At 42.7% G+C, this 283932-nt stretch overlaps 22 protein-coding genes and 1 non-coding gene across 33 annotated transcripts in view; 7 read left to right on the forward strand and 16 right to left on the reverse strand.

Annotated features, from left to right (window-relative positions):
• Nucleotides 1–5124: 5124 nt before the first annotated feature.
• oprd1b (opioid receptor, delta 1b) lies at nucleotides 5125–8929 on the reverse strand. The gene is made up of 3 exons (XM_071525437.1): nucleotides 8685–8929; nucleotides 5868–6223; nucleotides 5125–5654 (listed from the first exon to the last, which is right to left on the reverse strand). The coding sequence occupies exons 1-3, from the start codon at nucleotides 8927–8929 to the stop codon at nucleotides 5125–5127; spliced, it is 1131 nt and encodes a 376-aa protein (XP_071381538.1).
• A 19699-nt stretch (nucleotides 8930–28628) lies between these two features.
• Nucleotides 28629–41435, reverse strand: tcea3 (transcription elongation factor A (SII), 3). 5 transcript variants are annotated; one of them, XM_071525443.1, is made up of 16 exons: nucleotides 41180–41435; nucleotides 40331–40393; nucleotides 39981–40086; nucleotides 39734–39839; nucleotides 34600–34665; nucleotides 33930–33989; nucleotides 33685–33756; nucleotides 33411–33479; nucleotides 33251–33313; nucleotides 33029–33103; nucleotides 31940–32100; nucleotides 31728–31784; nucleotides 31378–31532; nucleotides 31018–31164; nucleotides 29195–29266; nucleotides 28629–29055 (listed from the first exon to the last, which is right to left on the reverse strand). In XM_071525443.1, the coding sequence occupies exons 1-16, from the start codon at nucleotides 41246–41248 to the stop codon at nucleotides 29047–29049; spliced, it is 1350 nt and encodes a 449-aa protein (XP_071381544.1). In that variant the 5' UTR covers nucleotides 41249–41435; the 3' UTR covers nucleotides 28629–29046. The 5 variants fall into 5 exon arrangements, with proteins under 5 accessions (XP_071381544.1, XP_071381543.1, XP_071381545.1 ...); XM_071525442.1 differs by having other exon boundaries at nucleotides 31378–31527; nucleotides 31723–31784; nucleotides 41180–41388; XM_071525444.1 differs by lacking the exon at nucleotides 34600–34665 and having other exon boundaries at nucleotides 31378–31527; nucleotides 31723–31784; nucleotides 41180–41387.
• A 14454-nt stretch (nucleotides 41436–55889) lies between these two features.
• On the reverse strand, nucleotides 55890–61465 carry tent5ba (terminal nucleotidyltransferase 5ba). Its single transcript, XM_071525462.1, has 2 exons — nucleotides 61010–61465; nucleotides 55890–57546 (listed from the first exon to the last, which is right to left on the reverse strand). Exons 1-2 carry the CDS (start codon nucleotides 61163–61165, stop codon nucleotides 56518–56520), a joined length of 1185 nt encoding a protein of 394 aa, XP_071381563.1. The 5' UTR covers nucleotides 61166–61465; the 3' UTR covers nucleotides 55890–56517.
• An 11612-nt stretch (nucleotides 61466–73077) lies between these two features.
• On the reverse strand, nucleotides 73078–81270 carry zdhhc18a (zinc finger DHHC-type palmitoyltransferase 18a). Its single transcript, XM_071525473.1, has 9 exons — nucleotides 80650–81270; nucleotides 80248–80408; nucleotides 79817–79966; nucleotides 78839–78976; nucleotides 78646–78697; nucleotides 77989–78091; nucleotides 77739–77851; nucleotides 77409–77514; nucleotides 73078–75211 (listed from the first exon to the last, which is right to left on the reverse strand). The coding sequence occupies exons 1-9, from the start codon at nucleotides 80880–80882 to the stop codon at nucleotides 74876–74878; spliced, it is 1392 nt and encodes a 463-aa protein (XP_071381574.1). The 5' UTR covers nucleotides 80883–81270; the 3' UTR covers nucleotides 73078–74875.
• Nucleotides 81271–84343: 3073 nt separating this feature from the next.
• Nucleotides 84344–87250, reverse strand: pigv (phosphatidylinositol glycan anchor biosynthesis, class V). 2 transcript variants are annotated; one of them, XM_071525478.1, is made up of 3 exons: nucleotides 86911–87250; nucleotides 85484–86650; nucleotides 84344–85364 (listed from the first exon to the last, which is right to left on the reverse strand). In XM_071525478.1, the coding sequence occupies exons 1-3, from the start codon at nucleotides 86977–86979 to the stop codon at nucleotides 85071–85073; spliced, it is 1530 nt and encodes a 509-aa protein (XP_071381579.1). In that variant the 5' UTR covers nucleotides 86980–87250; the 3' UTR covers nucleotides 84344–85070. The 2 variants fall into 2 exon arrangements, with proteins under 2 accessions (XP_071381579.1, XP_071381580.1); XM_071525479.1 differs by lacking the exon at nucleotides 85484–86650.
• A 1199-nt stretch (nucleotides 87251–88449) lies between these two features.
• arid1aa (AT-rich interaction domain 1Aa) lies at nucleotides 88450–106826 on the reverse strand. Its single transcript, XM_071525472.1, has 20 exons — nucleotides 105695–106826; nucleotides 102863–103081; nucleotides 102106–102750; nucleotides 101890–101985; nucleotides 100793–101033; nucleotides 99917–100006; nucleotides 99628–99798; nucleotides 98659–98980; nucleotides 98005–98150; nucleotides 97814–97899; nucleotides 97478–97687; nucleotides 97166–97370; nucleotides 96825–96978; nucleotides 96465–96634; nucleotides 96120–96327; nucleotides 94209–94334; nucleotides 93094–93190; nucleotides 92026–92872; nucleotides 91712–91842; nucleotides 88450–91605 (listed from the first exon to the last, which is right to left on the reverse strand). The coding sequence occupies exons 1-20, from the start codon at nucleotides 106607–106609 to the stop codon at nucleotides 89716–89718; spliced, it is 6969 nt and encodes a 2322-aa protein (XP_071381573.1). The 5' UTR covers nucleotides 106610–106826; the 3' UTR covers nucleotides 88450–89715.
• A 2888-nt stretch (nucleotides 106827–109714) lies between these two features.
• On the reverse strand, nucleotides 109715–114695 carry gpn2 (GPN-loop GTPase 2). 2 transcript variants are annotated; one of them, XM_071525470.1, is made up of 6 exons: nucleotides 114575–114695; nucleotides 113727–114277; nucleotides 113284–113440; nucleotides 112957–113117; nucleotides 110759–110889; nucleotides 109715–110561 (listed from the first exon to the last, which is right to left on the reverse strand). In XM_071525470.1, the coding sequence occupies exons 2-6, from the start codon at nucleotides 114144–114146 to the stop codon at nucleotides 110489–110491; spliced, it is 942 nt and encodes a 313-aa protein (XP_071381571.1). In that variant the 5' UTR covers nucleotides 114147–114277; nucleotides 114575–114695; the 3' UTR covers nucleotides 109715–110488. The 2 variants fall into 2 exon arrangements, with proteins under 2 accessions (XP_071381571.1, XP_071381572.1); XM_071525471.1 differs by having other exon boundaries at nucleotides 113727–114262; nucleotides 114575–114684.
• A 319-nt stretch (nucleotides 114696–115014) lies between these two features.
• gpatch3 (G patch domain containing 3) lies at nucleotides 115015–118430 on the reverse strand. Of its 2 annotated transcripts, XM_071525477.1 has the most exons (8): nucleotides 118273–118430; nucleotides 117984–118242; nucleotides 117062–117513; nucleotides 116781–116955; nucleotides 116260–116319; nucleotides 116009–116130; nucleotides 115384–115511; nucleotides 115015–115264 (listed from the first exon to the last, which is right to left on the reverse strand). In XM_071525477.1, exons 1-8 carry the CDS (start codon nucleotides 118411–118413, stop codon nucleotides 115081–115083), a joined length of 1521 nt encoding a protein of 506 aa, XP_071381578.1. In that variant the 5' UTR covers nucleotides 118414–118430; the 3' UTR covers nucleotides 115015–115080. The 2 variants fall into 2 exon arrangements, with proteins under 2 accessions (XP_071381578.1, XP_071381577.1); XM_071525476.1 differs by having other exon boundaries at nucleotides 117984–118430.
• Nucleotides 118431–123674: 5244 nt separating this feature from the next.
• Nucleotides 123675–124623, forward strand: nr0b2a (nuclear receptor subfamily 0, group B, member 2a). Its single transcript, XM_071525483.1, has 2 exons — nucleotides 123675–124209; nucleotides 124382–124623. Exons 1-2 carry the CDS (start codon nucleotides 123675–123677, stop codon nucleotides 124621–124623), a joined length of 777 nt encoding a protein of 258 aa, XP_071381584.1.
• Nucleotides 124624–127393: 2770 nt separating this feature from the next.
• Nucleotides 127394–131743, reverse strand: kdf1a (keratinocyte differentiation factor 1a). The gene is made up of 4 exons (XM_071525463.1): nucleotides 131439–131743; nucleotides 130028–131088; nucleotides 129473–129547; nucleotides 127394–128221 (listed from the first exon to the last, which is right to left on the reverse strand). The coding sequence occupies exons 2-4, from the start codon at nucleotides 131067–131069 to the stop codon at nucleotides 128136–128138; spliced, it is 1203 nt and encodes a 400-aa protein (XP_071381564.1). The 5' UTR covers nucleotides 131070–131088; nucleotides 131439–131743; the 3' UTR covers nucleotides 127394–128135.
• A 1165-nt stretch (nucleotides 131744–132908) lies between these two features.
• On the reverse strand, nucleotides 132909–134902 carry LOC139649130 (trophoblast glycoprotein-like). The gene is made up of 2 exons (XM_071525453.1): nucleotides 134341–134902; nucleotides 132909–134061 (listed from the first exon to the last, which is right to left on the reverse strand). Exons 1-2 carry the CDS (start codon nucleotides 134598–134600, stop codon nucleotides 133047–133049), a joined length of 1275 nt encoding a protein of 424 aa, XP_071381554.1. The 5' UTR covers nucleotides 134601–134902; the 3' UTR covers nucleotides 132909–133046.
• Nucleotides 134903–135051: 149 nt separating this feature from the next.
• LOC139649131 (transmembrane protein 222-like) lies at nucleotides 135052–138500 on the reverse strand. The gene is made up of 6 exons (XM_071525454.1): nucleotides 138374–138500; nucleotides 138003–138087; nucleotides 137603–137634; nucleotides 137357–137453; nucleotides 137047–137177; nucleotides 135052–136329 (listed from the first exon to the last, which is right to left on the reverse strand). Exons 1-6 carry the CDS (start codon nucleotides 138490–138492, stop codon nucleotides 136242–136244), a joined length of 552 nt encoding a protein of 183 aa, XP_071381555.1. The 5' UTR covers nucleotides 138493–138500; the 3' UTR covers nucleotides 135052–136241.
• Nucleotides 138501–140372: 1872 nt separating this feature from the next.
• wdtc1 (WD and tetratricopeptide repeats 1) lies at nucleotides 140373–149999 on the reverse strand. 2 transcript variants are annotated; one of them, XM_071525457.1, is made up of 16 exons: nucleotides 149870–149999; nucleotides 149159–149294; nucleotides 148579–148662; nucleotides 148380–148426; nucleotides 147914–148025; nucleotides 147614–147801; nucleotides 147304–147486; nucleotides 147004–147098; nucleotides 146747–146862; nucleotides 146574–146649; nucleotides 146363–146456; nucleotides 146058–146228; nucleotides 145710–145945; nucleotides 144864–145029; nucleotides 143820–144012; nucleotides 140373–142084 (listed from the first exon to the last, which is right to left on the reverse strand). In XM_071525457.1, the coding sequence occupies exons 2-16, from the start codon at nucleotides 149222–149224 to the stop codon at nucleotides 141887–141889; spliced, it is 2025 nt and encodes a 674-aa protein (XP_071381558.1). In that variant the 5' UTR covers nucleotides 149225–149294; nucleotides 149870–149999; the 3' UTR covers nucleotides 140373–141886. The 2 variants fall into 2 exon arrangements, with proteins under 2 accessions (XP_071381558.1, XP_071381557.1); XM_071525456.1 differs by having other exon boundaries at nucleotides 144864–145032.
• A 1046-nt stretch (nucleotides 150000–151045) lies between these two features.
• On the forward strand, nucleotides 151046–160400 carry cep85 (centrosomal protein 85). The gene is made up of 14 exons (XM_071525438.1): nucleotides 151046–151129; nucleotides 152217–152276; nucleotides 152388–152519; nucleotides 155949–156745; nucleotides 157499–157629; nucleotides 158087–158204; nucleotides 158327–158512; nucleotides 158598–158750; nucleotides 158870–159024; nucleotides 159161–159278; nucleotides 159448–159498; nucleotides 159596–159703; nucleotides 159864–160107; nucleotides 160226–160400. Exons 2-14 carry the CDS (start codon nucleotides 152237–152239, stop codon nucleotides 160387–160389), a joined length of 2397 nt encoding a protein of 798 aa, XP_071381539.1. The 5' UTR covers nucleotides 151046–151129; nucleotides 152217–152236; the 3' UTR covers nucleotides 160390–160400.
• A 1638-nt stretch (nucleotides 160401–162038) lies between these two features.
• On the reverse strand, nucleotides 162039–166132 carry ubxn11 (UBX domain protein 11). Its single transcript, XM_071525432.1, has 14 exons — nucleotides 166071–166132; nucleotides 165923–165963; nucleotides 165658–165765; nucleotides 165281–165381; nucleotides 165112–165163; nucleotides 164895–164974; nucleotides 164239–164359; nucleotides 163876–164093; nucleotides 163713–163790; nucleotides 163434–163563; nucleotides 163219–163322; nucleotides 162954–163027; nucleotides 162336–162485; nucleotides 162039–162195 (listed from the first exon to the last, which is right to left on the reverse strand). The coding sequence occupies exons 1-14, from the start codon at nucleotides 166130–166132 to the stop codon at nucleotides 162039–162041; spliced, it is 1476 nt and encodes a 491-aa protein (XP_071381533.1).
• A 1305-nt stretch (nucleotides 166133–167437) lies between these two features.
• fez2a (fasciculation and elongation protein zeta 2a) lies at nucleotides 167438–173663 on the forward strand. Its single transcript, XM_071525467.1, has 9 exons — nucleotides 167438–167763; nucleotides 169026–169134; nucleotides 169319–169435; nucleotides 170180–170312; nucleotides 170410–170675; nucleotides 171102–171182; nucleotides 171464–171539; nucleotides 171638–171703; nucleotides 172702–173663. The coding sequence occupies exons 1-9, from the start codon at nucleotides 167444–167446 to the stop codon at nucleotides 172716–172718; spliced, it is 1185 nt and encodes a 394-aa protein (XP_071381568.1). The 5' UTR covers nucleotides 167438–167443; the 3' UTR covers nucleotides 172719–173663.
• Nucleotides 173664–174717: 1054 nt separating this feature from the next.
• On the forward strand, nucleotides 174718–175961 carry clec3ba (C-type lectin domain family 3, member Ba). The gene is made up of 3 exons (XM_071525452.1): nucleotides 174718–174939; nucleotides 175112–175210; nucleotides 175555–175961. The coding sequence occupies exons 1-3, from the start codon at nucleotides 174843–174845 to the stop codon at nucleotides 175953–175955; spliced, it is 597 nt and encodes a 198-aa protein (XP_071381553.1). The 5' UTR covers nucleotides 174718–174842; the 3' UTR covers nucleotides 175956–175961.
• Nucleotides 175962–179359: 3398 nt separating this feature from the next.
• LOC139649128 (CUB domain-containing protein 1-like) lies at nucleotides 179360–187842 on the reverse strand. Of its 2 annotated transcripts, none has more exons than XM_071525451.1 (9): nucleotides 187617–187842; nucleotides 186014–186229; nucleotides 184550–184912; nucleotides 184001–184369; nucleotides 182917–183114; nucleotides 181473–181835; nucleotides 180376–180732; nucleotides 180026–180113; nucleotides 179360–179828 (listed from the first exon to the last, which is right to left on the reverse strand). In XM_071525451.1, exons 1-9 carry the CDS (start codon nucleotides 187684–187686, stop codon nucleotides 179360–179362), a joined length of 2493 nt encoding a protein of 830 aa, XP_071381552.1. In that variant the 5' UTR covers nucleotides 187687–187842. The 2 variants fall into 2 exon arrangements, with proteins under 2 accessions (XP_071381552.1, XP_071381551.1); XM_071525450.1 differs by having other exon boundaries at nucleotides 179360–179831.
• A 2835-nt stretch (nucleotides 187843–190677) lies between these two features.
• LOC139649155 (transmembrane protein 158) lies at nucleotides 190678–191662 on the reverse strand. Its single transcript, XM_071525485.1, has one exon. The coding sequence runs from the start codon at nucleotides 191374–191376 to the stop codon at nucleotides 190678–190680; it is 699 nt and encodes a 232-aa protein (XP_071381586.1). The 5' UTR covers nucleotides 191377–191662.
• A 9774-nt stretch (nucleotides 191663–201436) lies between these two features.
• On the forward strand, nucleotides 201437–235148 carry lars2 (leucyl-tRNA synthetase 2, mitochondrial). The gene is made up of 21 exons (XM_071525466.1): nucleotides 201437–201570; nucleotides 204512–204756; nucleotides 206159–206290; nucleotides 212752–212843; nucleotides 212996–213056; nucleotides 213189–213278; nucleotides 213642–213785; nucleotides 216513–216620; nucleotides 217868–218027; nucleotides 219045–219149; nucleotides 219592–219707; nucleotides 219834–220117; nucleotides 224973–225071; nucleotides 227144–227281; nucleotides 227414–227517; nucleotides 228862–229041; nucleotides 229447–229616; nucleotides 230691–230768; nucleotides 230902–231013; nucleotides 232708–232835; nucleotides 234849–235148. Exons 2-21 carry the CDS (start codon nucleotides 204523–204525, stop codon nucleotides 235026–235028), a joined length of 2715 nt encoding a protein of 904 aa, XP_071381567.1. The 5' UTR covers nucleotides 201437–201570; nucleotides 204512–204522; the 3' UTR covers nucleotides 235029–235148.
• A 5346-nt stretch (nucleotides 235149–240494) lies between these two features.
• Nucleotides 240495–260502, forward strand: limd1a (LIM domains containing 1a). Of its 2 annotated transcripts, XM_071525465.1 has the most exons (9): nucleotides 240495–241160; nucleotides 241194–242108; nucleotides 247847–247948; nucleotides 252410–252477; nucleotides 253122–253184; nucleotides 255063–255193; nucleotides 256277–256328; nucleotides 258037–258105; nucleotides 258923–260502. In XM_071525465.1, exons 1-9 carry the CDS (start codon nucleotides 240809–240811, stop codon nucleotides 259061–259063), a joined length of 1893 nt encoding a protein of 630 aa, XP_071381566.1. In that variant the 5' UTR covers nucleotides 240495–240808; the 3' UTR covers nucleotides 259064–260502. The 2 variants fall into 2 exon arrangements, with proteins under 2 accessions (XP_071381566.1, XP_071381565.1); XM_071525464.1 differs by having other exon boundaries at nucleotides 240495–242108.
• Nucleotides 260503–262882: 2380 nt separating this feature from the next.
• trnar-acg (transfer RNA arginine (anticodon ACG)) lies at nucleotides 262883–262955 on the reverse strand. Its single transcript has one exon. It is a non-coding gene; the product is annotated as a tRNA-Arg (tRNA).
• Nucleotides 262956–268530: 5575 nt separating this feature from the next.
• deptor (DEP domain containing MTOR-interacting protein) overlaps nucleotides 268531–283932 on the forward strand; it is a 35370-nt gene continuing 19968 nt past the window's right edge. The window contains exons 1-5 of the mRNA XM_071525468.1: nucleotides 268531–268872; nucleotides 269195–269287; nucleotides 272625–272803; nucleotides 273907–274030; nucleotides 283713–283891. Of these exons, the coding sequence (XP_071381569.1) occupies nucleotides 268859–268872; nucleotides 269195–269287; nucleotides 272625–272803; nucleotides 273907–274030; nucleotides 283713–283891 (589 nt within the window). The 5' untranslated portion in view covers nucleotides 268531–268858. The remainder of the gene's footprint in view (nucleotides 268873–269194; nucleotides 269288–272624; nucleotides 272804–273906; nucleotides 274031–283712; nucleotides 283892–283932) is intronic.

A 283932-nucleotide genomic window follows, 5' to 3' on the forward strand; every position in this document is an offset into this window, starting at 1 on the left:
GGGGAGGTTTTACTGTGGCTTTGTTTTCAGTAAGTGGCCCGTCGAGGTGGGAACCTGTGGAATATGGCTCAGCAAGCTGCTGCCGTCCACCTCTCTCTCTCTCTCTCTCTCTCTCTCTCTCTCTCTCTCTCTCTCTCTCTCTCTCTCTCTCTCCCTCTGTTTGTCTCTCTCTCTCTTTCTATCTCTGTCTCTCTAACCCTAACCTCGTCTAACATATAACTCTAAAAACACTTATAAAACACTTAACGTCCCATTGTCATCTTCTATTTTGAAATGGCTGTGTGTGTGTGTGTGCGTGCGTGCGTGCGTGTGTGTGTGTGTGTGTGTGACAGAAAGAGGGCGAGAGAGAGAGAGAGAGAGAGAGAGCATATATTCAACCCACTCATCCAACATATAAAACATATAACTCATAAAACACTTAGAAGACATCCCTTTGTTTAATGGATTGCATTTTTCAGTTGCAAATTATCATAGATGGAGACTCAAAACGCAAAACTATTTCATCACCCATTACATCCAGGAGGCACAGTGCTGTACCTTAAGGATATACTCCAAACCCCTCAGGACAAGTGTATCTATGAGAGACGACATACCTTGAAACTAGGACAATGTTCAAAATTGTTACACTCTGTGACACTTCCTGTATTCCTGCTGTGTTTTGACTGCTAGCAGTGAGCTGAGAGTTTTGAGATAAAGCAAAAAGCATCTTACTGGTAGCAAGCACTGTTGTAACTGCTTAAAAAAAATAAAGCTCCTGGCTGTTACTAATGGCAGATGAGCTAGAGAAACAACAACAGTGTGAAGTACTCACCTGTTGCCATGGTATAGTAGATGTTGTTTGGTTTCGGCCTTTTGAAAGCCCTGCGGACTAATAAGAGAAGAGTTTACACTGAGCAAACATGCATTTGTGTGAGAGTGTGCACAGGAAACCAAATAGGGCATTATTTGGAAATGAATAACCTTCCACATCAGTGCATCTCTCTTGCTCTTAAGCTGCTGGTGCTCCATTGCCTGCGGACCGTGGCTGTAATTACTGAAGATTGCCTTGATATATTGGACTCCCTCGTCCAGAGGGCTGAAGGCTTCTTGTGCGGCTGCAAGACCCACAGAGGAGGACCAACAGCTGTGCAGGGGCTCGTAAGAGAGGCCAAGCTCTTGAATGCATGTTCACAGATCTGTTATGTTCACCAGATGTCAACAGGCGTCAAGCCCCAATCGTGAAGCACCATGGTGTGTGCGTGACTCATCCCATTAACAGACTTTTCTTGTTATGTACCTGATATCCACGTCAGAGCACCAATGATCCTGTGCTAATTATTGGCAGAGCCATACCTAAAATGCAATGATAATCTCTCATGGAGGGCAGCTGAATTGAAAAACAGAGTATCACTCTTCTGAGAGATTTGGTAGTTATAAAGGGATGGACACGCTGGATCCTGTGAAGGAAGTGGGTTTGCCAGCCCTGCCTCTTATGACTTACTGGGAGCCTCTCAGCTGGCAGATGGCACCCGGTTTGAATCCCTCTCTCAGCTCCACTGACAGCTCCCAAACATCCAGTCAAGCTGCCACAAAGCTTTTTGCACTTCTGGCATTATGTAAACACCTCAGTCGAGTGCGAGGTCTGATGATCCGTCTTGTGGCAGGATTCCATCGCTGAAAGCTGTACGCCAAAGTGCATTACCAGAATGTCTGAATATCTAATCATTATTGCAATAATTGATTCCATTTGGTTCGAATTGGGTTTTTCCATCTTTGGTTTCTCATTATATGGTTTTTGACTCAGCACTGCCAGGTTTTTCCACTGTCAGCCAAGATCCTGCGCCTTTGTGTGTGAAAAACAGATGAAAAGCCTTGCTGCTGTAGGTGGCTATTGTGGAGGAGCCAAAATGTTTGTTACACTGACACCCACAGAGGTTTTTTATGTAGTGGCTCAAGGATAAATAGTCCAAGATTTACTCAGTTTTGATATTGTTGCACTGGACGTCAAGTCATACATCTATCCAAGCTGCCAAGCAAGATTATTGTGTTGTACCAGGTCTAGCAACAAATCTGTCTCCACAGTGAACGGCACATTTAATGGCATAGTTCACTCCACAGGTCCCTTCACAAAGTCTCCCTTACAGCTTTCTCCAAAAATACAGTATGCTTGGAGCTTTTGAGGCCGGCAAGGGAATACTAACATTGCAATATTCAAAGCTGTTATGAATACTTCAGCAAGATTCATTCCCTGTCTCTCTCTCTTGTTCCCTTTCTTTCTCTTTATATCTCTCTCTCTCCTCCCTCTTCCTCTCTCTCTCTCTGTCTCTGTTAATTTGCCTGAATACATGGGCAGGCATTAGTTGGGTCAAAAGATCTTAGACTATCTGCTTAGAATCACACAGAAAAGAGTGCTATTTCTACAGAAGCAAAAGTCATAATGCATAATACATCTGTCACCAATCTGTTGAATGAAGCATATTGGATTTCACAGTTTGAAAGGGCCATGGTCAATGGTCAGGAGTCAACTCATGGCATCTGGGCAGAATTGTCTTAAATTATTAATTTTGTTGCTCTTCCGCTTGCCGTTCACACAGTGAGCATCAAGACAGAGCCATCTATATTTCATAGGAAACATATAGGAGATGCTCTGCTTTGTAGCGCAGAGGAAATCTTCAGCCCACAGCCCGTCTCCCCCAGCATGAATGCCGCTGATTGTCTGGTCTGCCGTTTTGCTTGATGAGCACTGTAGGCACTATGGTGAATGCTGGGCTGTCTTGTCAAGGAGCCACTGGGAGATTGTGGTGCATTATCATACGTTTGGATTGAGTAACATCCCCTATTTCGATCTAAAATGCCCTTCAAAACTCGGCTGTTTGAGTGGTATTTTTCCACATCCACAACAGCCTGGGGGAGAGGAGACATGTGGGGGATTGATGAACTGTAACCCATGTCTCAGGCCAACTCTCTGAGACACCATAGGTCTATTAGTCTAATTAGATGACACTTCAGCAGCAGAGCATGATGTCATCTTTTTTATGTGTGCAAGAAATTAAATGACAGTTCTTGGTGATTTTCGGCAGGCAGCCGGCTGATTTGAGGCTCATTTGTTCTTCTTGGAGATTGTGGATTTAACATATACTGTGATGAAAAATACAAACAAGTGATCTCATTTTCTCTGAGAACATAATGTGTTAATTAACAATATGCTGTCTACTATCATATCAACCACTTACACATGTAACTCCCACGTTCCATGAGGCCTCTCTGGTATTTATAGTAGATATGTCTGTTACAAGTGTTTACTTTACATCTGTAATCATGACCACAGAAAACAAAAATATTGGACTAAAACTGAAAGATATGTACAGCTATATTTTGACCTAAAAGCACTTACGAGATACAAGTTATGCTATTTATTATGACAGTTGTATTAATGTTCTCAAAAGACAAAAGCATTTATTACAGCTATACAGTAAAGTATATATCTACTGAATCACAAAATGTGAGAAATATTAAAGATCAAGCACTTATTTTCTACAAAACAATTCACTTTCTGCCAAAAGGACTGAACATAATACTGAATAAGGCATTACGGTACGTAATTTCATTCAGTTGCAAATATTGTAGACCACACTTCTCAGAAAAATATCTGTAAATGCTACTTTTACAGTAATGGTTAAAAAGTTTGGGATAGTCCAGACAGGAGACAGCAATAATAAAGTTATGTAGATAGGATATTTTACACAACATTTATAGCACTTTGTGTAAATACATAGTAATATAGCATTTTAATTTAATAATTGTTTACAAGTGAAGCTTAATGGTACAGAAATTTAACAGCACATAGGAACAAAAATAAGTCACTTAATCACTTAATATATCTGCCAAAGATTCAGTTGTTACAGAACAATAACAAATTTTTACAGTTGAAATAAATGCCTTGCCAAATGAAAGAGAGAGATGGATTGCCTCAGCTGCAAGATGAGGGGCATCTGTTCTTGACTGTTCTCACAAAATGTGCAAAAAGATGTTCTGTTTCTGTCCAAGTCTCTGGATCAGGAGTGGAAACTCGTCCATTAGCTGTAATATGTATGGGAACGCTTCTTGTTGCTTGTTAATGTTTGTTCAAATTCAGACTTGTCTCCTTGCTAGTGGGTGCCAGTTTGAGGTCATTCAATCACCTAACTATGATTTAAAATAGCAGTGCCACTTTACCCTTCAGCTCTTCAGTCTGGGTTTACTGTCAACTGAATGTTTTGGTTGTGAAAACAGGGGCCAGCCTAATTGCTAGAGGAGTGGAAACACTGAGTCAGCTGAACACTGATGTACAGGGTGAATATAAACTGGCAGTGCCAGTCATCTCTGCTTATTCATGAAGGGCATATTTTCTGTCATTTAATGTGTCTTCACAAGCATCCTCCATGATGTGTTCGATGGAAAAAAGTGAAATAAATGACAGAAATATAATGCTGTGGTCTTATAGAATTTCACCTCCTTGGAGGTTTACTATATTCTTGACTATTTATAGCCTTTTTTCTGTCATCATTTCTCTCTCACCCGACTACCTTTCTCAGTAAAAGTCTCTTACAATGACATTGGATACTTCCTCAAATTAAAACAGCAGGTGCATTGAGACTGTGAAAGTATAGTCTCAGCGGAACATTCACATTATCGGATTCACATTACGTTATCAGTGAGGTTGACCGACATTACTATTACCAGTCTACATATATCTGTAATACGATCAGTTCACATGGGTGCATATGCACATGGTCTAACAGGCATGCACGCTCTCTAAGAATGTATGTACGTTTGTATCCATTGCTATAGGTGCAGGCACACACATACAAGGTCTTAGAGGTATTTTTTATATGTAGCTAAACTGTATACCACACTCTTGTGTCTTGTGATAAATATTTATGTTTTTGATTGTTATCTTTGAAGAATGGCATCTTGCAAATCCATTGCATGACACCAAAAACAAGATAAAATCAATTAATAAATCAATAATTTATATAGATAGTAGGCCAGAAGCCTAGATCTGTAGACTCAGAACTCTGTGGTAGAAAGCTGTGTGACTTCAGTCTGCAGGTCATCCTGGACTGTTCTGCAGCCAGGCTCTCCAGCAAACTGATCCATGCCTAGTCATACAGGCTTCCTCGCTGTCTCTGCAGGGGCGCAAACAGACACAGGCTCCCGCGTCGTATTGCGGGCTCTGGTGAAGCTGTTCTGCTCCATGCGGGAGCGATAAGGCAGGCAGAAATCCCTGAAGCACCTCTTGAAGTTCTCATCCAAGAAGGCGTACAGAACGGGGTTGAGGCTGCTGTTGGTGTAGCCCAGGGCAATGCAGAGATGCCAGCTGGCCACGACCAGAGGGTTCTTCTGGTCGATCTCCACCATGGTCTTGACGATGATGAAGATGTGGATGGGGGTCCAGCAGACGATGAAGGCCGCCACAACCACCAGGACCATGCGGGTGATCCGCCGGAGGTTCCTGTCCTTCTCCTTGGAGCCGGACAGCAGGCGGACGCTCTTCAGCCGCAGGATCATCAGGCCGTAGCAGATGGTGATGACCAGCACGGGCACCACAAAGGCAAAGATGAACACACAGATCTTTGTCACCGTGTCCCAGTACCACTCCGGTTTGGGAAAACTCAGCTTGCAGACAGTGTTGCCTGAGGAGTTAAAACAATTAGAAGTTTAATAGAGGGCCATGTGGAGCAACTAATCCAAGTTAATAACCCAGCTCAAATGTACCCTCGCTTTAAGGGCGGAATTACTCCCCGAGATCAACAGAAGCACTTGCCACTAAAGGTGCTAAAAAGCCTAGGTGGAGTACTTAAGTTTTTATACAATGAGGGCAATTTCCAGAAAGAAAAATGCCTCACCTTTCTCTGTCACCCCTGTAACCGCCATGATCATTATAGGGACTCCGATGGCAGAGGAGAGGATCCAGATGCAGACGTTGATGAGCTTGGCTTTGGCAGGCGTGCGGAAGTCCAGGGCCCTCACCGGGTGGCAAACAGCGATGTAGCGGTCCACGCTCATCATGGTGAGAGTGAAGATGCTGGTGAACATGTTGTAGTAGTCGATGGCGATGACCACTTTACACAACAGCTCCCCAAAGGGCCACGTGTTCATCAGATACTTGGCGCTCTGGAAGGGAAGCGTGCTGGTGGCCAGGGCGTCCGCAAGAGCCAGATTGAAGATGTAGATGTTGGTGGCGGTCTTCATCTTGGTGTACCTGATTGGGAAAAAAGGCACTGAGCTCTTTTAAAGCTGCAATAAGCAACATTTTCTGACCACTAGAGGGTGACAGAAACCGCAACACATTTGTAAATAAAGCTCAGCAAAGCCACTGCACGACAGATGCCAACTATGGACAAACCTAGCAAAGCACCTGCATAAAGGCTAACAGCTAAGCTAAATGTACCTATGGAGAAGTCTCACCGGTTACCAGTCTCACTTTGCCAGATCTTTCTCCTGCTGAAGGTTACATGTCCCACAATGACAAGAGGTATGTAGCAAGTTTACTAGTTTAACAAGTTTACTCGCTCGCTTCACCGCCATTACGAGAAATTGTTTCCGGAATGGAAAGGGGTGAAGGCCGCTTTTAAACAGCGAGGGAGGAGACAAGCCAGTTTAAGAAAAATGAAAAGCTACTGAATGGCCTGGGAGGAGCTTCATTCAGGAGCAAAATTTGACAACAAGCTTTAGAAAAGAGGCGAAAACAGCAATACAGCTGGACTGTGTGTGTGGATATTGGTTTATATCATTATGTCTCAGTGAAATCTCCATATAGCACACAGTTTCAGGATTGGTTATAAGGTCTGATATAAGGCCTTATTGCAGGTTTAATCAGTTTTGACTCACAATTGCCATAAAGCATTGTTAGTTTGTGGAGGTGGAATTTTTGAAGGTCCACCAGCTATTGCATCAAGCTGAAGCATCATGTGGTTGAATCAAGACTGCCATTATAATGCTGCAAGGTTAGAAAGCAATTTATTATTTCATCTAATCCATTTCCTCTCTCAACCCACTGATCTCCTGTTTGCCCTAGAAATATATTGAACTAGTAAAAGAGTTTATTGGATTCATAATGTTTTTATGGCACTAAATGCATTTGAGAGCTTTCTGTGCGCTGCCTTGTAGTCGGCCTGGCTCTACTCTGAATCACCCCTAATTACATATCATTATACGCAGGGTGACAGTGAGAGGAACGCCTAGAGTAAACAGACCTTGTTCTAAGCAGTTTTGTTTCCCTATCTTATTTTGTTTCCTTATGACGTTATTAAACAAAACTGGTTCAAAGTGACTCTAAGCCTCCATTAAACTGCTCGTCCAAGTTTTGAGTAGATTACAGCTCGAAAATCCTCTGAAAATCCTCTTTATATTCTTATTGATAACATAGTCATTGTTTTGCTCAATGATGGTCTTTACCTGTCCGAGTGCCAGCTGAACAGTTGGCTGGCTGTTTAAAGATGGATTCCACATGCGTCGACAATATGACAATGGTTGTTCAAATTTAATTAAATTGCGTTTCTGAAAGCTTTCGCTGCCAGAATTCACAAAGCAATAGGCTCTACTTGGATGAGGGAAGACAAAAGGACGTTACCTTTTATCTTAATCCCCCTATATGAATAGATATATTCAGTAAGAGCCAATGCACTGATCTCACTAAGAATGTAATTGTTTTGTAATTACCAGGGAGAGCGTACGTAGAATGTCTTTTATATTCAATATTGACTATTCTGAAATGGAAAACCCAATAAAAATGGCTTCAAAAGAAACTCTTCTTATTCCTTTTAGCTCCAACATACCCAGACATTCAGTAAGTCTATAGAGGCCACATCTTTCACATATTCCCCCAAAAATTTCAAAAGCAGTCCTAATGTTTTGTGAGATGATTGACGTTGGGAATCCAATAATCACATCATTGCTTTTGGATTTTTAGCTACCTCTGCAAAAGTTTAGCAATTAATCTGGTGCTAAGACATGAATTAAGACACTGCAGTCATTACCATTGACCTGGAGGTGAAGGATCAATATGGTTCTTATTTTCCATGCAAATGAATCCTCTGAGCTTGGAATATCATTCTTGTAGTAAATATATGCTGCAATGAAGTAATTTAATTTCAACACCAAGCTGGAAATTCATTCAGCCCCCCCCCCCCCAACCTCTCTCACCCCTCCCTTCTTGTGTGTAGGAGTTGAGTAGGTGTGCTTGAGAGTGGCTCTCAATAGTCTGACAGAGACTGTGAGCAATTACAAAACATATAAAAATGATTTTCGTATGGCAGTGGATTAATCACTACAGAAGTCCTATAACATTCCGATAGGAATTTAAAGTGTGGCTGGTGAGTTTGTAATCGTCAACATTGTCCTTTATGGTCATTTATAAAATGCTCTCCCACAGTATCACTATCATATTGTTATAATTTTCCCATAGGAACTTCTTCTAAATTTGTACATCCTTTTAAAATTATTATAGGATTACTATAGTTATTTTTCGGATGGGTTTTTACTGATCAGCATAGCCAACGACCAATTATATACTTGGGAATATCAACTTTGTCACTGTCAAAATCGAAATAACCTCTTCAATTTGTTTTATATTTCTTTTGTTTTATTTTATTTTTGTTTTTGTTTTTACTAATAACCCAAATTTGTTTTTGTTTTTTATTCTATTGGTGGTAGTTTCTTACCTGACCACCCCGTACATTACAAGGACGTTTCCCAGCAGTCCCACCACGCAGATGAGCGAGTAGAGTGCCGTGATGCCAATGATGATGATGAGACTTGTAGTGTCCCTTGCTGTAACCCTGTTGGTCTCGTTGCTTTTGGAAGGCACAAGCATGAGATCGTCGGAGAATGTCACATTGAAAGGGATTACTGAAACCGAGTAGAGGTCGGAAAAATCGGCAGCGGCAGAAAGAGTGGGGAACTCCATTTCTTATTTCAGGTGAGATTTCAGCGTGCGGAGCTTTGCGAAAACCAAGCTTCTCCTCCTCAAATTTCCAGCAGGTGCACAGGAGCGCACGAAAACTGGATGGTAAATTACTGAAGCTCCCAGATGAGGCTGGAGAGCATCTCTCTCTCTCTCTCTCTCTCTCTCTCTCTCTCCCTCCCTCTCTCCCTCCCTTTGGCAAAGCGCACTGGTGCACAAAGCAAGCTCAATTTCTACCCTGCCTAAAGCAATACCATTTGTCAAAATGCTTTAATAAGATCCAGGACATAATAATGTGCTTCACCACATAATTTTGGTATGCATCATCACCTGTTATGCAATTTAACAGATTACAACCGACAAGTACAGTATATCCACATCATTCTACAAAGCATGTGCTTCACATAATAGTTTGTAACAGTAATCAATTTTGGACAAACTTTTCCCTTAGTGAGTCAAGCTCATGGCTTGTGTAAAGGATATAAAAGCAGAGACACATTATTCCATTAGGGTATTAAGCCTCCAGACCAATTTATTGCCTGGGATTTTCTCCCTCTTCAGCTTTAAGAACCAATCATGCAATAATATAATCTACCTCACCATCCGCCCCCGAAGCTGCTTCCCACCTGGTATACGCAGCTCATCACACCCGGACTCAAGTCTGTTACAACCACATGTTTGTCACAATCTTGGCCAGGTTACAAAGTCAACAGCTGAACATCGCTCCTTATTGTAGCTTTACAGTTCAATTAGAGATTTTTTATTGAGACATTCTTGTTATTGCTACCTTCAACCATGGGGTACCTCTCCCACTCTCCATGGCCTGCTGCCCGTGGCGGTGGCGCTCCATTAGTGGACTGTTCTCACCAGGCAGGCACCTCAATGAAATTACCTTACTAAACCACAGCACAACAGTGATGCAATTACCTGCCAGTAGCAGAGGTCTGATGAAATATTTAAGACGGTTTTCATAGCCTATAGCAGTCACATGCATGGATTTGAAGTGATTCCTGCAAATTGTTCCGTTGCCCTGTATTTTCCCTGCCTGAGCAATTGTGTTGGTATTAGTTAGATGCATGTGCAAGCACACACACACACACACACACCGCACACACATGCAGACATATTCATTCAAGGACACTGTATTTATGTTGGTCAATATTTAATCCTGTTGCTGCACACGTTAGTGTCAGATTAACCTTATTTTCATCCCTCTGGAAAATCCATCATCCTGTTTCCAACAGACCAAACTTCATAAAGTCGGTTTAGAAGATACTACCAAGTATCTGAATGGTCTTTTTTTGAGCATAAAATTTTGTTGAGGGAATTGTTGATGCATGTTTCCAACCTGGATGCGCTGCTTGACCTGTTCAGATGAAGCCATGTCATGTAAATTCCAATTATACAAATGTTTGGCTTTCTAATGCCAAGCACCTAGTGTGTCTTCTTACAATTTTCATCAAAGCCCTCATCCATCTAGCTGTCTTTTGTCAGCGGACCATTACTGAGCATTTCAAAAAACATGAAGAAAATGCAACTGTGTGTGATTGTGTGTGTCGGCTGAAATGTGTGTGTGCATACGTCTATCTTTTTGAGAAGTTTTCTCAGGGGTAATTGTCTGTTTGAATACATACAGATTAAAATCCTCCTCTGGCGTTGCCGGTAGTGTTCATAACTGAAACAGTCTTTAAGCACTTTGCAAAGTGACCTTTACAAAATCACCCTTTTAGCAACTATCATCAGCACAGCAAAAAAAAAAACAGGGACGATCAGAAGAATAGACCAGCTTGTCGAACAAAAGCTCTAATGCCTCCCTCTTTATTGTTCCATCTAAAGATAGATTACGCATGTCTTCCTAAAATGAAGAGTAGTAATTAAAATCATCTGGCTCATTTTGGAAGTTCAGAGAGCTCATTTCTCTTTCATTAATGGAGGATGTTTATGTTCTAGCTTTCTATTTAACCACAGGTGAGCATAATACCTGAGATGTGCTTTATCTATGATGCAGGTTCAGCAAGAGAGATGTTTTATTTCGTTTTTTGTTAAAAGATTCAATCCTGAAACATACTGTTGCCATTTTCCATGTGGGATTTAAGGACAAGTATATTGGAGCAAGCTTGAATAAAAGTAAATTAAATAAAATGAATATAATGCCAAGCTTTGGGCTGTATCAGTTTGAAATGAGTGTACTTTTAGCACCATCAAAGTTTTTCTCGATGTACTAGAGAGAGAAAGAGAGAGAAACAAGCAGGAGGAGAGTGACTAGCAGCAAACTAAAATTAAGAAAAGATAAAGTGTAAAGCGTGGTTAGGAATTTATTATAAGCTGCATGCTTTTCTGTTGGACAAAGTTAGAGAGCGTGAGAAATGTTTTCCAAAGTCTAGGATCTGATGTAACAGGCCCTCATGCTATTTAAGGGTAAGTGTCTTTGCAGAATCAGAGCTTTGGTGGATGTTAAACGGCATCTGATAAACAAACTTCACCATCTCTCTGTCCCCCCTCTCCTCATCCGCTGGATTCACAGTTTCCTCAGTGACAGACCCCAAATCGTCAGGGTGGGCACCACCACATCATCAACCATCATCATCAACACCGGAGCCCCCCAAGGCTGTGTTCTGAGCCCCTTTCTGTATACCCTTTACACCAATGACTGTCTCAGCCCCTCCCCCATCACAAAATACTTCAAATATTCAGACGACACAGCCATACTTGCACTCCTTAAGGACAGTAACTCAGTCACTGCCTATCGACACTCCATCTCCCACTTCACTCAGTGGTGTACAGATAACCACCTACACCTCAATGTCTCCAAGACAAAGGAACTCCTTATCAACGTCCGCAATAAACCCAGCACCCCCCACTGCCTTATTTCCATCAACAATGAAACAGTCGAGATGGTGGAGAGCTTCAAATACCTTGGAATCACCCTGGACAATAAACTCAGCTTCGTTCCCCCGTTCCACATGCTATTTCACCATGCTCACTGTCACCAACAGAAACAAACTCCTCAAAATCACACACATTGCCTCTAAGACCATCAGTCTCCCTACTCCCAACCTCCCATCTCTCATTGACACTGCCATCACCCATAAAGCACTTATCATAGCACACGACCCTAGCCGCCCCCTAAACTCATGCTTCACCCTACTCCCATCTGGCCGCAGATACAGATCCCTGATTTGTAAAAAGGCACACTTCAGCAAGAGCTTTGTGCCCTCTGCCATCACTGCCCTCAATAAGCTATAATGGACTTGTGCCCTTGTGACTTATTTATGCTCTTTTTCTCCTGTGTCCCCCCCTTTTTTAGGGTTTTGCTCTGTTTTTGTGACTGGCTCTGTGCCCCTCCATGTCTTTGTATTTGTTGGATGTTGTTTACAATTTTTTGTATGTGTACAGGCTGTAGAAACGAATTTCCTCTCAGAGGACAATAAAGAATCTATCTATCTATTTATCTATCTATCTATCTATCTGTCTATCTATCTATCTAAAGGAAGGAGGGGAGTTCATAGGTCATCAGGGCTATCAAGTGGGCAACTCCCATCACTAATTTAGGCCAGCGACACCTCCAGAAGGCTCAGCTGTAAATTCTGCTCTCAACACTGATCCGACACCTGGGATAAACCCCTTGTCCACAACATCAATCTAAACAACAACAGTTCAATGGGACAGCTGACCTCGCCGAGTTCAGAAACTGAATTGTAACTGTAACACTAAGGTGAATTTCTGCTACACCAGGAGCGGAGAGCAGCATATGACACCCAGCTGTGTCATCATATGATATATAGGGTTACATAATGGGTACTTTCTAGAGGACTAAAAATAATATAATGTATTAGAGCAGGGACAGCAAAAGGATGATGGGCCATTTCTTTTCTTGTACACAATTCTGAAATGATCTAGAATTCTTTCCATAAAATGTTCAAGAAATTGAGAGAGACAGAGACAGAGAGAGAGAGAGAGAGAGAAATAATATTGCTGGGCATAGCTGAAATGAACAAAATGCTGTTGTTGTGCTTATGTTTTCTCCACTCCCCTCTGGGAGAATCACTCATGATTAGTCTGTACAGGCAGTGTGATTACTCTCATCACTCATCGGCCCAATGGAAACCTTGGGAAGCATTACACTGCCTCCCCAAACCTATCACATTCATAGCAGGGAACACAGAGTGCAGACAATTTCCAGTGGGCTTGCTGTTTGTTTTTGCATAAGGATGGGGTGGTGATGTCACTTCATATAGTCTTAAATGGAGATCACACAAGACACATCGATTGTGGTGTTAACTAAAGCTGATGGTCACTGATTAAATCTTAATGAATCCTGTGCCTTAATACGTTGAAATATCAGCTCCTATCGATTAACTTGTGATAGGTGGAAATCCTTATTGATTTGAGGCTCTATCGCCAGTCAAAGTAATATAGGGAATTGTTTGCATACCAATCAGTCTCTTAGGATTTAATATAAGCTGAGGCCATTAAACCTTTGTTGAACAGTCGGTCAGCATGCTTTTATGCAAGTTAATGTGATTGTTATGACCAGACATTCTTTTTGTTAGAATAGAAATGTGGCACTCATTCTTTTCTATTCTATTCTATTCTATTCTATTCTGTATTACACATTATATATTTTGATCAGGTTGGACTTTGTTGTGCATGAGGCCAGTTTTGTTATGAGCTGCTGCATTTCATAACTCATTTGAAAGGTCAGAGAAACATACATACATAGGCTACATACATACATACAGTACATGCTATATTGACATTTCATTTCTCCGGGACTTGGCTTCACCGCACCCTGCCAGTGCCTCTCCATGCAGACAGAACAGGAAGGGAGAGGAACCTGAACAGAATACATTTGCGGAGGCTTTGGTAATATTTTGGGTTACCTGTGCGCTCTACAGCTGTCAGGGCTGAGGCATGAAGAAGAGCGGAGCCCCTGCTGGCTGTCACAGTGCATCCATGTCTGACAATGGCTGACCACGCCACACATACCAGTCTACCCTGCTCAAGCCTCTGGCTATTCAACTCATGTTAGCCTCTGAATGGCGGATGGGAGAGCACTGTTGCTATTTTCTATAAAAACGCAAAAATTGGAATGAACTCTCTGTGATGTGGTCATATGTAAAGATGCCGTCACACGTCACCAACTTGATATAGATCGAAAGCTGTGTGCGGGTGATCTCTCATTCATATTGATGCTCTTCTGCAGGAGACTGAATTTACACACACTAAGTTCAAGGAAGGCTTTACTGTGACACAAAACCATGGAATCAAATCTGACACTGCATGAATAGTGTCACTGAAGTGGTTCATTGTATGTTCAGTCTCCAGGGGACAGAATAACTGCACTATACAATTCATATTCTGCATGAATATAAAAGACACGTCTCTATGTATACATATTACCTCTAAATATTCTTTTGACTTATTCTGAACGAGCAGCAAAAATAAATCCGAAAAAGTCAAGTCATTGCAGGGAAAGACTGGAGCAGGAGAGAACACAGGCTGCATTTTCTACTCAGCATTTATGCATTGTGCAGCGAGTAACCTGATTAATTTTGGACTATGTGATAAATTCAAAATTTAGTTAAGCATAATAAGGCGTCTCTAGGTGGCAAATAAAATGAGAGGGGGAGGCATTCACAATAGAGCACAACCATTACCTGCAGGCTGTGAGGGTGAGGAGGAGGGTGAGGGGGGGGGGGGGGGGGCGTTCATGAGAGACAAACAACAACCCAGTCGAGCTTTTAAACATTATTATGTCTCGCAATTGGAAAATGCTATTTCCCATACATGAACAATTATCATTTTCATATGTGTTACTAATCCACACATCGGACTCCCTGCTGTCGTATGATGCAGGAATATGCTGTGGCCTGCAAATCTACTGTATCTCACACCCATGATATTTACCCCCACTTGCACTACCACTTGCTCTGCATCTTTAAAACACACACACACACACACACACACACACACACCAAAACACAACTTCTGAAGCATCTTTATATCCCTGTTTATCTTGTGACTTGAGCCATATATGTCACTACAAAGAGTATTTTTGAAATGATGTTTATATCATGTCAGAGTGGTGTTTTCAACATGCGTATTAATAATGGATACACTGCTGGTGATGGCGGTGATGAATCACAGTCACAGAGAGAGATTACGTCTCCAGATTTGCATAATTCCTCAGATTCCAACTGAGGATAAAGAAGTTGCTGATATTTCTGTATACATCCCAGTTTTTTAATGTGCTTGTGTTTTTAGTTTGTTTTGCCTTTGCATAATGTTTTTTTTTTAATTGGATAGGGAAAGGGTTGGGTAGAGTGTAAAATTTTATATGGGTGACCACCAAAATTAGGTACTTATGCTTTTATGCATCTGTAAACTACTGAGTTGTCATCACAACAGGGCAATCACTTAGAGAAAATTGGAATATTGTTATTTGTGTACCGTTACACAGTGTCCTCAGAGAGGTTAAGGCCACGCTCAGTGTTTTGTGTTTGTGGTCTGTTCTTTATAACACAGGTCTAGAACTTGACTGATACCAGACTGACTTTCAAATGTAAGCACCTACTGAAGTAAATCGTATAGAATTCATTCATAAATGTTTGACTGGTTTATAAGATTTTAATTAGTCACACTAATATATTATCATTTCAAACAATGTTTATATTGGTGCGGCTTCTGATTGCAAAGTTACTCATGCTTGCCAAATCCATTTAGTGTTGTTGGTTTTTTTTAATTATTATTATAACATCATTAGAAAGGTAATAAATCAGGCTTAATGTAAACTGTTAACACTTCTCCCTGATTATAATTTTAAATGAAAGACCTCCCTAGGCACAGTAGCTGTGATTGACAGATATTTACATTCATTAGTTATTCTGCTAAATGAACATCCCACTGTCTCCCTCTCACAGTGTTATTTCCATCTGTTTTTTCACAGTGGTATTCACCAATACACTCAGTTTCAACTGACAATTAGTTATGCAACAGCGATTTGTCTGGGTCTAGGACATGATTAGTTTTCTGATTTCCGTATGGTGGAGACAGTCAGTGCAGTTTAGACATGACAGAGGCACAGACAGCAGACTCTAATTGAAAATGTGTGTAACTGTAACTGAAAATTCAACGACAGACAAACCATTAAATACGGAGTATTGTATCTCAGAGTGCCATTAGCAGTGAGGTTGAGGTCGGGCTAATGCGGAGGAACTGTACGGTGTTCAATGTTGTTCGGTTTATGATACGTCAAGGGGCAATGATGCAATGTAATGATGACTGGATCTGGGCAACAAAACAACCCAGAGAGGAAATCAAAGCCCGGTTTCCCTGCTCTCCTGTAACAAATGTTGTTATCTGCAACTCCAGGAGAGGAGGAGAGACAGCACACAGCCTTGAGAATGGGACGACTGATGACTGCAAGGTTTTTTTTTTTGAGGATTCATAGTTCCTCTCCGCTGCAAACTCTCAGGCAGCTGGTTTGAAAGAGGACTGTTAGTCACTGCTGTCATCCGCTGGTGGTTATGTGCGATGAGAGAGCCTCTGTCCTTGACCTATGTAAAGCCAATTCATGTGTCACCATGTGGTCTCTTTGTTACTGTCAAGGATTGCAGCTGTGAATCATAACAGTGGTGTGAAAAAAAAGAATTGTGTGAATTGCTGTTTGTTTGTTTGGGGGGGGGGTTTCCATAGAGAGGTAGAAAAAGCAGAGTGGAAATAATATTCATTTTCATTTTACTTTTTATGTAGATATAAATTATGCTTGAAAAGAAAAAGTGAACCGAAAATGTGAATATGCTGTGTGAAATGAAAACATATTTTTAGTTGAATCTGTCAAATTTATCAGACTCAAATTGGTTAGGTGAGGTAAATTAAGTGTTTTACATTATGAAGGCTATCAACAGAAAACAAAATTACTCAGTTATTATCATGAATTTAGAAAACATAGGGTCACTGTGTTTTGCGTATTGCTCCTTTAATTTCTTCTCTGTTTTTTCTTCAGTCCTCTTTATACTTTTTTACCCGCATCACAGATTTTTATTGCACATCTGCTCTTGAAGACGCAAACTTCCACACACAGTTTATTCAGTCCCATCCCACTCCCTTCCAGGCTGATGTTGGATTGACGCAGCAACACTCTTTGTTATTGTTATTGCCATTGCACAGTCTTCTCCAGGGTCACTGGGTGTCTATACTAATTCGCGGTGACGGTGCAGATTGAGGTAGGTGTCAGAAAGGTATGAAATGAGACGGAAAAGAGTACAATGTACCGAAGAGGAGCAGCCTTGGCCACTGATTCACGAACACACTTGTGCACACAGAAACACACTCACAAAAAATGCACACACGCACGTTCATACCTAAACAGACCAAATAAATAAGCTTACGTAACTCTGCAGAGAGGCACAGACCGGCAGCTAATTATACACATGATCGTTGGAGTGCCAGATGATCATCAACACTCCCTTGGGCTTGCAAAAGAGAAACCTGCTAAAAGAGCGTAAATGGACTTGGCTTTGTTCTCCTCAGAATCCCCAGATGCCAGTGCTTTTAACATGAAGTCAAACCTGGAGGGGTTTGTATTTTGTCAGGTTGCCCTTATACACTGTAAGGCTGCCTGAGCTGAGAGACACCTGGAATATAATAAGCCACAGTGCAGCAGCTGCCTTGAAAACCAATCCATTCCAAATCGTATAGGAGTCTGGTAGGATATAAGTTGAGGTCAAGGTCTTTGGTTGTGTATTGGTATGTATTCATGGCTATAGGCTATGGAGTGTCCACAGCCCACAGATTGCCTTGACCCACAACCGCTGGAGGAGCAACTGAATTGAGAGAAGAATGAAATATGGAGATGAATGGAGGCAGAGAGGGAAAAAAAACTGACCGACCGACCGACCGACTGACTGACTAATTGAATGACAGACTGTCTGTCTGACAGACTGAATGACTTGCTAGAAGAGAAAAGGCAAACAGGAGGTAGGAGAATAGAGGAGGGTAGAGAGGGATGAGGAGATAAAAACAGCAATGACAGCTTGAGTTTGAGAGCAGAGTCTTAGCAGAAGATTGAGTGGAAAGTGCATTAGATACACAGGCTGGAAAAAGATAGTGGAAGGTGTTGGGGAGTTGTGATAGAGGAAATCAGTGATCAGAGTGACAAAAAAAATCCAACAAGAATCTAAGTTGGTAAAAGGTGGTTGTCAAGGAAACCGCTGCCTCATCTCCATTTGAATTCTCTCTGAAAGAGCAGAGGAGGATTTTTTATAATTCTGCCTTCTGCCATCCTCTGGGGAGATTTGTCCTCGCTGTCACACCTGAAGTATAATGGACCATATTGAGATGTTTACATCAGCATTCAACTGGCAATGTAAAGACACTGATGAATATGAAGCAATAGACAAGTGCAGTTTAGCTGAAACACACCAGGAAGGTTTCTCAGCAAACCGTGTTGCTTGGGATACACAATAACAATGTATCACCCTATCGCCAATTAGGGCACTTTGCTCTTGAAAGCATGCCTACAAAGTAACAACAGGGAGCGAGGCTATTTTTGGGCGGTGGCGCTAGCCTGTTGGTTAGAGGAGATAACCTGTGACCAGAGAGATACTGTTTTGCATTCCAGCTCGGATAAGTGAATGGGACATGCTCTTCCTTCCCTCAGCATCTACCATTGCGCTGTTGTTGAGCCAGGCACTGGCTCATTGCTCATTGCTTCAGTGGAGCAATGAGCAAGTAGATTTGTCCCTAAAAATGATTAGCAAATCCTTCACAGTTAAATAAGATAACATAATAAGATAACATCAACTACCCTAAATTAATCTCTCTGTTTGATTTGACTGTCAAAAATTCTGATTCAGCCGGAGTAACCGGTGCAATCCTCTTTAAGCTTATTAATGGTAAGTGGTGTACTGCCTAATATAGCAGTAAATTAGCAACATTGACTGGTGGCTGTATAATTTCCCTGTGTGGTTAAATTAGCCCTTATCTGGCTTTCACACCTATGTGCCAAATGAGGTTACAAATCAAAACATTATAGCTTTAAATAAAACATAATGCACAAGATAGTGAATCTGATAAAGCGCATCATTCATTAGTCCTGTACAGGTGTGGTAGAGCTTAGATTTCTTTGATGTTTTGAAAATTTTTTAATAAAATCAACCTTAAGGAAATTGACTTAAACAAGATTAAATGAAATCAGGAGATGACATTTTTTCTTTAAGAATGCGGTGTGCCACTACCATAAAAAGGTAGTACTGTATGATAGTGTGGTACAAGCAGCTCCTATACTGTATGTGTGAAGACTTTTCTCAGGTGTGAAGAGGGTCAGAGGAGGACAAAGCTCAGGGATTGGAGAAGGAGCTCAGTGTCTCATTGAGTCTCCTCTCTCTCTCTCTTAAGACAGACTGAAACCAAGCTAATGAGCATGGATGCTAAAAGGAGGCAGCAACCAAACCCAGTCAGGAGGGAGCTTGAAGGTGAGGGACGCCAAGAAGGCAGTGGAGTAGAAAAGCGAAGAAATAGAGAGTGGGGGAAAACGAGATAGGGAGAGAGGGACGTTTGAAAGCTTTGGATAGTACAAACAAAATCTATTTATTGATTTCTCATTGAGAGTAAATGCCATTCGGGCCTGAATCTGTTCATGTAGAGAGCTTCACTCGCTCCCTTTTCATATTTGTCGCTTGATGACAGCATTTGAGTTCATGGATTGTGAAGGCTGCTATACTGACATTTGGATCTGTCTAAAGGCCATGGCGCCATTCAAGCCTAACAATGTCTCTGTATTAAGGCAGACCAGGCAATAACCTGAAAAACTCAGGCACTATTAAAGAGTCTATTGCCCGGGTCAATGCACATCCACTGATACTAGTAACCAGCACACTATTCAGTTCTCCATTGAGTTGATTTTCCACCCAGAGCCCTGCTGGATTTTATTCTTGCCCCCTAATCACTTTACACCTGGGACACCAGGTGAATGCAAGCAATAGCTGATAGGATGGAAAATCAGCATTTCTCTGGATTGGAAACCACCGCATTAAGATAAGTAATATCTACCATTCCCATACTGTAGCACAGGTCTGGCAGCATTCCCATCCTGTCTCCCTCTTAAGTGCTCAGCGCCGATAAAGCATTAGCCCACTTCAATAATTCAACCACTGATTAAGATCACTTGGAACTGAGAAGAATGGATCTGGTTCAAGCAATCATCAGTCTCTCAGCTGGAGTGGCTGTAGGATTGTCCCCAATGACAGAAATGGGCTTCAGGCCTGGGGCGGGTTAAATCTAATGAATACCTAATAGGGGAAGCAACTTCCGGTACTGTGGCGACATATTACTGCTTAACTCTGGAGAGAAAAATTGATTATTTGATGACACTAAATCCAAGATTGACAGTATTTCCCAGGGCCCTAAACATGACATGATAAGAGAAGATGAACCTTTGATGATGTGGAGGGGGGATTGGGTTTTCGCAGCAGCAAATAGTAATAGGCTACATCAAAGAAAAATAGCACATAAATGGCAAATGGGGGTTATGTAAACATACGCAGCCAACAATTTCAACACTAGAACATGTTAAGTAGAATGTATGAAAAGTATGGCAAAAAGTTGCAGCATTATGAGAAAATAACAGCAGTAGAACTTTCTGAGACAAAAATGAATGCATGAATATGTATGACATGAACATATACCAAGAATATGAAATACATGTAGTATGAACAAAGTGAACCAATTATAAAAACATCAATAATGTATGTGCAGTGTATAACAAATGAAAAGCATATGAGAATATGAGGAATAGCAGCATATATACAGTACATGATGTTCAAACATGTACAGGTCCTCCATGGCAGCAATGCAGTTTAAGAAATTGTTGCAATTAAGGACTACAAGAGCAAACATTAAAACCGGGCAGATGAGCAGCTAATTGCAATCTGGGCTTCCTGTTTTCCGTTAAACACAAATGTTGGAGGCAAAGCGCTCAATGTGAGAAGGCGGTCTGCGAACCAAAGCCCTCATTAGATCCTTGTGGAGAGACAGGGTGCCATTAGTGAATAATCTCAATGATGTCACTGCAGCGAGATTAGTCACCCAGGGAACCACAAGTAAGGATGTAGACTGTGTAGCTGCTTCCACTTGCCCTGGCTTTACTCTCCCTGCTAGTCCTATCCCGCAATTATAGCAGAGGAACAGTGTTTCGCTGCTGCCACAAGGCTGTAATCTACCCCCAAACAGATCACAGCTCTGTCAGGTCAGAGACAGCCCAGAGGCACTGCCTGACCACAGGGACGGGGCTGTAAACAAGGCTGCACCTCCGCTGCTGTTGTGCCAAAAGGAGCGCTCCTTCACTTTGAGATAGTGGCGGCATCAACCTTAGTGCTTATATCATTAGAAAGCACATTACAGAGAGGGTTTGACTTCCCCTTGTGTTCAATGGGCTGTGAAAAGGCTCTGCAGGGTGTGGGGGGGGGGGGTAGTGGGACCTCCCAAGATCTCTGATAAATCTTTTATGCATCTGACTAGTAAGGTTGAGATGAATTAGCAGGAGAAAAGAAAAATTGGATTGAAGTTCCCAGGTTCTGACATCTGACATTATTATGCCAACATCCCCTAAACTAAACTGTCTATTTACAGGCATGTTTTGTGATGTTATTGTGAACATTTTATTTCCACGGCTGACAGCGTATCCCACGGCTGTAGAGTCAACCATGGCAGCGTTACATCTTCAGAGACTGTTGCACATCAGTTCTCCAAGAGCAAGATGAAAGGAAGGAGATAGGAAAAGGAGAGGATAATTGTAAGTCCCTGTGTTTCATTAAACACATGGGTTTCATGGCAGCAGTAGAGATAGTAGAAAGCAGTGGCAAGATGACAGAGAATGTTAATAAAAAAGATTCCTGAGACATAAATGCATTACTAAATAGCATGATGCTTTTATATACTTTTAAACAACAGCTGCATCAGGTGAGGTTTTGTTGACTTTGCATCCTTCCTCATGCTCCAGTTAAGACGGGAAGCTGCTGTTTCAGTTTGTCACCCTAAGCTCAGCCGCTGGAATCATGACAAGGCTCATTGAATAATTTCCAACAAAAGAGGAGAGGAGGGGAGCAACATTTCCATGATAACGGCTTCGGCCTCATTGCACATGATAATGCAGATAATAAGGACTCTGTGAAATGGACATGACATTTTGGACATCATTCAAGTATCTGCATAATACCATATAGTAGCTGTTTTTATTTGCTGATCTGATTTATGTGTCTAATCAAACAGCTGCACCTGGAAAAGATGACTTCACTTTGACAGGCTGACAAAGGCTGACTTATACTCGCATATCAATACTCTGTTAAATTGGCTCTTTTGTTCATATTCTGCTGTCTAATAATGATAAAGGTATACAAAAGCCCTTTATATAAGCTGGCAGACTATTTTTGTCCAAGTTATCACATTTCTAGGGAGTAAAATATTGATTTATCGGTAAATCCCTTGGGCTTTGTCTGTCTCCCTGCATGAATCCTCTACCACTGTACATCGTCCTTTAAGACTCTGACTGACTCTCTCCTTCTCTTTTTCTGTCATTCCAAAATCTTCCATTGTCAGATCTGTCTGTGCCACAAATTCAAGCCCTGCTGTCTGTAACTTAACCTACATTTCCATTAGCTCCTATCACAGACACAATTTGCCTGGAGGCTTTAGTTCTGTTTGATGCAGTTTTATAGTTTTTCCTCCATGTTACCTGCACAGGTGTAGAAAAAGCTGATGACAAATAGCTGTTGTCAGAAGATACAAAGACATCACACTTAAATAAGCTTTGACTGTTTATGGGAAAGTCTCACAACAAACAATCTAAATGGCTCCTTATAGCAAACTCTCTGCAACTTCACGATGACATTTATTGCTCTTAATTCTGATGTACATTGAGGATGAGAATATTCCTCCATAGTTCGACAGCTCTTGACAGAAAATACATTTCATCCCACCACATATGAGCATAAGCAGTGACACAACATTCATTCATTTGACAGCAGAAAACAGAACAGCAAGAATCAGGCTCCATCAGCTCCATAGGAGTCCAAAGTTAGAGCATCCATCCCCTCTCTTGCCCAGCACACTTCCTATGTGATTTAAAAAGTTGCTTCTTAACAGTGAAGCTTTTCTTAGCCACAGAAGTTTGCACTGGATGTGAGCATTTACCATTTTACCCTCACTCAATGGCTTAGTATAGAGGACTGAAAACTATTAATGTCAAAATTATTAAGTGCTGCTCCTGCTGCTGCAATCATGAAAGATTAATTGAAAGATTGATACATTAAATTTCTCTCCAGTAAACTGCACAGGATGTAATATTTGAACAAAGACGAGGGCAGCAAAATTTCTTAGTTTAACAATTTATAAAATAACTTTTGATAATTTAATAATTTTTGAGGTGAGGATGCAGTGAGTGCAACGCTATTTAAGCCTTTACAACATGTAGGCCTGCTATTTGAATGGGTAGTTAAACCCAAAAGAAACAATGACCAGAGGATTATTAGATTTGGGTTTGGAGATTGGATGAAACAGTTGTGGATGATGGACTGTGCAAAGGATAAATAAAAGGAGTGTGAAGAGCTTTTCAGAGGGTGAGGAGGTTGCAGAGGTTGAAAGTTTACTCCAGCAACAGGTTGCAAAGGTAACCAAGTGGTTCCCACACAGCGGTCCCAGAATAAACTGCAGTCAAAAGTTGCCATACCAACAAAACAGATTTTATTTGACACTGATAAAAAGGTGTGCGGGGCATAATGGCAGTTGTGACAATATAGGGACCAAAAGAAATAAATAAAAATACAAAAAAAATGAATCAAACCACACCATGCAATAAAGAGTCCCTTTAGCCTCCCTATCATTTAGCCCCCAAAGTAGCACAACATAAACCCCATAGGGAAAAATAAAACAGAAAAACTGTCCCATACAGTCAGATTAGTTAAAACAAAGGCACATCTGTAGCCTACTGCAGCTCTGATATGGGAAAAAATGTGGTTGGCTTTCTTGTGATTTGGCGCTTGACAGATTCTTGAACCATGTCAAACATCCAGAACTCAAGAGTCTGCGGCCCAATCTCGCCCTCAGGATACACTTACTGAGACATAAAACAATCCCTCTCTCTCAGAGGCAGGCAGCTGACTGGAACCGAGGCTCTTGGCCGATGTGCTCCAGCAGCATCGCTCCACGGCCTGTACTCCCTCACCAAACCACCAAGAATCACGAGGGAAGTCAAATCCTCCCCCTTTTTACGCTCTCTCCTATTCACCTGGGTCATAATACTAGATAACTTCCCTCCACTGAGGTTCCTCGGTCCTAATACTTCCCCCTCTACACAAAGAAGGCAGAAGTTTCAGCAGGCTTAAAAGGGTGCAGGGGGTGGCAAGATTTTAGAAGGTGATGAAAGTCTGGATATTTTTGAGCTTGCAGCAGATAAAGAGGCTGCACATGTTTTATATTGAAAAGTTTCACAGGGGGATAATCTTGTTTTCTTCAGTCAGGCCCAGTTACTGTAGGTGGACATGACACCGCTGCTTTTAAGATGCTCGTCTTGCGGAGGCTGAAAAGTAGTCACATAATGAAGATCACAGGGATCGAACACCAGACCAACCACTAGAAAAACAAATTAAGGATCGCTTACTTTACAAAGCTATGCACCAGACTCTGTGGGCTCTGCTTGTCTCTTTCAAAACATTTGACTGGTCTTCAAAGCCCTTAAAACATGTCTTTGAAGAGGACATATGCCAAGATTTTGTGAATAAAAGAGAAATTACACACTATACACTATACAAGTACATTACTGTTTTTCAAAAATGTGTAGATTACAGAAAATCTATCCAGCCACAGCGAGTGAGGCTATATGGATGTGTAGCAGATTTGGTGGTTGTAGGGTAAAGTTTTTGCGACATACAGTATCTTCTTTCAAACCTGTAGATATACAATAGTATCACCACATGGATGATGCTTCTGTATTGCAGGAGACATGACACTGCATGGGATGAGACACTGCCTACCAGTTGAAGGGGAACAGACCTTCACCAGATTGCAGAGGAAGACGATGTTTTATCGAATGAAAAGATTACAGAGGAAGAAATGTTTCCAAAAGGTATAAAGGGGTAAGTTGCAGAAGTTCACAAAGGTATCTTTGTCAAATCTTTGTTTTTTGTTTTTTTTTTGGAGTATGAGCTATTTACCAAAGGGGCCATATGCTTACAATTGGTATGAATATATTCACAAAAATTGGCACATTCACAGTGCCTCCTGTGTAAGAGGCACCGCTTTCAAATTTGTGCCATTCATGACAGGATAGACTGTGTATATTTAGCCTGCCATTCACACATCATTGAAAAAACAGCAGAGCATTACTTTGAAGAGCTTCAGCAACGTCTGTGTTCATCTGACATCTTTCACGGAGATGTAATTATGTTCAAATGAAAGGCAAACCCTCTGCTGTGTAGTGGCGCCACATCCATGCTGATGGATGGTCAACAAGTCTTGAGGTCTGGTTAATTTGGTGTAGGCACAAATACATGGCTCTAGATTAATGGAGTATGTGATTGGTCATCGGTTCACATTCGGTCACGTTCGCTGACATTGATGGATTGGCACATTATGCTCTAGAGAGAGATGAGACATCTATACTGAGTTTTATAGCTACATCTCACTGCATCTTTGATTTACTTGGCATGCCATGTCATGCCACATTTATATACATTTATATGATAGGTCATGTCAAAAATAAATCACAACCAAACTACTGATGTCCCAAATGTCAAATCTCCTGATATTTGTCGCAGTCTATATATCTGGCATTTATAACAACCTCCATCAGTCAATTTGAAAGTGACTCAACACAGCCTTGTTTACATACTTTACATTGCTGTTTGCATTGTTTGCAGTATGTGTATAAAGTTTCACAATCACTGGTTAAGCTCATGGAGATATAGAGTAACATTAACACAACAGCAGTAGCTTTTGATCTATGGTTTGCTCAATGTTTGAGATGTCAGAAGTCAATCATTATTTAGAAAGCTCTGACGATGGCAGAGTCCTTTTCCAAACATGGTGGAAATGCAAGAAATGTACAGAAAAGATGTTCTTCATAAGAGGCAAAATTAACAGAAAATCTGCATATATGGATTTTTATTGTTGTGGAGGCAATTTCTTAGAACAGGTTTCATAGATACGCAAACCAGGTTTTGGTGCAAGTGATTGTAGATTAAAGGTTGAGGGAATTATTACTTTTTAAATTTTAACAAATGTCATCTCTAGTTGTAGTGGCCCCACCTGGCTGATTGCCTCCAAACTACAAGGTGTGACAGTGGCATGAGACTATAGCTACATGAGACTATAGATACATGTGTTCTGTTCTGTTCGGTTCATTCATGGAAAGGCAGCTTTAAGGATGAACTGTTGTTGTTGTTGTTGTTGTTGTTGTCGTTATTAAAAGACAGTTTGCCAAGAGATATCCACCAGAAGCCTCTTAGCATGAAAGTATTTTCCACTTACCAGAGAGCATCATTCCAAGTGTTATTTACTCTAAGTTAGACTCTATAGAGTGGTTCTGTTTCAATAGCTCGTATTCCCTCAAATCAATATTCACCTGCTGTGGGTGACACTCAGGCCACAGAGCAGAGAACCTGCTACCGGGTGAAAACATGGAAATCTGTTTTGCTGAATTCAAAAACAAACTATTATTTTTTTTATAGGAAAGTTTTGGGCTCTACATATTATTTCACTTGCACAAGTCTGTGTGAGAATTTCCACCCTGAGGTCATGTCTGTGGCAAATAGCAAGGTTATTTCTGCAATATGGTTTTAACTTTTGTTTATATTTATATAAAAATGTCAATTTACAGCATAGTCATTTCATTGTTGTTGTTTGCTTTAGATAAAGTTTTAAGATGTAAAAGGGCATGTGTTGGTGTATCTGTTCTGTCTGCATGCTGACAGAAAATGTATTTATTTGATTAGCCTATGTATCATCAGTAGTAGCATCAGTGTATTGGCAGTTGATCGGGGCCAATTCATTACTGTAGGATTCTCTCCATTTCATTCAAAACTGTAAACAATTGAGGTTTTCATTTTGTTTTAGTTTGTTTTAGAGGCATTTTCATATGGCTTTAGTCCACCAAATGTTTTTTTTCCTGCCTTCAGTTTCCACTTCAGTCTTGTTTCAGCTCTATTATCCTTGACAAGGATGAATTCCATCTCTTTCTTTGCAGTGTAACAAAGGTCCCAGAAATGCTGGAGAGATGAGACATGATAGGATGAATGAGGCGTAATGATGAGACCAATGTACCACTGTAGATAGTAATCCTCCATCTTCCAACAGCTTGGAAGAATAACACCGTTAGTGTGTCTGCTTTCTGCTACTCTGTGCTGTCTGAGCTCTGCCTGCAGACCAAAGCAGGAGTTGTAATGGTGGGAGTGATGCAGAAGAAGTAAATGAATGTGGTTCCAACTCACAGGAAACCAGATGGTGGATATTCAGCCGGAGGCCAGCTATGAGGGGGTTTTTTTCTTTCTTTTTAAACACATACAGACCATTTTTCTCACAATCACACCCAAGTATATATATTATGCAATGTATGTAATACAATTTCTTCACAAAATGAGGATTGGGGGAGTATAATTTTGCTATATTTGTGCTCAAGGCACAAATATATTTCTCATAACTGTATCGCATTCGGTGCCCTGCGATAACAGAATTTAAGTAAATTGAAAGTGAGCAAGAAAAAGGTTTATATTGTTGAAAGCTGTGGAATGGCTTTAATATTGGCGTGTTTGTCTTCGACATCTCTTTCCTCTGGCTTTACCACCCTATCAGACCGTCAGGCTGACTGGATGGTAAGCAGGGTAACCCGAGGAGAGGAGGATTAAACTGTCTGGACTGATGCTGCCTGTTTCTGCAGAAATGATGCATTGTTGCCATCTACTGTATGCTCATAGTGGTACAACAGACAAACTCCATATCACCCAAATCCCATTACACACTTTTAATAAATAAAGCCTTAGTTTGAAATGTTTATCTATTCATAATGGAAAGAAGCACAGAAGCATATTCAAAATCGAGCCAAGCCTCAGTTGTCCTTAAACTCACACATTTAGTCATAATCATTAACATATCAATTGCATATTGAATGTTAGGCCTTCTTGAAACATAAGTGGATTGCAAATGTAATGCAAATTTTGAACATGTATTCAATTTTAAAATTTCTAATCCAATTCAGTCTTGGCCATGTTTACTGGAATCATTCTGCAAAACAAGAGTGACACCTGGCAGCTGACTGTGTTTACCCCATTTCTTTAACTGACTCAGTTTGAGAATTGTCTAATGTGATGTGCCCACACTCAGTGAATAAAATCTTCACAATCTCATACAAAATATGCATCTACAGTACTGTGCAAAAGTCTAAGCATATGCAAAAAAAAACTGTAAAGTGAAGATGCATTCAAAAATAATAAAAAGAAAAGTTTCTAAATATAAAAAAATGACTAAAGAGCAGTCTACTGACACACTAATGCAGAAAACAAATAAATAAACATCTAAAACAAAATTTATATAAAACATTGCACAGTACTGTAAGGGAAACATAATACATATAAACAAAACTGTATTGTAACTGTGTAACATGTATGTGACTTTATACGAATTGACAGACAAAAAAAGGCTGATTGTCAAAATAGTTTATTAAATGTGACAGTTTAGAAAGCCTTTATATTGTTAATCTATTCTATGCAGTTTTGGTGGAATTAAATATATACAAAGTGAACAGCTGCAATATGACATAACATATTAACTGGATTGTGATAGCCTCTCCATCATGACAGCACCATAATCATTACGTGTGTGTAGCAACTGAGTTGATTCAGTGACTGTCATCAAACTGACATCCATGCACAGTCTTCAACTCCTGGTAATACAAAACCTGAATCAATTCCGATCAAAAGCACATGCTTACAAATCTTATATTTTCAAGTATTCATTGTAAGAACACTACTATTTAGTGAAATCACTAGCTGCAATATTTTATAACCACCCTCCATCATAAAAAACATGTTCAGTGTGCTCAGCAAAACTGTCGTTGGAGCTGGAAGGCATCAGCAGAACTGCAATTTAGGGGGGGAAAAAGTTAATTTAGAAGGTATTTCTAAAAGTATTCGGCTCAAAAAGTACAAAGGGTATTACAAAAAAAATACACTGTACAACAACATAATACACCATATAAAGACCAGGGAAAGGACTCACCTTCCAGCGGTTTCCACACTCGTTACACAGGACAAACGTGGTCATCGGCTCATCAGCGCTGCGGGTCTGCACCTAAAACACACACACACACACACACACACACACACACACACACACACACACACACACACAGGAGGCTTCATGAGCTGTGATGCACAGGACTCAGAGGAGGCGGTGGTATACAATCTAGGGAGCTGCTGCAAAACGCTGAAACAAAACCAATTACTCCTAATTACTTAAGGAGTAATTACTCCTCTCTAAGTGGAACCAGTGTTTTTCTTACACTTAACCTCAACCTTGAAGATCTGAAAAACTGCAGACCAATTTCCAATCCTCCATTCCTCTCCAAAGTGCTAGAGACGCTGCATGCCATTGGACTTCAGACCAAGCAGTATGAAGCTCTAGTCGATGTATTGCATCAGCTCCTGTTATCCTTCTGTACTACTGATCATGGCTTTTCTCCTGGACCACTCAAAAGCAGAAAACATGAGTGAATTACTCCGGCCTCAAAGTCTCTATTCACTGGCCTTCTGTAAATGCATAGTGATTTTAATGTCATGCTACTGACTTTCAAATCCTTCTCTTATAGGGCCCCCTCCCTCTGGAATAAGCTAGAATTGTATATTCTATCATTATTTTGTACAGCTTACAACGCACACACACACACACACACACACACACACACACAAGCTCTGGTCTCATTTCTCTGTAATGTGTATAATCTCTTGTTTTTACTCAGGCAAAAATACATTCAAATGTATCCTGTTATAAATGACAAAGAGTTGCTCATTAAATCATCCAAATAATTTTTTAAATACTGGTGTCAAGAAATGTATTTAATTAAAATATGTATAATTTGTATTTTCAAATGACAAACAATACAATGAAGAAATATGAATTTATTATTATTATGATTTAATTACTAGCATTGACTAAAACTAAAACATCTGTAGAGCATTTGTGTTCTTTTTTAATTGCAATTTTTTCTAAATTTTGCCGTGGGGATCATTAAAGTTTCTTCTCATCTCATGTAATTAAAATACTGCCAAGGCACCATGACCCTCAGATTCAGTGCAGTCAGTCTGGATTGAGGCATTTCACTCACTTTATACCTGTGAGCTATCAGACTTCAGTATCTGACTAATGAAATGAAGTTGAATGATTAGTTGAATGAATTAGAAGTTGTGAACAATGTGAAAATGTAACTTTAACTAGGAATCTTCACACTTTTATGAATTGTCACACCCACAATCCTCTTCTCGCATTCAGAATGAACTAAACATCATTGCCACAAATGTATTTTGGGACTGTACAAAATCTGTTCTTGTGATCTGGATTGTCATTTATTTTCTGTAAAGCACTTTGTGACAAACCAGGGACAAAATGGAGTGATCATTTTGTTACTATATATTTGTTTTTGACTATCATAATTTGTCAAACCCCATTGCAATGCCCAAATTCATACAATGGCCTAAATAAGATGCAACAATTTCTCTCTCTAATGAATAATTTTGCATTGCCAAAACTCAGCTGCAAGATGCAGAGAAGCCTGTAGAGAGTTAAATTTGAAAGTGAAAACTGACATGGACATTCAGAAGTACAAACATACGCCTACGCACACACACACACTGTCTGGATCTGTCTCTCAGGGTCTCCTATCAGAGCTACCATGGCTGAAGTAAAGCAAGACATGGAACATTCCAGCAGCCTTTTGGTGCACGTTTGTGTGTGTGTGTGTGTGTGTGTGTGTGTGTGTGTGTGTGTGTGTGTGTGTGTGTGTGTGTGTACCTGTACAGTATGATTGTATGTGCCTGTCTGTTTACCTGATTGTAGGTGCAGTTCTTCTTCCTGCACTTGCCGCACTGCAGCAGGTCGGTGGTGGTGCCACCGGTTTTGGCCATCTGATGCTCCCTAATGGCCTCCTGGGTCAGAACGTTCCTCAGCTGTTTCAGCTCATCACTGGCCATTTCCTACGCAGGAGGAGATGTGGACGGAGGAGAGGAGGGAGGGGCAGGGACGATGTGAAGCGAGAGGGGAGCAGAGGGAATGGGAACGGAGGAGGTGTGTGTGAGAGGCAGAGTGAGAAAACAGCAGATGTGAAAGGCAGACAGAGCACCAAGTAGAAGAGGAACCCTTCACACAAACAGTAATATGTAAGGAGTTAGTTCTGCAGCCTGCTGTACCTCGGCAGTCATGGTGGCAATGCGATGCAAGTCAATGGCTCCTGCGAGGACATTTCTGCGAAGCCCGGGGTTCTTGGGGTCCTTCAAGTTGCTGATGCGGCTTCGCACCCTGTTCTTATATTTCATATCAGTGGCCTTTGTCTCCTGGTAGATATGTGCGACCGCAGAGTTAAGGGAGCATCAATTCCACTGTGACTGAGAACACAGATCTAACCGCAGTAATCATATCAAATGGGATGTTTTCCATTAGGCCCATCAGTGAAGGAATGGTGAATGATTAGTGCCATTAGGCCTATGCAACAAAGTCAAGCCAGCCATAACAGCAAATTATTGACTAAATTGAAGGATATGATCCTCGATCTCTGCTGCCATGCCGTCACAGTTGGCTCCGAAGTCTTTGTAGTCATCTATGAAGAGAAAGAAACAATTCATGTTCATCTGCAGTGATATTTGTATTTGTGTGTTCCTGTGTGTGCTGTAGTTGTGTGTCTATGAGACATTGGCTGCTATAGTGTATATTACTGTCAGTGCCACTCTGCTGATATAGTAATCTCTGCCTCACTGTCAGTGCGCAGGGCAGCAGTCAGCATCTCGATGCACTTGTCTCTGACGGAGTCTCCTGTGGCGAGGCGAGGGGACAGCGGCCCGCAGGCAGAGCTGAAGCTGGGCGACATGGGGCTGGTCGGGGTGGTGGGCGTCTTAGGGGCATCGGTTTTGCCCCTTCTGCAGAGAAGGAAACAACATGATTCTTTGCAAAACTCCCATAATTAGGGATGGGTAGCAGAAATCAAATACTTACAAAAAATGGAGGTGAAACATTTGACATTACTAAACGCTGAAATTCTTTATTAACTTCAGTCAAATAAAATGTCCTTCCTAGTTCCTGGTTAATGGTCCCTTTTTAAAATAATTATGACTGATGATTTTGAAAAGTGGTGTGGGTAGTACGGTCAGTTGGGTAGAAACTAATTTTAGATGACAGGGTCATTGACTTGGAGAAGCTGCTAAGGAGACCCTGGAAGCTGGCATGAATGATGGCAAACCTTGAAAGCACCATAATGATTAACGCTCTTTTTGAGGAGGAAGACTGTGCTATAGATGCAGAGCAAACTGAGACAGAACTTTACATAAATGAGACGCGCATCCCACCCGACCACAATCCTCTCCAACAGTAACATTTCAATAAACTTGGTGTTTTTGCCAAATAGTATCTGGTCATTCCTGCCACCACCGTGCCCACTGAGAGTGTTTTCCATAGCGGGGTAAGTGTTACCACACTTTGTACACGCCTTGGCCCACAACATGTACATATGCTTGTTTTCCTTCACAAGAACTGGGCTCAAATATGGTCAGCTAAGCTGTGATTATTTTCCTTTTTAAAATACTGATCAGGCCTATTGGTGCAATTTGGTGAAATTTTCTTCAGCTATTAGCTCTTGCACAATCCAGATCAAACTGTTTTGGGGAGCGTGTTAACTTGCATCAATGTGACTAAAAAGCCTTAATTTTGACTATTCAATTTGAATTCAATTTTTTCATTTATTAGCCTACATTTTGGCTCATGGCCCTCCTCACCAAAACGTAAGGGCACCCCACAATTTATGATGAATCTATACTGACTGGAAAATTGGATCATTTTACATTAAAATACCTTTCAATGCCATCAGTTGAGGGCTTCCTCTGCAGGGGGGCCAGGTGAGAAGACTTGGAGCCGTGAGACTCTCTCCTGGAATACAAAGTCAGTATCACCATCTTCATGCTTCCCACAGAAACAGAATCATACTCAACAAGTGAGGGCTAGATTGTGAATCTGTTACTAAAACCGTTTTTCACACAATCAGTAGTTGGATGAGAAAAGTGACTCGGCACTTACCTTTCACCTGTAAGCTTCTTTGCTGGTGGTGAGCTGCCTTTCTTGGAATCTGTGGACTCCCTCCTGAATAATTTGACTCTGTTTTAGTCTATTGTTTTATTCACGTTTGTTTATTTTTTTAACTATGAATGAGAATGAAAGTGGTGCATATCAGCCCTACCTGTCAGATTTGGAATCAGTTGACTGCCGTTTCACAGGATGGCCCGGCTTGGAGTCACAGGAGTCCTTCCTACATCAAAAGAGAAACCACCCTTGAAACACTGTGACACATTTTTTTTTCCTGATCGAATGTGTAAAGATACAAAATTACACAGGTGTAGTTTAGATGTAAGAGTGTAAATCATAGTGATATATTCAGTGCAGCTTATTTTTACTGCCACTGAGTTACAACTGGTAAAACACTTTTAGTGCTTCATCTCCCTGCTCCTGCACACCTGTTTTTGTCTTTCTTGACATCCAAACTGGGCTTTTTGTGAGGTGGCGGTTTAGAGTCAGATGAATCTTTCCTGGAAGAGGAAACATTTGCATGAGTCTGGAAAAATCCAGCCATGGCCCACATAAAGTAGAAGTGAAAGTGAAAGTAAAATGTCTCTGTGAAGAAGCTTTAGAAGCAACCACACAGCCACCATGCATCACACCTACAGCTCAGCAGGCATTGTCACACTCTTGACTAGCCAACCTTTCTTTCTTGGCCTCCACTGAGGGTTTTTTAGGCACTTTGTTATCCGATGAGTCTTTCCTGCAAAAAGAAAACAGTCTTGGTACCACCAACAAAACTATTCCAGTATCAACTAGGGGTGTGAATCACAAGAGGGTCCCGATAATTTCACATGATACTTGAACTGTGATTCTCAATATCTAGCGAATACTTGTAATTTGATTCTACAATGAGATTTACTATTAACTTAACTGTAATAAAAAGCTGAAAGCTTATCCTTTAGTGCAATAAAGTCAACATTAAAAAAGTAAAAGCGTTAAATAAACTAGATGAAAGTCAGGACTTTTCTGACTATTAAACATTCCTTTGTTTGACCTTGTCTTTGCCGTTCCAAATCTTATTGTGTGGTCTTTCCTTTGTAGCCAAGTTTGACATATGAAAAGTAAAAAAAATAGATACAGTACTTGTCAGCACATGCAGCACTGGGCGAAAGTACTGTAGTGTTATACGGTATAAATTTTTTCCACTATCCTTAGTATAAACCAATCCAAAAACACTGATTTTACACTCTGTGTAACTTGCATTGACACAGCTTTTAGTTCACAGTTCCTCCAGAGAGCAAATCAGCAGGCAATGGAAATGTTATTTTCCAAGGATGAATGAGAGTCAGGATAATTCCTAGATCCCAGACCTGTCTTTCTTCACATGCTCTGACGTCTTCTTCAGTGAAGGGGGTTTAGAGTCCGATGACTCCTTTCTGAGGTGGCAAACAACACAAGAATTCAGGACAGAAAACAGCACAGGATTTGGGAACAGTGAGAACACTCCCAAGAGAAATTACAGCTTATCTCTCAAAATGGTCTTCCCAGACTCTTCCAGTGACCACATAACTATCATGCAGCCTGTGTAATGACAACACATCTGATCCAGACCTCTCCTTCTTCCCATCCACTGAGGGACGCTTCAGAGCAGGAGGGGGGTGAAGGTGAAGAGGAAGCGGAGGAAGAGGAGCGTTGGGGTCTGCAGGCTCTTTTCTAAATGAAAAAAACACCTTGTATTGTATATCAGTGGAATCACCTCCTGGTGGTGATGAGTCACAGCAGCAAATAGATGTGCAATAATACAAGAGGACATGCAGACCCTGACCTTGGTGGAGGAGGGTGGAGATGAAGAGGAAGCGGAGCAATTGGAGCGTTTGGGTCAGGTGGAACTTTCCTGAATAGAAAATCAACATCCTTTGAAATGCTCTCAAAACTCACACTTTCAGCACCATTCTCTGCACAGTGAAAGGTCTAACTCACTCAGACGTTACACACAAACGTCAATGCATGTGAAGAAAGCATGCCTGACCTCTCTTTCTTTACTTCCAGTGAGGGGCGCCTCGCCGGAGGAGAGGCGGGCCGAGGAGCGTGTGGACGAGGAGGAGGAGGAGGACGAGAGGAAGAGGAGTCTTTACTGTCCTTCCTGAACAAATGTCACAACACCACAGATCAGCGCTGCGCCTGTCACACACACACACACACTCCACTCCCCAGCATGCCGCTCCAGCTAATACCACTCAGACAGACCGAATATTTTTTCAATAGAGACACACCTGACTGACCCTTCACATCATGCACCATGCACAGCAGCGCTTCCCGTTAGGCCGTGTGTCCGGTTACAAAACTGTAGGAACACGTGAATATGAGTCATTCAGAAACTGTTCTATGTATTCATGCAGTGTGTTATCAACAAGAACAATTCAATCTACTAGGGACGGGACGATCTGCTTATCTCATGCTACGATTCAATACGCGATATGGGGTTCACGATTCAATACAACCACGATACGATGTAATAAATAAGAGTTCAGTGACAACAAAGTCTGACTGTGCAGAATTATGTTTATTTCTGAGCCACAAATCTTTCTAGTGATGGCATTGTCTTGCTAGAATGTAAACTTCAATTAAAAATGTCATTACAAAGTCCAAATAATATAATTTCGATGGAGAGTTTGTGAAATTGTGATGGGCAAGCCGTCTCATTTGTGATTACTACAGCAGAATAAAATGTAGCTAATATCGCGATTCATTTTTCTGCCCCACAATATGTATTGTCACATTTTTGTATTGCGATGTATTGAATTTCGATATATCGTCCCGTCCCGACAATCTACGCATTGACTCTTCACCGCAGGCGCGCAGGCGTCCTGACCTGTCTTTTTTCTGGTCCACAGAGGGACGTTTGGCAGGCAGAGGGGGGCGAGCGGGTCGAGGAGGGGAGGGGAAGCGGGTGGGATACAGAACGCTGCTGTCCAGGACTCCTCTCCTAAAAGGAAGAATTCAACAGCTCTGAACCTGCTGGGTCTTATTCATTGGGAATAATGGATCATCTTTTTGAGCCAACTCCCTCTCACCTTTCAAACAGCGGTTTGTGACTGTCACCAGGTTTCTCTCTCTGGGGTTCGTACGGCGGTCTCTCTCGTTGGGGCGTGTGTGTCGGCCTTTCATTCCTGCTCTCTTCAGTGTGTTTTTCCCTTTTGATGTCGTCTGCATGTCTGTCCCTTTTGATGTCGTCTGCGTAGGTGTGCTTTTTGGGGTCTTCAGGATGCTTCTCCTTCTTGAGCTCTTCCATGTGTCTCATCTTTTTTGGTTCCTCTGATGGTCTCTCTTTTCTCGGCTCTGGCTTGTGTTTTTCACTTTGCGGGTCTTGTGTGTGCCTTTCCTTTTTGTGATCTATTTCCTGCTTGGGCTCCTCCACAACTCTTTGTTTTTTGTGTTCTTCTGAGTGCCTCTCTTTTCTGATTTGGGGTTCCTCAGGGTGCGTTTCATCTATGGGGTCTTCTGCGTGTCTATTTTTGTTTTTGTGCTCCTCGTTATGTTTTTCTTTTCTGTTTTTATCAGAGTGTTTCTTTTCAGGATCTGAGTCATGTTTCAGTTTGACATCCAGTCTCCTGTGACTAACAGAAGAAAGCAAGTCTCATTTTTGCTTCCATGCAAGCCCCGTAAAACATTCACCAGCTTCACTTACAACAGGTACGTTTTGCAGCTTAGAGGAGACTTGGAGTTTTGGCAGTGCAACATTAATCATTAATCATTCCAGAGAGAGTGAGAGAGACAGAGGGAGAAAGAGAGAGATTGTGTATGAGTGCATGTGTGTGTGGGTGTGTTCTACGTTTGTATGAAGTACAATTGTGGCCATTATCCCAGACAAACAGCACCTACGACGCCTACCTGGAGCATCTACACTACAGTTGTCTCTACTTTGATAGTCATCTCCTTAGAAACGTCTTTCATCTGCAATAGTCAAATCCCAGCCTCAATAACAGAACTGTCAAATACAGAGGAACGGTTCACCAAGTTTGCCAAGAAAGTCAGTTTCAGATGTCTGATTTAGGTCGCAATATTATCTAAGCAAGTGCAAGCGCAATGTAGAACAATTCATAGAAGCTTCATACATTTATCAGGCTCTTATTTGCTATTTTGACATAAAATAAACTATTTTATTGTAGGAGCATCTAGGAAATTATAGGCTAATAGGCTAGACAGTAGGTCTATTTTCATTCTCTGCGTATTCTCATCGTAAAGGTCTGTCCATGGTGCTGAGTTTCTCGTCTCTGTCTCTGGACACACTTAAAGGAGAAGGCTGGTGTTTTTTAATGCATTGCTTACCGTCAACAAACCCTATGAAAATAACAAAATCAGCAATGATTTTGTTTTGCCAACAAGTCTCGTCCATGTAGCCAGTGCCAAATGAAGCCATGTCCCAGCAGCCATAGAAATGGAGCTTTAGCGAAGGTTCAGTCAGGAAGACTATCTTTTGCATGCTTAAGCTGTAGTTTTACTTCTCATACCATCCTGCCATTCACATCTCTCATGCATGCTCACTAATTATTTCCTTGCTGTCTTTTCCCGGGCTGTCAATTGAGATATCAGCTGTTCACATCAGCTGGTCACATCTATCGAATAGCACAGCGACACACCTCCATTGTTAGCCTATCATTTTGCTGCTGTCTTTTTAAATATGTTTCTCTCTCCGCTTTAGTCCATCCATGCTGCTGTTATGCGCACCCCTCCACCTCCCCGTCAGATTCATCAGCTTCATCAGCTTCATCAGCTTCTTCACTCATCAGCCTCACCAGCCTCAGTCTCAGCAGAGTCATCAACCACCACCACCACCAGTGTCTGGACTCCACAGGAGGATTTATCTTGCTGCTGTTCAGGGCTGGTGCCCCTCGATTACAAAATCTCCCTGTAGAGTCTAAGCGCCAAAGACTTTCTTGTTAAGTCTTAATTTTCACTATATCATCTGTTATAATAAACAATTATCTTTACTTCATTCACTTGTCTCTCCTGATTGAACTCCATTGTATTAAAAAAAATGTTAAAAACACGTCAGAGAGAGAGCCATGCCGTTGCTCTGAGCAGCATATTTCATCATCGCAATGCACCGGGCCAGCCGACTTTTTCCTCAAACAACTTAATAAGCCGGCTGTAAACACGTTTGCGATCTCAGGAAAGTAGTTCCGTAGCACCGAAAATAGTCCCCGGCGTAATGAAGAATTTGTTCCCATTTGAATTTGATTTGGTAATAACTACAACAGTCTGACTCTTCGTGGTAACAGTTAGCAATTTTTAAAATTGAAACTATGTCTTTGTGAGTTGTATTTCAAGGTTTTTAACGTACAATTGGAGCCAATGACTTCCGGGTTGACGGCTAAAAACGGTACGTGGGAAGTCAGGAAGTAACGGGAGTAGAGCAAACACATTGTTGACTTTGTTATTTTCATAGGATTTGTTGACGGTAAGCAATGCATTAAAAAAAACAGCCTTATCCTTTAAGAGAGGTAGGCCTATTCCTGGCATTTAGAGCTTCATGTTTTTGAGAAGGCAAAGCACTTTGGAAATGATTTATTTCGTATTTGCCGTGAGGCGATGGTGATTTTTTGCCCGACTGCCTTTCCCCCAGGTGGAGCAGCAGGCTGTGAGGGGATATCCCCAACACTGTCTGTCAGAATTACATGGGTCAGTGGATTGAAAAATTGTCCCTAGGGTCTTGGAAGATGATCAGAATGTTTTTGAACTGATACTGAAATGCTAGTTAGATGAAAAAACCAGCATTTCAAGTTGTAATAAATCACTCTACAGCTTAGGCTTCCCTCAAGTGGACAAAAGTGGGGATTAAAAAAAACAAAGCCTTATAAATACATTAATCTGTCTGCATAATTACCTTGGGGATGAAACAAAACAAACAGCTCTACATTGGGTTTAAACAAACATTTGAGCACACTGCTGGATAAGCTGATATAACTTCCATGCAGTATTATTGTTCCATGCCATATTATTGTGATCAAATTAGGACATCTGACACTTTACTTAGGGTCTCAGTAAGCTTTGTGATCCATTCTTGAGTCTATTTGACAATTCTGTGCTTGAGCCTGGGGTCAGGCGATTTTTTAAAGCAGGTATTTACACGTGCAGAAGTTTCTAAGGAGATAACTATCAAAGTGGCGATATGCTCTGATTCATAAACGGTATGAACATGTGTGGCGTAGGTGTGGCACAAGCGTCATCTACACTCAAAGATAACACTATGTGACCATGACATATGCACCACACCTAAATGAAAGACATTACACCGACATTACACTTAACGCCTGTTGTCTCCATTGTAAGTCGATGTAAATTTCTGGTGTAATCTCAATGGTCTGACGTTGGGTAGGCGTTGTAGGTGCTGGTTCTCTAGGATAAGGGCCACAATTGTATTGTAATGTGTGCACTTGTGTGTGAACCAGCATGTTATCTCTGCCTGTATAGTTTCTGTTCAGCAACTGGAAAAGCACTAACCTGCTTTGTGTCTCAGAGGGCGAGTGGTTTGGAGACGCTGCTGTTTTGCCGGAGTCAAAACCGTTCTTCATTTCAGTCAGTTTCTCACTCTGAGTATGGCCAGAGTCTGTGGGGGGGGGGGGGGGGGGGGGGTGTCAATATCAGCAATATCAGTACTCATTCAATTTGATGAGGAGTTTTATTGCTCGAGTACAAACAGCTGTTGACTTGCACAGTAAATCGTGTATCTGTCTACAAAGTCATGTACCCAGAAGTCTTTTCCAGTCTTTAATGAGGACTTTTGCCAAGGCGATGACTTCCTCATCTGTGCAATGCTTCCTGATACCATTCACAGACATGCCGATCCTCGTTTCCTGAAAACAAAAAATGAATTGTGCGTGAGTTTAGATCATCAATAACCATCTCATTCATTTGTTTATTGATGCCCTGATGTGGCAATACATTGAAGGGTCTTTTTTTGTTTTTACTGGCACTGCATTTGTCATTATGATTATGTAATTTGAATGGGTATTGTAAAGTTGTATTGTAACCTAAATATAAAGCAGTCATGTCAAGTATATTTGCCTGTGTGCGTACATCCAGCAGACTAGAGCCTACCTGAAGAAGCTTGAGTGTCATGTTGAAATTCTTCAGTTCCTTCAGCAGGTCCATGGCGCCCTCCTGCACACACAAAACACATAGCCGGTTTCAATTAGACCTTCTATCTTCTATGTTGAATCTACCAATAACATACATTTACCACCCTGCATGGGATGTAGTGGAGGGTAAAGCAACAGTTGACCTACTTTTCTATTTGCAGTATATGGTTTACCACCTTTTTACCAAGACATAAATATTTATGGCATAAATTCATAATATACATAATAATAAGTGACATCAAACTGAAGTTACTTAGGCTACACTTTTCTGAAAATATAACAGATTTTTTTTTTTATAAACACTGCTGACAGTTTCGCAGGCTGTGGTCATAGTTTACTCAGCTCTTACTACTACATCACTGTTTACAACTCTGCAGAACTGTGCAAGACCGCCTAAAACCACGGCCTACTTTCTGCGCACGGCTTTGCACACACTGGCGCGCGACCTTGCCCAGGCCGCGTTGTTTACTTTCGGTTGAAAACCATGAACGGATTAGCAAAAAGTTGGCAAAAAAGTTAGCAAAACTTTCCCACATTAAATCCTTTGCTGCTCATGGGGACCGATATGTCCTGCAGGCAAAACCTGTGCCAAACACCTGTTCAACATTTGTTACAGTACGGCCAACTGTTCATGTTACAATGGAGGCTTTCTATATATACTTGTAAGTCAACGAACTCCAACTCTCTACAGCATAAACCTGGGAAAAACAAAACTGGACTGTCGATTTTTGAAGAAGCATTCACAGGCCTTCTAACAACACGAGGTGGCAGAAAAACATGCCACCTGTGGGTGTCAAAATAGTCTCACCGTGTTATTTCTAGACACCATCTTGTCCAGTTTTTTTGCGATCCGGATAAGATCTTCCTCCCGCGTCATCGCTGCATTTACTCGACTGCACGCGAATTTATAATGCGAAATATATATAATTCAAAAACGGGCAAATGGAAGAAGTTTTGATCCCTTGCAGATAGGGCTTTACGCACGGCGCAATCCATTCAGCCAAGAGGCGTGTCCTGAGACGGAGGCCAGCTGACCACCACGACACATGACAACAACTAAATATAGGCTGCATGCTGTAGTAGACCTGGACACACACGGGTAACACAGATATCGGGTTTGGAAGGTAATTCATGTAAGAGTCCTGCGGTTTGTCATCAGGTTTTAAGTAATTTTCATTTGATGATTTCCGCCATTCGAGCGATCGAGTTGATTCAACTTTTCCGTCTTACATTTTGCACCTCGTCTGTATAAAATATAGACAGTCGTGTATGTTTTAGAAGATGTCGATTAGCCGCTCAAAACTGGGTCAATGTGTAATGATTAATCTGTCTAAATTGAAGGCAGGACGCAGTGTGCACTCAGGTTATTTGCACACCAGCACCACGCGCACAGCTGCTGCTGCTGTGCCAAAGAGCAGCCCGACACTGGGTCACAGTTTATATGGCTCACGAGCTTATAGGGTTTTACTTCACTTCAACACGTATTTTATCCCAGAGCGAACTTATGACAAAGATCCTAGCGGTCTAACCGTTTCCATTCAAAATGCAGGGAGTAAAATTAGTTTCAATTTTCGTTTTGCTTATAAGATCATGTTAACGGGACGATCTGTTCCTGGATCTGTGTTTACACCTCACTACCACCAGAGGATGCTGTTACGTAAAGCTAGAGCCGTAAGTAAATATATAATCTAATCTTTGTATATAAATCACTATTGCGGATTTCCCACCTATTTTTCCACTAACCTTTCCCTAACCATATGTTGTTTCAGGGCTGCCTCTGGCGCACAATACTGTATTTCTGGGGTAAACCACATACAAATTTCCCAGTTATTGAAAAATTGCATTATTTGCTGTAATGTCATGGTAGACAGGCTCTTTGGAGCCTTTAAAGTCAAGTGGAGAATTAACCAAGTTTAAGTTCAAGGAATCAGTTCAGGATATGCTCATTAAACCTTTTAGAAAATACATAACATTTCAGATGTTTTTATATAGGCTATCAGAGGAATATCTTTCTAGGTGTCCCAAATGCTTCAGGCATGCTGAAGAGTTAAAGTGTGAATATTGCTTTGGCTGCAGAGACATGAGTGTTTGAAGTGGTATTGAATTATCCCAATATTGACTGGAATGAATAAAGCTGTTTGTTTTTAGCCAATAACTGCACGGGCCTGTGTTGTGCACAGTTTTCTTTTGAATCTCATAGTGTATACAGTGAGCTTGTGGTGTGAGCTGAGGTCAGTCATACAAATATTCAGAGAATGAAATTATTCCAGATTACTCTAGCAAGTGCTTTCTGCAAGGTCCTTTGTATCCTTGTAAAGTTTGTTTATATCGGCCTCTTGACAGCTTCTTGGAAGCAATCATTTACAGACTGTTTTTATAGGAAATTTCTTCCAGGGAAAGCATGCTCCCAGAACCTGAAGGTCTACTCCCCCAGTCCAGCGGGAACTGAGCCCCACACTGCAGTTCAAATCCTAGAAACGTCCCACTGCCGAGTGTCTCTGCAGCTGTGGGGAGGGAAGCCATGTAAGATGTTAGATTGGGGCAGTGGTTTACTGAAGTTAGATAAAATATCCATAGGATGGGGCTTTGAGACTTTAATTGGCTTGGAAATTTTAGTCTGGAAATGTACACAGTTCATCTAGATGGTAATTCTCTCAACTCAATTAACTTAATTGTATATCAATATAAAACAGTACTGGCTGTAAAAGTAAATGAAGACATGTTTGCATCCCAGATAAAAGATAATTGTTATGTTTTTTTTTCATATAATTAAAATTACAACCCATATGATGTGAAGTATGTTGCGTTAATCTAAGAGCAAACTGAAGCAGCGTTGTTTTTGATTGAGGGATTTAAAAGATAACTGTGTTAGTGATGGTAGGTGAAAGTACAGGCGAACGGCTTGACTGCACCAAAGAGTATTATCTCTTCACATGGGGCTTACACAACAGGCTGAGTGTAACCTCTTCCTGCCTCTGCCTGCAGACAGCAGTTTGTCTGGTAGGCAGAGATATGGCTAGCCGGCCTGACAAGTGGGCCAGTTCACCAAGAGGTAAAAGAGGAAGCAGGCCAAGAGGAAGAACCAGCAATCAAGATCAACCTGCAACATCCTTTAACTCCAAGTACTAAACCCCTTTGGCCTGAGGATCTGATGCTGCTGAAGAAAAGGAAAAGCTGAGGATGAAAAAGAAGACCTGCTGCACCTCCTGCAACCTTTGCCCCCCTTCCTAACAGTCTGATCTCTTCACTCTAAACTTGATCTTCACCACTTACTGTTTTCATGAAGCACACTAATGAGGTGAATGCAGGTAAAAGCCATCGTCCCATATTGATTTCCCTTATTAAATCTATACCAATCACAATGGAGATAAAGAGAAGCAGACGGGTTACAGAAGGATTTCTAACCTTTGAGACAATTGAGGTGTGGATTGTGCAAAAGGGGCAATATGAGGAAGATGCCCCTAACATTTTGTACAGTCAGTGTATCTCCCTCCACTCTGAATCCCCCCCTCCCCTGCTCTCAGGTTCCCATGGTTACATAACTGCATCTGTGTGCATTCCCATACATTGCACTGAATTACACCGAGTCTCTGGTGCTGCTGGGTCTGCAAGTCTATCATTAGCCTCTTGGGTCTAACCACATCAAGTCCTGTCTTGTCTTTGCTTGTGACAGCAGTAGAGAGTTAAGCTTGCTGCATTTGGTCTAGCTTCCAACGCTGCAGCGGTCAGAGGAAAGGCGTCCTGCACCCATAGTGCTCTGCAAGCTGCAATTGACGAAGAGTTGCTGAAGGCATCCAGCACAGGACATCCACCAGTCAGCTCTCCTCCGCATGCACCTCTCCCAGCCGCTGTTGTCTCTGCCAGTCACAGACCAGAGACGCCAGGCCTGGGCAATTATGGCAATTTTTGGATGACATCAGACCAGAAAATGAATGATTTCATTTAGCTGTCTTTTTTTTCTTTCTGGAGCTGGTGTAGGATGGGGAACCTGTAATAGAGCACGTCAAAACAGTTGGGGAGAATTGTTTAGACGTTCACATCTGCTGTTGGCTCGGAGGTAATCCCAGCCTGGTGGAGCGGGTTTGTCTGCTAATAATGACTACTGTTCAGTGTTGGGACTCTCAAAAACTAGGCTGGATCTCCTTGAGAGGCTGGACCACCCAGAGACTTTAAGAACATCCTTGTACCTTCAGCTGTCTCGAAGTCTCTATTTATCACCACACACACACACCAAATTCACCACATCCAAAGTTGTGCTGGTGGTGCCACCGGTAGACTAAGTCTGACCAAAATAGCTGGTGGTGCCACTGTTAGATCAAGTCCAACCAAAATAACTAAATAACTAACCAAACTGAACCTGAATTATGCACTGAGCAAGCGATGTCTCACCCATGTTGGCCTGACTGAGCCTGTGCTGTGTAAAAAGACTGTCAAGTTCCATTACTGTGTGTCATTTAAACCACAGGACATGAAGAAAGGCGACAGAAGAGAAAATCATAGTCGATTCACCCAGACTATAGCTGCACAGTGAATTCCCCATAGATACCTTAAAAGGCAGGGGATCTGATATGTAAAATATGTACTACAACCTATCCACAGCCGTTAATCACACACTGGCACACTGGGCAGACGTTGAGTCACTTCTATAGCATGTCTGCAAAAAGAAGCTGCGGTTTTTCACAAGGCTGCGATTTGATCTCAGAGCTCCCTTCATCTGAGCCTGTGCCTCGGCTTTATGCTGACAAACAAGTACATAACCCCTCAGGCTGGAGACAGAGAGGGGAAAATCCTTCCAATTAAACCTCAAATCAGTCTGATATCAACTGAGAGGCAGCTCTAGGAATGCTGCAAATTTCATGTTTCAGTACCGCAAGGAGAAATCTTTGAAAGTCTGACTCACTGCTCAGTTGTAAATCTCAGTTTATAATGCCATTCAAAAATTCTATATAGCATTCAGTAATTGTATTAAATGCTATCTAATCTGTCTGTTTATAAACATCACATTTCACAAGCCTGTCGGATCAGGCTCTTTGATGCTCATTGATAAACCAGAGATCCTACAATAACCAGCCAAATTGTGTTAGTGTGTAAATCCCTTCTTACTCTCATTTCCTCTTCAACTGCCCACTAATCCAGTGAAAGCAGTGTAGTTCAAAACCTTTAAGTGGCAACTGCCTTTCCTCCCTGTGATCCCCAGCTTTTGCGCTGCTTTTTCTTGGGCCCAGTTTCAGCGTAGTTGCTGTTTATGTGCTTGTGACAGAGCTGCAGATTTAAGAGAAGAAGGAAATGGACGCAATACTAAATTATGCATTTAATTGTAAAGATTGTACAGAAGCATCTAAATCCTCAGGTGTCACACATTTGGAGGGTTTGGCTCTAAATGAAGACCCTATTTGGTCTCTGCTGGAAATGGGTGTACCTGAACGCCACAGAGTTCTTCTATGAATTAAAGTGCTGTATATCTTTATTCTGAGAAAAGATCAATCATCAAAATGGTTCTCGCAATTCAAAAACAGAAACACAGAGTGAGTGAATGACATAAAACCGAATGGGAACCAGACTTCAGAATAACGAGGGTGAAAATATTTACCTCTTCCTGCCACGCACAGAAGCACATTCACACACACGCAGACACATTTATACGTCTCCAACAACCATAAATTGCACATTCAAGCAAGTAATTCATAAGTCTTAAAAAGACAGAGGTTTAACAAACGATCTATATGATTAGATACAAACTAAAAATCCCCAGCAGTGACCTGGGTTAACTCACTGCTCCCTGGGCCAGAACAAGTCTGATGTGCTGACAGTCTTCAGTCAAACAGGCCTGTTAGACGTAATTATATTGGCTTTGTCTCACAGTTTACGATCTCACCACTTCCTGTATCGTAACACTATATTCCTTCATTTCTTATCAGCTACCATGAACGAATGCATATGTGCCTTTATGTGCCAGTAGCCAACATTTTAACCACTATCAACTCAATGGTGTGCTCCTGACAATCTTAAGATCTTAAGAAGTTACCCTAAGGAGAAATTTTAGGAAGTTCTCAAGGAGGCACTTAAGTGCAATTCCCCAATATTTTCATCATCTCTTGCAAACTTCTCTTGGTTTCTGACATACAAGCTACTCAAATAGCACCTAACTAGCAAACAACATGTATGTTCAGGAATTTAAATAAGCATGATAAGCCTGCTAGCTATAGAAATATGACCTTTGTTGGTTTGAAAATTGAAACCTGCTCGCTGTATGAACGGTATCAGCTGATGCAAACCTATAACAACAAACCGCTGCAGTCTAACAGCTAGTTACAGCTAAAATGGAGCACAGATAGAGATAATCCACAATACTTCCATTTAGAAAACAATTTGGAGCAAAAGTTTAGGGTGACTATATTAATGGTTTAATTAAATAATTAGAAAAAGGCTCAGACATTGGTGACTGCCTAGTGTAACTGTCTAATTAGCTTCTTTTCATGAGACATTCACCAAATGAAAACAGTGACAAGCTAAGCTTAACAATAAAATGTAGAACTTAAAATTTAAGATGCAGTAATTAAAATTAATAATACTTTGAAATGCTATACCTACTTAATTGCCTAAAATGTGTTTAAATGTAGGAATTTAGAGGCTTACCATTTCACTGCAACAATTTTAAAACAAGTGGAAGGTTATCGTCTTTGTAAAGTGAAGAAAAATCTGAGAAACTGGCTTTGAAGAATCACATTTATTTGTAAGTTTTTTCTTAGGAAGCAAAATACAAAGTTAAGAAAATGTTTAAGAAATATTTTGATTAATATTAACTTTTCTTAACTTTTTAAGACTAAAGTTGAGAAAAAATAGCACTTAAGAAGATTTTTTTTTCCCAAGAGGGTTTTGTGAACCCGGCCCCAGGTTCAGCTTCGGGCTATAGCTGTGCTTAGAGATCCTCTTGTCTTGCCTTTGGACTCGGCCAAAAACAGAGAATACAATATAATGCCTCCGTGTCGGTCGGTTTATTCTCACTCCAGTGGAAGCGTGTGGGAGGAACTAAAAACAGTGAAATGAGGAACAAAACAAAAATAAACATCCAAAAGAAAGAAAATCAAGTTGCGGGAGAGCGAGAGAGCATTAGGGGCAATCCAAACATCTTTCAGCTGTGTTCGTTTCAAGTCTGTGGTGGATTTATTGCTGCCACATGAGACTCCAGCAGCCCAGAGGAAACGGGGAATCCTGTCCAAGAGCTCCGATGGAAAAACCCTTCCGATGGCCTTGGGGGTCGCCCTGGGGTCAGCGCAAGCAGACTTGTTAATGCGTGGGTGATGTCATGACCAAAGGCTCTCTAGTGATGATGTCATTACACGCCATATACTTGTGTGCATTTGTGTATTTCTGGGCGTGTGTGTGAGCGAGGGGTTTGCGCGCCATGGGTGTGTGTGTGTGTGTGTGCGCGTCTTGGGAGGGGGTTGAAGTGCTGATTGGACTTCGGTGTGTATGTTTGTTTCTGTTTGGGTTCACTGACAGCACACAGACGCTCTCTGTCTATGTGGGGAGCAGGAAGTAACAAGGTCCCGGAGCAGAGGAGGCGTCTCCACCGAGGAGAGAAGGCCTCGATTCATCTGCTCGGCCTTCCTGTCTGAAGATCAAATGACACCGCTTTGCTTTGCACTTTACATTTAGCACTTACACTGCGATGGCATCAAGGTGCCGTTGTTCCACTTTTGGGACGGCTAAGTTGTAGCTTGCTTTGTGCAATTTGGGATAGAGGATGTATACAAGATGAATTATGGAGAAACTTAGGGATATCTGGGACATCTGTCTTTCCTCACAGGAGAGGAAAGACTGAGGGAGGAAAACAAAAAGATTACGGAGACGAATGAAAGCAACGTTATCCAATCAAATCCTTAATGTATCTGTGCCCAGAGGACTCTGGAAATCAGGTTAGTGTGTTACATCACGTGGATGAATGCCAGTGTTACAATTAGCTGCCACAGTAGTATTACTCCGACAGGGCAATTGCTCCGCTGTACCTCATTCTGAAGTTAGCAGGTGTCGCAGTCTTCGGTGTATTACCAAGATGTGAAGGAGAAGAGAATAAAGCTGCCATCTCTTGATCTAATCTTCACACAGAGAAGATGGGATCTATGGAAACTGCATCTCAGCAAGGGAGATACTGTAAGAGAGTTTCAAAAAAAAATGTGTCTATACAATGTATTCCTGCGAGAGCAACTGAAAGAAAAATAAATGTATAGTTATCCTGTCAATTCCATATTAGCTTTAGCCACTGGAAAATCAACATCAACCAGCAGAGAAAATATACCAAGCGACAGAAAGTTCAGTCCAAATAAACTCACTAAGACCATCAGGCAGGAGCAGCGTCAAGCCTTGATCTATCATCTTTCCTCTTACGATGCCTAGAGTTTTTTGTTTTTATGTGTTTCATATGTTTTTATCTTAATGACGTCTGGATGAAGTCTAACTGATGCAGGTTGACACAACTGGATGAAGCAAGTTGCTCCACATCCAAACTTTCTGGGTAAACCAGTGGCTGGAAATTTTTCTGTCCAAAGCACACAACAGAATAACCAACTTAACACAGATTTCTCTGGAAATATGTAAGAAAAAATACAGCATCACCTGGTCATCTGATAAAACGTTTGATGATAAGTTTCTCAGGCTATCACATTAAGGGAAAATAATGCTGCTTTTCATTTCTTGGGTTATCCATTCAACCTAAGCAAGCTTTAAACAATAATCCACTCATACTGGTTGTCTGACATAATAGGTTCATGGGAAAAGGAACTGCTCAGTTTTATACTGTACTATAAAATTGACAGTATGAGAATTAAAATAATCAAAACAACAGCTGGAATGAACTATGGTAATTACATGCTCATAATTCACTCAGTCTAGCTTTTTAACAAGCTTTGAAATGCTTTGAAATGCATGGGAGTGAGTAAGCGGACACTTCATTGTGTTCATATAAAAACAAGAAAAGAATGGCACCCAAAACTTTTGACCTCGGGAATCACTGTGTACCATTATATACCGTATATATACAGCATGCTTCTATTTTTGGGGTGCTATTCTTTTCTTGTTTTATTATTTCTCGTTTCATTTACGAAGTGATTTATGTGGCTCCTGCGGCTCATATCGAATCAAATGCTCATCTTGGCATTCACTATGAAAGTTATGGCCTGAAACAAACAAGGATGCTCTATTTTAGCATAAACAAGATGCTGCTAAATTCACATGGGTGGATTACAGCAGCATGGTGGACAGAGTGTCAAACTGAATAGGATTTTGTTAGCACTGGAAGGCCGTGTGACATTGAATTAGATTCCTAACGTGTGTGACATGCTGCTTACAGTGTAGGTCAGAAGTAGTAGAAGAATGACACAGAAAAATGACATGAACAAAAAAGTTTGATAAGACTGACATGGTTTTTCTCTGATTATTGATGATGATAAATAGTGTAGCAGGGACATGGTTTGGAGTGAGGAGCTTATGTTTCAGAAGTGAAATGCATGCTGGCAGAACAAGTCACTGATTTATGTGTTCACAGAAGTTTTGAAGAGGCCCAATTTTCCGTCTGATCTCAGTTTCAGGCAGAGAAACGCATTTTTGCATAAAATGTTGGTTTTGAGAGGGAAACAGCTTTGCTCAAAAGTTCTCCAATGACTTTGGAGCAACATCAAGACGTTGAATGTTTAAAGATCCCACTCAGATTAATGTCAAGACAAAGCCATGGAGCCATTATAACCAGACCTTGCTGATGCGCTCAGTGAACTGGTAGCCAATAACCCAGTCATTCGCAGTGGGAGGTGGATTGTGGGGGAGCAGGCAGACAGCGCGGGGGTGAAGAACAGCTTTGGGACATGTGGAAAACTGGAAATGTGCAACAATGACTTTCATTGGGCCCTAAGCAAACAAACCCACATCTGATTGGACCCAATTCCTCGCACATATGACTCACCGCCGTCGCCCCTGTCCCGAAACCCACACACGGTACCTTCAACCACGATCCCTCCGCCCACGACGAAGAGCGCGACCGGGACCTTCTCTCAACACTAAACTTCCTGTTTGAGTCCAGGAATGCAGGAAGCGGGACATCAGTGAGAGGCCTTGGTTACGGGCTCCACATGACGTCTAGCTGGTGAGAAGGGGCCCAGTGGGGGACGGGGGGTGCCGACCATCACTGGATCCCATCCAGCTTGTCGAAGGAACTTTCCAGATCACTTTCCAGGTTATAGCCTCGAATAGCTTAGATCGGCGATTCTCAACGTGGGGTCCGGGGGTCACCAGGGGTCCTTGAGGGGGTCCCTAGGGGCAAATTGTTAAACTTCAGCTTTATTTCATTCACAAGAAGTTAACACAAATAGAGAATGTAGAAAAATGACTCTTTTGATGATAGTTTCACTGTTATCTCTCTATACAGATAGTCGTGGAATTCTGGACAAAATCATATCTAACAATATAAAATATTCTCAGATTTGGGTCCGAGAGACAAAATCTCATCAAATGGAGGTCCGTGGCTCTAATGTGGACTAAATTAGGGGTCCTTGATATGAAAAAGGTTGAGAATCACTGCCTTAGATCATTCTATATAGTATATATCACAAGGAAAGGAGCTTATGTAATACTATATTTTTAGCCTTATTACGTAGATATGAGACAATAATGTGAATCATGTTACATAGTCATAGTGTATGTAAGTGTTACTGTTCAAACACACGTGTGTCTGTGTGGTTGCATGTGGGTTAATGTCGGTAAATGACAGGCAACAGTTTAAGCTCAGCCACAGAATGGAGGCTGTTGCGTTCTCATTAACTCACTTTTATACTTGTGCGAGGCAGATGTTGTTCCGTTATTTGTGCTTTGAAATCTTCTTTTTCATTCGGCTTGACAGAATTCTGTATTTATAGAACCAGACGTGTGTGTGTTTATGTACAGTATCTGGCAGTATTTATTTTGTAACAACAGTAACAGATGATCTCTTTACTCCAAGCAGAATCCATCTGGTGCTCTGCCAGCAACACTGAGCATAACAAACAAATGAAAAAAAGCTGAAATTACTACAGAGGTACAAAGACCGAGAGCTTATCAGGTACATCAGTCCAACAGTTTTACTCCCTCGCTTTAATAAATAACTTAATAAACAGAGGCTTGCTTTAATATGGATAGAACAATGATGTGGGCAGTTTGAGTGTCTGACATTACCAGGAGAGGCGATGCACTGAGGTGACAGTCCCACCTCAGACAGTTTAGTGTTTGGGTGGGGATGGAGTGCAGGATCGGGTGGGGGTGGGGTAGGGTGGGCTGGGTGAGTGCTGTGGTGGAGGGCACTGCCCCCCTCGGTGGGTAAACTCCACACACTGCACCCATTCAGTTGGCCCGGCGCACTGGATAAAGTTAGGATTGTTTGTCAGCGGGCTGCAATGCCAGGAATGCTCAGTGCCGGCTCCCCCTGTGTGTGTGTGTGTGTGTGTGTGTGTGTGTGTGTGTGTATCCCCTCACTCTCTCTCTCTCTCTCTCTCTCTCCCTCTCCCTCTCTCTCTCTCTCTCCCACTTTATTTTGCCTCTCCAGCAGCAGGCAGAATCTGCAGTCACTCCCTACGCACCCTTCTCTCTGAAGTGGAATAACAGATTCTCTCTCTCTCCTGTGAGCTATTTTGGTAACCCCCCCCTCCCCACACATACATACACACACACACACACACACACACACACACACCACCACCACCACCACTCTCACTAACCCCTCCACCCACCCGCTGCCTCCTCTTCTTCCCCACTGCCCCAATAGAGAGAGTACTGTCTATACTCTGCGCTGGTATTCTCTGGCATATTCCATCAGGCATCATGACATCACCTTCCACATGCACGCACGCACGCACGCACACACACACACACACACACACACACATTTCTCTCTCTCTCTCTCTCTCTCTCTCTCTCTCTCTCTCTCTCTCTCTCTCTCTCCCTCTCTCTCTCTCTCTCTCTCTCTCTCACACACACACACACACACACATAGTGGCTTGGTGCCTCACAGCTTGGTGCTAACCAAGGTCCATCCAGCTGCATCTTAGTCTTGCTCAGCTCTTTCAGATCTTCTGCTTACTCAGTTTCTCCACAGGGATCAATAAAGTTTTGTCTTGTCTTAAAAGAGGAAAGTGGAGATACTTGTAATTTGATCTATTTATTTCCCATTTGAATTTAATTTACTTTTGTATTATGGTACAGGTGCAGAGCTCTGACTATAGTATATAGTCTATACTATACTATATGATAAGTAGTAGTAGAGATAAGAGTATTGATATTCTCTGTTAATTAATCATCATTAGTCATTAATTGAGAGCAGCTATCTATGTTATAGTATTGTTATTTGGATTTACACACTCCCTACCCCCAGCCGCCCAACCCCCAAAAATCCCTCGAACAAATATTTGGTGAAGAACTTGTGGACATTTCTCAACGCCGCACTCCAGCCGCACAGCAACACGCTGACATGACCCAGACGGCTCCTCCAGCTGAGGCCGCACCGTCAGCTTGGTCCAATCACGCAGTTCAGCGAAGACATGTGTTTCCCCTTTGCACCCCCAGGATGATGTCACATCCACAGAGTCATGTGCTCACCCAGGACATCTTAATTTGAAACATCTCCTTATCCCAACTTAGGTCATTAAGGTCTGGATTGAGTCAAAAAAGTTTGGCGTGCATGGGGAGATGATACGGAGAGAAAGTATGCACCGAAGGAAGACACTGATGCAGAAACTTCCCATGGATAATGGGTAAGTGGGACATTATAATCGCTCCCTCGGGTGAATAAATCCCTTTTCAGGAGCGGTAATAGCACAGATAACGGACCGGGATGATTTTGATATGTGTTGTGGCAAGAAACCATTGAATCTCTGTCATTACTGTGTCTGTATCCTGTCATCACTCTCGCACGCACACACACGCACACACACGCACACACACGCACACACACACACACATACACACACACAGATACTCAACCCACACACTAATTCACAGACTGGCCCAAATTAAATGTCTCAGAAATTTCAGACTATTATCCCAAGCTATTACCTTCATCATCTTGCCGTGGAAACTAATAATACTGTGATTTTAATCAACTGTATCAATGCTACTATTGCTTGGTCTTCTGTTAGATATGTCAAAGGTACAAAGTAATGTTCCACTATCTCTTATTCCAGTTTAAATTATGTTCTTGTTCTATAAATAAAACTGGGGGTTGCAAGCTGGTGGATGGAAGCCAGTGACAGTCCAGCCAGCTCTGTACTGTAGTAGCTCCTCAAATGTCTTATATGTAGCTGTCACAGCAGCTGACACGTTATATCGACCTCATGAAGATATTGCTCTTCATGTCTTTCAGTGCAACTTATGTGCATACAGCATTTCAAAGAAATGAGCACACACCCTCGGATGTTCAATTTCTCAGATCCTTTTGCAAAACCCTCAGAACTGCTTGGAAAACACACAGCACAAAAGGCACAACTTATCAACAGTGCATGACAGAGAAAAGCCTGGACACCATGCCAAGACAAGCACAGCCAATGGCAATGACAGATTACCAGGATGTTAGTTTGGAAACTCTTATATCAGAATATGCTTTGAACCAGCATGAAACAGTTTTAAGTATGTTTGCTTCTAAATTATACAACCCAAAATAATCATTCACCTCATAACACTTCAATGTTCTCCAAACAGTTCAATGTTCTGTTGAATGGTCAGAATCTCTTACTTTATATAGAGAAACAAATATCATGTTCAGAGTTAACAGCCTAACAATACAATGGATTACAGATGAGTTGGAGCCAAGTAAATCAGAATAATCCCATTAGTAAATATGTTGCCATTTAGGCCAAACAATCCCTGAAATAATGTCACAGGGTTCACTTGGACATTAAATTCAAGGACTTTTTAATGCTTCAATGTTGTTTGGTGAAGTTCAAGGACTCAAAAGTGCCATGTTTTGGGGTAAGACATGACGTTGGTCAAAAGTAGACATCATGGAGGCAAAATTTTTTACTCATCAGGTCAAGAAATCATGGTCAAATCATTCACTTGTAAGGCCATTCATTCATTATCAAAAACTTTCAAGGCCTTATTTTATTTTTCTCAAATCCATAAACTTTCAAGGGTTTTCAAGGCCTGTGGGAACCCTGATGATAAACCAACAGGACTGCAGAGGTCATGAGCCTAAACAGGCAAGTGGCAAACTGCACAGTTTGTCACCCGCCTCTCCTGGTACAACCTATCAAAAAATAACCTTGACACTAATGACCTGTCAAAACCACTCTAGCAATTATACTACTAACTATCAAACAGTTGAGTGAGTAATTGCTCCATTGTTAAGCCTCTCCTTGGCCCATAAGGGCATTGAACTATAATTGCCTACAATTTTTACTTTATTTACAATTACATTAGCCAAAAAAAGGCCTAAATATTGTAGGTTTTCTGTTAAGCTTGCGTGAGAGAGAGGAAATCAGAGAAGCAGAGAGAGGGAGGGAGAATTTCACACTGGAAAGAGACCTACTGGCTTTCTCCAGTAACCTGCCTGTCCATTTAACTGATTAGTTGACACCATGACCAACACTAACACCCTTGTACTAAATAGATCATTTGATAGCTCTGGAAACATAATATGCTACTGGAAATACATCCCCTTATTACATCTTTTTTTATACTATATTTCTAAGATTGTTTTTCATTGCTTTTCAACATAGCTTTGTTATTCAGTGAGAGCTCAATATGGAGAAGGAATGACTGGGTGTGTCTCGCGTATGACAAAATAAACTGTATTTATTGTTCTCAGTGTGCACAGCTGATGTACATAATGCTAGTCAAATGGGACTAGCAGGGCCTCTGAGGAGCCCAGGCCAAACCCATATGAATTAGGTCATATCCCCCATCTTTGCCTTTTAATAAACATTCTGGCCATGCTGATGCCTCTGAAGATTTTGATATCAACACGGACAAAATGACATGGATATAGTGTCATTCAAGCAAACAGGGCTGGGTTTCCAGTGGCAACATGGGTGGGAGAACAGGCCGGTCTTTGTTAGAAGCTTTAGTATCACAGCAGAGAGAGAAGCCATTGTGCTCCAGAAAAGCCTCCTTATGGTTCATGTCCTCAGATTGTAATGGATCCTCAGCCCCAGTTTAACAAATGCAACTCACTCCAACCGACACTATATGCATTTCAATGGGGCTAGTTACTGGAAATGAGCTGTCTTTGTTGTCATCAGCAAATCAAGTATACCAAGGATATACCTCCCATCCATCCATCCATCCATCCATCCATCCCAAAAGAGAGGACTGAAGTCACAGGTTCAAAGACAACATACATGACAACATGTTCATGATAGTAATGTGAGAATATTCAACTTGATGGTATGTATGGTGAGCTAGTTCAGATATTGACCAAGTGAATACTGTGATGTCATCATTTAAACAGACCAAGGGTAAATTAAAATAACCAGAACACAAAAACTGGATTTTCTCTGTTTTTTTAATCTCACAAAAATGAATGCTTCTGTTCCTGAAAAGAGATATGGAGTAGTCTAGAAAAGAAAACTTCTTTGAAAGCACAGTTCTCACTTTACAGAGGTGTTTAGAGGAACATTTCATGGTTTGTTTCAGGCACTTGGAATAATAACAACATTCCCTTCTGAATGACAAATACATCTTTGGTCCTGCATGTAATTAAAAAAATAAGTCAAGTGAAGCCAGTGTATGAAAATAACACAAGCTCCGATGTTTGTTTCCTCAAAAATGTATTTCTCTGTCATTTGACATATAGAAAGCTTCATATAGACTTTATTTTTTTTTTTTTACTTAAATAAGAAAAGATATTATCGCTACATCTGAGAAATGACCAGCAATCTTATAGATGTTTTGCAAGAGAAAATAAGTGAGAAAAAAAATACATGTGTCGGCTCAAATCAGATGTACAGCAGTACAAGATTGTTTTTCGTCAAGTCACATTTGGCAAACATGGATTTCAATTTTTTGTGTGTTTTCAGTTCTTTCCAGTCCTTTTCCTTTGAAAGGTAAAGAGCGATGCCACCAAGCCTCCTCTCATCCCAGAAGACAGGGAAAGAGAGAGAGAGAGACATCCACCTCTGTCCTGGCTGTAGTTCAGTTACAAGGCAGCCATGTCTGGTATGAATTACTGCAGGGCGAGACCAGAGGCGGCTGCACATGAGCTATATAATAATTACTGAAGTTGATGTCCTGTACATAAGGAGCTGGCTGGTAGTAACAGGTGACGTTAGTGACAGTGGGGATGGCGTTCTGCTCAGCCAGCACTTTCAGCGCCAGCATGGAGATGAGGCTGAGCGTCTGGCGGCGCTCGTGGCCCATCAGACACACGGTGCTCTCGTTCACCACGTGGTGCAGAGTCATCAGGCACTCGTACCGTTTGTGCTCCATCCCGGCAAAGTGGTTCTGGAGGTAGGCCTCCAGCTTCCGCTGCTGCTCGCCTATGTCGGGGAAGTCAATGAAGAAGCGCGAGCACATGTAGCGCTGCATCTGCTTCATGTCCGCCTCCGACGAGGCTCTGAACCCCCGCACCAGCAGGTGGCAGTACTTCAACAAGCCGCCCCCTCTGATTTCCTCGGGGCTGCGTGTGGCGATGGTCCTCCGACACAGGTGGTCCATGGCCTCTTCAAAGTCCCCGTACACGCTCTCCCCGAGCACCGTGGGGTGAAAGCTCTCGGACATCGGCGTCTCCGAGCAGCGGTCGAACAAGAGCAGAGAGTCTAGGCAAATCTGGAAGGAGTCCACGCTGAATTCAAACTGCCGTCGCAAAGAGTCCACAAATTTTAGCTCCACGTTCTTGCCCGTGTTGTTGGACAGCGAGATGAGGCTCCAGCGGTCTGTGTCATTGCAGACTTTCACCAGTTTCTGTACGTAGGCCTCTTTGAGGGTCAATGCCGTGATGCGCTCCTTAGAGACCCCGGCCGGCAAGAAGTCCAACAGGCAGTCCAGCACCACGTCCTTCACCAGACGGAAGGCCTGGTCGTCTTTCAGCGACACGCCAAAGATAAGGTCCAGGTCCTTGTAGCCCAGTCCGGTGTCCTGGTGGAGCACATGGCTGGCAGCAGATCCGTTCAGCCTCACATCGTTAACACACACACCCCTCTCCTCCAGCCTCGCCCGCACCACCTGGACAGGGATGAGACACAGACATAACACGTTATTCATACAATCATATACAGTATACAGTATATACAGGCATGTCTACATGTTTTCTCTACAGAAGATGATAGTGAGTGAAAGGAAACTGAATGAATGAATCCAAAGAATTCTGACATCCACCATGGACTTTGTAATTATACAAACACTGAAAAACCCCCCACTGAAATCTGCAAACACTCAAGTCAAACTCTTGAGATTTCCTAATAAGCTCCACATGGGCCTAATGAAAATCAATAGTTTGTGAAAGCGAGATCAATACTGCTGCTCACAAAAGTCCATTTCATCACCATCAGCCTCAGTCTGAGTGAAACCTAAGGGGCTCAGACAAAGAGCAGCGGAGCTGGTGTGACTCTGCTTCAGGTCCAGCTCCCTGTGGGTGTGTGGATGGCACCAGAAACCACAGCAAGATTTACACCTATGAACTGTGAGTGACAGAGAGCAAACAGTCATCTGCTAGACTGATAGTGTCCTATGAGAAAACTCCTGCTCGGGTCACCAAGGGTCAGCAGCATTCCCCTTCCCCCATCCCAATGACCTGTAAGATGGTTAAATCAGGGTGTCTTGCCAAAATGCAGCCACATGTGAAGTGGATGTCTAAAGCCTGACACTTGTAGCTCTGTGATCTACAGCTGGGCAGGGCTGAGCGCTGGTATGTCAACTTCACTACGAGCAAGCACAAAGGGAAAAGACATCAAAGATGGGATACATCCAGTGCAGTCACTCGCCTAAGGGGGAATGACAGTTGTTAAGTCTCAATCCACTTGGATAATTGTGCCATAAAAAATGCACTGTTCGAAGAACATTTGGAAGTGATCAGAGTTCTCAGTGGAAAACCTCAGATCCAAGCGCTACGACACAACAACCGCTGGCTGCAGCTTCAGTGTTATATTATGCAAAGCTATTTTTGAAGACTGACATTTTTTATTTATCGTATACACAGCAGGCTGACTTGATGCAAAGTTGATACACGGAGCAGGTATTTACAAAATGATGAATATATGTGACTGACCCTAACTCTAGGCTACACCTGGACTCAACAAGCCAATATTCCACTGAACAACTGAAAACCGCATATAAAACACGCAGCAAAACCTGCTGCACATCTGAGTCATTTCACGCAGACACACACGTACGCACACAATCCTAAATCTCCCTTCCGGCACTGACCTGTCAGATTAGTGTCTGGGGGTTGTTAACTCTCTCTCCCATGGTGATCAGATAACAAGCTGGCTCTATTTATACATACTGGGTCAGGCTATGGACAAACAAACACATCTGAAGGCAAGTCAACACCTCAGACAGGGGAGGTGTGGGGGAACAAAGTCATAATACTAGCTTGGCGATAGTAGCATTGCAATCATTTATCCATAAACCAGCCCTGATTGGGTCCAAATTCCAATTAGGACCAATTATTATGTCACTTATTTGTCGTGTGCTCCTGTGGTCCTCCTGATATGGAGGTACTTCTCCCTTGTAGTCCAAGCCAAAGCTTAGGTTTAGGCCTGCACTTATCACCTTTCCTCCCTCTGCCCTCCAACTACAAGGAGTCGTACGCGCCCACATACAGTTAAGTGGTTAAGCCCAAGGCCTCTGCGACCACAGGTATGCCTCCGCTGGCGAAACATCAAATCCTGCCGGTGCCTCCTCTCCTGTGTCTCCCCTAATCTGTCTCCCTCACTTCTTTCCCACTGTCTAGGTCTGCCCATGCTGCGTTTTTTTTTTTTTAGGGGAAAAAAAAGATCAAGGAGTCGTATCGTTTAGCCCGACTTACTGATAACTCCTCCATACTGTAATTAGGCCATGGCTCAGAGTTGTGAAGCAACTAAGGACAGAGGGTATTGTTATCTTAGATCTACAGTTACAGGCAACTCCTTGGACTCTAGGGCTTTGTGATGCTGCAGTGGAGGTTAGTGGCCTGTTTATCAGAAACTTCCTCTGATATGACCTCTGACCCTGTGGCGGGACAGAGGTCCACACTCTCAGCCATGCCTCCTGTGATGGGCAGTATAAGAGGTAAAATCACAACATCAAAACCATTTAAAAATACATAAAAGCTCATTCTAGTTTGTTATTACAGGTGAGGAGTTTCTCTCTCAGGAGGTTTACAGTTGACTGACTGTAGAACTTGTGTGTGTGTGTGTGTGTGTGTGTGTGTGTGTGTGTGTGTGTGAGTGTACAGCAAATTGTAAGGTTAATCTATGCCGCAGATGGCAAATTTTTGGTTTTGGTGAAATAAAATTATATGGGGTTCTCTGGAAATCCAGGGGAACAGGGATTCCGCACATGAGGGGCTCCGGCCTACATTTAAGTCTCCTGCATACTCAATGGAGCATTCATCTTTCCAGAACCACAAGCATGAGCTCTGGGCTTCACAAGCAGCTGATCTCATCTCGAATAAGTAATTTTTATAAATGAAAGGAAAAAAGGATCATATTGCAGATTAACCGATCATGACATTAAAACCCTAATATGTTAATATTACTATTCTGATGCCGCATTTGCTTTGCAGCTCCGCACATACAGAACTATCTCTCTGGACACCGCAGGGGAGGTGAAATATGATCTAGCAACAATGCAAAAGAGGCTGGAAATGTGGAGGGACTGTGGCATGCGCGTGGTTCATACATTTGAACTGAAGGCAAAGGGTTGTAACAGCTGTATGTTCCTCACTGCTTTATCCCATTCTGTTTCTTGAATGTGAAACACTGCTGGGCGCAAAGGCAAATCAGCATGAATGTCTATCATTTCGATTATGTAAACCAGTGTGTGTAAGCGCAATAAAATGGATATGAGATATAGCTCAGGAAAGTGTGAGCAGTAAGTGAGGTAGGTTAACTTCATACGCTACAGTCATAGCACCATCTGAACCATATCTGAAGCACAAAATAGCAGTGTTTGGAAATATTTACGAGCAAAGAGGCAAAATTCAAGCAACAGAAGAGCCAAAACTGTGAAGTAATCTATCATGAGAATACAACTAAGCAAGGAAAGACCCAGAATCTATAAAGTGATAGTCTTCATTGATGTCGGCTATATCCTGGGTGGGTTTAACAGGTGTGGGCTACACAGACTGTGTTGCTCTACATCACTGGTTTTCAAAGTAGGGGGGATGTTGAGGGGTTTCTAGGGAGTCCACAGCCAAATGAAGAATAATTTCATTTCACTATTTCACTCATTAGAAGTTAACACAATGAGGGAATATGTAAGGATGATTATTTCTGTCATAGGTTGTCTCTGTATTCACTATTTCCTCCCCACCTAGAGAATAAACAGCTGTGGAATTCAAATGGGTCTGTGGTGTAAGTGCATCTATAAATGGGATATCTTTCTCTAACTTACACGATATTTGCATCTGATAAATTATCCTGAACTAGGCGCGCGTGTGTGTGTGTGTGTGTGTGTGTGTGTGTGTGTGCGTATAAGTTTGTACCTGAACAATCTGCCGGGGCTGCACGGCCAGTGTGGGGAAGTTTCCTCGGCCGTGGATGGGGACAGCCTCTCCCAGGATGGAGTCCAAGCGCTGCACCTGATCCCAAGACAACACGCAGAACCGCCGGCTCTGAACCGAACCATCACCGCAAGACATCGCGATGTAATTTTCAGCCAAGGAAAAAAAAAATTAAAAACAGCAAAATCTGAATCAGCGCTTCCTTCACAGCTCGGGTTCTTCTCTCTTTGGTTTGGTGTGATCTTTCAAATGCAAGTAAAATATTCCTGCGAGTTTCAGCTGCTGTCAGCGGGGCCCAGATAAAACGAGCAAAGTCCCACTGTGTAGAATAACCTTAACGTCAAAAAGTAGCGCAAGTGGTGTTTTAATGATCGCCAAAAAAAAAGTTACTTGAGTCAGGAGTGTGTGGGTTACAGCCTGTTCCCTGGTGTGTGTCGCCTTATCCGGTCAGCCTGCAAAGAACCAATTCATAAGGTTGGTCCAAAGGGTTTAAAGCCTCCTCATTAGCATAAGCACTCTGATTGGCTGCTGTATTTGTTCATTGATTATGAAGGAACTGCCTTTTCGGAACACCCTTCGCGTGACGTGCGTTGCCAGCCTCCTCCCCTCTCCATGCTCACTGGGCTTTCCTCAGCAAGCCAGTCTTATGTACCATACAGTCGGCTTGCACCAACATTAGATACAAGAGTTCATAAAACTGGAATCTAGCCATCAATGTCAGACTAAAATCAGATAAGTAGAAAAAGATTTATTACATGGGTCAGATTACAGGGGTGCAAACAAAAGCGCTGTTTTCCCCCCCTCATGGTGTATTTCTTTACCTTTATTTACCCAGGGAATGTTAGCTGAGCACGCAGGTTGTTTTTCAGCAACGCCCTGCTTCACGGTCACACTGTTACGCACACAGTGTGCACACCTGCGAGCTGCCCAAGAGAAGACCACAGGCTTTGACTGATGGCCACCGAACAACTCCAGTGCTGGAGTGAGAGGTTAAATGTTTTGCTTGAGGGCACTTCAACTTGAAAAGGGGAAATATGTCTCTTTCAGTGGAAAAATGTCTCTCTCAGTCACTTTGTCCACTCTAGATTTTCACTGACATCCAGAAAACTCCAAACTGGCAACCTTCCTGTCACAAGCTCAATTTGCTTAACCTCTAGGCCTCTCTTCTCTCAACATTCCCCATTAAAATATATAGTCTCCCTCCCTCACGGGCTTCTGCAATCGATCTACACCACCATCATAGAGCGTATGAGAAGCAATATGTGGCTTTATTAAATTTGCACTCAATGTCATGTGTAGCCTACTATGCCTAGCAGAAATACTGTGCAATCACATGGTAATCCATCGATTTGTAGCCTCACTGTTTGTTCATTTATATTTCAGAAAGGTTATGTGCAGCAGCTTATAGAATTGTATTTATAGAGTTGAAGAGTTTAATCCCTTTTCTATTTCACTGAAATATACCGGAAACAGACTTGCTCAAAATGGTTCAGAAGCTGGTTACACGTTGTCTACAATTGAGTAGCCTATATTTGAACTAGATATGCACTATTAAAAGTAGAAAATATTGCTTGCTAATCACATATTTTTATAGTTTCTTATCATTTTAGTGAATGGCCGTGTGTGAAATGGAGCGTTGTTATCTTTGAGTTGTTGTTTCAGTAAACTAATGGAAAATTAAAATCCACAACCACATCAACAAGCAGCCATTTAATGTGCTCCTGATTGTGCAGGAGTGTATGAATAGGCATTGATAACCCATGCTGCCCTTTCAGCTTTCCACTTACCTTTTCGTGCAGTGATTTCAGATACCTTGTTGCACTTCTTTCCACTCTGCCTCCTTATCTGCAGCACATAGCATTTCTTTACTTGATTTAACGCAGATATAAAGAAATTCCTCTGGTAAGAAGAGAGCATTTGGCAGCCTTTTATGCCATTTACTGGTGCATCTGAAGCATAAATTTGAAGTATTGTGACAGGAGGCCTGATTTAAAACAAATACTGCGCACGCACATTTGACCACTTTACTTTATGTTGACCCCAAGTCTGGGAGTCTCACCTGCATCATTTCTGCTAGGGGCTCATCAACATTTCATCTTATCTTGTCTTACATGCGGTCTTATGATATATTTTACATAAATATCCCTCATTGAAGGACCTCACACAATGGCAGAAATCACTCTGTTATAATCAGACTCGACTGCAGTTTTTTCACCACAGTGGCATATAAAGGCTTCAATAAGTATTTGTACTACAGGATATAGTATATTACACACATTTGTGACTTCCCAATGAACAATATAGGTGAAAAACTGCAGCAATTTCCTGTTTTCTCAGACATAACGCGATTACATGACCCAGATAGTCTACGGTTTATAATATCAAACCACTCAGATCTGTCCACACAGCATCTTAATGCACCTGTAAAATGTTTATGATAGTGTAAAGTTCATTTCACGATTTGCTAGTGTGTCTCTTTAGTGATGCAGCAATAAAACACAGACAGACAAATACGCACATATCATAATGTGCCTTTCCCAAAGATTGACTACTGTTGACTACACAGTGTGTGTGTGTGTGTGTGTGTGTGTGTGTGTGCACACGCATGCAAGAGTGTATTTGTTCTTCAATGTTTGGTTCACAGACTCCTCGACTTTTGCCTACAACACAGCCGCCTCATCTCATGGCCGACAGCAGCTCACGAAGCCATGAGAGGTTCGTAACCGTCATGGGGGCGGAACATGGATTTTGTCTCCATGGAAGATCATTTCAAATCCTGTGATGTCAACATAATCCTGTTCCCGTGGCAACAGCATCCACGGTTGTTGGGCAGCTGGGCAGAGGCGTCTCCAGCTGAGGGTCCTGCCAGGTGCTGATGTGAGACACCTGCGTCATCGCACTATAAATAACCTGCCATGTGGCAGCTGTGCATCCTGGGAGCAAAGCCGCCGTTTACCTGAATGTGAAACATTTGGGAATGAGAGAACAATAAAGGGAGATAAATGTCAGGCCTCTTGACATTCTCAGGTTCCCTCAAAGCCCTGATGCTTGTGGGTCAGAGGGACGCAATCGGATGAGTCTATTCTTCTGCTGAGGTCCAGACAATTAAGGGAAAAAAAAAAAAGAAATAAACAAAACAAGACAGAAAAAAAGCCTGCTGAAATGGACGTATTGTATTAATACACTAGCTTGGTATATAATTCTGTATTCCTCTTCTTGTGAATTTAAGTCAACATTGTCAGATCCTCTGTTCATCCCAAAGTCCACATCCTGCTGGAACCATGACAAATGAGACTGTGAGTCTAGTAGGCGGGGTGAGATAGCCAGTATTTGATCACACCTTAAATAAATGATGTGTAAGACAGGCCCCTAATCCTGCTCTATCCGTGATCAAACACTACGAAACTATGTGTTAGTCCTGAGCACTCAAACATTCAACACTTCAAATGAAAGGCTGTGTAAAAGGAATAATTAATTTGAGGCCGCACTATGCAGTCTGTTGTGGTTTTAATGATCTGTGTTTGTGGTCCAGTGATACGGCAGAGGCTGATAAAAGGCATCAGACAGTAATTCTTTTTGATCTAATATCTGTCTATCTGCCTTTGCCTCATCAACAGCGAGAAGAAAAGGGAGCAATCCAGTGGAATGGCCTTTTTTCAAGTAGAGGGACATCATTGGACGTCACAGCATGTTATAAAAGCGTGGCTGAAAATCAATGTTACTAAACAGTGAGCTGTCACGATGAGTAATCATGTGAAGACAGATAACACATGCTCACTGTCACACTGGATGAGCTGTGAAGCCCGTTTTAGTAGCTTCTGCTGCCATGTTAAAGATCTATAGGGCTCATATCGTATAGCTGAATTATTTCCTCAAAGGACTTCCCTTGCTTGTCATGGTCTATAATTACATTGTGCATGAGGTGTAACTTTGTACAAGTTAAAACAGTATTGTTATATCCAGGAGTTAAACTAGAGTAGAGATGCAGCTGCTGGTATCACACTGAATGTCTGACTGTCTATGTGATTTTGAATTGAAATCTACTACCGCTGTGTTTCTTCTTTGTGATTATGTCAGCCAAAATGACCTGGATCAGTCTGATCTTATCAGAGGCTTGTTTGTCGGAGTAAGAGGTTTGGACTACCATGGCAACTATTGTCTGGCAGTTGGCATTACCTGGCTGAGCTGACCAGTCGGCCTAGACAGCAGGGCCTACCTGCGACAGAGAGAATGTGTGATAAGAGGTAAGTTTACTTTCCTGGATTGCTGCAGACGACAAATCTATGGGACAGAGGAACAGGGTTACGCAGGCAGCAGCGCTGCTGACGTCAGATTCCTCTCACTGCCTGCTTGATTGATTACAGTAGTGCTTGACAGAACAAATATGTGTGTGCTACTGGTAAAAGTAAACACACCAAAACACAGTATACATTCGAGTGGCATCATACATCCGCTCTCTGATCCACTGCAGAAAACCCTGTCATCTGTATAGTGAGCTGGAGCTCATATACAAGAGCCTACGCATATTATTGTTTGTACTTAATCTGAGCATAATTGGTCATACTATTGTTACACTGAAATTAAACCGTAATGATCCTTTCTATTCTTGTTGTTAACCAACCCTGAATTTAGGTGTCTACTTTGTAATCATACCTTATAAGGAGGTTATGTTTTCGGTGCCGTTTGTTTGTCTGTTTGTTTGTTTGTCTGTTAGCAGGATTACAGAAAAACTACTGGCCCGATTTTCACTTTGTGGAAGGGTGTAGCATGGGCCAAAGAAGAACCCATTAAATTTTGGAGCGGATCCGGAGCCGACTCACGAACAAGCAATAATAGCACAAACCTTGGTCTGCGCTCTCCGAGTGCCCTTCTAGTTTCCCATAGGTTACAAGTAGATATTAACATTGGTTTTAATAGTGAACTCATTCCCATCCATCCTGTTAATAGTGTTTACATTTCACAGAATCAGTTTTGTTTTCTTGTCTTTCTTGTATTTCTTATTGATCTATATTCAATAATGATAATGAAATCAGTCATCAAAGTCAAAGTTAAGAACTGAACACAGAGCTGTGGCCTTACACTGTGCCATGCAGTAAAAAGATTATTCCAGATACAGGCCCTGTAGTTCTATAGTTATGCCATCGCCCGGGTAGCAACTTGGGATAAGAGAGGTGATTGCATAGTTGCAGAGCTCCGAAGCTCAAAGGTCAAATATAGTGTTAGACTGTACATTACATAAGGTTCAGCTCGCTTTACACCAGGGTGTGAAGGATTGAAGGAAAAGAAAGAATAAACAAAAAAAAACACTCTGACTCACAATGAAGGTGTGTGGAAAGTTGATGGCATTATAGAATGAATAAAAAAGTGGCATTCTAAATTCATGGACCAAAACAAAAACAATATTCAAACCATCCCAGGCATACCACAAATGCAAGATCTGAAATGACTTTAAAGGGTGTGATAAGATCTGTACGTCTCCAATAAATCAATTTCCTAGCTTATCTGAGCTGAGAGCTGAGAGCCGAGGGAGCGACGCTGAGGAGAAGTCATGCACAAGCATATGTGGACCTGGACATTAGCCAATCAGTCAAACCTCTGGTGCATTAGGTCCCTTATAGCCAAACTCCCAGCTAAGCACATGCATGCCTCAGCGTGACTTGCTGCTTAAAGGGGAGCTCATGTAGAAGAGAGGAATGCATGACCCTGGTAATAAAACACCCCTGCATCCTATGTCTGGGATGTCCCAACATGGGCAGCTCCCTTAATTGGAGCCTAAATCACATTATGCAATTTCTCCACACCCAATAGGACAGGAGAAGAAGACTATAGCTATAGGGATCCTTGACCAAATGGCCTTTCTTGTCAAAGACTACAAAAAAGAAAAAAAAAAGTCAGTAATAATAGGTTTTTTGTTGTTTTTTCGAAAACTGTTGGCTTGCTGCGATTCCCAATACTGGTGTAAGTAGATGTCCATGCGTGACTTTTCACTGTGGTTTCCCATCCTGGTATTATTCTCCACGGACCAAAGGAAAACAACTGAAGCAAGTTGTTGAGGTCTGCCTGCGCTGTGCAGATCCAGGTCCACATTAAAGTCTTGAATACCGCTCAGTCAGCAAATACAGCCATTGAAAGTCTTTAAAATAAATATGCTCTGTAATTTTCTCATGTCACCTCATAACATGTGAATAACACATGTGCCTAGTGTGGCCGTGGCATTTTAAAAGCTACCAGGGGAGGAAACGGCCCCTTCCATTCTCTGGAACATTTACCAGAAGTGAGGGGGAACCCCTATTTAGCAGTGAGCTCTAATTTCATTCCCAGAAATCACCTCACCCCCGATCCAGTAGCCAAGAGAGAAAGTCGTCTTCTTCCTTGGGTAATAAAGAGCGCAGCACATTGAAAAACAATTGTGACAATCCACCAGAAGCCTGTGAGGCTCCGCACAGCAGAGATATGGAACAGTTCCATCCACAGCATCCATATCCACAGCAGTTTGTAGCGGTTTGACAGTTATTCTTTAGGGGTGCCAGTCAGAGTCAAGTCTGACAAAATATTATGAATATTATACAGGGTCAACATAGGTCAGTGGCTCTGTTAAGGTTGTGATCACACCAACACAGTTCAGCACATGCAACTGATATCGCATGTTTGATAGCAGAAGGGCCGGTTTTACCCCTCGACTGTCAATCAAATTTAACCATTGTCTGAATGATATACCGAATAGATACTTAACAAAAATGTGTCAGCTGCACGTTTCTCAGATCATCGTCCAGCTTTCTTAAATCCTCCTGCTGCAAACCCTGAAGACGCACGTGCCTTCCCATCATGCCGAGGGCCAGCTGGATGCTCCAAGAGCAACACAGTCTTTTACAACATCAAAAGCACAAGGTACGCTTAGGAAACAAATATATTTACAATCGATGATTCGCAATCATTTCCAAATTCATCACAGGTGCGACTTTGCTTTTTGTTAATAATGATCACAAAGCAAGCCTTTCGAACAAAAACAAACTTGGCTTATTTTTGCCGTAGTTAAAAAGATTCATGTGAGCGTTCTGGTGAAGGGATGAGATTTATGCAGCACTGTAACTGGAAGCAGGGGGGAGGCAGACGTTGCTGCACACATGGCCAAAGGCTGTTCGGAGTTACATACCGTAGAGCCGCTAGCAGCAGCTGCGGCTCATACAGTGTGATCCTTAGGCGTATGATTACATCAACAAACCACTCGCCACTCACTTCATACTCTCCAGCCTGTGCACCAAGCATTTGACTGTACAATTAAACACTGCGGTCTCCCTACACAAACTGACTATGGTGTTTTACCATAGAATAGATTCTCTCTCTTGTCCTCCATTTGCCCCCCTTTATCCCCCTTACATAGTTTCATATTAAGCTACATCAACATGATAAGTGATATGGAGTGTTTAACCCACTCTTGCCTTAGCTAAATTAAGCACTGGGTATATGTCTGGTCTTGTCCCTTCAATGACTCAGCAGTCAGTATCTATCTGTCGGTCACCATGTCCCGCCTCCTCTCCCCTCCATAGTGGAGGGACACGACCAGAGGCTTATCGCTCCCTTTATTGTTATTGCTTCATAAACCTGGGCCATGACCGAGTGCCCGAAGTTCAGTGGCCTAACTATTGCGTAAACATTATGGTACATAACCAAATCCTCTCTCGATGTATGTATTTGTACAGTATAGGTACCTCAGGACCCATATTACCAATATTACCTAATAATAGAAGAAGATAGAAGAAGAAGAAGCATTGTAATCACCTGGTGTGACAGGTGATATGACATGTACTGTATATGATGCTATGTAAAGCCCTTTGAGACATGCTTGTGATAAAGGGGTATATAGATAAACTAGACTAGACTATCTTACAGTATAGATCATAAAAACACATTTAAAAGATTTGGAGAAAATCTTTAAAATTGAATTTCTCATTCATAAAACGAATGAAGATACAAAAGGTCTCACTTTCTTTTCTGACTGGGCTACAGAGACCTTCTCAAACCTATCAAATAAAAAACAGATGTAGGATGTTTAGACTCTCATGGAGTATATTTGTGTAAAATGCATGCAAACTGTTATCCTGAATAAGACTATTACAGTCAAAACATAATGTTTTTTAAAATGTTGTGTATTGCTCTGTAGAGTAATTGAATGATTGCATGTTTTACTTTAGTTTAGTTGCAACAGATCTTTTTTCCTTTTCCCCTGATTGATGCTCACTGGATAATGATAGAATAGGGCTTTATGGTGATTGTAGTACAGTACATTGTGTGCACTGATATCCACTTTCTGTTGCAGCGGCCAACAAATTACCATTTTGTTTCATCTTGCACCGTGGAAGTAATCTCTGGATATGGAAATCCATTGAGAGAAGATTTCTGTTTTCCAGCTGTTAAAAAAAACCATCTGGCTTCAAAAACACAGTGGCTGGAAGAAACAAGCAGTGATGGGTTATCTGTTGGCAGGTCAGCCTTGTTATGTTTAATACGATCTGTCAGCAACTAGGGCATTTTTAGTAGCTTGATTGAGTCCATATCAGGCTGTCTGTATGATAATCACTGTTCTGATAAGGCCTGACCCTGTGGTACACTGGTACACTAATCCAGCTGCATGGCACATGCTCAGGTTTCCATGGGGAGCTCTTTCCACACCGACACACCGAGCCTACGTTTTTCCACTGCGAGAACTGGGGATATCACGTCTTTTTACTTATCTAATCTGCGCACTGAAGAAAAAAAAATCACTCAAACACCCAACTCCTGCATTCACTGTAATTTGGTTGATATGGTATCTTGGAAAAGTGGAAATGTTTTTGCGATTAACAGGCAGATAGGAAGATAGGGGGGAAAGGGGGTTCTGAGTCTGTGAGTTAGTGGGATAATCACGACCGACCATAAGAGCAACACCATCCATTTATAACGTGCCAACTTTAATAACTGCTGCTACCTGTGTGTGATACAGAAACAGCCAAATCCAAAGTCCAATGATCAATTAACAATCAATAATACGTCTAAGATCATCTCATCGACCATCACCCAAGATGACCTATGTACAGTCAACAAACTGTCCAGACCCACAACCCACCTACTGGCTGCTAGATACTCATCCAGATTAATCTCTGGACAAATTGCATCTGTCAACAAACCTAATGCACAAGTCTAACAATAAATAATACTCAACTGATCCAGTAAGGCCTGGAAGCAACAAGAGGCTTTCGAGGCTTTTTTAAGGTGTTCACACACGCTGCCACCATGCACAAACACTCAACGCACAGATAACCAAATCCACCCATGTTACACCCAGGAGATATACCTGGAAAAACAACACACAAGCACGAGGCATTGCAGTTAGTCCACACACACACACTCATCGAATTTTCTCCACTTCATGGTCTTCTATGAGGAAGAAAATGCCACCTAGTTTTTGTTAGTTGGTAACTTAATTTGTTCAAGAAAGTTTGCCATGTGCATCCACTTTTAAGCAATCTGTCTGGACTCAGTTGCTTTATGTCTCTCTGGCAATTTCAACAAACTGTGCATGTTGGCAGGTGCAGCCCGCTGGCAGCTGGTTCATTCTGCTCAGTACAGGGCTAATTTGGTCCAGCTTCACTGCCCAGTGCAGAGACCCACTTTAGCTCTTGAAATCATGACGATGATCCTGACAACAGCGCTGACTGTGAGTCACCTGTGTATTTTTTCACGGGGGGTACTTCAGTGCTCCGCTGGTCAGACCAGCTAGTGATGAGGAAAAGACTTGTGTGAGTGTGACACACTCCTACACACATGACAGCAGGCCAAAAGAGTCTCGCTGAAGAGGAACGAGCATAATGAATCAGAATCAGAATGGATGACATTCTGGTGAAAGAATGGTGAAAGAAGCACCTTTCCCCACAGTTCGGTTGCTGCGTCTTCCTCATGGGTTTCAAGAAAAGAGCGAGCCTCAGCTAAGTAAAAGTGTCACATTAGACACCCAGCTAACCAAGTCCTGTCGAGCCTGGTTCTATTTAATTACCACATCCACTGAAAATAGGGAAACGGAACCAGCTCAGCTCAACCGCTCTGTGTCCAGTCCACTGGTGTGTCAGCTCATCTGAAACACATTACTGCCGTGCTTGTAAATGCCACCTCCTCTTTCTGATCTAACATTTTCTCTGGAATAACATGGTGTCTGCTAAGCTTGCATAAAATACATCGCCTCGTTCTCCAAACCAGCAGTAAAGCCGGACACACACTGGGTGGCCTGGCCTGGCCTGGTCCGGTCTGGTCTGGTCTCTGTGCCATACCGGTTGGGGTTAACAAGCGTGATGCACTCCACTAAGCGAATAATCACCTTCAACCAGCCAGGAATCAAACAAGCCACATGTGAACTCTGCTGAAAAATAAACCCAACAGATAGTGAGGACTTGGTAACCTTCATCAACACCGTTACCAAAATCATATTCAGATTCATATTCTATAGCAAACAAATATCCCCTGCTAGTTGATGGGAGGCTGTGGTCGAAATGCAACACAGATGCTGAGGCAGCGATGCTTTGGCTTTTTCATTTTGCGAGACATATATCTATGTGGGTTGGTACACTCACATGCCTCAGCAAGGATTCTTTTGATGTCAAATGAGCTAATAGATACATAAATATTTGTTTAAAACAATCCATTAAGGGTATTATATTTCACTAAAACTAAAATTAAGACTACAAATAGGAATGCAGATATATGAGTAAAGAACTCGAGTTTGAAACTACGATGAAACTGTATCACTGCATCCAAAATTAACTCTATTTAAAAAAAAAACAACTTCTAGGTACTTCCCAAACATCTAGCCTGTTTCCCAACAGAGATTTCTATAGAATCTTTTTCACATGTATGGAGTCACCTTGGCATTACATCTAACATATTACACAAGGGCTACATTATCATAACATTGCTCCAATAACAATTCAAAAGCTTCCTGTACAGGACACCTGCATGCAGGAGGCAACAGCTGCCACATGCAGGCAGGGCCTCACAACAAAGTTTTTAGGAGGGCCTTGAAGCAACATTTCACTTGGATATACCATGCTCACTTTTTAGCTCACAGTAATATCTAAGAAGGGTCAACCTCCAACTTTAGCCGCCATGGCGATCCGTTGTGATCACTGGCCTTCAGGCTATTTTTCCCTGGCTCTCAATTTCAATAATTACAGGCAAAACTACTTCTTTAAAAGTATAACCCTGGGCACAGGATAAACATCATGTCATCAGCAAAGCCAAGGAAACAATTTACCACAGTCTGAAAGATTATATTCCATTTTAAATGGCTATTTGCAACAAAAAAAATGTCTAAGCCACAGTCCACATGATTTAATCTTTTTTGGTCTGCATGCATCCCAAAGCAGATCAAGGGAGGATATGGATAATAGTATTATCAAATTAATATCTCCTCTTACAAACAGTCCTTTACCTTTGACCTTTCTAAGGAAGTAAGTGACTGTGCAGACTGGTGTAGAAATGTCTGGTGAACCAAGACATTGTGGTCTGTTAGGTAACACGACTTCTCTGCAACTATCTTCTCCTAACTGAACTGATAAGAGTATTGTTGCCCAGTCGCCTCTTTTCAACTCTCCATCATGAAGAACTCAATACACAGTGAACAGGGAACAGTTTTGGGTCGTCTGTGGTCCACACTGTGTATCCTATGAACACACCTCACACAGATCCTTTTCATTACTGGATGTTTGCCCTTGTGAGCACATGTGGTCAACATGCGTCTCTTCATTGTTTCCATAAGGGAGCTGAGAGTACGACTCGCACAACGTTAATTCAGAAAGGGTGAATGTGAACCTGTTGTTCAAACCGCTGTTGATTCATACTTTACAGTTTCTTTAACATGGAGCAGTTTGAGATCACTGTGGTTTGTCCCAGTTGGACACCGAGTAAAATGCACCATGTCAGTGTTTATTTTTTGATTGTGGAAAACGATCCTCCAGTGAAAGGAAAAGTGACAAAAATAAACTACCAGCACAAGTCAACAAAACTGATCATTTTTACTGAGCAAGTGTTACAGTTCCACTGTTTTATATATATTACATTCTACAAAATCCAAAAAGAAATTTGCTCATACAAGCACTGCTTGTAAGTGTCTACACATTTTAACACCCGAGTAACCTAAGGGTCTTGATGCAGATTGACAAACTGACAACCCATTGACTATCACAAAAAGGTTCTTCACAAACTCACAACCTATGTACAGCTTATTTCAACATTCAATTAAAAAAAAAGCATCAAAAGGCCTTTCTTCTCAAAGTTTTCACATTACTAAAATGTAGTATGACTAGACCTCCTCATTTTAATGAGATAGCAGATCCTGCCCCCTAGTGGCTCCAAGAATTACCTGCAGTTTACTCTCAAGAAAATGTACTCCGCCATCAGCGACTAGAGGATTGAGTTTCATGCCACAAGAACAGAAAAAGGTCACAGCCAGGCAAGTGACACCTTGCCCTGCCTGTTAGAGGTGTCATCTAACATTTCTGGAACTTTACTCTGCTTGAAGCATGGCCTAGCAGTCCACATGTCACATCGAGCCTGTGCTGTAACTGTCAATACACTCATGACAGGCAATGCACAGTTGATGTGCATTGAGGAAAGAAATGTAGATGCCAGCTCATATTTCAAACATCCTAGTAGATCACATTAATAGAAAATACAGAGTCAGCTGTAAATATCGCAGTCCAAAACTCAATAGGCAGTGGTGAATTTGGTTTTGATTTAAATAAAATCCTTGGTTCCAACATCCAAGACATAAGAGAAAGCAAAAAAGTGGACATTCAAAAATACACCGATGAACTATGTAACTTTGTCTAATGTGCTACACATCTCAGTCAGATAGTATGCACAATCAAACATGAATACCTGAACAAATTCACTTAAAGTCTTACCTTTTACAAGTACATTCTCTCTGCATCACACGCTCATAAGCAGTCTCCTACGGTGATACACCTTACATACCATCCAGTCAAGAGAAATTCATTCAAGAGAAAGTACATTTCCCCATTTAGTCTTAAAACAGTCTCTAATGCACAAGACATGTACAACTGATTACAAAATAGTTACAGCAGCAATCTTGACATACTCACACTTTAAAATCAAACTGGACCTCCTCAAATCAATTACCCATTCAAAGAGCAACCACTGACAGTACATGTTAAACAGGATCCACATGACGATACTGGGATGATCTAGATCCAGATGACAGCAAAATGAGAGGACATCACATGAAGCTAGCTCTGCACTGAAAATCCTGAAATGGCTCGCTATCCAGAGGATACCGGGGCAAACCTTCTCTGGACCCTTTGCATCCACACACATAAATATTCCCAGATTTGAAGACCTGTGAATTGTTTGCATAAGAGATTACATTGAAAATAAATACTGTGTAAAGGCTGTGAGTTAGGATGCTGAAACTCTGGCAAAAAAGATGCATTGTTTGAGGCTCTGTGGAAGGGGTGGAGGCATGTTTTGGATGCGGTTAAAGAAAAAGTATGCCGTTAAAAAATATCTTTTTCTTGTGCTTCTCAGTGTTACTAAGTTTAACCTCCAACCTGAAGGGCAAGTAGGACATTGTTGATATAATTCATAGAACATAATACCCTCCAATCAATGCTCTGTCAACTCATTATCACAATGACATCCTGAGATACAAAATGACAAACCACAGCATGACCACCACAATGAAAACGTTTCTTTGCCCATCCAGTGAACCTAAACAGTGTGGGAGATTCAACAGCGTTTCATGGCTGTGGCGGGTCAGGACTGCTATGATTCATTTTGTCCTCTTGTGGTTACCGGGTGTGCTCAGGGCAGCGGGATAAAGCCAACGTCGGGTGCATCCCCTAGAATCAGGGTGGCGCGGCTGAGGGAAGGGGAGGGAGAAGCCAGACGGAAGGCCGGGTTGATGGAGTGCAGCGAAGCCCTCTTGCTGCTTCTGCCGAACGGGGGGCAAGGATCGGCCACAGGCCGGCGGGCCTGCTGTCCGGAGCAGCCTGTGGACGGAGGCTCTGCGGAGGGAGCTGTAGCGCCGGATGCCTCCTGGCCCAGGGGAGAGGTCTTAGGAGTGCCAGGGGGGCACAGGCCGTGAAAGTCAGAGGAGTGGATCACCCGCTCCAGCATGTCCTTGGTGCTCTGAGCGCACTGTGTGAAGAGCAAGAAACAGACAGGTCAAGGAAAAGGGAGAGACAGGCCACCTGATCACATTTATGTTATGAAATGCAGCAGCAATGACAGAACAAAACAGTGTTAATAAAACAAATGTGTCTAGAAAATTCTGCAATGTGATTAAAAGGATTCGTTTGGAACAGCGTCAAGCACAGTGAAAACAATGAAAGCACTGTCATTGGATTAAAATGGAGTGGCATGGAGGAAATGAGTTAGATATAAGCAATGCAGTTGGAACAAGACAGGATGGAACAAAGATAAAGAAAGATTTAGATTAATGTAGGGAAGCTGCTTCTCCCTTTGTTTCTTCTGGCTCTGATGAATGTAGGAAGGAATGCAAGACATAAGACGAGGACTTGGGTTTTGCTTGGGTCACTATGCATGCACAATTAGGAAACTATCTCATCTAACTGCAGAAAGGAAAGAATAAGAGCATCAGCCTTCATATACGAGCTCCATCCAGCACTGAGTGAGGAAATGTTAATGAATGGAAGAATGTGAAACAGTAATGAATGGTAGTGAAGCATGCACACTCAGACATAAGGCACACATTGCACCCATCTATACCATGGCTCTGTGCAAAACCAATCACTACATCTTCTCCAACTGCCCTTGAGTCTTGAGTGTGAAAATGAAAAAATGAGATCCTCCAATGAATTACTAAGGAAACAAAATAATTACAGGATGACTGAGTCAATCCAAACAGATATTCCTAATCTATAAATGAACTGAATGAAGAAAGAATGAACGGCAAGTGGAGAGATGCTGTGTTTGGTTTGATGTTCAACCCTACTCTTACCATCAACCGTCTACATGCAGCAGTGCCCTTCAGGCTGTGCAGGACAAAGCAAAATCCTGACAGTTCTCCTCCTAGCAGGGTGGAATGGATACAGCACAACACTGGGTGTTAAATCTTAAATCTAGTGATCAGGCTATAGGGATAACGTACACGTTCATAGTGAATGATCCCGTACATTCACTAATCTAGATCTCAGAAGACAAAACTTTGCCAAACATCTTAAAATCCACAGTAAGTAGTAAGACACATGAAGACTTGAAGACATGAAGAGGGGAAGTAAACTTAAAACAGAGGCCAAAATTCCAAAATACAAAAATAATGTTTATTTAACACATAAAAGAACACTTGTTACGTCTTTAAATGAAATAAAATAGGTAAAAGTAGAATAATGTCCCAGGGTTTCAGAAAATAAAAAAGAATATACCCAAGACATTTGAAATGCTGACAAATTTGGTATGAGTGACAAATACATTGAAGGCATGTGACACATGATCAGTGATAAAGTGCTAATAAATTTAACACAAAATGTAATCCAATACCCACTGCTTGAAAGTATGTATGTGCTAAAATGTACGTGCCAAAAAGAAAAAGCAGTAATCAAGTCCTTTGTGTGCATACAACTTCACCGCAAATACAAGCAAACTCAGTAGTACATAATTAAGAGGTAGATAAAGAAAAAAGTATGATTCCTAAAGGTAAACAAACATGAATACAAGAAAAATATTAAAAAGGTGCAAACGGTATGATTTTTACTGTCCCATAACACAAAAAGACCATAATATATCTGCGCAAGTTTGAGAGTGTTGTTGATCAATACTGATAACCTTGCCAGGTGTTCAGATTTCTGGCTTTCAAAACTCTCTTTCTGGCCCATACTTTGTTTTGGGACAAAAACTCCCCACCAACTTGCATTTTCAACTGCTCAACGATGGAGGACGGAGCTACAAGCAACATTTTGTTCTCCAGCCAAAAAAGCAAATGACAAAGCACTATTATTATTATTACTACAGTTTTTTGCATCGTGATAAATGACCTCTTCACTAGACATTTCAGTTGGACCTCTGCTCTAATTAGCTAGCTTACTCATCTTTATTGTGAAAATAAAGATTATTATTTGTGTCAATTACAAGCCATCGTAAAGCTGTGTCAGAGACCTAAAGATGTTGTTGCAATTCCTTGGTTGCCAACAGAGGTCAATAAAAGTCACAGATCACTTAATGACCCATTAATTGGTAAAATATCCATGGTATAAAATGTGCAACTTTCACCATAACATTGAACTGAATGGAGAAGGCACACAGGGTGCAGGGTAGCAACACAGGAGCTATGGGACACTCAGGACTTGGGAGGGACCACAAAGCTGGCTCATCCTACCATGTGCGTGTCACTCTTGGCCGTGAAGTGAGGCAGCTCTATCTCCGAGGCAGAAGCAGCAGAGGTTGCCTCATCGGGAGACAGGAAGCCTCTTCTGTCAATCAGACTGCAACACATAACAGAGGATGACGTTAGGATGACATCTAATTGATGTGATAAAGGAAATGTCCCTGAAGCAATTTCACTGATATTGAACAGAAGAAAATGTCTCTAGACTTTGCTGTGACAAGTAAGGCGCAGGGCGAGCCTCACACAAAATTTGAGAAAGCTGTGTGTGTACGCAACAGAGTCTTAGCTCATGGGATAGAGATTCCTGACGTCTCTACTGACCTTGGCGGCATGGGGCCACATAACGTCACACAGCAGTTGGTCATAATGCTGTTGTAACTGTAAGGATTCCCAGTGTCCTCTGCACCCCTTTTACTTGACCAGGAGCCCTTTATCTGCACATATAACATAGAATGTAAGCTGTTAGGTCAATGGTCTTTAGTGGTCATTAATGGTCCATTTAACAGTTGATTTGAGCCGTCATTACATATTAAAATTATGTTTCGAATCATATAGGGGTAGAAGTACTTACATCTTCATTTGTTGTGAGATTGGAGGCTACTAAGTAAGTATGGAAGCCTGAGAGGCCGAGGACAGACCAGATGGAGAAGAAACAAATCACCACCTCCACCACAGTACACAAGAGATAGTCAAGGCATGACAACATGTCATCATTATTTATGATTATTGATGCCACATGGCAATAATAAAGGCTACATGATTAAAACTGATCACAAGGCTGAATATGTGTGTAAGGTTTTTTTCCCCTCCACCATTACACAGACATTGCAAATTGACCAATATGTCTAACCATCTCATCCACTGATCTGCTGTACTTTTTACTATCTGCACCACAGCACATTTTTGACAATAAGGTAATTAACCCACATCTTGTATAGTCACGTTGACTGTATTTATCCAGCCACTGACATCATCCCATAAGGACATGAGGCAGCAAACCCGCCACTACTGAAAAGCCATCTGCCTAAAAGCACTGATTTAAAGCATGCTAGATGCTAACTCTCTGATCCTATTAAGTGTGGGCTTAGGCTGAGGGGCAGCAGGAAATGCCTTGTCAACAGTGTAGCTTCTGTTGTTTCTGGGCACAGCGCAATAACACTGCTGAAGAGACCTCATCTATCTTAGCTATGGACCGATAATGTGGGAAAGTGACGTATAGAAAGGATATCTGGCGGGGCTATCCTGAATGGCTTGGACAAGGCCTTTACCTGCTTGAGAACCTGGAGGAAAAAAGAGACAAATCAGAAACCAAGCGATCTTAAATATGGTCTTTGATCAAAACATGACAGGTACACAACACAACACAAACTAAGTATTGAGCGCACTGGTGAAGTGTGTGTTTGCAGAGTAAGAATACTTACGCAGAGTGAGGTGTGTGATAACACAGCCAAATATGAACGATGTCAGAAAAGAGAGAGAGATGATGAAGCTGTAGAAAAAGCGGTAATTGCGCTTGCCCACGCAGTTCCCCACCCATGGGCAGTGGTGATCAAATCGTTCTAAGGGCAAAAACAAAGTATACGTAGCAGAGATTAGAAACAAGTTTATAGCAGTACATATGTTATTGGGATAATACCAAACAACATGCATATTAAAAGATTCATATGGATGAAACTAAGACAAAGAATGACACAGAAAGGGGTCCCTTAAAATAATTTTGTGTATATCTTGAAGGATATTATCCTGTGCAATGAATGGACACTTACCCAAGATTGAATATAAGCAGTGCTCATTTGTATTTGGAGTTTCATACTCAAAATTAAAACTTTTTTACTAGCAATACCTGAAATGACTAATACCTGAAACACAATCGCTTACATCCTAGAATGAAGATTCTCATCCAATGAAGACTTTCCTTCTCCAGTAATAAGTTGGCAATGGAGATACTTTGTGGTGACAAACAGTAATGAATTGCTTGCCTCAGCCTGCCAAATGATGAGCTAATGCTTTGGAGTCCATGCACTTTATGACAAACTAAGTAAATACTGCACATTCCAACATAAAACTGATTTGCCATCTTGTAGTAACAAAGATGTTCACTCAGGAAAAAAAATCAATACATTTGGATGGATTTAACTATTCAGTGAAACAATTCATGTGAATTTTAAGTTTGTTGTGGTAAAGTTACACTGCCAAAATCATATATTGAAGCTATTGATCAGTGGACTACTTTAGAACCATGATCAAATGTTTGCATCATATGTGTCCAGGTATACTGTATGATTATGCTAAATGATTTGACACCCCCCCCAGCTGATAAGAATTGAGTTTCCCCCAAGGCAATGGTAGTAAATTGGTGAGTTTATTTAGTGCAGCTGGAATTATTTCTTCCTCCTTACCCACACAGTTGTCACACAGGCTGCAGTGGGAGGTCCGAGGAGGGCGGAACATTTTACAGGTGAAGCAGTATTTGAGCTTTACCACCTGCTGGTTGATGAGGATCTCCTTGGTCCGCGGAGGGGGGCGGTACGTGGAGGATCCTGAGGTATCTTAAAATAGAGAAGAACCGAGGGAGAGACTCGGTCACACACATTCACTTCAAAGTAATGAACAGCTGAATCAGTCACAATGATATAATTTGAAATAAAACCATATAAAGAGAGCACTGTCTGGCCTGTGTGCATTTCGACAGTGTCAGAGAGTAATCTGCTTAGGTCAGCCAATTGGTCTGCAGTTCTATGAGAAGCAGTTCCCTCAGTGATCCCCCATATGGCAAAGCTCTCTGACCCCATCTGTCCCACCAGTGTGCAATTCCCAGCGTCTGCCTTACCTATCTGCTTCTCTATATCTGCAGCTTCGTCTGGCGTGGCCCTCGGCAGGATGCCTGGATCTGTAAAGCTGGTTTGCAGGAGGGAGATGACCACGAACAGAAAAAGCACCCCACCAATTACAGGTATGAAGACGGTCAGATGCTCCACCAGGAAGGGGCAACTGCAGGAGGAGACATGACAGAACATGAGTTTGTTTCAGTCTGCCCTTTGTGAATCCAGAAATCCTTAAAGTTGCAACATACAGTAATACAATACCAATACAGCATAATACAATATGAACCATCATATGCCCACGTTAGCTAACACACAAGAAAGTACGTAACTTTTTGATCAACAATTATAAATACGGCATTCATGGACTTGCTGGAAGGAAACATACGCCTTGACAATACAATACTCACTCGAAAGCAAAGAAAAGGCCACAAGTGACAACAATAAGGCCCAGTGTCAGAGGAAGGACACCGCTCTGTCTGGCGAGAATGATCCGTCCATCGCAATAAAATCTGTTCTTCCCTGGAAACACTTCCCATTTCCTCCGCGGCCGCCGCACACTCTTCTCGGCGCAGGGTCGACTTGACGAGGGGGACACCGACAGTGCCCGCGGGTCGATCTGCTGGTACTCGCAATTCTTCATCGTGTAAACACTATCCACACAGTTCAGAGGTAGCTAAAGGCACACAAAACTGTCTTTTCTCTCCACGTTTTCGACACACACTACTTCAAGATTCATTCATGGTATAGGAGACAATAGTTTTAGCGGCTGGTTAGCGTATCTTTCAGTTTCCCATCCTGACAGCTAACGTTAGCTAGCGGACCAGCAACGGCATTCTTCTTCGTCGTCCAGGTTCACGAGACGAATCAGTTCCCAAGTTGAATTAACGTTAACTACCATCTTTGGTAGTTAAACCGAAACTACTCATGAACATTAACTTTAAGTCGACTAATTCGCTCTTTTATCAAAAAATAAAACACGAACGGACTGGCTGCTCGTTCACTCACGCAATTCACATTTCCTTTTTCTTTTACCGTCAGCCAACGAACGTCATGGTGTGGATGTTGACGTATCTACCCAGAAGTCACCGCTGATTTCTAACCACACTGACACTCCCGCTGAGCACTGAGATGATTTGTAGATCAGTTGCAAGCAGCTCCTGCTCATGATAATCTGTTTTGATTGGCATTGGCAGCCCAAAGTGCTGTGTTTTTCCATATAGATTAATTACATTTTAACTGGTTAATTACAAGCAAAACAAGATATAAAACTATTGACACTATTGTTTTCTTTTTCACAATGGAAAAGACAAATAGATATGTGGATTAATATAAGTTTATTACAATACTAAAATGGAGTGAATGTGACAATGTCCACTTATGTGAGAGACAGCTCTATGATCTGAACTATCAAATCCTTAAAGAGGAGTTATACCTATCATACCTCATGCTGCTGTGCATTGTTGTTCATAAGTATGAAATAATCATTCAGCCATGTGTTGTTTAATCAACTATATTCTATATTTTCCTTTTAGTATAACTCAAAGAGCTTCCACCATGGGTATCTTGTAGATTTTTATCTCAGAACATTTTAGAACATTAGTCAATTTTGCGATGATCCATCGAAATGGTACCTTTAGGTGTTCCTCCTCTAAACGAGATAAAGACATATTTGCAGAGCAATTAGGCAGCACCATGCAATTTATTTCAATTTCTTTATATCCCCTTTCTCAGACATTAAATATGTGTTACTTGGTATACAAACAAACCTGAGTACACCTCCACTTTGTCCTCAGCCAACTGCTGTTTATGTATGTTTTTGTATGTTGCTCCCTCAAATGGCTCATTCTTTCAGCCCCTCTGCACTACTAGTGTAATAGACACAGGTCATCAATGTTAAATTATGCTGATATTAGCTCGTATAGAGAAGCTGCATATAGTCAGTGCATGGATATGTCAAGTGTTTTGTGTGTCTGTCTATGTGTGTTGGGAGACGGTAAGGGAGCATGTATAATTAATTCTTGATTAAAACAAAACAGGTAAGTGCTCAATTCTTGCATGAGTCTGTGGCTAGCTTCCCACGTTGTCATGCATTCACTGGTGGGTAGATAGGAAATAAGCTCAGAGCAGATCTGTCCCATACTGGGCACTACATAAGGGGTATCCATCATGTCGTTCACTGATTTGATAAAGAGTTGTGGACTCCTTGGGTTCCTTTGACAGGAGCTTCTACACTTGATTTGCAACAGCCTCTGTTGTCGCTGTGACAAGTTCCTTCCTTCGTAGCCCTGCAGCCCCTTCTCAGATGCCTGAGACCAGCCAGTCTGCTTCACCATGACAAATTAGTTTGGCTACATTCTCCTGTTCCAAAAGGGAGGTTTGGTGCCAGTTTTGCTGAGCCTGTCTCTCTGTGCTCAGCTTGACAGGGTTGGAGAAAAGCTCTGCCATGACAGCATCCATGACTTTGGTAATTTTGGTCAATTCTGGTAATTTCATCTGAGCCTGGGAACTGTTTCCCATCCCTATTTCCTGAGGTCTGATGGGAAGGTATGAAGTTCAGGATCCATTAACTATGTCCTCTGAAAATTCTGATGCTGCTTAGCATATCAAGCTTGCTCATTGCTTGTCACACTTAAACAATTACTTGGAATATTCCTTAATTCATCAAGGACATTGTCAATGATGCTCACAGCTGTAACACTCAGCTCCAGATGGCTAGGTCTGTCTCCCCTCCAGGTCTGCCTTACTGTACATTTTGGCAAGTAAATTGGTAACAACAACAAGAGTGCCCACTGGAACTGAATGTAAGTATCTGACATAGGAAGATCTACAGTCTGACCTGGATCTGTCTCTGCATAGACTGGTTCTCCAGAGCACTGAGTCACCCTGAGGCTAGCGGCTGGGGGAGTTCGGCTGCAAGGCCAGTCCTCTGTGTGTGTGTCAGCTGGGACTCAGTGCAGTGTATTCTCAGCCTTGTTCAGCTGGGGAGGCTCAGAGTTCATGCCAGTTCTGCATCTCATGAAAGGGAAAGGGGTAGGAGTGTGCAAAAGTTTTATTTTAGTTGCATAATGTCATGCCATTAAATTAGTTAATTCATTAGATTCATCTTTTATTCAGTCGTTTCATCATTCCGGCTAAGGAAGGAGGAGGATACAGAATAAATTATGAAAACACTGATATACAGCAATCTTGAAATATACTGTATATCACAACTGTTTTAATCTTAGTTGTTTGTTTGACCTGACATTGTTTATAGTGACTTAGTGATTTGGGTCCTGGGCAAAGGCAACATCCACCTTTTCCAGTCCATCCTTTCTATGCTGCAAGTTGGGACTGAGCTTGGAGGCAATATTGCTAGCAGCAACACTAACAGTTGATTCTTTCATGAAAAAGGTTGTCAACAAAACTTATATGTTCCTGTCTCATTTGTTTTTGTGTGCCACTTAGATAGCTTTGCTTTATTTTTTTATGTCTCTTGCAGCCATTGGTGCAGTGGCAAGAAGTCAAGAAGAGGCAATATTGTGCTAAAAGTGCAACAGCCCACTACCACTGTAGACTGAGTAAGGGGGGTGGCCATGACTCAAGATTGAAATATTTTTCATTGTATCAAGGAGTGTTACAAAGTCTTTTTTTTATTGATTAAATATGTTTATTAGCTCTATTCTGGTCTATTCGGGCCCTCTAGCTGTCAGGGCCTATGGCAGTCACCTTCCTTTGCCTAATGGTGACTCTGCCTGCAATACAGCCTATGACCAATTTAGCTTATCTGGCACATTAGCAAACAAAACTAGCTAGCTACCTTTTAACTCTTGACAGTTAGCTTTTACGTCTTTTCTTGTTATGTAAACTAAATGCTTCAATCCATCTTTTGTTGAATTATTAAATGTGGTTTAATTTTAACTCCAAGGCTAACTTACCAGTGAAGCTTTGGGAAGGAAGTTTCTTTACTACAAAATGCAAACTAGCAGGCTAACATTAATCACTTGAGAAATTACTATTTCCTTCCTTTACCATTGAAAAATATATATATATTTTTTTAAGTGAAATTGAGGCACCTGAGACAGCATCAAAATTCCCATATCCCATTTTTTATTCATTCACATCCAAAAATCCCAAACTGCAACTTAGATTCATTCTTCCAATCATGCAGTGCAGTCTTGAATAGAAAGTCAACATTTGAATGTTCTTAATGAAAAACAAAGTATTTTCTAGTACAACTAAAGCTCTTCCCAAGATTTACAACCACACAGTAGTAATCACTCAAATTTCAGGTATGGTTTACATTTGAGCTTGTTCTCAAACAATTGCAAACATGTTTGACTAAGATGTGCAAATCAAATGCGTTGGCTATTGCATCAATAAATTAGCATTTAAATCGAAGATACAATAAATCTTAATTATGTCAGAAAAATGTACATAACTGGCTTCCATTGGTATTTTGTGCAGGTAGGACTGGGCGATATAGCCAGAATATCATGATACAGTATTTTTCTTACTTTAGATGGTATAACAATATTTGTATTTTCCAATACAAATTACAGTAATGTGGTAGCTTTTGTATTTTTTTTTGATAAAATTGTAAAATTCTCATTGTGCAGCTTTCATTCAAAATAATATATTTATGTATCCAATTTCCATGACAAAGTCTTTGTAATAATATTGCAATGTCCAATTTTTGTACTTGTTGGATTTAAAAAAAAAAACAATAAATACATTGGCATATTGTAAAAACACACCTTGTGTGGATTCATTCTGGTATAATTTAAATGATGGTATATAGCCCAGCCCTGTATGAAAATATTGCATTTGGAGCTCAGAGAGATGTTTCAAGTCAAGTCCATGGCAGGAAGTTGCAATGCAGTGCCAGGCCCAGCACCCAGTAGGAGATGAAGTATCCCAAGATGCACTGTGTGGTAGGGGAGCAGGTTCTCCAGTGCGGCAGCAGTGCTGTAATGGGGTTAAGGGGTGTGTGCTGGCATCCATTTCTGGAGGAGAGCTGTGTCCGTAGCTGTACATTAGGTGTTGATGTTTTCCTGCGATGGAGGAGTGGCTCGTTGAGTAAGAGCAGGTGAGCACTGATCCAGAAGGGAACAGGAGTAGAGGAGGCCATGAACCTGGTCAGAACCTGCAGATGGAGATTAAAAAAGGCAATGAGAGGAAATCAGTAGTTGTTCCCTGTATGCATTCATTTGCGGATTATAACCTAACACTTTCCTCTAGACAGTGATCACAGGACTTCCTTACCTGCACATGCATGCACAATGTTCCAAATACCAGGAGTGTTGTCGAATGTACAATATACACAAACACTCTGGGGTTGTAAAGTCCAGGTGGGGGTTTGTCTAGCCGTTTATTTGCACCCGTGTCCCAAAGCCCGAGTCTCAGACACAGGTCCGGGTTAGCTTGATAGTACGCGTAAGCCGCCATTATGCCAAGGGTGGCCATAGGTAGAGCCAGAAGGAAGTTGGGTATCTGCTTCAGCTGAAAGTAGCGGAGGAAGCCCACATCCCAGTACACATCCTGGATATGAGAGTAGAGCAGGGGGAGGGGTCTCATGCACCAGAGGGGTGGGGGGCCGTTTTCATCTGGAACCCTGTAGCCCTTCTTTTCAGCCAGTGACAGAAGAGCAGGGGGGATCCGCTCCAAGGAGACAGACGGCGTGCAAAACGTCCTATACCCATAGTACTGGAAAGCACAGAAGGGAAGGGCAATAATTGCAGTCCCTAGTAGAGAGGTGAACAGGAGACGAATAACGACCCAAGCATAGTGGAAGACTTTACTGTGACCTTTCGTAGTCGTACGATATACACGGATCTGGGAAAGAGCATGTAGTGACGGAAGATACAGCAGGAATCCTATATTTACGAGTCCGTTAGATCGTGCTGCAGTGGCTATGCCGAGGGCCAAGCACGCCCTGAAGGTGAACCCCTTCTCCAGGAGGAACAGGCCGCCAAAAGTGAGCGCGGCAAACAGGCTCTCTGAGTATCCAGCGGTCATGAAAACATTGGCGGGCGTGAGGCAGTAGAGCAGGCTGGACAGCAGAGCCAGGCGTCTGTCCTGCAGAACTAGTCTGCTCAGCGCGTACAAGGCTACCGCGCTCAACAGGAAGAGGGCACTGTTCCCCAGAGCGACGGCCAGCAGCAGACGCCCCCGCACCGTGAGCCGGCCGCTGAGGGGCCACAGCAGCGTCTCCGCCAGGCCTCGCAGAATGACAGGGAGGAGGGGGAAGAAAGCAAAGTTGTGCTCGTACAGGTAGCCTCTCTCGGCGATGAAGAGGTAATGCTCAGCGTCCCAGTGGGAGAGGCCGCCCAACAGCCACTCCACTGCAGAGTCCAAATAGAGAGGCTCCTCTGTCCGTGGGGGACTGAATGCATCGGCTTCATGGTCAGGGATGGCAGCGTTCAGGACAGCCTGAAAGGAGATGACAGTTACATGGAATAAGTCCTGCCATCACATACTGGCTGTTGTTGTACAGTAAAACACAGGTTTAACAGCCACGATGTCATCAACACATTTACGCTATATGCATTTCCTTCTGCACTTTGACCATGCACTAACATGTCATTACCAAGGTGATTCAAATGTCTAGGAAAATCTAGGTTAACTAGCCACGCGCTGGTTAAGGTAGGTTTCCAGATTTTCACATTTCACCATACTTGCCAAAAACTGACCTGCAACAGTAACGACAGACCCCTGGTAATGGTGGCGAACTGCAGAACTGCTCTGACATCCATGGTCATTGATTTGACGGACAAAATCTTCTTGGTAAAACGCTGGTTGTAATAGGCCTGTACATTGTCGCTGGCTCACAGGCACGCGCTACGAGAGGATCGTTGCTGCTGGTCCCATCATCTTTTCATTAAACACAGCTGGAAACAACTGTTCGGCCAATGAGGGCTGTGTCCGCACGCGTCTACTTTCATTTAACACAATAGAGGAGATGGTGAGCATTAATGATGTTATTTGCTAGCTGTCCATCTTCAAGCATCGTTTGTTTTCGCTCAGGTGCAATCTTTGTCCTCACATCCTGATCCTGCAGCAGGCTTCGTTCGAACGGCACTTTCCACTTCCGGTGCAACGCAAAATTCGAATTTCAAAATAAAAGCTCTACCGTGAGCTCATTATCACGTTTACCAAGCCCGTTTTCTCTTCCATGGCATGCGCACCTCCTTTCTAAAACATAATATGCGTTACAGTAAAATATTACCTTGCATTTAAATTTCAGTTTGTCTCAACATTCATTTATCCACTTACGTTTTTCTAACCTCTCATAATGCTCTGAAGACATTTGGTATAAAACCTCCAACTCTCCTGTTCACATTATGGTTGGAATCAGATTTTTTCCAGCAGGCTCATGCTCTCACACGGATTGAGTTTTTCCAGTGGTGGAAGTATGGATATTTTTTACTCAAGCAAAAGTGAAAGCACATTTTTAGCCTAGCTCTATTGTATTTGGTACTGTAGCTAAATATTGGAGTATGTGCTGCTAAAGAATTTAAAAAGCAGTCTTCCTAGTCCAGTATGAGGGAACATCCCACCTTTGATTCATTTCTAAAGGTAGGCAAAGTGGGTTGGTCACTCAGTTGTTCTGGCCATTACACCTTACACTGAAAGTTGACTAGCTCAGATTTAATGTGAATTTGTGACCCAATTATGTGTCATATGTGCATTTTTTTTAACTATATGCTTCATACATGTGGGTTTGAATTGAAAACTCACCATAGTGATGGAGGAATGGATCACATCTCACCAGTGATGGCAGTGGTGGGCAGCTTCAGTTATAAATAGCTTTTATGCAGTTTGCAAACACTATAACCCTTCACTTTACAGTATTTGTCAGTTTTATGAAAACAGAAGTGCAAAATGTCATCCCCTCAATACCATCACTATATAGTGTGCTGAGTGTTATCTTATGGGCTCATAAAAACTGATATAAGGCTTTGAATGCAACAAGAATTGGTTATGCATTAACAATTCTTAGGTCCAATGAGTATGAACACATTTCCTACAAGTTTCCTGAGCACTGAGGTGATAATATATGTATACAAGAGTATTCTTTTGTGCCGACCTTTAGGTAAACTGACTTATTTTCTAGAACATTTGTTGTATCTGGTTTATCAAATAATAATTATGTCTGCATTCCGTAAGACATGAGAAGTCCAGAGGAACAAAACCATCAAACAGCTTACGAAGATTTAATGTACATTTATTCTTACCACGTGGAACATATAGTATAAAGATTTCATACTGAATAAATGATATTCATTGAGCCAAAAAAGGGAAAGGGAGGAATTTACATGTTGTCTTAGCTACATAGTCTGAAATACAAATATGCAGAATCCATATTACTGGAGAAAAATTGTCAAATGTGTACTTCATCTAGAGTTTATTTTGTTGTACCAGGAGATAACAGGTTTGAGCCGTGTCTGCCGTACTACGGAGCTGTGGAGAGACCAGAGGAGAGGGTCTAATCAGTGGGGACTGGAGTCAGGGACCAAACTCACGTCAGCCTCCATCCCTCACCAATAACAAGTGTGAGAATAGTGACACAGACAGAGACAGACACAGAGAAAGGAAGTGTAATGTACAACATTATATATACACCACAGCAAAGCTGTATTTGAAGTTGAAAACCAGTCCTAAGAGGTGATTTCTTTTCATAAGGGTATTCATACAATCAAGGGATAAAGAGAGGAGGTAAGGGTGTTGTAGGTTCTCGATACTTTGGGGAAGAAAGCCATTTTCTCTTTAACATCAAACTAAAATGACCTCAAAACTCTAGAAGAGCTGCATTGTCAGCTTCTCTGTGTGTGAAACGTGTGTTACAGAATGCTTACACTCAAGAGCAGTACGGTACAGAAAATGTCCTACAATCTACTGCACACTGCACAGGCCTCCCCGGTGAAGGTGTCTATTGACAGCATTTTGTCTACTGTCGGGCTGACTGGTGAGAATCCAATTACAGCAACTATAACCAGTAGGCCACTTGTCAGTCTGCTTCACCTCAGAACAACAACCAGTTACAGACTCATTGTGCCCTCAAGGGGAGAGCTAGGGCACACTTTGTCTCCCAAACTCACTGTAAACGAGACAGCAACTTTGGTTACAGTTTTTGTTTTTCAGCTATTTATTTATTCATTTATTTATCTTTATTAAAAAGTACTTTTCCCCCAAGTGCAGAACAGTCTCCCAACCTCGGTGCTCTGCTCCGTGTCATCTAGTTGGCATTCACGTTGCAAGTAGTGTCACTTTGTGGGCATCTCTCTGGTTTGTAATCCACCGCAGCTCTGTGATAACCCTCCTTGAGCAAGGACGGCCTGGGGAGGGCTCAGAGAATGGAATCTGAAGGGTTTGCATAAATTAAAACAGTCACTTGAGCTTTCCTTGCCCCTTTACACACACACAAGCCAGGTTACCAGGGAAGAGGGGACAGGGATAAAACCCCGAAAAGGTGGAGCCACGGCTCCCTACAGCTGTCATGACTGGCCAATCAGAAAGAGTACATCACAGATGACATGAGACACCAGCGAGTTCATGAGGGGAGACACAGAGAGGTCGAGGAGCCGAGACTCGTATAGTGTGAACTCTGAGTGGTTCTCCTCCACCTTGGCTAAGGCGTGCAGAGCCCGGGCCGCTCGCCGCATCATGTCCGGGCTTGTGGGCTCGAAGTGCATCCCCTGTAGGTGTAGCAGAGAGCTCTGGCTCTGCTGGAGCTGTGTGGCTGCCAGGCTGTCCTCCAGGAAGCCCAGCAGGTTGCCCACGCTGCCCTTCTGTACAGCGATAGCACGCGCTGCCAGGCTATCACCCTGGGCCAGGTTGGCCAGTAGGACCACCGCCATCTCCCTGCAGACTGCCACCTTCCTGTCTCCGATTAGCCGCACCAGGGTCCCGTACAGCTTCTCCAACCGGCTGAACGGCGGAGTGGCCAAGATGAGGTCCACGTTGTTGTCTTGGATGCTTAGCTTGCTTAGCGTCTCCAGGACCAGTCTCTGAGGTGACAAAGCACTGTGGGGACCCAGGGTGGGGAAGGGGTCCTGGGCCTCGGCCGAGGGGCAGACGGCCCAGTGGAGAAGGCCGTCCAGCAGAGGCAGGCAGATGCTCTCGGGGTAGACGGAGAGGTCCAGTTGGCCTGAGATGTTCGCCAAAGTGACCAGTGTGTTCTCCCTCAGGAGCTCCAAGCAGTCCCACCACCACTCATCCCTCTGGCCCACTCCCTCGTCGGTCTCCTCATCTTTCTCGTAGGTGAGGGGGGCCTGTTTGCGCTCAGGGTGCCTGTGATGGAGCAGGATGAGGCGTCCCAGTAGCAGGAGCAGCCCTGGATGTTTGGACATCTCGTGGTCATTGCCCGGAACGAAGGAGAGGCTGCGGACAATATTGGAGATACAGATGCAGCGGCGGGCTAAAGAATCCTGCCAGTTAACCAGTGTAACGAGCGGCCCCTCATCTTTACTGTGAGGCTCATCTTCCAGGATGGTACCAACACGCTGGACCAGCTGGGATAAATCACTGCTGGTGGAAGGGATGGGTCTGTTATTCTCCTGGTGAATTTTAGCTCCCTCTTTCTCAAATGTCTTTATCTCATCATCAGCTGTCTTCTCCTCGCTGTTGACCGAGGAGCTGGCCATTTCTGACACTGATGCTTTCTCTGAGGAAGTTGTTTGTTTTGGCCTGTCCTCTTCGTCCTGATTCTTCCTTTTCTCCTCTTCCATTGCGAAAAAAAAGTCCTGCAGGTCTTCTTCTGGGACTTTTCTCTTCATGGTAACCGCAGGGACTGGGACTCGTGGTCGCGGTTCCAGGAACTCTTTGCGTGGTTCAAAGTGGGTCTGGATGTGTTCTGTCGAGTCTCCCCCTCCAGCGCTCCAGTGAAGTAGGCCGCTGTCAAACTCCTGCACTTTGCCATGACTGCTGGAGCGGCTGGCCACAAACGGGTCTTTCTTTCGTACCACCTTGAGGGGAAGCTTGTCAAACTTGCTGGCCTGTTTGGGTCTCTCATGGGCAGGTAAGGACTGTGATGAGCTCGGCTGCTCAGATGAAGACGCCTTCCCCTTCTTCTCGTCATCCTCTGCCTTCTCATCTCGACCCCGAGACTCCGAGCACTGCTGCTGCTCTTCCTCCTCCTTCACATGAGCTGGCCCCTCTGTTGCCCCTTCCTCCTCTTCTTCATCATCATCATCCTCTTCATCCTGCTCCATGTCCTCAACCCGTGGCTCCTCTTCCTCCGCGCTGTCCCAGTCTCGGTTCAAGGCATCAGGATCAAGTAGTGTCCTCTGGCCAGGGTCTCCCACCTCATACTCCCGCAGAATGCCAAAGATTTCAATGAGGCAGCGTCTGAAATACTCAACCACCAACTCTAGCAGGCCAGGCAACTGAAGAGGGAAACAGTGAAAATATTAAATATGGTCAGTATACATAGTTTAGTGTTATAAACAAACCATCTTGGCCACATTGATAGGACTTTACTCATTGACTCACCGTGTTGAGATTGAAGGTGGAAATACTGCTGTCATCATACAGGAGGATGTTGATGGTATCCAAGGCCCACGTACTCTCAGCCAATAGCCCAGACTTTAATGACATCATGACTCTCCAGGCCTCTGGGGTTCCTGGGTGGTGCAAGACAAAAAACACAAATACTGAATATGTATTGAGTACTTCCCAAGCAAAAACTTAGAACTGTGGACAAGCTAAATTGACTGAGCAAACTTAAGGGGTGCTGATAAATTAAACTAACAAAGAAGGGCAACATCTCAACAAAAATGCTTTTTATTGCTAGCCTATAGTCATACCAATATCTTTCATTGTGAGTCGCCGGCGTGGTTTCAGGAGAGGATGGGTAGCCTCTATGGAGCCCGGGGGGAAAGGCATGTCTCGCCTTATCAGAGGCGACTGCACCGAAGGGGGCACTATGTGAGACGCAGGCACTGGAGGGCCGGCCTTCTGCATCTTCATTCCTCCGTGCATGTAGGGAGATTTACTAGGTGACGTCCTGCTCTCCAAGGGGCGGGGCATGGAGGCTGGACTGGACACCTGTGGAATGTGGTTCTGCACGCCCTGGGGGGACTGGTAGTTGGACTGTACGGAACGGGACATGGGCTGGCCCGGCCCTCCAGGACCAAAGGGAGGCTGCCGCGGGCCCATCTGACCCCCCCACTGGCCATCGTGGTTCATGCGCTGTTCTGATGACATCAACTCCTCGGAGCGGTTCATGCCGGGGTAACCGGGTCCCTGCACTGGGCCCCCGGGGCCACCCTGCCGGTTGGGGTAGTTCTGATAGTTCATGTCACCTCGTCCCTGCCACATGCCTGCCTGAGGACCCTCAGGGCCCGACTGCATCATTTGAGGGGGCATGCTGGGCTGAGCGTTGGGCCCCGTCGCACCCTGCATCCGCTCCCTGCCGAAGGGGAAGGGGAACTGATTGCCTGGGCCAGGTGGACGGCGATCAGAGCCGGGGTAGGGCCCACTGCCGCTGTACTGATTGTATGACTCCGGCTGTCCTGAAGGGGGTGCAGAGGCGCCTCCTTGCTGTTGCTGCTGCTGCTGCGGTGGTTGTTGTCCACCAGGGAAGGGCCCGCTGTACTCCGCTTCATGACGCTTTGCTGGAGGGTAGCCCCCTTCCACAGGACGCTTGTAACTCTGCACATAAAAAGGTTCAGAGTGAGGCAATCGTTTCACCCAGAAATTACATAGGTACATAATAATCAGTTTACTTATAATAAAAACATGATTCTTAAATATGAGAGTACTTCCCTAACAAAAATCTATACTTTAACACTGAAAAGCAAAACTTTGACATTATCTGATCCCAGTGTACTGTGGGTAGTGTGAGAGAGAGTGTAGTGTGGAGGATCATTTACCTGTTGTTGCTGTGGGTACATTCCAGGTTGCTGATTCGGGTAGGAGCCACTAGGGGGCGTTCCCTGGCCAGGATACTGATTACCATAGGAATCATGCCTGCAAACATTATCTCCTGTCAGCTTCACCATCAAAATATTATGCATCACTGCCTACTCGATTAGTCAATTAACTCATGGCCAAATGTTACAGACACATGCAATCAGTGTACGGCTTATTGTGATGAATTTAAGACCTAAAAAGCTGCACCTATAAAGATAGCCTGTAGAAAATGTGTTCCCATTCGTTTTCAGCTCCTCGTCAATTATACTAAATCCTCATCTATAAATGCCTCCTCTACATCAATATGTTTGTCATGTTTTTTCTTTTAAATAAAAAAAAAAAAAGTAATTATCTTAGTTTACATTTAGTAATTTGGCCTTTACGTTTAATGACACTGTCTATGCTTGGATATTACTTGGTAAATACTACCAGCCCTTACTTTCCAGTGATTCACACGGTTTGGTGTGTGGGTGGGATTTAGGCAATTCAAACTGAAAGCAATTAAGTTTCAGTCAGTGCAACCCTGACTGATTGGATCCCCATGGTGATGTGCTTACATGACAACATCCACATAACCCCACCCAACCAAACCCAGTGAATACTGAGGAAAATTTGGGAAAAATATTACAGATATTATAGAGAAGGAAGGTAATAAAATTTCAAATTTTCGATAATTCACATTTTCAATTTCAAACTTCCAGACTTTGGACTTGAAGATTTTGGTCAGTATTCAATATGATGCTGATAATACGATGCCTGGGCAATATTGCCATGTCATTCTTTAGCTGAACATTATTCTTCAAAAACAACTGACAGTGGGTCTAGAACTACCATAGTCATATGCATCAGAACTAGACCCCCCCCCTTCCCCAACCCAGGCAGACTTTTGGGGCAATTCTAAAACCTTTCAAGTCCTGGAAATGATCAAATTCATTTTCCAGACTTGCGTAGGAACCCTGAACATGTCGAGAACCACACAAAAACAATATTTGTTTGATATAAGGGATGATCGGTTTCCAGTGGCAAAGGATTTAAACCTACAAAAGCTTGGCCAGCAAGTGCTATGTGAACTGACCGTGGCTGCTGTGGTGGGAAGCGGTTTGGCGAATACATCCCCGTGTCGGCGTTGGCAGGCATCATAGGGTTTGGCTGAGGAGCACCGGATCCCATGTTGCCCTCTGGGCCCATTCCTTGCTCCGATCTGGCAACACCACAACAATAAACGGGGTAAGTTTTTTCATATTTTGCTACACAGACATCAAACAAAGACCTCATCAGACCAAGCAATAAGACAATACATTGAGACTAGAACTTCTATAAGAATACCAGGGTGGGAAATTAACAACAGCCACTAGCCAAAATTTGTTAAATTTTGCTCTGTCTTTGTCGACACTATCAGTCACTTCAACAGGTAACCAACCATTGTTTGGAGGGCCTATTCTATTCTTAAACTTCAGTTTGATGGTAAAATAATGACACCAGCCACTTAAGGAATTAATCTACCAATTTGTCCTACAGACAAACATTTCCCATTTCCCGCACTAAGAAATACATTAGAAAAAATGATTTTCTTCAACTTGTCATTACAAGCACTTCCTAAGAGAAAAACAAAGCTCTAATGGACAACAATTCAAGTGTTGGTATTGCTTGTGCAAGAATTGTGAAAGAATGAGAAGAAATCTCATTTTCTTATTAGAATTGTAAAGCTTTGTTTTGGTGTGATGTGACACTTTGTTGTTATTGTAATGAATTATACTTGATGTCTTCGTTCCATTTAGGTTCACTGATGTAATAGCCTGGCCACTCATTAATACTGCTATCTGATATGGTTAGACACCAGAGACTTGAAGCATATATCATTCACTCATCCCTGATTTGGTTGAGCTAGTGGTCTGTAGCTAGTGGTCCATTTTGCTGTTGTTCCTGCCGTCTCTTAATAACGCAGCTCTTCAACCTGCCTCAACTAAATAAATTAATCAACATTCACTCAAATAATTTGTCCTGGGTTTTAAAGTGTGTTTAATTTGGCAATTTGTTATTTCCTTTGCAATTTTGTCCCGGACCAGCCCAAATCCGGTGCATGGCCCTTCTCCTGTCACTTGTGTCAGGATTAACCCATGTCTTGTACTATGTATGCAAGAAGATTTGTATGAAAATGCTTCCTAGTCATCAGGAAAAGCAGGTGCATAATTCAGACTATAGGCTTTAGCAAAATAAGCCTGCTACATACGCTTATATTTAAATTTAAGTTTCTACTCTGTCATCAAGCATTTCTTTTCTCATGTCAGTTATAGATTTGTGTCTGCAACTGTCTTCAATAAGTTGATAAGATAGCTAAAATGTGACTGGGCATGTGAGACAGTGAACAGAACGATAGAGAACTTGAGGATAAAATTACCCTATCCTAAATGTAGGACAGAATATCTGACTCAACCATGTAAGTGAGCAACAGTGCAAATCAATAAAATATATGAACATATAAATAGGATTAAACAAAATTGTATTTCATGAATAGCATCCTTTTCAGAAGAAAGTACTTGAGTGATGATGATCAGAGATCGCAATATGATGCATGAATTTATTATTCTAGGACTCCGATACCAACTTGTTTCACTGTTCCTACACATCTTCCATTTTTAAATTCCCAACTTTTTTCAGTTCACAATTTGACTGGATTTGAAGATTTTAACAAATATTACCAAATCTGACATGACAATACAACTCAAAACATAGTTATATGTGTACTGGGAGTGAACAACAGCAAAACCCCACACATTTCCAGATATTTGGTCAAATTTTAAGACTTTTCAAGACCTGGAAATTATCAAATTAATTTTTCATACTCTTCCTGACCTGCATAGAAACCCAGAGGTTTGCCAACTCCCATGAATTTACCACTCTGGTTACATTTATCAGCGTTAGTTACAATGAGCAGTGTCCTTGACCTTGAACATGCCATCTTCCCATCTCTTGCTCTCATGCTTACCTCCTGTCGTAGCCTGGACCATAAGGATACTGCTGTCTGGGCCCCAGAGGCATCGTGGCCATGGCCCCAGGCGGCCCTCTGTTGAACGGCGGCTGCTGCGGCTGCTGCTGCTGCTGCTGTTGTTGTTGCGGCTGCGGTTGTGGTTGCTGCTGCTGTTCAGCCACTCCACTGTTCGGGCCTTGGCTAGCAGGCAGAAACTGTTCCCCGACTGGAAGTACATATTCAGAAGCCCATTAATGACATGATTAATTGAAGCAGATACATGAGAAGCAGTTGAAGCAGAAACTGGTACTTTTTTAGTTTCCAGGGTCAACCATTCAGCTACTGTCCATGTAAAGTGCCCACCTTTTCGCATGGCACCAAAGGGGTCCTTGTTGGGTTCATAGGGGCCCATGCGCCCCTGCATCTCTGGGGTGCTCATGCCAGACTGATAGGCAGAGTTGGGAGTCATGTTCCTCCTGGGAAATGCAGGGTCACTACCGTCAGAGAAGGGGTCCTGCAGGTTAACACTGCTCCTAGGAGGGAAGCAAAGGTGGGAAGGAGGGGGGATGAAGGGATAAATGGGAGAGAGAGACAGAAAAGGGAGAGAGATAGATTGACAGAAAGAGGAAGAAATTAGTTTCTCTACTTGTAAAGTCTTTTCAAAGCTAGAATAAAAGGATTACATGTAACAGTAATATCTTGCACAGGTCAAACGAGACTCACCTGGCCGCAGGTGGCATGGGGGGCATCTGGGTGTGAGGGGTGGAGGCTGGGGTGGGAGGTTTTAGGTCTCCCCCCTCAGCCATTGAGCTGCTGGTGGACTGGGGTGTCTGAGGACCCTGCAGAGAGCCTGACCCAGCTGTGGAGCAGAGGGACGCTTCAGTTTGGAATAAGAGAGGGGCAGACAGATACGGTACATGACTTTAATGACATTGAAACACAGCAAGATATTGGTATTCAGTTTGGTTTAAAACACAAGCTTGTGGGTTCATGAATTGTACGACTTGGAACTGCACTGAAATAAATATGTACATTTGAAAAGGCGGCAGGAGTGCGGCACTTACCTGGAGAGGGTGGCTGGACCTTAGCAGCCTGGTTCTTTTTGTTGTCTGTGAAAATCTCAGGAGGAGGATCTTCACCACGCTCAATCTTGCACTCAAAGGCGTACAGACACTGGATGTACTGTTTCTTCAGAGAGCTGGCAGCGCTGCTGGATGTACCCACATTCAGGGAGGTGGCCAGCTCACGCCATTTCTTGTTCTTATTCACCTGAGACACACACACACAAAGAGAAATCATTAGAATATAGATATAAGCAAACCAATAAATTATATTTTGGAACGTGTTTGTGTATAAAAATGCTATATTTTATTTACCTGTGTCATGCCTCCGATTTCTTTGACCGACATATACAGTCGGAAGAGGTCGAGGGGTTTGCGTCCTACAGCGGGCAGGTTGTTCATGCCCATGGCTTTCTCTTCGATGAAGGCCAAATAGCGGTCCACCCACATCTTCCTCTCAGGCTCCGGTCCCAGCTCGTACAGACGTGTTATCTTTTCATTGGTCGTTGTGGAAGAATTGGACTTCTGTTTCATATAAGAGAAATGAGAACCAAGCTTAGTGGAAACATTACAGCTGCTCCAGCAGAAGGTTTTTGGGGACAGTGTTAAGATTTTTAAAATGTTGTTACTGCATAAAAGTAAACAGTTTACCTTAGATTTGGATTCTGGTTTGGGTGTTACACTCCCATCTACTTTGTTATTCATCTTATTGTTCATCTCTGGACTGGGAGCCATACCTAGACACACATGGATAGAGTTGGGAATAAAAATGTTTGATAGCTGTGGATTTGACACATTAATAAGAGCCTAAAACTAGCTGCTGTTGTTTCGGTGAAACTCACCACTGGAGTTATTGGCCATGTTTGGCCCCATAGGATAAGGCGAGCCACCTTGGGTATTCATCATGCCAGGCATGTTGTTCATGGGAGGGCCATAGGGAGGGCCGGAGCCCATCATGCCGGGAGACATGTTGGGGTAACCAGGCATCCTGGTGGTGGAGGAGAAAATATATGAGCATTTGGTCATGGGGAGCCGACCACATCCATCTTATGGTGCTCAGGGAAACATTTAAACACTAGATCAATAAAAATGGCAACACTGGAGCACAAAGTTCGCCTCAAGATGTGTGATTACATGCAATTCAAAAAATCTGTCTGCCTAAAGCCAAACACATGTTCTTTTACAGATGTGAGAATGAATCATGTGACGTGTGAAACAGCTTAAGCCTGAGTATTTTTACATCCACAAGGAGCATCCTGAGATTTTCTGTCTCATCAGACTGTCCGTTTGCTTTTCCTGCTGTTCTAACCTCTCCTCCTTTCTTAACTGCTTTCACGTGAAGAAGAATAGTGAATACTGTATATTCACACAAAAATAACAAAAAGTGTGGTACCGTTATCTTGTACTTAAATAGACGTGAAGTGACTCAGAAAAGCTGTGAGTTGAGCTGTGAGGTGAGTTATGTCCTGACTTGCAAGGGGACACCACAAACCTACCTGTTGTGCATGGAGTTGGTTGCAGCGTGCTGCATGGCTGCAGCGTCCTGGGCCTTTCTGTTCATGCCTGGTGGAGGGCACATCCCTGAGCCCACCTGGGGCGGCATGTTGCCCATGTTAGGAGGCATGTTGGGGCCCATGTTGGGACCCATATTGGGGCCATAGGGGCGCGCCCCCATCTGGCCGGGAGGCATCCTACCAGGAGGCATGCCAGCATACGGCGGCCCTCCACCCTGACCTGCCATTGGGTTCATTGGGCCCATGCCAGGCCCGGGGTAGTTGGCATTGGGCATGTTGCCATAGCCAGGTTGCCTGGGGTAACCTGAGGATGACAATACATCAAAAAAAAAATCAGTAAATTAATGAGATGAAACAGTAGATTGGTCAGAAAAAATAACTGATCAGTGTGATACCCATCGTGACTGCAAACACAAAACACCATTTGTGTTCATAATTATAAGTGGGCAGGTATATCTCTTTCTTAAGGTGTTGTGTGAGGCAGACTTTTTCCCTACAGTGAGCTACCAGTGAGAGTTATGCACCCTGAGCACCAAGCCTCCGTCACAGTCTCAGCTCTACTGACAGGAGGCTCTGCTACGTCAGCTGACTCTCTGCTTCACAGCTATAAATAGCTGCACCACAGTCAGAGGGAGGGACTAACGATAGCATGGTATTCCTATGAGCCAAAGAAACATATTCCATAGGTTTGGCATCCAATAGGAAGCATGCGAGATAACTTCACAGGTAGATGGAAAATTAAGAGCCTTTATAATTCAAGCATAATACAAACAAGTAATATGAAAAAAAAATTCTATATGTGGGAAGTGATTTCGAAGAGGCAATCTTTTCACATATCTGAGAACCACATAACTGAATTTAAACACAAAATACAGCTCTCTCTTAAAGTCAAACCCTAATTGTGCCAGTGCCTAGAACAATTCTTTCTGGTACCAATTCAAAAACACACACCTTGAGGGCCATATTGTCCTCCCTGAGGCCCATAGGCACCCATGGAGTTGTTCTGCTGATAGGGGCCTATCCCAGGATGCATCTGTCCCCCCGAGGACTGGCGGGGCGACAGCGCAGAGGCTGACTGGGGGGAGCCATAAGGGGGCATCTGAGGGTTTCTCTGCATAAACCCTGCGTCAGAGAGAAAGACAGTGTTCAGTCTCTAATACTACAGTTAAAACTCTTGACATCTTAACATCTGGAGCTCTAAAAACACTTTGGAGACTGACAGGGAAGGACCGCAGCATACCTCTGTCCTGGGCCATAGGAGACTGGCTCATAGAGGGGTGTAGGCTCCCATCCGACTGCACACTTGACGGCCTGGGGGGCATCTGGGTCCCTAAACAAGAGTGTTGTTGGAGTAAGTTAGTGTGAGCTCAAAATATTGTTGATGGGCTCAAAAGCAGGGTTGTAAAAGTCCTACTCCATTCCAAAAATGTGGTTGGCTGGAAAAATTGGTGAAAGTGGCTGGTCAATTTTGTGATTTTCCAGCTACTGTGGTCATTGAACAAAAAAGATAATGTCCTTCCCAGCTTGAAAGCATCTTACAATATCAAAGCGGTTTGCAAGATATAGCCTGAGGAATTCCTTTCACACTAACACTAGAGCATTAGTTCGAGGAGGCGTTTGCAAGCAGCAGGTTGCACTGAAAAATTTTACTTTGGTTTTGCTCAATCATATATGGGCACTAATCACATCAAGCTCCTCAACTGCATTGATTTTTGCCTCCTTAGCAGATTCTAGCGCTGTGGTGTATCGTCGAGTATCTGTGTGTGCATTTGGCTCAATGATTACTGAAATGCCCACTCTCTTTTGTCAAACAAGCAACAAGCAAGTCAACCTCCAACCACTCTCAAAGGTATACTTTTAATAAAGTTTGCTCTGGCTCATTTTCACCATGGAAGTTGTAGGCAAATGCCTGAAAAAGCTGAAGTTGATTTAATAAAAGTGAAGTGAAGATTATTTGCCCTGTAACTGTGAGAATCATAGCAACAAAGCTGTCAAAATCCAAAGTACTGGTACTTTGGGAAAACACAGACATCAACAAAACTACTGGACATTACTGTGTCTAGATTACAAGTTTCAGAAGTCTGTCATTGCTCATGTGCGTGACGGATCAGCCCACCTGGCATGTTGGCGGGTGAGAGCGGCCCTGTGCGGGGTGTGCTGGCGCTAGCGGGGGAGCCGGCTGGGGAGGGTGAAGGCCCACGGATGCCTGGCAGGTGGGGAGAGGTGTGAGGAGAGAAGGGCGACTGAGCTGGGTTGCTCTGCTCGCCCTGGCTGCTCGACACGCCTGAAGTGCTCACACCAGGACTCAGGGCAACCTCTGTGCCTGTGGGCAGGTCATCGATGGACCCCGAGAGGTCCTGAAAACACACACAGGAAGAGCAAGGCATAGTCAGCACAGACTGTCAAAAAACAGGCTCTGGTTTGTCATTGCAGGAGATTCAGCAGCCATTACTGGATGTTTACTCTTTATCATTTTGACACAGACATAATGTGTATAATTTTTCTATTTCCAAACACAGTTAAATCCCCGCTTTTCATAGCACTGGCATAGTTTAATTCCTACACTGGCTTTAGCATTAGCATAGTGCAATTCCTTCACTGTGGTTTAGACACAAGTGGCACACATACTAATACTATACACACACGCACACACACAGACCCAGAGGCTTTTGTCCTTATTTATCTTTTCAAAGAAAAAAAAAAAAAGAGTGCACATTAGTGCTGGGGGTTGTCATGGTTACCAAGGTTTGTAGGATGTGAGCTGAGTCAGCGTGTAGCAGCAGCTTTGCCATGTGATTTCAATACACAAACACACTCCTTTGTATTCATCTCAAATTTACTAGTCATTTACACAGCACCTTTTCCCCAGTGCTCAGCCACATTGCTGTCTCTTTCTCGACAATCATTTACATACGGCATATAAAGTATAAAATCACCAGGGGAATGAAAGCACAGCAGCTACGAGGCAAACGAGTGACAAAATGGAAAGACTTTAAAACATTAATAAAACCCTCCCCAAAATTAACATAAAGAGATCTCTAAAAGTAACGAGCCTCAATATATTTTCAGTGAGTAATAAAATTTGTAGGTCATGGAAAAATGTATATGACAAAGGGCCATGTAGCCTTTCAATTCTGGTTAAAAAGCAAAAAAAAAAAAAAGAGACAGAAAGGCTTTCCATGTCCCAGCAGTGAAACAACAAGCTGAACTGACCGGAAGGCTGGAGGGGCGGCCTTGAGAATCCTCTGAGCCAGGTTTGGGCTGAGCGGATGGAGGGGCGTTGGACTGAAATGAGTCCTGGGATACCTCCTAAAAGACAACAGAACACACGCTGAAGTGCATTACCAGAGATACAGGAACGCATGCATTTGAACACATACAGAGGAAGAAAACAAAGTAGAGAATATGATCCCTGGTTGAGGGTCGTACCTGCTGTTGTGGAGGAGGAAAGCGTTGATAAGGTGACTGTTGTGCTTGCTGCTGCTGCTGCTGCTGCTGCTGCTGCTGCTGCTGCTGCTGCTGCTGCGGAGGGTTCTGGGGGTACGCTGCAGGCTGGCCCTGTGGGTGTTGGCTGTGTCCTGGTGGCTGCTGTGGGGGCTGAGCAGGCGTCTGTTGTTGCTGTGAGGGGGGCTGCTGAGGCCCCTGCGTGGGTCCTGGGTAGTTGGACTGGGCCTGTGACCCGGGGGGAGCCTGGGAACTCGGCTGCTGTGGGGGCTGGCTGGGAGGACCCTGCTGCTGGGGGTAAGGAGACTGGCCAGACTGCGGTGCTGAAGCTTGCGAATAAGGTGGCTGAGACTGTGGGGGCCCTTGGGACGGGCCTGGCAGTGGCCCCTGGGACTGAGGGGGCATGTGGGGCTGCTGATAGGGTGGCGCACCCTGGCTGTGTGGAGCAGAAGTGGGCGGAGGGTGGGGTTGCCCTGGGTAAGGTGTCTGCCCACCCTGCTGTCCTGGTGGGGGCTGGGTATAGGGCGTTTGCTGCTGGCTGGGGTGAGGAGCTTGGCCAGGCTGGCCGTAATACGGCGCCTGGCTCTGAGACCCGTAGGCTCCTGGTCCCTGCTGTCCATAGGATCCCATCTGAACAGAATATACACACACTGACTTAGAACAACTGAACAAATACTGGTGCACAGAGGAAGATGAGATATAAAAATGGAGGGTTTATTTGTGTAAAAGATGAATCACATACCTGCGGCCCATAAGGCATGCCTCCCATGCCTCCAGGGGTACGTCCTTGCATTCCCACTGGGTATCTCTGGGGACCTGGAGGGCCGTAACCCTGGCCAGGGTAACCAGGCCCCTGCTGCGGACCTGTGGGAGGCCCCTGCTGCGGCTGCTGAGAGTAGGGACTGCCTGCTCCGTATGGCTGACCTCTCATCTTCCCCATTGGGTCCATGGGACCAGGCGGCTAGGCATGGCAGGAACACAGTCAGTAAATAAAGTCAACAACCAAAGAGCATTGGAGAAATATAAACAATGACAAGTGCTATGACTGATATTCAAATCCCCACAACTTTTCTACAGCTTACCATTTATTAGTACTTTCTTCAAAGTGTCTAAAAAAATGACAGGTTGCAGTGTTGCACTTTCACAGAACTAAAGTATAAGCAAAAGTTCAAGGAATGAGGAAGTGATTTTTTTTTCCATATTTCCCACGGTCATTAACCTGATTTTTTTCACCTCACTTTGCCATAGTTTCGGAAGTCAACAGAGCTATATATATCTACTTTCGAATGGAGGGCAGTCTGCCCAATCTTAAACATATCCCAGCTGTGCTCCTGTTTTGAGTCTGGTCCAAGCTTGCTTTCCTTTTTTTCCCCAGAGAAGGCAGTTTTGGCTCTGAATGAATGACACCAGAAATGGAGGAAGTACCTCCACAACGGCCTGACAGAGTGCAAGAAGCAAAATAGCATCCTCACCCTATCAAACAACCATGCCATGGTTATAAGCATACCTTGACAAAAAACTAGGCTCTATGTCTATATCAGCCACTTTTTCAACTAACCTTGGGCACTAGGCTAGTGGCTTACATTTAGGATCCAATTATTCAATCACCTCCACCAAGCCAGTTTAGCTCCAATTGGCCAGGAATTTCCTGATAATGTATATATATTAAAAACTATGCAAACTCGTTTCAACAAAAGAGACTTGAAAACGAAAAGTATCCTCTTGCATTACATCAAATTAATTCCCACATGTGCACTTGAGAAGAGGCTTCTCAGCTTAATGATGGCCCTTACAAATTGTATGCAAAATGCCTTACGTGACATTTCGCAGATGCAAGATAATGAAATGAAATAAATAAGAACAGCACATGGCTAATCTGCATAAGACAGAGAGGAAACTCCCTTGGCGGGTGAGAGATGGTGGACTGCCTTCTGATTGGCTTGGGGGGAGGGTTGGGGGGGAATTCTTTGCAGTCACATAGTGAAACTTGTGTGGCATGCCAGACACAGCAGCAACACACAACCTCACAGGCAGAGCTCAAATTTGCCTTTGGTTACTATGCAGAGCCCATACAAATAACAAGTTAGAACATGAAACAGACAATGGTAGCTACCAATCCATAATTTGTTTATCTAGGGACCATCAAGGACAAGAGGCCGATATGTAAATTATTAATAAAAATAAAACATACTAATATAACAGTAGCCCTTATAGTACACTACTGTGTTATAAAAGTGTAATTACTGTAGTAATGTTGTGCTCATAACCTGTGACATGATTTTTTGCGGCTGCAAAACAGCACACCATACTGGGGTCATATACATAGTGGTCATATACACTGATGCAGACTGTAGTTGCCATATGCTGCAATTTTAGGCCATTAGGTTACAAACTATGTAATGGAACTGATTCAGGTCAAGTAAGGCTGATGTTTAACCATATTGCATCAATGTTTGAACTGGCAATTGATGAACAGTTATTTTACATATAGGGAAAAACTTGCCAAAGGAAAAACTGACAAAAATGAAACCACTTGTTAGCCATATCCCAGTCTCTCCCTTGCTGCATGATGTGTTAGCAGGGAGAGGTGCAGACTTCAGAACAGGGCTGAATCAGTAATACCTCTGGTGACCCTGTGATGAGTTAATGCTGTGTGTTCTTATCAGCAACTGTTGCCTTGCATCACATGTAATTATAAATGGCCATGAGCAGCGGATGAGGAGCCAATCAGATTTCAGCTAGCATGTCAACCCAAGACCAACTATCTCCTGGCTTTGACAGCAGGATTTTACCTCCACAATTCAAATCCCAGTGCAAAGCAATCTGCAGCTGCAGTCACTCACTCATATGGCCGGGCCCACTGTTTACAGGCAGCATGCATGGAGAGCCAAGGAGCTTTTAGCTCAGGGAAATATCCTTTGATCAATATATGATATAAGTGCAATATTTTACATCATTTGGGGATATCATATAGGACATGTAAGCCATTTAAACTGCACGGACCCAAGCTATTTAACTAGCCGTGAAAGGCTGATTCGGCATGCAATGCATTTCCCCCTTCATAGCCACACAATTATAAACTACGATAAGGCAAGAAAATAACACAAAAGTGAAATGTATAGCCTACTTCCACCGAGAAATATATGTGGGGACATGATGATTTTCACACATTAATCTATTATAATCACTCGTACAACAGAATACATGCTAAATTCAACGTGTTGTGCGTGCAGGCGAGCGATCGGGGAAAAAACAAGCCATTGCCCTACAGTGTATTTTCACCCCTTTTCAAAGTCGGGCCTTGTTGGCTCCCTGAACGTCCTTAGATCAATTTTAGAGCTTATATCTTCTTTGAGCGGCACTCTCCTATTGCTGTATGCCTTCACAAATAAATTAAAACAGCAATTATTTAACGGTCTGGTGTCAGGGAAAAAAACACGAGAGGCAGCCATTTTAGAGTCTTTGCGAACTAGTAACAGACAATGGCTGGCCTGCTACGTTGTGAACTAGCTACGAGGAGAGAAGAAGACATGATAATAGCCCACATAATGTTCCTATAATAATGTGATTTTACCTGGTTTCTACCTAGCGGCTGCCCTGCACTTCCCGGGCTCATAGGCGGCGGGTGATGGCTTCTTTGTTGCCAACCCGGATTGCTCCCTCCATACTGACCGCTACTGCCCATGTCTGCTGGTCCCTTACTAGCTCCTTCTTGGCTACTATAGTCGCTAGACGGGTAGTTTGGATACCCCCGTGTGGAGCTGGGGGAGGTTAGGAGCTTGTTGAGTGTTGGGGTGGACGTAGGCTGTGGATTTCCCATGCTATATCTCTGATTATTGTAAGATCCAGCCATCGCTGTGGGTCCTCCCGCTGGTTGCTGCTGCTTAGCTGGCTGCCCCCCAGCTGTCGGCGCCTGGGTACTGCGAGGGGAGTTCATGGCGTATCCTTGGCCGGGATAGGGAGTCCTGTTCGGGAATGGGTTGTAATTGTTAAACTGGTGGTTGGAAAAGCCATGGTCGTGTGAGTTGGGTTGATACGGGTCCATCATGTTGCTCGACTGCACGACTGGACCCGCAGCAGCTGCCATGCCAGGGCTTTGTTGTCCGCCATGTTGATGAAAAGGGGCCCGACCGTAGTGCTGACTGTATCCGTACGAAGGTGGAGGGAAAGCGGGCCCGTGGTGATGTACCATACCGGGGTGGTTATTTCCCTCCGGTCCGACGGAGTCATTCTGGTTATTATTATTAGCCCTGGGCGGGTTCCCATTCCCGTTCTTCATCTCAGGTTCCCCTCCTCCCCCTGCATTTCCACCTTCGGCCCCGTCCTGCAGATCCCCCCGGCCCGGCGATCCGCTCTCCAACCCGGGTTGCTTTTTATCCGGCTGCTTCTCCCCCGGTACCGACTCCTCCTTAGGGTCTCGATCCGGCTTTTTGAGTTCGGAAGGCGGGCTAGTGTTGAGAGTGGCGGCGCTGGCGACCTGAGCGGCCATGATACCCCCCCACCTCTCTCTCCCTCTCTCGGCGAGTCAGTCACAATCAAAAGCTAGCATTGAATATAAATAATTGTTTATAACCATTTATCCTTGTGCCGATTCATTCCCACCCCTTACACCGGACCGAATCCGGCCGCCATTCCCCCGATTCCGTTTCCGTAAATGGGTTAGAGAAATGATGGAGGCTCCATACAATGCGTAAAAAAGCGACAGAAATTGTTGTGGGAGTTGTGTTACTGAGCCCGGGTAGAGGCAGGGAGCGAACCCAACCAACACGAGGCTCGGCTAGATACAGCCATTTTACTGAGCCGCACGGAAGGCTGCAAAACACGGATCGGATCCACTCTGCTGCGGAGTGGATTTTCCCCACTCTCACATTGTCTTTTTTTTTTCTTGGTGGAATATTTTCTCCAACATGAAGGAGTCTAATGTTCACATAACTCATTTATGTTGTGTATACTAACATGAAAAATAAATGCAGATTAAACACACCACCCATGAATCAGTGTGTAATAGGAAAATTCAAAATTGTAGCACTGGTAGCCTACATTTTGTGAGTGATTACTGCGGGGAAGAATTATTCCATAAAATATAATATACATTTTCATTAAGTCTAGTAGGATATTTGTGTGCTTACATGCTGTGGATGCATAGATTAAACCTGCTGTATTTCTCACTGCAGTGTGGAAATACAAGTAACACGAATAGTGGAAACTATTTGCTGTATCTTCATTAAACCTGGCTTGCATGCACACATAGTTATGATCCCTGCTTTAGTTTGCACGCATTGTTCTCACTGGGAAAATAATAATGGGGAAACAAACCAAAAACCCTATCAATGAATTAACACAGCCCTAAATAAAAACTACCTAAATTGGTGTTTCTTTTTTTTTTACTTGTTTCCACCCATATTCTGTATAGTGGAAGGCAAGCAAGGCAACACACAGGTTTTTCCAGAGCAGAAGGAAGCCTTGCAGCAAACGAGACTACCAATGTACATTCCCTCTAATTCCCTCCCCTGCCTGCCTGCCTGCCTGCCTGCCTCCTCTCCTACCCACCCCCTCTCTGTCTGTCTCTCACTCCGGCAGAAACACTCCTCTACTGAGTGTGGGGGGATGGGCACAGACTCAGCTCTCTCACCCCGCTAACATTGAACTACACCGTGCAAACCAGACCTTATCTGGTCGACAGAGGATGCATGAGCAGCCTCAAAGTCTCCAACAATTGGGGAAATGTAGTTTTTCCCCCCTTTCCCACCACCACCCCAGATGGAGCAGATATATTTGAAGCAGATATATTCATCCACAAAACACACACACACGCACACACACACATACACACACACACAGCGTGTACACAGCATTGAGCAAAGGGTGGGATGATAATGAGAAGTGTTTGCAGGCTGAGGGACTGTAGCTAAAAAGGGAAATGCAAATAGATGGCTTTGTTTATGAGGAGTTTAATGGTTTTGGGTAGGTATTTGCAAGGGTATTGATTGAGATTAGAGTGGATTTCGGGTTTTGGATGCAAGTGGGACGAGGAGCTGTCTTTCCGTTTCTTCTCTCACTCTCTCACACGTACACACACATAGAAACTGTCGCTTTTACTCTCTCTCTCTCTCTCCCTCGCTCTCTCTCTCTCTCTCTCTCTCACATACACACACACACACACACACACACACACACACACACACACAGACACACACACACCTACCTCTAGGGGGCTTAAAGGAAGAAAAAAAGGCAGGAAGTACCAGTGAGGAGGCATACTTGATCACATGTACAAACATCGGAACACAATTTAACATTCTGCCTGACACACCCCCTAATGCACAGAGAGGTTGCAGGCAGAAAGGCAAGCTGTCCACATTTCTCATAGCTTCACAGCCACGTTACACACCAGGCAGGGTTATTATTATTTCCCACAGCAGTGAGAGCTCTCACAGTGAACCACACATTATTTAGTCTGACTGTAACAATGCAGCACGGCTATGAAGTCTCACGTTAAATGTCTGTGAAGGAGGAGGAGGGGGGGATGTCTAGACTTTGTATTTTATAATTTGATTATGTTGGGATTCAAATATGGATTTAAAACTTTAATCTGGGTTAGACGACAGAGAAAGGAGCACAAGAGCGAGAGCGAAAAGAATAATCTCTGTTCTCCAAAAACAGAGTTTTAGTTGCTTAGAAAGACAGAGGGTCTTCCATCCCAGAGACCAGACACAGGGCCAGTTGTGCAGAAACACAGATTTAATGTGGCTTCCTCTCCCCGCCTGACTTAATTTTTCTGCTCCGGTTGCTGAGAAAAGTTGGAGTGGAGTTTTGTGGATCCGGGAGGAGGATTTGGAGGCGCATGTGCCATCTGCTGGATAGAAAATAGACTCAACTCCTCAACATAAGAGGACTCGGTATTTGCCAAAGTCGTTACTTCTGAAGTGCTGTTGATGTGTTTGGTGTAACAATGTATTAATTTAGCCCGCGTGATAAACTGCTCTATCAACAAAATTATGCAATTATGTTATTACAAAGTAGTCTGTGATTGTATTCAATTTATTGGATCACACATCTTTTGCTAGTTGCACATGTAGAGAGAAAAAAATCATTGACCAAAAAAATTTCTTTCCATTCCTGCTGTAGACTTCCTTTAGTTGAGAGAGTGAAGGCTAATTTTGTAGAGCGCTGCAAATTTGTGGTTCAGTTTTAATGGAATAACTGGAATAGCATACAGTATGTGTGGCATTTCTTTGTCAGACATAATATTTCATGAGGGTTTTGATTCTGAAGAACCATTTCAAACCAGTGTAGCCACTTTGGGACTTGGACAACTATGATATTTGTCAGGACACACACATGCTCTGTTTTGTAAATTTTGTAAATTAAACTGATTGCTATTCAATCTGTTCTACAGTTTGTTCTATAATATAAAGGATCTAGTGGTCCCATGCAAATCTGCATGGGGCCACTAGATCCTAGTTCCCCTCCTCACACACACTCACACAGACACACCGATTGCACTCTCATGTCTGAGCCACTGCTGATTGTCAAGTCCCATTATATTCTACTGCACATCAAGGGGAAATGCTATCTGTTCTCTGTACGTCTTTATTTCAGACATCATCCTCACTAATATATGCACACGGTGAGAGGATATGCATCAGGAAAGGCCAACTTCTCCGTCTGTCTCTGCCATCATCTCCCCCACTGAACTACCAGACTGCAACACTGCAAACTGAACCCATTTTACACAAGCATGCACAAGACATAACCTATGCACAGATTATCTAAAAATAAATCTTGTATTTTCAGCTGGTTAATTTGTGTAAACATGACCACACATGACAAAAAACAGCATCTATTTTCACACAGGATATCACGCCACTTTATTTTTCAGAATGAATATGATTATATAGACCTTTTATCTTGGTTGTTCGCCATGGAAAACTAGCTCAAGAGTTCCCTTGAAAATATGAGCCCTGACTAAACAATCTAATAGATTGAAACAAAAAGCTAAAGTTATCAACCATCAACTCATTTCAGGATAAGGTATTGGCATTTATTGAGCATTTCCCTGTTCTCATTTGTAAAGACCATAGTAGAAAAATGGGAATAGCCACGCCACTTTCATTGTTTTGGCTATTCGGTCAGAAGAAAAGGACAGCATTTGCTTCCCTTCAGTCTTCCTCGGGCGTGATTTTTACGAGGTGTGGCGTAACCTTGAAGGATCTGCAGCGTCTGAATTTGGTTCCTGTCTCCCCAATGCTTTTTTTGTGGAAAGGCTTAGAATTCAGGCCAAGTGAGATGGATGTTGCCAAGACTCCGCTGGTAAACTAGTGCTAAAAGGGCCATCCCTTGTGTCCTTTCATTTGGGTTTTGCCATTTACAGGTCCATCATTTCCTCCTCCACAGTCTTTTCACTGGTTTCGACATACCTCTCTTGCACTCCATGAGCTCTGGAGGGTCAAACGTTAAGAAAATACAACAATTCAACGTTCATATTGTCAGACCCAAGTTACAATTGGTATAATGTTGTCATTCTAAAAATATAGCAGAGCGCTTCAGTTTTTCGTTCACCTCCTGTAAAATCTCAAGGTTTGATTTTAACCCAGATGAGTCACTATGAGTCACTAGAAAGATTGGGAAAGGATACAAGTTGAACTGGAAGTCTGCCCCCACAGCAGCTGACATCATGGCCTGCAGATTCCTCTCCTCCAGGTCCCCAAAGCAGTAGCCATTGGCCTTGTCCACTGTCCGTAAGACCTGAGTCATGCTCTCCTTGTCCTAGAGATAGAAAGCAGCAGCACAGGATTAGAGGTTTTCCTATAAAGAATATTTTAAATTGCCTGAAAAAACTCTGTTCTGTTTTGGTGACAAGATATTTGTTTTTGCTTCATAAGAGATGCTATTTTTTCTCTGTTCTCCAGCTTTGCCTCCCTCTCAGTTTGCTCTACTGGATAGCAACATACAGGCACATTTGTAGTACTGCAGCCTTGAGCCTAGGTCACAAGTTTCGTTCATTGAGATCTGTTGTTCTGAGATCAGATATGCATGCGTACAAACTGACCTTTAACCATAAAAGCCCCAACTTTAACTGACCTCCGCTGCTCAGTTTAGTGTCCTTTCTTTCCAAGGTCATGGGTGCTGTGTGTTCCTGCCTTTAAATTTGCTCTGTTAACTACCATGGTAACCAAGGTCACTACTGGCTGCTGAAGTAAAAGGCAGAGAAAACAGAGCAATGCTGCAGGGCCGGGCCTTTTTACCATGATGGGAATAGAGTGCCAACCTGCCATTTGTGTAAATTACAAGTCCCATTCCCAGTGATGGTGCAGTCAACACCCGTCTCTAGACCCACATGTGTCCCACTGGATCAAATCCCAGCAGAACCCTCTCTCCTGCGTCTCCCCTTCTCCCTCTCAGATTTCCTTCTGTCGGTCTCAATCAAGAAAACTTAAGAAGTGGATAATAGAGCGGACAGCCCACTCCACTTTTTCAATAAGTCCAATCTGTCTGCAGCAAATTTATGCAATGTTCAATTTAGAATGCTAAAAATGATTTGACATTTTGTCCACAGTGAATTCATGTGGGAGTCGCAGTGTCTGGACCAGTTCTACTGTATATGGATGTGGAGTGGGTACTAACACCCTTCACATCCCATCTACAAAAATAAAATGAAGGCGCTGTACTAACATTGTCCAGCCACCATCTGTCATCAGCCTCAGACCTTATCCATATTCAATATTTTTTTCTCTCATAGAAAAGAAATAAAAAATGAAAAACACACCAGACAGTAATTTTAGTGAGCCTACTATTGGGCGCAAAGTTTGTTTTCAGTCAATAAGAGTGTTATCAGTCAGATATTAAACTGGGACAAAAACTATGATGCTGGGACATTTACATCTTTTCATCCTGCTCATACACATAAACTGGGCCTACAAGCCTCCAGTTCCCCATATGAGAGAGAGGCATTTGGTAAAGTTAGTCAGGCTACATTAGCTCTGTGATTTTTGGATTTAGCTCAGAGCAGACCTCAGATTTGGTAGTCACTGAGCTGTAACCTATTCTAAAATGACAGGCTTGTAGTGTGGCCCAGTGCTGCAATATAACGCTGTTAACATCTCACAGAACACGGAGGTCGCTCATCGTCTTGCTCTCCACTGGACTGTTATTGTCAAAATAAACTTGATCTATCTGAAAATCAGTATTGATTGCCACTACATGGAAATACAGCCATCTGTTGTAGCTTCCTTACTTTTCTTCCTGATTTAGACATTATCAAGTTACATTAAACAACACTGGGTTAAACACAGAAACAAGAAAGAATGTTACCTGAAACCCTATAAATCTATTAGAGCACAGAATTGTCTGTACGCGCCTATACAACATCAACTGTGACTCAAACACTTCTTATTGTATCTGGTGATTTATAATGAAGAAATTGAAATATTTTGGAGTCAAGAGAGTTAGGATTATTGAACAGAGCTGTTGAGAGCTATCAATTACACTATTTAACAAAAACAACTATATGCTAATATACCCTGCATTAATTAAAGTAGGGTAAATTAATTTAAGTTCATATGGTTGATGATGGCTGTGTACAACTGGCCTTAAGACACGCATTAAGCTGCATTCTGTACCACCTAAACCCTTTTCTGGATCAGGAAATCCACAGTGACCTTATTCACTGAAACAGCTTGTAGTTGAACGGACATACTTATATAATATATGGAATACTTAGTCCTCATGGCTGGAATACACTATAATCAGTATATAATACTGAGGGCCACCAGGGGTTATTTATTGTGATGTACAACAACAAATGGTTCAAAGACAGCAAACTGGCAGTGATACCTGTACATTGAGAGGCACAAAGGAGACCAGGCTGTAATCTTGTATGACCTCGGCCAGTTTCTCATTTAGATGGTGGAATTTCTTAAAGAAGGGGTCTGCAGCCAGGTGATCGAGGAGATAGGTCAGGTCCATGACCTCTGTGTAGAAGTCCAGGTTAAAGGCTGTCACAGAATAGACAGAAAAAATAAACATGCCTCAATACTTTGTACAGATGGTAGTTGTGAAATTACTAGTGCATGCCTGAAAAATATGAGTAAGAATTCTCAGTCTTCATTTGTAACATCTGTTTTTTCTTCAGTCAATCCAACAACCCTCATCTCAACTCACCCAGTTTGCCATACTGCTCAATCAAGTCCATCTTGGAGAGGACGTTGACGTGGGGAAGCTCCACATGCAGCATGGTGGACAGGGAGGTGCACAGCACAGAGATGAACTTGGCTGGGTCAGCGCAGTAATGAGAGTCCACAAGGTGCACTGCAGTCAGCTGAAAGAAGGGAGGAAGTGAGGGTGAATGATAAAACCAATAAACACATTGTATTTCATCTGAACATTACAGGATTTATGTTGCACATACACTTAGTGAACGATGAGACAATAAAACAATTCTGCTAATGTCTCTTTTTTTTTTAGGGGGAAAAAGCATATAATGCACATGAATCAATACAGCAAGAATGCTTAGCTGTGAGATATAAGATATAAGAATGAGGTGGTGCATACTGAGCATCAGAGAGGACTCATGTTCATTTCCCTCTCTAAATCTTGAAGCTCACCCTGAAATTCCACTTGGCGAGTTGTGAGAAAATGTTCTTCACTGAGCTCTGGTGGGTGTAAAGTTCCACCTGTCCAGGACAGTCAAACAGGAAGTAACAGTCATTGTGCTCTTTCAGTTTGTTTTCCAACCAGTCCAGATTTTTCTCAAGATACTCCATACAGTACAGCAGCCCACCGTTGGGCCCAAGCTTCAAGCCCTCCATCACATCGTCCAGGGTGACCAGCTCTGAAATATCCACAGCACAAGGATACGGCAGCCCCTCGTTAGCAGGGTCCATGTTCACCACAACCACCTTGCGTCCCAGCTGACCCAGGAAGTCATGCATTCCTTGGCAGTAGGTGGTTTTGCCTGAACCTGGGGGGCCAATAACCACCTGGCCGAAGCATAGTGATGGGGGTGCTGCAGGCTGGCCGGACATGGTTAGGGTGCCTGGTCACTCAGCAGCTTGAGAGGTTCACATCTGATGGGACCAGGGTGTAGTGAGGCCAGATGTGCTGTCCCTGGTAGGACAACAGGCTCCAGCTAGGGTGTTACCTGGCAGACACACACCTGTCAGTGTCAGATAAAAGTATTGAAGGGGCTGTAACCAAGTTCAGCCTTTACTTTGTAACACTGTGGAATCAAAAACGACTAAAACTAAACCTACTAAAACTGATGAACTCCCACAACTACAAGTAAAACGTATTAAAACTGATAGTTAGCCAAAAATTAACAAGGCAAATCTTGGAATGGTCACCCTGTGCTAACGATGTGAGCTAGTTAGCTAAAGGTATTGTGACAAAAGTGACAAAAGTGACCCGAAAGCTAAAGTGATATGTCATTCTTATTATACTATTGTGGACTTACCCCAGCGAAGTTACCGGTACCCGAAAATGTAAAGCAAGTAGGCTAGTGACCAATATGAACATCTGCCGCCGTTACATTTGTGTGCGCACAAGCGTTGCTAGCTGACTGGCTCAGGCTCACTCTGAAGTACTTCCGGGTTACGTCACCGAGGTGTCAAAATAAAAGCAACTTTTGCCCTCTAATACCATGTCTAATACGAAGTGTTACAAACGTGAAGATACAACAGCTCTATCAAGGTACTTGATGTATTCTTTCATCTAGCTACACGTGTAGTTATTACATTCTTATTACCATCAATCTATGTATTGCAGTTGCGTAATATTATCATCGAAAAAACAAGTTATTATAAGTGAGTGAGCACTTTAAACATAAAATTAAGAACAGTAAAAGCAAAATGACAAAATCAACACAAGTGAAACGAAAGGTTTGAAAAACATGTTTTAATAGAGCGGAGTGATGTATAAATACAATAAAATTAAAAAATTAAAAAAAAGTTTACAAGAAAGTCATCTTCGTGGTCCAATGCTGCCACCTGGCTGCCAGCCTCTGTACTTCATACTGGTGTTTGGTTGGCGTCTCAGTAAGGTATCGCCTTCATCTACGTCTTTGGGTTTATCAAACACTGTGGTTATATGAAAGCCTGGTCTGGCCTTCTTTACAGGGCCTGAGTTCAACTTCTCTCCATGATATCTGCACAAAAACAAGGAAATGCACAATAGCATCATGAAAACATTCTGAAATAACGATGTCCTCTCACATACCAATACACAGTTCTCTTTAGTCAATTCTGTGTTTCTGTTTTTACTCACCCAAAGCCCCTTTTGCAGTTGGGATGTTGTCCCTCATTCTCAAGGGCCTCAGGGATCCCAGCCTGACTGTTCCCCAGCCCTTCACCATCCTTCCAGCCCTGCCTCTCCATCACACGACGGCCAACACCCTAACCCAGGAAAATATATGAAGAAAATGTCTAGTATAGGCTATGGTACACAGAATTAGAGCTGCAACGATGAATCGATGAATCGATTAGTTGTCAACTATTAAATTAATCACCAACTATTTTGATAATCGATTAATCGGTTTGAGTAATTTTTTAAGACAAATAAGTCAAAATTCTCTGATTCCAGCTTCTTAAATGTGAATATTTTCTGGTTTCTTTACTCCTCTTTGACAGTAAACTGAATATCTTTGGGTTGTGGACAAAACAAGACATTTGAGGACGTCATCTTGGGCTTTGGGAAACACTGATCGACATTTTTCACCATTTTCTGACATTTAATAGACCAAACAACTAATCGATTAATCGAGAAAATAATCGACAGATTAATCGACAATGAAAATAATCGTTAGGCAAGTTTATTTATTTATATAGCACATTAGTTAGTTTCAGCCCTACACAGAATGGAGTCAAATTAATTGCTGTGGAGACCTCCTTACCTTAGTGAACTTCTCAAAGCTGCCAATAGTCTGGCTGTGTCCTGACCTATCTTCAAGGCCATCCCTCAGCCTCTTTTCATACCGCATGCGGACATAGTCACGGGAGTCCATGTCCCCTCCATCTGTGGGAGGAAGATCTGAGTTAAAGGCAATCTGGCTCCACAGGAATAATTAACACTTTGTGCATTTTCTCTGTGGTTCCGTTTGTCAATCAAGGTAACAACAGTTGAATAATAGTGAATTTTAGTTACCTTTGTCATAGTAAACGCTCATGTCAACATCCCAATCGTCTGCTGTTTGTTCATCAAAATCTAAAGAAAGGGAGTAAAGAGACATAATCAATATTTCATCAAGCAAATATATTTCATGTATGGCAGTGGTATTCAACCCTGGTCTTCTGGACCCAGAGTACTGCTGGTTTTCATAACCGGGACTGATTTAGATCTGGGACATCAGGTGAATGCAGTTAACCACCTAATAGGACAGAAAACCAGTGTTACTCCGGGTCCGGACGACTGAAGTTGGTAACAACTGAGTTATGTCTTGATACAAACAATTAAATAAACTCATCTTATTCCTGTACATAAGTTTGTTAAGTTTGTAGAATTTATTTTCCATTTTAACAGAGTAGAGCACTTTGTGTAAATTTACAGAAAAAATCCAAATAAATGTTATTTCAATCATTTGGGAGCATAATAAAATGTGCAATAAAGTCAAAAATTTAGATTTTTTTTTTACAACTGTATCGTTAATGTTAGTTTTTGTTGTATACCTCCTTCTTCCTCCTGCCAGTACTGGGCGTCAGTATAGAACACCAGGCCTGAACCCCCCTTTTCCCATTTCAGCTCAATCTCCTCTTCATACAGCCTCTCCTTGCTTCGCTCCTGGCTTGTTACATCCTCATGCAAAGCTTCATGGCGCTCCCACTCCTCACAGCGGTCATCATCCTGCAGCCGACAAGAAAAACAAATGATGATGGCAATTCTTCCAGCCCAATATCATAGCCTAGACATCTTACCACTAATAACAACGCACAAACGTATATAAACCCACATCATCTGCATTTGACTGCACATCCTCCTCTTCCTCCTTTGGGTCATCAGTGTCTGTTGTTTCTGGGTGGTCACCTAGCTGCCTGGGTCCTGAGGGTGGAGCGGCCACACCGCCTGGCCCTGATATTTCGTGTCCAGCAGCTGTGAAGATATTCTCTTCTGTGGCTGGTACTGTGCGGGTGTCGTAGTACTGGAAAGGCACGTTGCCATAGCGACGGTTGGAACTGGTCTTCGGGAAAGTGAGGCCCAACTTGCGGATGAGGCGCGGAGGCAGACGACACGACTGGATGAGCTGCAGGAATACTTTCACTGGTGTGCCCACATTCCCATTCTGCATCAGGGAGGGTGGGTTTAGCTCGCATAAGCCTTTGAGGTCAGCCTCTGTGAAACGCTCTGTTAAGGACACACGGTGCCGCTGCTCAGACTTTGTCTTATAGGGGAAGGAGTCCTCATCTGAAACAATAATAACAAAAAACTTCATTTGTATAGCGCCTTTCAAAACAGAGTTGCATACAAAGTGCTTTATGTTAACATTAACATAAAAAACAAAACAAGAAAAGACAAAAGATGTTGTAAAATGACAGCAACATACAACATTAAATCAGTGCAAAACACAGATCAACTTAAAACAACAAACCTAGAAGCAATGAGATAAGAGCATAACATACTGACAACCACTACTTATGGAAATATCAGATAATCAGATAATTCCTGCACTCTTTCTCTCGGAGTAAGGATCTCAAGTAGGAAAAGCAAGTCTATAAAAGTGTGTTTTAAGCAGAGAGACTGATCTGATAATTTACTGATCTTCTTAACCTAACATTCTCAGGCAAGAAATCAAATGCAATGTAATTAGGACACCTTGAATGGCACAACAGAAACATACCATGGCCGGGCCAAACATAAGGTTGGTGTCTACTAACCTGTGTCATATGAAACTTTTACTCTCTTGATAACACAACGTCTCGCCAGCCAGTTTCCTTTCGAGTCGATCCACTGGTTCCCTGCGTACATCTTGATAAATCTGTCAGCTTCCTTAGCATGGACTGAGACTATACAACAACATGATTTCACGCCTTGCTTCGACGAGGAACTGTCTTTTGTGGTCTCCGAAGATGTCGAGCTGCCCTCCTTGCTGTCGTCCAACGGTCCAGTTTCAGGTCTGTGTTTCGGGTCCTCGGACTCCTTTGAGCCCTCGGACTCTCTGAGAACCTCCGGCCGGTGTCGATAGTGGAAACACTGGAAACCACCGCTTTCTATGAACTGGCTGAAGTAATTTCTGAGGTCCGCCGAACGAAAGGCGGCAGGAATATTACTAATTGCAAGATACACAAGTGGTACGGAGTCCGCCATGATTGTTTATTTCTGGTCTGTATCGTCCTACGTCATCGGAACGACGTCCCCAAGCGTACGTCAGATCCGCCTAGGACGTGATTCCAACGAAACCTTCTCCCTACTACTATCAAGACAGTGACTCATTTGTAAGAAATTATCCGTACAATTGTCTAATATTACACAAAAAATAATCAATAGTTAGCTTGCAGGATAGATAGTGAATGCATTCAGCAGCTAATTTATGCAAGAACCTTCGTGATTATTCATAAAACAAACAGGGACACATGCTAAACAAAACTGGCAAAATAGTTTTTCCTAATTTAAACACATGTCTAGGTGTCACAACGCTATCATTAACTTACTAAACATTATACTGTTTGGCTAAATCAAATAAGCGTAACGCAGAAAAAAAAATACTCCCTTCCAAAAACAAGCGGTTTAGTTTGCCTAACAGGTTTTAAGCGAAGACGGAAATAGGCAGAGGTGACACCTCTCGCTTTGCCCAAAGACTTTCTGATTTCATGTTGTCCCTGGCTCAGTGTCTTATTAAATACAAAGCTACTGTATTTTCAGTCCAAACTCTGTAGTGTCGCCCAAAACATTTTAAATCCAAGCTCTAACCAAGACTTAATAAACCAGTGACAAATTAAACTCATCATAAATCTCACATTAAATAAGATTAAAGTAAAATGTAAAGCCTATTAAGACAATATGAAAACCTTACACATGAATCCTTTTTTTTTCCCTATCAGAGACGAGAAATGTGAGAGCTCGGTCTATTAGAGTTCATTAACCCAGAGGCTACGCCTTCCGTTGGCCTTCAACTCAGCTTTTATTACAGTGTTTTGATAGTAATAGGCAGTAAAATTACCTGGCTTCTGGATCCTGACATCACTACACATCACTTTACACACTCATTGTTCAACACTTTTTTTTTATGAATTAGTCATAACCTGTCCTGACCCGTGGGAGGATATGTAGGCTTAGTCCTACAAATTAAGAGTGTTGAGCATTTTTGGGACTTAAAGACAGGGAGGATATACAAATGAAAAATTAGTATTCAAAACCTGTAGTGTGTACAGGTAAGTTTGTTGGGATCTTACTTTGGGTTTATAATGATGAAAATCAAGACAGCCAGAGGGCTTTAACACAATGTCCCTGCTGAAACCAGAGCCTTTTGTAGATCAGGGCTGGTGTACAACTGAAAGATTCAAAATTTCTAAAGACACATACACATAGGCCTATCCTGTAAGCTGTACACGCACATGCACAACTGCACTTGTTTAGATCTTATATTTTTTAGGTATGCAATGAAGAAAATCCAGGCAGTCAGACAGGCCTATAGATCAGAGTCATGGATCCATTTTGACCCTCAGCCCCACTGAGCATTCTGGTTTTCATTTCATGGGTCTTTCTTGAATGGTTGCAAGGATATCTTGTTGGACAGACACACAGACACAACAACTACATCTCCATATTCCGTAATATAAAAACTAAAGTGAAATAAACCAATAGGGAGCCTGGAAGAGAAGAAATCTTTTTTTACAGACCCAAAATACTTGAACAACCTTTTTTTGGCTTCTTTTTTTTTGCAAACCATGAGATTTTCCCAGCCTGTTAAGGACAGTGACATATCTGTCTGATTACAGGTGTTTTCAGCCTACTTTCGTAATTATATTTTCTTTGAGACCTTGTGTCCCTTACTCTAACAACATCATTTATTACTGTTAAATTATTCTAAATAAAGGATATTGATTAAAACAGGTGCTTGTTACAAGCAAGTGACATTTTTCTCCTACATTTTTATCATTAAAACTGAGCAAAATTAAAATGTAGTCATTTTTTTTAGCATGTATAATTTCTTACTATTTCAGTAAACACACACCTATTTAGTGATATCATCAAATTAAGATTAAAAAATACCATCATAACAGGGTAGGCAAAACACTTTTAATTGGCCATTTGTTTGATGTGAGGCATTATTACCTTCAAAAAGTGTCAAAATAGTCATAATCACTTATTGGTCTTTAACTTTAAAATCAGCAAATCTTAACAACGTTTCATTTTACTTTTCATTTAGCAGCTGTGAAGACAAAAGATATTTAAACCAGGAAATGCAAAAACAATATTTTATTTTGTATATTTGTAATTGAACTTGAATGAATTACATGAATGAGTAGGCCTACATGACACCCTCCCCCCAGTGCAATTAAATAATTATGGGCTCATATATCATTTTTATGGTACATTTGGCCTAACCATGTATGAAAATCTATTTGGAATTTGAGTTTGTTTACATTTAAGACTAAAAGGATTTGTACTGAGGACTGAACTGGAACCGCAGTGGGAATGACTCTCACCTTTGGGTTGATGACCTTGTGAAAAGGGACCCAGGCAAATGAACCTGTATTGCATTAGCAGTGGGTCAAGGCCAAGTGTCAGGTCCAGGACATGGTGTCCATCACGCACACTGATGAAATGGTAGCCTACTGCACCAGCACCAGGAGTTCAATGACCCAGGAAAGCTAAATACTGGAAAAACAAAAATCCTTATGAAGAAGGGTTATTGGGATTCTGTAGCATGGATGATCGCCATGCTCACATATTTCTTCATATTTATCCAGTGATTGTGTTTTTTTATTACAATCTGAACTTTGTAGTGCTGTTACAGTCAAACCTTGTAATGACTTATTTAGGGATACACAACAGTATTGTGAAAATAATAAAAACATAAACAAGGCCTGGACATTCTTCAGGTGCCAGCCAGCCATTACATCATGCTTCATCTGCTGCAGAGTGTTTCGCTTCTTCGATTGCAGAACACAGCAGTTGCTCCATTTATGGAATGAAGGACAGTTTTTTTTTTTTGTTTTTTTACTGCCTTGGTGGAGATAAGTGTCTGTCCTCCGTGCCCGTCTCTGCCTGCTCCTAACCTCTATAAACACAGGCCTTATCACAGGCATTTACAACTGTCAGCACGCTGTGTGATTACTGTCGCTGGATGGCTGCTGAGTGTATTATGGGTCACACTGAAGAAAGCACAACTCAGATCACATTCTGGAATATAATGTAGTGCGTGTGATCATATATGAGACTGCAGTCTGTTATGATTCCTGTCAGTTATTGTGAGTATGGACATGTCTCGCATGAATAACACCTGTATCGTAATGAGATCACCCCAGGAAAGAAAATGAGGCTACAAAACCTCTTCTGGAGGGTCGTGTGGAGAAAAGAGTGAAGAGACAGGTGAAGTAAAACAATCATTTGGTGACTGGTGCTGCCAGTTGTGTCTGGCACATAATCTCTTTATTGCAGTCATTCACTCCATGAACTGACCTTGACTCCGCTGCTCTCTGGTGCAGATACTCCTCTGGGGCCTACAGCGTTATGACAGGTTACACAGCTTGTGCTTCAGGTGCCTCATCTAAGGTAAAAGAGCAGAACATATTATATAATTAGTGTGTGAGATATCTGTAGCATCATACCTTGTGGTGTACCTGTTGGTAAACGTCCTGACCAGAGGAACTCCGTCTGTGAGGATTTGCTGTTTGTTTATTTGTCACAATAATAAACCAATTTGCTTATCAGCCTCAAACCTCGGTGCAAGGCACAGAGAAGATAACAAATTAGGGTAGATCATCAGCCCTACTAATTAATATGACAGGTGGAACATTTGTACCAACAAGTAATAGACACCTTAAATTAGAATGCCTCGATATTAATAATTATTTTCCAGGACAGTTTGATCAATGCCTATGAATAGAAGGAGCTGTCTTACAGTTAGAATCCAGACAAATAATACTCTAAACTATGACAATGTCAAGAGACACTTTCTGAAGTCGCTCCATTGAAAATAAATAAGAGGCTGGCTTTGTGGACCCACCGGATGCTTTTGCAACCAAATGAGCTTCTTTACATAGTGATAATAGTTCAGACCCACAGACTATATCAATATCACTCAACAAAATCAGCCTCTTTACTGTTGCACTATCTATCAAACCATGATCCTATTCAAGAGCAGATACCTGAGCTGTATCTCTACATCACAGATTCTAGTCTTGGCACTGCAGTCTTGTTTAGGATACTTGATCATGGACACAAATCTTGGAATCTTGGAATTCGGCTTTATGAAAACAATTGTGAACGATAATGATGTTAAAATAAGAGAATAAAGTGGGCACAACCATGCTGTTGAGTTTCAGATCAACTTTTAGTGTAGATAGGTTCACATGTTATATATTTGCTTAAAGGAAACAATGTTGTAAAAAGGGTGGAACAAAATGGGAAAATTAGATTAAAAGCCTAGACAGACATGAGCTTGGAAAATGTCACCAAAAATACATTTTATAAAAAGACAAAAGTAACAGTTTAATTAAGAAATGCATTGCAAAATAAACTGATTTAAGGGAAAGGGAAAAACACAGTATTTGGTTTTAATCTGATCTAATCTGACAGAGGAAGTTCCTTCAATGTGGCATCCATTCATCTATCCACCTACCTAGCTACCTGCCGGTCTTTTTAATTTTGTATCCATAATTTGAAATGAAAGCCAATGTGTCCACAAAATTATTTTTCATGTATGAGTAAATGAGGAATAGTTGGAGCCAATTTAGGGAAGACAGAGGTGTCAAACAAGTGATACATTATTTTTATGTTGATTGATTGAAGAAAAGAAAAGAAAAATGTTATTTTGTAAAAAAAAAAAAAAAAAAAAAAAAGTTTTGGACAATCTTATAATACTAATTTTCACTAATTTAGTTTTGGGGTTTTTGGAAATATTCAGTGTTCCTGAATTAGAAGAAAATCAATTTAGTCAGAAAAGCTGGCTATACCTCTCAAGGACTTAACTTGTAGGTCAATGCCCCCTCGTTGCTCTGGCCTCGTTCCACCTCTCTAGGTGTGAGCTGGCAGTGTGCAGGGACATGTAGTGTGTGCTGATTGCCTCTGCAGTCCTTGGTAGCTTGGTACTGCCTGGGTTAATGACACCGGCTCAGAGATAAGGCCCAACCCACTTGATACACAGGCATTACTCCATCAGTTCCTCTTCATTAAGAAAACCTTATCTGTTTCCCAGGGTTGCTCAGCCAGGTACCTGGCAGTGCACACAGTTGTTTTTCACTGACTGAGTATTGACAAGTCAAGGTCCACTGAGCAGGGAGGGCTGGCTGTATAAATAGAGGGACAGTGGAGGCAGCAGCAGCAATACTCACAAGCTCATGAGGATAACGTCCTGCAAGAGGAGAATATCATTTAACTGCATAGACCTCTAAATGTACAAAATGGATAACGGATGTCACTGTTCAGTTCACAGCGATAGGCATTTGAATCCTATCCTCTACAACATCCTGAGCCAAATGGATAACAGCACACCAAGTCAAAACAACTTTGACTACAACTCAATACCTCATCGATGCAACTGTGAGATGCGGCGGACAGTCTGCTTGAAAAGGCCGACTGAGATTTGCCAAGAAGCTTCAGCCGTCCTGGTTAAGACTGTACACTTCATGAAGAGCTTACCTGCTTTTAACCAGCTTCCGCCCAACGACCAGTTCTCGCTTCTCCGGAGCTGCTGGGCGCCGCTCTTCATTTTGGGTCTGGCCCAGGAAGGTGTGAACTTTGAGGTGACTGACACCCCCGCTGACAGCATGCTGAAGAAGATCCTGCTGAACCGCCAGGAAAGCTCGGACACGGACAGAGAGCAGCCTACCATGGCTGGTGTCAGCAAACTCAAGTCCTGCCTCAAAAAGTTTTGGAGTTTGGATTTGAGTCCCAAGGAGTTTGCCTACCTCAAAGGCACCATGATATTTAATCCAGGTGAGTCCACAATAAATGATAATGATGATAAATGACATGACAATATTTACATATCAATTTGATGTCTAGGTTCTCATTGATGAATTTTCAATCCCTGTTATTATCCATAAAGAGGAGAATACTGTGCTAAAGTACCTATCACTTACTAATATACCATCTCTATATTCAACAGATGTTCCAGATTTAAAGGCGGGTCTGTTCGTTGAAGGGCTGCAGCAGGAGGCTCAACATGCTCTGAGAGAGGTGGTCCAGCTGCTTCACCCAGGGGACCAGGAGCGCTTCGCCCGCCTCCTGCTCACAGCCTCCATGCTGCAGACCGTCACTCCCGGCCTCCTCACTGAACTGTTCTTCAGGCCTGTGATCGGCCAGGCTGACCTGCTGGAGCTGCTGGTCGACATGCTCTTCAGTAGATAGGACAGGGTGGGCTTCAAGCTGTCCTGGAGAAAGTTTAAGAGCAGAGGACTTTCATGGTTGAGACACAAAGCTTTGTCTTGACCTACTTTGGCAATGTTTCCTCATGAACTGGAGAAATGTCTCACTGTGGACTGCTCAAATCAGCACTTACAGCAGCCTGTATGGGAGACAAAATACGTGAATTAGCATTTTCTATTGTGAACATGAAACTATGAATTACATTTACATTGGAGCTGAGGTCACTTTATCCATGTCTGCATTGGTTTTATTTGCTGTGGTGGATAGTTGTAAACTTTCCACTCAACATGCAATGACAGACTGTACCAACTGTTCATATATCTTATGTTGGTGTCATACTGGAGATATTTTATGTTTGCTTCAGTGTTGTAAATAACGTTTGTCTGAATTTACAGAATTTTTCAAATAAATATATTTTTGTACACTAACTGAAAGGTGAATGTATGTCTCTATACTTTAAGAAGAATCGCCATAAGCCATCAATTTTCAAAAATGACAAAAGCGTGTATTTATAAACCTTATTTCACATAGTATTGACGCTCTTTGTTCTTAAAGCAAATAAGCACACACTGTAATATATTCACTAGAGTATAAAAGTGAAATTGAGTAATCGTATCATCTGATTCCACCCCATTCGGTCCTATTTCTTGTTTGACCATGATGTGTTTGAAGCCAAGTTAACCATCAGTGTTTTATGTCAGTGGTTACTTCACTGGCACATTTGCACAGTTGGCTTTTCACCCACTGCACCCAGTGCTGAACTCCCTGAGATCTGTTAGGCTGCTGGCCTGCAGACTTCCTAGTCAAACAAGCACAGACACATGGCTGGAAAAAGGTGTGGAAGTTATATCAAGAATCCAGCTTTACATTAAAGTATCGATAACTAGTGGGCTTTCTGTAGGAATATGCCAGCAACTGCCAAATTTGTTTCCATTATGGACATAAAGTTGAAGAATGAACGGTAGGTCAGTGGGTTGTTTTTTTTTCTAGTGGTGCTTTGTCTCCCTCTCATGGTAATTATTAGAAGTCACTTGTGTTTACTCAAGCACACTATAGAAGGGCAGAGGCATAAAAAGTGGATTTCTTCTTTCTGTGTAAAAATACAACAGTTAACCACAATCAGAAAGATACCCTACAAAATAAAATATCTATATAAGAATGCATCATAACAACTTTTTATATGCAAAGGTGACTGGAAGAAAAGTGTGAATGCTAAATCAATTGTGTAAAAAATCTGGGTTCATTGACTACCAAGGAAACGTTCTTTGGGCCATTTGATATGGAGCAAGTCCTCTTGATTAGTCCCTACCTGCGGTATGTTAGTTGTGAAACTGTGAGCGTTTACATGACACCTCATACAGGTAAAACAGGAATGTGCTGGTGGGGGCAGAAAGCCAACGGAAATGGGGTTACACTGGGTAACTGCAGCACAACACAAACAGCACACATCAAGTCAAGAAGATCCACATGTGGCACAATGGACTTCAGTTAATTTGGAGGAGGGTCACTATGGGCTCAGATGAGTTGGTGGTTGAGGCAGGATGTCTATTCAAAGGAAACGGACTGCAGTCACCTGAGATCATATTTTAATACTGCAATAGATTCTTGACAACATTCATCGGTGTTTGTATGTAAGAGTTCTACTTCTATGCTAAACAATACACCTTTAGATGACAGGTGAATCCATTTAGCTTGGTTAGAACATTAACACATTGGCTAGGCTTGTAAAAAGACATAGATAGATAAACATAGATAATATACATCCCGAATTTCTCCTATCAGTAAAGTGCATCTTATCTTATCTTACATATTTCACTGAACAAAAAATAGAATCATATATAACATATTGTTGATAAAGGCTAAGATGATAAACACATCAGGTGACCAGCTGTTCATAAAACAATCAATAGTTGATAAATAACCCATCAATACACACTAAATTATTAGCTAAACACATTTTCCTTACTGGTCTTTGGTGCTCACTGAATAGGTGTATTATATGATTTTTTAAAAGACTTAGCATGTGTGAGAATGTTGTACTTAAGGTGAATGGATGGACCTGTTATCTAAAGGTATCCTATTTAGCATTGAAGTAGATCTATTAGACACTGATGAAGGCTGAAGGGTTGAAAACATTCTGTCCTTCATGAAACTGAATTTAAACATCAAAATATACATTCTCTGAGCTGAGTGCAACCCTAACCCTCTGAATCAACACGGGACTTATGGAAACAAAGAGCAGTTCCTGAAATCAGGTTGATTTTCTCCAGTGCTTCTTCGCTGTGTAATACATGACAAAGACAAACCCCAGGATTTTATTTCCTTTTTGTCAGAACCAGCCAAACAAGTTCCTTCTTTTGCTGAGGGCGGAAAAAGCCTGCATGGTATAACACAGTGACCTAGGGGAGAAGAGCTTGACAACAATAATCCAAGAGATAAAGAGGGAAACTAGGGTAGAAACACAAACCTGCTAAGAGAAAAACTGGCAGAGCGAATCGTCTGATGCAAGATAAATTGATTTTTTTGTATTGAAACAGTATATTTGATTGGCTGATGAAGAGAGGTGAAGACAGGACTGCTGAAAGTTTGGTTTGAAAGTATGTTGCCTGTTCACTCAAGATTTCTCCAAGCTTGAAACTGTACTTTTTTGTTATGGCCAAAATGAAAACTAGACAACTTAAACATCATTACTATACAGAAAAAAGACTTCAATAAGACCCTTATTGAATATACATAGGACAGTAAAAACAGGCATGGAGATTTTTTTTTTATTTTGGTAAAAATAAAACTTAACATTGAAATTAAAAAAAACAAAAAGAAACAGTGAGCAAATGCCACAAATGGTTTAACAGCCCAAGAAGTAACATTGACGTAAAAATATGTACATCAAAATATGGCTTAACAATACAGCAGTATACTCAAAGTGTTCAGGTCTAAATGGCAGGGGGTCATGAAGCCCGTACACACAGGCACAATCACCTGCACAAACAATCACGCAGACAAGAATGAGGACGGTTATGTTTTAGGATCAGACTCGCTCCTTTGGCCTGAGCTAAAATTGCATGGAGTGTAAGTCATGTCTCTTTTTACAACATGGCGTTATAGAGCAATGCAAGTCTGAAAACAACTTTAAACATGTCAAACAAATACATAAAAACTTCCATTGCCCCCCCCTCCCCCCATCTAAAAAAAAAAAAATACATCTTTGTTTCCTGTATGTTTGTGCAGTAGACCATTTGCTGGAGAGATGGGGGCCAGCTAGACCTGCTGTGATGTCCCATCTCCGAGTCACGCAGAGGTCCGTGGATTTGAATCGACATTCCAATATCAAACATTAAGCAGGACCACTAAAAGGAGAATTAAAACCGACCGGGGGTGCAAAGGTGCTCCACTCAGTAACAGCATTACAAATGATAGCAGAAGGATAAACTTGTCCATCTAGCTGGCTACATCCCTTGTCGTCAGTTTAGGTACTTTTGATTTTGCGCGGCCGTTCAGAGAAGCAGAGGAGCGCCCGAAGAGTCCGTTTCGGTCTCATGCAGATAGGGCGAGTAGGCTGTGGCAGTGCTGGAGGAGTACGCTGTGAGAGAAACGGCATTATTTACTGAAAAGCATTGATGAAAAGAAGAAAAACAGCAGAAACTAGACTAGCCAATACAGTGGATGATGGCCCATTTCTATGGTTCATGTGCAAATTGCGAGGCATAAAACCGTTGTGAGAGTTTAACCTGGGACCCTGGCACATTCCCAGGCCGCGATGTGAAAGATGTGCAAACATAATGTGGTGCACCCTCATTCAAAGACATGTAACAGGACACCCCCTCCTTTTTAACAGGCTCTCCGCTGAACAACACAAAAAAAAGAGGCTTCTGCACAGTAATCCATCTGTAACCCAAGTTGTTCACTAAAATGACATAATAAACCATGGGACATTATGTGGCATATATTTAATGTGATTTGATCCGCTGGTGTACGACCCCTGAGCTAGACGGGAAACAGGGCGGGGTGATGGGTGGGTGTAGGGTGGCAGAGGAGAGGAGGAGGCAGCTAATGAGTAAGGGATTGCAATATACAGAGAAAAGGCAGGAATGTAGGGCTTTCACTATCCAGGAGTCCCATCAAAGCCTGGTATGCCACTGGAAAGCAGAGAGGAGGTGAGAAAACGCCTGCAGCTGCAGCAGGTACAATAGAGCGTGAACACTGAGCCCCAGAGACTCATGACCGATTCGCCAGAGTAGTAATTATACCTCAATGAGCAGGACAAATAGAACTGGGGCTCTAATCAGCACAATCAACTCCTCTATTAATATTGTTATGAGGTACACTACCAGTTAAAAGTTTAGACACACCTGATTGAATGTACTATGTTTGTCAATATCTTAAAGCCATTTTGATCTAAAGGCTTATGCTTAAATGCTTGAAATGTGTTTCTTAGACAAATATAAATAGTGAAGTTGATGCCTGTGTATGAATTTTTTCCCAAAGCCTTTGCCTTTCCATCAAGGCAAAGGGCGGCTACTTTAAAGAATCTAAAATATAAGATAGTTTTGATTTGTTTAACACTTTTTTGGCCACTGCATAATTCCATTTGTGTTATTTCATAGTTTTGATGTCTTTACGGTTATTCTAAAATGTGAAAAATAAAGAAAAATGCATGTCCAAACTTTTGACTGGAAGTGTACTTTTTTTTTTACACCACAAATCATACATGTACACTGAGACACTGATTGATGTTGAATCAGATTCAAGTATTAATACCTCATTCATCCAAGTGTTTCGACCTAAAACTGTGTTGGAGCTCACGTTATGGAAAATTCCCACATGTACTTACTTCTCCCACTGTAGTGTCTCATCTTCCTCGCCAGTTCGTCTGACGATGTCTGCTCTGACACTTTCACCTCAGGCGCTGCAACAGGGGACAAAAAGAGAAAATGAACACAAGCAGACAAGGTGGTTGAACAAAACAAGGTGGTGTAATCAACACAAAATTATAGATAGCCACGATACACTGGCAGTTTAGATCAAGTTAAATTTGGTGACCCCCTACTATTATTCAATACATGTTTGTAGAATACTCTGTGTACCCATTTCCACTTGCCCCAGATAATTGTTATCCTCATGTCATTGCCTCTAAAATGCGTGTATTGGGGATTAAAACAGTGAAACAAACAAAACAGCTTCAGCGGCGTTCCAACAGACACCATGAGTCACTGGTCACATGACTGGTGTGTTTGGTATGTTGCAAGGAGGGGGGAAAGTGTTGTCACTGGATATCTTGTACTGTATTACGAAAGTTACAGCCTAAATACTTATACTGCAGTAATTATTAATGTTGATCAGTTTAATAAATTGGTCTGATATGGCAGGACATCTATTCAAATCTTACTGTCGCTGCTCAAGAAGGTGTTGGTCATGGTCTCATTGCCGCTGTCAGGCAGGGTCCCGTCGCTCCTCCCATTGGGACGCTGCACTGCGGACTGGTGGCTTTTGTTCCTCTTGCCTTTTCGCGTGCTGATGCGGATGACGCCGTGCACCAGCTTGCACTCGGCCTCCTGCTCCTCCAGGTTGTAGTCCTGGGCAATGCTGTAGATGAGCTCGCTGATCTCGTTGGTCTTGCGGGAGAAAGAGGAGTCAGAGGTGCACTTGGCCAGCTGGTCAATCTGGTGCAGGGCGTAAAGCTCCAGCAGCTTCTTGGTGATAAGAGAGTCAATATCTGTGCCTGTGTCGCTCAGGTCGTCTAAGTCGGGGTCGTCCCGGGAGTACAGGCTGGTGTTGCTGATTGGCCGCTGGCTGTCCCCCTTGCCGGTCGTACGGGTCCGTTTGGGGACAGAGTACGGATACTTTACTGTCTGACCTGCGATGCGCACATCAGGGTAGCGGAAGCTGTCGCTGGTGGGCAACTTGGAGGGTTTGGCGGACTTGCTAGACTCTAAAGGGATGCCGCAGGTGGGGTTGGACACAGCCATGCCATTGGGCGGGTGGGTCTCGCTACCCGCTTTGGAGGGGTGGTCTGTGGAGCTCTCGTTGACGGGCAGGCAGGGCTCTCGACTGCCATAGAAGCCGCAGGTCAGCACGCAGCAGATAAGGGCCTTACAGCCACTCCAGCCCATGGAGGCACAGGAGCCGCAGGCATGTCTGCTGGTGGGTGTGTTATCCGCCGACCCAGGAATGAAACCTATAGTCTCTGACCCCCGTCCGGTGCCGTTCCGCGGGTGGCCCCTGCGGCTGTGCTTGGCCTCTGAGTAACGGGAGTGCTCGGCATGGGGCTCGTGCGTGTGCTCCCCGTGAGCGTCCTTGTAGGACTCCTGGGTGGTCGTGCTTTCCCTGGATATAGTCCGACTCTGTCGATACCCGTCTGTCCTGGAGCTGGAGGTGTGCTTCTTGTGGTGGCGGGACGCCTGGGGAGCCCCTGTGCTGTGGCCAGGCATGGCTCAGAATGCCTGACACCTGGTATGGAAGAGGGAATTTTGGAAATAGCAAACCAGGTGTTAAAACCTTCACTCCTGTAGCCACATAGGCCACCAGCCAATAAACACCCTGTGGCACTTTAAAAATAGCCTGCCTGAAAGACATAAACTGTTCTCCTGTCAAGTTCCTGTCAAATTTTAATTCCCCCCTCAAGTCAGGGAATGTAAATACAGCAGTAACTGCATAAAGTGCTGGCCTGATAATAATTTGGCCCACTCGTCGCGCCCAAAAAGCTTTTGTTTGGCCTACTTCTGTAGGACTCAGGTAAGCCAATATCTCATTCAACTACGTATACCTATTTTCAATTACGGTACAACACGTTCACTTACCGCATATGAGGAAACAGTTTGGGTTGTTTTGTCCCAAATAAGATCTGCGATAAAACCACGGAAGTCTCAGAGAGAAAACTTTCTTCTGCTTGCGCTTGAAAGAGAGAAAGAAAGAAAGAAAGCTTTCGACCGCTGAACTTTCCAGGTGATTTCTTTCACGTCCGCGGGGAAAAAAACCTCAGGTGTGGCGCCACGACCGAACTGCCCAACTCATCTCCTTCGTGTCGTCTCCTTTTGGTGAATTTCACAGTGTTGAGTTACCGAGAGTCTCCCAATGTTTGGCTATTACCTGCGGCTACAGCTAATCCCAGATCCTACACCCACCCACAGGTGAGTCGTGACGTCACGCGAGGCGGATATGAATGTGCAGAAGAAGAAGATAGGCTACTAAAAGAAAAAGGAAAGAGGACAGTGAAGAGAAAAATAAATAAAAAGCATAGAAAGAAAACTAAAAAAAAAAAAAAAAAAAAAAAAAAAAAAGGGGGGGGGGGGGGGGGATTTAAGAGGAGAATAGTTGCAGCCAAAGCTCATCACCCATTCGTCTGTGTACTGGACGTCCTTGTTTGGCTTTGCTCGTAGCCTGGTTGTAGTTTGGGACCATGAGATTTAACAGAACAGCTGATGGTGTTAGTTTGCACTGTGCGTTGTGGAAAGCGGGTTTTCTCATTCATATCTGACTCTCTCTCTCTCTTACACTCACACACACACACACACACACAGTAGGTCTGAGAGACAGAAAGAGGCGCACACCTGCAGAGCCAGCAGGTGTTTTTCCATCCAACATCTTTCATTCTGTCCTATTTTTTCCCCTCTATGGAAACACTTAATCACCCACTCTTTGAAGATTTGAAATAGTAGGCCCATTAGTTGAGAAATATATGAGTTTGTGCAGCCTAGTAAGTTGTGGTTTCACTGTAATCAGAATGAAATGGAAGCAGTAGGAAATGAAATGCAGCAATATTTTTATTGAATAATGATAATAGAAATATCATGGTCATGAGCAAAAGTAACTTCAAGGTTTCATATAATATTAATATCTAAACCTTTTAATATTACATTTTCCAGATTACATTATAAATTCTACATTTCATGGTAAAGATGGGTAATTTAATTCAAGGATTGTTTTCTGTATACATAGTTATAGGCTACTGAAGCATACACTCTCTAATAAAGAGCTATACCAAAATCTACTGGGTCTCTAAGGATTAAAAATATTTTAGGTCAACATGCACTACCCATGCCATGAAGTGAACAATATTCTGGAGTATGTAGACATATTCAAAGACTTCATACCAAAGAGGAGAGAACCATAATTGACAAAAACGTAGAAAAGCAGCAGTTCACTGTCCATTATCAGGTTCCAATGTAGTCTATGTATCTTTATAAAAAAATGCTGTGAATAGACTGATGATATCAACACTCAAAACAAAGACCCACATAAGGATGAATACAATGCTGCAGTGCCTCAGAAACAAAAAGGCACTTATAAGGTATGAGCTTAATAAGTTATATTTACAGTATGTACAAGGAGCCTGGAAGCTCAAACACATAAAATGAACTCTTAGAATCAGCAAACCTTTAATGGCACCATACACATTCACATCTATGTCACATCTGTCCAACTACTGTAGCTACAGAGAGTGGTGATAGGTTCACAGGGGGCGAGGTAGTCACCTGTTTGAGCTGAGTGTCTGTGGGCATCTGAACCATACAGGTGTCGGGCCGTAGCTGTGGCGAGGGAGCCAACCCAAAACGTCCTTGCATCCTTCCCCCACAGCCGTCTCCTGACAGGTGGCCGAGCCGAGGGTCCGAGTCGATCTCGTAACGGTAGTGATACCCCTCCAGCACGTCCCGACAAGCATCTCTCATTTCAATGATCCACTTCTTCATACCTTTGCGATTGAGATAGAGCACAAAGAGAAAGACCATGCCCACAAACCCCAGCACCAGCCCTAGGAAGACGTAAGACGTCTGCAGGGTGAGGTCAGTCACCTCTCCTTGGACAGGAACATCACACCCAATGGCCTGGACCCCAAGCCCTCGCAGCCGGGCGTCACTTAACTCTCTTGGCGAGACGCACCTCACAGTCTCCACATCCACCACCTGAGCCCTGGAAGTATTCAGCCATGCCACAAAGCTATGGATCTCACAAGAGCAGGTGTAGGGGTTGTGGCCCAGCAGGATGCGGATGTTCCCCAGACCCCCCAGCTCTCGCAACGCATCAGCTCTGAATGTCCTGAAGGCGTTTTGGGTCAGGTCCAGCACCTCCAGATGGCTCATGCCAGAAAAGGTGCCATTGTAGATAGCCACCAGAGAGTTGTTAGGAAGGAAGAGGTGCTGCAGATTGGGAAGATGGGAGAACATCCCCGGGGGCAGGAGTGCTAGGTGGTTTCCAGAGAGGTCCAGGCGGAGGAGCCCCCTCAGGCCGCCCCAGCGCAGCGCAGTAGTGAGGTCTGTCAGGGAGGTAGAGTTGTACAGCGAGCGGCTGAGGTTGAGCTCCTGAAGGGGACTGCCAGGGATGCTGAGAGCCTCTGGATGGATCAGTGCCAGCTGGTTGCCACTGAGGTCCAGAAAGCGCAGGTTGGTCAGGGCAGAGAAGCTGTGGGATGCCACCTCTGTAATCCTGTGAAGACGGCTACACACTGTAAAGTTTGTCCTTAGACATTTAATGTTTAATATTCCCATGTTTGGATACAGTCAAAAATAACTGATGCATCTAATTTTAGTGATTACATCCAAGTAAACAGATGAAAGTAACCCACATCCACAGAAATACACATAATGCTGTATTTATTTATTGAGATGCACATCAAGGACGTTAATCATATTATCCCAATATGGTTTAAATTAGAATCAAGATATATTTTCACAGATGAACAAAGATCAGTGATGATATCCTCACCTATTATTGCTTAAAATGAGGTTGGTGACATTCTCCAGCTCTGTAAATGAATCCGGTCCAATCCGGTGTACATTATTCCCTGTGATAATGACAGTCCTTGCATACCCTGGAATACCTGGTGGCACCGCGCGCAGGTCCTTAGAAACACATTTCACTGTGCGTGTGACAGCAAAACATTCACAGCCAAAAGGACACTCCGAGCACTGGTATGGTGCACAAAGCAATACACCCAAAAGCACGCGGACCGCAAAAATACACATCTCTAAATTGTAGCCCAATAACAACAAGGAGTATTTCTTTAAGAGTAAAAAAAAATCCAGAATACGTATTAGGACAGAAAAAAAATCTTGATTCTAGGTGAACAAAGAAGTCAAATTCTAAATGTTATCAAACCTCTTCTAGGGATACAAGCTTTTGTTCTCACCAACTCAAATACTACAGAGGTGGTAAAGAGCACTTCAGCATCAGTCCCTCCTCATCTGCTCTACTCTGGGAATAAAGGTTCCAGTAAATTGATGGTAGTTCATATCACGCAGAATCTTGTGCAGAAAAAAGGTACGCGGTTCTCTTAAAGGTACAGTATGGCATCCACAGCCTGTGACCTACACCACAGTCTATATGGGGAAATACAAAAGAAGCTTTGTACAGGATACATCCAATATTGAATCATGTAAAAAAAAAAAACACAAGTAAATTGATACGACAGGTGTATAAAATAATAAATAATATTCATTTGGAATACATAACATCAAAAACAAACACAATGCATGTTGTTCATAAATAATAATATTGTAGTGTAGTATTGCTTGCAGTTTGTATAATTCAGTAGAGTTACAGTAACAACCCAGTGTAAGGATGCACATTTCAAAAGCACTGAAGTTCTGTCTGGAAGCAGCAAATCATCACTTCATGTTAAAAAAACAAAAACAAACAATAAACATCTGTCTTTATACACCAGAGGAACGTGATAGGGGAGATATTTTTTAAAAGCGAATGCCACTGTTTTTCACATTTGGGTCCTACATTATTCTTCCCTTGGTAGCGGTTAATAGGATTATAATATTTACTATGCATTTTGTTTGGCTATAGAGTTGCTGTTTATCTGAAAATGTACATTAGCCAATTTGAAAGCACATTCATCACTGCAGTTCATGACAAATACATTACTAAACTCAACAGTGTTTCTTTTCTTCTGAAAAGTTGCTCTATTCTGTTGTAATCCAGCAACAAGAAAGTTGCATTATGGCATAATTGAATAACTGTTTACATGGTGTTTTCATTAATTGTAGACCTCTTTATAATAACAATAATGAAAACAACAACACAGAACCCATCTTGTGTAAAACAGTGCTAGTGCTGTTTGACAGATAGGATGTTTACACACCAGACTAAATGAAAAGTAAATAATACACTCTATGAAAAGAGAAGAGAATCACATTCAATTGTTTTCAGAACTGAGTAAGAAATAATGTGTTTGTTAAAGAATGCTTTGACATTTAAAATTTTAGTTTGTCATTTTCTTCAAACACATCACATTTGGTGTGAAAAGGCCATCAGTTTTCTCTAAAATAGCTTGCTTTCAATGAGGAATGCTAACCAGCCATTTTAGGAATGCTGAAGGGCAAATGGCCTCTCCCAGTGTGATAAATTCTCAGTGAAGAAAAATAACCCCTAAAATCTCAACTGTAAAAATATCCCTTGATTATCGATTTCAAAATTACCCACAAGCTGCCGGACTTTGCCCTTAAATACCCTCTTGATCACTGGAGATGGTGAAGTCCTTCATTTGGTGTAATTCTGTATGAAGGAGTGTCCCAAACAGATCATTCAGTCCAACAGCCAATGAAACTATATAAAGTACAGGAAAAGTCTATGGGTCATCCCGATCCTGTCCTTAAGGATTACTGCAGGTTGAATGTGAGGATGAAGGTGACGACGGCACCGGAGAGCATCAAGAAGGGCAGCCAGGTCTTGAGGAACGCCGCACAGCTGAAGGATAGAGAGAGGGCAGCGGATGCATGTCAGAGCAATCATGAAAACCTAGACTTTGTATGTGTGTATGTGTGTGTGTGTGTGTGTGTGTAAAAACATATTCTCCTATATACTTTGGACAGACAAGGACACGGGAGGTGTGTTGAGTTATCACATGGTCAAATGTCTCCTCTCCCAGAGGTGCAGCACTCCCCTCTCCCCACGGCTGCGCCCCAGCCTGTGTCCTACTGTCCTCCCCACCCGTTCTCCTGACACCCTCCCAGCGCAGGGAGCCCCGGTGGAGAGGTGACCTCCAATGGTGACTTGGAGGGGAGCACTGCTGTCAGTGATGAATTACACGACTCCCCCCTGTTTAAAGACTCCGTGCCCTGGGAGCATAATGCAGAGGCAGCACAAACTGTGACGACAGCTTCCTCTATGTGGGTCAGCCGAGAATAATGAGGGGGTTTCTCTCAGCCATATGTCTCGCAATGTTTAGTACCAGCATCCAATAAAGGTTTGCAATGGAGATGCTTTAGCGGTGCTTCAGGCGTGTGTTTGGCCCAAGATTGTTAGTATCCATATTTTCCCTGTGCTAACCATACAAAGATATGATCCATTAACTGTGTGTCACTAACACAATAACAAAGCAAACTGAAAGAAAACTCACCAGAAAGTACAGTCACTGTTATTAGAATGGTAATACAAATTGTTAGCTGAAGCTACAATGCTTACCTCACATGTTTTCCGTGGATGAGAGACAGCAGACAGAGGTTAACCATGTTCCAGGATGTGCTGTTGTCGTAGCGCATAAGGTTGAGCGCCATGGCAACATGGGAATGGCAGTTATCACAGCACAGGTTGTGCTAAAACAAACAAAAATAGTACTCAGTGTATGAATGCAGGTGTATACATACGTACATTTGCAAATATAAGTTAATAAATATAAAAATAAAGATCAAGACATAAAAATTAAGTCGTTTTTCTAAACAATGTGCCAATAAACACTGTTGTCTTGTCTGTATATCAGATATGTTCATCATACCGGCCTACATTTGTATTCCTCAGATGCATCATGGACTGCTTTGTCCCATGTTGCAGGACCATTGCCACAGACCTTGTCCACATCAAGTTTCCAATACCTGTGCAAAAGAATGTTTAATAATATTTAACAATATTTCATTATTTAAAAACAACAACGTTTTAATTTAAACGTACGGTGTGATCTAGTATGACCCACCTCTTGAAACGCCACTACAATATCTAGTAACATTTTTATTCATCAACTTACTTTGTTGGTCTACCAAAGCCCATGTTATCCTCCTGAAAAATAAAATGTGAAAACATTTAACAAGGTATACCAGTGAATTTAGGCTTTAAATTTGTTGTTGAATATTCCAGTGTTGTCTGAGGGGTTTAACACTGGCACATTGAAAGGACAAAAGAGCTGTAACAAAGAGCTGATGAAGGATTAAAGACAGTAGAGTAAGTAAATGCAGGCTGCAGGAGCTGGAGTTCACAACTCAGTATCCCATTCATTATCAATTCAGCAGCTCTAGTCTGACTCTGTACCAGCATGACATCTCAGATTAAAGCTTTTGCTATCTGGTTTCTATCTCACTGGACTCTCTTAAGCCATTACAAGCTAGCTGCGTCTTGTGAAGCATAATGCGTGCAAAAACGACACTCACCGAGACAAAGTATGATCCTGCAAAATCCCGTATGACTCCAGAAGAGGTGCATATACCCATGTGACCAATGAAGGGCAGCAGCCACCTGTGATGCACCGAGGAGGGAAAAAAACATCGATATGTGTCAAATAATTTGTATAGATACTCGATGGTTTAGCTGAGTGAATGAGATGTGGCAGTGTCTACTTTGCAGGAGGCAATACATGGTTGTATTATCAGTATGGTCTTTGAAATCCAGCTAACGGCTAACGTAAATCTATTTGTGACGTTTGCAAAATAACAGGCTGCTGGCTGAGCAGCTAGCTGGCACATTTAGCTAGCAAGCTGCCAACAGAAACAAAACCCAGGGAAATATCATGTTAGCTACTTACGATAATATAGGAATGGGTGTCCAAACAATGCAATACGGGTAACGGCTGTTTTTTCTGTCGTTTTTGTCAAATCCCCCGTGGTAGTTCATCATTATGTCGACGTCGTCTGCCTCCGCCATCACTGGAGTTTGACAGCCTGTGACGTACGGCGTCAAACCGAAACCGGAAACGCGTATCTTCCGTCACCGATCTGCGCATCATGTGGATGGGTGCGACTGCGTTCAGTGAACAGGACACCGTTTACTTGCGCATCAGTGCTACGACAGTGTTTACCATGCTTTGACGAGTGCTGCAGTTTTGTCATAATTTTTATATTAAAAACTGAATAGATGTTCCCTGTTTGTAAACTCTGAAAACTGTATATATCTTTAAATAGAGTTTTATGATAGTGATAATATCTATGCAATTAAACACATTCATGTGATGTGAAAACTTTATAGCCAACATTGACAAGAATTGACACATTTTCTCACAGCACTGTATTTAATTTGTCTTGTGAATATTATGGACGATAGGCTGGCAGCACCTTCGTCTAGAAGAAATCAGAACACATTTAACGTTATTAAATGTGTTCTGATTTCTTCTAGACGATAGTACACATATGATGTCAAATTAAAACGAATTAAAACGAATATTATGTGCTCTTCAGAGGGAATATTAGCCTATGCAATATCCTAAAGAAAGCATTTTGCAAGCTTTTTTATGTTTTATCGAAATAATTTTAACAGATATGAGATAATACAAAAATCATGTATATCCGTTTATATTATGTTATATTGTTATATATAGCCTATTATATTATGTTAATGCATGAGCAAAACGACAGGCGTTGCTTAATTGTTATTAATATGAAAAAGGCGACAAATCATATTACTGCGAGACACTCATGAGGAAAATCTTGTTGTTTTTTTCAACGTTTCTCACGTTAATTATACTCACTTCACAATAAACTCACCTCCATCTGTAGCTGCTGGAGCTTGTTCATCAGGTGGCGGTGAACCTGCTGGGACATTTTAGCTTAATGAGAAAGAAGCCTTCTCAACAGCTAAAATTCAGCTGAGGCACATTAGCTATAGCTGTATAGTCTCTGACCTAATTAACCTAACACGGACTGTAAATTCACCTTCCCTGGTGAAAAATTGTGATGTCAGCACTACTGGCAATCGTCCTAGCCCTTTCTTACTGCTGTGTGATTTTCTGTCCCTTTTGTGACAGAGTCGCTTTCCCCGCAGAAAAGACACGACAGACAGCCGGGCTAAACCATTCTGAGCTGGGTAATAGGCACAGATGTCAAACATTTGGAAGTAGGCCTACTGGAGGCGCTAGTCCATTATCCACACACCAGAAAGGCCCCGCCACCACTGGGGACACTTAGTGTTGTTTACAAACCAGGTGTTAGAAGTTGTGGATATTTTGGGCATGATGATATATGATAATTTCACTGTATAAATGGCTATTTATATTTAAGAACATTTGTTTAAATCAACACAACATAAACAGTATTTTAGCAAATATTTATCCAGCAGTAATATCTATAAATCATGGCCTCTTTGGGCCCTTGGAACCTTACAAACTTTTCACCCCCATGCCTGACAGGCTCAGTCAGCCATGTGCTTTATCACTGAAACCCCTATTTCTCCTCAAGCTGGGTCACCTCATTAGTGTATGTGGGCCATGTGATGAAATCCCCTTACTACTCATGCTTGTGATGTACTGTGCTCACATTTAAAGCCTAATAGTCAGCAAAAACAGAGAGTGAAGAAGACATTGATTAATGAAAAGGATACCAGAGAGTTCATATTGTAGGCCGGGACATCCTCGCCTGCATCTTGCCAACCTAGTTAGCAAAGCATAGCATATGAACAGACTGCTGTAGGTGTGGTGCAAGTTGTACACCCGTGGGACAAAGACATCACCAATGTCACCAGTGATACAATCAAAGAGAGGGAACACAGACAACAAAGGTGTTCAACAATATTATTCTTTTTTATTTGTCTGCAGCAAATGTTATTACAGGATTCCTCAAAGAAAAATAAACAGAATATCTCAAATGATTTATCAAAGAAAAACACATGGAAGCCTAGTGTTGCATGTTGCTGAGGACTCCTTACATTTACTCTATTTGGGAACAAGAAGGCCCAATGAGCCGCTCTCTGGGCAAAGGATGGAAGGGATTCCTGATCCTGTTTGCCCATAACTATGATCAGAGAAGCCTCATACAAGCAGGACTCCTCCAGCGCCTGACTGCAGCAGAGGACTAATGCTATTAGGAAGGAACCCCATCTCCACCAAATACTTAGATTTGCTCCATGGGAAAGCTGAAAATGCTCCCAGTTGTCATAAACTGTCAATTAGCATCTATGCCCCAATGGACATTTCTGTGTGATATTAAGACTCAAGCTACTCCCTCTGTGCCAAACGAACGTTTCCCATTGATTTGCAATGAACAGGAGTGTACTTAAACCAAAAACCTGTAACAGAAAGTTACCCATCTACAAATGTTTCCTTGTCAATATATTGTCGATCTTGTCAACACACTATTGTAGTATAACTTAACCCTCTTAACTAAAAGAAGTAAAGAAAGCCAAAAGTATGTTTCGATAAAACAAACGCAACATTAATCCTTGGCCACTCAAATCACAGAAGATGACAAACCTTTGACAGAAGAAACCGCTTGTTTTGTCAGACAGGGTTTTTAAAATAAAAACAAAAACAAAGCCGCAATCTTATAAACACACAATTCATTTGAGCAACACTTGCAACTTTCAAGACTTAGAGAGTGATACTTAATTCTAGGCTTCCCGTGAACTCTTCCTGCGACCGAAATTCCAAATGAAAAGATGATCAAGTCTAACTCAGAATCAATGACTTGGGTGTGCAGTCTTTCTGAGATGAGCGGGCACTGTGATTCTTAAGCTCCAAACCTTGGAGCAGACAGGAGGCGCAACAAAGCACCATCTTCCGGTCTGTGATCTGATCCTCCATGGAGGACACTGTGACTGTGGGGCCACACTCGGACCTGAAAATAGGTCAGCCGAACCGCGGGCTTCTCCTTCTACGTTTAGTGTGTCTCTCCAACACAAACCTGAGGAGGGGTTAAGTGCTCGACTCCTCCTCCTTCGTGAGAAATTGGGGAGTGACGTGGAAGGTGCTCTCCTCAAAAGGTGTACCCCCAACCACGCGGGGCGGAGGGAGAGGCTGAGGTGTTGCCGGTGTTTTTGAAGGGGTGGGAGGGGCGTCTCCTTCACCCCCCCAATGGGTTCCTCTCCCCAAAGTGGTCTCCACCCATCCTCTCTCAGGATAGGTGAGGGTGGTGCATAGTGCAGAGATGTGACATGACATTCACTCAATCAATGCTTCTTTCAGCTAGGGAGGGAAATTAACATTGAAACAGAATATCTATGGTGCTTTCCCCTCCATGCGCGCACACACACACACACATAAACACACGTGGGGAGTCGGGAGAGTGCTTTGCTTCCTACCTCCATTCTATTAGAATGTTTGAGGGTTTATTTAGCTGGGCCGACATTGCACTTGTCCCTCTGAGCTGTCCTCGTCGTCCGAGCCCTCGGGGCCGACGCCGCGCAGACCCGTGATGCGATAGCCCATGTTGAGCAGCATTACCTCCAGGGGGTCGGCGTTCATGCGCCGCTGGTTGGCCTGAGCAGCGCCCTCCATGTCCTCCACCACGCGCCCGTTCTCCGTCTCCGTCTGGATTGTTAAGGAAGAGAGAGGAGCAAGGTTTAGAATGATATAGAATTAGCTGTAATGGTATAGGATTTTCACTCAGACTAAACCTTATTGCTGCCAAAACTGTGAATATAGGGGCAAGTGAGATAGCCTTTTTGGTTTTTTAACTTACATGAGAACTAATCATAAGAATGCTTCTGAACTGTGTGCATTTGTTGTCTAGAAATGTACCTCGAAAGCCTATTTTGTTGGTAAAATTTCATTGATTCATTCTCTTTATTCTTCACTCTAATCTGACGCTGGATCTCCCAGTTACTTTCTGTGTTCTTTGCTAGGTAAACACATTGACCGCGCTTATCGAATTAAACAAATCATTATCAAAATTGTTGTGGAATAAAACTTGACATAAATTGTGTATCGCCTCAAGCATTATTTTGCAGGGAGAAGGCAGAACCACCCACAAGAGGGAGTCACAGGGTACAGATCACAGTCTGAGGCACTCAAAGCTTTGGCACAGAATTCTCTGCACCAGAGAAAGTAAAACATGTAATGCTAACAGCTCTGCAGGAGTATTTCACTGGAAAAGATATGAGGCTCTTATAGCTAACATTTTGATGCTCTGTATAAATACAACACCAATACAAGTCTCATAAGTATCATAAGATAGGTTTGAATGGGCCTAAAATATTTTCCCAGTGAAGTAATCTGGAAGCCTATTTCATTTGGACTTGGAAATGTACTGGATGCAATACTGTCAGTCTGATATTATTCATCGACATTCTTGTATTTCCTACCTGCGTTATATTTTATTACTCCGATTTAATTTACAGGGCTGCACATGCAACCGCGATGGAGGAGGTGAAGCAGCTGCCTGTGTTAAATATTTAATAATAATTAATAATTATTTGGAACAAAACAACTTTCAACAAGTCACTGATGTGTTTCAGCCATCTTGGTCTTTATCAGTTCTATTACTTGGAGAGGTTAAGTGTGTTGAGTGCGGCAAGATTTTCAGAGTCGTAAATATTATTTTAAAAAAATAAAAACAGCAGGGCCTAATTATATTCTCATTTTGTGCTTTTATGGCAACAATTCTAGTCTAATATGTCCAGCGGTGTCAGCCAAATGTTATTGATAACACTTTGAGTTAGGGGGGAAAAAATCTAAATATCAATGCTATTTTATAACAGAAAATTATATCTAACACACTGTTTTTTTTGTTCATGTGAGTGAAGGTTGTTTTGTAGTGTTATGTAAAATGTGGAGCTCAAAGCCAAACTGTGCCCAAAATCCCTGAACCTGTAACGATAATGATGAGAGAGCCAAAGGAAATAACCAGACTAGGGCCATTTCATGACTACTATAGGCTCTTGAAAATAAAACAACAGGACAAAACTGAGCAATAGGCTCAGCATCAGAGGGATCTTTCCAGCTCGCTGCAATTTGTAAAGGAGTCTCAACAGAGTGTGGCAGATAGAGAGGGAATACAAAAAAGGACAACAAAAAAGTGAAAAAACAAAACAAAAAACAAAACAAACAGCTGTTCTGGCGCGGGGTAACTGTGGTAATTTTCCCAACCCTGTGGCCAGCCTTAAAATACCACAGTATGACAGTAATGCAGTTACTGTTGCCCAAATGATGAGGTCACCTACATTTATACTTTACTCCATTTTCATTTGTGAGTACTAAAGTTTATATTGCGTGTTCCTTAAAAAACAAAATCACAATACATAGAGGAGAGAAACAGATTGTTTACCTCTGGCCTGGGGTTCCATAGTCTGACCACAGGGTCGATGCCACTCGTAGCCAGGAAGCAGTAGCTGGGATGGGGCTGCAGGCAGTTGACTATGGACTCGTCCCCCTGCAGGATCCTCACCAGATTAGTCGTTTCCTTTTCCCAGATGAAGAAGGAGCCATCGTCTGAGCCGCTGACTATGTACTGGCCTTTGCTGTAGAGGACATGCAAACGTTCAGACCTAAAACAATCTCTGAATGTATGATTAAAGTATGTACTTGGGTGATGCAGCCTTTACTAAGAATATCTCTTTCACATCAGCCAAGTGACCCAGGAAATGGGAGGGTGGGGAGAGGGGGGATCCCTAGTCAAGATCAGGTTTGAGACCAGGGTCAAACTCTGCTCTGCTTGGTGTGAAAGTTCAGTGCTTAAAAACAACTCCTTCAATAATTTTGAAATAAATAAAATTATTAAAAAGGTGCAGCATACAAGAGTGGCGTTTACCAAGTTGAGACATTGTGGTGGCAACAACAGAGAAGTGAGGCTTTTGTTGAGTGACTGAGTAAATAAAAAATAAAAAATCAACTAGTGCTTCACGGTAATTTGTCATGGCCTGCTGGGAGTGGAGCTACATTTCAATGGACTGAATAATTAGTAAGCTCATCCCAAGGCAGTTAATGTTTACACAGAAGCACACTCGAGTTGCAGTTATGTAGTTGACTTGTATTATTTAAGGTATGGAAAATCTGACAAAACACTATAACAACATTCAGTCAGTGGAAATCCCATTTTTTTTATTTACCTGTATAGAATTGTAAGGTGTCAGTGGCATTAAGGTGGATATTTTTTTAACACAGTAATACATTTTCAACTTTTGACCATTCACAAAATCTTGTAAATACCTAGAGTATATATTTATATATACAGGGTATTTTCCAATCTATATTTGTGATCCACTTGTGGATACTGTACCTGTGTGTAATCTCAGACTCTCTCTCCAGAGTCACAGTGCTCCTGACTGCCCCCTAGTGAGGCCTCTGGGAACCGAGCGTGAGATCTACTCACCTTCCAAAGAAGTTGGCCTCTTTGATGTCGGTGGTGGTGTTGCAGTGGCCGCAGTAACGATGCTTGTAGTCAAAGCTACGCTCTCTCAACACTATCTCATCTTCAGGGATGGACTCTTTCCTGCTGAATGAATGGAACCGAATGGAGCTATTTGCCTTCTTATCTTCTGCTAGAGATAACAAAACAAAGCAGTATTTGTTACCATGGGTTCATTCTTAAACATGTACAATTGCACAAAGGGTGTTTGAGATAGTAGATCTGGTAATCCTGAAAAGCAAAAGTGAATATCCTTATACCATGGTTGAAACCAATGTTAAAATTTGAGTACTTAAACAGTCCTTAAAAACTTTGTGACAATTGTGTACACATGGATTATATCTCAAAAACCCAATGTAAGGTTTGTGTTTGTGAGCACAGGTCTACTAACACAGACAGATTTGACAGTGCCATTTAGTGAAATCCACAGGATGCAAGGGCTTTAAATTAATGGAACACAACATGATGATTGGCATTTGTGAACAGAAGTGCAAGTCTCCCTGACATTTGTAGAGCTTTGTTTTTTTTTTTAGTGATTAAACTGACTGCTACATTTGTGAGGTGAGGTGAGATACTTGATAATACTTTTCCAGACCTAATGAAGCTTCGGTTTACTATATGAAACTCTGTTTCACTCTCCCAACTGAGTATACAGACTTTGTGAGTAGCCTTGAGTTCAAATGAGTTCCAAAAAAGGGTGGTGGTTGCGGTGTGTGCGTGTTTATTTCAAGATCAAACTGTGTTGTATGCTTGTTTTTAACATATGAGGGCCACTGCTTGTCAACCAAGCACTATTTCACCCTCTCCCACCTGATTCTGTCTTGGAGAAGAGAGCAGCCTTGATGTCTTTATCCAAGGCATCACAGGCGCTACTGTGCGCCTGCTCTGGGAACTTCCCTTTGAAGTCATCCAGACACTCCAGTGCTTCAGCCACATACTTCAGCTCAAACAAACAGCGTGCCAGCCTGAAATGAGCCTTCAGATGCGCCGGATTGAGAGTCAGTGCCTTCAGACAGTCTCTGAGGGCATCATAATGGTCACCATCCCTATGAATCACAGACAAACACACACTTGATAGCTCTATTTATAGCCTTTGAGAGAATATGACGAAGCAACTCTCTGCTGTGGTAAAACTTTAGGAGTCGAGATGAGGCCTACCACTTTCGTTTCATGTAGGCTGCAGCACGGTTCCCATAGAGCATGGCGTTGCAGCTGGCCTGATGGATGCCTAAACTATACAGCTGGATGGCCTGTGTCCACTGCTGCCGTGCAAATGCATCATTAGCCTGTTGCTTTATCCTCTCCAAGTGAGGGGGGAGCTCACCAGAACTAAAAGAAAGAGAAGAGAGCAGAGGAAAGGACAGATATTTTGAGAATGACCCCCGTGTATGCAAGCTCAAACCTTGCTACAGTCAGTTTGTGGGTAAAAGCAGCCGTTAGCAGGGTGAAAAGACAGTTATTACCTAGAGCAGATCTTGCTTTCAGCTAATCTAAGGTGGCTGGTTGGCAAGTGGATTCCATTTGATACTCCATTGGTTGTCTTTCCATTCTGCACATCTGTTGGGATATCAAAGTTCCAGAAACCATCAATAGATATACATGCACCATCCTCTATGTACTTCAAAGTGAGGTGCCATACAGTAAGTTTTGTTAATGTAGATGGCACATTCCTACCTGCTGATGATTGGCACTTTTTTGGAAGCAAGAAGGTGTATGGCCTCTGTTTGAATGTCAAATCAAATAGATACACCTAGAGGACAGAAATGAGCAAACAACAGTACAATGTTCAACCAGATATTAAGTGAGAATTCCAGACACGAATCCCTGTTTGTTTTAAGAAGCATTACCTGTTCTCCACCCATGTTAACAAGCAGCTCAGTGCCATCAGGGCTGAAGGTGACGTAGGTGGCCACCAGGACCCTCAGGCGGTTATTGTAGTCTGGGAGTTTCACTGGCAGATGCCCTGAAATTAGAGGGGACCAAACAGAAGGTGATGTTCCACCAAATCCATGAGAGTCACTTTCCTGAAAACTGTACATTTCACAATGCTACATATAATACAGTTAGATGGAGTAAATTTCAGACAATACAGCAACATATGTACCTGCAACATAATACTGCCCAGCTCCATCTGGGATGGGCTTCTGCCTGTCACAGAATGTGTGCACTGCTGCCGATGTGCTCTGACTCATAGACTTCCTGCATGAGGTATAAGGAGGAAAAACATGTCCCATCATTAAACTCCCAGCTGTGCATGTGTATGTCAAAACCTGGACAGGAGGATGCAGAACATTTAAGTGAAAGCCCATAGCTGCTAGATCATCATAATCATGGTATGAAAATTATACATGACTTTTGGTCAAACACTTCAATTTTAATATTAAAGTAGGCAGCGAGGACCAACCTATAGTTGTGGATCATCCGGATGTCATAGAGGCGTACAAAGGGCCCATTGGCCCCCACTGCCAGGTAGTTGTTGTCCCGTGGGTTGACAGCGAGACACTTGGCCTCAACCAGCTGACCACAGAATTCAGTCAGGTCAATCAGCACCTCAGAGCGTTTACTGCTCTCCCTCAAGTCATACTGCCTGTAGGGGACAAGCAGGAGGTGAACGTATTAAGAATGGCATACTAAAAAACAGACTTATGATATGTTTTGGGGTACAAAAGTGATACAAAACAAGGTAATGTCGTTTTTGACCCCTGGGTTCTGACCTGATGATGCCATCCTCCGCAGCGCTCCAGAAGGTATTGGGCCACATGGGTGCCGTTGCGATGCGTTTGACTCTGTTAGTGTGATCAGAGAACATGTGAATGGTTTCCTTAACTGTCAGGTCATGCACGTGGACCTTTGTGTCTGCAGCACCCGTCACCAAAATTCTGTCCCCGGAGTGAGGGAGGAACTGTATGGACAGACAAATACACCAGGATAAAGTGATGAGTAGAAACTGCACTTCTTTTCATTTCAGAAGATTCCAGACCCCTTTCCTGCCTGCCATCCAGCCTCCATCTTACCTTCACAGAGAATATGTTTGCTGCATGCCCTGTGTGCATAGTAGTAAGCTTCTTGTGTTTGAATGGATCCCAGATGATGGCGTGTTGATCATCTGAGCCCGAGGCCAGTAGACTGAATATAAACAGAATGACCAGGATAAGTCAAGAGACATTTTGTTGAGGCTCTTTAATGCTCCTGCCACTTAAAATTTGCTAGCGTGACATATATAAAGATGTGCAATAGCCAACTTATTGAATGCACTTGCCTCATAATTTTATTTTATACATGACAGTAATAACCTATGGACCTGGATTATATGTATAATGCATCTAAGAATAGGATTTCTGACCCGAGAGCATTTTTTTCCCTTAATGTTATCTGGTCATATAACCCAACCAGTGATACCAGATCAGAAATACAATTCTTATGAGGTTTATCCATATGAACCGTGTTTTGCAAAGACCTTCAATGAAGAATGAGACTTACTCTCCTCGTTCATTCCATTCCAGGCAATTCACACAGCCAGTATGGCCCTGTTAACACAATCGATACAATTTGTCAGAAATAGTTAGAGATAATACACAGATGGAAGTATCCTCTCATTCTCTCTCTCACTTACACTTACTCTTTCTCTTTCTCTCTCTCTCTCTCAGCACATTCATACACACATTGAGTTGTCAATCACCTGAAGCTCAGCTTCCAGTCCAAGTCTCTTGATGAAGGGATCGGTCACATGATAGAACCTTTGGAAACTCAACGCTCTCTTGTCCTGATGACATGAATCAAAACCTCTATCATCTCTTCACCAAAACACCTCACATGGCATCATTGAGATTGATCATGTTTTTTTGCATAGAGGACAATTAATGCCTGTTTCTTTAGCAAGTTAGTATCCTCACTAATGTGTCTGTAAAATGGAAGAACAGATTTCTTTCTGAACACATATCAGAATACAGAATACAGAAGTCTTGGCAGTCTTGCTTGTCATTCTTGTCTTGAATGAATTTCCATCATGCTTGTATGACTTATCCAAATTGGAATTACAAGGTATTGGAGTTTTGAATTTAAGTAAAAAGATGTTGATTTATTTTCTGTGCAGAGGCAACACTCCACTCTTATTCAGAATTTACTGTCTTTCTTCTTAAAGAAACACACTGTATAGAGATAGGGGGTGTTGGGGGGAGAGAGGTGTGACAGTGTAGCATAAGCCTGTCACTGCACTGGCAGATCCAGCCACCAGGATGCTCTGGCATTTGTTTACTCACCCTGATCTGTCTGTGCAGGATATCTCTGGTGATATTGACAGCAGACATGGCCTCACCACAAATCATAAAGTATGGTCTAGGGTGGAGGGTCCAGGGGTCAGAGCTCAGATGACATTTACTCTTCTCGGAGAATAGGCTGCAATGAAGTTGAAAACATTAAAGCAGAGTAGAGTTGCCGTGTATAGGATAATACACGGTGGACGCTGTGCACCTGGCATATGGCAGGGTTTTTACCTTGGTTATATTCCAATTACATAACAACAGTAAAGACAAGGTTTTGGGTCGTTGGTCGCTGGCGTTTACAGAATTCACGAGATGTGTTGTTGAAACCAGCTGTTTGATACATATAAGCCTGCCAGATAACGTTAGCTGGACCACTGACTTTACTCGCTGGAGTGCCAAAGACTGAAATGACAGGGAGTGGGCTAGCTCACGTTAGCGAACAACAAGCGAGTTTATTAGCTAGCTGACGTGGGCAGCTCTGTCAGTGTTACACGTAACTAATTGACCCAAAAGACAACCTGCATTTAAACATTAAGACGCTGCTAGGTTGCTAGAACCGTTAGCCACCTATGTATCAGGCCTTTAAGAGCGCTGTCGTTTGTCAAGTAGCTGGCGTTAGCGCATTAGCGTTAGCTTGCTAGCTAAACAAAACGACCACTTCAGGTAGACTCGCCTAATTATGATTTACGAATGCGTATGACTACTCACCACTGTCCTTGACTTCGAAAGGCTTCTGTCAAGAAGATTCCATTGAATAAACGTGGTATATCACACACTATGTGAGTTTGTTGACATGATTCTCGGTAATACCTTCTCTGAGTTGAACAGAACCCTCCCACAGAGAATATCTAGTTGCGTTAAAAGAGTCACGCGAAGGTTTTGAGAATCACTTACGTAGGAAACGTGTGTATAGTTCTCTCTGAATGTCAATCCTGCATTTGTTTAGTCGTAACATGGTTTAGTTACTGTCAAGTAACGATGAAGATAGAAATTACATTTAAAAGAAACGCCTGTAAACCTAAAATAACTTTCCAAAATATTTGAGGCAGAATTAGGATTGTTAGTGGTCGCCTCCGAAGTTGAAACAACACTTATGAACACTTTTTCTTAATGATGTTCAACCAATAATCGATAAACATGACTTACGGCTCAACCAGAGGGTCTGTGAATAAAGTAGCTGTATTCTTGTGATCGATGTAGACTAGATGTAGTCATTCTATGGTGTGTGGAATCAACTAACTAGTCTAGTCTTGTTTATTTATATAGCCCTTTATCACAGTCAAGTCTCAATGGGCTTTACACATCATGTACCATGCTACATCATATTCTAGGATCCTATTGGATACTTTTGGATCCTTTCACTGGTTTTCTATGTACAGCTTGGTCTTTCGCCACACAATATACACACAACATATTGTATGCGCTGTTTACGTTACAAAATGCAATTATTGCACATCACACACAGCAGGTATTGTTGGGCCATTCGCTGCTGTAGTTCACCCCTCTTTGAAATGGGCAGGCTCTGTTCAACCAGGGCGGGACTTTGAATTTGCGGTCTGTGGCTAGGTGCGCTCGTTTTGCGTGGCTGTGGCGTTATTTGGTCATATGACTGAATTGGTCTGAATCTGAACAGTCATCCATTTGTGACACCAGCAACATTTCGTCAAGAGATAATATAGCTGGTTTAAATTTGCTGTAATCTACAATCATAACCATTATCCTCAGTTGTTGGTGGATAACTACGCAGGCAGAGAAAACCCGAAACCATAAAGATAAACCACTGGTGAACGGGCGGCACTGGAATATGAAATGAGCGGTCATTTCGTCGTTGATGGGTTGTCTGCCATCAGAGACGATCGGTTGGCTAGCGTGGTAGCGGAACAACAGCAGCAGCAGATGGTCAAGACACGGCTTCGTTCACTAACTCGAAACCGAGATTTATCATTGTCCTTTGTATTTGTGTGAAAGGTAAGGTAAAGTAAATTTACGTTTCGGTAACACTGACAGCTAGTTTTCTAACGTTACTTAATTAGCTATCTTAGCGAATGTTCACTAGAAAGTAGCTAGCTGTTACGTTAAGTACAAATGTAACGTTAACTTGGGTAACATTAGCAAAGCAAACGGTAACGTTAGCTAACGTTAGCTAGTTAGGTATAAACGGATTTGTCCTGGATTAGCGAAGACGTGGTAGTTCATGTTACTGAGCAGCTTGTACTCCAGAGAAGTAGTGGTGCAGAAAAATTCTCGTTTATGTTAACTTTTAATACAGTATAAACGTAGATGACTGTTATGTAGCCAGCATTTACGTTAGCTACTTTTGTGAAACGCTAAGTTTAATCAGCCACCGTTAGCTAATAGCTAACAGTTAGCTGGTTGGCGTCTCTTTGAAGTAACGTAACGTAAGCGAAGAAGTTCAATTTGCATTCAACCGCCTGGATGCCACCGTCGGTAAACATTACATTAGCTTGTCAACTGAATGCAGTTTCTGAAGCCACGTCAGGAGACACATGTTTTTGTCAATAGATTATGTAAGAAAAGGACATGTGTTCTTGTTGGTATTTTTGTTTGTGTGACTAACGTCACCCAGAAAGGTTGAGGTTGTCTCTCTCATGATAAGCGGCAAAGAAGTTTGTTGAGTAACAGTAAGTAGTTAAATCAGGTAATAGGTAAGGTTATTTCCCTGGCCATGATCACTTAGTTCATATTATGTAGGAAAGGAAACAAAGCTTTTTGTCCAGTGGACATAGTAGCTACTTCATCACAAAATCCACCATGAAATCCTTACACTGTTTTACCAGTCAACTACATTTTTAAGATAGGGCCATAGACAGTAAATAATAGGGACAGGACCTCCTAGATGATAGTTGATTACCTGCTGAAGTGGCTAACTTACCAGCCACATTCATGTTACCAGGATTCATCTGGTGGTATATTTCCCAACCTGGCTATGTATTTTAAAAGTAAAGAACCCAAAAATATCTCTTCTGTGTTTGTGCTCTACAGGTAATTTATTATGTGTGTAATTTCTAATAGTTTCGTCTCTCATCTCAATCAGGTGACGTAGTGCTGTATGGAATGACCACTTCACAGAGATATACTGAACCGAAAACATCAGGTAAATTGTCACTCAAACGGCAAAACTGCACAACCTGTGTCAATGTGTCAACTCGACATGTGTTGGTATAACCCGCTGTTTCCATTATTCTGTTTCACAAATATATTTTAGCTGGGTTTACTGACATGGAGTGGCAGACACCAGCTGTGTCTGAGAAGTTCCAGAGCCGATTTGGCCGCAGGCCTGGAACGGCAGACAGTGGGGACACTGGTCTTGGCGCCTCAACATCTGACAGCACAGAAGGTGACAGCTTTTACTTGCTCTGACCCCGTCTGTAGTATGTATTGTGTAACGTTGTTTTGAAAAGTCTGTCCTGTCAGTGATGGTGCTCCAATTCACACTGCGTACTGCCGGAGCTGTTTGCTTTAATGGTGGCAGTTTGTTTGTTTGATAGCCTGCTGCATACATCCGCTTCAGTCAAAAGAACAGATGCAAAATAGGGCGTCCCTACAGGATAATTACAGTCCCCAGTGCAGTTGTTAGTCCTTCAACTTTTGTGCTTTAAATGGATGTTCAAGGGAACATTCATACAGTGTCCACTTGTAGATACCCCCCCCCCCCCCACACACACACACACACACACACACACACACACACACACACACACACACACTACTACTACTACTTCTCTGTGTTGTGGCTGGGAAAGAAGCTAACTTTGTCTTCTAGTTTGTGTTGTTGTGTCTTAGACTATTTATAGGGTGAGAAAAGTGTTCATGATCTTCGGCTGCTCTGGATATTTTAGAGGTAGATTATAGTCCCAGCCAAAAATGCCCCAAGGCTCTGTTCCACTGCTCTGGTGTTGGGCCTAATTGGGCGGATGAGGTGTGGGGATACCAGGGTTGGACAGCTAAATGGAAACTGTGAACCCTCGCCCCTTGCCTGTGGTCGAGTGTCGCAGTCAAAGAGCTTTTTATAATACCATGGTTTTAAATGGGAACATCATTTGAAAGGTACACTTAGAGATGTTAAGTCCCACTGGAGGTGGTGTGTGTGTTTATTTATATATATGTATATATATATATATATATATATATATATATACAGGGGGTGGACAAAATAATGGAAACACCACATGAAAAAGGAGTTTGAAGTAATGAAATCACACTTACTAAGGCAGTTTCACAGGGAAGTCATTGAGTGGCCCACTTTGAAGTATGCGTCAGCATTAAAAGGTGTCTAACATTCATCACTTTTATGTGAGTTTTCAGAGCAAAATTAGGCAGCTAACAAAGTTCTCAACAGGCCAAATAGTTGGTGCACGACTTGCAGGAGCAGTGTTCAGAAAAATTGCAAAAACCTTCAATTTTGCAAGGGGAACAGTCTTGAAAATCATGACGTGCCAAATTCAGACTAACTGCTTGGCAAAGAGGAACAGTATGAGTTGAAGATCACCGACGGGGATAGTCAAGACACTTAAAAGGACAGTTGTTAAACATCACAAATTACCACAGAATTGAATCAATATCTCTGACATCTCCACAAAAACTGTAGGTTATGAGCTTCACAAAGCTGCGTACATCATGAGAAGGGGGTTTTGAACACCAGGATGAATTAAAATGCCTTCCATAGCCTGCCCAATCAATCATCAGATCTAAACATCATTGAACCTTTAAGGGAAGGTGTGGGGTGCAGAGGGTCAAGTAGATTTCCATCTCCTTCATCCCTCAAAGAAATGGAGGCTTTCCTTCTTGAAGAACTGTCCAGTATTTCAGTGCACATAGTTCAGGGCTTGTATGACAGCATTCCTAGGAGGATTGAAGCTGTTTTGGCAAAGGGAGATCCTGCTCCTTAAGTACTTCACATTCATTTATTGTTAGGTGTTTCTGTGATTGTTGTCCATCCCCTGTATATGTATGTAGTGAGTGCGTGTGTGCATGCATGTGTATTGTGTTCTGATTACATGAATGTGTTTCTGTTATGGCTGCTCCATTTATGTATGCCTTTTTATGAATGAATACATTTTTTACAGGCCACAGTTGTGTTTTGGCCCAACTGTCAAGCAAGTTAGCAGCTTTGTCCTGGCCATGATAACAGCGCCTAGCAACATGAATCTTCTCTCCTACTTTAGCTATAATGCTGACGTGTGGTAGATAACAGCGTAAGAGCAGCAAGACCATAAATTGAGCAGCTTAAGTAGAGTTATGCTCTTTTTTGTGATCAGTCAGACAGTGTGTTACTCGGTGTTTGCCTTGGCTACAGTTATCACAGTATTCTCTTTTACAGCTTCAGTAAATATTGTGTTAAATACTTTACAAAGATGGGAATGTCTGAAAGATGAACATTTGCTAGATGTTTTCTCTAACAGAGTAGTTTAGACTTGTTCCAGCCAGTCATGAATCACTTGAGCCTGGAGGCACAATTTTTACATTTGAGGCTTGATTTTCCTGGAAACTTGATGTTGTTGCCAGAATAATCTTGCTTTTTGCTAATTGCTATTTTTCACAGTTGTTGCTATGAGCTGCTAGTTTTAATGAAGTAGTAGTCCAAACGGAGTAGGAAAAAATTTCATTCACTCCTTGTTTTTGGATGTACACATGTGATACAGTGGGAGGGGGCAAGGTGCTTAAATAAGCGGCTCCCACAGATCACTCCGTAACTTGAGAGGTGGGCTATAAATACCCCTAACCTTTCCTGTGTATGCCTGTTTGTATGTGGTTGCTCAGAGCTTGGTACAGGGTGGTTTGGTCCTTCCCTGGGACAATACTTCTTTGGGCACAGGGCCTGACCGCTGTGCCGCTGTCAGTCTTAGCTTCAGTTCTTTTGGTGCTGCCCAGAAATGCAGAGGAAGGAGTACTGTGTCAGTTTAAAGCGTTCTGCAGCTCAGCTCCGCTCAGCTCAGCTCAGCGGGAGAAAAAAAAAATGCCACGGCTAATAACAAGTTTGTGTTTGAGTGAATGCCAGGTGACCAGACTTCAGCAGGTCTCTCAGGTTTGTACTGCTGTTCAAATTTGAGTTATGTAACATGGATTTGTGTCAAGGCTTGTGGAGCTATGTACTATCTGTTTTTGAGTGGTCGTGCTGCTTGTTTTCACATTGTGAGCATAACATGGTCTCAGAGGCCTCATGTTTTTCTGTCTTTCTTCCAAATGATGACAATTTAACTTTTTTATGCATGCTTGACAGAGGGGATTGGGTGTGTACCTTGGTGATCTAATGGTGCTTGTCTGTTGTTAGGCTATGTGTTGTTAAGGAGTAGCCTAATCCTTGGTTTTTATGTTGAGTGAAGACTCTTCAGTCAGCAAATAAACGGTTCTATTAAGGCTGAATTTTACATGGTGAATAAATGTTTCACATAGGCCTGTAAATTTGATGCATTTAGCATGGAAACCAATATAGGGTTTATCTAAAATTGTACAGCAGACATTTTTATATTAACCATGCCTAGTAAATAGCCCTATTTGTAAGCTTTGGCTAAGTCTACTCTAAGCCTGTTCCCTGGGTTGACTCGGTCAGTACTAGCTATTTTTTTCAGTGGTGACACCTCATCAACAAAGTAGGCCACCCATAAACCCTGCTGCATGTACTTCACCAACTGAAAATAGAGTAAATGGCCTGCACTAGTGCTCTAGATATTCTCCTCTAGTTTAACAAGGTGCATCTATATTTGAATACGGAAAGAACAACACTAGATGTAATAGCTAATTACTCTTCCTCCTTTTATTGTTTAAGATTTCTGCAGGTCAAGCAGTAGCCCCTCCTTCCAGCCCATCCGCAGTCAGATCCCCATCCCCACTGCACATGTCATGCCATCCACGGCCGGAGCCCCGGCCTCTAAGCCCCAGCCATTTATCCAGGACGAGTCCCAGGCTTCTGCTGAGGTTCACAGGACTTCCTCTGGCTCCAGAACCTCGAGTGGCTCCAGCTCAAAGTCTTCCTCTCTCTCCAAATCAGCGTCTTCGCCCAACTTAGATGCTCAGGCTGGTGTGGGAGTAGATCCCGTGGGGCCAAAGCCAGACTGCTTGAGCCGATACCGCAGCCTTGTCAATGGGCTGGACCACTCACTTTTCCCCATGGGGGAACACACACGCGTGGATGAGGGCCAGAGGTTTGACACTCCTGCTGTGGAACCTACGCTAAACCAGTCAGCTCTGCTGGGGGGGTTGTGCCCTGATGTCAGACTCAGATTACAGACGACTGGGCTTGCAGACACCTCGGACTGTGGGTCTGAGGCCTACAGAGGAGGCATGGAGCACACCTATAAGGTTCTCCCTGAGGCACGGCCCGGGGTTCCCGGTGCAGCAGAACCCTGTAACCAGAGGACCAGCCAGTCCGGTGGGGCCGGATCAGCTGGCACCTATGCTAGCCCTCTGGGCCTACAGACACAGGCCCTGTTGAGGGAGCATGCGGGCGCCAAAGTTTATGAGCCCTTGCTGCAGGACAGATGTGGCGAACTATCCAGCTGGCAGCAGCAACAGCAACACAAGCAGCAATTGGAGAGTTTACGCCTGCAAGTGGAACAATTGCAGGTAAGCATTAATAGTAAATAGGATTATGAGTAGAGCAGTAGCGAAGGGACTTATTTATTTCACATCTATGATTTTTATATATATATATTTCTCTGTTTAATTATGTATGTAATATTTCTATCTTGAACAGTATTACATGCAACAAGTAAAATTCATGTCGCCTTACTTGTCATTTTACTTTATTTTTTCCTGAAAATTCCAAATTCCCTTGGGATAGGGCATGAGAACAGAGCAGGAACCACATTAAACCACTTTAAACATTTTATGTAGGATAACGTAGAGGGCTTTTACTTTTGAAGACAATATAGAAATCTTTGCAAATTCAAGCAATGATGCTCATTCAAAAAAGTGTCACTTTTAGCCTAACATATGAAACTTGAGTGCAGGATTCAATGTGATAGCCTATATTCTTAAGAGCTCCAAAACACACCCAGATTTGGCAATGCATCCCATGTATGTTGGAAGAAGACCTACAGTAGTGTTAATGGAGTCACACAGGCTGAATTGCATTCTATTTTGAAGAGCCATGAGCACGACTCAGTGCTCATCTGCATTTCTCTGTTGTCATTGCCATGCCTGTAGTGTTTCAAGTTAAGGTTACCATCCTGTATCTCATTAACAGAATTCCCATAAGGAAATAAAATGAGTGCAGCATTATTTGTTTAGTAGAATTCAGCATTAGGCCAGTCTCTGAACTGAAGTTGCAGCCTATATACTGTATCTTGTCTTATATTTTTGTCTCTGCTGGTATAGTTAATGACTGCTGGAGTGGGGCAGTACCCATCGTTATACTCCACCTCCCTGCACTCAGAGTCTGGCAAGTGGGATGCTCTGGTCAAAGCCAATGAGAGTCTGCTGAAGGAGAAGGAGCTTATCATAGAGAGGTAAGTGTCTCAGGGCTATTTGATGCTTATGCTGGGATGGCAATCTTGGTACGGGTGGGAACATCAATAAAAATAAATATGGTAATTTGATACTGCTATTGCAATTTAATTTGTTTTTACTTAAACTACTATACTTAAAGTTGTAAATCAACTAAATTCAATTCAAGGCCTTGAAGACTTTTAGTCACTATTTCAACAACCAAGTTTTACAATTTCAAGAACATCATTGTGTGGTCTCACATTACATGGGAATAAAAATATTTGTAACTGTAGAAAAAAATCAATATTGTGGGAGGAAAGTATTGCCGTATTCCGTATTGATTTTTTTCCCCATTTCTAGGTGCTATACAGTGCTTCTGGCCCGTGTCTGTTTTTTCTCACAATATTGCTGCCTGTATTGTTGTTTCTCTGTTCTTGCTTGCTGTGTTGATGATGTTTGGACTTGGTCATGATGCAGGCAGAAGCAACACATGGCCCAGTTGGAGCAGCGTCTGAGGGAAAGCGAGCTGCAAGTCCATGGAGCTCTCCTGGGCCGCGGGGCTCCATATGGGGATGTGTGTATGCTCCGGCTACAGGTTAGGCAAAACATATGCACTGGCTCCCACAAACAGCAATGCAAACAATCCATCCATACAAATTAAGCTAAGGACATAACACCACTTAATCATAACTTCACTATCACATGGTGGTGTTACAGGAAGCTCAGAGGGAGAATGCGTTCCTGAGGGCTCAGTTTGCAGAGCGAACTGACTGTGCTGCCCAGGAGAAGGCAGAGGCAGAGCGTAGGCTGGGGGCGGTGGAGGCCGAGACACGGCGTCTAACTGACACACTGAAGGACAGCAGCGACAGGCATACAGAGGAGATGAAGAAACAGGAAGAAAGGGTTTGTGTGTGCCTGCCCAAAAGCAATTACTAGTCAGTAAGTATCAGTATCTCAGTTTGTCATGACAGCTATAATATTTGTGCAGATTCGCAGTCGAGACAAGCACATCAACAATCTGAAGAAGAAGTGTCAGAAGGAGGCGGAGCAGAACAGAGAGAAGCAGCAGCGTATTGAGACTCTGGAACGCTATCTAGCCGACCTGCCCACCATGGAGGACTACCAGAGCCAGAACAAGCAGGTGAAGAGAGTTCTGCTTGAATTCCAGTTTCTCACTGCGCCTATCCTAATTTACGTTCTGTAAAGGTATGTACATTACAATCAATATTAAACTTGGACGCATGCTTGTTTTTGCGTCAGCTTCTGGAGGTTGAACAGCGGGCAGCCCAGCTACAAGGCAGAGTAAGAGAGTTGGAGGTCTGTCTTGAGGAGGCACGCTCACACGCCCGGGAAAAAGACACACAGCTTGAAGAGCAGAGACGCAGGGAGAGAGAGCTGCTGACCACCGTTACCAGGTACACACACACACAGACCACAATCTCCCATCTTTTCACTAGGCATGTTCATTCTATGCCATTGTCAGTGCATATTCATTGACCGTATCAACTGTACACAACCCGTCTTATGTGTTTTTGTATTTGTCTGTATTAGTTTGCAGGAACGGGTGCAGGAGGGCCTTGAGGATGGAGCCAGACTGCCTTCCCTGGATATTGAGAAGCTCAAAGGAGAGAACAATGCTGTGAGAGAGGAGCAGCAGAGACTCAAAAAGGTATGTCATTATTTACCTGTTAACCCTCTTAAAGATGCTCATCTCGGTACACTTAATGTTAGAAACACCAAACACCTGTGCTGCTTTTATCTACACCTCATAGTGCTTCTGCATTCAGTCTAACAAAGCAGAAAGGTATTGTTGTAAAGGTCCATTCCTCTCTTTGCAGGTCATTGAGAAGCAACACAGGATGATGGAACAGCTCGGCTCCAAGATCCGGGTATTTATCTCTTCACAAGAAGTCTAAATGATTTGTGTGACTACTGTCCAACTATTGTCCATGACGTGTGTATGTGTTTGTTTGTTTGTGTCTGCAGACTTTGGAGGAGCAGGTCTCTCAGGAAGAGAGCAGCTCCCAGGCTCTCAGAGAGGAGGTTCTGGCCAAAGAACAGAGTCTGTTACAGCTCCGCACAGCCATGAAGGAGGTGAGTTAGAGAAATCCAAAGGCTTAATCCTGTTTCTCGGTTTGGTATCCGGAGAGCATGAAGAGGTCCTGGATGTAATCAGCCACACGACAGGCAGCCGTACGCTCAGAAATTCATGCTACTCCATTGCCTACTGTCAACCCTGCCTACTGTGTTTCAGCTGTCAGCCCAGAACCAGGAACTGATGGAGCAGAATCTGACCCTGCAGGAGCAGATGGGAGATCCAGAGTGGAAAAACGCTAACCAGGCCTCCTCCGCCCCGCAGCCGGCCGGGGCTCGCCTCACGCAGAGGCTACATGGAGAAATGTCCTCCTGCCTCTGTGACCTGCGCTCTCTGTGCAACGTTCTGACCCAGCGAGCCCAGGGACAAGACCCCAACCTCTCCCTGCTTCTTGGCATCACATGTAAGCGCTGCTTGATTTCATTTTCTTGTTCGTAATAGAGATAGTTGTAGGTGATAGTTGTACAAAGCTATATTTGAGAAAATTATGACACAAAGAATGTCTTTTGTTGTTTCTTCAGCACCCCCTCCCATGGGAGAGCAGGTGGAGGACTGGATGAGTCCAGAGGTCCTGCAGAAGAAGCTGGTTGAAGCTCAGCAGCTCCGTCGAGATGTCGAGGAGCTGCGCAATACAGTATCGGATCGTTACGCACAGGATATGGGCGAGAACTGCATCACCCAGTAACCTGCCCACCCAAGTAATGGGTGAAAACTGCACGACTCCCACTCCACCTCTAAAGCGTCTGAAACGAGTTTGGCCTTCATGTCTGGTTGTTGAATGTCAGAAAGAAGACTGAATCTTGATTTTAGTTGGGACAGAGACTAGCCCAAATGGTTTAGCGTCCTCCACTTTTCTCAATTGACTGTTTGTCGAATAATCTCAAGTCTGCCTGTTGTTCGGAATCATTATCCCATCTACTTCAGTCCAAGGGCTATCAGAAAAATAACTTAACTCTTATACTTGATCCTTTTAGCATTGTGTGTGTGTGTGTGTGTGTGTTGTTTTGTTTTTTGTTTTTTAAATGATTGTTTTATGATGACATGCCTCTGTCTGTTACCAAACAGTCTTCCACTTCTCTTTTTTACTCCAGTGGATAGGCATTTGTGTAAAAATCCCATTAATATAACTTATTTAAATTTTACTTTCCCTCTTTAGGGAAATAATCCAAGATGTGGTTGACAATCAACTGAAAATATTTTAATCTGTGTTTTTTGAGTGAGTTAAAAAGGAAATGTTACTAACATGCCATTATTTACAATGGTGTACACTGTAACATTAGACTCTGCTGTGTGGTATGTGACTTAACAACTGTAGGGCTATTACTAAATCGACATTGTCACACCAGTAGGCCTACAACAGTTTTATTACCAAAGAAGCTCTGGTCCAGGCGGTTGCACAGCTCTATGAATGTTTGTGGGTGCTTCTCTCTGCTAGAGGCCTGAAGGTCAACATGTGCCTTTCTGTGATGTTTGCAACCATAATGCTGATTCATTTAGACCAACCAGAAAGGGCTATTTGCAGCCGACTCTTTTCGATATGATCTCTCTCGGTGTATCAACCAGTAGAATAGTCAATACATTCCTCGACTCTGAATGTAACGGATACTTTTGGACTGTGTCACAGAGCCTGTTGACGCCTTTACACCGTTTTGTTCCTGGTAGCAACATGAAATTGTCAATTGATGTTTTTCCGTTGGAACTCATATTGTGTGATCTATATAGATTCAACAATGTCTAGATCAATAAGTTCATAGGATACTATACATTTCAAGTTGATAATGGCTTAACTGTTTGATAAACGTATTACACTCATGACTGAAAAACTTCTGCAGTATTGATATTTATTTTTTTGTTTGTGTTCACAAGTCAGTGTAAAAGCATTCTGGGTCCTAACTTGTTGCCGTAATAATGTTTTGCTCAACAGTTCTACTTCAACAAACTTGACATCCACAAGGTGCAGATATTTAACTTACATTAACACCATTAATCTTTCAAGGTTTATCTTTGGAAAGTTGGTCCCCGCATGCCTTAGCATCTCAAATGTTTTGCGAAAATGGAAAAGATGTTTATATTTTCATATTTTTGTCCTTGTTTGCATTTGCATATTTTAGAAATAAAGATTGTTTTCAACATTATTTCTCATTTCACTTTATTTCTGATTTCAGTTTTCAGCAGAAAGCTTGCTACAGTAGAGTTTATTTCTTTGTGAATCTTATGCCAAGATAATTCCAGGCATGGAGATGTCGATTTAAAAAAATCTTAAAAGTCATAACCTATTATAGGTTGAAGAGTAATTTTATTGTGACTGTAGTAGCCCTAAATGGGTTATTTTATTTACTTGGATGAATCAGTCAGTGAATTGCTTTGTTTTGGCCGCAGCAGCAGAGTAGCGTTGGGTGTGAGACCACATGACAGGAGGGTCTGGCAGTCATCGCTGTAGCAGCACTGTGGGTACACACTGATGATGTCATATCCAGAGACACCTTCCCCCCTGTAGAGCAAGAAATAGACAAAACCGTGACCCTGTGGCTTCTCTAGACCGGTCTGTAAGAAGAAACTGTGATTGGTACTAAAGATACTCGGGATGATGATGCCTTTGACCACGCAGGAGGCCGCTTCCTGCCGTCTCACCTGAGTTTGTCCAGATGCTGGCGGAGGTCACCTATTGTTTCCGAGAAGCGCATTTTCAGTATGTAACTGTGATTCCCATCTTCAGACTTCACCCTCAGTGTGGTGACATCACGGGCGGATGAGGGCCGATCAGAGTCACACATCTCCAGCCTGAGTGAGTGGAAGAGGCTGACAAGGTCACATCATCTATGGACGTCTATGAGATTCCAGTGCCAGTAAAATGCTCACTGTCTTTGTTAAGAAAAAGCTGACATGAGGCAATAACCGACGAATAATGTAACAACTTGTCAAAATGTAATAAAATGTCTCTCTAAATATCTAAACAATGTAATAAAATCTGATTAACCAGCAATCATTGCATTACAAGGATTTTAATTCCAAGTTCAATCTAAACATGTTATTTCATTATCTGTCAAGTTACATTAGATAACATTACATCAGGTCATTTAGCAGACACTTTTGTCCAAAGTGACTTACAATAAGTTCTTACCTTAACAGGGCTTATAACATGTTCAGCCCATTTAGAGATAAATTTTATGACATTTTGACAAGTTATAACATTATCCGACATTCATCACATTATCTGTTGCTACATGGTGGATTTTGAATGCTGCATACCTCTCTTTCATCGCCTGCAGTGCTGGTGTTTCTACGAGCGTCACTGAATTGCTGTTCTGGGCACCAGATGAACCCTAATGAAAGTATTTGGTTAGGTGATGAGCATACTGAAGTGTGTGTGTGTGTGTGTTTAGCATGAACAAGTACAGACAGACGAGATAGCTGACTAGTGATCATCTGGAAAACAGGAGTGTATAAACCAACATTAGGCCTATAGGCGAAACAGCTTAGAGTGAGGCAGATGTTCCCTGCTGAGCCATCTCACCTGCAGGGTGGCCCTCACCGAGTCTCTGATGTCAATCACTCGACCCGCCTTGACTACCACCTTTGGCAACCTGTTCAGGAACTGGTCCATGCTCAACTTCTTGCCTGTGAACAATTATAAAAGTTATGAGAATGAGCCTGGCGATTAGTTACTTTTAGAGTTTCTACCACATTGTCCATTTTGGGAACTAACAGAGTGATGTTTGCAGAACAGACCAGGTGTTTGAGAGGATGTAGCGTTTGATGATTTCCCCTTTTCTGTTGCCCCAGCAACCACCTGTCCTTTGCCAGGGAACTCAGCCCACGGTCGCCGGTCAATAAACTCCTCCTCTCGCCTGTCATGAACCTGCACAAAGATGAAATTTGTTCTCTGATTAATAAGATTCTACTCATTAACAAACAAACATCTTTGGAAAAATCCTATGTTAGTCAAAGTCACACACTTATGCATTTGTACACACACACAGAAAGACAGAGAGGGAGAGAGATACACACCTCAAAAGGCACACCATCTGGAAATCTTCCCTGAAGCTCTGAAGGAAAATACCCGTCCATCAGATCTTGCATGCACTGCTGAAAAGAACAAGACAAACAGGATGTGAACCAAAGATCCTAAACAGCTCAATTTCATTTTTCTGTCCAGTTTTAACCAGCTAACCTGAGTGCTGCGCTCCTGATAGAAGCGGAAAGGCCCGTCAAACATTACGATGCCATTACTGTAGAGCCTCAGCTGGATGGGCTCCTGTCTGGCTAACTGTGCCCCCCTGGCTGTCGCCTGCACAAAGGACTCTCCCTCTCCTGCTAGGATGTTCAGCTCCCTGATGTTCTGCAGCACCAGGTCAAAGTTCATGCAGAAGTTCCTGACAACAGAGGAGCCTGCAAAAGATAAGTACTCACTTGTCCTATGGTGAAGATTCAGAGGAATCCATCCTAGCATTAGTCAGTGCAGCTATAGCTCTACTAGTTGAATGTTTTTAGGAAAACGTACGGCTTGTGAAGAAGATAATAGTCGTTCTTCTACCTGGCTGCCACACGCCTCTCTCTGAACTCTGGGGCTGCAGACGCTCAGCTTCCTCTCCCTCCGGTCGGCACCTCGTCTCTCCATCTCCTACCCAGATCATGCCATAGTCGCTCAGAAAACGCTGCCAGGGAGAGCAGCACACTTAAAAAAAACTGGTCTCAAGTCAAGTCCCAAGTCTAAATGTAGAACACCAAGTCAAGTCAGAAGTCAAGTATCAATTTAATATCTGAAAGAAAACAAAATATCTAGGACTTTTCAATGCAATATTGTTTTAATCGTATAAAAATTTGGTAAGTGCATCATGAGTTTGATTTCTATAATCAGTTTCAACTTAAATTCAATCATTCCATACAAATTCAGAAAACAGAATTTAAATTCAGTCGTCTGGTGGAACAAATCTCATCACTTTCAATCTAAGTCATTTACACAAACACAAGATCTTTTGTCAGGACTCATCGAAGTTCAAGTCAAAGTCAAGTCCCAAGTCACCAGAACCCAAGTCAAGTCAAGTATTAAGTATTCTCTTCATGCATCAAGTCAAGCCTCAAGCAGTTAAAATTGTGACTCAGTCTGACTTGAGTCCAAGTCATGTGACTAGAATCCCCACCTAACCACAATGAAAACAAATGGATGAATCTTTAATAGTATTAACTTACCTCCATTTCATGCACTTGGGTCTGCAGCTGGTGGCACGTCCCAACAAGATCATCTCTGTCGCTCAGATCACCTGCGCTCTCTAAATTCACACATGGGAAGGATTGAGCCAAAACCAAATCCTTTTATCAAGCACTTCTGAGATGAAGGGTAACTGTGTTAAAGTGTATTTCAGTGTATAAGGCAGAAACCAGCTGTGAGCATGCTGTAAAAAATTACCTGATTTTTTAAGAAGCTTCAGTCTCTCCTCCAAGACAGAAATCTTTTTATCCTTCAAGTAAATGAAGAAAATAACTTGGGAGTTGGACATACTGTATGTTTCAAAGAGGTGCATACTGTACATCCATTTGGGACATTTTGGTTTTGATAGCAGGAAGTGATTTTTCACCTTGCGTTCAATCTCCTGTGCTTGACTCTTCACTTTTGTCTCCAGCTGGGTCAGGCGCTGCATCATGGAAGACATTAGCTCAAAGTCGCTTGGTGGAGCACCTTAACAGCACACACACACACACACACACACACACACACACATAAGCAAGCACACGTTACCATTGTGTTATTGCTTTGCTAGTAGTCTCTTTACAAAGTCTTAACCCCAACCCATCATATTATTAAAACAATGTTATTTTAATGTAGTAAAGAAAAAAAACATTTCTGATATGAACACAATGATTAAGACCTACAGAATGAAAAAGGTTAAATTTCACCTCCAGGTCTATCTAAGAAGATGAATTGTGCTTTCAAATAGCTTTGTAATAAGTATACCTTTCTTTAGTGGGGCTTTTGACTTTGAAGTGGAGACAGCATCAACATGAGACACCGGGGGAGGATTTACATCAGAGGGATCATCCTCAAGCTGTGTGGCCTCATAGTCTGAAAATACCACAAATATATGAAAATAGCAGTCACAAGACAACTGCAGTGTTTAGTGTCAGGGGGAAGCAGCTGGAGAATCAAAATCAGCTGGTGAAAGTAGTAGTGGTAGTGTGATGGCTGCTGCAGTGTTATATTGTGTTTAGTATAGGAATACCTGTGAGGAGATTCCCCCTGTATGGCACTCTTCCTCTGCCCCTGTTGGTCAAAGACATGCTTGTGTTCCCTATGCAGATCCACCCACTTGCACATTGAAGTTGTAATTTCGCATTGTGTCATCCGGACTCTCTCAGTGAATAGCCTACCATTGCTGATTCTGGAGTGGAGTGCGTCTAGTTTTCTTCAGCATCGACAGAGGTGAGCTCATTTCACCACGAGACAAGCCTTACCAAATAAGAAATATCCGCCAAAAAATATTTAAGACCAAGCTCAAATTCTGCAAATTTAAGATTGGATACAGGTCTGTCTAAATTCGTGATTCTCGTGCTCTCCTTCTTTCCATGCACAGATAATGTTTGTTTGGAGTCTGTTGCCATTGGAAACATGGAGAGTGTGCGACACAGTGGAATGAGACGATGTCAAGGAAGTTCTTGTCTCCTCCACAGGGGGTCGCTGTTTCTCTTTAGACACAAAGAGAGAGAGAGAGAGAGAGAGAGAGAGAGAGAGAGAGAGAGAGAGAGAGAAAGAGAGAGAGAGAGAGCGAGAGAGAGAGAGAGAGAGAGAGAGAGAGAGTATTTGTGTTTCCCTAAAATATTATTCTAAATTAGGCAGGTCAAACAGATGTAATCACAGTGGCTCAACACACGAAACGCCACACAAAACTGGCAGTTCAGCCCGTTCAACATATCATGTAACAACTTTTTGCCCACAATTAACCCCGTACTACGGAGCCCCTAAAGTCCCGAAAGGTGATATTTTTTATCTTGTGCGCACAAGTTATTACCTTGTGCGCACAAGATATTTATCTTGTGGGAACAAGTTAATTATCTTGTGCGCACAAGATATACGGAGCCCCCAAAGTCCCAAAAGGTGATATTTTTTTTATCTTGTGCGCACAAGTTATTATCTTGTGCGCACAAGATAATTTTATCTTGTGGGAACAAGTTAATTATCTTGTGCGCACAAGATAATAACTTGTGCGCACAAGATAAAAAAATATCACCTTTCGGGACTTTAGGGGCTCCGTACCGTACCAATATAACGACACCAACTAAATTGTTCTATGATCCTATCTAATACTAATAAACCATAATCGTTATGACGCTCTGGGCCTGTATGCCTATGTAAACTTGGCCTGTGTGTTATTGATATTTGGTAATTCAGACTTCAGTAGGAAGACCAAAGGATGTGAGGGGGTTAGAAATAGTTTTGGGATAGGCCTAAATAATTCAACTTCAGTATTCAATTCAGAGAGGGTGATGCCAAAAGTTACGACTTTTTTTTATTGGTCGATTGGTAGTTGTGACATTTAGACTGAAATTTAAATGTAGGCTAATTGATTACGGCACTGGTTACTGTGAAGTAACGGGAGTAGTGCAGACAATGCAGACGGGCCAGCAGCAGCACGCAGCGGGTCAGCTGAGTGGGAAGTGACCGACAGAGAGGATGCTGCGGCCTGCCATGCATCATTTATTTATCCGGGGCGGATCGGACAGGACAGGATAGGCTGCTCCGGGATATGGCGGCGCCGCTCGCACATTTCGACGACCAGTGGCCGGATGTGAGCGACCTGACCATGGTTTCAGACCGGGGGATCCCCCAAAAAGGCCTGGTGACCCAGAGAGCCGAGCGGGGAGCGGAGGTCCTGGAGGATGATCTGTCCGAGCTGCACAACGGCAGCTTTTCCGCGGGGGAAACGGGCGGTTTCAGGTCAATGGAGGACCTGGTGAACGATTTCGACGAGAAGTTGTCCGTGTGCTTCCGAAATTACACCGGCGAAACGGACAGCATCGCTCCTGTGAGTCTTATCGCCGAGGACTCGCTGCTGGAGAAGGACGAGTGAGTGTTTTTGTTCAGTGTTCAGTGTTAGCCTGTCTGCTCGGTACACGGTGACGGGACCGGGCGGCATTTGCCACAATGTGGTCATGTATCAGATAGCAGCGTCGGCGGCAACATACAGTATATGCTTATTCTGCAAACTGCAGCATGCAGATGCTATTGACGGCTTTTAGTGACAGGTCGCATTTAGGGACCATTCCTGAAAGATGGTACTAGGCCTCTCTATGTGGCATTTATCATGACAGTGCCTACTTAATATCTGCAAGGCAGCTTAATGCAGTTACATGGCTGTGCGGAGTGCTGCTCATCTTCCCCAGTAGATCTGGATTATGCTCAGGAAGAGGCTCGATGGGACTATAAAGGTTCAGGACAGGCTGGATTATTATTTAAGATGTGATGGTCATTGTGAGGCTCCCTAACCTACTGTCACCAGCACTAGAGAGCCTGACAGCTAAATTACATAGGTAACTGACCCCCCCCAGACACACACACACACACACACACACACACAATCAAAAGCATTTACTCCAGCTGATATTAATTTTTCTAGGGTATAAACTGAGCCATCTCTTGTCATGTATCTGATAATAATTATATTACATTACAATTTCACCTTGTTCCCTTTAAAGATGCAACCCAGATTTATTTTACTCTAATGTAATAACAAATGTAGACAAAGTTGTTACAGTTTCAAAAGGCATTAAAATGGCAGTCTTTTTCATCAACACCTTAGACTATGGGGTTCAGAGTGAAGAAAAGTCTCCAACTCAGTAAATCACTATGTAAACAAAGCCATTAGTTGGGTGACAGTGTTTCCACAGGAGGCGCTATACTGCAACTATCCAGCGGGCTTTAGTGATATCCTCAAATCTCCTCTAAAATAGGTTAGTGCAGCAGTGGCTTTATCCACAGCGCTGGGGATTATGGGAGTGTGTCATGCTTTTCACCTACTGATCAAAATGGTTTAATCTGATTGGGATATTTCTGTGGATATGACTTTAAAAAATATTTCTGTGGTTTTCTTCTCATAGTCAGTCACCACCAGTGTCTTGGGTACATACATAAGGCTAGAAAGTATAGTTTTTTAAGACAGAGGATATAGTTTGTTATGATGATAGTTCAGCAAAATTTTGCACTCTGCACTGAAATGTTGTTTTTACTAGAGACCCACACCACATTTATTAAAAGCAGGACAATTATTTAGATTCAGGTATCAGAAGTTGGAAAAGACCTGATTTGTGTCCTTCCATTTTCCCCCACAGAATCTGGAACGCCTTAACGGACAACTATGGAAACGTGATGCCGGTGGACTGGAAACAGTCTCGAACACGCTCCCTCCACATCCCCATGTTCAACCTGGAAGAGAAACCAGTGCGTTAGACTCCACCCCTCCCTTCTCTGCCCCATATATTTTTTTCATTTACCCCCCTTTCCGACCCCTCATCTCTCTCCCTCCCCCGCCTTTTCCGTTTATCCCACAAATCTCAAATATTCATTGTGCCAGGGTTTAGGGTTTTGATTAAATTCCCTCCCCTCCCCCTCCCCTCGTTGGCAGAGAGCGAGTGATGTAACGACAGAGCTGTCGGACGACGAGGAGTTGAGGGAGCAGCTGGATATGCACTCCATCATTGTCTCCTGCCTCAGCGAGGAGCCACTTTTCACAGCGGAGCAGGTAAGCTGGACCGGCGTCAACCTGCGTCTTTAGTATGCAATCACAGTGTGAGTGTCAAGGCTGCGGAGACTGAGGAGCAGAGCTGGGCTGAAACCCATCTGTGTTTCAGACAGATTTATTGACTGGGCTGATGTTCACTGGGTTTGGTTTGAGTGTTACTATCTGTGTGTGTGTGTGTGTGTGTGTGTGTTTATCTGGGTTGGGGCCATTCATGAATTGAATTGAGAATGCTTGGTAAATTCCAATTCTGGAATTGGAATTGGAATGTCACCCAGCTCTAAGGAAACAGAATTAGAATTGAATTGGAATGACAGGAAACAGAATTGAATTCCATGAAATTCCACTTCTAAGAGAGTTTGTCTTGACTTGCTAAACATTATGAATCAAACATCATGAATCAAATAAAAAACAGTTAAATACATTCAATCATACTGTATGGGTTACGATTACATGCATCAAATATCACCTGAAAGGAACCTTTAACATTTTATGATATTCCGTATTGATAATATGTAACACTATGTGTAATCTCAGATATGAGGTAAGAAAAAACAAAAAAACACATGGAATTTCACAGAATTTCACTGAACTAAATTCAACTTTCTGAAATTCCAATTCAATTCCAGTTCTGTTTCCTGAAGGTTTTTTCAAATTCCAATTCCAGTTCCTCAGTTGAATTTTAACTGCTGAGTTCATTCATGAATTGACCCTCAACCCTGGTTTCTTTGCTGTGTGCTGCTGCAGGTCATCGAGGAGATAGAGGAGATGATGCAGGACTCTCCTGACATGGAGGCACAGCAGAACCCGTCTCAGTCGGACCTCTCCATGCTCTCACTGGACATCCAACGCTCCAGCACCAGCCACAGCTACGAGGACAGTGAGTGTCCAATGAACAGGGCCGATTGTCTGTGTGTATTAAATTAGATTGTCTGTATTAAATATTATGTGTGTGTGTGTGTGTGTTTTCCATCCAGGGGTGAGGACCATGAGCGTGGCAGAGCTGAACGAGCGGCTGGAGGAGACGGAGACGGCGATTCGGAGGTTCTCCGAGGAGCTGATCCAGCAGCTGGCTCTCAGGGACGAGCTGGACTTCGAGAAGGAGGTGAAGAACAGCTTCATCTCGGTGCTCATCGACGTGCAAAACCGGCAGAAGGAGCAGCGGGAGTTGCTGAAGAAGAAGAAGAAGCTGAAGAGCGGAGCCGGGAGCTCGCAGAGCCGCGTGGAGAAGACGCTTGGATCAGTCAGTACTTTTTTGGCTTTTTAAGGAATCATTAACCAGCCTAGTTATCCTCTTGATGTAGTTATCCTCCTTCTTGATCTCTTTTCATGTCACTGTTTGTTTACTATAATAGATTATTGAGTCTTTATAATGGTGATATTGTTGTAGTTGTTTCATGCTATATATTCAACATGTTTTATTCTGTATATAGCTACATTTCCCATTATTTTCTACTATATTCAACTTGTTTTATTCTATATTTCTTCTTCTCCATTTTCGAATCCTATAATCTTTCTCATACACTGTTCACTGCATTTCTTGCAAAACTGACCCATCAATTTATTTAGATGTTTTAATTTCTAAAATATATTCCTGCATGTTTCCTCATCTTTCATCTTTGTTCACCTCTCCTCTCCTGTTTCTCTGCTTTACCTCCTGTCTGTTCAGCGCTTCAGCATTGAGGGACTCTCCACTGTCATTCAAAATGGCTTCCGGCAAACTTTTGGGAGTGGGTGCAGTGAAAGACAGGTTACTTTCTATTTCTCTCTCTCCTTCCATTTCCTTTACTGAAAAACGTTTGCTTTCACTCTGATGGGAACGTCTCCCTATACTTGTAACAGAAACACACCACTTAAGAGTCTTATTCTCAACTTTACCTTTCTTTTCAAAATAGATACCTAACCGGATCTGCCAATAAGAGATACAAGAAGTCAAATCACATTCATTGTTTTTCTCCATCATGCAGCAGATATTCTCTCCTTTGAATTTCTATCTCTCATTTCTTGTAATTTTTTCCTGATGTCTTACAGTATTTGACCACGGTCATCCCTTATGAGAAAAAAGGACATCCTCCTTCGATTGAAGACCTCCAGATCCTGACCAAGAGTGAGTTTCATCATCTGTATTTATTGACTGTTTGAAACGTAGATGCTGAATCAATACCACAGAGCGATCCATTCATTCCTCTGTCTCCTGCCTTGCAGTTCTACAAGCGATGAGGGACGACAGCGACAAGGTGCCCAGTCTCTTAACAGACTACATTCTCAAAGGTGAACCATCCTCTATTGTAGAATTAGGCGGTTTGATATGTTGAAAGTATCTCTAGACTGTAATACGTGCTTCATAGAAACCACAGGATCAATAACCAATCAATTGTTCCATTTCACCAGTGATTGGGGCCGTAGCCGATGACCTGAACTTAATGCTTCCAGTTAATAGCCAAGAACATTTGCACTGTATCTTCTGTCTGCCCTTTCTTTCACATGCTGTCATTTTCATTCTTTTATGCTTTCTTTCTCTGCTTTCCATTTTTTTTATCCTGCCTGATTTATTGCTGCTAGCTCTGGTGTGAGAGCAGCGGATGGAGAGGTTTGTGACAAATTCACACGTGATGTTGCGCTGTGTGGTGTTGTCGCTCGCTCCGGGAGAGCGCCCCCTGTTGACCGCTGAACTGTGGTGCTCATCTCACCCTGACCCCGTCCTTCTCACCTCCTCTCCTCTCCCACTGTGGCACAGCGGCTGGTTGCAGCATGATAGATCCTCCTTTGTGTCTAGACGAACCCTCACTGACGATGACTCACTGACACACTCACATCCTGGTACACTCCGTTTACAGAGTGACACTTAGCCTTTTCTATCATTATTAGGATGAATAGCAGTTAGCCAGTAATGCCAGACTGCATTGTGCTGTTCTCATGCTCAGTGTCCTACAGTTTCCCCAAATGGCCTCTCCAGCTCCCCTTAATGTAATTTAACAAGCACTCCTCCTTCACAAGCCTTGCCAAGTGTTTCTCCTTCAAATCACCCAACCTGCTTCTGTAATTGTTCATATATGGTTCAGTGTGTTTTCATTTTTATATACTCAGTAGTCTAGAAATGATGGATATAATTTGATCAAATTTAGATATCTGCCAGATGTTGTTTTCTTTTGTGTTCCCTCTTCTTCGCAGTCTCCTAATTTTTACTGACATTACCTCATGCTGAAGCCTGATCCCTGGTCAGTTGTAGTTATGAGTTCTTCTAATATTCGTCTGTGGTTTTATTGCAGTGCTTTGCCCAACGTAGACCAGAGGGATGGTGCCTAATGCTCTGGAGAGGCTTCAGATAGTGGGGGCTGTTTACCATGGCAACAACCAAGATGAAGAGGACTCACTGTATTTTTTTTGCAGACATAAGCACACTTAATTTATTCCTGCATGTTTTTACCTCAAGATGCGCCTTTTTTGTGTTCTGTGCTTCATTTAGTTGTATTTATTTTGTGTTGAGCATGGTGATTTTGCAATCCTAGTGTATTCCTGTGCATTTTAACTGTTTATCTATTGTTTCAGTGTTTTTAATTTTCTTGCACTGTGAAACACAGTATCCTGAAATGATAGATTGTAAGAAATATACTCAGATATACAAATATAGGCGCTACAGTATTTGGAAATTGTGAGCCTTGCTAACTAGTTAGAAGAGCAACAAACCAACCAAGGAGGCTGAAATAAATTATGAACATTGTGCATTTAGTCACAAGACATGAGCTCAGCAGCTGCTATAATAGAGTTGAAAAGCAGCTTTTGAAGCATTGTGTCTCTATCTAACACTAAAGACTATATAATTCAACACAACCTCCCATGTAGCTGTAGACGAAGTGTACTGTGTGCTTTCCTGTTTTATGGTCATCTTAGCAGTACACCACACAACAACATTATTATTCCATGGAAGAGAAAGTGTTTACGGCCGAGGTGATGTAGTCCGGAGACAGTTTAGCACTGATACTAACAAACTAACTAACTATGCATTTGAGTGAATATTGAAATGAAATATGACCCATGCACTGTCTGCTTCTGAGACACAGACTGGACTCTGAATCAGAGACTCTAGTGTAGACCTGCCTGCTGTGCACAGGGCAACGAACACAACCAATGGGCATTATTAGAATATATTTCTATATACAAGTCAAGCTGCCTTTGCCTTTGCCTGAACTTTTGTACATTGTAAATTGACTTATTTTCAATGAATGTTATATTACTGATCTATGTATCTGCTTCATTATTAATTTATTTTGTAAATATTTTATTTCAAATATATTGATAAAATTACATAAAAAAAAAAATCATCTTTGTCATTGAGCTGTTTTTCCATGAGAATAATATGATAAAATGTGTATAGTTGTTTCATCCAGTATTTATATAAATGATTTGCAAGCAATAGGTGGCAGTCGAGCTGTTTTGACTATCTGACTTGCTCATGTTTGGAAATTAGCGTTTTCAATGCGTCACTTTAGTTTCTGTGTGGTTTGGCTGTGAAATATGTTTATTCAATAAGGCAAGATGACACTAAAGAGTCAAAGTGAGGTAGGCAGAGGTCACTGAAACATCTCTCTAGTCAAGACTCCTCCCACAGGAAAGATGAAACAAAAACAAACCCTACGTTCACAACCCTGTTGAGTCATTATGTAAGACTCTGCCACGTGTCAACTGTGCCTCCTCCAGCTTACTGAGGAGAACCAGATGCAGACTCTGGGAGAAATAACAAAACATCCAACCTCTGGCCTGTTTACAGCCGTCACCAACAACAACAACAGGCTCTGAAGACCGGCCAGGAACACAGGAGAGGTTCAGTTCACGTTCAAGCAGCAGACAACTATGAGCTTAAGTGGGTAATCATTTGCCAACTGTCTGTAGTAATTCTCTCCTAAGTGGCACCAACAGTTGCACATACATGATAATGGTTTGAATTAGTCAAATGCAGTTCATGTGGGCTATAAGAGGGAATCTGAGTAATGTCATACTTTAGGGAAGACACAAAACATTCCTGCCTTTGAGATAAAAACAAATGCAGCATATAGACACATAGACATATAGTGCCTCTCCTGAGATTCATTGGTAACCTAAAAACATATGGAGCCCAAGTCATGCTTGTCTGAACAGTGTTAAACACCGCACAACCCTGTTCACCATCCATCTCTCATCAGCATTTCAAAAGGAACAAACAGCTGTTAAACATCTGTAAAACATTTGTTCTCTCTGAGATAAGATTTCCTCATTCAGCTCTGCGCCGCCACTCCAGCCGTGTAAAACACAGCCGTCTGAGTCTGGCCAACCCACAGAGCTACAAAGGGCTTTGGTGGCGCACCATCGCTATACCAAAACACTGTTTATACTGTGGATTTACTACCAGCAGTAAAGCGGTTCTCTGAGCATTATGGATACTAGAGGGGTCAGCTTGATGTTTTGCCTTCTCCTGCTGGCACACTGCACACTCCAGCAGAGCGTCTCCAAGAAAAGAAATGGCAAGAAAGGTAAGAGGCATGTTTACTTGACACTGGAGAAGAAAACTGTCATCACTTGTTCAATCTCTGAATACCTTCTACAGAATAACACTACTGAGGTGCCATCAAAGTTAATCAATAACAGACTGAATGTGACGTGGCTCTGAAAATATGGTGGGGTTTTTTCTTTTTACTTTAACAGACGCTGCAAACAATGCTGCAATTGAGGAGCTGAAGAAACAGATCAATGACATTGTGCTAGAGCTGAATTTGCTGAAAGAGCAGCAAGCCTTACAAACAGGTACCTGCAAAGATGGTGGCACAAGTACAACGCATTAGTTCAGTTTAAATGTATGTGTTGCACAGCTGAGACTCAAAACTGCATCACAACAGAAGAAACTGTCAAAAACCTTTACCTTTGTGTTTATAGTCTCACATCTGATCACTATTACTCCAATGTATTTTTCACTACACTCCAAACAGTATGCTGCGTGGGATGGGGAAGGTCAGGATGGGGCGGGGGACTTCACCTCACCTCATGGCTGTGATTCATTAGTCAGGGATAACAGCATGGAAGTGGTGGAACATCAGTTAGTGATGGAGAGCATAAAGGACAGCACTGACTTCTCTCCTCCCTCCTTTCAGTTTGCCTGAGAGGCACCAAGATCCTGGGCAAGTGTTTCCTGGCCGACCCGGTGAAGAAGACCTACCACGCGGCCAGTGACGACTGCATCGCCAAGGGGGGCAGCCTGAGCACCCCTCTGACCGGGGACGAGAACGACCAGCTCTACAGCTACGTGCGGCAGAGCGTCGGCCCCGAGGAGCACATCTGGCTGGGCATCAACGACATGGTGACCGACGGCCAGTGGGTTGACCAGTCCGGGTCCGCCGTGCGCTTCAAGAACTGGGAGACGGAGATCACCCTGCAGCCGGACGGGGGGCGGGGCCAGAACTGTGCCATCCTCTCCACCACAGCCAATGGGAAGTGGTTTGATGAGAGCTGCCGCGCGGAAAAGGCCTCCGTCTGCGAGTTCAACATCGTCTAAGGGCCACAGCTGTCTTGCTCTCCTTCTAAATCTCTGACATTTACACCATTCTGTGCAGATTAATATTCATATGGACAGTGGATGCTGCTTGCAGAGCATTTGAATGCTATCAGGTATATGTGCAAGGCCTTGGGGAATTATGTGCTGCATTTTTCTTAGCCTTTAGCTCACTGTTTCTTGTCCAAGCCATTCAGGTGTCAAAAATAGAATGAATCGTGTGACTGCATAAGCTAAAACCATTGGTAGGTAATATTTTACATACAAACCGGCATATTCTGATAAAGTGTTTCAGTAGGTTTATGTCTTCAAATACCTCTGCTATCAGCAGTGTTCCAGCCTACTATTCAATTTAGAGGAAAACACTACTGGATGGCTTGTCTTTAGTATATGTATATTTTTATTTTCTAACAATGTTCCAAACCTCTGCTGATCAGTTCAATAAAAACTTTTTTTTTTTTTTTTTACTAAGTATAGCAATCATCATATGTTTGCTTTTTCAATGGCATTCTCTTTGTGTCTCTCTGTTTCTAGGACTGAAAGTATCAAGTTATGCTGCTTGTATTATATTATATACTATTAATAGAGATGTGTGTCCTCAGTTAACTCTATCACTTCATCTTCTTGTTAAAAAAAACCTTTGTCTTTACATGACTATTTTGTTCATCAAAGGGAAAAATGTTTGGCTATCAAAAACATACTCATTAGCTTAATACACAAAGAAATGGATGTAAGCTGTTCAGCTGTGTTCAGTGAAGATAATGATCAATAAAAAAACAACCTTTTGCTTTCAAATTCTGGGTTGCTTTCCTTTTCCCAGTTACTTTCCAGAGCCAGTGGGATTAACACTTCATCAGCAGCCAATGTGTCTCTCCAAAACAAGACCTAAAAACACTGGATCAAGTGTGTCATATAATTTTTATCTGATCTGGCCTGTAAAATAGTTCTGGTTGTCTCCTCTGAGGGTGGACGTTCATTTTAAGCTATTTTATATGAGTGATGTGTTTCCAGAACTTTATATTCAAAGAAATGGTAATCATTAAGGCCAAGAGAAAGGCCAGGACCTGCAAGACTAAGACCATGACAGTTTTTTTGGTTTTGTTTTATTACATTCTGTTTTGTATTTTATGCAGGTTTCATGTCAGTTAGGTCAGCCGAACTATTACTGTAGACGGTGGAACTTATTGGATATAGTGTTTTGGTTTAGCATAAGCTCAAAAAGTGAAATTTATTATAGTAAAAGCTAAAAGAGACAAGAGACATACATATAATTTATCAAGGTAAAAAAATATGATGCATATAGACTCATTAGCATAAAATATTTAATCTAACATTCACAAATGCAATATAGATTTGTCATTAAGTCCTAAGTGGGGCAAGGTTTGTAGGGTGTTGACATCTCATTTTCCTTTACTTTACTTTTTCTTTTGAATTTAATGTTGAGCCTCCTGTAATGGTCCTAATTCGACAAAACATCTGTGCTGGGAAACCCAATAAATAAAAAATATAAACCCAATAACCATAATCTGCTCTCACCCATGCTTTTTTTCCAACATCTAAAACTGGTTTCTACATTTGCACTCGCCCTAGTTCAGTAGCCCAAGGGATAGTTGCATCAGACCCTGAGCATTGGTAAATGAACAAATCTGCTCTCTCACCATGTCTTCTGCCCACTGCCTCCACTGACTACTGATTTCTGCAAAGGTGTGTTTGAGAGTGAATGCCCTGATCTCTGTGCCTTTAACACTGTCTCTCTGTTGAGCCTTTATGGAACATATTGTGTCTGTCTGTATGGCTCCTAACCAACATAGCTTTACATTTAAAAGGTTTTTGCACTAACAGCAAACAAAAAGGACATTTATTTCTTCTGGAAGGAGTATGGATTTACTTTCAACTTTCAACTGACAGTGCCGTATGTCTCCCTCTACAGTTCATTTTCTGAACTGTATGAAGCAAGAACATCTACCAGTGTGGTTTCACAGACAAATCCACCCACTTTCTGATTAACAGAAACCACAGTACAGATACAATTACAATTACAAACAGAAACTGAGAAAACTGTTTTTTTTTTCCTCAAAGGACGCCTATGACTTTGTATGCATCTTTTGGGTCGGCCTGATGTGGAAATCAATGCTCTATATATAAATTATTAATATCCAGTAACTATTTGACAGCGTTGTATTTTGTATTTAAATGCAAGGTACAGAACATGACCTGATGGTGATATGATCCTTTTAGATAAACTCAACAGACATGGAGCTAAGTTCCTCACAGGAATTATTTCCTATTTATAAAAATATCCAATCCAGGAAATTTACAAACTGTGAAAACATGAAATACTAAGTCACACAAAGTCTTTGTTTACTTGACTGTAACTTGGTAAAGACACATTTATTCCATGAGTTCTTACAGCAGTTTGTTGATCCGAACAGAATGAGTTAAGCGAGGACACTCTGTTTTAAAACATAGCGCTCACACAGCCTCTCTTTTATCTACCTGTAATTATTGAGACAGTCATCCCAACAAATATATTGACATTTCTTTATGAGATGTAACGATTCCTCCTTGCATGCACACTGCCTGCACATACAGTATACATGTATTTTTATTCCATATCATTGCAAAAGACAAAAGCACTCAACTTTTTTTCTGCCCTGGTTGGAAACAACTGAGAAGCTGCATTACACCTGCATGTAAGGAAATGAGGAAATAGAACAATAAGACCATCATAGAGCTGGAAGAGCAAGTTGTCCAGGTAAAAATGCACGGATAGTAGCACAAATACTAATACTAATACCAATACTACTACTAACAAAAACACTGTATACACCTTCAACTCTCAATACAAAATAATCCAATTTGCAGCTGAGCAGAACAGTATAAGTTAAGCTATGTACAATGTCTTTAATAAACTGTGGGTGTCCGTAAGGCACATTTGGTTGTTAAATGATAAAAATGAAAATCTCAGCATTTATATTTCTTAGACAAGGACATGTAAACAACACACACATTTGAGATATACACATGGTGTTCGTTTTGTACAGACATCCATGGTATGTTCTGTACAATAGTAACACCATATATACAAGATAACTCAAATGAAAGACATTCATTAATTAAAAGCAACATAAAATCAAAATAAAATATTTGGCATAGAGAGGACAGTGAAGTACTGCTATCAAAACTAAAGTGTCTTCATCTAAAATCAAATGAGGTAACTAACTATGGGCAGGTTTGAACAGGTTTGTTTTGAGTGTCTGGCTTTGGTGCAAACCGAAAAGAAAAAGAAGGCTTTTTGTACGGCCGAACTGCAGGTAATCACATAGTCACATAGACGCCAGGGAGTGGATATTACAGAGTTCAAGCTGGTCAAGCGAAGAAAGCGAAGGCTGAATCCAATCTTCTCCTCAGTCCCCTCCCTCTGGCTCCATCCTCTGTCCCAGCGCTGAGCTCCCAGTAACGTCCGGACAGTATTCCTCCTCACTCTGGACCTCAGTGTGGTAAACCTCATTGTCCACCATGGACTGGCCTTGGCTCGGAGGCCTGTTGGGAACCGGAGGAGCCTGTTGGGACAGGGGCACGAATGGCTGGTAAACGCCAACTGCCAGGTCATCAGCGCCAGCGCCCATGGAGACTGGTGGTTTGTGCGGTTCCGTCGGCCCCGTGAAGGACCGGTAGGTGTCCACCTCTCCGTAGACACCCATCTCCTCCCCCCGTCTCAGCAGGTGTGTGTAGACCAGCGTGTCCTCGATGGAGGCGTAGACATGGGACTCGTTGTCTTCGCGTGATTTGGGGAAGCCGTTGTGCCCCGGCAGGAAGCTGGTGCCATTGGGATTGTAGATGGACACCTGATGATTCAGCTTTTTCTTCTTCTTCCTGCTTGACAGGTGTATGAGAAAGAGACCAAGACAAAGTTCAGTAAAACATAATGTAATCTAATGTATCCAGGTACCGATGCCAGGATTTCTCTTTTTTCTCACTAGTCATTTATTCTACAATACTTTAGTGAATGAGGTAAAAAGGCATCCTTATGGACATCGATAAAAAACACAATATCAAGCAGACGCACTCACCTGATCACCACACACACCACTCCCAGCACAATGAGAAAAATGGCCAACAGAGCAGCCACCACACTCAGGATGATAGTCAGCATCAAGTCTAATTGATAACAAACACACACACATAAAATTCTCCATTGAAAAATTTTGGTCCTACATTACATAACTCTGCAATCTGAGTAATGTCACTGTTTGAAGTTTGATGTCATATATCATTCCCCAACAAAAAGGACAATTTTAAGCCCTGAGATAAACAAATACTTTCCATAGTTCACAGAAAGACTGAGAGGCAGAAGTGGATAAATGGATAAGGTGGATAAATGACAAGAAACAAGCAACCCTGCAAGTGGGTTTTCTCTTACTCTTGTTCTTCTGCAAGGTGATCTTGGTGATCACGCTGAAGTTTCCACTTTCGGGCATACAGTTGGACATGTTGAGGTAGAAGCTCTTGGAGACGATGATCTCATCGTCGGCCCCCTCGTCCTCCCTGCGGCTGTACATCTCCTCCTGGGAGCCCAGGGTCTGCACCCTGATGTTGGTGTGGCGGTTGCTGCACTTGGGCTGGTTTCGGCTGGGGAACATCAAGTGGGCCTCCATCTTGTCTGGCACAGAGACGATCCAGGACACCGTGGAATAGGACTTCATTCCTGCCGGCCAACCAGGAGTAGCCAAACAGACAGGAACGCCTTTCTTTGGAGATACGCTGAATATGTAGTTCTCTGAATGTGCATTAGAAAGAGGGGAAACGGAAATTAAGTAAAACCTTAGTTATGCATTCATTTATGATGCATGACTCAAAATACATCAACAAATTAAGCAATATTCCACTAACTTTTAACATGGGGGTTATTCGGCACTTGACCGCCATGAAAACCAGAATATAAACTACTCACCAAGATCAGATGCAGCTGGAAGAGTTTGTAGCATACGTCCAATACATTTGAATGAGTCACGAAAATAGCCTGAAAACTGACATTTAACACGTTGGAGAACAGATTCAACAACAGATCCTGCTTTTAAGACAACACAGCAGTCCTGGGTCCGTTGTCATTTTGCATTTCTATTCTTGGTTTACACTAAAATTTGTATTTAAATATAAAAGGAAATCCGTCTCCAAAACAGGAGTTATCTCTCCTAAATGGTATCCCTCCTCTATGTTCTCTTCTATCTATAAAAATGCTATTTGGCGAAATTATGTTCTAAAATGTTGGACCCACAGTCAGTTGAAAATCACAGTAGTGGGATCTGTTGTTGAATCTGTTCACGAACGTGTTAAATGTCAGTTTTGAGGCTATTTTCGTGGCCTCATTCAAATGAATGAGAAGTAAAAATCTGAATGCTACAAACTCATCCAGCTGCATTGGATCTTGGTGAGTAGTTTATTTTCTGGTTTTCATGGTAGTCAAGAGCCAAATAACCCCCATGTTAAAACTAAGTGCAGCTTTAAGCTGCTTGTTACCTCTGATCTCCTCCCTCAAACTGGCACTTAGCACTGGCTGAGGCCGTAGCGCTTTGTTCCCCACACTGGAGGCAGTGACAGACACGTTGGTGTGGATTTGGACCTTCTGGATGGCTCCCTGAGGGCAAAAGTGTCCGAAAGCAGTGCCGTCCCCCTCGGCCACTTTGAGAATGATGCTGTCGTTACACGGCTGCCCAGGTAGGGACTGCTTGAGGGTGCCAGAGGGATACCGCAACTCCACAGTGCCGTGCGGAGGAGGACGGAGGGTCCAGGTCACGCTGCTCAGGGGGGCGGGGAGGCAGCTGGGCAGCGCAGGCACAGCCAGGACAGGGGCCTTCGGGCAGTCTTTGAGTTTTTGACATTCTGGATAAATGTGAACGATTATGAGACATAACAAGAGGTCATTTACGACCTGAGGGGTGCAGTATGTGAGACTGAATTTCTAATTTCAAACGAGCTACAGCAATCAGCATGAATTGGTGAAAAGGGATAAATGAAACATGGTCATTTTTTGTGCTGACTACGGCATATTTAAGTCAATGGAAACACATAATAAATTAGAATGAGACGTGACTGGTAAACCACACAATGAGGTTAGTGACTTGGTGAGCCGCATTATAAATCAGGGTTCCCACACACACTTAGACATCAAATTCAAGGATGTTCAATAGGTCTTGTTTGGTGAAATTCAAAGACTCAAAATTGGCATGTTTTGGGGCAAGACATGACATTGATCAAAATTAGACATCATGCGTGTACATGTATGTCTATGTGTACATATATATACAGTATATATGGTTAATTAAATATTTTGTATTATTATACTCCTTTTTTCTTCTTCTTTTTTTTTTTTTTTGCCTTTACTATTGTTGTACTTCACCGTGTTCTGTCAATAAGTAATACCTAGGAGGACGATCTCTATATTTTTCTGATATCTATTCCCGTGGACTATGTACTACAGTTATACATTTACCAGTTAACTAAACCAACCTAACTAATGTTCTCATTGATGTATTATAGATGTTTTATAGATAACAGGCCAAACAATGTTGTACTATTGATAGTTGGACAGTCACATATACAAAATTTTTGAAGAAGTCTGAGAGGGGGAACGGGGAAGTGGAACGATAGCAGCCTAAGTCACATATGGATGAATCAATAAAAAAAAACATTAGACATCCATTTTTTACTGAAGATCTTGTCAAGTCAAGAAATCCTGATTAAATCATTAATTTTAAAACTGAACAAAGCTGCTGTATAAGTGCAAATCTCTAACATGAGGTTTTCCTCAGGATGTGAAGCATTGATCCTAGGATGGGGAAAGGTCCAAAAACTTTCATGGCCTTATTTCATTTTCCTCAAATTCAAAACCTTTCAAGGATTTTCAAGGCCTGTGGAAACCCTGGTGAATACCTGGGGCTATTTGACTCAAAGCAGGAGTTACCTATGACTCTTCTGCCGATGACCTGCACGTCTTCAGGCAGGCAGTCCTGGAATGACAGCTGAGAAACGCTGTCTGACGGAAGAGCGATCTTATCCTGGGTGGCAGAGTTCATCTTCATCTCACAGTCAGAGCCCGGTCTCATCTTCTCAATGTAAAGAGAGAGACCCTTCTCTTTCTTCAGGTCCACTCTACACAGCACTACATCAAACATCACAAAAACCAGATTAACATTTCTTCTCCCTCTCTCTCCCACTCTCACAGCCATATGTACAACAGAAATTCTGGTTTGACCGATGATTCCCCTTGGTTCACGGAAGTGCTTTTGGTAATGTGCCATTGCATTCATGACTCAGTGATGTGGCAATCTCAGAGCTCCCCTACGTTAAGATATGATGGCTCAGATAAACAAAATGAGGCCCACTTTCCAGGCCATTTCATCATTACTCACCAAAGTATGGCTCATCCTAAACTGAGTCAAACAAGAGGGAAAATCCTATCATAGCTTTGGCTGACATACTTGCACATCCTTGTTGTAATGTGACTTACAATGGGAAACAATGTAGAAAACCTGATATAATCCATATATTGGATTACACACAACACGTTGCAACACGTTAACAAAACATTGTTCACCTTTCAAACTAGAAGGCACATGGAGTGTGTAAACCTCCACCAACGCTGACCAATTCTCCAACTTGCTGCTACACCCAAAGACATCAGTCCTATCACTTCAATTTTAGGCTTAGGTTTTATTGGTTTCTTGACACTGCAAACATAACTTTAAGATTTGGAATCAAGTCTCTATCTCCGTTAGTTTTGTGGCTAAAAAATCGTCTAATGGCGGGAATCCCAGATCCGAATCACCACCAAAACCAAATCAATTGTTTGTTGGCCCCAAGGCCTATCTGTCCACCAAATTTAATATGTTTTTTGAGATATCCTGATGACAGACAGACAGACAAACAAACAAACTAACAGCGGTGAAAACATAACTTCCTTGGCAGAGGTAAACAGATAACAGCAAAACCGCTCCGGTATGTCACCAATGCCAAACTGTACCACAGAGTGCACATGGTGTACAAACCTGGGGAACTTGTCCTTGCAGCAGAGACCTTGAAGTTTAGGGAGAGTCCGGGAGAATCCGCACGCCTCCTGTCCATCTCACAGTTCTTCAGGGTCAGGGAGAAGTTCCCCATGACCTGGGCAGGCTGGGAGTCCGTCAGCCTCAGCACCGAGGCTCCTCTTCCTTTGCTGTAGTACTCGACTGCGGTCCTCTTCTTTAGACAACGGGGCAGCGTGTGCTTTAAGAACTGAACGGCTGTGTTGTGTTTGGCCGGAACCTGAAACTCCCACTCCATCAGGTCGTCATCAGGGAAACTGTCCGGATAGTTCGGAGAGAGCAGCTCCGAGGACGAGGTCCCCTCTGGTAAAATCAGTTTCATTTTGGCAAGGGCTGAGAGAGAAAACAAGTACACAGGACTTTCAGAAGATGTGACTCTTGTCAATCATCACAATCATCTCTACGTTCTATTCCACTTTATCACCCGTTTATCATCAGAGGTAAAAGTCTGAAAGACACATGAGAGAGAATTCACAAGAACACGCCAAAATGATGCCATTTAAACAAACTCACATTTGATTTCCTCTCCAACGGACACATCAAACCGGGAATTCTGCAGGTTCTGCTTGGCTGGAACGTCCAGAGAAAACCTGCCATGATTCAGTACCTGAGCACTGCTGATAGTACCCGTCCTGCAGTATGTCCCAATGGCCACCTCCCCCGAGGCCTGCAGGGCCCAGAGGCTGTAGGTGTGTTTGTCTGGACAGCTCTCTGACAGATTAATCTGTCTCAGACCCGTCTTGGTGAAGTCGATCTGGAACGCTTGCGGCGCAGAGGCCTTCAGGTTCCAGGTGAATATGCGGTTGAAATCCTTCAAAGGAAGGGAGCCAGATTCTGTCTGGATGATATCGCCATTGCAGGACTTTGTGGTGCAATCTGAGGACAGGAAGTATAGTCATCACACATAGCTCAGGAGTAAATTTTAAAGTAGCGTTGATGTTATGTGAAAACCTCACTGGTGATTTTCATGTTTTAATTAAGCAATATCACACTCGGGGTCATGCTGTTGTACTGTATTATCAGCACAGCTGTGATTTTCTTCTACCTATTCTATGACTGAATACTGAGTACAACTCCCTCTCATGTGATATTGCTTTTATACAACAGTTGTATAAACAAAGCTATTCATCAAGTAATGGTAATTTGAGACAACAGATGATTTTGTCTGTTATTTGTCTCCGCCAACAAAAACAGTTCCCTCAGGATTCCACTACCAAGTGTTGCCAAGCAACAGGTCAACTGTTTCCCGACTGCAGGCTAGCTAGCGTTGAGGTTTCCACAGACCAATTCAGCTTACTTTCTTCCCAGCTTACTTTCTTCGCTGTCACTACTAGGTGCAAATTAAGTTAGAGTTTTGTGTAGCCGTGTATTGGGAATATCTGGTAAGCATTTGCTTGTTGTACAACACTGTATTGTCTGCTAGAAGTGCTAACCAGCTGGTTAGTGAGCTAGCCAGCTACTCAGCTAATGTCAGATGACGTTGCTGTGATCCGCTTTTTATTTCTCCTCACAAGAAGCTCCAGGCAGCGCTTTCTCCACACAAAGAAACGCTCTGTGTGAACGCAGCCTAATCAAGGTTATATTAGAACACCTGTGAAGTGGAGTGATACAGTAAAAAGTCCTAGTGCTGTTTCATTTCATTCATGGAATGCCTCTTGTCCAATCAAATTACTCGACCGGAGCTAACTTCAGTTGAAGGGTTCCATGCTTCTCTTCAGGTTAAGGGCATTCTACCACCCTTAAGTCTTATAAAACCCTTTATAAACCCATTGGTCAAGCTGAAAACAAGGCTGTTTTTCTTAGTTCCTGAAAAGACATTTTGGAGATTTTCATTGGATATTGACGATATTTATATTCACTGTTCACCCATTCTACAGCGACACACCATCCCAACTAGATACGTTCATCATGTTATAATATAACCACCCACACATCCACACCCTTCGTTTGCATTCAGAGAGACGAGGAAACTCATACCTATGCTTTGTACAATTTCCACACTGAATACATCTTGCGGTCTGGGGCATTTAAACTCCAGTGAGACAGCACCACTGTCTGTGAGCTGTATAGATGGGAAACATTGTTGGGACCCTCCCGTCCCGGAGCACACGGTGCACGTTGACCCTTTCACCCTACTGTTGCTGATGTTGAAGATGGTGCCTCTGTCAGGGGTGATGGTCAGCTTCTGGACCCCTGGATAACACATAGGGAGCATGACAAGCTGATGAAGAGGAAAGGGAAGGATGCAGGTAAAAATAACAGTGACATCAATTCACGATGAAGGTGAAGATAGTGGTGATAATGTCATAATAATAAATGTCATTGAAAATAATAAGACAATATACACTACCAGTCAAAAGTTTGGACACACCTGATTGAATGTACTATGTTTTTCATTCTCTTAAAGCCATTTTGATCTAAAGGCTTATGCTTAAATACTTGAAATTTGTTTCTTAGACAAATATAAATAGTGAAGTTGATGCCTATGTATGAATTTCTTTCCAAAGCCTTTTCCTCTCCATCAAGGCAAAGGGCGGCTACTTTAACTAATATAAAATATAAAATAGCCTAGTTTTGACACTTTTTTGGTCACTGCATAATTCCATTTCTGTTATTTCATAGTTTTGATGTCTTTACTATTATTCTAATATGTGGAAAATAGTAAAAAATAAAGAAAAACAGAGTGTGTCCAAATGTTTGACTGGTAGTGTAGTAAGTTTTTGTCTCAAAAAGCTTTGGAGATGTGCTTGAATTTGCTGTTGACAAAGTCAGGTATGACTATGCTTCACTCCCTCTCTGACTAACCGGACCTACATTCAGAGTACGGACTCCTGAACAAACACAGGCCTGTTCACACAGCGATTAATCCGCTAAGAAAATTTGCATTAACTCTCTATTGTCTCACATCTCTCTCTGGCTCTGTGTCCCTCTGTCTCTGAAATGCACATGGCTCCATAAGCTTTCAGATTAAATACGACACAGCAGAGAAATCATACCTCTCTGTGAATCTTTGACACTGGGGTTTTTGCTGAATACACACTACAAAACTGCTCAGTCAAGTCATGTACATCTATTAAACTCTGATCTGTTGCTGTTCCTGAGCCAGACTGGGGCTCCAAGATGTTTCATGGTCTGTCACAGGACACTACTTCCACTTTTGTCCTACTCTTGTTACTCAATTGTTTGTGAGTCTGAGATTCTGAGTCAAGATAACTTCATCTATTCAGACAGAACTAATCAAGTCACTCACTGAATTCATTCTGATTGCAACAATCCAGCATCAGTAATGTATTTATGTTCATAAACAAACATATTGTGTTTCTGATTATGTAAAACACTTCTCAAAAGCAGACCTTTAGGTTCTACCATTAGTTTTCTTTCATTAGAAACGTTTCTCAGAACAAAACACAACACTAGGCCTGATGTTATGACTATTTAAAAACCTGGTGACAGTCAAAAACAGAAGACAATCCTTATCCTAACCGTTATCATATTATTCATGACATTAGCAGCAGACCTACCACTAACATTTCACAGTAAATCAGACTGACCAACACCAGTTAATGAAGCTGCGACTTACCTGATACATTCAAGACGGCGAATGTAAGTAGGAAAATCTGTAGAGCGACTCTGGCTGCTGATACGGACATGCTGCGCTACAAGTAACACTACAACATCGATCCGGAGAGAAATGAGTGGAGAGCAGCGCACATTTTTATCGCTCGTTGTCCGTGACCGGGACCGTCCACTTCAAGAGCCACAGTTTTTCCGTCCTCACATGGAGATGATGAATATTAGCCAAGACTTCCACACTTCCTGTTTCTGTGAGTGTGTCAGCACCTCTTCCAGGTAAAGGCGTGGCTCAGTCGGCCATTTTGACAGGCAGGACATACACAGTTAATTAATATGTCATAACATCCCTCACGAATAACAGCTCTAATAATCCTACAATAGATTTTAGAGTGGTACTATTCAAATATCTCAAAATCTCAAAAATAAATAAATAAAATAAAAAGTGTAGTATTAACAAAATAACATGCAGCACATAATTGTCAAAAACATATACCAAAGAAAATAATATAGCCTAGATTAAAAACTGTATCATAAACTATGAAAGGCCACTATAAACTCATCTGAATTCCACAGACACAGTAGAAGTCATTATAGGAATATTATATTAACATTATAGTGATAGGAGATAAAACAAAAATATCATAAAGTACAATAAGGTCAACATAAAGTCACAACTGAATACCATAAGTTCCTATCGAAATATTAGCCTATAGGAATATTGCAGTGATTTTTCATTGTTTACGCTTATATAGTGTGATTTTTTTTGCAGAATAGGAATTAAATTAATTATAAATCAGAGGCTATATATTTTTTTTTTTATATAAGTGTTATGTTTATGTTTGGTGTTGCTATTTGTGTTGATTGTAATGTTTAATTTTTAAATGTGGACCCCAGGAAGGTCAAAGCTAATGGGGATCCTAACAAATAAACAAATAAACAAATAAACAAATATTTGCACATAAACAGCCTCCTGTTTGATCTTCCACAATCAATTGTCTGTCATTGATTTATGGGTAAAATGTCCATTTTTGGGCTGAATTTGTTCATAAGAAAATGTAGCCTATATACTGGCACAATATAGGTCGTTTTTACCACACCTAGATTAAAGAGCCTCACAGTGAAGCATTGTCTCCCAGCTCAGCAGGACAGCAGGTTAGGCTGAACTGTTTGCTGAAGGTGATTAGTCAGGATGATAAAGCCCCTCCTGCCTGCATGGGCATGCCAAATAAACTGCACTGCAAGCACAGAAACGGGGATTAGCCTACAGTAGACCAATAAAAAAATAGTAAAAAGAAAAAAAGAAAAAAAAAAGAATCACATTAACGTGTTTGAAGAGTGAAAATGCAGGCTGTTACTCAGATGAGACATAATTATAGCCCACATCTTGAAATAATGGTGATTTATGGTTGTGGATCATAACGCAGATTGCACCCTTAAATACATTTCCAATTTAACTTACTATTCCTCAGTTTTTGAAGGCAAAGTAACCCATGTATCTGGAAACATCAGTAATTTTACTTCTACTTAAGTAAAATATCAGCAAAGTAACAACTCTTTCCACCACTGGAAATCAATGATTTGTAACATTTTGAATATAATCCTCGAAACCCTTAGTGCAATATACAGTGACTGACCCTTAGATGGAGAGACAGAGTGAGAAAGAGAGAGAGATGACTTCAGCCCCTGACAGATGACCGAGATAATTACTGTGAGCAGAGCGGTGAGACCAGATCAGCCTGTAGATTCCCTGTGACTTCTCTCCCTCCAGACTGATTTAGGCGCATCTGATCGAAGCAAGTGGGCTACAAAATCAATACTATAGTGTAAAGCGTTTGTCGGAATGAAAAATGTTTATTTCTGGCTGGCTGGCTGTCCTTTGTCACAGCACGTGACTGTGTTGATGGATGGAGTTTTTCTTTAATTAGACCGAGATAATTGAATTATTGCTACACTGGTCGTCAGGAGGTGTAATGGATAATAGCTGGGCAGCCACATATGAAGTAATCTACCGTGGAATAATAAAATAGCGAGTGGGGACTAATTATTAATTAATAACACCCCCCGCACACGCACACGCACACACACACACACACACACCACACCACACCACAACACACTACACACACACGGCAACATTGAAGCAACAGGGATTCTCATTTAACTGAAAAGTTAGTTTCATGTTGTCTAATGACCCAGTTTAGCTGTACAGTGACAGAAATGCATCCTGCACTCAGTATATTCATATCACAATATCACATAGCCAATAATAACCTCTATAGATTATGGACAAATCATTTGAACTGTCTATTGGTTGACAAAGCTGTCTCAAAGCTTTTGAACTGTGGACCACTTGAATTACGAATATACTCTGAAGTAAAATGACTTAGCTACTAGAGCTTTAGAGACCAGGTCAGAGAAAATCTATTAGATAGCCTATAAACAATTTTATTGTCATTTTAGCCGGTGTAACATAAATACAAATGAGCACTTATATTGAACTTGACGTTATAAATCTAACAATATAAATATTGAAATCGTCTCTATGTCAATCATAAACAACATCTATTTCTGAGAATATATTGAAAAAACTATTACATTTACTCTGAACGGGACTACATACTGGGTTATATAGCTGACGGCACACTTTAAAGTCTTTTCTGTGTAAAAGTCCTACACATTGGGATAAGGCAAAGATGTCTATAAAGATTAAAAACTATACAAACACCGTTTTAAGAAAAAAGTTTGCACAGTTTACGCTGACCTAATCTATAGGAAGGCCTACATGGATATACAAAAACACACTGGAGTTGTCCTACCGTTAAGAAATAGGCGACTGGCCCAATTACAGAGTACAGTAGGCTACTTAACCCTTTATACTTTACCCTAGGTTGGCCTAATGAGGATGTCTAAGGGTCAATTAACACCCAAAAACTAAACCATTTTGTTCAAAACGTCGTCCAAACCTCCACAGTCTTTCATTCAGATAAACAGTTGAATGGCTACAATTAGTAGTATAGGCAGCACAGGCTAGTTTCCAGATTATTTCCAGGTAATTAAAACCCTTTTAATTATCTCGGTCGTCTCTGCTCCATCCCATTAGGCAGAAATCCTGCAATGATCGGGACCGGCCATATGAGAGCAGCAACGCTCCACACGATGATCACCAAAGTCATGAAACAAGCCACAAGTGTCGACTCGATGGGCTTTCGGTTCAGCCTCCAACTTTTGTCCCCCTTCAGCTCGTCGAGGCTGAAATCGACGCAGCAGAAACTGACTTGATCCCCGCTCTGCTGGCCCCTCGCCCGGCCCTGCCCGAACCTCCGGTACCGGGACAGACCGCAGCCGACGCACAGCCGCAACTCCTGCTGACCCCCGGTGACCCCGAGGTGCTCGATTACCACCGGTGAGATCGCCCTGTTGAACGACGCGGAGAAAAAAGCCCTTCCGTGGTTGTTGGTGGTGTAGATGAGCACATCACACTGGAAGCCGAAGCTGCTGTCCCAGCGGGCCACCAGCGAGGTGGGCAGGAGCCTCTGGACGCTGACGTTGCACTGGGACAGGCTCTGCAGGGAGGCGTCGGACGAGGCTTCGCTCTCCTCCACGGACCTCTTGGAGAAGCGCACGTCCACCTCCAGGTTGGCCAGGAACCTGTTGGAGGAGTTGATGGGCGGCAGGAGGAGGTCTTCGTCGCTCCAGCCGTGGCATCGCTGGAGAAGTCCGGCCACCGCGGTGAGAGCCAGCAGGAGAGTCGGAGAGTTGTTCAGCATGGCACAGGGCGCGTCTCTCCTGCTCGCATGGTGCTCTGACCGGAGGATCGGGCGGGACGCGGCGGGCGATGGACGGGGCGTGCAATGTTTGGAAATGCCCGTCGCCAGTGATTCTTAAAAACGCAGCCCCGTTGGAGAGATTCAATCCCCTACTCGACTGTTATAAATGGAAACGTCCAATGCCTGTCATATGCGCGCATCCCCCCCTCCCTCGGATATTTTTCTCCTGAGTTGTTCTCCAAATGCGCGCTGCTGTTGCTTCACAGGAGCAGCAGGCTGGGCATCACGCCTGCTGCTCTGCTGCCTTCATCAAGTCTCCGTGCTTCACTCCCCTCCGTCAGTTCAGGTGTGAGCGCTGAGCATCAAGACAGGAGGAGTGGTGGTGGTGGAAGAACCACCTGCGCAGGGACATCACTGTCAAGTTAGCCAGAATAAAACATAGGACATCCGGTCAAAATTTCAAAATATTCTCCCTGTAAGGTGAAAAGGTATATTATTATTTTATCAAAGACCCGTTCTGCTTGCAATTCACAGCTGGGCGCATGGCTGCAGTTAATCTTAATTTTGCCTGGTTCTACACCTGGTCTATTTTGTGATTAAGTGGCATCTCAAGCTGCCCCCTCTATGTGCCAGCCCACAGAACTACCACTGTCCTCTGTGTTGCATTGAGCTAACTGGATTGTGCTGCTCACACAAACCTCTCTGAGGTCAGAGTTCAACAGGACGTAGCCTACTGTAGCCTCTGATGACAGAAAAATGACAAAAAGAGGCCAGGGCCGCTTCCAGCCAGTCATGACTGGGCACAATGTCAGACAGAAATTATGTTTTAATCATTTCCTGCTTGTTTCACACACGTTTGAAAAAATGTGCACAGGATGTACATTTAACTATTCTTTAATTTTTATAACTATTCTACTATAATTAGACCTAACCTTGGAAATGCCGTGTCCAATCTGTAGTAAAAGAAAGTCGAATTGACAACCCCCTCACACACTCACACACACACACTCACACACACACACACACACACACACACACACACACACACACACACACACACACACACACACCCCATCATCACCACCACCTGCACCACTACCGTACCGCTCTATAGGCCTACTTTGACTCAGCTACTTCATTTTCCCCCAAAAGTGACACTTTTATTTTGAAGGCAAAGCCGCTTGGCTTCCGGTCTTGGTCTTTGTGTCTCTAGCTTGACCTATCTGGCGAGGACAGAGCGTCTCCAGCTGTGCGCTGCAGCTCCTCTCTCAGCGCGCGCTGGGAGGTGAGTGTGGCTCAGAGGATCCAGCACAAACAAGAGGTGCTGTCGTTTTATTAAAGACTCAGCCCGGCTGACTCAGCCCGGCTGCAGCGTGCAGCGCGTCCTGTGTGGCGCCACACCAACCTGTCTGTCAGCTGCATCTGATCAAGACATCTTTTTACATTCATAGTTTGGACGGTTAGCTGACGCTCTTATCCAGAGCGAGTAAGTGCACCAGTAGAATAAGCAAACAGAAATTACAAGAACAAATGCCAGGGCCTTTGTGTCTTTGCAATATTCCTGTGAGCACAAAACCACTAGCCTATGTGAGAGTTGAGTAGGCTACTGAGAAAAATAGAATAATAATGACAGAGATGGAAAGGATTGTTTCATGCTCAATTTGAGTAACTGAAAGCTAAACACAAAAGTTAAAATGCATTTCAAAGTAAGGTCCATCTTATAAAAGCATCTATGTGCACAACTGATATGCTCAGAAAATACATGACTGGGGCTCAGAACCTGTTTCCCTCCAAAATGTTTAAACCTCTAAACCTTTTTCACTCAACAATACAGCTCAAATAAACATTACAGATCCCAATGACAGACAGTTTTCTGTACTATCAACATACATTTCTAGAAATTAGTTGCGAGGACAGATTTAAGATTACAGAAATATTTCTATTGGAATAAAATATAAAATAATAGGCTACCTTCATTTTTTCCCCTTTTTTCCAATAGAAAAGAGTCACAAAATGAACTCTTTTGTGTTCAGTATATAAGTATATATACTAAAATACCATATATGATTATATAATAGCTACATGTAAGCAAACGATTGTGTTAGATTTAGTCTACTATTAGACACTTAAATGATATATCTTATAGTGCATCATACACAAGATTTAATAGGAAATGCTTAAACATGTGTGTGGTAAATTTTGAATATCAGCTTCATATAACTGCCAATTGAAGCCACTTATCCACCCATCCATCCAAGTAAGTGATTGCTGAATATCTTTCTCCTTGTGTGACGGCTTGTCAGTCAGCCACAGATTGTCCTCCAGCACCTCTTTATAGTATCTTTGCACATGCTAACCACTTTATAGTAATTACACAACTTAAAGAGGGTTGTAAATTTCCACTTAAGATGCCAAAAGCGAGTGTATCGATGCAGATGCCAAAAATGAATTTCTCTTGGGGGTTTGTAATCAGGTTACGTGCTCCACAGTCACACACTGGCTCCAGTTGTAACAGTACAGGCTAAAACCAAGATCAGCCTGTCATAGCTGACAGTTTAAGTTGATGTTTTGCACGTGTTTTCGCTGCTTATCAGTTTCTAGCTTCTATCCAACACATTTCTGAGAAGTAAACCCAACAGACAGTCCATAATCCCTGGTCTGTTTGTTCATCTGTCCGCTGCACTATGTATTGCTGTATGCTGGTGCTTGTTTTCACTCAGGCATATTGTGCGCTCGGGGGAAGCCAGCCACATCAATAAACATGTGCCTCCACGGCGCTCCAGCAGCAGGGGTTTTGTACACAGTGTGTGTCACCTGTTCTGTGACATTGGCCTGCTGCTGTATTTGATGCTGAAGAAGAATCAACCTCCCCTCCCTCGCCTCTTTGTGTTCTGAGCGCAGCACTCTTTCACAAACAGCAAATATGATTACAATTGCAGCTGGGGACACAGCTGCAGTTAATCTCAATTTTGTGTGGTTCTAATAAAAGTTTACGCATTGTAGCCGCACACCTGGTCTATTTTGGCAAGTGGCATCTCAAGCTGCCCCCATAATGTGCCAGCCACTCTGTCCTGCGCTTTGCATTGAGCTAATTGGATTGTGCTCACACAAATCACGCTGGGCTCGGAGTTCAGGGTGATATTGCCCCTGATGTCAGAAAAATGACCAACAGGCCAGGAACGCCTTCCTCAGCCGGTCAAGACCGGGCAGAGTGTCAGGCAGAAGTTATGTTTTAATCATTCCCTGCTTGTTTCACACACATCTTTGGAAAATGTGCACAGGATGTGCATTTAACTATTGTGTTCTATGCTGTTTATACACAATCTAAGGTATCTAATAACTCTTCCTCAGCCTGTAATGTAAGTAAGTAAGTAAAGTTTATTTATATAGCACCTTTCACAGAGCAAAGTCACAAAGTGCTTCACAAGAGTAAAATAGTTAAATGTTTTAGCAATGTTAGAGCAATGTTTTACTCATTTCCTGCTTTTTTCTCACACACCCATGTTTGCAAAAATTTGCACAGGATGTGTATTTACTTTGTCTGTCTTTATAATAATTATTCTAACATAATTAGCCTACCTGAGGACGCCTCTTCTTTGTAGAGAAGGGAAATAATCTCCATTTGTCAGTCTTATAGCTGACCTTGCATCTTGCTCTTGGTAAGCTCCTGGTTATTTTCAATTAACAGGTGATATGTTTAATATAAATATATTAATTTTGCTTGTTAACATTATATATCATGTACCAAAAGAGATAAATTAAGCGATTGAATTGGGTCATTGACCAGGGGCAAAATAATGATTAATTATTCTCTTTCATCTTTGCCAGGAAATATGAATGACATTTGTGTCAATTGTTTTCCTCTGTGCTGTTTAAATGGCGTAATTTGCTCTGGAGGACTGCCTCCATGTATTTGATGTGAGGACCAGCTGAAGGGAAAGACACTGGTCGCCTTGGCCCCAATTTGCACCTGAAAGCCCTTCTCCTCTCACCACCTTTTAATTATGAAAGCATATTGTACTCAGTCTTTTTCTTTAAAACAATCACATAGTTGTTTTGCTCTCTTCCCGTGCGCTCAGACATCTCACTGGTGCACGCAAACACTCCCACACATTTCCAAATGCTCGTCCCTCCACATCAGATATGCTCCAGACAATGTACTGGCGAACAGAGCAAAAAATGTAAATGACTTTCTTGTTCATTAATTATGCTATAAAAATGTAAATTGCTTCGGTGCCAAAAATGCAAATGGGACAAAGATAAAAGTCTCTTGTGCCAAAGGAGAATGTATAAAAGATTCATTTTCTCAAAATGTGGCTCTTTATACAGGAAGCCAAAAGGAAGACCTGTTAGTGGCCTCTATCAACTCTGTGCTGGAGCAGACACCATTAGTCTGACCCACTGCTTCACACAGACAACTGACTTAATTAGAAGTTGAGGATTGGGTAAATGTGTCTTCATACCCTCTATGTTCAAGCTCCTCTCTTATTTCTGAGCCATGTGAATCCCCTGTCTGTCTCCAGTCATACCACCAATCACTGCCATGCCTCATCACCACGGTAACAAAATGTCAGTTTCACTACAAGTGGAAGAGTGGGTGTCTGCTGATGAGGAAATGCACAGTCTGTTAGTTGGCCCTACAGTTAATAACAATAATAATAATGATAATGTTTACATTTGTTTTTTGTTCTATTACTGTAGACACAAAGAGTAAGTCCTGTACCTTTCCAGTGAGCTGATGCACAAACACAACATCCACCATCCTCCTCGACCCCTGGCGATGTGTTCAGGGTCTTCCTGTTCCAGAAATACTCCACAGGGAGCCACTCTCACTCTCAGACACTAGGCTAACAGCATGTATCACACAGACAGGTTTGTTCCCCTCGCCTGAGCCAGGGTTCGTATCCATGGATACTTGTTGATGATTGAGGAATGTTCACTTATTTTACTGTTGCACTTATTGCAAGTTGCTCCGGGTAAGAACACTTTACTTTACAATGGCCTTATTCCAGTATATTAACACATAATGTACTTACAACAGTGTAACACACCATTCAAATGGCTTCATTAAAACGGTGTTATAATACTGTTGTGTAAGTACATTAAATATTAGAGTGATTTTCATCACTCTAATATTTCAAGTACCTACACAGCAATGTGCACTTACAATACCAATTTCCATAGGTTAATACATAGGTTAATACACTGGAATAAGGCTACTGTGAAGTAAAGTGTAACAGCAGACAGCAGAGAGTTTCTTTCTCTCTTATTTTCACTCTGCAGGAACAATACGGTCTATGAGTACTGCCTGTTTAATTGGCATTGTGTCCGATGATGCCAATGACAGATCTAATATCTGCCAATTAATGTTTAAACAAAAACAAAAATGTGTCTTTCTGTGTTTTCAAACTGGGTATACCAAACTTTCTGGAAAAGTTTTATGACCAGCACCTGCCAAATGAGGACGAATCGTGATGAGATCAAGCAAAATATTATTTATAACTTCGATGTATGTGTATCTTTGATATAACTGAATATATCCCAGGTGATTCACAATGTATGAATAAACAGAAGAGCTGAGAATTGTGAATAAATGCAAGTTAGCCTCTCCACCTCACTGTTAACCTTTAAAAGCAAGAAATGTGCTTTGGGCATAGGTGCAGTTATATAAAAATACAGTTTTAGAGTCCATGCATGAAGACAAAACTACATGCACTCTGACAAGATAAAACTAGTTTGACTCTTATCTTCATCACATTGTCACCCAAGCCTCCCTGCACCCGTCTTGAGAGTATCTAGGAGACTGGGACCCATAGGACTGAAGAGTAGTGTGCTATTTAGTAGCATTAATTACCAAGACGCCCTTCTGAAAGCAGGCAAAGGAAAAGGCCAATGGAAGGAAGACAAATGTGTAGTTTTGTGGAATAGCCGATTTCTCACAGGATACACATTTTGTTTTTTTCCAGCCCAAATGAGTCAAAGCAATACAACACTGCAACACTTCAACACAAAACATCATCACACTGATCACAACAAGCTCTTGTAGATCTGTCACCACAGCACAGAGAAACGACTGAGTGAAAAAATAATTGACGTTCCTCCATGTCAACTGTGTTTCTAGTTGGATGATTCAGTGATTTTTGTGGGATTATAGTGATTTTAGACAATCAATTCAAATTTTGTTAACTGTTTAGAAAAAATGCTTTGATGATAGTTGGATGCGACACCTCAAGAAAGATGATGAAGTTCTAGATGAGGAGGAACACAGAGTTCTTAAATCACCACATGGCAAAAAAAAAAATCGCCTACTTAAAAGAGAAACGCTCTTGGAGAGAACAGGATAAAAAACTACGCTGCCAGACAGTTCTTACAGATTCTTTCAGATCTCTTAACAACTCCGGCTCTGTCTCTCCAAACTCCCCGTCTCCTCTGCGCCACCATGTTTCTCTCTTAGGCCTTTTGTCTTCCATGGGACAGATCAGTGAAGGCCACATCCTGCCTAGAGGGGCTGTCAATGTGAAATAGGCCCTGGAAATAACATCACACTTATCAGGCTCTCTGAACAATGGTCACAGGCGCGCGGAGCCCCGTCTGCCGGCTCCTCGCTGGTCCTGGGGAGCTGAGATGGTGTGAGATTGCTTCTCTCCGGCGCCGCCACCAGCTCACTTCTCATTGCAGCGGACGCGGATGTGAATCACACACCCGTCCAGGAAAGGTCACCTTGGACAGGTGAAGACAAGCAAGCCCCCCCTGCTCCCCTCATCCACCTCCTGCCCGACACGTCGCTGCTCCCTCACGCTGTGTGGTCGTTTGTCATCTGGTTCTCCGCTAGTGAAATGTAATCGTCCTCCAAAACAGGGAGAGAGGGGGTGATTACCATGGGTTGTTTGTCATGGTGGGAACGGGGAGGCGGGGAGCACGGGGAAGGCGGATGTGGGTGGAAAAGGAGGATGATTGGTTGCTTTCAGAAGTGATTACTTTAGTTTGAAAAACAGCAGAAGGCCGGCTAGAACCTGAGATTCAAAGGCAATGGAAGAGAAGTGAGTGTGCCAATCAAAAACCGTGCAACTTGATCAAAAGTATTTGTTGAGAGTGCAACTCCCAAAAAATTACAGACTGATCAAAGGAATTTGCCATTAAATTGATGAGTGGTGTCATGCTGGTTTTTGCTATTCATCAGATTAAAATAGAAAAGAAGTGAAAGAGTGAGACAAGCTGCAGCATTAAACTCACTCAGCCTCCCTCAGGACATCAAGCCTCCATCTGCTCATAGGATACCTAGCAATTTTTCCTTATATGCCATATTGTTTGAGGACCCTATTCATTATTTTTCAAATTTTGACCTTGAGCAGCTCTACAGATCTCACAGCATCTAATGAGGAAAGATTTTTTAGACTTCATTACTCATCCCCCAAGATCCAATTTGTCCTAGTTGAATTTTCATAGTTTTTTTTTTTTTTTTAGTTAGAAGTCTTTTTCTCCATGGAATGACATAAATTAAGTCTTCCTTCACAAAGAGACTGAGTCTGTTTTCATACTGACTTATCATACTTCTCATACATGTTATAATACAATGTACTATGAAATATGTAAATCCACAATTGTGTCTGTCATGTGATTTCACATGAACAAAGATAAAATCTGTTGTATCCACAGAGAATTCCTCACACTCCCCTGCTTCACCTCTCTGGTCCAAAGAGGTTTTATTGACCCCAAACATGAAAGCACTTCAATGAGGATTGACTTCAGGATTAGTGACTTCAGGTTAACCTGATCAATCATCAATACGCTTCTTATAATCCATCGTCTATAGATCCTGGAGGGTATACTGTGGTCTTCCGTGCTTCTTTACCCATTTAGAGTGAAATGCTGTTGAACTATTTTCCAAATTCATCTGGAACCTAATTTATAGGCCTACATAGTATTATTTATTAATAATTTTCTCAATAGTGTACACTTTAAAGACTAAAATATGCTAAACATTTTAGCATAAAAGCTACTGATGTCATTTTTTTACAAATTCATTCTGACCTCCCCTCCTACAGCACCAACACTTTAAATCCTGCATGAAACATTACGCACAGTAAAGTGAGCATGAGATTCATTCATCAGCGAGCCTCCCTCTCAGTTCTCTCTCTGGCTGCTGTGTAGTGACAGACCCTCGGCCGCATGTGGAGAGTCAGTGTCTCAATAGTGTCAAAAACCCATTTCCCTCCCTCATTCCTCCTCGCAGCCTCATCCTGTTGTGCCCTGGGCAGAGGGGCCCATTTAACTCTGATATACGACGGCAGGCCGGAGCAGAGCCCCGGGTTTAGCTCGCTGACGTCAGACGGAGGAGCCTCTCCCTGCTAACTGCTTTCCTTTCCTCCGATTTTCTCTTTCCTCCTCTGCTCCCTCTGTCTGTGAGACAGATCAAAGGTGGGAGCTACAGGGGGAAAAGGAAAAAAAAAAAAACTCATAGAAAAGAGGCTCTGATTAGACACTACTTCCTCCTCCTCCTCTGTGGATCTCTCCACTGTTATAAAGATGCAAATGAGTGGACTCTCTCTCTCTCTCTCTCTCTCTCTCTCTCTCTCTCAGTTCAGTCAGCAATCACTTTACTCTAGAAGTTGGCATCAAAGAAGCTGCACACTTTGCAGAAATGTTGTACAATGAAAGCCCTCCAAAGTATCCTTGTACTGGCGTAGGCAGTCAGTTTATGTTGTGTAATTAATTCAGTGAATGCAGGTTGTAATGGTCATTCTCCTTATGTGGGCCTATGATTTGATTCAGTTTGGTTTGATTTGATTTGGTAATGGAAAATAGAAAAATACACGATAAATAAAAAAAACAACAACCTATATTTGACCCCAGAAGATTGCGCAATAAAGTGTAACTTAAAACACTTCTTCCCACTGTGCTCCTCGATGGTAGACAAAATGACAATAATTTGAGATACAACACAAAACACACTTTGTGTTTACATGATGGTAACTTGCATTGCAAATAAAGCAGAAGGTCGTGACAATCAGTGTCATTTGGTCTGTCAAATTTGGTTATGCGGTTTATGTTTCTACTATAATCATGTGCACTAGATAAAAAGAAGTGTTTGGGGGCAGTAATTACACTGCAGATAAAAAACTCAGATTAGATTTTTATGAAAAATTAATAATACCCTCTCTCTCTCTCTCTCACACACACACACACACACACACACACACACACACACACACACACTCGCACAGTCACTCACTCACTCACTCGGTGATATTTGATTGTCAGTACAAACCCTTAAGCTGAGAATAACCTGGTGAGGAGATAAAAGGGTTGCTAAGGTAACAAGCAGAGCCATCTAACACTGAAATCATGCATGCAGCAATGCCAATGAATGAAATGAGAAAATGTAAGAGATTTACAGATTTATGCAGAGGCATGGACAGTGCATTAGCAGGACAGAGAGTTGTGGTTAGTGCTGACTGGTGCAGTCGGCCTAGATGTTTACATGGGTTGCCACAGGACATCATGGAAGACAAAAGTTGAAAACATAATCAGACAATAAGAAACATAAGCAACATAACAGTCAACATTCAGAATAGGCTACAACAGCATAATATATAATGGCCTATAATGGAAAATGACAAAACCTAAATTGAAGTTATGTAAAAGGGGGTTGAAGGTGGGAGGGAATCAGATTTTACAACAACTGATTTGCATGTGAAGAGACAAATGTTACATTAATAAAATGAATGTAAACTTTGTCAGTCATCAGTTCAACCCTTCTGTTAATATTGCATTTTACACACACACACACACACACACACACACACACACACACACACACATAAAAAGAGCTCGCTCGATGCACAGTCAACTGTTAATTACAAAAAAAAAGAACACAAAAATGACAAAAATGAGTAAAAATAACGAAACTATCGAAAACAACAGGAGGGCACCAAAGACGTTTTCCCGACAAACGGTTACGAACATAATCTGAATATTTTGAATCCGCACTCTAGTGGTTTGTTATTGTCAAGGAAGCTGTGTTGATAAAGTTGATTGAAAAGCAAAATGGCGGCGCGCATGTTGGAGTCGTGAGCCGTGAAACCGGGTCATTTGCAATGCATTTAAGGGCTGGAAGTGACATTTAGACCGTGGCTTATCAATGTATCATTATAAAGAGCGGAACGGCGAAAGAAGGGAGCTGGAAATAAAACAGTGAGTTGTCTCAAAGTCAACGCTTTTTCAGTTTGGCATGCCTGCGCTGCTTCATCCTTCAGTGTGTCAATGAATACCAGACAGAAGAAATAAAAGACTCAACTAAAGAGATCTGAGATACACGTACATGTAAACACCTATTGGCTGGTTAGTTCTTTATTTCGTGCAAACAGAGGGTCAGTTGGTCTGCTGTGTGGATAGACCAGAGGGATACATTAGTGTTGTAGAACTGGGTGATATAGTTGAAATCAATACCACGATAAGCATAAAGATTTTTTCCCCCGATATTGATCCTATATCAATATGGCTTAGGTTTGCAAAATGTGCAATAAGCAAACGGATGTTCGTCGCATTGAACTGCATGGGAATGTTAAGAGTGATGTCAAAGAAAACTCTGAAATGTCCAAATAATATAAAATAATGATTTCGTATATGATTATCATAACATGTTTTATACTTAATTTTGTCAGTTTAAAAAAAAAAAAAAAGCTTTTTATCATCAAATTACACAACAGAAATATGTGTCACGATATCACAACATCATCAAGACGTGATTCCTCTGAAAGACGATAAACAGTAATATTGACTTATTGCCCAGCTCTAGCTGTAGTGAACCTGGAAGTGGAAATGCTGATGCAAAATGGGACAGATCTCATGCATTGCCAGCCCTCTGCTGCAGCTCGCTGTCCACAGCTGAGTGCTGTTTGCAGAAGTATTCAGTCAGTTGTTAGTGCAGACACTCAAATGGATTAGCCCAGTCACCATAGAAACATTTTCTCAGTCTCTCGCCTCAGCCCACTCACACGCACAGCTAGAGATGCACACAACCTTGAGTGCATGACTCTTTCAGCCGTAGCCTGAGGGAAGCGCGTTGGCTGCTGCGACGCTCAGCCTGCCCTCCAGAGAGTTTAGTGAAAAACACATTTTCACAAGCAGGTGGGTGGCGGAGATGAGAGGAGATTGCCGCTGCTGCTTGATTTCATACACACTCGGTCGCAGAAGCTCAAAGTTACACTGGCAAACTCTGTCCACATCGGTCAATAAATCCTGATTGGCTGCTGGTCAGATTCTTATTGAATGACAGATTGTTTTGTAATTTCTTGAGTGATGCTCTCTCCTTTAAAAGCTTAAGATGGGATGTTTTTGTTGCGTCATTAGTCTCTTATGAAGGTCCTTGTGATCTTCTAATGAAAATTATTTGATTTTCTTTCTTTCTTTTTATTAATTTAACCTTCATTTTACCAGTCAGGTCACTTAGAGGTCTCATCTCTGTGGATCTAGCCTACATTAAAGTTGCAGATTGTCTGAGCTCAAACTCTTCCTCTGCAGTAATCTCATAGTTTCTAGGCATCAGAGAACATAGCTTTTTCACTGAGTTCTCCTGGGTTTCAGATTATCAAATTCATTACTGGTACTTTTTATTTACGTTTTTTTTTTTTTTTTTTAATCTCAGTGGAGGTCATGGGATGAAAAACCCCACTTCTGCTACCTGTAGAGATCCTGTAGTCTCCCTGTCTGAGATTCAGATGGATCGCTCTGCTACAGAAATATTTTCTTGATGAGGCAGAGATTGTATCAATGCCTCAGGTTACCTTGGAAACTGTGTGTATGTCTGTGTGTGTTGTGTAAAAGAGAGATTTAGGTCAAATTTGTTGTCTTACATGCACTTGAAATAGCCAACAGTCTGACCTACATTGGGCCACAGCAACATCTAATTTAACTGCAGGAGTCATGCAAACTAGTAGCCTAAAATATGTTTTATTTTAATCAGTTGTTTTCAAGCTGTTAAGTTACTTGAATTTGTCATTTTAGTAGTACTGTTTAAAATTGTGCTTATGTAATCATTGACTATCCAGTATTATGCTTTTTTTAAATAATCCCTTCATATCCCAGCCTTCCCACCTGTCTACCTACCTGCCTACCTACAGGTAACTGCAAAATACAGGAAACACTTGAATAACTGAGGAATACTGGAAGCAGGTACATCCACACAGGTGCAGTCCTTAAGATAATTGAGTAGTTAACATCCCATCATGCTTAGGGTCCTGTATAGAAATACAGAACAGCCTCAGTTGCCCATCATTTTGGCTACTGTGGTCGAAGAGGAGATAGTGACTCATTCTGAATCAGTTGATTGCAAATGTCATTATAAGGCGTGAGCAGGCAGTTACATCAAGAACAGTCTGTCCAGAGGGACGCTATGATTGAATTGCAGTGCATAAACATCTTATTACACGTAAACATCTTCTGTGAGTGACGTGGTGCAAAGGACGCAGATGGTGGTCTGCTGAGCAGTGGGAAAAAGATGAGTCATCATCCGTCCTGTTCTCGACAACAGGTGGACGCGTACATGTGCGGCCAAAAGACGTGTACGCCCCCAAGTGCTTGTTTTCCATGGTGAAAGGCTGTGGCAGCGCTGTTATGGTGCAGGGTGCATTTTAATGCTATGGCAAAGGGAATGTCAATAAATGCAAAGCCATTCTGCGTGATCATGTTCATCCCTTAGTGAAGCTTCTTTATGGGTTGAGATCTGGTGACAGGGACGGCCCTTTTCATGCTCATTATACCATTCAGTGACCATACCTGCCTTACGGATGGGGGCATTGGAATCCAAGTTTAAGGTCAAGTTTAATATAGCCCTTTGTCACAAGCATGCCTCAAATGAATCCACCCTATGTGCCCATTTGAGCCCTTTGGTGAGATTCAGGAGCGGCGCCTGAGACTGCTTTTTCCACTATCATCATCATCAAAATCATCATCATCATCAAAACACCAAATAATGGAATTATGTTGTGTAATAACTATGTTGCCTCTTTCCAATAGAGTTTTGGTAGTTACCTGTAGATAACCCACCTCTAGATAACCCATTGTTCCGCCGACCGACCCCCAACCTACCTGTCCATCTACCTGCCAGCTGATAGTGTCTTTATCCCTGTGTTAGGTGACAGAACCATGCAGATGTCGGTGAGGAGGCTGGCTCGGTATCCGCTGGGTTTAGCTCAGTCGGGCCGTCTCGGCAGTGCTCTCCTGACCCCTGCGGCCCGCCTCTTGTTCCCCGGCACACGCACCCTGTTCAGTGAGACAGGACTATGGGACCAGGACTACAGAACAGAGACCAGACAGAGAGTCGAAGAGTGGTGGCACCCACGAATCATGGAGCAGTGGCGGAGGGATACGCTGGAGGAGGTCAGTAGGGCTTTGTTACATTCCTATTGACCTTATGAATGCTCTTTTCTCTGACCTCCCTCATACTGTGAAAAGATTTGTCAATAACATTAACTAGGGATGGCACGATATGCTTATCTCATGATATGATTAGATACACAATATGGGGTTCATGATTTGATACAACCACGATACGATGTAATAAATAAAACTTCAGTGACAGCAAGTCTGACTGTGCAGTATTTCTGAGCCACAAATCTTTCTAGCAATGGCATCGTCTTGCTAGAATGTAAACAACAATTTAAAAATGTCATTACAAAGTGAAAATAATTTGGATGGAGAGCTTGTGAAATTGTGATGGTCAAGCCGCCTCATTTATGATTACTACAGCAGAATAAAATGTAGCTAATATCACGATTCATGTTTCTGCCCCATGATACATATTGGCACATTTTTGTATTGCGATATATTGAATTTCGATATATCGTCCCATCCCTAATATTAATTAAATTAAAGTGGAAGCTAAAGTCCGAAAGCTACGGTGACACCAGCCCATTCTTAGCGAAGTATACTGTTGGCTTGGAGAAGAAGTCTGTTGAGAGACTACCTGATGGAGGAGTGTTTGCAGGTTAATTGAATAACCTACCTATGGGTCATTAAGCGTCCTTCCAAACCATTCCCATAGCTATTACTGGTCCTTGTAGCTCACAGTAGACGGAAAGCCAGGCTGATTATATAGCCTAATGGTCTGACTGGCACAGGCGGACGTTCATCAGAGGCGTTCACGACAGCCTTGGTCCTAATTAATTTATTGAAAAATTCATGGGTCAGGTTTTCCGTAATCATGTATGGCTACGCCTAACCAGCACTTACTGTGTTGCTGTGGTAACGGTGTTGTGACCGTAAACCATCCATAACCAGTTGGCGCCAGACCTCAGAATCGGACAATGTCGTCAGGCATAGTTAGAGCCCCATAATGCATCATGAGTCAGCATGAGAGTCACTTCTCTGTTTCAAATGTTGTTCCATACTGACCGATGAGTTATTATTCCTGCGCTGACGTCAGCAGGTTAATGCGGTATCTCTCAGTAACCCTTTCCTCAGATGGATTTGTACAAAAGACGCATTCAAAAGCCCCGACTGACAATGCAAAAAAAATCTCATGCTTTTATTGTATCTCCCCATGTTGAGCCTTGAACAGTAAACACTTTCCTCTTCTGTGCTTCTGCTGAAATTAACAGGGGCCAGAAGTAGACTGTATGTTTTCTGCTTTCTCCGCCAGTGTTCATTCTGTGCCCATTACAGTCTTTTATAGAAGTCCAGGAACAGAGCCGTGTTTTGTTAAGAAAGGTCAGGTGAATCTCTGCCTCGTCCTGTGAGATTGTCCTAGGTGTGTATTTTGACAACCTGCTGTTCTTCCCAGGGTTCCCGCAGGAACAAGTTTTATGTCCTCTCCATGTTTCCGTACCCATCGGGGCGCCTGCACATGGGTCATGTGCGTGTGTATACCATCAGCGACACCATTGGCCACTTCCAGAGGATGAGAGGGCATCAGGTATGTCTCCTATTATCAGATATGTCATCACCACTACTAAATCACCTCCACTAACAACAAGGCAGGTTAATACATGCAGCACAGGCATTTAAAGTAAAACAAGTCTACAGAGGTTTCACTCTGACTTAAGCGCTTGGAAGTAAAAGTACACTGGGTATTTAGCTTTAAAGATCCAGTACAATGATTTCAACTCGGTAAGGAAAAGTTTGATGTTGATTTCTAAAACACTGAGCATCATTTGTTTCAGTTTCTGATGGTTAGATGGTACAAAGCTTGTAGGACTGAGTGAGAGCCAAACCCTGCCTATGATTGTGCTTCCACTGCATGCTAATATTAATGTCTTTGGGGAACAAATATCCAGGGTTGGAACCCAGCAACAAAGGAGGCATGGGGATTTTGGCTAGTTTGGCTACTGTCCGACAGACTATGGAACACCTGATTAACTATGCACACTGTCGACCAATCAGAGCATTAATTAAAGGTGACATCATTTACACCAGGAAGTAGATTGGAATTCTAAATCTGTTTGATTCTGTTGAAACCAGAGGGAGTTTTCAAACGGCGTCAGTCAAATTTCTACAGTGCTGACAGTTTTAATAATTTGGGTAACTTTACATTAACAGGTCCTTTGTAAAATTATACCATGACATTGAGAAATGCTCATTGCATTGGATCTTTAAGCTAATTATATTGTTTTTAGTCATTAATGGTGTCTTGTCTTCTTCTTGTCGTGTTATAAGAATAGAGATTAAAAATAAGATTAAGGCAACTATGACTTGAAGTTTGTAAATTTTGATTTATTGACCTGTTTGTTGTCCGCCGCTCGCCTCATGTCTCATTCGCTGGCTTAACTTTCTCTGCCTTTGTTTTTACACATCCACACAAACCCGTATGGCTTCACTGTCACAGCTCAGGCCAAGCTGTGCGAAAGCTTGTACGGTAGGATGTGTAGAAAATTCAAGGCTGCTTATCCCACGTCTTTCTCTTCATCTGTTGCGCAGAAGAAGCTGCTGCCTGGATCATTATGGCTCGGCCGTATATTGACGTTTCTGCCAGAATCACAAAGGCTGTGCTGTCTTTAGAAGAACTTTGAAGAGCATTTTTTTTATTGTAGCAAGCTATTTGTGTGGCAGCTGCTAACAAGGCTGTCCCTGTGCTCCTGTGCTAAAGTGAAGGTCCGCTGTCAAGTACAGTTCACGTTATTCCCACAAAGTCAGACAGCTTAATCAATACATTTGAACATGAATTACTGACTCCAGAAATTTGTGGAGCTGTAGAATGTTTGCTTGCGCTCTCACACCCAAGTGCGATTTATTTCATGACAGTGTTTGAAGTTTTGAGCTAAACTTTCATCTTATACTGTAACAATATTCACCAAGTCAGTCTCCCATTTACTGTTAGTGGAGCTCTTTTTTAGTTTCTAGCTTTGCAAGAGTCATAAATCTATACATAATGGTCTGAGATAACATTTCATTGTTGCTTTTCTGCATATCTCTGCACACTCTCTGCACATCAGACGGCATATATGACACTTTGCTATTGTAATAATATAGTGACACTCTGAACAGATGATAATGCACATGCATTTTTCCACACTGCCATTTTTTCGTACATATGGTACTTCTGTGGTGGAGCTCTGTTACATGGGAGAGATGGTAATGTTTTTTTTATAGTGCTAGTCTGCAAGCCACAGCACTTTATGTACATATATATGGCCTGCTGCAGACGTGTTAATGTGAATAGAATGTACATTTGCACATCATGTACATTGTTTAGTTCCTATTTTATTGTTTTATTGTTTTATTCATTTTTTACTGTTTCTTTTGCTCATTTTTCATATAGCTTTTTTTAAATATTGCTTATACTCCATTGCTTATACTCCATTTCCCTACTGATTATTATTACTTTTGCTGCTGCAACAAGCTCATTTCCCTACAGAGAAACCCTTTCAAAACCCATCGGATAAACTAAAAAATGAATGATTTTCAATCTAAAAACAAGGCATTGTTTCTTAGTTCCCGAAAAGCTGACATTTGGGAGTCACAAAGTTTTCACCAGACAGTGACTTCATGGCTAGTAGTACCTCATGAGAACGCCCAGCAATGTAAATGACCAGCTGTAACTATGATGTTTGAAGACATTGATGTCTGTATGTATTGTATCCCTCTTAATTGGCTTGCCACCAGAACGACAGAAGGCAAAATTCATCTTTTCCATCTCTAGGGTGTTGAGGACTCTGCTGTGTTTCAGATCAGAGAGATGTGACCAATATGAAGGACACTGTATTTTAGCAATCTGTTTGAGTCTTGTAAACCGGGGGTAACGATCAAGCTGCGACCAGTGTCTGTCAGACTAACCTTGCCCATGCAGTCACCCACACTCTCTGACATGACTGTGATGGCCTATGTTTAGCCCTTTCTTTCCCTCTCTCTCTCTCTCTGCCGCCACACCATCCATCCTTGTCTTCTCCATGACGAATCACTGAAGCTGGTATGACAGCCAGCAGCTGCTGTCCGTCCTCTCCTCTCCTCTCCTCTCCTCTCCTCTCCTCTCATCTCCTCTCTCCTCTCTCCTCTCCTCTCTTTATTGAAGATTTTGTTGAGATAGCTTAATGGGCCTTGACAAAGTGTTGTCAGTAGCGAGTGTGTCAGGGTAGCATGTCTCCCGTCATTGCTTTGTAATCAGCATGTTGTCTCCCTCCCAGACAACAACAGAGAGATGGATGGGGGGGGGGGGTTAGAGGTCCCATAGAGCAGAGGAGGCGCACTGGAGAGGAGCAGTGACAAACATGGTCTTCATATATACAGAAAATATACAGTCTTCATCTCAGCAGTGAATCACATCACACTAAATTGCCCCCCCCCCCTTCCCCCACACGTTCACCTGAAATGAATGTAAACAATTGAATATGTGCCACCTCTGTCACATGCTCAGGTACATGTATTCTACATCCGCACATGGTGTTTTCTGTGTAAGCTGTAGCTTTGCACTGATATGTGCTCTGTTTAAACCCTCAGCAACTTACACACAAACACACATGCTCAGTAAAACAATAAAAGACACCGTTCCCTCTTTATTTTCCCAGTGTTCTCTTCCTGGTGGATGTCGCTCTGACTAAGTGGTGTGTGTGTCTCCCTTACCTGCAGAGAGACTCCCCAGCTACTTCTGTCACTGATCTCTCCACCGGCAGCCGTGGTTTCACATGACTGGCGACCGCTTCCTGCCCGAGAGTGTACTTTCTCCCAGCATCTGTCAGGAAGAGAACTTCGCTCCGCTGTATGCACACATAGTCTATTCACTAGTTAATTAATGAAGTTACACCTTGTCGACAGTCACACTCAATAGGTATTTTCTGTCTTTTAGTGGGTAATTTAACTGTGTGGCTCTGCTTTTTTATCATAAAGCATTTTCTCCTCAGACCTATTTTCCCATCTTTTTCCATCATATCTATCCATTCTAACCAAAATCAATTACTTTACTATAGAGCTACTTGCATCTTGTTTGCTAGGGTGTGGAGCTCTCCTATACATTCCTGTAGGGCCAATGGAAACTCCAGAAATTGACCCCAAAAGGACCCAAACCATGTCTTTGTCAAGACATTGCTCGCTCTGTAATGAGACATTTCGGTAAAACGTTGTCATGCGTTTCCCGTACAGTTTTAATGCTACCTTGGCCATTGCGTTTGCGTTTCCTTGTTTACTCTGCAGCTGCTTGTCTACATTCGCCACTGTGTAAGGTAGTGCAATAGATAGTGAAAGTCATGGATAAACTGAAAATTAAATGTCTCATTACAGAGTGAGAATTAATATGTTGAAAAAGACATGATTTGGGTGCTCTTGCGGTTGATTTTTGACTTGTGCCTTGGCCCTATAGGACTGTATTGGACTCTATAGTGAAGCAACTGACAAGATTTTGGTCAGAATCCATTGGTATGATGGAAAATGATGGGAAAGTGGGAAATTGCCGAGTTATGTTTTAAAGCTGCCTGTCACAGATGGAGTGGAGCTTCTAGTTTCTAGCTTTTGTGTGGGCGGACGCCTTCACGTAGCAGCGCAAAGCTACATGCCCAAAATCAGTCTCTTGGTATTCCTGTCCTCCTTGTCTGCAAAGTGTGTAGCCTGGAGCAGCGTACTGATGGATACGTCTCAGTTTTGCTCCACATTAGACAGGTTGTCATGAAGTCAGCCCCATCAGCTCTACCCACTCCCTTCCTGCCTCTTGTCACTCGTGTTCTGAAATTTAAGTCTCCACAATAATATCTTAGGAATGAGTCTTTTGAAGAAGGTAAGACTCGGACTAGTCCTCACGCGTCGTGTGGACATAAGGAACCGCCGCTCTTAGCAGTGGAATGATAATGCGCCTGTGCCGCTCTTTGAACTTTGAGAATTGAGCTCACTAATACAGCCTGTCCATCACAGACGGTCCCCGTAGCAACGCCTCGTCAATTCTCTTTCACTTTAATGGAGTGTTTACACTGAATAAACAACGTAGTACCATGTCCATTTTAATGAGCTGCATGGGTTTTTTGGGTATATTTACATAGGCAATTTTGGGCTTTTTGTCTTGCTCTCAGCGTGTCTGTATTTCTCCTCAGCAGTCGGACTAGTCTGCTGTGCTGTGCTCACTTAGCCTAATACCATCCAGCACTCGGCTTTACAAATGAGGCCCAGGCAGTTACCAAGGATACCGATTCGTCTGAAACATCAGACCCGTTAGACTCAGTACAATGATCCTCTCCAGTCCTCACCTCTTCCTCGCTCTGCTTCTCCTCTCCTCTACTTTACTCACCCCTTCCACTCCTGTGCTGTTATCTCATTCCTTTCTCAGGAAGGTTAAAAACGGAGTCAAAGAGCTAAACGGAATTGAGATGAGTGAAAGAGGCATCATCTTTGGTTGACGTCATTACGAGAGAGAGCGTGACACAAGCATGCTGGAAGCAGCGCCTGTGGCCGAAGTGGGACTAGATCTTATGTCATGGTGAAATGGGAGAAGTTTTATGTCAAGTTTTATGGAGAGTGTGTGTTAGAGGGGGACAATAAATGGCCGTAGATACAGTACAGATACAGAGGGAGAGGGAGAAAACAGACAGAGAGGGTATGTAACAGAAGATGATGATGTTGGTTGAGAAATACAATGTAAACCAAGTTACTGAATAATTTGAATGACTCCAAACTGCATCCATATTATGTGTAAGTCTGTACAGGCTTTAATGGCTACTATTTAAAGCTGTCACACCCCGATGAAAGTGTGAAACATAGAGGATGCAGAAAGGGGGCTTGATCCCAATTACTACCTTCCATTCTAAGCCCCGTCCTGTTCACTCGCTCTTTCACTGCAGAATGCAACTACATTTACATTATATAACAACTGCGGTTACTCTGTATAGTCACTCTGCATGCATTTAACGTGGGAGTTGAGATCTCAGCAAGGAACATGCATTATGGTATAGGGTTCATGTACTATAATTAGGGGAGGACAACACTATTTTGCGGATTAAATTGCCTTCTAGACGAGGCTGAAGTGAAACACTGTTTAACACTGTAGACTAGCTGGAAGCCTGGATAAATGTGCCAGGCCTAAAAGAGTGGAGATGCTTGGGATGACACAGTGAACAGCAAATCTCAGGATAAGCCTTCTCTTCATCATTAGTGTAGTGGATGAGCACCGTCAGCACCTGTCTCTCAGATACTGTTCATTGTAGTCGGCTTGTTGTTAAAGGACTACACCGACTTTTTGGGAGAAGATTGGCACCAAAGTAATCTCTGTGTCTCCAGTAGATAGCTCTGTCTGATGTACATGCTAACGCTTTAGCATACAGTATGTTAAGTAATCCTGAAGAGTAAAACCTGAACATAGACCTTTTAGTAATCCAAATTTGGTGTTAGTTTTTATTCTATGGCCTGTAGATTCATAACTTCTGAAAACAAAATGTCAGTCTTCATCATTCATCAGTTAAGTCCATTATGAATCAACAGCACAAAAAAGGTTAGCTGTCTGGCTAACTTGCTCACTTTGTGTGTAAACAAAACAAGTTGCGCTCAAATTCTACCGTGAAGAGGGATCTTCTGCTATCGAAAGTGCATGTTTTTTGTCGAATTTAGTGTCTATTTTACCAATCCCGTAAAACAAGCCAGTCAGGTTTAGATGTGTGTCATTAAAATTAACTCACCATCCAGTGTCCAAGCTGCTACAAGGTCTCATTTTCTCACTTTAAGGATAATGCTAGTTTCATAGAATTACTTAACATGCTGTATGCTAAAGTGCGTTAGCATGTGCACCAGACAGAACTATCACAGAGATGATATTGGTGCTAATCCTCTTGTCACATATTGGGTAAGGTGACCAATGGGCCAAACTCCCAAAAAGTTGGAGTAGTGTTTTCAGTTTTATTGGCTGTAGACTGTGCTGTAAAGACTTCCCATCAAATAGGCCTGATACAGAGCTCTCGATTGCGTCCACAGGTGTTGAACCCGATGGGTTGGGATGCTTTTGGACTTCCAGCAGAGAACGCAGCCATCGAGAGAGGTCTTGACCCGGAGGAGTGGACTAAAAGGTACATGAAATATTAGATCCTTTCTCATATCCTTTAATCATTTATACTCTCCCTCTCTCTCTCACACACAGGCTTTCTCTATTTATGCTCCCTCTGAGTTCTCCCCTTCACTCACCCTAATGCCCTTTCCCTGTCCCGTCTCCTCTCCTCAGTAATATCCAGTCCATGCGGGAGCAGCTGGACAGCCTAGGGCTTTGCTTTAACTGGGACCGGGTGAGTAGGCAGAGGGACTGAGCTACACCTCATACCAGTGAGAGGGGTAGCTTTGAGTCTGGGTGGCTCACTTGTGTGTGCCTGTCATGTCATACCACACACCACTGACCTGACTCCGGCTTTTCCTGACAGGAGGTGACCACCTGTCTTCCAGACTACTACAAGTGGACCCAGTACCTCTTTATCAAGCTCTTCGAAGCAGGACTGGCATACCAGAAAGAGGTAGGATGGCCTTTGAGCTAAAATCCCTATTCTGGTATTCTTTTGGAAGAAAGAGTATGAGTGGTATAGATGTGAGGTCCTTGGCAGTCACAGAAACTACAGAGGCAGCTCATCAGAAAATGAGTGAAATGAAAAGTAGAGAACTTTGACCGACGCCTGTGGATTATGTGCAATGAATTGGGACGCCCTTGAAATAGGTGTGTGGACTGTCTGTTGAATTCAAGCTACTTCCTAAGCTATGTCAGAGATCTGCTTTTTCATTATGATTTTCCACTTTTTATTAAGACTGTGTGTCTGCCTCTGCATGCGCATGTGTGTGTGTGCTTGTGTGTGTGTGTGTGTGTGTGTGTTCGTGTGTTCCAGGCCGTGGTGAACTGGGACCCTGTGGACCAGACAGTGTTGGCAGATGAGCAGGTGGATGAAAACGGTCGCTCCTGGAGGTCTGGCGCGCTGGTGGAACAGAAGCTGCTCAGACAATGGTTCATCAAGACCACAAACTATGCCAAGGTGGGGCTCTTTGGTGTGTGTGTGTGTGTCCGTCCTGTGTATTCGTGAATGTGTGGGTACGTGGCAAGCGGCGTCTGATTGGCCGGCCTGCAGCTTCACGAGGGCCAGGGTGAGCAGCAGGCTCCTCTGATGTCAATCATGGCTGACACTTCAGTAGCAGCAGCAGCAGCATCAGCCCTGCTTCTCTGGCTCTGGTTCTGCAATCAGACCCCTGGAGACTGTCATTTGTAGTCCGCCGTCCCCAGGCCAAGGAGAGAGACCGGCGGAGTCGAGTATTATGACCGCCGCCGCCTGGCTGGCTGATGAGAAGCCCTCCCCCTCCCAGCGCTGAGGTGTGAACAGGCCCGCTGCTCAGTGAAATTACCCCCTCTGGACTTGGAGAGATTTATATGAGTCATCCACAGGAGGAGTTACATGCATTATACATGCAATACATACATGTGCATTGTTAGATGTGCAGGCAAGCACACATACACACACACACGCACACACACACACACACACACACACACACACACACACACACTACAGACTGTAAGACAGCCTTCTGAATCTAGATGGTTGCAGGGCGAGCAGGTTTGTATTCTGATGTGTGGAAAGCACTGAACTGGTTTGATTCCATTTACTGATTTGCTATTATCTATCTAATGGCACACATTAGATAGAATTGACCTGAAATCCATTTTCCAAACATGAGTTAATCCATTTAACAATTAGGAACTGTAAATTACAAATAGTCTGAATATATTGTGGGACAAATTGATGGGCAGCCACTGCATGTGAGGGGGAGGCATATTGTAGTTAAGAATAACGCTAATTCCCTTGCTAATTTTCTTTCCTTTGATGAAAATCACTTTGTGCACAATCAAGTCTCACCCGGTTTTAGCAGCAGTGCTGTACTCGCCCATGCATGTCCATGTCAGAGGTGTGAATGGAGGTGGAAGCGAAGCGGCCCACTGTGACTGTGTGTTCCCGCATTTCTAATATTCTCTAACAAACACAGAAGTGGGAAGGAAGGAAGGAAGGAAGAGGAAGGTGTAAAGGAAAGAAGTGAGAAGGAGAGAGATTGAGAGAAAGGAGGACAGAGTGTCAAAACGAAATGCCACACGAAAAGTGCTGTAATTGGACTGTGATGCCTATGTGTGTGTGTCTCTGTGCACAGTCTGTGATTGTAGGTGCAAGTATGTTAGACAACATTAACTTCAGACAATATTTATTCAATGGTCATCAGTTTAGCTGTCTGGTTCCAGGTCCTGCTGAAGGGGGTTTCATGAATCCTAACCATATTGTTCCTTCTGGGACACAGATGACTGCATATTATTACTAAGATGGATTTTTTTTTATGTGGGGAGTACAGAATGCAAAATAGTTTTCAATTTCATGCATAATCACACATGTTGAACTCACGCATACATGGCGCCTGCCAATTACACTGCAGTGATAAATAAACAATTCACATACCTGGAGCACAATATATTATTCACCTTTAATATTGCTCAAATATGAACACAGCTGATTTAGTAAGCGTGTTCTTTTTCATGGGTACACTGATGCTACACAACGGCTTGTTAATTTTTAAAGTGGTAAACTGGTGACTTAAGGGTTGCTGGTTCAAATCCTGGGAAATTGCATATATGTGGATGTATAGTATAATATCTCACTGTAATGGATGGATGATGTCTCTCTCTCTCTCTCTCTCTCTCTCTCTCTCACTCACACACGTACACACACACACAACCCTTGGGCAGCCTTACTTTCTACCATGCTATACCATGCTTTCTCTCTTATAACTTTTCTTAGTTGTCATGGAGACTCCTGTCCTACATCTTTCAGTTACAGTGGGTTCTATGCCAGACCACATTTTCTTTTCAGAAAAAGTAAAAAGATTTACCCCCCTCACACTTGAACGGCATCATTAGTGTGTCATCATTGCTTTCCTGCCTTTCTTTGTTGCTGGTAGCGTCTTTGTTTTGCTGTGATGCCTCCTAGAGTCTCTCAGAGTTTGCTGACACAAATTCACCAGGATTTATGTCTCTTGCTCCCACTCTGGACCAAATACAGTCTAGCAACTGACACACTTGGCAATCATGCTAGTGATGAGTATAGTTAGTGTTGGCATTTGTATTGATATATCTGTGATGAGGTACTGCATGCTGAGTGGCATTGTGAGGGGGAAAGTGGGTAATAGATTGTGACAGACTGAAAGAGAGATATAACATCTCTGGCCTCAGCCCAGCTGTGGCTTTTTGGCCCCAGCCTCGTTGATATGCATAGCTTCCTTTAATCATGCAGACTAACTGTTTGGCTGTGTGTGTGTGTGTGTGTGTATGTGTGTGTGTGTGAGAGAGAGAGAGAGAGAGAGAGAGAGAGAAAGAGAGCGCTTTACAGGCGATTGCTTTGTGATATCCAGGAAAGTAGGGCGAGTAGAGGTCAGGATTTTTGAAAATCCCTCTTTGTCTGCATAATGTGACCTGGTCTGCTCTGCTGCTTTGTCCAAATAAATTGGCTGGGCTTTGAAAGGGCTGCACTCTGTGACAGAGTTGAAGTCAGTGGCATTATCCTCAACAGCCACATACTGGTGAGGAACTGTTTGCTCCCCTACAAAATATGATCTCCTTTCCAAAGTGAAGTGGAGAATTAGCTTTTCCCAAACTTGTACAAAGTAAATGAGAACCACATAGTAAACTTCTGTCTCACGTGTCTCATCTTCCTGTCCCCCTCCTCCAGCCCCTCCTGGACGCCCTGGCAGACCTTCCAAAGTGGTACGGGGTCAAAGCCATGCAGGCGAACTGGATTGGAGACTGCAGCGGCTGCTACTTCGATTTCAGCCTCAAGGTGAGCCTCAGCTCCCTTCCCTCTTCCCCCTCTCCTCTTTCTTATTCATCTCCCTTTCTTGGTTTCCTTCAATCTATCAGCCTCTCTCCAACAACTTCATCTCTCTCTCCCTCCTCACTCCCCCCCTTCCCTCACTCCTTTTTTTCATCTATTTTTTTCCCCAAGCACTGATTGCTTGCTTTATCTTGGATTTTTTTTTTCGTGAAAACATGTACCAAAACAGAAGTCTTGACTAGGTATTCGCATTCAGCGGGCGCATCCATCTGCAAGCAGCAATTTACAAAAACAAATGATGTCAGAGATTAGTTTCTATTGAGTGTGCCTAGAGGCATATTTACAGTCCTTCACACTTCTGCCATTTCAAACAGAGTGCTTGTAAAAAGCCCACTGAGAGCCCTCTGATCACTCTTATTATACAGCTCTCCTTGAAAGAGAATCAGGGACTCTATTGCTCAAGTCAGTTCCTTAAATCTTCATTTTTCCAGTGAGGAGAGAGTTAGAGGCTGAGAGAGTGTACTTGCATTTGTGTGTGTGTGTGGGTCTATGTATGTGGGAAGGGGTTTCTCATAAATCAGATGTAAGCCTGGTGGAATGGGTAATTAAAACGAAGTCCAGGGGTCATTTAGGAGATGGAAGGAGGAACGTGTTGTATTTCATCTTCAGTATTGTCAGGGGATCTCTTCACTGAATTATCCCCAGAAGGGCTGAAGATCTGTATTAGTATGTCTTTTATAACGGCTTAACATGACATCTACTTAGGATCATCATATTACATCAACTCTACTCCATCTTAGAATAAGTATGTCGTCTTTAAATCACTGTGAGATTATATACATTATGGCGTTGTTATGTGTCAGAGGTACCTACATGTTACATACACTTGACAGTGTAAAGAACATATGATGGGTTTCATTCCAAAATGCTATAGATCCATTTTGTAAACAAAATATGCTGCCTCAAATGCGTCATTCAGTATTTCAAAAACACAGATGCTGCTATGCCTAAAACCATAATGATTTTGTAAACAAAGGTCTCAAGATGACTGATAACTTCAATTGTAACCTATAATATGCTTCATTTACATGCCAGCAATCATTTTGTAACAGCAGATGGTGGAGATCTCATTTTGGACTGAACCTCTTACCATTAACTAGCATTAACATTTTCATTAACTAGGCTCCAGTGCAGCTGTTGACACATAAAAGCAGAAGAGTCCCAACATGCTTTTTCCCCCTTAACCCCCCAAGGTGAATGGCGAGGAGACGGGGGAGACCCTGGCAGCCTACACCTCCTCCCCGGAAGCCGTGTTCGGAGCGGCGTACCTGGCCGTCCTGCCGTCCCACAGACTGCTGCATGGGACCAGCTCAGTGCGCCCCGCCCTGGAGAAAGCCTTTCAGCCGGGAAGAGGTGAGCCACTGCTCCGCCTGTCCAGCCCCGCCTAGGTCCGGGCCATCTGGGAATCAGTTTGCCTATAGTGGCTCAGTGGTTAGCACTGTCGACTCAATGCAAGAAGGTTGTGGGTTCAAATCTCCGCCCCGGACCTTTCTGTGTGGAGTTTGCATGTTCTTCCCGTGTTTCCTCCCACAGTCCAGAGACATGCAGGTCAGGTGATTTTGAGACTCTAAATTGCCCATAGGTGTGAGTGTGTTTGTGTGTAGTATGGTATATAGAAGTATGGTATATGACATGTATATGATGGTATGCTAAGCCATTTGAGACATGCTTGTGATAAAGGGCTATACAAATACACATGGCTTGGCTATTTTTGAGGCAGGGAAAATATTTTTTTTTGTAGAAAGACACAAATTTTATATCATCTACTTTTTATTAGCAGCTTTTTTTTAACAGCTTTTGTAGCTATGTTACCTGGTAGACCCACTACTGTTTCTACCACAGTGCCGTGTTCACCAAGAGACAAATTCAGGTCAGTTAGTCAGTCAGGGGTGAGATGCTTCACTTCTGTGCAGCACTTGATTAAATCTTTTTCTCCAACTCATGCATATTCTTTACTGAGCAGTAGGAGTAAAAGTGGTACCATTGTGAAAAATATACCATACCATGTTCATCACACATTGAACTGCAAATTTTCACCTAAATCCCACAATCCTCTTCTCATATTCAGAAAGGAAGAAACATATTTCCTCTACACATGTACACAGTATTTGTGTGTCGGTGTGTCGGCACATATTTCGATCGCCTGTATGCACGCGTGTGTGTGACTGTGAGCATGCGTACGTTTGTGTATTCACCTGTGTATCCTCAAGGCAGGGTTGTCGTAACTGCAGTTGCCTGTGTGTGTGTGTGTATGTTAATTGGGATTCCCTTGAGTTTCTGTCTCTCTCTCTGTGGTGAATGATTGTTGATAATGAGCTGCTGGGGGAGGCAGCGCTCCCTCTCTCACGCCCCTCGCCCTCCGCTCTCCAGACTCCCTGACACAGGTCACTGCCTGCAACCTGTTCACCGGCCGCGAGGTTCCCCTGGTCATCTCACACAAGGAGGCGTTTGATGACTATCTTGACACTGTGATCGGTAAGTTATCGTGTGCGTATGTGAATACTTCTCACACAAAGATGCATCTAGACACTGTAGTGGGTAAGAGACTGCTGTGTACTGTATTTTGTGTATTTTCTGTGTCCATTTTACCCCTCCTTATTAATATATATATGCATTCTTGAGCCAGTATTCTACATGTCTTTGCTATGCAGCAGACTGGATGCCACAATGATGTAAAACCACTGGGTGTTTGTCTCACAGAGGGTGGAGGTGAAGCCCATGAGGCTGTTAACGATTAGCCGCATCAAAACATGCTTAACCTCACCAGGGGGAGTTTTTTTAGTCTCCTTCTCAAGAGATCCCTTGTGTACTGTATATGTATGTTGATATGTGTTGTTTTTGGATGTGTGTGTGTGCAGGTGTTTATGTCAGTGTGTGTTTGTCTGTGTTATGTTCATGCTGTATCTGTGTCTGACAGGGATCCCAGACAGCAGTGAGGAGGATCTGTCTGTGGCCAAAGCTCTGGATCTGAGCTGGACTACAGTGCTGGAAAGCCAGGAAGGAGGAACACACACTCTGGTCAACTCTGACGAGGTCTGTGCTGCTGACGCACCACACTACTGATAACACTCAAATCTATCTATTCTATAACTTATGCAGAATAATTTACAATTGAGCTTTTCTATCCCTCTCAATCCCCTTTCCCTTGTCTCTGTGTAGTTCACAGGCCTCACCAGAGAGCAGGCTTTTCACTCCATTACCCAGAAGGCCAGAGAGCAGAAGGTGGGCGGCCACCTCACCAGCTCCAAGCTCAGGGATTGGCTGATATCAAGGCAGCGGTACTGGGGCACGCCCATCCCTGTGGTGCACTGTGGGTCTTGCGGCCCGGTGGCGGTCCCCGAAGAGGAGCTCCCGGTCACCCTGCCGAAGCTGCCCTCTCTGACAGGAAAGGGCGCGTCTCCTCTGGAGGCTGCACATGACTGGGTCAGCTGCACATGTCCCAGGTGAGGACACCCGAAAGTTTGTTGATTTGAGAAAAAATAAAATAAGGCCTTTAAAAGTTTTTGGTAATGAATTGATGGCCTTGAAAGTACAGAATATTTTAGGAAAAAATAGCACCCAAATTAATCAGTATGCCTCAGCTGTCTGGACCTCTCTCTGTCCAGGCATCAACACTTCACATCCTGAGGAAAACGCTGATGGTTGTTTGCACTGATATAGCAGCAGTGTTCAGTTTTAAAATTAATGATTTCACCATGATTTCTTGACTTAAGATGATGAGTAAAAAATGAGTCACTATGATGTCTTACCCCAAAACATGCCAATTTTGAGTCACCAAAATTTCACCAGATAAGACCTTCCGCACACTCAAATCTTTATAATATGCAAGCTTTTGGTCAGAGACCTTCTTCATGCCTTGAAGAAGGTCTCTGACCGAAAGCTTGCATATTATAAAGATTCTTGCACAGATTTGAGTGTGCAGATGCTTTTTTCATTCAGTTTGATATCCTGTAGCTCCAGCACCTCAGCCAAGTCTGATACCGGGTGAGCGGTGTATTTTTCTCCATTTCCAGATAAGACCTTAAAAGTCGTTGAATTTGATGTCCTTACACACATCCATAAGGGAAAAAAATGTCTTTGTTCATGGTTTCTCTGACTGAAACCACAGTCATCTACAGCTACAGAAGTGGGGTAGAGGTAAAAGAGATAAGTGAGACTGTCCCTTAACCAGAAAGCAGCAAGCAGCCCTGCTGAAGTGTCCTTGAGCAAGACACTGAATCCCTTCCAGCTCCTGGGCTTCAGTTCTTCTGCTGACCTCTGACCTTTGACCTCCCTGGAGAAGAAAAAGTTCTCAATAGCGTATGAGTAGCATATCACAAAAAAAAAGAGCAGGTGGGCCCATCAAGGTGCACCATGTTGCAGATTGGATGCAGAAAATGGAGGACTAGCATTTATTTTTTGAATATAAATGATAGGGGAGGAACTGATGCTCTCCTTTATGGTGTTCCTGGAGGATGCAGACAGCGAGAATGAAAGGATCTGCATAAACCTTTTCAGATACAACCAAGTCTTCTCTAGTGACATTTTCCTCTCCCTGCTGCCTGTATTTCCTCGGGGGATCTGCTCCGAGAAAATTGGTCCACCGTCAGGCTAGCTGCGAGAACTGACAGCTTCACAAGTACACAGAGTTTTGCGAACAAGACTGTGAATTGTGTGATTAATACTTTTGTTCTGACAGGGTTATGTAATGAGTGGCAGCTGTGAGAATACCAGCATGAGGTTACATAAGCCAGCTGTGCCCCGAGAGAGACGCACACATATGTACAAATGCACGCAAACACACAGATACCTTCGTACACACACACACACGCGCGCGCACATGCACACACGCCAGTCAGCAGACTGGCAGTGAGTCATCTCATTGAATGTGTCAGAAAATGTGTGAGAATGCAGGATGCCTATTAACCGCCGTCTCCAGAGTCCCTCGCTGGCATGGGAATTCCTCTCTGAATAAGACTAATCACACCGTCATGACTCCATGTTGATTAAAACAATGGCCCACTCAGACACAGATGGCACAAGTCATCAGATTGTGTTCACTCACTTCCACAAAGCCACTATAATTCCTCCCATCAGTGAAGATTGATGGCCATAATCGCGAGGCGGCGTTATCTCCTCCCTTCCATCTCCCCTCCGTTGTTAAGTGTCTGTGGAAATTTGTTCTCTTCACTCGCCGACCATGTCCAATTAAAGTTTGAGTGGAACATAGAGGAAGGGTGTGATGAGAGATGGGGGGGAGAGATGGAGCTTTATCTGTCCTTGAGGAAGTCATTTCCTGTGTGCTCATCTAGTCTCCGGCCCTCTGCAGAACTGTAAATTGGCCTGCCAACTGAACCCGGCCTCAGATTAGCCAGGCTAGGAAAGCGTGTGTGTGTGTGTGTGTGTGTGTGTGTGTGTGTGTGTGTGTGTGTGTGTTAGGGTTGTCACGATACTAGAATTTCTAACTTCGATACAATACCCAGGGAAATATCGATATGCAATACCATTTTTGATACCACGGGGGAAAAAATGAATTTTCAAATATGATTTATATTATTAAATATTAAATTATAAATATTTTTAAATACTGTTTTCATGTTAAAATATAATTTTAACATGAAAACAATATAGCCTGATATCAGACAGAATTCAACTCGTTACACTCCATTTCCATCTTCAGTCTGACACTGCCTCCACTCTAACCGATTTCCGTGGGGGAGGGGGATTCGATTTTCCCTAACCAATCACTAGAGACCAACGTATCTGCCTGAATCTAACGTCATTTTAAGTCGACAGACACTGATGCGAAAAAAACCATCTCCCCTTGCATTCAAAGCAGAGTGCTGTTCGGATTTCAAAGTAATTGGTACTGTTAATCGATTTAGAACAGCCTCGATAGCAGCGTCTATCTTGTCTATAGTGGTCGCCATTGTTGTTATTACTCCTCCTTGGTTCCGCCGCTCAGCTTGACAACGCTTGACAACAGCTTGACAACGGCGTTAGTCCCGCCTGTGGCGCTGATTGGCTAATCGTTAGTCCCCCCCGGCGCTCATTGGACCGATCATTTTTCAACCGAGAAACCGCTGTTTCATGTCACGATGCCAGACCAGAATCAGTCAACTCGGCGGAGTGGGCGGATTCAAAGGTCTGGACCCAGGCAAAGCTTATACTGCACAAGCATGTGAAACATCATATTGCCTCCTGGCCTCTGCAGCATAGACTGTAAGCAACTAAGCAAAAAACACAGACACAGAGACCCAAACTAGTCCCTTCTAGTCGCTTCTCCATAATGTAGGCCTGATAAAACTCATTAAAAACTAGTAAGTAAAACTAACTAATTAGCTTGTTGAAGCAACAGATACCCACCAATGATAGGGAAAAATCAGCAGGGCTAGAGTTAGTGGATTATTATTGACAGAATGATTTTAATCGGACATTTCAACGTCCGGTCGAGCCTTCTGACTGGGCCCGGACAATGCATCTGAAAACCAGACAATCCGGCCGAAAACCGGGCATCTGGCAAACCTACTTGATAACGTTAGCTAGCTCTGTAGCTATTACGTTTGGTTTGCTAGCTAAACTAAAACGGATGATGTGCAGGGTGCGTTAACGTTTATGATAAATGTTTAATGCTTCAGTGATGTAAATGAGTATTGTATCCGTTTCAAATTTTACTTATCGAAGTATCGATACTTTTGACAACCCTAGTGTGTGTGTGTGTGTGTGTGTGTGTGTGTGTGTGTGTGTGTGATCCATGAATTCACAGGTAAGGAATGAGGCCTGATGGTGATTATACACACAGACACACACTTACATTTACAGGCACTCACACAGACAAACTACAGATGGAGGTCTGTTTTCCATGGGAAGCGAGCCTTCATAGAGTGGGCAGCTGCTTCTCTTGCCTCATCTGTTTGAGAGCCTTTTGCCTCTTTCTGGCTCATCCCTCACACACACACACACACACACACACACACACACACACACACACACACACACACACACACACACACACACAGACTGGTGCACTTGTTTCAGATTTGTTACCTGGTTGTGATGTTAGGCTGCTTTCATGGCTCAGAGAAGGGCCATCTCCACAGAGAATATGTCTGTCTGTAGTCTAATCTGATCCCCAGCGGTCTGACTGTCGCCCGGTACCAGCTGTCTGTCAAATGACCACAATCTGGCCCCTGATTGGCCGGTCCGAGGTGAGAGAGGAGGTGAGAAATCACTCGGGCAGGCAGAATTTTGGGTATTAATGCCTTTCTCTATTTTGTGGGGTTTCTATTTATTTGGGATGGAAGGATGGAAGGGGCTTTGTTATAATGCTGGGTTTTCATCTTATGAAATAACACCTGGCTTTCAAATATTAACCTTGCTACACCTTAGCCTTGTTGCTAGGCAACCTCCAGCGCTTACCTCATCCTCACAGCCTTATTATAGACTGGCATGGTAGGTGGTCGAGGGTGGGGGTTATGAAGAGGGGGGTGTCGCCTCCCGATGCGTGTCCGCGTTCGAGAGGAGCACATCCGTCAGACGAAGGATTTGACTGAAATGGATCTCTCTGTGCGAGTGGAAATATGTTAGACAGGCAGACAGACAGGAGGAGAGACAGTCAAAGGAAATGCATCCCATAAGGTCCAGGAAAAGATGCCCGCTCTGTTGCACACAGCAAACCCCAGCACTGCGCTTCTGTTTGGCTTTCTGGGACGCTGATTTTTACTCTGTCGAGACTCATTATGAAGTGGGAGGCAGACGCTTTCACCGTTCCATTAAGTGCTTCACATCTGATCAGAACCCCTCTCTTTTTCCGTGTCTTTGCGGATGTGTCCTCTCCTCCGCTGTGAAAGCGATGTTGGCAGATCCGCATGGTGTACCAAGCGCTGTTTGGTTTGGATGAGAAAAAGGGGCACAAGGTGGCATTTCCAACACAAACACATGATCACGCACAAGGCCTGCCAGTTCGCTCCCTGTTGGCACAGCCTGTTAGTCAGGGCACAGGAACAGGGCTGCGGTGCCAGTCTGGCTTCGGCTGCGCTTCTCTACAGGGACATGACCCCCACAGCCAGATGGAGCCAGCCTTACACACACACACACACACGCACGCACACAAATACATAAAGTAATAGGCCAGTTCTCTAGGAATACAAGCTGGAATCGTTCATTTATTCATTTTCTATTTTGTCAGTCTGATATTGATTTTTTGTGCTGTCTGACTCTGTCTCTCTCTCTTTCTCTCTCTCTCTCTCTCTCTTTCTCTCTCTCTCTCTCTCTCTCTTTCCATCTCCCTCCCTCCTTCTCTCTCTTCTTCTCTGTCAGATGTAAAGGTCCGGCCAGGAGGGAGACTGATACCATGGACACATTTGTGGACTCAGCCTGGTATTACTTCAGATACACGGACCCTAATAACCCAGACAGGTATGAACACGCCGCCTCCTCAGCTGCAGTTTCTGTCTGACTTCACTTCTCCACTTCCATCAGTCCATGAGTCAATGAAGCTGTCAAATGGAAGCTTTTAGTCCAATATCTGCTTGATGCTCCCATGATGCTCTATAATAATACAATCTGCTAGACCCAAGAAAACCTCTCTTGTTCTTTCTGTTTTTTTTCTCTTTTTCTCACACTCTTTTACAGTGACAGATTTTAGCAGGAATTGCAGAGATTGCATTTTCACCCTATTAGTTCAAATGAAATGAAGAGAACAGAGAGTCGCCCAAAGTTCTCCAGCAGTGGGCGGCTCAACTAAGCTGTTTACAGATATTAAAAAAAATCAATTTTTGTCTATTTAATCCCAGGTACGTGAACGGAGGCAAACTCAATTCCCTCTCTTGCCTTGCACACACGTTTCCACTGCCACACACACACACACACACACACACACACACACACTCATGACACTTTGGCACACACAGTTCTACCCACCCTCTTGCAAAGTTACACTCAAACACATAATTATGCACACTCTAATTTTACCCACTCTCTCCCACTTACCCATTTCAAACATGCACATACTGCCTGCGTACATATCACTCCACACTCTTTACTCACATTCGTACAAACACACACACACACACACACACACACACACACACTCACACGTTCGCCTGGAGTTACATTCCGTGCCAATAGAGATTATAAAGCCACGGCTGTCACCTGCTGGGACGGTGGCGATACCCTGAGCTTGACAAAAGAGATTAATTTCCCAGTGCCCTGACCTTGCTGTAAAGCTGCTTTAAGAGGGGGGGGCTGCTCTCCCCATCACTTTTCTTAGCGGGGGCAGATTATGGCACAACAGAAAAAGCAATTACACTATTTGTGCATCCAGTTGGCCTGCTGAGCCTTGTGTGTGTTCTGTAGCATGGGGGAAACGATGAAAATGGGATGTAGGAGAGGTTGAAAGTAGCGAGTAAGAGGAGAGAAATGGGGGAGGTGTACATAGAAGTGTGTTTATGTATTAGAGGTGTCTGGCCTGATGCCAACAAACAGGCTAGATTATTTTCTGCCCTGTGAGTTCATAACTTTTTTTTTCCCCAGTTCAATTATCCCCAGACACCATCAGCCAGTAGAAAGAGAGAGAGAGAGGGAGAGAGAGAGAGAGAGAGAGAGCGAGGTTGGAGGAGAGTAATGACTGGTGTGATAGGTGACACACAGAGATAGGAGTCTGCCCTAAAAAGCATCATTAGGCAAAATCCTGCCTATGCTGACCACCATGCCAGTCACGCTAACCGAATGCAGCTGTCCTGCTGAAACCTAAAATAAGCCTCCCAGTCTTAATCACAGGTATTTTTCTCTCCACAAACAACTACTTACCTGCTAAAATGAGAGTTTTAGGAAACTGAGCACAGAGGAAGCCTTCAAAGCTGAACTCCAAACACACATAACTGTAGTATAATTGTATTTTTTTTTTTTACCTGTGTGTGAGGGTGAAGGAACCAGCGAGAGCGAGGAGCCTTCAGGATGCTTCTGTAGCACTGGTGTCTCCTGTTCACTTCCTCTCCCTGGATCTTTCTGTGTCAGATTCATCCTGCCCCCTAGAGGATATGGATATGCATAACTAACAGAAACAACACATATGAACCTCTGACATCTGACAAAGGTTTTTCAAGTAATAATTGGTGACATTTTTATATAAATAAAAGCACAACACTATAGTGATTCAACATGAGCAGTGATGGCTGAACAGACAAAGAAAAGAGCGGCACCTGCAGAAACTCAAACTTCATCAACAGAATAATCCAAGGAAAAAGACGCCACAGTCCTGAGAGGTGATCTCTGGGAAGTGCAGTGCAAAAACACCACATCAATGACTTCACTTAGCACAGAAGATGTCCCCAAAATCAACATAAAACATAGATCTCGCATATTACCACACTTCCCATCTTCCTTTTGTTGTTGCGTTTTAATCCAACATTCATTCCAGCATTCAGTCCCAAGAATTCAGTGAGGGCTTGACAGTTTACGACGACCCTAAACTAGCTGTTCCCCTCCAGGCCTTTTGAGCGGCCGCTAGCGGACCACTGGCTGCCTGTGGATGTGTACATCGGAGGGAAGGAGCACGCCGTCATGCACCTGTACTACGCTCGCTTCCTCTGTCACTTCTGCAGGGACCAGGGCCTCGTGGCTCACAGGTGGAGTACACAGCACCTTATCTGCTCTTACTGTGCATGTGCATTTATATGGGGGTGTGTGTGTGTGTGTGTGTGGATGATGGTGGTAGCTTGTGCATGTATTAAAACCAGATCCCTCCCTTTGCCTTTCAGGGAGCCTTTTAGGAAGCTGCTGGTACAGGGTCTGATCAAGGGCCAGACATTCAAACTGGCAGACAGTGGCCAGTACGTAAAGAGAGAAGACATAGACTTCACAGGTACTCACTATCCGAATCTGCAGAGTGTGTGAATGTGACACGTGTTCATCAGATGGGAGAGGGGCTCCCTCCCTGTGGCTGTGCCAGATAAAACCGCTCATAAAGACACAATAATCATGGCAGTCACGGTTAAAAGAAATCGGCAGCAGTGACTTTATTTTTTGTGTTATTTGTGTTATTTTAACCATAGAACGTAATGAAATCAATATCCCACCTCATCCCTAAACTGCTGCTTGTAGCGATCCCTCTCTGTTTTGTGCTCCATTGCTTTCCCAGATTACTCTGAACAAAAGTCAAATTAGAGGAGGTCCTTTGAAGAAACGTAAGAGGTCTTTTCTCTTTATGCCCTTACAATCTCTTTGAATTGGTTTCCTGCTTGAGGATTTTCAGCTGCTCTGTATTGCTTGGTAACAGGATAAACAGGAGCTGGTGGTGGCTTTACAGAGAGAGGGAAGCCTCTCGTTCCCAGCATTAAAGACTCAGACAGACTCTTCTTTTCTGAAGCACTTCTATTCTGAAGTGCGACAGACGAGTAGCGAAGATCCTCTAATCAGATGGACTCCTGCAGTGAGCGTATAGATCAGGAAATGAGCTGACACTATGACAGATCAATCCACCAGCACCTCCTAGGTTTACATCTTAGTAAGCAGTGAGGTAGCTAGGCCCAATATACATACAGTATCCTTTATGTGTTTTTTGGCATATTACTCTCCTGTGCAATGCAAAACGTAGACCCTCTTCTTCCTGCTTTTACTGGAAATTTATGATCTGGTTTATTTTTAACATCACTGAAGAAACCTGAATATTGTACAGAGCACACAACCTTTAACTTACTCATAATAACAAGTAGGAGAAGGGGAAGAATAAGAAAAGGAAGAAACTTTATTTATATAGCACTTTTCAAAATAGATACAAAGTACTTTGCCAACAGTAAAACCAACTAAGAGCCAGTGGTGGAGTACTAGAATGTCCTACTCAAGTAGAAGTACTGTTACTTTGCTGATATTTTACTTAAGTAGAAGTAAAAGTACTGGTGTAAAAATCTACTTAAGTAAAGGTAAAAATGTAGCTCATTTAAAATGTACTCAGAATAAAAGTTGCTGAGTCACTTTTTAGAAAAGAGAACATTGTTAGATGTGATCGTCCAGTTCAAACTAGATTCTTTTAATTGGAAAAATTATTTCTTCTTTGTTGACTGATTGTTCACCGTGAATGGCTCCACAATTAGCCAATTTACGATGGTCCAGGTTCTGATGCTTATGCGAATTTGTACTGTGTAATGGTTGTTAAAATGTTCAATCTGTTTTTCCTCCTGACCCCTGACTCTTCACCTTTGCCTGCTAGGTGAGGAGCCGGCGGCGCTGGGCGGCGGTCGTCTTGAGGTGACGTGGGAGAAGATGAGTAAGTCCAAACACAACGGGCTGGACCCCCAGGAGGTGGTGCAGCAGTACGGCATCGACACCGTCCGACTCTACATCCTTTACGCCGCGCCGCCCGAACAGGACATCCTCTGGAACATCAAGAGTGAGCCGAGAAAACTACAGCAAACCACTAGACATGAAACCCCAGACAGAGACAATGATGTGATGCTGATAGGTCGATTATGTTAGTTGTTTGGTATTCCCAGTGTGTGTGTCAAGGTTGATTTCAAAACACTATGTATGCATTTTGAGAAATTAATGACACCTCAAATTTATTATTCAACATTTTTTAATTAAGGATGATGTTATCCTGAAACATGTTACAATTTGATCAGTTTTGTAAGATCTTAGGTATGCTAATAATGTAATTTATATTCCATAGTAAGTTCTACTTTTATGCCAGCAATCAGTTTCTAAGAGAAGGTGTTTCAAATGTTCAATATCTCATTTTGGAAGGATACTCCTCACATGTTTATATAACCATGTTTTTGTGTGTTGCCCCCCTCAGCGGACGCCCTTCCTGGGGTTCTGCGGTGGCAGTCTCGCCTGTGGCAGCTGGTGACCAAACTGAGGGGGGCGCGGCAGCTTGGAGACGTCCCGGACCCCTCCCGGCTGAAGAAGAAAGAGCAGACAGAGACCCGCAAGATCTGGGAGAACAAGAACTATGCTGTTGAACAGGTAGAAGCATTACAGCCTCAGAGTGTCTATGCTTTTATTATTATAGTGTCTAGTGGTGGTGTAGTGTACTCCTAAATACATGGCTGAAAATGTCTCACAGTGGCAGGTTATTTCACGCTGATATATAGCACTAATCCTGACCAGTGGGGGTCGCTAATGGACTCATTTTCAAACTACCAGAATCCACGCCAATGTGAGTAAGCAGATTCATAAATGTACATCTTCCTACAGTAAGATAGGTGATGCTTTCTCACCCTGTTGCATGAATCAGCTCTATTTTAAAATCTCTTTCAGCTGAATCATGTGTAGTCTTATTTTTAATGTGCAATCTGACATTGCAGTCCTTTAGTTCCTTCTCCTGATGCTCAGACTGTACTTTGAATAGACTGAATGAATAGGTTGTACTTTCATGAGGCATGCTAAGACCTCAGTTACAACAAGACGCATAGCATGGTTCAAGGTAAGATGCCATTCATTATGCAGTCCTGCAGTGATGGAGATCCAGCCATTCCATCCAGTGCTGAACATCCATCGTAACCTGAAACCCCAAGAGTAAAGAGCAAGAGAAGAAGGCGATGGAAATTGATTTTAAATCCACTCACTCTCCTTTCACACTTTATAAATAGACTCCTTTCGCCACCAGGTTTGATTCTCTCTCCCCCCCCCAGGGCCGGTGCTTTTTAAAGGACCTCAGGCTGTTTGCCCTAAGCCCCCAAAGCCGGGGCCGTCCTTTGATCTGCCCGACAGAAAAGCCTCGGTCATCGACCTCCTCCCGAGAGCCCCTCCCAAATGGGCTCTTCCCAGAAGGCTAAGCAGTGGAATGATCACATGCCTTCAGCTGCTCCACATGGTGATAACAGGGAGGAGGCTTTTCTTCTGGGACTGTTATTGTTTTCCAATAACTCTACAGAGGCAGACTGACTGTGAAATATTCCATGACACAGACTTCCCATCAGGAAGCGTCCGTTTGTCCAGCGCAGGCAGCGGATGCAAAGCGGACCAAAATAGAGTTTAAAGGCAGTGTTGTGTTAACTGACAGTCTCACCTAGTTTTTGTTTTTGGTTCTGTTTCCAGGTCACAGCTCACTTCACAGAGGATTTCCTTTTCAATGCAGCCATTTCTCGTCTTATGGGACTTACCAATACACTGACTGTGAGTGACACTGTGGTGACTGGAAATAAACACACAAAGCTTATCCTTACTATGTGCTTATTGTATGCACCGAAAATCAGCTTTTTAACGCTTGTGTGTGTGTGTGTGTGTGTGTGTGTGTGTGTGTGTTCAGAGTGCTACAGTCATGGTGGTGCAGCACAGTGTGGAGTTTGAGGAAGCTCTGGCTGCACTGGTTGTGATGACGGCGCCCATGGCTCCTCACTTGGCTTCTGAACTTTGGGCAGGTTGGTGTCCTTCAAATTACACACAGATAATACATTGTACACACATACACGCACACACACACACACACTGTACACACTCAGAGGACATTGTGTGGGAGGACAGAGGAGGATGAAAGCTAATCATGCACAAATATAACTCTTTCCTAATCATATGATAAATCCTGGAATGGCTACTTTAGTGCAAGATGTCACACGTCTTAATAACACAGCAGTGTGCCAAATGTACGCTGTTCACTGTTAGAGCCACTAGCATTTTCCAGAGGGACAGTGACAAAGGTACAGTATGTGAAGTTTAGGGTAAAATTAGGTTGTTTCTAGGATGAGAGGAAGTTGCCTCAGAGAGATGTAATATTGACACTGCCACTTGTCTACTACCAATGTTGTTACAACGCCCTGGTGATGTAATCAGCAGCCATTAAGTGTGAGCAGTGACACTGAGCATTTTGCCCTGTTTATACTTTTTCATTAATTTATATTATTGCCATACCTACTAGACAAATCAAATCTAAAAGTACAGTTCAGCTGAAATGGGCTGAATATCCTTCAGAGGAAAATGAAAGAGGTGATGTGAGATGTGTTAGAAAACAAACCAACAAACAATAAAAGGGAGGATCTGCAGTCAGTTTAGTGGCTTAGTGTGGAAGCTTGGCCTCACACGGGCCTGCAGGAAGTCCCTTTATTGTCGTAGCCACACGTACACAAACTTTCTGCACAAGGCAGAGGGCTCCGGAAAACCATATCCTCCAGCTGATAGCCACAGTCAGGGAATCTGACACACGAGTGCTGACGGGAAGAGGTGTGTGTGTCTGAGTGTGTGTTTTTGTATTTCTGTACTTGTGAGGACTACATGTCTTCACAAGGATAGAAAGATAAGGACAATATGAGGATATTTTGCTTATACTCACTTCTTTAAGTGACTATTTTGAGGTTAAGACTTGGGTTTAAGGTTAATCTTAGAATTAGGATCAGGTTTTTGTTTAGGGTGAGGGTTAAGGCTAGGCATGTAGTGGAGAGGCTTAAGGTTAAGGTCAGGTGTTGGGGAATGCATGTAGTCAATGAAGGTCCTCGAAGGTCCTCACAAGTACAGTAATACAAACATGTGTTTGTGGGTCAAGGGGCAAATCCATGAACAGGACATACAGTCCAGGGACATGTGACCCATGCTGCAGTCAACCACAGTGTACTTTGTACTTTTCACTCTCGCTCGTTGTGTGTAACACACAAACACAAACACACACACACACACACACACACACACACACACACACACACAGAGAGCACAGGATAGAGGAAGTTCACATCCTTCCCCTGTGCCTCCTGTGCTACGTATGCTTGCTTGTTTAAGCAGGCTGTTGTTTACCCTCCCACCAGATCACTTTTCTCAGTAATATGGAAAAACAAGCTGAAGAGAAAGCAAAAGGAACGTCATGCCCAGTGGTTTGTCTGGCCTGAACCACTTGACTCTGATATGGTCTATTTTCGTGCCATAATTTTCACCCCACTCCTTGGCTGGGATGGTGTTATGGCTGTGTTTAATTTACACAAAAGTTTCCTAGCACCTTGGAATCAGCACGCAAGACCAAATTAGATCCAATTTTGACTGACCTTTATAATGTGGTGGAAATCTCCTCAGTGTCATAGTAACGGGTGTTGTGGGCGTTGTTCTCCTGTGTTTCCTGCCGGGTCTCCCGCAGGTCTTTGCCAGGTGAAAAACCCCCTCAGCCTCCTCCTGTCGCGGAGAGGAGACGTGCTGCAGCAGCCTTGGCCCTCGGTGGACCCAGAGTACCTGCAGGTCCCCGACTTTGTGGAGCTGGTTGTACGGGTAAGAACACACACACACACGCACACAGATCAGATAGATGATAGATGTTTTTATGTTGTTGTTTTTACTTTCTGCTGCAAGGTGAATTTCCCTAGAAGCGACAATAAAAAGAACTGAACTGAATAAATCTCTGAAGCCCTGCCTCTCACACATTCAGTCAGCACACACTGTCTTCAGTCTCATTTGCACATCCATCCATCCATCCATCCAGACTTTCTTTCTTTTATTCTTTGCTCACTCACATATTTAGAATTACATACATAGCTATATTAATAGGCATATGCACATGTTTGCTCTTATGAGCTGGCATTTTCACTCAAACTCTCCATTCTTTAACCCAAAGTCTTAGGTCCATGATTACATTCATACTCTGTAATTTTCAAAAGAGCCTATGATTAGCGTGTGTGTGTGTGTGTGTGTGTGTGAGTGTGTGTCTGCACGTGTGTGTGTTTGTGCGTCTGCATGTCAAGTGGTCGGCTTCAGGCTAAATAGACAAGTGGTAAATAATTAAAGGCCAGGAACAGAGCAACCATGTTATTCCTGACTCACTGTCACTCTCTTGCTCTCATTTTTTGTACCCTTTTCTCCCTATGTGCTCATTCACACAAACAGTGAAAAACCCAGTTTGGGAGTGTGTCATCATCAAGGACGAAAGTGTGTGCGCGTGTATGTGTGTGCTTTCTAGGGTATGCAGCCAATCAGTGAGAATACCCAGCTGTGGTGGGCTGGTTCAGGAAATCAGCAGTGATCAGATCAAAGCACCTTGAGCGCATGCCCACATGCTAACGCTCGCTTATGCATGTGCACAGATATTCATTCATCTGCACTCACACACACACACACACACACACACACACACACACACACACACACACACGCCAGTCTTCACAGTGCCCTACATGCTGGTGCAAATTCCAAACGTTGACTCAGTTAATAGCTAAAAGCTGAAACTGCTTTAATCTTGACTGCTTTCTCTAGCGGGTCTTTTCCCCTGAGAGAGCCCTCTAATCCTTTCAAACACGTATGAGGTGTGATGACAGAAAACACAGTCAGCTGACTCACAGCACCTGTCTGTCACCAGTTGTTTTCTGTCTCTGTACTCTGACAGAGGGAAAAGAAGAAAAAGAGAAAAATGAAAAGAAACTGGAGTGTGCCTTATGTGTGTGTGTGTGTGTGTGTGTGAAGCTCTCTCTCTCTCTCTCTCTCTCTCTCTCTCTCTCTCAGCTCTTATTCGCTGTTTCTAGTGCTTCTAGTGAAAGGGATACTCCACCCAGTAGACCTATTGAATTCTGGCTCTGTGGAATATCCACGTTTTCATTTCTGCCTTCTTGTTGTTGGTTCATCTGTCCTCGCATACTGTTTAATCCTATGAGTCGCGTCTCCTCACACACACACACTCACACACACACACACACACACACACACACACACACACACAAGACACAGACGTATATTCTTTGAGCCCCTGGTGCTTGATGAAGACGGTGTTGGTTTTGCTCTAGTCGGAGCTCTTTCTTGTGGGCTTCCCCAGCTCTGCGGAGGCAACCTCACTTCCTCTGTCCTCTAATCACTGCCTTGGGTTTGTCCCAGAGGGCAGGCCAAGGTTGAGTGGCCTCACACACAGGCACGCACACACACACACACCCACACACTCATACACACAGCATATGTAGACGTGCGCATAAACAAGCCCTTGTGCACACATACAAACTGTCTCTCCGCTGTGAAATAGAGCCTCTGCTTGACCCACTTGCTTATAAACATACAGAGCATGAGGACTCTTCACACAGTATTAGAGAGGATAAGACTGTCTGCCCTTCCCATATCTACCACTAACTATATGTTTTAGATGGTTCGGTGTACATGTACAGTCTACACAAAGTGGTGGAGGAGAAGCATAGTCTGTTTGTTATTTTGGGTCTTTGGGTTTTGGGTCAGAGCTAGAGACTATTCGAAAGCAGAATGTTTGACGAGAACTTTTCTCATCGCTCCGTCTCTAATTCGTATCCTCAGATAAACAACAAGGTATGTGGGACTGTGGCGGTGCCTCTGCAGATGTCCCGGGACGCCGAGCGGGTGCAGCAGCTGGTTCTGGAGAGCCCACTCGGACAGGAGCTTCTAGGCGACCGCAGGATCAAGAGAGCCATCCTCTCCCCCAGGACGGCCCTCATCAACTTCCTTATCGACGAGTGATGTTTGCCGATCCTCCACGGTTTTTGTAACTATTGGACTAACTGTTGTTTTTATGTTATAAATTAAGACAGGGTGAAAGGATGAAAGTCAATTTGTATAAAATGTCATCAGTGAAATGTAAATATAATAAAATAAGCATTTTATTTATATGTTTGGAATAAGTTTTTGAAAGGAGAATTAATTTTCTCCTTTCTATGGACAATAACAGTCTTTGCCAAGTGAGACACAGCATCTGTCTCTCTGAGATCATCCTCCATTTTACAGTCAAGTCCAATCAGACCAAAACACCGCTTGAGATTCCAGCCATCATTCAGATTCCTCCAGTCTTTTATAACACTGCTTACAGCATCATGCTTCACATCCAGAACCACAGCTTCACACCTCTCCGTTTGCCCTGCCTGTCTGCTCTGTGTCCTGGCTGACCCAGCACCATACATGGGCTGCTGTCTGGTTAGTCAACACGGCCGGGCCGGTTGAATACAACGTGACGGTCTGTTTGGCTTCTCGGCCTGCCGCTCTGCTCTGTGGCTCATGTTCTGGATCCGTCACCATCAGCACTTCTGTTGGAAGTCACTGAAGAGTCTAATGTGGTAATGTGGGACTTTTTAACTCTCCAGCATAACACTGTTGTCGATCGTTCTGTTTGCGGTAATCCAGCCGCAATGCTGCACCTTGCCACTGCCAATACCTATTCATTAGCTCTGTGTCAGTGAACACAGTGTGACTAGGGATAGGGACACTTAGGGCTGGGCGATATGGTTGAAATCAATATCATGATAATAACAAGGATTTTTTTTCGAAATGGACATTTTAGGTGTGATGTCAAACAAAACAGACATTTTCAAATTCCTTAAAATGTTTCATACCTCATTTTGTCAGAGTTTTTAATAAACTTTGCTTGTTATCATCAATTTAGACAGCAGACCTGTGTCACGATATCCCAAAATCTCCATATCCTCACGATATGGTTCCACTAAAAGACGATAAACGATAATATTATTATCACTCGGCCCTAAGTTTGACTGAAAACTATTAACTAAGTATTTAGAAGTTGCTCCTCTCAATATTGGGCCAACATGAGTCATCCATTATCACGGTCGTGGCAGAACACTAATGCCGGCAGCACTGAAAAGTATCCCATGTTTACACCCACCAGCCTCTCTGTGAAGGCTGAGTGAGTAAGCAGCAGTTGTTTGTTATTTGATATATACCAGTACTAGTCTTTCAGGACTGGCAGCGCCCCCACCTCTCCTATTAATCCGACCTTTCCGATAGCTCTTCCTTATGTAATGTCTGATGCGTTGACCAGCATCACTGCACCCGTTCCAGTGTGACTGAACAAGGGGGGAATTTGATCTCTCTGAAACTAATATAGTGGGATCTGCATTACGGCCTGCGTGTATGCGTCAGCATCCCTGCAAGAAAATACTTTTTATAGCATTTGATGATCAGATTGTGACCAATAAAATAACACTGTATCATATTATATGAGTAATACAGGCTTTGATTGCTAGTAAAAAAAAATGTGTGGACAGGGGGAAAAAGGAAGCCTTCCTTACTGATCCCCTAACCTTTTTTCCATATTTCTGTGCTCTATCTCTGACCATCAGCTGACAGGAAATGGCTCACAGGAGAGACAGAATAACAGGAAGAAAAACCAGGAATAAGGGGAGGGGGAGCAAAGAGCTGTGGCTGTGTTCACTATTCTCTCTATTGTCTCCATCCTTATGGATGGTTTCATAAAGCTAAATTCAGAAACGGAGAACAGACACTCAGAGATCCATCTTATGTTCATGTTGCCACCTCTCAGACAGAAATATTGTGTTTGTGAGCACGAGAGAGATCCAGGGGCATTTTATCCTCTATCACTCATCTCTTGGTGTGTGTGTGTGTGTGTGTGACATGTTTTCTTTCACACTTTCAGGCTGGTGTGTGAAATATACAAAAGATTCATGGGAGGTGGTTGTGAACACCTGATCCCTGCCTCTCTTTGTGTTATTGCTGCAGTTGTTGTTGTTTTTTTTTCTCTCACCTTCCTTTTCACTTTCCTTGACATACACACCAGCTAATAAACAAGTTTGAACTTGAACTGACTTGAACAATATGCCAATGGCCTTTGATAGCTGCTGTGTCATAGAAAACAGGAGCACTGTAGCCTTTTTTCAGGTGGGTCAGGAGAACGTTCCTCAGGCTAATGAGGCTTATTTTTGAAAAAATAGCTCAGTAGGGTGTTTTAGAACAACAACACTGGTACAGTAAAGTCTGACATGTAATGGTGCATTTCCTCTAATAATTAATTTTGTGACCGATGGCCCCCGAAGTCATTTGACACTTTCGTCTGTTCTGCAGTTTCCATGACGACAAGGATTATTGAATAGGAAACAGTATTCCACTGTGACTCACTTTCTGTTCAGACCACAGTCTCCATAGTGCCTACCCTAGAGATATACAGCATGAATTCTCTTTGATGAGTTTAAAAATCACCCCCTTCCTCTTGAGAAACTCTACTGGTGGAAACTAGGGTGGAGTGCGCAGCAGCAGCAGTCACAGTCACCCTCCATTGCACAAGACCAGTCCCTGGACTGGGCCCTATTCTCAGGGGGGACACAGTAATGCCAGAGCTCATTATCTCCCAGACTGACCTCAAGACTGGTAATTTGTTCATCCGTGGATATATTTTCTGTGAGCTCATTGTATAAAGAGATTTTCACTAGTCCTTTAATTGTTTTGAGGATAAAGCTAATCTCCTGGTATGTATGTGAATGGACCGCACTGCCAAGTTATTCACTTGTTTACCTCTCCATAGTTACAGCCATCTGGGCTGCTGGATGCTGAAGTGCATAACGCCTTTTGTGAATGTATGTAATATAGGCTCTGACATATGCTGTGTGTAAATCCACTCACACAGGTGTGTGATATGTTTTGCATGTATAGGGTTGTATGTATTCATGTATGTACGTATGTATGTATGTATATTGTATGATGTGTACAGTACTATGTGCAGAATTATTAGTCAATAATGTGTAGGGAGTTTGAAGACTGGGAAGTAAAGTTTATTCTGTGTCATTCTATTTTTTTCTCCATTTCTCACCTAATGAGATCCTAATGACACAATGGGTTCATTAACATAATCAGTGAAACCAAGTGTTCTCAACTTTTCCAAAATTGCTGTTGTTTCCCACATCTCTAAATTAACTAGGGGCCATTTTATGAAGTGTTACTGTCGCAAATCACCTGAGAGCTTGCATGTTGGAATTTACAGTCACAGGAAATATTCACGCAATTATGTTCTAAATTTGGAGTCACTGAAAAGATTTATAAATGTGCAAGTCAATATTTGATTGTTATAGCAGTTGCTAACATGTAATAGGATATTTGCTATTTTTTTTCTTGAATATATTTTCTTAGTACAGTACAACCATGGAGATGTTATATCTGCACGCTCTCACTTTTGCTGCAAAAGTAATTTGTAGACCTGTGACAGCAAGCAGTGTGAACGAAATGTAAAAGTTGAGATTTTATTGAAATAAAGTGCTACTTGGTGGATTAGATATAGCCTATACTGGATTTACCAGAAGTAATCAGTACCTAATCATTCATAAAAGTTTGTAAAATACATTCTACCAGGTATATATACCTTTGTATTCAAGAAGAGGTAGATTTCAGCAAATATAGCCTATTACAAGTTTACATCTTCTATTCCATTCATTCAAATGGTGACTTGCACATTCATACAAATCTTTTCTGTAAATTCAAAGGTAGGACATAGGTGTGTGAATATTTTCAGAGTGTACACATACTACGAACATGCAAGTCCTCAAGTGTTTTGCTATCATAATACCTTCACGCTGTGTCTGTTGTTGGGGGATGTGTGTGTGAGAAACCAGTAAGCGAGTTAAGGCTCTTACTTGGAGGGTGGCTATGTTGTGGTGGCTGCTTCCCTAAAGCACAGATGGTTGTGCCTTATAAACACTCTGTTGTAATTACAACACCCACCGGCAGCCTGGAGGCCCCTCAACACACTGGCTCCATACCTCCTCACATCAACTGGACTGTCAGACAATGGGATATATACACTATATACACTACAGGCTCCATCCAGGACTCAAATAAAATGGATCTGTCCCATGTGTGTTTGCTGGAGCCCCTCTCTTTTTCCACACACACCCCATTCATATGACCCCTGCTGCATGTAGACCTAACTACAGTGCTCTGCTGGCCCTCTCTCTCAGCCAAACTTTCCAGCCAGGGTCAGGATACAGTGTGGGAGGGGGTCTCAGGGGGGGGGACTGGTTCCAGGAGCCCATGGCCCAAAGCCTGTTTGTTTTCCATGGACATCCAGGGGAACAGGAATGTGTGACATCATTCACCCAAAACAGAGGGGGTAGGCACTGTAAATAGCCCCCTCCACCACAAGCACATCCAAAAACAACTACCTGGTTTATTCCATTGTTATGGTGGATGCAGGGAAACTTTGAATAGGCTACTTTTATCAGAGTGCCATACATTTTAATGATGTAGCTTACCAGGTGCCTTATCCATGTGCTATAAGTTAATCATTAGCAGTGGTCTTTTGGCCTATAGTGGCCAAAGCCAGTTTCAGTCCATGTCTTTTAGAAAGAGGTTTTCAACAAGTGTGGTAGGCACTAACTCAATAATGCATTACAATCATCTTTTCTTAGTAACAATAGAGTAACATACTTCTTCGTAATAATACTTCAGTTACCAAGCTAAAAAATAGTATTTACTTTTGTGTCCCCCCCTCTAAATATAGCCTAATATTGAAGTTGAATTAGCCTATCCCAAAACTAGCCTATTTCCCACACCCATGTCTTATCCGTAGATTATAGGGCTGATTAGCAGCCTACTCTCTCCCCGAGTAGAAGTATTCCCACTACTATCATTTTATCATTTAAAAGGAGAATGCTATTTGGTTTCCCATATCACAGGAGATTGAAGATGTAACCGCCAATTTTGGGTCCGTAACGGATAAGTGAAAGTAGAGGAATGGCTGCCTTCGGGGAGTAATAGGCCTAAGTTAAGTGAAGCTATTAGCCTGCTTTTTAAATGATATGGAGTATTAGGTAACATATTACTTTTTTGATTAACGAGCCCAACGCTGATCCACAAGATTCAAATTTAACTTGTGGCTGATCTTGATTTGAGCTCTGCGCCTTTAAAAACAAACTGTTCCCTTCCAGTCCCAACTGTTACCGGCCACGTACGGCTCCGTCCTCCCAACGTTTTGTCCCACAGTCTACTCGTCAACGATACGTTTAATAACTGTCGCGCCGTGCATGACATACATCGTGATTTTCAACGACTTTAAACTACTTTTAACGATAAAATTTGCGAAGAAGAAAGTTTTGAATGGAGATTCCCCGCTCAGCGCCATAAGTGAGTTTGAGCGGGAGGAGGGGGCAGTTGGTGGGGTCGTCCGGTCTATCGGATCTGGGATCTGCCTTTATAACCAGACAGACGGCGGCTTGTCGAGGGCAGAGCTGGACGGGCTCACCGAGGACGAGGAGGTTCAAACTTTAAGTCTTCCTCCGGAATAATAAGGACGGGAAAGTTGTAAGTAACAGAGACGAGCTGCATTTCAACCCGGGTCTGGATCCATGTCAGAATATCTGCTGTCAGACTGCGAACTGCTGGACTTTCACTCTGGGAGAAACACACTTTTAGATATTGACTGTTGTGATTTTGACTGTAGTCCTTGAATACAGGGTACCTATAACTTTTTTCCCCCCTTTATTTAATTCACGCGAAATATCTTCACAATGGATAAATACGAGGATTTAGGTCTGGAGGCAAGTAAATTTATCGAGGATTTAAACATGTATGAAGCATCCAGAGATGGATTATTTCGAATGAGGAGGGATGCAGGGAATAATCCGGATTTTGAGGAGACCAGGAAAGTGTTTGCCTCTAAAATGACTAAAATCCACATGCAGAAGCAGCAAGAAGAGATGGCAAAAAACAACCTGGCCATGAAAATGAATGGGGGTCACAACAACACATACTACACCAAAGACAGGCCGCCCATCAATAGCTACAGACAGGCGGGCGAGGCGGCAGCAAAGCCCCCCATCCTCTCTGGCCCTGTCCCGGGCACCGTGGGTGGGAACCAGTGCGCACAGTATGACGGGCAGAAACACCACTCAGGCATTCAGTCTGAACCGCCAGCCGGCAGGACATACGGCTACGGAAACAATTACGATAATAAGGAGCGCTTTGAGCCACATTCATACCAACACCACACCCCTGCTCCCCCCAGCCCAGGAAACGCGTCTCACAGCGCGCCCACACATGCTGGTCACCCGGTCAGCCCCTCGGGTGTTTGGGCCCCCTCCAGGGAGAGCCAGCTTTCCCCGTCACTGCCTGGGATAGTGTCTGGCAGCATCACCTCTCAGCAGCAGCCTCAGCGCCAGTCTACATCTCCCTCCAACAGTCTTCCATCTCCGGGCTCTGGTGCTCAGCAGAGTCGGGCTGTCACCCCACCAGTGAGGCGGAGTCCCCCCTCCTCTGCTGGGCCGGCCAGAGGATGGGCTGGAGAGCCTTCTGGCTCAGTCAAACCAGACCTCATCCCTTCCCTGCCTCTGAGTGCCTTCACTGGTGGAGTTGACGTCCACCTGCAGCAGTCCTCCACCCAGCCTGCTCTCACAGCACCACCCGCAGCCCATTACTCACCACCTTCTACAACCTCCAGACCCTCCGCCAACCTGTCTGACCCCCGACAGAATGGCCTTGCTCCTGTGGCAGCCCCCTCACCTGTCCTACCTGCCCCTCCTTGTGAATCAGTTCAGCTCAAAGCCCAGGTCCCAGCCTCTGCCTCAACCCCTGGCAGTGTCTCCAAAAGCATCAGTGAGGGTCCAGGTCAGGTCCAGATGCCCACCTTAGGAACGGCAGCCTGTGCTGAACCTGAGGGCACCTGCTCCTCCAAGCCTGTCAAACTGCCCTGCCAGTCTCTCCATGTGCAGCCCGCTGAACAGGGGCCTTCTGCGGCTGAAATAAAATTAGAAGCCCTCACTAACCGTCTGGAAAAAGAGATGGATGCCCAGCCGAAGGCTGACTACTTTGGTAAGAATGTTTACACTACCAACATCAACCAGGAGTTTCTGTCAGTTAGGCCACTGCTGCATAACTCGGTTCAAAGAGTGAACAGCCCACCCACAGTCCAGAACATAAATCTGTTTGTTTTTTCATTTTATTTATATGCATGCTCTCTCACCATTTGTCATCCTTTTTTTCTCTTTCCCTCACACATATACACACACATTTCTTGCATGTCACAAGGTTCTAGCCGGATTAAGTGGCATAGTTGGGAGGTCGTCCCAGGTGTCATTGTGTGTGTGTTGATGTTCTTGATGGTCATTGCTGATATAATAGCTCAACTTTGCAGACAGACACTCTGTAGCCTGAGGCCTCTCTTTTCTCTTTCCTAATCCCTTTGTGGAATCTAGAGTGAATCATTTTCAATTTGTTTCATCTCGTTTTTGAATTCTTCTGTGTCTGCTGTCTTGGCAGCTACAACAAACTCTTTAACAGTACAAGTTGGGGCCAAGGCCAGCTAGGAGGCCGTTGTCATCTTACAGAGGTCTAATTGATTACTGTTGAGGTCGTATTGATAACTAAAGTCATTGGTAATAGCATATTGATTGTTTTTGTCAGATCTGTCTGGATGTGTCGGGTCTGTGAAAAACGTCCCTTTCATGTTCCTTCCCATGTCTGGTTGGTTTGACTGGCACTAGCATTCAATGTTTTCCAAATGACATCATCGCCACAGACCTGTGCTTGCACATTCCACATTACTCTTTATGTGAGCATGCCGTGCATGCTTGTGCATGTGTGTGCACACGTACACACACACACACATGCACACACACACACACACACACACACACACATACACACACAGATGCACAGGGAACATGATAATGAATGACAACACCTGTGACTCTTTAAATTCTGGCATCTGGAAACAAATCACAAAGAACCAGCAGCATGGCTGTGAGTTTATTTTAAGAATTCAGACTTTTGAAGGCACCACTTGTATTTATGTGGAGATTCACGTTTTCTTTCCTTTGCCAGATCTCGTCCTTGCACTAGATGAAATCACATTTCAATTAAATGTACAGTATTAGATGTAATTAAGCCTTTTATTTGCAATATATAGAAGTGAGAAGTGAAATCTTGTTGCTGAGAGTATGATCAATACAGAAGTTTACAGAGAGAGAGAGAGGTAGGTAGACCTGGAGAGGAATGTCCACCATCAGCAGAATCGCTTTTATAAATGGCCCAAACGCCCTGGTTTCTATTCCTCATATCAGTGCCTGTAGCAGTTTTGTTAGCTCTATCTGGAGTGTGGGACTGCTATCAGGAAATGAATGCAACAGTGAGAAAACAAAAATGCTTTGCTGTGAGATCAGCTGACAGGGTGTTGTCACACTTCTCAGTTTTCATCACTATTTGTCACTTTTTATCACTTTAATTGCCTGTGCTGTTGCCACTGAAAGTCATGTAGTGCACACTGTAGGTGTTTAATACTATGGGTGGCAAGGTTTTGTTGCCCTCTATTCAGAGGCGTAAGGTGTATCATAGATAGGTGATCGCAGTGTGTGAGAGAGAAGGTTGGGGCTCATGTGTTGGCCAGGCATTTGGAGCCAAGTACAGGCATCAAAACGGAAAACGGGACGTCCTGCCTCGGGAGAGAAAGATAGTAAGAGACAAGAGAGCGTGAGAGGGGTGATATCTTGTACCACCCCTTTCCTACACACACACACACAAACACACACACCCCACCCCCGCCTCCTCGTTAAAGGAATTTCCTGCTGGAATGTCACAGTTGTAATTCACAGCCTCCCGAAGCCCCCTGGAGTGCTTTCATTTGGTGTGTAAGGGAAGATGTTCTGGCGTATGTCACTGTCACGACAAGGCTCATAAACGCACACAGACAACATACGGATATGTGGGAGAGCACAATGTGCAATCAGCAAAAGTGTAGGTTTTAGCGTAATATATATAACACACACAGGCACACTCACACACGCATATTCCCACATAGCCCACACACTGTTCCTGTATGGAGTTTCCCACTAGACCATGGCTCATCTTCTGAGTCATGCTTTCATGCCAGAAAATAGCTTGCATGATGGACAGATGCAGTTTTTTACATACCAATGAAGAAGACTAGTTGTTTTCACAGTGTCCTTCTCTCTCCTGCCTGTTGCACTGATATTAACTTGTGCAGGCAGATGTTTTCAGCCGGACCTCTATTTTATTGTGAAGGTTAAAAAGACTAGCATATGCAGTTTGATCAGTATTTTGAGTACTTTTGGACAGTTTGTAGATTGTCACATTTGTAGATCCCATCTGGTGTCGACTATATAAAGCACACATTTTTTGCGTCTTACAGGACTGCATACAGTATATCGGGCCTTTAAAAGTCTCTGTCAATGCCATGTCAGTATTTACCCTATCCAGTGAGCTGTATCCATATGGAGGGCTGGGATCCATCAGATTCCCAAACGCTATGCGCGGTGCTGATTGGCAGAACTGCAGCTGGAGGTTCTGGGAAAATGAGTCCGGTGCCAAACGGCTGCACCAGGGGAACACTGAGGAATGTCTGGAGAAAGAAAGCGAGGAATTTAAGAAATGAGGTCTGGAGATATAAAGAGGAGGGGAGACCCAGACGAGTGGAGAGGTGCCTGTGGCGCGGCTCAATGGATGACTAGACAAACGGAGAGATTCAGGGAAAGTTTGTGCAGGCTCCTTTGTCCTCGGTCGCGAGAGTCTGAGTGGATGCGAGATTTATAGCCAAGTTCATCAAAGAGGGAAATAGTGGCGGGACGTCCCTGTGTGCTCCCCCTCTCCCCCTCTGCCTTTCACATACACACACACACAGTCAAGCATGAGTGTTTAGTGTTGTGTTAAGATGGAGGATTAATTTATCCCATCTGGCTGTTGACTGGAAAGCTTCATCTTAACCCTTCCCAGGGATTATTGGCTTCTGCTCTGGCAGGCTTTTGGGAGGCTGACTTTTATGTGTGTGTGTGTGTCTGTGTGTGCATGTGATGTGTTCATGGCCTGTGGTATTTGAGTGAATTCAACGTGCTATGTCATCACTGGGTGTGGTGTCTGCCCCGTGGGTATGAGTTAGAAAACGATGCCGCAGACACAGATGACATGGCTCCATTCATTACATTACAGCAAAAGTCATTGTACTGTGTGATGTACTATACATACTCTTGTTAGTTTTAAAATCAAACATTTTATCATGTGGTTGATTTGATAATGACGGAATTCAATCACATGTTTGGTTACAGAAGTTCTCTTTCATTGCTCAATCCTCAAAGCTATATTTACTAAGAAACTGAATACTTTGGACTCACTGGAGGAATGATAGCGCTCGGCCTGGTCTTAGCAACTATAGTGTGTGAAGAAGGGTTCGTTTTCAGTCAATGGTCCATTGGCCAGGGAGAGGAAAGCAGCCATGGACAGGGAGTTTTGACAGCTGGGAAAGGTGAGGGGGAGAGAGGAGGGGTGAAGTTTTGGCTCCATGTTTTGGTTCCCCTCCCCCGCCCAAAGCAAGCAGTCCCCTGAATAATCGCGGTGTTTTGGAATATGGGACTCTAGCCAAAGGCAGATTTGTGGAGGTCCAACCAGCAGGGAGGTTGTTACCAAAACGAAGACTGCTGGTCCCAAACAGGAAAAGAGAGGAGAAAATGGATTTATAGTGCATTTTTGCTCTCCCGGAATGTACAAATAAAAGCTAAATCAAAAATTGACAAGAAAAATGTCCTATGTCCAGTGTCAAATTTGAAATAAGTCATGAAAAAGTAAATCCATCCCTGAAGCCCATTGTGTTCCATGAGTGTGAGTGTGTGTATGCAGTTATCTTGCAAATCCAATTCCTGCTGTGTGTTTGTGCCCAGACGTGTGAAGTGTTCCCTGTAAATATTTAAGGACAGAGAATGTGATTCGAAGGGCCTCCACTCAGTAGTTTCAATAGTTTGTTTCTTGAAGGCTACAATTTGTATTTTCTTGAAAACAAAATTACTTACATAAGAACAAAATTCTTGGAATTTATAATAATATTATCCCATTTGACTCAAATTCTTCTTTCCAACCATTTGGTCCCACTAATCTAGACTAGGTGATGTGTCCCCTGTTGTTGCATTAGGAGAGGCTTAGTTGAATTAGGTATATATAGCACAGTTGTATATTGTATTACCGTCAGCCTATGAGGAGTCACATTTGGACAAGGTTATTATGTGTAACTGTGTGTTTGTGGAGGAGGCAGACGCGTGATGTGTGTTGGGTACAGTGGAAACAGAAGTTTCTTTGTCAGTGTCCAGGCTGGACCAGGGCCGGGCCGGGCTGGGATGGGCTGAGTTAGGAAAAGCCCCCCCCTCTTTCTGCTGAGCTCTTTCTCTGCCCCCGGGGATTTGTTTTGGGGTAACACACACACACACACACACACACACACACACGCAAATAACCTTATGCAGACACAAACTCACACACGCTGACACCTCAGAGAGAAGCCTGAGTTCTTGCCGTAATCTTCCACCACTGCCCCCCTCCTCCTCTGTCCCTGTCACTTTAACTTAATACGTCATGACTGGATGGTCATCATTGTATCTGATGGATTTAGTAGCTGCTCATCGAGGCCAGCAGTGATGGAGCTGCCACTTGTCACAGTCCATATGTCAGTTGTCATATCATGCCGTGTTATACATGGCGTGCCTCCACAGATGGCTCATGCACGGCGTGACAGTGCAGGCCCAGAGAGAGAGAGAATGACAGGGAAGGAGAGAGACGAGAGATAATATTTTCATGTCAGGTCTCGGGAAACAGTGTTGCATCCTAAGCAGCTCCAGGTCACTAAAGAATACACATATGACAAATATGTACAGAGGCAAAAACTAGTTCCATATTGATCAGATAGAAATCCCTAATTGTACATGAGCTGTCGAAAGTTAAGTGAGGGATGATGTAATGTTTCAGTCTTTGAAGCCTGACCGGCCTGAATCACCTGTCTGAAGGCATGAACTGGCATTCTTCATGCAGCACATGGCAGAGAGAGAGAATAGCTCTTGCTTTCATGTGTCTAGGCCTTTTATCTCTATTCCTTTTGTCTTTCTTTCATTTCGTCTTTGCACATCCTGTCCAAATCTGTTCTGGGTGGGATGGGTGGATGGATTGATGTTAAGTTGACTGGAGGGTCTGAGTGTCAGGCCACTCTATGTGTGCGTTTGTGTGAGTGTGTTAGTGTGTGTGTGTGTGTGTGTGTGTGCGCGCGTGCGTGGTGTGAATGTAGGAACACTTGGATTTTATCAAAGTATTCATATAACAGACTTCTCAGTCTCTGAGCCAAGTCAAACAAGCAAATAGGGATATATTTCCCCTTTCAGTGATACAGCACACTAACCAGCTTCCTGACTTTTATGAAGTGTTTTTTTCCTCTCTTTCCATTGTTTTTGTCTGGTTTAATCTGATCATAGCCGCCATGCCTCTTCACTCCCCTTTATCCTACCATAATAAACTAATGTCGTAACCTACTGTGTCTGGATGTCACTGACCTCTGTATTGAGTGTCATGATGAGTGTCATGATGTATCTCCGACTCACTGTTCCAATTCAGTAGTGATGGCCATGTAGTTTAGGACTACATCCATATGGCTGCACAGTCTACAGCATGTCTAATAATGTGGTGCAGTGTGTTGATCTGTATGAGGGAGTGAGTGATAGATTGGTGGATTGCGTGTGTGTCTTACTGTAGCTGACTTGGCTGTGATACGTTGTGTTGTGTTCCAGGGATCTGTGTGAAGTGTAACAAGGCGGTGTATGGAGCCAACCAGGCCTGCCAGGCTATGGGTAGCCTCTACCACGACAGCTGTTTCACCTGCAGCGCCTGCAGTAAGTAGACACACACACACAAACACTCACTCGCTCGCTAAGTGACTTTTGCCCCCATTCAATCTTCCCTCCTTGGTAAAGTCACCAGTAAAGCTCATGTCACCTCCTGACTAAAAGGCTGCCAAAGCCCCTCTTCTGTTGAATGGAAGTGGTACCTTGTTCGTCAGTCACTCGCTGCCCCGAGCACAAACACGCAATCATTTGTGGATTAGGGTCCTGTAGCAGCGGTGTTTGGTTTCTGGGTGTGTCAGTCACTCCTCCAGCCCACACAAAGAGCGAGGAATAGGCAAAAACACAGGGAACAAGGCCATTCGTCAAGTTCATTCATTCATCCAGTCGGTCGCTGAAATCATTTTAGTATGACTCAGTAAAAATCTCTGACTCACTCACAGTGTTTCAGTGGACCGCTTACTCATTGCTGCACTGGCCAGTTTTTTGGATTTATTTCTTTCGATACAGAGAGTTTCCTGGACTAATTAGGTACAGCCAGGCTTCAGTTGAGGTTCAACACCCTGGCTGTACTTGGCTCCTGATCATATGTAAGACTGACCTGTAGTTTCCTGGCTGACTAGCAGTGGACTTCCAAAGCCAAAGTTCTATCTGGCTGCCTGGTCTGGATGAACCCAGCCAATTAAAACCTTTCCTCCAATTACCAAGTGATGGGTATGTGGAATATGTGTGTCCCAGCGGTGACCCCTGCCCAGGCCCATTATTCTGCAGCACCTTTGACCTCAGTGGTCGCGCCCCCAGATCTACGATTAACATCACTGTGTTTTCCTTTATCTGCCCTCCTGTGTGTGTATGTGTGTGTGTGAGAGAGAGAGAGAGAGAGAGAGAGAGAGAGAGAGAGAGAGAGAGAGAGAGATGGGATGAAAAAGGGGAGCCTCATAGTGAGGGAAAATGAAGCCGATGTCTGAACTGGGGCGAAGAGAGGAGGATACACATACCTCTCATAGCTTCCTCCATGTGAGGGCATAAGGGTTGCGCTCGCTGTGCCTGGCCCCAGGGGGAAAGCATCCTAGCTGGGGAGGAATGCAGGCGTAGGGGCCCTCAGGAGGGTGGGCTCCAGGAGGACAGTGGGTGCTGTTATGTCAGCTGGGCCTGAAGAGACGGGAGCACAGTGCCGGACAGGGAGACCATTCAGTGGGAGCACACCACCCACCACACACAGCTAGATTGCATACGCACACTGGCACACGTGTACAGGCACATGCTTACGTATGCATGCATGTACCCACACATTACACCTACAGCAACAACACTGACACACACAGATGCACATACTCGACAGACACTCACACACACATACACAGTGCCTTCTTATTATGCCGCCCCTGTCATCTTCCTCCCAAATCTCTGTGTCATGACAACCTTCACGCTTGTTGAGTTGCATAACAAGTCTTTATGACCGTGAACTTCCTCCGAGAATCCCCCCACCCCACCCGCCCCGGGAGAACATTCCTGGTGGCTAAGAGAGCTCAGGCTGCGTGTCTGGGATTCAGCACTTCGCTGCGGGGGGCTTCGCTCCAGGCTAATCATTGACTGTTTTCAAACAGTCGCAGGTACAGCCTTCCTCAGTGCCACAGAGAAGACTGAGAGCAGCCCTAAGCCGTCGTTGGGCCCGTGGAGATCTAGTGGAGATTATGACCTGTTTGTAATCAGGGAACTGGCTTAAACAGTAGCCAACCCAAATAATCTATGGAGCAGGAAAGAGGGCCGTAGAAGGAAAAAGAAAGCAAGAGGGTGAGAGAAGAAAGCAAAGTCCCAGTTGGACTGCCGGCCCCAGAGGAGTTACACTGGGAGAGAGGGCTTGAGGGGATGTAGATCTTTAACTTTGAACACTAGACGCCTGAGAAAACCTGTTAGGAGGGATATTGCCTGTCCTTATTTGAGATCCTGTTTATATGTAGAAAGAAACACAAATGGAAATTATTTTGGAACCGTGTGAACCACCCTGAATACTAAAGTGAGGTTGTTGTGTTTGCCATCTTATAATACAAAGATGAGCATGCTTCTCACTTTCTTTGAGCTCAGTAGAGCTGAATATGGCTTGGTTTAATTCATGTGATAGCTCAGAAGCAGTGGTCAGCAGCAGTGTGAGGTGTGACTGGAGTTTGTTGTGAGAACAGAGATCTGATTATGGTGGAGCTGTAAGAGCACAGAGACCCCTTCTCCCCTTTGAATCACACTCCTGCCTTAATAACATCAGGCCCTCATCCCAGGCAGTCAGCGGGAGAAAACAAACAAGGATCTGATTGGTCCTGAATCCAGCTGCTGGATAGTTTGTGAGGGTCTTGAGCAAAACATCCCAGGTGCTGTTCACTCTGAAAATCTGAGCAATGCAGTCACACTACTAAAGAGAATGACTGTAAGTGCAGCAAGGTTTTGACAATTAAGCATATGTGTTCAAAGTAGGACAGGGAAAATGACTTGAGATGAGACTGAAGCTTGAAGTAAGCAGTCTACAGTTGCCCTATGTGAAATTGAATTTGAGATTTCCAAATTGCTGTATCAGAGATTTGGATCTTATGCTGAGATGTCTCACATGAGTAATTTACTTACAGGACAGGAGGGGGTTATGGCTTGATTAGGAAATCATGGCAGGGTAATTTTCTGCCTGGGTTTACATAAGGGAATTCATAGGATGTTTTGATTAGAAAATGGCCTCGTGCTTTGTTCTATCCCTCAGGTATTTAACATTTTTATGAAAGAGAATTAGCCACAGTTCGTTCTAGTGCTTTTCAAATAGTCAGTCCCAACTTCTGACTTTAATTAAGCTCTTATCTTTCCACAAAGCTCACAGCCTTCCCTTTCTGACTCATTGGAAAAAAGACAGGAATGTGAAGAAGAGGAATGGCCCATATCTCACTCTCATCCCCCTCATCCTTCCCTCTTTCCTTGGGGACACAGTCCCAAAACTGTCTGTCAGTAATTACCCAAGGCCAGTTCCACACCTTGGCTTGATCAAAATGTCTTTTCTCCTCTGAAGGTAGTTATTGTGCGAGCTTTGGCCAAACCTTGATACTGCGTGACCACATTATTCTATCAAAGAAAGATAATGTAATTGTCAAGCAGTGGTTCAAAGAATCTCATGTGACATTGATTTGAAAGATGAGTCATGAGTTTAGCTGGTGTTTATAAAGTTTTTCTTTCAAGTCTTCCTTTGTTCTTGCCTGTATTGTCTGTATAATTAAAACTCAAGAACAATGCAGTGCATAATTCAACTTTCTTTGACTCTTGAAGGCGATAAACCCTAGATTTTTTCAAATGATTAATGGTCTTATTACTCCCGATTTAGAGACAGAAGTAGTGTTTTTAGGAGAGAAAAGGGTTAACCCTCCGCCCTCAGGAGGGAAAAGATAGGTCAAGCTCTTTGGCTGAACTCTGCTACTTCCTCATTAGACTAAAATAGCCACTTGCTTCATTTTGCAGGTTGATGACACATCTATGCACTTTGGAGCCCATAGCTCATGAACTATTGATCATAGCGGTGATTGACTAATGTTACACAGGATATTTGCGAGTTTATTCTCTGATTAGCCTAAGCCGCTGTGCGTGTTTGTGTGTGGGAGCCGAGGAGATGAAGAAGGCTCCTATTCACCGGGGTTAACCCCCTCCTCTGCCCTCCTGTCCCCTCCCTCACCTCCCCACTCAGAAAATGTGTGGAATGTTCCCTCTTCCTGTGGGACCTGGGCAGGAATAGCCATGCGAACTGAGGTGTGCGTTTGTGTGTGTGTGTGTGTGTGTGTGCTGCTATGAGGGAGAGGAGAGGTAGGAAGTCAGACCCAGACCATAGAGCTATTATAGCATACAGACAGACAGGAAGTGCACCCAGCATGTGGAATGACACTGGAAAGGAACAAAGAAGAAGAACGGCGGGGCCTCGTGGGTTTTGGACTGTCTCTGCCAGGAGAGCCAATAGAGCCGAGTGTTTAATCAGTTACACCTGTCTGGTAATTGGATTAAATCACACCATTTTCCCCTCATGTGGTCGTGGTTGTGGCGGCAGTCAGATCCAGATGTGTTCCCAGTCCTGCCGCAGCCTGCTCTGTCTCTCAGCAATATTACATTAAGACACCGGCCCGCCATTGAGCCGTTTATTTGATGTATCTGCCTGGGATTCAGCGGGACATAATGAATTCTGCAAGAGGGTCCATTACCTTTGAATGGCTGTAATTAATCACTGCAGTCTCAGTGTGTTATTGGTGTAACTTATTTTCTGAGACTGGGCGTATGCATGCGCAAGATTTTCCACAAGGCTCTCGCAAACATCTCGACATTCTGTCCTAGACTTACCTTTTGCAGTCTGCTTAAATCCACTTATCATAATTCAATAATGAAAAAATTGTTGGGGTTTTTTGTCTTCTAAGAAGGTAGTTTTGAAAGAAGTGGGTGCTGGGTCTGCTGTGTATTGCTTGAGTGAACTGTATACATTTTCTTTCTTTGTTTGTGTTTCCACAGGTCGAAGGCTGAGGGGGAAAGCATTCTACTACGTTGGAGGGAAGGTGTTCTGCGAAGAGGACTTTCTGGTAAGTGGGCAACACACTGTTAATAAATATCTTTGCTTAGGTATGTGGTATTATAATAGTTGTTATGACATCAAAAATGTATTTGTATATTCATACACTAATAAAGCTGAAGGTGATGGTGCATGGACCTTGTATCCTACTTGAAAGAGAGATGCCTCAAATAGTATTTATATTTCTTAGCATGTGCTTTAACCTGCTTGGAGTACCAGGGGTTTACCAAGCAATTCAAATATCAGGTAGATGGCAATCACAAAAAATACACTAAACTGACTTTCAAATACTTTTCCATGATTATCTAACAGCAAATTGCTATTTTGACCCAGGTCCAATACAAACTCCAGAGAGGCCGTTCTGAGGCAGATGAGCAAGAGAAAGAGGAACTCAGACAAATCTTTCGGGGACTGAAATTTTAGTATGATACCTAAACCACATATTTTGGATTATGCCTGAGTGGCATCTTAGAGCTCCTGAGTGATCAATCTGGTTTTGTCAATAAACAATCTGAATCTTCTTGCTACGAAAATTATGTTTATTTGGGACTTTATTTGGGGCAAAGGACTAAGAAGGACTTGAGTCATCCATTGAAGATACTCATCTTTGGTTTAGCAATGACATCAGTGTTGTCTCTTCTCGGTCTGTTTCAGTACTCTGGTTTCCAGCAGTCTGCTGACAAGTGCAACGCATGCGGACATCTGATCATGGATATGGTGAGTGTCCCGTATTTGTGTGTGTGTGTGTGTGTGTGTGTGTGTGTCAGAGCCACATGCACTCAGCAGAAACATGGAGCTGCTTCACCCACAATGAGCTTCCTGCGGCCACATCTGGATAAAGGCTCAGGAGGAAGTGGTGGCTCCACGTGTGTGTCGCTTACTATTTCTCTCCCCTCTCTGTCTCCACTCTCTCTATTTGTCTTTCTATCTCTATCTCTCTCTCTCTCTCTCACACACACACACACACAGACACACACACACAGGCTCATGGGTAAAAACAAAACAGATATACACACAGGATGTCATCACAAAGTAGTCTGTGGAAGTGTAGCAGCATATGAGGGATTTCCCTCGACATGTGTGAACACATGTTCTCCATACAGGCCTAGCAGACAGATGAAGGAAATGTCTCTGTTTTTATTACACTGCCTCCTCCTCACACAGCCACATTAATGATCTTATATGTTGCAACAGGCAAATCTGGAAGACATAAGGACTGTGATTTAGGGTTGGGCGATGTCTACCAAATTGGCATATGACGATGTCCACAGTGAAACATTGCGATGGACGATGACATCGTTATAGGGGGGGGGATTTTATAGACGAACAAGAAAAGATCTTCCATATATCCGTAATGAAACAGATATATACTTTCTTTTATACTTTGTAGCCTATGTGGGATATTAATTACTATTTCCTCCCTATAGCCTATGCTTAAGCAACCTCATTAAGCAGATCATCTGATTATAAAAAAATATTTTAAATACTAGTCATAGTGTTGTAACTGCATAACTGCAGCACTTCGCTTCATGTTTGGTAGGTGCAGTCCGACTCCTACCTTTTTGAAATTTTGGTTCCTAGGAGAGAACGGGAGAGTAGTCTGTTGTGTCTGTCCGTCTCTGTTCATTTCAATTCATTTTCAATGAGAGCTGTCCGTTGTCCGGGCAACGCCGGGCAGCGCAACCCAGTTGAACTTTTTCTTGACAGATTTGCTGCAAATCAGAGGCGTTTTTTTTAAAATAGCGTTTACGTTCCAAAACAACACAACGGACAGAAATCTATCCGTTAGTATTTCTGTCCGTTTTTTGACGGATCAGTCTGGCCGGAGTTCGCTCTGTACGTAAGTTTTAATCCTCAGTTTTGAGATAGGCTACAAATAAAGACTCACCCCCTGATTTACTAAGGCAGGCGCAAACCAGGTAGATTTAAAAATAAATTTTATGTCCGGCCTAAATTAAAACATGCTTTCACTGGGCGGCAAATAGTGTGATTAAATAAGCTGTTTTTCCTTTAGTAAATCAGGTGCAAGGAGCTATTATAATAATTAGAATAAACCCATCCTTCATTTTTGCGCTCTCTGTCTGGGGGCTTTAAATCACGATGTTGCGATGTAGAGGCTCAGTGGTCGATGACTGTCGTCCATCGGACCAACCCTACTGTGAATGTTCTTGCAAAAAAATGTAAATAGGTGCAACGCATACTATTTGCACATTAATGTTATTCATATTTCATTTTCATATTCATTTTGCACCTGAATAGGTACAATGCTTATTTACACATCTTTGTATATTGGTCATCTCATATCAAGATAGTTGTGTATTTCAATACATTTGGTAGGTATGAATACTTGTTATAAAATCCATATATATTTCCTCATTGCTCTCTATGGGCTTATTCTTAGTGATGTCCTATTCTCTGCTGCTGCCACAGCCTAGTTTCCCCATGGGGATCATTAAAGTTTCATCTAATCTAAAAGCAAAGTTTTTTTTTAGAACAATGGCTCTCTGTTCATAATACTGGTTACAAATAGAGAGGAAAATATCTGAAATAGAATACTGACGCCCTGATATTCTGCACTCGTCTCTCATTTCATAGATCCTGCAGGCCCTCGGGAAGTCGTACCACCCCGGCTGTTTCCGCTGTGTCATCTGTAATGAGAGCCTTGATGGAGTGCCCTTCACTGTGGACACTGAGAATAAGATCTACTGCGTCAAAGACTATCACAGGTGAGCTCCTGCTCTCTTGTTCTGGCATTTATAGTCCGAGGGAACATGAGCGCATGACCTTAAACTATCTTTATTAAAAAGTGAATTATTTTAGTATGATTCTGGAAGGTTTCATATCCACGTTTAAGATGAAATCACAACACAGACCTTTCAGCTTCCTCTGCCACTGCAGGATCAGGTTGAGAAGGTCTGCGCGGCTTAACTGGGTCTCTCTCTGCCACGTGCGGCAGACACTTGAGAAGCATAGTCGAGGACGGGAGGAGGGAGGGAGGGTAGGGAGGAAAGATCACTGTCCAGTAAAGGGTGAGAGGAGTGGCATGTGGCCATGGCTCTTCTCAGCCAAACTCAACAGGAACATATTCGGCAAGGTCCGGAAGAAACCAGAGCTTGTGACTTCTCAGTTAACAATCAAGGTTTTGTGTGTGAGAAGTAAATGGATGTTCTGCACGTAAGCATCCGTAGCAACTGGAGTAAAAGGTGAATTATCATAAATAGCAACTTTAGTGGCTCAACAGCAGCTCTGTTCAGTTACAGCCACTCGTCTCCCTGCTTGGAGAGAATATATTGCTCAACCAAGTACATGGCCGATGACTGACGACTCCCACATATACTTTATGCTGACTGAATTAGAGAAACTTATGTGTGTTTTCTTTAAGTGTTTGTCTTTTAGCCACAGTTATGCCCGTCTACACTGAGAGGCCCTTTGTTATTCCCTCAGACATCCAGGTGCCAGCCATCTGCAGATGTGTGTGTGTGTGTGTGTGTGTGGAAATAATGAATTCACTTTGCTTTTTGTTTTTCTAGTCTTTTTTGGGATTGGGGGAATCACGTGTGTGAGGGAGAGCCAGCACATCTGCAAACCTGGCATCTCCTTAGTCAAATCAGAGTCTTAGATTTAGTGAGGGTTGAGAGAGAAAGAGAGAGAGACTCGGCTTGTTTAAGAGCTGAGTGGGAGAGGAACTCCACGTATGAACAGCAAGCTTTATATTCCTTTGTTCAAAGGAGTTCAATTCAAATCACTTTATTTCAGTTCAGTTCACACCAATCTTTGAATTTGTTTATTTTCTTTCCTCACTCTCCCAGGGTCCTGGCCCCTAAATGTGCAGCCTGTAATCAGCCCATCCTGCCCTCAGAGGTAAGCCCACATCAGCCTGTATTATGTATTTTGCATGATTATGCTCCTAGCTGTCCAGGTTATAGTGTCGGGTTACAGCAGCAGTGTGTGATATCGAAAGTCCTGCTGACAATCTCTGCCTCAGTGCATTTGCAGCCAGTCCTGTTATCTCACCCACAAATGCCCTACTTCTGTCTCAGTTTACAAGCGACTCTGATAACTAAATAATTATAAAATAACCTAATAACAAAATAATAATAATAATAAACTTAATTTATATAGCACTCTTCGTACATAAAATGCAGCTCAACGTGCTTTACAATAAGAGGAAAAGACAAACTAAGGTAAAATACAGAGAGAGAAAAACAGATCAATTTAAAACATTAGACAGTTTAGAAATCACATAAGAGTTAAAACACAGTAAGACAGAAACAGAAAATTAGCAATTACAAAATAAAAAACAGTAAAAAAAAAAACAGAAAAAAAAACAGTAATAGTATTTAGCAATACTAAACAAATATGTTTTTAGATACTTTTTAAAAGTGCTGACTGGGTTGTATGTTTGGGAGAAAAATAACAGGTTTCTTAATGAACGTTTGTCTTGGTAAATATCCTATGTAATATCTGATTGAATTGTAAACAGAGGCACGTACCAATATGATCATGAACTGTTTGGCCCCCTGACCCGATTCTCTCAGGGGTAAAGATTGATGAATCAGCCCTCTGGTGAACTATGAGTAGAAAGCCAGATGTGGAGAAAGAGTTGGTCAGCGGTGGCACGAATCAGCTGCCCCTCTTAGTGTTTCAAGGTCAAGCCCTGCAGGAAGAAGTGAGGGTGATATCAGGTAACCCTTGAAGAAAATGTTTAGGTGTAGAAGGACTTGAAAGAGATGCACGGCATGGATCATATAGTCAGTTTTATGTCTTAAAAACTACAAGTCTGTTTAGTCTTTCACCTTAACCTGTCGAGATTCAACCACCAGCAGCTCGGCAGATATGAAATCCATATCTGCTCCTATTTACTCAATATGTGCCAAAACACTAAACTTAGCTGTGCAAATAGCAGATAGTTTGATATTGCCAAAATTCCCGGGTAGAGTGGCCCCTTAAAGTTCAAGTATAGGTCAAGACAATAGCTCTGGGCTGTTGTTTTAGGTGGCGTCAAGGAAGAGTAGGTGGATAATAGGTAGAAGCATGGCTCACACACACAGGCACAACATGCTGACAAACACAACCCTCCTTCTTAAAAGAAATGTCCCAAATTAGAGTTGGCTTTGCTGGAATGCCCCCTGCCCTCCCCTTTCAGTAAGCAGTGAGGCTGGTATTCAGAGAAGGGGTAGTGTACTATATGCATGTGTTTGATGGTGGTGGTGGTGGTGGTGGTGGGTCGGGTTGTACGTTTGTCTTGTGCCTGCATTTAAGTTGTTTTGAGGAAGTCCAGTGGAAGTCCCTCACAGGCTGGTATTGTAACCGTGAATTTGTAAAAGAAAATATAAGCACCTCGTCTCTTTCTATAGGATTACATAATAATAAAATCAATCCATTGGGCTATTTTTCTGTTTGTTTTAATTTGTGTAAATGTTTACCATCAGCGTGGATCAGCTTGTTTTCCAATGGATCAAATTAGAAAATATGGTAACATTTTATTTTGAGTTAAACAGAGGATGACACTGGAGAGTTTTCCGAGGTTTGACTTCAGTTGTGTTTGTCTGCCTGCGTTTCTTTCCAGGGGTCGGATGAAACCATTCGAGTTGTATCCATGGACAAAGACTATCATGTGGAATGCTATCACTGTGAGGTGAGTAAAAAACAAGTCGCATTTCTCTCTTGCAAGACTGAAAATCAAACATGGCATTTTATTCATTTGAAAACATCCGTGCTCATTGGTCCTAAACGAGGCCCCTGCTGAATGGCTCATTTAGAGAAAACATAACAAGGAGATCCCAAATCTTAATTACAGTCCTGGTGGTAATTATGTACTGCTGAGGAGAGCAGGTACGCGACACCTCATCATCACTATCTCGTCATTCTACTCAAGCGCCTCTACTTTCTCGCCGGGGGCTGATTGACAGCTGGAATTCTTCCGGCTCATGAAAACAATAAAAGCAGTCAGTCGTGAGGAGAGGAGCTTCTTTTAGAGCGGCTCCCCAAGTTGCATTTAACAATTCAGAACAGCTGAGACATGAAGTGTCTTATCTTTCAAACTAGTAGCCAATCAGTTCAAGGTGATTTTAAATGAGGAATATCTTGTTCGTTTTTGTCTTTGAAAACAGGTTTCCCTCTCAAAATCGTGAGCTATAAGCAGATAAAGAAAAGCTTTATTGTATGAATCAGGGCAGGTTTTAGCAAATCTCAGTATGTATATAATGAACAGCTTTTTTCACTACTTTTTTTTGTAAAAGTAGAAATGGACCTATACTGTATAAATGCTGGATATGTAGCCTGCAGAGGTTCTTATTGTTGTCTATCTGTTCAGTGAGGGGAAATAAGGTTAACACAGAACATAAATCAGACTATTCACATTCATTCTCTATTCTCATATTTAAAATCAAGTAACCTTTCAGTGGATGAGTCCCTCTTATCCTCTGCGTTCCTCTTCTGTGTCTGTTGTGCAGGACTGTAAGATGGAGCTGAACGATGAGGAGGGTCACCGCTGCTACCCGCTGAACGGCCACCTTCTCTGCCACTCCTGCCACCTGAAACACATCGAGCCCGGCTGCTCCTCACCCGTCGCCGCCGCCTCCTACCAGCACTAGTGCCAGGCAGAGGGAGCCACCTTGTGGAAATCTGAAGGAACTGCCCGAGAATGACTGGAGAGCAAGAGCGGACATGCACAATTCTTGTTGTAGAGAAATTGATTACTGTGTGGTATGATCTATACTCTGACAGGAATGTTAATGGAGTCTCTGTTATGCAAGGTATCATAATATCTAAACAAGGTGTTGACCCAGATATTAAATAATACACCAAAGCCCCAGTTTGAACGCAGTGAAGCAGTGCGTTATACCCACTGATTACTGACTTTGTAGAAATGTCACCATATGATTTTTTTTGTGTAAATATCAATTGCATTGGCTGTGTAAATATCTTATTCTAAACTCATTTTAGACGCTGTGTGCCTTCAACTTCAGTTTCACAGTTTTGCTGTTTTACTTTACGAATGCTGATGTGTGAGCTCATATAGTGAAGCACAATTGTGAGCACAATTTAAAATAAGTCTATACATAGTCTGTCCAGAGGCTTCAACAAGGATGTTGTTCCTAACATGATGAACACAAATGATGTGAATTCCATTGTGGGATATAACATAAATCACAGGTACCTTATGTATCAATATGAAAGAGATGCTAGCTTGCTGGCTGAGTAACTAAGCTGTTTGAAACCATTTTTTTCTTTACAGTGTAAGACATATTGAATCAATAATCTATTTTCCCTGACCTGCACACAGAGCCAACATTGTTATCCATTTCTCGTATGCAATAATGCAATAAATTATTTCAAATAAGAACTTCTGAATACAACCATACAGGTATACTTGGCACAGGCATTCATTTCAAACCCTAAAAATCCAAAACTGAAACCACTGAGAAAACTGAACATTTCAGCAGAATATTTCACTCTATCATGGCATAATGGCATGGAGACTGAACTTGGACAGTTTGTTATCCTCCATTGGCTTTGCCCTTATGTACTTAGGGCATGTAGTTCCACACTCATGCATACGAAACAGCATTTTGATTCTATTATGTCTGATATAAGATAGCTAAATTCATTATGTAGTTAAAGAACTACCATCCTTTATCACACAAAGTGTGTTGTTTTCAGCACTTATAGATGTATGAGTTTAGGCAACTGTAAAGAAGTTTCCCAAACGTATGACAGTATACCTCTATAGGCCTGCAGATCTGTATTTTGTTAAATTTTTGAAATGAAACATTTTCAAACATTGTATATTTTAAAAAAAGCATTATAGGCCTACACTCACTTACTTCTGGGTAATTTTGATTTTTGTGAATAACCCCTTGAATATTAATTTGGTTTGCGGTGAAAAGTGTTATAAGCTTACTAAAAGATTTGAAGTAAGATGTTTTTCATTAGTGGGCCACAGAAAGTTGCAGCATTAGCCAGCTGTAGATTCAGATAAACAGAAAATATATACATATGTGCTGTATGAATGTTTAAAAAAATAAATGCATTGCAATAGGCCAAAATTTCAATTTTAATTTGGTTCTTTTTAAGTCATAGCCTATTAATTCATTGCTATTGAATATATTCAACATCATGCATATAGTAAAAAAATTGTTGTCTCAGTGTTACATCAACAGGTAGGTATGTCTGGTTGCACTGCTCTGATTATTGTGATCCATAAGGTAGTGCTCTCCAGCTATCAAAGCCATCTCCACTCACTGTGGGCTACATACTGTACATGCCAGTATCATCCTGCTGGGGGCGCTGCTGCACTGCCAGCAATCACCACTCAACGATGTAGATTGTCCATCTTCCTAAGAAGTACCCCATCAGACGGTATATTATGGATAAAGGCTTACAGCCAACATTAGAGTGAAACGTACGGAGCCCCTAAAGTCCCGAAAAGTGATTTTTTTTTTTTTTTTATCTTGTGCGCACAAGTTAATTATCTTGTGGGAACAGGTTATTATCTTGTGCGCACACGATAATAACTTGCGCACAAGATTAAAAAATATCACTTTTCGGGACTTCAGGAGCTCCGTAGTAACGTGAAAAGCTGCCTGCATCACTATGAAACGTAAAAAGCAGCTTACAACACACGGTGCCGCGACTTAGTTCACAACAGGTGGCTATGGAAGGCCGGCCCGACGCATAAGTGAACTAAGCGCCTGCTTAGGGCCCCCAAGAGCGCTTTGTGATATATTATATTATGTCAATGGTAATCATACAAAAACGCAGACTACGCTCACTACGCAAGTTGCGTAGGGCCCCGTCTCCCCCTCGTGTCAACGCGTGTGTCAGTGTTTACAACTTCGATGAGAGGATGAAGCGAAACTATCCTTCTGGTCACGAAAAGAGGAAAAAAACACACCATAAGAGTGGATTGCGGGAACAGCAATCAGGTAAACTTGTGTTCTCTCCTCTTCAAATTTGATGTCGGCAAATAACTAACGTTAAGTTGATGTGCTAGCTGGGCAGTGCATCTCTCTCTAATCTGTCTGTCTTGCTAACCTAGCTGGGCAGTGCATCTCTTGGTCTGTCTGTGTCTTGCTTGCTTGCCAGCCACGTCCAGGGCTGTTCTGTGACTTTGTGCCTGACAAAAGTGAGAGTCAAATACAACTATTCAATACGTTTGATAAACGCCAACGGGCAACGGTGTTTGTAGACTGCAGCTCGGAAAAGATAACCACGTCGCGCGGGACTGGACTAATTACCAGGCAGCAGAGCCAAAGCTCAGTGTTATATTTTATTATTTTCTACATTTTATATTTTCTACAATTTCTTATTTAGGCTATGTTAATGTTAATACTCACTTTTCTTAAGATTCTATAGAAAATATTCTATTCAATAAATATTGTTTGTTTATACCTCATTCTGTTCTGTATAGGTCTACTTATTCTTAGACCGACAGATGGAGCAAACTGTTTTAAAGGAGGGAGGATTGTAGTGGGAGCACTGGGGTGTCAGCTGTGTGGCAATGGCAAATGGTTTACCTGGCTCACGGGTCAGGTAGGAGGGCCCTTTAGCAGAATTTTGCTTAGGGCCCCAGGGAGGTCAGGACCGGCTCTGAAGGTGGCATAACCTATAATAACCTTATTGTTAGGTAATGTTAACCAGATCGCTCACATGTATTCAATCCAGATGAGATGTAAATAAATCTTTACATCGACACTTTGGGCTAGTTTAATTCACAGAAAATAACCGAGTTATCTTTGATTTATGTTACGTTACACTGACCCATCTTAATCATCCTAAACAAATAGCGATCCTTCTAAATCAACGCAATTAGGCTACTTGAATGTCAAAAAACAGCGTCCATAAAAATCTCGTTTTCAGAAAAACGGGAAATACGTTTAATTCTTCATATAATTTACTAAATTTGGCTTAACGAAGACAAACTTAACTACCGTTTACCTTGAAATGAAACGGAAAAGCGCAAAGTCTTTACCCAGCAACGCTAGCAACAAGAAGGCTACGTCGTATTCTGATTGAAGCCATAGCTCGGAGATTTCGATTGGTCAATTCTTGGTAGAATCTTGGTAGAGGCGCGGCCAGAGATTGGTCCTCCGTTGCAATTCTTGGTAGCGGACCGAGACGTGATTGGATGACACTACCAAGATTTAAATTACCTCGGCGGACAGGTGGTAATCTGTGTGCTCCTGATATTCCGCCTGCTTTTTCTGGCCCGTTTAATACATCCATGGTCCGATGCGATGAACTTTTATTCACAAATTGTACAAGTTTTAATCCTATGTATGGGATGAAGCGCAGGTTGTTTGCATAATTTATGTTTCTTTGTGGTGTCCGGATTGAATGAAGTCCTCTACATAAAATAAAATATAATGTAAGTACACATGGGGGGAAAAGAAGAATCGAAGAAAAAGAATCGAGCCAGCCAGGAGTCGAACCTAGAATCTTCTGATCCGTAGTCAGACGCGTTATCCATTGCGCCACTGGCCCGTACGGGAACTACAGGCTCACCAGTATAATATATTTCTGTATGCTGATATATATGTTCTATGGTGTTGTGATTTGATGTGTGATGTGAAGACAGAGGAGGCGGAGAAGAGAAAAGTGGTAAATAAGAGGTAGGAGATGGTAAAAAAAAAAAAAAATTAAATAAAATAAATGGTTATGACCGTTATGTTTAGACCCAGACCTAACGTTACGTTTCATAGTTGCCTGACCAAGATCCCGAGCAGCACTTCATCTCTGAACACAGCATATAGTCACACCTCTGTTTCCTGCCAGGCTGCCACGGGATGCTTGATTGATTGATTTTTGATTGATTTATTGGGTATAAAAAAAAACTGACGCACAGGACTAGCACACACAGACAACCACACTCACGCTCACATTCACCCCTATGGGCAGTTCAGAGTCTTAAATCCACCTGGCCTGCGTGTCTTTGGACTGTGCGAGGAAACCCACGGAAACCCACTGAAACCCGGGCAGAACATGCAAACTCCACTCAGAAAGGACCAGAACCGGGATTTGAACCCACGACCTTCCGCCCTTGCTCTAAAAATATTTTCCTTACTGCTCGCAGTGCCTCTTTCGGCCAGCAGATGTCGCGGTCGGACGCTGTGGTCAACATGACTCTGGTCTCAGTGAAAAAACAGAGATCATAAAAGCATTAATAGTAGTTTGTTTGGCTACTGAAGTCCAGTTGGGATTCTACTACAGCAAGTTTCTGTCAATATACAGTGTGATTTGCTTGGCTTGCATCAATTCTGTGGAATATCTTATCTGTTCAAATGTAATTTTTCACTTTTTGGAGGCAGTCATAACCACATAGCCCACTTGTAACAGAAATTTTAGGGATCTTTTAAGTTTTCAAGGAAAATGTTTAAATTGGAGATGTCCAGAAATCCAGATGAGCAGCTTTCCAGTTTGAACCATTTGGATTTTCATTTCCTTACTGTAAGTTTCATAGTATTGTGTGTTTTCTTTATTTCATATGCAGTCATAAATCACCCAGATGACTAGGTCGGGGTGATTTATCTCTACCATCTTCATCATCATTAAATGATGATGGCCAAATAAACATCGAACAAAAAGTTCGGAAATTTGTGTTTGGTAGATTATTTCTCTGTTGTAACAATGCTTCTTGGCAATACATTTTATACCGTTGGAAAGCCTGTTTATTTCCCTTTTAAATGGTGCCCCATTTGTAAGGAACATGCATTTGTGGGATGAGCAGCACAGCTGGGTATGTGGGTTGCACTCATGAAAAATTTGCCAAATCTTCTTCAACAGCTTATTCTGCTGTTGCTATTGACTCTTGTTTTGAGCTTCCGGTACCCCCAGGTGCTGACAATCAGGTACCTGATTGGCACCTGCACTGGAACCTGAACATGTGGAGGAACGTTATGTTCAGCGATGAGTCCAGATTCTGCCTACGGAAGTTGGATCGTAGGGTCAAAGTGTGGAGAAGACGGGGAGAACGCTATGCTGATTGCTGCACCGAGAGTAACACCTTTTGGTGGAGGCAGTGTGATGGTGTGGGGCGGCATCTCCATCACTGGAAAAACGAGGCTTGTCATCATTGGAGGCAATCTCAGTGCAGAGAGATATCGAGATGAGATTCTGCAACCAGTGGCAATCCCATATCTCCACAGTCTGGGACCGAACTCCATCCTCCAAGATGACAACGCTCTCCCCCACAGAGCGGGGTTTATCAGAGACTACCTCCAGAATTTGGGAGTAGAGAGAATGGAATGGCCTGCCAACAGTCCTGACCTCAACCCAACTGAACACTTATGGGATCAGCTTGGGCGTGCTGTTTGTGCTAGAGTGACCAACACAACCACGTCGGCTGACTTGCGACAAATCCTGGTTGAGGAGTGGAATGCCATCCCACAGCAGTGTGTGACCAGGCTGGTGACCAGCATGAGGAGGAGGTGCCAGGCTGTTGTGGCTGTGTATGGTTCTTCCACACGCTACTGAGGCTCCTGACTGTTTGTTAAATGAATAAATTGTAAAATTGCCAAATGTATTGCCAAGAAGCATTGTTACAACAGAGAAATAATCTACCAAACACAAAGTTCCGAACTTTTTGTGCGATGTTTACATTTACAGCCATAGATTTTTATTTGCAGTGCAGGCCACTTGAACTGTTAACATAGTGATTTTGGTATTACTGCCCACTTCTCAACACTTCTTGACTCCATTGGATAACCTATGACCATATGAACTACTGTGAATTGCACTGTCAGTTATTTTAGAGCAGGTCGTTGTTTTGCTCTTTTTCACAGTAACCTGTCACAACACATAATTTGGCCTAAGCTTTTGTCACAATCTTCTCTTTGCTTAATATGAAGGTTTCTGTAGAGAATTAATGAATTATAAGTATTCTTACCATTAAAAATATAATATTAAAGATGCTACATGCAGAATCTTCTAATATTTGCTGTTTCAGATGCACACTCATATCCTCACAATATGTCTCTATCCTTGTTTCAAGCATAATCCAAATGGCTTCTTATCATGAGCAGTTTCAGTTTAACTCTGGAGCACCTGGGCTCAGTTTTCAGTGGAAACTTGGAATTCCTCTCTGGATTTGATCAAATCGTCAATGGAAAAGACCTTCAGCAATTGCGGAAATTGCATCAGCAGTCACCTTCCCTCTCATACAGCCTTCAACACTGGCCTCGGTTCATAGACGTTCCAAGCCTGAAGATTATATTGACATTCCTGTGTTGTTATAGGGGGTTGATGGAAAACATGTAGACCTTGAAACAGGCTGTGTGGATTTGTTTGCTGTGGTGTGGTGTAAATAGTCAGTAAACTCATATAAAAGTAGTCATTTTGGATCTAAATAGCATGTGTATTGCTGTTTCACATACGTAAACACAAGCATGTTGTCCATCATCCAAAAACCAAAGCAGATTGCTGGTTTGGAGAAGGGAGGTGTGTCCCCTTCTGTCCCTTTCCTGTGGAATCAGACCAGAAAGCAGGAAGACTGTAAGTACAGTAGCATTTGTAGACAATTGTGTAATTGAAGATAAATAGGCTTCAACTGTATAGTCAAAATAACCAAACATATCAATTACACAACCATTATGCTGTGCTTGTTTCAAATAGATGAGCTATGGTGTGCTGCAGGTGCTACAGCACCTGCTTCTGCCAACAGCCTCAGGAAGAGGTGCTGCAGCCTCCTCAACACAGACAAAGATTGTTAGGGTTGTGAATGTGAAATATTGTAGTGATCATAGTGTTTTATGAGATTATCATATGTAGCTGTCATATGTAGCCTTAGAATAGAAACTTGTATAGATCGTTTGATTTTAGACCTCTGACTTTTGAACTAGCTTTCAGAGAGACCAGATCAATGCCAATCCTCAGTTGTTTTATTTTATTATTTTATCTAACATATTACAATAGGCCTAGTTTTGGAACGAGTTTCATCACTATGTGTTTGTGGTGTGAAATTTGGAATATTCATACAATTTATCGACTAACCCTAACCCTGAATATTTACACAATGAAACCTGCTTCTCTGAAGTCTGTATTAAAACAGCCCATTAATTGAGCAGGCTGCAAGTCTCCAAATATAAAAGTACCAGTTATGTGAATGTGCTGTAGGCTATACCTACAGTATTTCCACTATAAGAAATTGATCATTTTAGGCACTAAATGATAATAGGTTAATATATCAATGATGATACATGTATTTTGTTTCAGTTTTTTAAGGAACAAATTATTATATTTGTTCAGAGATGTAAAGGGAAATCCCTGTAATGGTAGTGGAGGATGTAATGGAAATATAGAGTTAGTAGAAATTGTTGTCATTGTAAAATGACACACAATTTCACACACACACACACACACACACACACACACACACACACACACACACACACACACACACACACACAAGCTGCGCAAGACAGTCACTGCTTATGTGAAGCAACCACCTCGAGGAACTTTTATTTTGGAAGGTGATTTGGGCTTTAGAGGGAACAAACGGAAACAATGTTGAGGATAATTGTGGCTAGCTTAACGGAGCTTTCAAGTTTCCCGCGATATGAAACATCGTCCCTGCAGCCAATAAACGGCTAGAAGATGTCATCTGTTCCCGCTGGAAGCGCTGGTTTTGTCTTCATATAGGAACTTGTCTGTTTCTCTGCCTTCACGGACTGTACACACACACGGGATTAGTGCTACCAATTACTTTCTTAAAATATACACCGAATGTACAAAATATTAGGGACATCTTCCTGATATTGATGTTATGTTTTCACACCAGTTTGTCTTTCTGCCAGCAGGAAGTCTCAAAAACCTATGAATGGATTCCCATGAAATTGTGTGGTCAGTTAGGCCTTGGGCCAAGAAACTATTGATTAGATTTTGGTGGTGATCCAGATCTGGGATTTCTGCCATTAGATGATTATTGTTTTTTTTAGCCATAACTATGAAACTAACAGAGATAGAGACTTATTCCAAACCCAAAGGATATTTTCAGGGTCAAGGATACAATTAAACCTAAAATTTAAGCAATAGAAATGGTTTCTTTGGGTGTAACAGCAAGTTAGAGAATTATTCAATGTTGGTGGAGGTTTTGCACTCTGAGTTCCCTCTAGTTTTCACTATGTTTTAATGTTGATGATTTGTTTTATTACTGTACATGTAGTCCTCTCTATTTGTATTATTCTTATCTATATCCTATTCTTTGACGCTGTGATGACTCAGTTTCCCCATGGGGATTTTTTTTAATCTTATATAATCACTTGGTGCAGAACTGGACAACCGTTTGCACTGTACAAAGGGAGAATGAAACCTCTGATTAAAAAATAGTCTTTTGTATATTGCTGTCTCACTGTCCTGAATTCAAATTAATTCAAATCATAGGGAAAATAAACTGTTCCCCATTTTGTTGCCGACCCCTGGAACCTCCTCAAAGGTAACGGTCAAAGGTCAAATTCATTGTGCAGCTGTTCAACTTGGCAAAATCTAAAGCTACTCAGAAAGATCCTATATTCACCTCTTCATCAATTTTGCAAAAAATCAGAACTACCCACTGCACAGGACAGTTGTGATTTAAGCTTAATTGACAAGGATGTGAATGGGACGAGGATGAGCTATCCAAAACTATCCTATATGCAATGATACAGTTCTAAATTAAAAAAAGTGAAATAAATCATTTGGCCTCCCATCCAATATGAAGAAAAATCATTACATTTTCAGAAAAGCACTAATAATGCTCCCCCTCAAAGTAAGGGCCTTTTAATTAATAAAAAAAAAATCATGCTTTTCTGAAAATATGATTTTTTTTTATGTGAGTTTACATTCTTGCCTATATGTAAACACTCCTATGTAATATTGTATTGCGGTGCCAGATGGCGTACGAATCGAACTCACCCATCTCCCCCTTTAGCCCCGCCCCCCCCGGTTGACTCCCCCAGTGACGACAGCAGATCCTCCCAATGCGGGGGCTTTGTGGATGGGCACTGCCCGCCTGCGCTGCGCCGTGGAGAAAAACGTGCACTGATCCCGTGTGGTGTGTCACACTGACAAACAAACCCAACTACTGGAGAGGAAAAGGGAGTGAGCTGCTTACAAAAAAAACAAAAAAACACGTTGCATCCAACCCGCCCGTCCCACACAACCAGTACTGTGTCTAATAGATAGATAAGAGGGATTTCGCGAAGGAAAGGTGCATGTTTGAGTCAGTGTGTGCAGAAAATCCACGGCGGTGGTTGGAGGTTTTTCGGGGATTAAAGGGGAATGCTGCACACTGACGAACTGCCTTGGCTGTCACTTCTAACTGCTTGCATTGTTTCATTCGTTTTTTTCTGGGATGGAATAAAAGCCTACAAACCCGAGGAATATTAACTGATACACTCTTTTTTTTTCTTTCCATGGTGCTTGAAGGGTAAGCGAATACTGAAGTGAACTTGCTGCCAGTGTGTTGAGATATAGATATGATTTGTTCTGTGTTTGCACCATTCTAGAGAAATTAGCACCGTGCGGATTGGCATGGCTTTGTTTTTTCCAATCGCTCCATACCTGTTTGTGAATGTTGATCAGCTGGTAAACTATAAACGCACTTTGCTCCAGCATTATGCACACCGCGACTTTTCATTGCATTTTCGCAACACAGAATCGTGGCTTTGTTTGTGGCTCTTTGACAAAACAGAAAACACTCTCTCGCCTGTGCCTGTGTGTGTGTGTGTGTGTGTGTGTGTGTGTTACAGCAGAGCGATGGACGGGATCGGCAACACCATGCAGAAGAAGGCTGCGGAGCTGGAGCGCATGGCCGAGGTGCTGGTCACCGGAGAACAGCTGAGGTAGGTCACTCGGTCCCCGCTGACCCCGAGGCTGCTGCCAGTCAAACAGCCTCATCTGCGTCTCGTACTGGCGACCCGTGTTTGAGGGAGGCTTGTGTTGTGTCACTTCTGTCAGTGATCGTGTGCAAACTGGGAACAGAAAACCACATTTGCAACCCTAACTTAACCCGCAGCAGGCTTTGAAATGCGCCTAATCTACGAATCATCTGCTCATGTGTAAATTCAGCTGAAAATAGTTCGTTTTCATTCATGCCCTTGTTTGATTCTCGTGGCTCAGCTCGTGCTGAACAACAAATCTGGACATGACACATCAAATAAGAGAAGTGGGCGTTAAAAGCCGTGTATTTCGGTCAGAATTGAAGGTGAATAATCAATTAAAACCGCCATGCATGCAGCCTCGGATGGATCCCACCCCTCTGCACTACAGCCAGTCCCAGCCCCACTGCAGCATGTACAGCCAAACAAAGGCGTCCATACATGCACAAGCCCTCCCCATTCAAACCGCTGCTGCTGCTCACATACATTGCACACTTTAGCCCCGGTGCCACTATAGCCTGCAACGTTTAGCCAGCAGCTAGCAGTGGCATTGTATTGTGCTCTGGCCTTTAATGCATAGGCCATTTCTGCACATGGTGTAGAAATGCAGGCAGTGTTTTATTCTGACGTGCTTTACTGTGTTATGACTATATACATATTTATTTTTGTGACCCTTATCTATCCATTAAGCTGCACGGGAAATGATGAACCCTCTAACCCCAGCAGTGTCAGTGTCATGACCCGCCCATTGAGCCTGACGGGGAGTTGAACCCCTAACCCCCTGATGCACCCCCTAACCCGAGAGGCTTTGGCTCACACTGCCCAGCAATGAGGCTCAGTAGGTAAAGCATGGCACCAATGCCTGGAATTTCAGCTCCCCATTGAACTATAAGGAAAATAAGCAACTGAAATGTGTTTTCCAATTGGGTGAGACAAGTTGAGTAACAGCGTTTGCTATTTCTGACGAAGAACATGCTGTAACATTGTCCCATTCTCAAGTGCCATAATTGTCATCGCTTCAGGAGATTAATGGCGTGTGTCTGCGCGTACATGGAGTGTACTCTTATTTATGCTTTGTGTGTATTAGGGTAGTGTGTGTGTGTGTCTGTGCATGTGTGTGTCTCGCTGTTTGTTAGTGTATACTGTCAGTACTGTGTGTGAGTGTGTGTGTGTGTCCCTGGCACAGCTGTGTATTGAGGCTGCCAGTTGGCAGAGTGGCTGGTGTCAGTGAACGAGGGGTTGGTTGGGTGGTTGGCCTTTTCCTCTGAGACTGTTCCTCTGACAAGGCTGCTGGTCTGGGGGAAAGACTGAAGATTGGGACATATGAGGCTGGAGGACTGCAACCAGTCTCTCTCACTCTCTTTCTGTCTCTATCTATCTCTCTATCTATCTATCAGTTCAATTCAATAGGCTTTATTGGCATGAAACTAGAACTATATTGTCAAAGCATTAAGATACAGAGTGTGTGTGTGTGTGTGTTCATGTGTGTGTGCTGGGTTGACAGTTCAATAATAAATAATACAGTTCAAATTGGAATAAAACAAGGATCTATCTATCTATCTATCTATCTATCTATCTATCTATCTATCTATCTATCTATCTATCTATCTATCTATCTATCTATCTATCTATCTATCCTATCTCTCTCTCTCTCTCTCCCTCCTATCTTCTATCTTCACCCACTTAGATGTAGCACACAGATTGAGGGCATGTGGTGCACACACACGCACACACACACACACACACACACACACACACACACACACACACACACACACACACACACACACACACACACACACACTGGACAGTTTAATGATTGATGTTTTCCCTCAACGTTTTACCTTGACTGCCTGTAACGTAGCTTTAACTTTGTCCTCTGATCTGAAGTGATGTTTGACACGGTGTGTGTGAGAGAGAGAGAGAGAAGGGGAGGTGACAGGCGTGATCATACGAAAATGAGATAATACGCATGAGAATAAACCTAGACCTAATATGAAACACACTTGGTGTGAAAGCAAGGAGTGTACCTAATCCACACCTCTGTTTGATCATTTTATCATGAGTCAAGCTCATGGGTTAAGTGTGACACAGTTCCTGTTGCTGGTGACAATACACCGGCTGTTATAAATGTCTTAGCACACATTGTATACCACTGAGCAGACAGCTCATATCTGAGAGCAGACAGACTGAAACAGACACAGAGCTGAAAGATAGACAGCGATCCAGACAGAACGACAGCTATCATGGCAGACAGACACATGCAGCTGTTGTAGTGCGCCTTGTGGCCAGTTCATTGTTGTGAATAGACAGTTTGTTGCACTGCTGCACAAGGAACTTTTCTTCAACTCCAAGGAGAAGATCACTGGATACCAGTCTGGTGGAGTATGATACAGAGTTGGGCCTCCTTGGGCAACCTTGGACAATTAAAAACACTCATACTCCTGTCTTATAGTGACCCACCACAACCCATTTTATAGTTTAAGAAATACAATTACAGAGAGCAACCAACAGAGTGAGAACAGCTCAAAAGTCTCATATGTACGTGGCTTTGGATAAAAGCGTCTGCCAAATGGGAAATTGTAAATTGTAACAGCTGACACAGCAAGTCCCACACCGGTTCTATCAGACTTTGAAAAGAAAGCAATAGCAAGACGGATGATTTTGCTGCTGGCTCCGTTTGAAATGATTTCAGTTGTATCGGTAGGTTGCTGGACTGAATGGAACATCAATTAAGTTTAATACTCTGATGATAGTGCTGCACCTTGTTGTAAGCGGAGTCTAACTTGCTGGGCTGCGGTTGCTGGCCCATCCTGGGTCTTGGCAGAGCGGCGTGTGTGGGTCTGGCTGGGCAGGCTTGGACTGGGCTGTCAGCGCTAATCCGGAGTGATGCTAGCCAGCTGCACACAGGCCCAGCATGGAGTGGAACTAGCTAGCTGCAGGAAGCTTGGCCGAGGCTGATGTGGGCTGTTTCACAATACTCAGTTCAGGAAGAGGTCACCTTGCTGAATGGAAACCAGCATCTAGGCTATCTGTAGAGGCTTGAGATGTTTTCTTGTCATCATGCAATATAGTCACGTCCTGTAGATTACTGCAAATGGTAGTTGAATTCCCCCTCCCTTGCCTAGATGACTGATTGCTTTGCTAACCTATATGACTCTTCAAATGAAGTTGTTCCTCAACTATATCACATTTTCAGGTTTGGGGCTTTCTGCTAAAAGCTTGACTGGCTGATGGACTTATTGATGGAGTCTGATCTAACAGTGTAGAAATATTCTGAAGAAACTCTCCTGTTTTTCAGGCTGCGTCTCCACGAGGGGAAGGTGATCAAGGATCGGAGGCACCACCTGAGAACTTACCCAAATTGCTTTGTGGCCAAGGAGCTCATTGATTGGCTGATCGAGCACAAGGAGGCTTCAGATCGAGACACGGCCATCAAGATCATACAGAAACTTCTAGACCAGAGTATCATTCACCACGGTAAGGGTGTGGTGTGTGTGTGTGTGTGTGTGTGTGTGTGTGTGTATGTGTGTGTGTGTAAAATTGTGTCTGTTATGCACGTGAACTTGCACGTACTTGTGTTGTTGTGGTGTTGTTGTTGTATTTCCTGTTTTATATAACTGCATCTCTCTCTCTCTCTCTCTCTCTCTCTCTCTCTCTCTCTCTCTCTCTCTCTCTCTCTCTCTCTCTCTCTCTCTCTCTCTCTCTCTCTCTCTCTCTCTCTCTCTCTCTCTCTCTCCCCCTCGACATTTTCTGGGAACATTCAGTGCCTCTTAATGGATGATTCTCCATCCCTCCCAGCCAGTTTGGCCCCAGTGTCTCACTACCTGCTTCACATTTGACCAGACACTGAAGGGAGAGACAGGGAGAGCTGGCTGGCTCCAGGGGGTTTAAACAGAGCAGAGCCAGCTCACAACACTAACAGCAGATCCCTGCCTTGGATAAATGATTCAAGCTGCAAATGATGTTTAGATTTCAGTGATCTGGTCAGATTGCCTCATACAAACATCATAATCAGAATTCCCATCATGTGATGTTTTCATTCATGCTGTTTTCTATCGCCAAATGAATTACAGCAAACACTTACTGGTAGTAACCCAAAATAGCCTCTGATGCAAGCAGTGACATCAAGTGAAACTCATGGATTTAACTTTGATGTATATATAGTTGCTAGAATTGCAAAGACAAAACACTCCAACATTTCTTATCGAACCTAACATGCAGAAGAATGGTTTCTCTTTCTGTTCTAGTCATTTGAAAGAGCCTCTGTATATGTGTGTCCATTCCATACATTGTAATTACATGGGTGATGATGATGTTATATGAGGATGCAATCTGAGAGGAAAAACAAAGCCTCTTGAAGTCTGCTTCTACCTCTGTCTGTGTCTGTATATATTTCTGTGTGAGAGTAGAGGGGCTCCAGTTGTTGTCAGGCTCTTAGAAACAACCTGTTCCTGTTTTCCCTCTGTGTGTTTTTAGTTTGCGACAAATGTTCAAACCTCTCTTCCCGTGTGTGTGATTCCTGTCTGTGATAAGCCCGCAGAAGTAAAACCCCCCTTTTTTGTGTCTGAATGTGTTTTCAGTGTGTGACGAGCATCGGGAGTTCAAAGACTTGAAGTTGTTCTACCGCTTCCGGAAGGATGATGGGACATTCCCGTTGGATAGTGAAGCCAAGGTCTTCATGAGGGGGCAGAGGATCTATGAGAAGTACGGACACACACAGACACGCAAACACACACCATTTTGGCAATCAAATTAACATTGAGCGATAAGAAGAACATCAGCAGTTTTACCTCTGTGTGCACTATGGTGCATTTGAAATAATGCAATAATGCAAAGCAAGCTCACCTTGTCCATTAAACATACAGTGTCCTTTGATCGCATTCATAGTAGAAAATTAAATAAATGCTGAACATATAGAGCTACAATTGCTAACAATTTTATCATGCAACTGCCAAAAAGTGAGTGTATTTCAGCAGTCCATATTCTTGCAGGTGTATCCCTCTGGACAAACTACTGCTGTAATGCAGTGACATAAATATAGGTAATTGGCCAGTTTTAAGGCTAATCTACACAAACATGGTACTGGTGGAATCTGCTGATATGATGATGAACAGAGTACTAATACAGTGCTGTCTGATGCTGCTGAAATGGTTCACGTTTGGAGCTTTTTTCACTTAGCGAGCCACGACAAACACCACTCACTTGTTGCCTGTCTTCCCCTCTGTCTCTCTCTGATCTTCCCTGTCATTCTCCACTGCTATACTATCTAGTATGGCAGAAATGCCACAACCACAAATTTTCTAAAGATTATTTTATGCTGGCAAATTGGTTGTTATCTGAATAGATTGCATGGTGGAGCTGAGTCCAATGAGCAGGCGGGACACGCAGGTTTGTTGACGGTGATAAAAGACCTGAGTGCAGGCAGAGGGAAATCAGAGGATATTGGAAGCATCTCGACAAAAGGTGACTCACAGTTGTCCAATGACAGGCTGTGTTTAGAGGATGGCAGAGGACCGCTAATGGTACTGTTTTTGTTTGTCACCAGGTTTTTACCCATGATGCTGTTTTTCCAACAGAGATGAGCCTGATTGTTTCTATAGGAACACCAAAGTCTTGCTTTGTGCTTCTCTTCCCTTCTGTTCTCCCTCTTTCTCTCTAGTGGTGTGATAGTGGCGCTTTTAAAATTTTGAATACACACATACAAACGCTTATACACACACACTTTGTCTCTGCATAACCAAATGAATGCTGACGTACAAACACATAATGTCTCTTTTCTACAAAACACACTCTCTCTCACTGTATTTCTGTATCTCTCCTAACACACACACACATTGACACACCAGAGACCTATTTTTCATGTCTGTTTCTGAGACAACGTTCTCTCTCTCTCTCTCTCACACACACACACACACACACACACACACACACACACACACACACACACACACACACACACACACACACACACACACACACACACACACAGGCAGTTATTGCATAAGAGGAAGAAATAGTCCAAGGGGAGACATCTGTCGTCTCAGCTCCCTGAGCTATGTGTTTATGTAATCACTATGGTGCAGCCCAGGGCACGCACACACACACACACACATTAACACACGCGCACACACACACACACACACACACAAACACTCACAAACACTAACACCCCTCAAGCTTGCTCTGGTGGTTGCTTGCTTGTGAACCAGAGTTGCGTTGTGATCACACTGCTGGTATACGTAACACTGTCCTGACATAAAAAGAACAACCACCTCCCAGACTCGTGCCTGAGATGTAGAAAGCGCAAATATCTCCCATCCAAGGATTTGGTAAGCAAAAATCAGCATAATGGTACCACAGCTAATGCTGAAACTATTGAGATGTTTGGTACTTTCTCTGATATCTAGGAAGACATCTGTGCTACAGATGGCCAGTAGTCACACAAGTTGAAGCTATGGCAGAATGAATGACATGGGAATTCCCATGCAAGTCATCATTCTTGAATGGACATTTGGCTGGCACACATTAGATGTCTGCCACAGAGTCATCAAATTGTACTGTCATAGAAATTAGCTTTAGTCCAATACATGAGGCTCACAGGAGGAGGAACATTACGAGTTTCAGTAAGTTTCCACACATGAAAATAATACTAATTTCCTTGACTTGTCCCTTAAATGCACCAAAGTTGACGATCTTTATGACCTGAGCATACATCGGAACAAACTTAAAAGCCCTTTGTTAAGTGGGCAGACCACTCCTTAATCTTTGTTTGGCTATTTCAATTATTTAATTTATTTGAATGTAACCGCACTGCCGGTACACAAAAGGTGGATTTTCTGCCTTTGAAGTAAAGTCAAGAATTGAGATTGTCTCTAGACCTAAATACCTAAAGAAGTGTTCCAAAAATAGTAAATGAACTGTCAGCTGCATGGTAGTAAAAGTGGTTGCACTAATAACAGTGCAATAACAGTGATAAACTGTGAAAAAGGAGGTTAAGTTTGGCTCCAGTAAGCACTCGTGTACAACGCAGTGACATGTCGCTTCCTTGTGATACACCCAGAGGTGCACTTTCTCTCTGGAGTTTAATTTGGCATCAAGGTTAATCCTTTATTTTTTGCTGTCACATTCAGACCAGGCTGTCCCTTACAGGATGGGAAGGCCTTTGATCTTTATATGCAGACATGCACACACATACACACTACTGTACACAGACAAAATACATGAACATTTGCTACATTAAGCATCCATCACAGCCTTTTTATATTCATGAGATACTACACACACATACAGCCCTTACCTATTGATCTATGGTGCACAGATAATCAAGGCAGCACACACACACAGTCACATAAACAAACCACAGGAAAATACTTCATATTGTTGTTTTTACAGCCGTTCCTCAGCAACAGGGGTTGGTCAAGGAGGACAATGTTTTACAACCTTTTATGACTAACTGGTGTCTTCCTGAATGCAGCTCAGTAGTGGCAAGGCCTTTTAAAGCATTGTTCACCACTTGGACTGTTTACTCTGCACATGTGCGCGTGTGTTTGTGTGTATTTGAATTGCATGAATTTGATTTTTGTCATGCTTATATTGAACCGTGAATTTAAAAAAAAAAAAAGGATTTGTTGACTAAAGGAATTCAAAAATTGTATTTGTAAGGCACAATTTGAAATTGAATGCAGTGGCTGGAAATTAAATGTGATTTCAAATTTGTTTTTTCTGAATTCAGACTCAGTATTTTTAGTTCAGATTGAGCTCTCTGAGACACATCCGGGCACAATGGACTTTTGTCCCCTGAGTGACGACTGGAAGGCTCCGCCTCCTCTAAGGCTGCCAACAGTGGGCTAACACTCTTCACTTAGCCAATGACATGTGATGTGTGTACTGTGCCTTGCTCATCTCCTCAGCCAATGATCAAGCTTTATTCTGCCCTGTGCAATTCAAATACAATCTCTGCTGGTACTAATGTCTTTTCATAGCATGTGTGCATGTCTTTTTGTTGCGTTAGAGAGTGTGCTTGTAGTGTGTGTGTGTGTGTGAGAGAGAGAGAGAGAAACTTACAATGCTGCTTATCAGTCCTGCGGGTGCTTTCAATGCTTTCAAGGCTAGAAGACGCTGCTCTTTACAACAATAAACATAGACTCTATCTTCCTCATTCCCCAGGTGGCCCTTAGCCTGAGCCTCTGTAAACTTAATGGCACCAAAAACCTTAAGTTGAAAAAGGAAATAGTTACAGGCTGGTGTTCCTGCTGGCTCCCTTTAGGCTTTCTGGGGGAAAAGATGGTTGTGTTGGTTGAACAGCCTTGATTAAGGTATTTAGCTATGTAAGCGGTGTTGGCAGCTCTCTTCCAAGGAAAAAAGCAATTGGCTGCTCTAAAAGTCTTTAGACGTCACCAGATGATGTCAGATGTAAATTTGCATATGAATATATTTGCTTCAATTGTAATGTTTCAACTTGCCAAAATGTAGAGTTGATTTCTTCCTCTCCAAGTTGCCACTGCTGAGTGATGTGTCGTGTAAAGCGATCTATCTGGAGTGTGTTCTCTCTTCACTGGCACTGTGATAGAAGAGATTCAGTCATCAAAATCATTTTTTTTAGTGCCAGCCTAATTATAGACTAAGTAATATGTCAGCAACAGGACTTTTTTTCGTTGCTTTTCAGAGGAAAGAGGAATAAAGCTAGCCCATGTATTATGGAAACATGGGTTGAAAAGATGCAAAGAATGATGTATTGGCTTGTATTCTTGAAATGAATAGTTTAAAAGACTCCTAAGTATCTGCTTTTGTGGTGTTACATCGTAGCATTAAAAGGATCATTTTGATTGATCCTTAACTATGTCTAACATTACCATAGTAGGCCTTGCTAAGTGTGTGTTAGCAGGAACTGTGGTTGTTAAATTGTAGTAGTAATTTTGTATTGTTACATTTTCATTTGCCAAGATGTTCACAGCTGGCAGCGAGCATGTAACACGCGTTGGTTAGTTTTCACTTGTTTTTTAAGATTTCAGTGAAGGGGCCTTCATGGCAGTTTTGCTGTAGCATTAGCCACAGCCACACTGGCTAAGACCATTAGCCTCTCTCCCTGCTGGGGAGTAGGTCCTAATGTTTCCACGTGTGTCAGCTGAAGACTAGTGGGATGTCTTGGGTAATTACCACTAGAAAGTCTAGTATGCAGTATAATTAACACAGGAAGGTCTATAATAAAAGCAATTTAACATTCCATGTTTTTTAACGAGGCTAGCTCCGCTTACAGAATGCTAATCTGTGCTGACAAACCTCTGTTTGGCAAGGTCCTGATGAGAAAGTCATTTATCATGTTCATTTGTTGTTTCATAATGTGGCTAATGTGTTAAAGCCCTTGGAGACTCTGACTGTGATTAAGGGCTATACAAATAAACTTGACTTGACATGAGAAAGTGATGTTTCATTGCCAGACCTGTTTGTCACAGTGTAATTTACAGTGTGTGCATGCTGTACAGTTTGTGTAACATAAATACATACTGTAGGGCTTATTTAGCTGTAGGTGTGGCTGCAGCACGCCTAAATAAGGTTCCATGAAGTTTGCAAATGTGTTTGCATAGATAAAAATGCTGGGTTGTGGATAAGGTGGGTTACAGCACTAAATTTGGTCTGTATGCTCTGAATTAGGCTTCTGAATGAGGTCCAATGCTGTATTTTCCTTGAAATTGCCTCAGAATTGTTTCCATTAACCTTAAGTTAACCTAAGCCAGGAATAGCCCTTGTAATGTAGGCTAATAGTGTCTCCTCAGATTATTTTCTCTTATTTAGGAAGATCTAACTCAACAGTTGGAAGCTGCATACCCAAACTGTGCGACCTAATAATACTTGGTAATACTGACTTGTGGGTCACTCTAGGTAAAACACATCAGATGCATTATGCACAGCTGACAGTATAAGTTTGGCCTTTGCCACGCATGCTGAGTCACTCAGACTGATTTAGAAGAGGCCATTGTGTCTTGATTTCCTCTTTTCTACATAATGATCGACATCCTGTGTTGAGCTCTACTTGGAAATCACTTAGGTTTTGTATCTAATCTAAGATCTAACAAAAAACTTGCATATAGTTTTCTCCATATCAGTTTGTGTTAACAGGGCTTTTCCTGCCTATTAAACTCATATATGGCTCATGTTGTTTCTGATCACCTGGATTAAAGTGGGTTAGGAATATTAAACCTTCCAAAATGTCAAAACATGCAAATTGTTGGAATTATTGGATGGAATTTTTTCCTTCCCTTATGCTTTCACCTGCTTTGTTAGATTGTGACTTGCTTAGTGTATTATATGGCCTTAAATGGCTCTTAAAGGTTGTTGTATGGCGTTAGAGAGTCATCAGTGCCCCGTCTCCATGTGAACCTGCTGAGGTTTTTGGAAACCCATGGAAAAGCCTGGTTATCCTACAACCGAGTCTCAGGCCCAGTCCGGCATGCTGACTGAACAACTACACCGGTTGCTTATCTAGGCCATGGCAGCTTGCCTTGCCCCACATAAAGTTATCATCATCCATTTATATATCATCTTACATCGTGTGTAATATATATATTATGCATATGCACATGCCATTTGCAAGACGCTATTCTCCAAAGCGCCTTACGGCATATATGCTATACTTTGAGTGCTGTACTTCTGTGAGTGTTTCCCTTTGGAGGTAAGATAAAATGAATTGTTGACTTAACCTGTATAAATAGCTAAAATGGTCTTGTGTACACTTTAATTGAGGTACCATGGAACATTATGTCCTGTGCTTTCAAGAAAGGACTTTTGTAGGTTAAGTAACTTGGTTGGCTGCTAATGTAGACCACAGCACTTCGTCCTACATAAAGTCCTAATCCATCAAAATTTGACATCTAAATATGCGCCATATTTACTGTAGTGTGTTGACTTTACATGACTGAATGACTTAAGCAATCCTCGGTGTGCACACTTGATCCAAGATTACGTGGACCATTTTCTTAAATGCATTAAACCTGGAACTGTATTGTTTTCCTAACCCAGGATTGAAATTTGAGGAATACATTCTCACCCTGGGACAAAGTTTAATGACAAAAAAATAATGCTTCTCTTTAAATGTGGGGTCTGCAGCCCATTTGGATTTATGATCCTTAGTTTAACAAACTGCATTAAGGAGATGGTACTGGCAGAAAGGACGCAGTTAAGGATGCAAGGCTTTTTGCAGGAAAAAGTGTGAAGTCTGTGCATGCTATCAGCTGTGCCTGATTGCGGTCCATCCAGCCATAACAGAAGTCCCCTATCAGACATCTATCTTCCACTAGTATCCTACATCCTTCACTCAACATTAGCTCTCTCTCTGTCTGTCTCTGTCTTTCTCTCTCTGACGCACACACACACACACACACATACACACACACACACACATTCCTCAAATCACTCCATAAGATACATGGATTCCACACAAGGTCATCATCATCTATCTAGATTTAATAACTTTAATACCTTCAATACATTTACTTAAGTACACAAGACCAGCTTGCCTTCATCCATCAACATTTCCAACTGGAAAGTCACATTTAATATCTTGACTGACTGAAAAATCTAGTGTAGACTTGATCTTGATCTCCAACTATTCTGAATCAAAGCCAGGTCCAGGGTTAATGTCTGCAGTCTTAAAGGTTAATGGTTCACTGAGTTGACTTGCTGATAAGGCTGGACCAGGCAGGCAGACAACTGAACCAGCAGACTATACTGGTTTTTCATGTGAGCTAGCTAGAAACTTTACCTATTTGAACCAGCCTGCTGTAGGTCAGTGTTTGTTGAAGTTGCGCAGCCTGGAGTCTAAATGCCCAGGCTTGTTAGAAGATACTGACACTCTTGTCATGTTAGACATAAGAAAGCAGAACCCAGGCTGTGTCTATACTTGAAACTATACTAATCATTCCCACAAAACCACAAGCCTCTATTACATCCATGAATGTTATTCTTCTACTATATAAAAAAAATCCCATGGGGCTATCTGTCCTGTGCTTACACTGTTTTGTGTTCAGAGCTGGCAGTTTTAATGAATGATTGATAGCCATCGCCCTCAATGATGCAAAGCAGCAGAATGTGGGTGTATGATTTGTGCCAGGACGACCCCGCCATCAGAAGATCTGAAGAGCTTCCTATCTATAGCTAGCTCCATTGCACCGTTCTGTGCCAGTACAGGTTTAAACTTGTCCAGGTACACTATAGAAAGCTCATTGTGTCTTCCTTTTGAACATCGCCCTACCTGTTTTCATATTGTTTGGATGTGCACATGACAGTGTTTGGGTGTGTGTGATAGTCCTTTTTTTTTTTCAAAGAGAGCAACAGAGAGAAAGAGTCAGCAATTCTGTGCATGTGTGCACTTGTCTGTTTTTGTTTGTTTGACTGTCTGAGCATGTGTGTGTGTGTGTGTGTGTGTGTGTGTGTGTGTATGCATGAGTGTGTATGTGTCGTCTAGTGTCATCCGGTACCATCCAGATGTCACACCCATTTCATATGATCCTTGTTTGTCAGACCAGACAGGATTACGCACATCTATGAATGAAACAGTAAAACACATGGTGTGTTGTGATAGACTGACTCCTCTTTTGTTCGTCACCACAAATAACCTGAAATGTTCTCTGCTACTGTGAAATAACTTATTTGGGTGTAAAAGATCTGAGTCCACTAAGTCAGACCTCCATTTGTTGTCATTGGAGCAGATCTAGAAGAGTTGTTCATAGTCATGAGTGATGTTTACACTGTGTGAGATGGTAGGAATAACATGTGAATTCTGTTTTAAGGTGGATTGTCCATGCCTCCACTTAAGTTATTGACTGATACACTAATGCAGAAATGGTCACAATGAATCACAATGATATAGATTATTAGGGATGGACTGCACATTTACATTTAAGCCTACATTACTTGGCGTTATCCTGGACTCAGATTTAAATTTCAATAGCCACATCAAATTGGTAACTTCGTCAGCTTACTACCATCTAAAAAATATTGCAAGAGTCAGAGGACTAATGTCCAAACAAGACCTAGAAAGGCTTACCCACGCCTTTATTTCCAGTAGATTGGATTACTGCAATGGTCTGTTCACAGGGCTTTCAAAAAAAGCTCTTCGGCAACTCCAACTTATTCAGAACGCCGCTGCCAGGGTCCTGACGAAAACTAAGAAATACGACCACATTACACCAGTTCTAAAATCCATACACTGGCTACCAGTCACTCAGAGAATTGATTTCAAAATCTTGCTGCTTGTCTACAAATCACTCTGTGGCTCTGGGCCCAAATACATCTCTGACATGCTTGTGCCATATGAACCTTCTAGGACCCTTAGGACATCTGGGGCTGGCCTACTGGCTGTCCCAAGAGTTAGAACAAAACACGGTGAAGCAGCGTTTTGTTATCATGCAACACAGACCTGGAATAACCTCCCAGATGATATTAGACAAGCCCCGACTCTGACCACTTTTAAGTCAAAGCTAAAAACTTTCTTATTTTACACTGCCTACTCTACCCTATAATGGCTAAAAACTTATCTTTTCAGCTTAGCTTTTAAATAACCTTAATTTTAACTGTTTCTGTTCAAGATCCCAACAGAGCTGACACGGGCAAGTACGAATTTTCATTCGTCTTGTCCAGGTAATGCTTACTTGCGCATGAGTGAATACTATATGTGGGGGGGACAGAGCTTTACCCTGTATGATTCTTATCCATCTGTGGATGGTGAGGTTTTTGACCAAGAGGAGAATCTATGATTCTCGTCTACCTTAGGCAGTGAGATCTGACGTAAATATCAGATCAAGAGTAGAATCAGGAAGGACAGGGGAAAAGAAAATTACAGAAAAACATTTGGGTTCACTCACAATGTGCATCTAAAAGTGGGAGTATTTGTTGTGTTCTTTTATCTTTCTATTTCATTGGATTTGAACTGCACTAGTTTACTTTTTAAGTCTTTTATCTTTTGTATCTCAACTTTTTAATTGTAAATCTTTTACCTTTACTGTATTTTTATCACTCTGTAAAGCACTTTGAATTGCCCCAGTGTATGAAATGTGCTATACAAATAAAGCAGCCTTGCCTTGCCTTACATTGTTATATTTTGTTTATTAAAACTGCACTAGGCTAGATTTTTATGTGAAAATACACAGTCTTATCAGCCTGATTCGCAAATTGGGGCTGCAGCAGAGACACCATACGTTCGCTCTATTTGCCCAAATTAAATTGGGTCAGGTCACTGGCAGGAAATCTTCTTTGTACACAGGAAGTTTCTACATTAGTGCTTCAGTGCTTGTCAGCATTCTTCATTGAATCCAATGCGTAACGTTAGCTGCAAGTTCATTACCGAACATTCAGCTCATTGGTTTTATTTCTGTTCTCTCTCTCTCCATAGGTTGATGAACACAGAGAACAACCTATTACAGACCAGGGAGGAGGAGGGCGGGACGTTTGAGCGGACGCTGGTGGCTTCTGAGTTCGTCGACTGGCTGCTACAGGAGGGGGAGATGGCAACCAGGGAGGAGGCGGGGCAACTGGGACGGAGGCTCCTCGAACATGGCATCATCCAGCATGGTGAGGGGGAGGGGCTCACAAAGGAAGGGATTGTACTGTAG

The sequence above is a fragment of the Centroberyx affinis genome, unplaced genomic scaffold (genome assembly GCF_046629955.1).
Source record: "Centroberyx affinis isolate AG114_WGS23_722 - 3 ecotype Tasmania unplaced genomic scaffold, CSIRO-AGI_Caff_v1 ptg001293l_1, whole genome shotgun sequence".
In the NCBI taxonomy this organism is placed as follows: domain Eukaryota; kingdom Metazoa; phylum Chordata; class Actinopteri; order Beryciformes; family Berycidae; genus Centroberyx; species Centroberyx affinis.

Coding starts and splice junctions, on each gene's coding strand:
- LOC139649131 (XM_071525454.1), bottom strand. CDS start 138,492: ATGGCGGAGGCAGACGACGTCGACATAATGATGAACTACCACGGGGGA. Junction 138,088..138,373: donor ACACCCATTCCTATATTATC/GTAAGTAGCTAA, acceptor GGTGCATCACAG/GTGGCTGCTGCCCTTCATTG. Junction 137,454..137,602: donor GGCTTTGGTAGACCAACAAA/GTAAGTTGATGA, acceptor TCTTTTGCACAG/GTATTGGAAACTTGATGTGG.
- tcea3 (XM_071525443.1), bottom strand. CDS start 41,248: ATGACGCGGGAGGAAGATCTTATCCGGATCGCAAAAAAACTGGACAAG. Junction 39,840..39,980: donor AGACTGGAAAAGACTTCTGG/GTACATGACTTT, acceptor CCCCCCCCACAG/ACTCTGGCCATACTCAGAGT. Junction 33,990..34,599: donor GAGCATGTGAAGAAAGACAG/GTCTGGGATCTA, acceptor TTCTTTTTGCAG/GAAAGACTCATCGGATAACA.
- LOC139649130 (XM_071525453.1), bottom strand. CDS start 134,600: ATGTGTATTTTTGCGGTCCGCGTGCTTTTGGGTGTATTGCTTTGTGCA. Junction 134,062..134,340: donor CTCATTTTAAGCAATAATAG/GTGAGGATATCA, acceptor CCGTCTTCACAG/GATTACAGAGGTGGCATCCC.
- arid1aa (XM_071525472.1), bottom strand. CDS start 106,609: ATGGCCGCTCAGGTCGCCAGCGCCGCCACTCTCAACACTAGCCCGCCT. Junction 101,986..102,105: donor TTCCTCCTCCACAACAGCAG/GTACGACCCTCA, acceptor GTTGTCTTTTAG/GAGGTATCCCAGGACTCATT. Junction 97,688..97,813: donor AACCAGAATCCAAATCTAAG/GTAAACTGTTTA, acceptor TATATGAAACAG/AAGTCCAATTCTTCCACAAC.
- kdf1a (XM_071525463.1), bottom strand. CDS start 131,069: ATGCCTGGCCACAGCACAGGGGCTCCCCAGGCGTCCCGCCACCACAAG. Junction 129,548..130,027: donor CACCTTCTTGAGCAGCGACA/GTAAGATTTGAA, acceptor CCCCTGTTGCAG/CGCCTGAGGTGAAAGTGTCA. Junction 128,222..129,472: donor GAGACACTACAGTGGGAGAA/GTAAGTACATGT, acceptor TTTCTCTCACAG/CGTACTCCTCCAGCACTGCC.
- gpn2 (XM_071525470.1), bottom strand. CDS start 114,146: ATGTCCGGCCAGCCTGCAGCACCCCCATCACTATGCTTCGGCCAGGTG. Junction 113,118..113,283: donor TGAGCAGTATGGCAAACTGG/GTGAGTTGAGAT, acceptor ATTCTGTGACAG/CCTTTAACCTGGACTTCTAC. Junction 110,562..110,758: donor GCAGACTTCCAGTTCAACTT/GTATCCTTTCCC, acceptor TTGACCCTCCAG/AGCTCATGGAGTGCAAGAGA.
- LOC139649128 (XM_071525450.1), bottom strand. CDS start 187,686: ATGTCCGTATCAGCAGCCAGAGTCGCTCTACAGATTTTCCTACTTACA. Junction 186,230..187,616: donor CGCCGTCTTGAATGTATCAG/GTAAGTCGCAGC, acceptor TGTGTTATCCAG/GGGTCCAGAAGCTGACCATC. Junction 180,733..181,472: donor TTTGAGGGAGGAGATCAGAG/GTAACAAGCAGC, acceptor ATGCACATTCAG/AGAACTACATATTCAGCGTA.
- wdtc1 (XM_071525456.1), bottom strand. CDS start 149,224: ATGATTTGTGGTGAGGCCATGTCTGCTGTCAATATCACCAGAGATATC. Junction 147,487..147,613: donor GCGGAGGATGGCATCATCAG/GTCAGAACCCAG, acceptor TGTCCCCTACAG/GCAGTATGACTTGAGGGAGA. Junction 145,946..146,057: donor GCCTACATGAAACGAAAGTG/GTAGGCCTCATC, acceptor TGTGATTCATAG/GGATGGTGACCATTATGATG.
- zdhhc18a (XM_071525473.1), bottom strand. CDS start 80,882: ATGAAGAATTGCGAGTACCAGCAGATCGACCCGCGGGCACTGTCGGTG. Junction 78,977..79,816: donor CCTGTGTGACAACTGTGTGG/GTAAGGAGGAAG, acceptor TTTTGCCCTTAG/AACGATTTGATCACCACTGC. Junction 77,852..77,988: donor ATCTCACAACAAATGAAGAT/GTAAGTACTTCT, acceptor TTATATGTGCAG/ATAAAGGGCTCCTGGTCAAG.
- oprd1b (XM_071525437.1), bottom strand. CDS start 8,929: ATGGAGTTCCCCACTCTTTCTGCCGCTGCCGATTTTTCCGACCTCTAC. Junction 6,224..8,684: donor GTAATGTACGGGGTGGTCAG/GTAAGAAACTAC, acceptor TTTCCCAATCAG/GTACACCAAGATGAAGACCG. Junction 5,655..5,867: donor TACAGGGGTGACAGAGAAAG/GTGAGGCATTTT, acceptor TTAACTCCTCAG/GCAACACTGTCTGCAAGCTG.
- ubxn11 (XM_071525432.1), bottom strand. CDS start 166,132: ATGAGCTCACCTCTGTCGATGCTGAAGAAAACTAGACGCACTCCACTC. Junction 165,164..165,280: donor CACAGGAGATTGAACGCAAG/GTGAAAAATCAC, acceptor ATTTACTTGAAG/GATAAAAAGATTTCTGTCTT. Junction 164,975..165,111: donor GAAGCTTCTTAAAAAATCAG/GTAATTTTTTAC, acceptor GTGTGAATTTAG/AGAGCGCAGGTGATCTGAGC.
- tent5ba (XM_071525462.1), bottom strand. CDS start 61,165: ATGTCTTGCGGTGATGGTTCGGTTCAGAGCCGGCGGTTCTGCGTGTTG. Junction 57,547..61,009: donor AGCCCCGGCAGATTGTTCAG/GTACAAACTTAT, acceptor ATCCCTGTCCAG/GTGGTGCGGGCGAGGCTGGA.
- pigv (XM_071525478.1), bottom strand. CDS start 86,979: ATGACCATGGATGTCAGAGCAGTTCTGCAGTTCGCCACCATTACCAGG. Junction 86,651..86,910: donor GTCTGTCGTTACTGTTGCAG/GTCAGTTTTTGG, acceptor ATCTCCTTTCAG/GCTGTCCTGAACGCTGCCAT. Junction 85,365..85,483: donor CATTGTGCATGCATGTGCAG/GTAAGGAAGTCC, acceptor CTCCATCTGCAG/GTTCTGACCAGGTTCATGGC.
- LOC139649155 (XM_071525485.1), bottom strand. CDS start 191,376: ATGCTGAACAACTCTCCGACTCTCCTGCTGGCTCTCACCGCGGTGGCC.
- cep85 (XM_071525438.1), top strand. CDS start 152,237: ATGACCACTTCACAGAGATATACTGAACCGAAAACATCAG. Junction 157,630..158,086: donor AAGGAGCTTATCATAGAGAG/GTAAGTGTCTCA, acceptor GTCATGATGCAG/GCAGAAGCAACACATGGCCC. Junction 158,513..158,597: donor TGAAGAAACAGGAAGAAAGG/GTTTGTGTGTGC, acceptor ATATTTGTGCAG/ATTCGCAGTCGAGACAAGCA.
- fez2a (XM_071525467.1), top strand. CDS start 167,444: ATGGCGGCGCCGCTCGCACATTTCGACGACCAGTGGCCGGATGTGAGC. Junction 167,764..169,025: donor TCGCTGCTGGAGAAGGACGA/GTGAGTGTTTTT, acceptor TTTCCCCCACAG/AATCTGGAACGCCTTAACGG. Junction 170,676..171,101: donor TGGAGAAGACGCTTGGATCA/GTCAGTACTTTT, acceptor CTGTCTGTTCAG/CGCTTCAGCATTGAGGGACT.
- clec3ba (XM_071525452.1), top strand. CDS start 174,843: ATGGATACTAGAGGGGTCAGCTTGATGTTTTGCCTTCTCCTGCTGGCA. Junction 174,940..175,111: donor GAAAAGAAATGGCAAGAAAG/GTAAGAGGCATG, acceptor TTACTTTAACAG/ACGCTGCAAACAATGCTGCA. Junction 175,211..175,554: donor GCAGCAAGCCTTACAAACAG/GTACCTGCAAAG, acceptor CCCTCCTTTCAG/TTTGCCTGAGAGGCACCAAG.
- lars2 (XM_071525466.1), top strand. CDS start 204,523: ATGCAGATGTCGGTGAGGAGGCTGGCTCGGTATCCGCTGGGTTTAGCT. Junction 219,150..219,591: donor CTATCTTGACACTGTGATCG/GTAAGTTATCGT, acceptor TGTGTCTGACAG/GGATCCCAGACAGCAGTGAG. Junction 229,617..230,690: donor AGAACTATGCTGTTGAACAG/GTAGAAGCATTA, acceptor TTCTGTTTCCAG/GTCACAGCTCACTTCACAGA.
- gpatch3 (XM_071525476.1), bottom strand. CDS start 118,413: ATGGCGGACTCCGTACCACTTGTGTATCTTGCAATTAGTAATATTCCT. Junction 116,956..117,061: donor TGCAGTCAAATGCAGATGAT/GTGGGTTTATAT, acceptor TGTCGGCTGCAG/GATGATGACCGCTGTGAGGA. Junction 116,131..116,259: donor GAGCGTTTACTATGACAAAG/GTAACTAAAATT, acceptor TTCCTCCCACAG/ATGGAGGGGACATGGACTCC.
- limd1a (XM_071525464.1), top strand. CDS start 240,809: ATGGATAAATACGAGGATTTAGGTCTGGAGGCAAGTAAATTTATCGAG. Junction 242,109..247,846: donor GCCGAAGGCTGACTACTTTG/GTAAGAATGTTT, acceptor GTTGTGTTCCAG/GGATCTGTGTGAAGTGTAAC. Junction 253,185..255,062: donor GACATCTGATCATGGATATG/GTGAGTGTCCCG, acceptor CTCATTTCATAG/ATCCTGCAGGCCCTCGGGAA.
- nr0b2a (XM_071525483.1), top strand. CDS start 123,675: ATGGATAACGGATGTCACTGTTCAGTTCACAGCGATAGGCATTTGAAT. Junction 124,210..124,381: donor CACCATGATATTTAATCCAG/GTGAGTCCACAA, acceptor TATATTCAACAG/ATGTTCCAGATTTAAAGGCG.